Here is a 206,069-nt window from a genome sequence, read left to right as displayed (position 1 = left end):
TTCCACTATATTGTAGACAATTGTGATGTAACTGCAGCTCTTTCAATTTTCCTTTAATTCAACAGTGGAGGACCACAATTGAAACCACTATGTTGGTTTAAGTCAAAGTTGTTCATAACTAGTAGGTGAAAAGTTGGAGGTGGTCACTCACGATCCAGGTGTGAATGTCAGGGCAGGGGGCATAGAAAGAAAATTAAAAGACATACAATCTTGGCTGTTTACCTCTGTGATCATTTTACAACTTTTACAAGGCCCAATCTGGGTGAAGAGTTGCAGAATCAAAATTTCGGTTACATCCCTGGAGAGGTTCCCCACATACCTGCAGGGAAAAGAGGGGTTCATTTAGTGAAAGCTGTTAACAGTTTAACGTTACTCCTGGTAACGATAAGGTGGTACAGATTGTGATACTTGTGAGTTAGCTAGCTAGCTAACGTTACTTTCACTAGCTGGCCCCACGTTAGTAACGCTTAACGTACAGATTAACGTTACACAAACGTGTTAGTTTAGCATTTAACCTTATGTTTACTAATTTGACGTTAGTAAAGAATTAAATGTATGTTGTCTGACGGTATTCACCAGGGTTGTGTAGGCAGCGGGTAACGTTAACGTTAGCTAGCTAGCTAAGTTAGCCAACGGTTACGTTAGCTAACGTTAGCTACCTATCGCTATTAGACACCAACATTACTTACAAGGTTTTGGGATAGCTTTCGTCGTCCATAGCCGAAGCTGACAGCTAACGTTGACCAACTCTGGTGTACGCTGTTAACTAACTAGCTAACGTTAGTTACAACAACTCACTAGCTAACTAGCTTAGGAGCTAGCTAACCGGGTATATAGTATACGTCACGCTGGGAGTCCAGAGAGCGAGGCGAGCGTGGGTGGGTGGGTGCGTGTTGTGAAGAACCCGGCGAGGTCAGGGTGAGGTAACCATAGACGAAAGGCCACCATTTTTACAGTTTCAACAGTGGAAATGTTACATTTCTTAGATATAGCTGATGTTTCTGGAGGTGATTAGTTAATTAATAACTGCAAAAGCCAGTGACCATCCAGTATTTAATTTACCACATTACGCAACCTCTGAAGGTAATTTGCGTATGAGACCTTTATTTTGAAGTGGAATGCGAGCGTGCGCTTGCTTTAATCACCTGATTTCGACGGTTATTGGTAGTGTCTCGAACCACAGAGACCTTTCTAGAGTCAGCGTGAAGGTTTCCAGTGTGACCCCACGTTTTGAATAACACATTCATGTTTTGATTAACAAATTCTGTCTTATAGAAGTGTTACTCTAACTGAACAAAACATTGCATTGAGTACTACTAATGTATCAAAAGGACAATAAATCAAATTAAGAACATGAGCTAATCTGCATTTATAAACAGCCATTAGTCTATTCTGCTTTACCAAACAGATTGAACATTTACACATAAACAAACATACATTTATCTTAACAAATAGGCCTTAACTGTCACGTCACCCCTCTCCTCCTTTCCCTTTTCCACTGTCAACAAAAGACTAAACTACAGTGATCATAAAAAAAAAAAACTGGATTAACAGGGAAGAGATAAATACATTCAATAGTATAAGAGCTAGTAAATAAGAGTGTATGTGAGGGAAAAATGCCGCTGAATCACGAGACTGCTGAATTTTTACTCAAAAAATAAATTGCTGCGATACCTCTGGGAGTATGGCAAGGAAACATGCCTGTCTGTCATGTCTTTTTGATACTAGCACTAGGGGGCGCCAAAGACAGGAACTTTCACACTCTTTAATTAGTTTTTGGCAAGTGCTTTTATTTTGAAGTAAGTTTATTAAAGGGCCAACAAGTAGGCTAAGTTTTCTCCTGTGTCATGAAATTATCGAATTTCCATCAAAAATACTGAGTTTCTCTTCAGTCACTATTCCTATCTATGCTCAGGTGCAAAGGTTCCAATTTGTGCTGAGCAACGCTGAGGTCTTCACGCCAAACACTTCTTAACCACCACCTAACCCTCAGAGATGGGTCATGGCTGGATGGATGGTGGGTAGTTACCAGATACATTCAATTCTGGTTGATAGGGTTGCAAAAGTCACAGATGTCCCTTGGTCCTAGCGTGCAAATATTCTGGAAACATGTCATGAGATATTCTGGAAACATCAACATCATCACTAAATGAAGAATCTGATAATCATTTGTCAATGTGATTTATTACTGTATTAATGAGTCCACTGACTAAAGGCATCAATTATTGTGGCACATACAAATTAACCATGTAGAGCTTACTAAAACTTTAAACTCCCAGCAAGAAAATCACAATAAAAAATGTGGGATTCAAGAGAGGGGCTACACATACTGGTGTAATCTGGGTACTTATTATTCATTTTTATTTCCTATATTGTGTTGCTATAATAGAATAACCTAGACACAGTCCCATAATATTTCTCTTGAAAAATGTTTATGGATCTGACTTATTAACAACAGATTAACAAAAGATTTTGAACGAGAATGTCTATGCTGTAAATACAATGCATATATCTATATCTATATTATTCTTACTACTAGTATAATGTCACTGCTACTACATTGCACATATCTGAACATGTTCATATTACATAGCCATATTTATTCTGCTCTTATAACACTGCAATATATGTATTGTCCTACCTATGCACTTCTGGTTGGACGCAAACTGCATTTTGCTGTCTTTGTATTTGTACTTGTACACTGCACAATGACAATAAAGTTGAATCTAATATAATCTAAAACACATACAAACACCCACTTACAGGAATTGTCTCCAAAGGCTATGTAATGCAGGTTGTGTTATTGACAATCTGCTCACTACCTTCAGGTGTCAAAAAATACAGCAGCCATCTTCAACTGCAATCTCTGCTTCTCTTAAAAATCCATGTAGTGATTTCAGACAGTCTCCAGCCAAGTGATGATGAGTTACTTGGCATTTACTAGTATTTCCCTTATAGTATGAGGAGTCCTGTTATTAAGGAAGATCTGTCATTAAAGGTGTCACTGTGCCCACACAGCATCACACCACTAGTTACATAATTGTGTACCAAATTCTAGAAAACCCAGACTAAGTTCCTTTGGACAAGATTTATCACGTGGGTACATCTATTTGGGGAACTATTTGTTATGAAAACGCTTGGGATTCCCGTGTCTAATAGCCTACACAAAAAGTTATTCTCAAGATGGGGTCCAGAGATGCACAGGTCACGGATCAGTGCTGAATGTCTGCTTGTGCTATGTCTTCCGTAATGTGATTGCATGTATGTTGTCATGCTTTAACTATTTGTACTGATTTGCTTAACATATCTTAATAAGTGAAAATTAAATGAAAACATTGTTTTGTATTAACTGCCTGTTTTTTGTTTTGCCTGTCCTACTTTGCATGATGCCTCTAAGCTTTTTATCCTGTTCAGCTGTTCATGTTTTGATTTATCTGGTTTTAATTGTATACGTTGTATGTTTTATTTGTTGTTTAAGTTGCCATATATCAGGCTTAGGGACAATAGTTGAAAATCAGTCTTATGCCAGAATTCTTACATTCTCACCTCATAGACAATACAATAAAGAAATCAAAAAATTAGACACCACAGCACAAAACATGATTAAAAGACAATATTATTAAAATAAAGGCAATTCCTTCTACTAATAAAGCAACTACTGTACTAAAGCAAATTCCTTGTAGGCTATGTGAAAACCATGGATGTATTATTAGGTGAAAACCTGTTGGCAATAAATCTGATTCTGATTCTGATTTCAGCTAACACTGGCCCACTTAGTGATATTGATCCATGTGCATTGTCCCTGAGAATAATAATAATAATTAAAAAAAAAAAAAAATCTTTAGGCTGGCTGAAGACAAATGTAATGCAGGTCAGAGGTTTACTCTGTGTGTTGGGGGGTCTGCGACATAACAGGTTTGGGAACCCATGCCACAGTATTCAGCGATGTCCGCCCCCAACCTTAACCCGGCTATTTCGAGAAACTTCCAGCCCACTTTTCCACGTCACTTCAAGGAATCTTTAAAGCGTCCGTCGCCAGTATAAAATGTTTCAGTACTACTGAACAGCCTGCAACATGAACGGCATGAAGACACAGTCTCCGATATTGATAATGGCCAACAATGACAACGACCCTCTTCCCCTCGGTTGGGAAGTAAAAATTGACCCTCAGACTGGATGGCCCTTCTTTGTGGATCACAATAACCGCACGACAACCTGGAATGACCCGCGACACGACACGAAAAAGGTAAAAGAGCCGCGGCATAAAGTTGGTTTGTCAATGTCAGCGACTGTTATTTTTGTGTCGAGCTACGTCGGTTATAGTGTTGTGGGTTTGGTACGCTGCTAAATAAAAGCGGTGTGCTACATCAATGTTATATTAATCTTGTTGACTGTAGGCCTTGTTTGGCGCCGTTACCTCCCCCTCACAGACAGCTCATAAGCCTATTATAAAGGGTGATCAACCCCGTTATGTTCCCATGATCTAACACTATTATTATTCGATGAGTCACCGTGCAGCATGTGAAGGCTACCCATGATGATGAGCTTCCAGTATTTTAATAACGTTTCTTTCATGGTGGGAAAAAACTGCGGTGTCCAGCTCATATTAAACTTTTTCCCTTACAAGGATTGAGGCAGGTTCAGTTCACTTTGGCCTGTGGAGTATTAACTGTATGACAGAGGCGCTGGCTGCTCTGCATATCATGTTCATGTTCAGCTGTATTAAATACATGTTGTGGAAACATACAGGTCTGCAGCGAAAACCCGTGGGCTGAAGTTAACCTCACTGGCTGCCAGTTGGTAATCTTTCGTCTCAGGGATAGACACTGTTGTCCAAAGTTAGTGTCCCGAAGAATCTGCTAGAAAGACACAGCTGTCAGGGGATCAAATTGGTGCTATGGTGCTGCCTGGCAGTGTCCCATACTGAAATGGCAGAGGGCAAAGGGTCGTCCACAGCTACTTCATAACTTTTGTCTTAGAGCGAAAATGTCACTGGCTTACATATAAATGCAGTTTTTGTTCTGTAGGCTTAAGTATTTTGTTGTTAGTGGCTGGAGGTAGAGCTTTAATCACTTTTCAGATAAATTATTGACTGAGTGCTGAACTACCAGACCTGTTGCTCCATAGCTGTTGGCAGGTGTCTAGTAACTTGGTACACTATGAGAACAATAACAAATAGTACTTTTTCTAGCTTGGCTAATGGAAATTTATATTATTCCCGATTGGTCTCATTGGCTGACACCCAGGAGCGTGTTGAAAGTGCCAATGTTGTATTTACGAAGATATTATGCTTATGATTTTTTCCTGTGATTATTTTCCTGCAATATTAGGTCCACAAGGACATGCTTTCAGTGTGAGTATCAGGGTTGTATGCATACATTGCATACCTATATTCTGGGTTTATTTATGGGTTTTTTTCTTCACAAGATTAGACCAGAACAAATGTAGTCAAAGAATGACTGACATAAGGAAAAAAATTAAGTTATTCACCATAATTCATGTGTGTGCAAATATAAAACAAATACTGACTGACGTTCTTCTTCATAAAGTTTGTCAAACAGCGGAGCAAAATACAGTTCTATCTCTGTGTAGGACATAATGGTGATGTGCTAATAACATGTTAGTTTAGAGCATGTGCCAAACTATTGTGAGCTGGATAATTCAGCCAGGTGACTGATGTTACTCTGATTGTGGAGCCAAATAACACACACAAACACAGCACTTGTCTGACTGGAAATTAGCTTAAGTCCATGTTAATCAGACTTTCATTTCATTTATGAAATACTCAAATAGGTGATACATTTGGCATGTCCCTGTAGAAATGTCACATTTTAACCTGTAACCTTTACAGTTATCTCAGGACTGAGAGAACTTTCCTATTAAAAATACCTCCAGCTTTAAAAAACATTTGGTTGTATGTATTAATATGTCAGTAATACGTTTTGTACACAACACATTTGGCTGCACATATTCAGAAAAAAAATATGTTGAATTTATGAAGGTTCACTTGTACAGAGTTTTGGATTTACTTCATTTAAATCTAAATCTCTTGGTGGAGCAGTATATGCGTATACGATTTACTAAATGAAAGTGATGTTACTTAACTATAAGCAGAATACTCTGGCATTTTTGTTTGAACAGTTTTTATAACTTGTAATTGCTCAAAATAAGCCATTCACCTGGCAAAACAGTTGATGATAATTAGTAATTGCCTTAGGTTTAGGGATCATAATGTCAACCAAGTTTGCAGTGTTTACTGTAAATGGCTATTCTCACTGATGATGTCGAAACCATTTTTTGTTTAATAACTTTATTATAAGTAAAGAAACCAACATCAAGGTTACCTAAATGTTAATTTAAAGGTAGTCTTAGTGCTTAGAGTAGTTTTATTTAGTTGCCGGATCTTGTAATAGAAATAAATGACAAGATTCTTTGTTATAAAGATATAATTACTAATGACTTAACATTTTATATTATATCTTTATACTATTGGCTGTGTTTCAGGTCAGAGAAGTGTCAGCAAATGGCCCTAACATACCACCAGAAGCGAGCCCTCAGGAGATACAGAAAAGCTTTGTGAGGGAGATGAAGCACCCCATTCTGCGCCCAGGTTATGTTCCTATCCCTGTCTTCCATGATGGTGCAGACCTAAGGCAGCAACAGCATCCATGTTATTCCTACATCCAGCCAACCACTGCACAGAATATCCGGCAGACACCTTCCCCGACACCGGGGCTCCAATGCAGGCCCAGATCACCTTTACACGGACCTTCAGACAGCTGCTCCACTGAGCCTGGAAAGGCCAGCTCACCTGTTTCGCCAACAACAGAGGTTGGATTTGAGTATGCATGCTGCAAGACTGTATAATTCCTATGCAAAATAAATGACCAAAGACAGAATTTTCACTGTTTGAATTTGATATATTTTCAAGGTTTACACTGCCCCGCATCACCAACCCCCACGGCCCAGCAGCACTGGTCTTCAAGCAGGTTACATCCCCATCCCGGTGATTCATGAGGGTGGAGGAGGACAAACACATGCTCAGTTAAATCCCTCTGTCTACTCTCAGCGCGTCCCCTACTCAGAGCACCAGCAGCCCTTTCATCGCCTTCAAACCGACGAATGGCCTGGCTACTCTGCAGCAATGCCGCCTCCCCGGGAAAGAGCTTCTCCAACACTGTTTCCCCAGCATCGCGATGCTACTTCTATTCACCTCCAACCTCATATTAGAAGTCATTCACCTATTATAACGCAGGTGCTGGGAGAAAGGCCACAGGTAATTTTTATTTCCGTGTGATTTTTTTCTCGATGCTCAAAGATGTTCACATCAGTATGTGTTGACCTAGATTGTGACAGCTTGTCTTTAACTTCTAAGGCTCAGCAGCATGTCCTCACAAGAGACCCGCCCCAGAAAATGGAGCAGGAACAACAAAGCACTCAGCAGAAACCCGAAAACACGCAGGCCCCCCCGCCATTGCACACAGAAGCAGACGTCCAAAAGCCTCAACAACCTCAACAGTTCGAGCAACCTCCACCTCAGCAACCTCAACAGATCCAGCAGCCTCCACATCAGCAACCTCAACAGTTCCAGCAACCTCAGCAGTTCCAGCAGCCACAACAGTTTCAGCAGACACCACCTCAGACATATCCACAGCCTGAACAGTTAAAGCAGTCGCAGCAACCGTTCCAGCAGCCCCAGAAACCAGAGCAACCACAACAACATGCTGCAGATATCACAGTTCAAATACCTCCAAAACCTGAGGCCCAGGACATGACAGCTGTTCCCCCAGAGGTCCCACCTGTAAAGGTTGAGGCTGAACAGGCTGCTCAGTGTCCAGTCCACCCCGGCTTAGCTAAGGTACAGCAGATAGTCGGACGGGTTGCTAAGCTGGAGCAGGAGGTGAAGTGTTTTGATGGAAAGAAGAATGATAAGAAATACTTGTTACTGGAGGAGCTGTTGACCAAAGAGCTTTTAGCACTGGACTCGGTTGACCCAGAGGGTCGTGTAGATGTACGGCAGGCAAGACGGGATGGAGTCCGTCGTGTTCAGAACATACTGGAAGAACTGGAGCAACTGCAGGAGCAGCCAGCCAGGCCTGCCAGCGAGACCGCGATGGAGGGAGACAACCTGACACAGAAAGGAGAGCCCAGAATGATCACCAAGGAGAATGTTGAGCTGGCAAAGGAGATATCATAATGACTTCATAATCAACAGGGTAGCAGGGTTAACCTGCTGTAAATTTGATAGTGAACAAGTCCACTCCAGCTAACTCTCCTTCTACTCTATCTACAGCATTTGTGGAAGTTGCATGCATTGATTAACAGTGTTGGTATTTCCTGCCATTCAGCACATAATTGATGGTATCTCAGTGCAATCATGTTTCTCAAGCCAATGGTGTTTCCCTCTGTGTTGTGCCAATGTCTTCATAATAAGACAGCTGTCATGATCAAGGTGTTGACAACAATTTCTAGTTAAATTCAAGTTTGAATAAGAGGCCTTTATCAATAAATGGAAGAAAAGTAGAAGTATTTTCTTAAGAAATGTTATGTGTGGTTGCCTTTTGTCTTGATCAAATATTGTATGGAGCTTTTCTTAATCCAGTCAGCAAATCAGTTTGTACACAAGTGCAAACATTGGGGCTTTAAAGCAGAACTCAGTCAACAGAAAAGCATTTTCCCCTTTATAGCTACATGGCCACATTGGAGCTGCTTTGTCACAGAACACAGTGAATATGTTTATTTAGATGCTGCTTTTTGGTGCATTACTCATTTTGCCGTCTTTGCACTTTGCCATCAATAAAATGTATCATGCTGAAAGATCAGCAGCACTTCATTTGAAGTAAATAAGTTACACAAGTTTTGATTGATGTGTTTGAGTGTTTGTATGTGCATTGGTTTACTTGTTATTTCGAGAAAAAAAATATATCAGTATTTATATCATTATATAGTATTTTGGTACATTTATGAATGTGTAATGACAAATGGAGGTGCGATGTGTATCTTACTTGAGATGTCAGACAATCAGCAGTTTAAGAGTGTCAGAATGTATAACTACCACAGCCACAATCTGTAATAACGCTAACACAAAACCGGCATATAAGCCTTAAATATGCCAACTGTAAGAAAGTGCCAAATTCTTAAAGAGATAAAGTGCAAGAAAACTTAAAAAGATTCAAAAAATGTGTTAGGTTTTTTTCCAATTGTTTGTTTGTTCATTTTCAGTATAATACGATCATAAGCCATCTGTAAGGCAACTGCCTAACATACATTTACAAATGACGGATTGTGGTGTAGTTTTAATCACTGTTCATGAGTAGCAGACTGATGCATTGTTGAAAGCGAATCACGTTGGTATGTTTGAAAATAAATTTTATTTGACATGGATTTTGACTCATATTTTGGTTTCCACAGATTCAGTCAGTCTGAGACTTGAGTGTGTCCCTGACAGTATTCAGCTGTCCTACATGTGGCTTAGTTTTACTAAAGGGGTTTCATTGGGAAGATTAACAGTTATGCCTCTCCCTGCCTTTTCCCTTTAGAACCCCACAGGGTCATAACTAAGAACATTTTTGCTGCATTATTCCTAGATGGGTGGGGACACTTAAAATGTTTGTAAGTTTTGTGTGTTTTTTTAATATACAAATGACCCCAAACTGTAACATGAGAATAGGGATTTAATTATTCCATTATTCCACATAATCCCCTAATTTCCCCAGATTCAACTAGCATTAGCCTTGCTGTCACTAAACAAGTGCTGTAGCTGTGATGTTTTGATTTCCCTGACATATAAGAACCACATTTTTATTCATTTAAAAAGACAATTAAAGGCAATATAATAAAAATAAAAGCAAGCCACACATTCTTAATTTTCACTTTCATCAGAATGGTGAGTCCAGTTATCAACATATGGTATCTTCGAATATAATAATATCATATAATGAATTAACCATATAGTTAATAATTACTCTAATCATTTAGCGATGTAATGACGTGTACAGTACCTGTACACCGGTGATGACGGAACAGATCACGTGCTATTGTTTAGAGCAGGAAACTGTCGGTTAACGTTACGAGTACACGCAGCAGTTGCTGGGACATTTTCTCCCCTATTGATGTGTCTTTGCCTTTACTCCGTGCAGCATGACCGTGGGACGGGCTGCTTCTCCAGTAGAAAGGGAATTTGATTAGCAGCATGCTTATAAGTGGAATAAACACATCCGACACGCATCCAGCTGCTGCTGCTGCTGCTGCTGCTAGCACGCGAGGTAGCTATCTGCCGTAGCTTACCAGCCTGTGGGGAGCGAGCTAACCGTGGCTAGCCAGTCAGTCGCTCTCCGGCTAGCTACAGTTTACCTCCAAGGCGTGAAAGTTGATAATTACCTGTACCTGGCTACTAGGCCAGCTAGTTACCTGTGTTTGTGTAACGTCAAGGGACAAAATGGAGCTGTTCCAAGCCAAAGACGACTACATTCTCCAGAGCGGGGATCGTGCTCTGTGGTGCAGCCGAAAAGACGGGACCATGACAGTCAGACCTGGTACGTACTGGATCCCAGCTTTCTGTACCGCAGCCGGCCATTTACCTGGAATTAGCATTTGATTATTTATTTTGTTACTATGTATTTCATGGCCTGCCTGGAGTTGACAAACATTATTCTACTGATGTTTTTTTCACGCCGTTTCTGACAACACACCTCAGCGGTTTAGTCTAATCCTCCACTTGTAATTGTCACTCGTTATTTCTGAAATAAACGGTAACGTAATCATGTGATCGCTCTAAATAATCCTGCTGTGTCGAACAAAAACAAGTTGATTGTTTCAAAGATGGAAATTGTTAGATGCGCCATTCATGATTCTTGAAATCATCGTCTAAGCTTTTATTCCGGGAGTGCCAACACCCCAAACTGACTCCAAAGTTCTTGCTTTGCTTCTTATGTTAATAATAACATTAAAGAAATGTGACTCTTCAGTTCTTCTTTAGACCAAACAGACAAAGTACAGGACAGTAAGGAGGTAAAAATAACAGAATTTTAGCTTTCATAACATGAACATGACTTGACTGAAGACAGCTTAACATATGTTCTATTCTAATATGGGGAGTTATTAGAAAACTATATTACCATTCTGATTTATTTATGTAGTAATAAATACAGGTACAGGCATATAAAGTTTTACTGACGTCTGTAAAGGTGCTCTTGGCATTACACCTTAATCACATTACAGAACTGAGTACTGCTGCTGTGGCCCATTGCTATGAAATACAGTGGACTGTGGGAATTACATATTCTCAGCTGAAGTAAAGAACTGCTGAACTAAAAGAAGTTTCATTAGAGCCACCAGAAGGCAGTGCATGTTATCCCCTGTGTCAGTTGAAGTTGTATGGCTGTCCAGCCATCCTGAACAGGTTTTTAGTTGCACTACTGTTCCATTATTTAATTGGAAAAAAAGGTTTCCACTCACTGGGTTTCCACTCCACTCTCAAGCACACAGTGAAGTATTTCCACGATATTACATATTCTGAGTGAAGTTGTGGTATCATTTTTCATCATTTTTATAATTTAGTTTTTTCTGAAAGACCTTTCCTGTGGGCCCTCACAGTTCTCTGGCCTGTACATCAAATGTTCTTTATGGCTGGTGAAAGTAACAGGAAGAGTCATTGTCTGAGGCGGCCTAGACTTGATGTTCTCCCTATTTAGCCACACCCCTCACACTTTTCCAATTTTCTCCACTGTGATGTTTAATCCGTCACCAATGCTAAGCAATCCAGTTTTTCTTGTAGTCACTGAGTTTGTGCATTGCCAGAACTGACTTCAAACTTGGCCTGGTGTTTGAAAATGTAAGTTATTGGAGACCGGCTAGTTTTTTTTCTTCAATCAAATGACACTTTCTTCAATACAATGCTACTAGACCGTTTTAAGTGCATGATAACTCATGATACAGGTTTAGGTACTAGGTATTAAAAACAAGTTTTAGCGTGGTAACAGGAACTCACCCAACCACAATTGTTTTAAAGGTGCTCTAAGCGATGTCACACGTTTTTTAGGCTACAACATTTTTTGTGAATTTGTCACATACAGCAACCATCTCCTCACTATCCGCTAGCTGCCTGTCCCCTGAACACACTGTAAAAAAACGCGGCCTCTGTAGGCTCCACAAACGGCAACAAAAACAAACTGCACCAACCTGCACCACCAAACATAACATAACAAACAAACCAACAGTGTTCGGGATGAGGAGGAGGGAGGGGCGAGCTAGCCTCAGTTTTATTTGACAGTACTTCGAACGTCAACAAGAAGTGACGTCACCCAACATCGCTTAGAGCACCTTTTAAGGTACTTAAGGTCTGTTTGGTTAACTCATTCAATCAAAGTTGCACATGCTCAAGTCTTTCTAGAGATAACTCAAGGCCTCGATAAACAAAGTGGCCTTCATGGCCCTGTACTTGCATATGTAGCAAAGTTTTGACCCTAGCTGCTTACAGTATCTGGCCTCAGGCATATCTAGCTGAGCTGTCTTGCTACACCGCCGTTCTGATGTTTCATCTTCATATTTCTGTTTCAGCAACAGACCTGTTGTTAGCTTGGAATCCAGTGTGTTTGGGCGTGGTAGAAGGTATCATTGGAAAGATACAGCTTCACACAGGTAAGTGGAGAATTACATTTTACCCTAAGCTGCGTTTTTTTTTTTTGTTGCTTTTGCACAGGGCTCACACACATCTAACCTAAAATTTCTCATCTGTGTGCGTGGATGCTTGAGTTACCAAATCATCCAGTGCTTCGCATGATTCTTACTCACAAGGAAAGGTGTGAAGAAATGTGTTAAAGTACTTGGAAATTTGTGTAGTTATGAAGAGGAGTGAGCTGACGGTGATGATTCAATAGGTGATAAAAAATTATTTTGATGATGGCTTGTCTCTGTGGGCCTCAGGGTAGGAATGGTATGGAGTAGGAACATTATACCCTGCCTTCACAAGAAAATATATGAACAATTATTTTAGTAATTCAGATGGTGGTTTGTAATGTGGTTTGGATTTTTATTTACCAGATCAGTCTTGTGTTACCTATTAAAAATCTGCAGTTAATGGCTGGTGTGCAGCTGCTTCCTTCACACCTCTCAGAATGTGAGGAATTCTGCACCCGTGACGCAACTCCCCTTCTTTCTCCTCTTGGCAGACCTTCCTCTGGGCCTCGTATTAATACGCCAGAAAGCACTGGTGGGCAATTTACCAGGCAACCACAAAGTCTACAAGATCACCAAGATAGCCGTCATTCCCCTGTCTGACGAAGAGCCACAGGAGCTTGAGCTGGAGGTGTGTACACTAATACTGTAATGAGACATGAGAAGCAGGGTTCATGTACTTGTGTTTTGATTATTGCACTCAGCCCCCCTGGCAATCATTATAACAGTGCTTGTTAGAATGCTAAATTGTATTTCATTATTTTAAATACATATACCTATGCCAGTCGCAATATGCAATAAATCAATTAATCGCATGATAAATAAAGATGAGCTCTATCATTTTTAAATGGAAATTATCCCGGCCGGAAACATTTTATTTATTGTTTTTGATTGTGTTTGGTTTTTTGTTAACAGAGACTGAGAGTCCATTTTATTTATTGTTTTTGGTTGTTTTGTTCATTTATTGCAGCTATTTAAAATGTCTTCCAGTTCCAGTGTTAAATATTCTTTAGAAATACAAGTTTATTGATCTTTGAAAAGCTGTACCCGCATTATTGTGCCATTATCATCATGTTAGATGAAAATGGTCTCAGAACGACAATATTATCGTTTATCGCAATCATTTCTGGGACAATTTGTCGTCCAGCAAAATATGTTATCGTGACAGGCCTACATATACCCAAGAATACCCTGTATACATGCGCCACTTTATGATTATTCTCTGATCGGCTGACAGTGCTTTATTTTATTAAAAAATATGTTTTATGTTCACCCATACACATAGAGTGGAAATGAAATGCAGACATAGAGTCACTGTGATAGATCGCAAAGGATGTTGAATATTACTAAGATTTCAGTCTTTCAGGGGAGCTCCATGGATGGTGAGACAGAATATTTTCAAGTGAGTAAATACAGAGGAGGATAGGCTTTTAGACCCCATCCTGTTGTACGCTGTCCTTGTACTGCAGAATGATCATTCCCCTCCTGTGGAATGATCCACCCCTGTGCCTAGAAATCCTATAGATCAATGTAGTTAGATTGTTTACTGCATTTGTTTAGAAAAATGAGAACTATATAGAGTACTGTATTGTTTGTTTTGGCTGTTTGTGGGTAGTTAAGAAATTAAAGGTGGGACCAAATTCAGTTATAATATAAGAGGATCCTGTTTTTCAGCTTTGCAAGAAGCATCACTTTGGAATCGACAGACCAGACAAACTGGCCCAGTCTCCTGATGAGTCAAAGTTCTTGATGAAGACCTTCAGCCAGATCAAATCTAATGTTGCTGTGCCCATCAAGAAAAAGGTGTTTTCTTTTTGTCCGCTTATAAAAATGTATTTTGTCATCCTCAAATGGACGCACTGCTTTTCCTATCTTTCACGCTTTTAAAGGCTTTGAAGTTCTAGGATTTAGCTTTCTTTTCTTTTTCAACTTCTCGCTCTTTTCTATCCAAACACCCAATCCAGTATTCCCCTGCCTTCCAGGTCAAGGAAAATAAAGAGAAAGAGCGTCTGGAGAGGCGGCTGCTGGATGAGCTGTACAAGGTATTCATGGACTCAGATTCCTTCTACTACAGCATGACCTACGACCTGACAAACAGTGTGCAGCGCAAGGGAGACTCGGATAAGTCCAGCTTACCTCTATGGAAACAGGTGTGGAGAGAACTCGTTGGGCTTGTTGCCGTATTCATTTTACATATTTATACAGCAAAAGCCCTACATCTGATTGACAGTAATTGTTATTCTTTGTGAAAGGTGGACGACCGTTTCTTCTGGAATAAACACATGATCCAGGACCTTATTGACCTTCAGGTAATTTTTCAACACAGAAATATTAAGTGGTACAGTTATGGTTTGTTTCTCTCATTTTAGAATTGAATAAATGCACTTTGCCCCCTCCCCCCCCCCTCCCCGCATGATTTTTTGACAATTGGTGCTGGCCCTGCTGTGTAAGCGTGGCAGTTGTATGTGTGTATAATTACCAGTGCTTTATCAGAAGAGTATGGAAATACTCAGTGAATAGAACGGCTATGTAAAGAGCTATGCAAGATTATCTGCTCGGAATACTTGGTGGATGCAAAATGCTTCCTTATCAACAACTTATGACAAATGAGCGCTTTAATCTTCTTGTCCTGATGTTATTTTTAACTTATTTGAATGCTCCAGGTGCCAGAGGTGGACTTCTGGGTGATACCAATCATCCAGGGCTTTGTACAGGTGGAGGAACTGGTGGTGAACTACAACGAGACGTCCGACGAAGAGAGGAGCAGCCCTGAAACGCCACCACAGGAGGTCACCTGTGTTGATGACATCCATCCCCGCTTCACTGTGGCCCTAATCTCCAGACGCAGCCGCCACCGCGCAGGTAGAGCTACGGTTACTTAGCAGCCTGGCCTCGTGCCTGAATTCTGATTCTGTCCAAATATATGGGTTATGCTGTGTAGTTGGGACTGATTGTTCCCACAGCCAAGTACGGCTTATTTCACAATATGCTTTGAATAACTCAGCAGACGATTTCGTTTTTATTCTCTTCAAGTGAAGCATGATCTGTGATATAAATAATCTGAATAGTGCTCATACATTCTCCTTGCCCACAGGGATGCGGTACAAACGCAGAGGAGTGGATACCGATGGCCATGTGGCTAACTATGTGGAGACAGAGCAGTTAATCCATGTGCACAGCCACACTCTGTCCTTTGTGCAGACTCGTGGCTCCGTGCCTGTCTTCTGGAGCCAGGCGGGTTACCGCTACAATCCCCGGCCACGCTTAGAGAAAGGTCAGCAGAACCACATTATCTTGCATACAGTCTTATAAAGAGGGTCTCTCAGAGGCTGTGTTTGGGTATCGTGGGCTGTTCTCTTCGGGTCTCACACATCTGTCCAGTGTATTTGAGCTATGTCTTACATATTAACCAAATATAGTTATCATGTCAGTCCTTGCTCCACTTAAAATGTAAAATTATTTATTGGACACTAGGATTTGGAGGAATTCTAGATTTGATATAGGGAATGTATCTTCAGGTGAACGAAGGAAACGGCACTTCAGTCTCCAAACTAGATCTCTTGGTGTCTAGCCAGATTCATTATATGGAAATAATTAGTATGCATATTCTGTTTCAGGAGAGAAGGAGACCATGTCTTACTTTTCTGCTCACTTTGAAGAACAGCTTAAACTCTACAAGACGCAGGTGGGTTTGATTTGCCATAGTGCATGCTTGGGTATGTGCTTAGTTATTGACTACTTACATGCATTAGTGTAAGGATTTTTTTTTTTTTTTTTTTTTTATTATCACAACTGGTTATTCTGTCACCTGTGGATGCATATACCGTGAACTACCATGTGCTTAATGTCAGAGCATCCTGACTAGAATTGGTGACATTTTTTGTCATCACCACACTGAGCTAGCTAAAAGTGCTAATTTTGTGGTCTAAGATTTAGCATCTCAGTGTGTTTCCACAGGAAAAGGCTTCAAGGTTGCAGTAGTAGCATTTTTTCCATTTTTCTAGTCTCCATTTTTATTGATGTATTTATTAGGCATGTATTGCATCATGGATGTTTGGCGCTAACAAGGACTGCACTTAATTCCGTTGTATCTGTTACAATGACAAAGATATTCTATTCTATTCTAAGGGCCATACATTTTATACTCGAGGCTAAATGGCCACACTCTTTATTGTCTTTATCAGGTCATCATTAACTTAGTGGATCAAAGCGGACGAGAGAAGATAATTGGGGACGCATATCTGAAGCAAGTCCTGCTTTACAACAACCCAAACCTCACATATGTTTCATTTGACTTTCATGAGCACTGGTAAGAGAAACACGTGCCTCAGCTGTGTGACTTGTTCATAAATGTAGTCGTCTTATTTTACACCACGTTGCAGTTCCTTCCCCTTTATGCTGCTTATATCCTTTTTCTCAGCCGAGGTATGAAGTTTGAGAATGTACAAGTACTGACAGATGCGATCTCTGACCTCATCACTGACATGAAGTGGGCCTGGTAAGTGTCATCTCAGTATTAAGCAATTTACAGGGAAATGCTGATAACATGAACTCTCGCTTATAAGCGAGAGTTCATGTTATCAGCATTTCCCTGTTATTAGCAAAATCAGTCAATCAATCATGCCCCAATGAATATAAATATTCATTGGGGCATGATCTTGTTTTTATTTTTTTTATAGAAAACAACAATGAACCACTCATAGGGTATTAGTGCATGTTAGTCATCCTGTTTGTTATTGGGTACAGTATTGTAATCTACGAATGCATCCTGTTTTCAATGTATCTTGATCTGTCAGGGTGGATCAGGCCGGAGTCATCTGCAAACAGGAGGGTATCTTTAGAGTCAACTGTATGGACTGCCTCGACAGGACCAACGTGGTCCAGGCTGCTATTGCTCGGGCGGTGATGGAACAACAGGTGAGATCTGGTCCTTGTGTGGACCCAGGCAAACAGATGAACATGCATTTCTCACAGCACAAAACATACAGTATTGTGTAGGTCTGCTAATATGTGCTGATTTCTAAATTTAATTTACTATTTCCTGTGCCAGTGAGGTTTGTAACTGAAAGTTACACAGTTCCTTATGAAACTCGTGTCCAGCTAAATAAAAGTTACTGCTCAGAGTCCTTAGTGGCTGTAAACTTAAACGTCATTCTCCTGGTATGCAAGGAATAACAATATCAATTATTAGTATAATTATTTTTTTGCTAGATATTATAAATTTTTCAGGAAAAATACACATTTAACAACTTGCTGTTAATTAATATGAGAAACGTTATATTTTATAAATAATAGTAGTATTAAATAAATAATCAACATCATCATTAACATATTTTCTTTGACTGGGATTTCGAAGTGCTTTACAAAAGGTGTAAGCGTCATTTTCCAGATTCACTTGACACCATGAATCCTTGTCTCTGTTAGCTTGTTGGCAGATTACTGACATCTGCATATATTTGCTCATCAGATCACACACAGTGTGGCAGACAGTGCACATCAACACAACCATATTTTGTACACCCCAAATCTTTTGAGCTTTCTAGAAATCCAGTAATTCCACCATATTCATCTTGGATTACATTTCATGCTCAAATTCAAGTGTAAATTGAACAAAATAAATGTGTAAATAAATACAGGCTGACCTTTCCCACCGATGCAGTGTAAACTGGGAGAAAGGCTTTCCATGTACCGTTTTAACAGCATCTCCATGGACAAAACATGTCCCCTGTCTTCCTGCAGCTGAAGAAACTGGGTGTGATGCCTCCAGAGCAGCCTCTGCCTCTCAAATGCTACAGGATTTATCAGATCATGTGGGCCAACAATGGAGACACCATCAGCAGACAGTATGCAGGCACAGCAGCACTCAAGGTAACATCGTTGTGTCTTTGCACATGTTCACATCTGAATCAGCGTTTGCTTAAACAAGCAAAGTTAGTGAAGCGTGCCATCTTCCTTTGACACAGTCAGTTAATAGTGAATAGTTTAAGCTGTTGAGATACACACTCATGAATCAACAGAGCATTTCAGTAGATCAGATCAGAACACAACACTGACTGAGCCTTTTGGACTTCGAAATGGACTGAAATCACAGAGAGTCGCAAGTCAACAGATATATTCAAAGCGCGCTGTATGATCTGTTTTAGGGAGATTTCACCAGGACGGGGGAGAGGAAACTGGCTGGTGTGATGAAGGATGGCGTGAACTCAGCCAACCGCTACTATCTGAACCGCTTCAGGGATGCTTATAGACAAGCAGTCATTGGTATGGAAAAACAGACGCATATTATATCTGGATATATGTATTCGTACCCACGCTGTCCCAAAACCTGCCCTTGATTTACTCTTCTGAATCCTCTGCCTCTCCCTGCAGACCTAATGATGGGCCTGCCAGTGACAGAGGACCTGTACTCCATCTTTAGTAAGGAGAAGGAGCACGAAGAGAAGGAGAAAGAGAGCCAGAGGGGAGCGCAGGAGCAGGTCAGCCTCCTGCTGCAGACCTACATGCAGCTTTTGCTGCTTGATGATGAGAAGTTTCATGGAGGTTGGGCCCTCATCAATTGTGACATGAGGTTAGTGGCTAGCTGCCCTGTCTTTTGTACCATTTATACTGTTTTCAATAGTTTTTTTTAAGATAATTTTTTGGGCATTTTTAGACCTTTTATTGACAGGACAACTGAAGAAATGAAAGGGGAGAGAGAGGGGGGAATGACATGCAGCAAAGGGCTGCAGGTCGGAGTCGAACCCGGGCCTGCTGCGTCGAGGAGTAAACCTCTATATATGGGCCCGCTCTACCAACTGAGCTATCTGGGCGCCCGTTTTCAGTAGTTTCTGAAGAGCTTTTTTCATGCTACCCGTTTTGTCATTTGCCACCAGCCTCATTGATGCAACCAACAAAGATGTGGATGTGCTGCTGCTTCTGTCTGACAAAGCCTATTACATTGCATAGTAAGTCCGATATTGAATTTGTCAACCTTTTTTTTCTTTTAGAAATTGTTTTTAATAGATTCACTTATGTTTTCCTTTATTTTATTTTAGCTACGATGAAGAAGCAGACAAAGTCGACCAATACCAGCGCCTCAATTTAGAGGGTTTGGAAAAGATCGAAATTGGTAAGTTAAACTCAAAGGAGAAGTGAGGGTTTATTGTATGCTCACTGACTCACCCAACACTTCCTAAATGTGTTCTTTAACAGTTTGTCAGCATCCTTTCAGCAATTTCTCCAGTCATGATTCATGCAAGGAAAGCACATCACTTGAAAAAATGGAAGTTACAAGTTGTTTTCTTTTGCAGGTCCAGAGCCTACTCTGTTTGGGAAGCCAAAGTTCTGCTGTATGCGTTTGCATTACAGGAATGAAGAGACGAGCGGATACTTTCACACACTGAGAGCAGCAACACGAAATCCTGAGGATGATGGAAAAGGTAGGAGGCAATTCTTTAAATTGTTTAAACTGCAAAAATGGAAACGTTTTCGATATACCGATTGAGACTTGCATTGTGACATGTTTCAGACACATTACAATGCATAGCTGAGATGCTTCGCATAATGAAACAGGCCACGGGGCTGGACCTGCTTGTGGTTGAAAAGAAGCTGGAGAGGTGAGTACTAATTAGTTGTATTTAAGATGATTAGCATTCTTCTCTTTTTCACATATAGCGAGATAGAAGAAGATGGCACATTTTTTACTTTAAACCAATGACCAGAGCGGTGGGCCGTGTACTTACGTTGTCTGTATCTGTGTTCCAGGCGGCAGAGTAGGCCTCATGAGGATATAATGGGCATCCAGAACAAACCCGCTGACCATGTCCAGGGTAGCTCTGGTCTAGCTCAGGGCAAAAGTTTCCTCCTCAACAAGTTCTCCTCTCTTAATCAGAAAGTTAAACAGACCAAGACGAACGTAAACATTGGCCCCTTCAAGCCCCTCGGGAGGCTGGGCAACTTCTCTAAGCCTGATGTAAAGGTCAATTTCCTAAAGCCAACTATGCATGTCAACCTGTGGAAGTCAGACAGCAGCTTGGAAACATCAGATAGCAACCCTGGCACAGGTGCCCGAAAAGATATCGGTGACGGGCACTCTGAAATCTCCGACGACTCTGACTCCTACAATTCTGACCCAGACCACCCGTGTTCTGGTTCTTTAGAAAACGTGGACTATGTGCTGCCCAGCTGCGGCATTGTAGCATCAAACCCACGACTGGGCAGTCGCTCCCAGTCTAATGGCAGTGTGGAGCTAAATATCCCCTCTATTATCCGAGTCACTGGCTGTGACGAGAAGCAGGAAAGCCCTTCTCAAGACAGTGATGACAAGTCCCCAGGGGCCGCCTCGGTGGCTGAAGAAGCCATTCTGATTGACTTTGGTACTCCCATTGATGCCTACTGCCACCAGTTTGTCCAGGATGCACAAACCAAACCTGTTGAGGTGTTTGGAGAGCAGCCGCCCCCACTCAATCCTGTGGTGCCTGTGCAGAATAAGACCCTAGCAGACCCAGACAAGCGGCCGAGCTCTGAGCCGCAGCATAAGCCGGAGGAGCCCCAGCTCCCCAGGCCATCCCAGCTAGACGTCGACTCCACTACCTCCGGTTCCAACCTCCTCACTGTCCAAAAGCTCAGCTCTGCGGCCTCGGGAGGCTCTCAGAGGAGCCTGTGTTCACAGATGGAGGGCAGCCTCGGCCCTTCACCTGCCGACAGCAACGGCAGCCGAGTGGTGTCCCCCTTTGCCAAGATCAAGAGCTCCATGGTCCAGGTGGCCAGCCTCACCCAGGCGGGACTCACCCAGGGCATCAACTTTGCTGTGGCAAAGGTACAGAAGAGCCCAGAGCCAGAAACTGTCAACGAAGCCCAAGAGAGCGAGCTGAAGGCAATGTTTACACAGTGCCAGACCAGGATCATTCAGATCTAGTGCTTTCCTTGTAGCAGGATTTTGTAGTCGTACGTCGTGTTGAAACTTCTTGTATGGTAGCAGTAGCAAAAGCTTGCACATAGCGTCACTACTCGGCCAAGAACTGCGCTCTTAAATCTGCCCTTTAGTTAAACTTGCCCGTGTTAATTATGACTCTTAATTCTCTTGTTCTCTCTGAATATATACGTAAGCCCAACATGACAGTGACCATGTTTACATGCACATAATTATGGACTCTTAGGAGAGCCCTGATTGTCCAGTTATTTATATATTATAATCACTTTTGCCATGCAACCTCGCACAATGTCAAGTGTTCAATAAGCAATTGTGTTATCCCATGTCCAATTTTATACAGTGGAACTTCTGATTGAAATGAGTGTACATTCAAATCCTAAAATACTCCTGAAAAGTGCTACCGTAGTAGTAGTTTTCTTATCAAATATCAAGGATATTCTCTTTATGACTACCTTAAGAGACCAAAAACAAGATAGAAGAAGATATTTTGTTTTTTTAAGATGTTTTAAACTCATGTACTGTACATGTACTTCCAGAGTGGTATGCAGAGTATTTTTGTGCATGTAAACAATGTCACTATCCTCAGTCTGAATGGTTATTATACCCACAGTGCTTGCATGTGAGGTTAATGGTAGCTGATTCTGACACGGCAGGTAAACATTAGCTGTATGTTTAAAGACCAATCTGACTTTTATCATGTACTGTACGTCATCCTGTATGTGCAGGTCACTTATTGGCGTTTGTGATATAGACCGTGTAATAACCTTCAATTTGTAACAGTTGTAGAATCCGACCAAATATCTTTTGTGATTCCCAAAGGACATTTCTGTGTTAACTATTACCCTTTGTACAGCTTTCAGAAACTAGCCAGACAACATACTGTACGTAGTTATCCTATGTAATATCAATGTTGTCAAGTGTAACTTAGAAGATATACCGTTATAGAAATAATGACTACACAAGACCTTAGTAAGAGTATCCTGGTTGTTGATATGTACAGTGAGTGTCGTATGTTTATCTGTTCCCTGAGTAGAGCCTTCCCTTAAGCTTTTTGTATTGACTGTAGGGTGGCATCTCAAAGAGGTATGAGCATTATATTTTCAAAAGAACTCCCACTGCTGTCATTGCTAATCATGAATAACCAGAAAACTACTGGTTGGAGTTGTTTTTGATAGGTAAAATGTAATGAAATAACTATTCTGCTAATGGTTGTACTAATGAACTAGGAGGGTTTGTTTGAACCGAGTTCTCGGCCAGCGTTGTACATTGACGTTGCATGTTTGACAAAGACAGGAGAGTAGCATATAGTAGGTATATATGCAATTGCACCCATCCAGTTATTAGAACCACTGACGCTTTATGCACTCCCCAAACTGAAAGCATATTTGCCTTAACAGGGAATTGAAGTGGGATTATGTATATCAGGTATTTATGGCAAAATCTACCTTTTTAAGTCCACTCTTACATGTTACATTTGGTGTACTGTGTAAAAGATCATGTTCAGGGTTACTGTATGTCATCAAGCTTTATCTTGGGATATTTCATCCACTGGCACATAAAATTCTCCATGGAAATGAGCAAGTGTTGGAGATGTGTTGGGAGTTTGTATGTACTGTGCAGTATGTGTGAGTTAGAGCATCCCTACTACTGCTGCTGATATTTAGGAGTGCTTGTCTTAGAGCCCCAGTTATATTTATGTGCTATGAAGCCGTTAACATTGTTACATTGTACATGTTTTTCCGTTAACTTCAAGTGAGGTTTTCGTTAGTCACCCGTTAACCCTTGTGGTTGTCATTCAGTGAACATGTCCCATATGACCGTCCTCCAGAAGAAATGATAATGTATCAAGGCCACCTCATTACACTGCTTTGTATATCTGTGTCTATTTATGATAAATAATAATAATCTGGTTTGCTTTGAGCTGAAATATCCCAAGATAAACGGTCACCGGTTTCATATTTTGTGTTATATTTGCCTGTTTGCATTCAGCTTGCTCACCAGCAGATGAGAAGTGCGATACTTGTATATTTCATCTGACTATACTTGGATTAAGTGAGATTGTAGCCTTGGCTGCTTTGTGGGTGCTGCATTATATAGTTATTGAACCTGCGTATAGTGTGTGGTGCTGCCAAAAGCTTTAAGGTAATAGCTGTAATTGCAAAGTTTTAATGCAGAGGGTTGAAAGGTGGTTTTTCTTTCTTTTCTTTTTTTTTTAACCTTCCGCAGGATTGCAAACACTGGAGCGGTCGTCAAGCATAACAGAAACGTATTCTGTCCTACACTTGCTGCGTTAAGCTAAAAGAACAGTAATCCTCAACATTCCCGGTAGAGACCACAATGCTATAGTGTTGGTGTCTGGTTTTTATATGCAAAAGCTGGAATAGTTTAATTTGATTCTATATTTGCTGGGTGAGATTTTTCTCCTTTTAATTATTATTTTTTTTTTTACACCAAGTGCTTTTGCAACCACCTCTTCATTTGTTGTCTGTGGTTGTCCTCCACTCCCATTAGGACCCCAGACGAAACATGACATGACAAGTTATCATGCAACTAGAGGTCTTAAAGCGTTTGATTTGCACTGTTTCTAGCATTAGCACCAGTCATCTCAATGGCTGTGGTCATCTTTCCTCTTTACCAACTGACTGTTGTCATTGTTTTCCACAGTGTACTGAGATTGTATTGTATATTAAAATATCCTATTTATTCTTATCCTCTTTGAGTGTGTTACTTGATAACAAAGTGCACTGTACACTTTCTGTGTAGAAAGATATTCCATTGGAATAAAAAAATATATATACAAGTGTTGCATGATGTTTATTGTCAAACCCATTTACAAGAAGTCTCCACGCTAGCATATCAATATATGCTGACATCTAGCTAAATGTATATTGACTCAAGAAGAAATTGCATTATAAAAATAATCCTCAAGACCTCATTTTATTTGAGGTAAAACAGATAAATAAATCTTGGTCTGCAGCAACACTGCCATGGACCACAAATGCTGTGAAACTAAGGCAAAACATGAGCTGTGATACACATTGAGCATTGCTGTCTGTACAACTCATCAATCCCATTAAGTGATAATGTATGTAAATCTTATCTGCAACTCGGTATTGTAAAAGACATTTAACACAAACTATAAGACATATGAAAAGCATCTTTATTACAATTTTTGTGGGTATCAAAAAGAAAAACAAAAGCCATCTTGTCTGTGTAATCATGGCTCGTTGCCGTTGACACACGTGTGCTGCTCCATTCGGCTCCTCCGCAGAGTCTCGATGTGTTTGGCTCTCAGCCAGCTGTCTCTGGACAGAGAGGTCTGTCCCAGGCTCAGAGACAGCAACCTGCGGACAAGAGTCAGTCAGCCACGTCCGACATTAATAATCCAAGTATGTGATAACATTTCACGTTTCCTGGTGCAGGCACTCCTTAAGACAAACCGCAAGTAAACGTTTTATTTGGATTGCGTTGACCTATGAAGTGATTGTCCCTGCTTATGTCATATCTGGCATTTCAAATGTTGGTCATAATAGCGTGTTGTGTTTGTTTAACACTTTGCCTTTTAGAGAAGGCTTTACAGGCGGTTGTTTTTATTCTCACTAGATAAAAGAAATGCCAAGTAAAGGCGCTTATGTAAACTTAATCACAGCCCACCTCGCCACAACGAGCATCCTGTGAAGATCCTCAGCAGATATGCTCTGGGGGTCGTCCTTCCTCATATCTACAAAGTCATCCTCAACTGACTGAGGACACCAGAGAAGGAAAAGCAATTAAAGGACGCTAATGCACACATGTGCTAACAGACACAAGACACACACAGGCCTGCTAGATACATGAAGGAACAACTGACATGCAAGCAACTAGGTTCCAAGTTATTATACTGATGTCATTTTGACATCATTTTCCCCCCCTCTCAGGCTGAAGATGACAGCGTGTCTCACCTTTGTCACTTCATCAGAGATGCTGTAGTTGAGCAGCCGAGCCACGCTCAGGTACATTCTGAACTTGTTCAGCTGTGAAGCCTGCGGATGCATGTGGATGCTGCCGAGATACTCCTCCATGTGGGGTGGGGTGATCTGAGAGTGTAGGTGTATCTGGCAGTCTGACTGTGGAGTTACAGAGAAAGAAATAAACACTGTGCCAGGGAAGAACTTTGCACAAAAGCTAAATGCATCTCTAGTTTGTTTTTCACAGGTGTTGCTATGCAAAAGTAGGCTCTGCCTGCTGTGTGCACGCCTAGTTTGGCATGTTCTCAAAACTTAATAGCCCGCCAGGAGGCAGGAGCAAAGCCTTGGCGAGCTGACCGTGAAGCACTTGAGCAGCCGATAGTTGTTCAAAGTAAACAGAGCCATGCACTTCTGACTTCTAATCAACCCCGGGAGTTGTTTACAGCGCGCTGCCCTTCACTGCAGGACTAATACTGTGGATGGCCGAGCCTGACGCCTCTTCCAGGATTGTTCCTATGGCACACAGCTGCCGCCATGGCAACCCATTAGACCAATACACAGGAATAGCACACAGCACATTCCTCGGGCTGTTTGCACCAGAGTGAGACCTGAGCTAAAGCCGCCGGCCAATGGCAGCGTGACACTGGCTGGAAACAACCTTCAGCATCAGACGCGGCTCGTCTCATGAGAGGCTGAAGGAAACCAAACCCCTCCCTGGCCATGTTGGGAGGGGTTTTGGGGATCTTTGTGCTCACCGGCAGCAGCGAGCGGCCCTCTGACGCGATGAGCACGTTAATATTGCAGGGGAATTCCATCTGGTGGTAGTTAAAGTCATAATCAACCTTCTGCCAAGTGATCAGGTTCCCCAGGGCCGTGACGTTACGCACACCTACACAACACACGCACAACTTGGTTAGTGTTAGCTCAGTGAAATCATACTAACAGTGTCTACAGCCTGCAGGGAGGGCATTAACTGTAGCATTTGTCCTCTCAGTGTCGTCCCATCGTGATTTTTTAGACGCCTCACCTGCTGTGTCCAGCTGTCCCTGCTCCAGCTGGGTTTCATCCAGGAAGAGGGAAGTGTTTCTGGCCAGCTGCAGGGCTCCACTCACTAGCCGGTTGGCCGAGTAGTCCTTCTTTGGCACAAACCGCATCTGGTTCATATTCTGGAGGCTCATGCCTAGATAGTACGACTGCAGGTGGGGGAAAAAAAAAAAAAAAAAACTAGTATTAGTGTCTTTCATTTCAGCCATAAAATAAATGGAATGATAAACCTAGCAGTACTGGCAGCTGCTTGGAGTGACAGTTCAAAGTTCACTCACAGAGGGCACGAGCTGCTGGATGATCTGGTAGAAGCGTTCAGTGTACGAGGCAACCGTAGGACAGCCACTCAGGTTTAAGGTGAACTTGCCCAGTGGGAGAACATCCCGTCTGGAGTACCTACAAAGAAAATCAACCACACTGTGAGAAGAAAAAAAAAAAAAGCTCCTTTGGCTTTAGCACGAAGCCACAAAACAAAGACAGGAAGGTGCCCGCTTAAACATTACAGATTGAACTGAACGTACACGTTAGAAATGAGGTGCAGAATGAGGTACTCAGCAGCCAGGGCATCCCCCAGAAGAATGGGAGTCAAGAATGTGAGCAGCTCTGCCCTGACAGAGGCCATCTCGCTCAGGGTGGAAGATAAAACTGAGGAGGAAGGACAAAGAGTTAATACAAGTCCCTATGGCGACTACAGGCATGTGTGCTTTTGAAGCGTTACAGTGGAAAACATTTGCTGCATTATTCCTGTTTTTGGACAGCTTTACAAGACAGATGAACTTTGACATAATGGCCCCTTTTTTCTGCTTCCCCACACAGCTGGAGTGTGCCCGATAATGTGACTGTAACTAATGTGTTATTGCCCATTTCTTCTTCTAAAACACGGTTTTAAAAAAATATTCATTGTGACACACAGATAACACTAACAAAAAGGTAAATTGTCTATTGATTGTTTGATTCCATTAGTCGATTAATAATTTCATCCAGAAAAGTCTACGACACCAATCAAAAGTTCCTTCTGTTGTATTTGACCAACAGTCCAAAGGTGTTGCATTTGTCACATTTTTTTTTTAAATGATTAATTTTTATCTTGACAGATTTAGTTGATTAGCTGACACATCGTCTCAGCACTAAACTCAACATCTCTGTATTTTTATATATAAAGAGCTGAACCCAAATTGTGTACAAATAATAGTATTATCATCATAGCACATAGCATAGTTTAACATCTATACACCGTGTAATACAGCATGACAAGGCGCAGAGCTCAATGTATAGATTTATAGACATTTTTCAACTTTTTGCAGTGCTGCTGGATTCATTTTACAGATGTAAGCTCAAGAAAGAAACACTAGTCGGGATATTTTGTAAGGATGTGCATCCCTTTTCTAGGAGCTCAAAAGTCAAATTGTGTTTGTCCGTGTTCACAAAAAGACTGCACTGAGTTGTGCAGAGTCACCGCTGATAATATGTATTATATAGGCCTGTTATAGACTGTATTTTCTCTTTTGTTTACAGGAATTTTCTAGTCAAAGGAGTTTTAAGATTTACCAAAAATCGCGCACATTGGTTTTTCACGACAAATTTAAACATTGATCTGTGTGCTAAGCTGACAACGTTTGGCTATTTAACTCATAGTTATGCGTACAGTCGTCTTCTTGTGGGATGAATACGCACTTGAAGTTCCAAAAGTGACACGAGTCAAAACAACCCACCATCATGTCTCATTTGGCAGCATGTTATGCAAATCAGATGAACACACATTTACATCCGTGTACAAATGGTGGTGATGCATAATCTTGTGCCCCTGATGGTAATTTGCAGCAGGCTTTGTAAAAAAGAAACCTCTACTATTTGTCCTTACAGGCACTGTTGTCCTCCAAGGTGGCGGAGGGCAGCAGGGGGTTGTTGTGTGGCAGTGGCTTGGCGCAGAGCACGTGGAGGCGAGGAACGAGCGAGGCCGGCGGGCTGTGCACTCGCTGCTCCTCTGCCGTCTCCATGCACTCTGTAGGGTCCAGGAGGGACGAGGAGGCGTCTCTGTGTGGACATGCCGACAATGAGCAACAAGCACGCGGATCACCACCGGAGGGAAATTAAACTCAATTCGGTGTCTTACTTCTTGTCGGCCAGAGCACTGAGAGCAGGGCTGACGGAGAGGATCCCAAAGACCTCTAGTGTGTCGTTGAGTTTGAAGCCGTCCCAGTCCTCGTATACCTGCCAACAACACGCACCTTTTAGCTTCTGTACTCGGAATGTCTGCCAATACTGGCGGTATCGTCTCTGTCTGAAATCCCTTCTTGGAACATACGTTTGACGAGAAATAAATCACCCACCAGGCAATGAAAATGAGGCGGTAAGAGAAAAGGGTACCAAAAACCCTCTGTTAAAGACATAGCACACCTTGACCAGGCAGGAGGGGCCTTTCTCTCCTGGTAGGGGGAAGTTGAGGTCGAGATGGGAGGCAGGTGCCGTCTGGCTGGAAGGAGCTTCCGTCTCCCGACGCTTACAGTCACCATTGCCGTGCTGTTCCGTGGGACTTTGAGGACCTGCAGCGATGGGGGGGCAGTCTGCATTTACGGCAAAAATCCACTCTATATACTTTTATTGTTAGATAAGCTATGATGTCAAATACATTTCAGGTGTGTAATAATTAACATCTATAACTATATAATTAACATACTATCTGTCAACCTGCCTGTACACCTGCTACAGTTAGCAGTTTCCTACATTTTCCAGAGTGCCTAATGGCAACTCCAACATAATGTTGCATTCACCTGTAGGTTATACGTAGAGTAGGTGAGATGATGAGTACACATGATGCAGCAGAAAAATGAGAAAGTCACTTCTTGCAGTAAAACACTACCTTCACCTTCCAACGTGACTTTACATCCATGCAAAATATCTTCTTGGGAACAAGACAAAATGTAAGACTCTGGTCTATAAAAACACTTTGAGAGTAGTCAAACACTGAATGGTCAGTGCGTCAGTTTGCATTCTGCTCAATATTCACTTAAACTGCAGCTCATACCAGTATGCGGCTCCCTCTGCATCTGCGTGTCCATGTCGTCCATGTCGTCGTCTTCCTCGTAGCTTCGTTTCTGTCTAGTCGGTGCATACGAGGTGGAAGGAACCACTCTTGCTTGGCTGGAGCCGGCATAGCTGTGCAACAGAATTAAGGGAAAACTAGGGAGCAGTATTCAAAAACACTTCAACACAAGTTGGGGTGCAGCAAAGAATACATGACACAGTCCTGTTTGAGGAGCATTTCCACACAAAATCTAGACAAGATGAGGATATCTCTTTCACCCAGGGATTTTCTCCAGGGATTGGCACACAGTAGAAAGTCTGTCTCTCTGCCGTCACAGTGTTTCTGGAGTCAAAATCCACCTGGAAGTAAACATGGGTCGCTGTTAGCAAAGCTGAAGCTGAATTAAGGTATTTAAGGATCTCTCGAGTGATTTAGCGGAAGAGAACGTACCCCACATTCTGTCACGTCTTTGTACTTCCCACATCGCAACACCTGAGGATAGTCAGACAGTAAAATAAGATGGTATTGTGAGGACATCGAACACATTATCAATGCAAAAAACATGCACTGACTGGACATATGAGAGGGCTGTGCTTACACGAATAGCTGCACAGGAGAGGACAAGGAAGCGCTTACTTTAGCCTTTGTAGATGGATCAACAGCCTCATACACTCCCATGTAGAACTCTGGATCGAACATGTCCTGGATCAAGCAACGGAACTTCACCAGGCTGTTGGGCTTCAGGTAATGCAGAGGGACATCGTTCAAAGACGGGACCTGCACGGAAATAAAAAAGGTGGTTGTCATTTACAAAGTGCTGAAACAAGCCGGGACATTGACGTTTACAGGCGTCTTTTACATGACCTGTGTGGAATTAGCATGCTGAAAGGATCAGAGAGTTGCATTACCCAGGTATGAGCATCCTTCTCTTTCAGGTGATCTTTAAAGAACTCAACTGCTTTCGCCTCCCATCCAGAGTTTGGACTGTTCTGGGAAGCAGCTAAAATACAAGAGCATAATGTTGTTTATCATTTAAAGCAGAGATCTTCAACACGGTGTCCGGGACCCCAAGGGGGTCCTCAGAGTCACTGCAGAGGGGGGGGGGGGGGGGCACCAAAGTATAGTTCATTTTTTATTTTTTTTAATTAATGTGTCTCAACATATTATTAGCAAATATAAATCCCCACTAATGATAGGCTTACTGGCCTATAGGTAAGGTAGTCAGATACAGTATATCCTAAGGATTCACTGTGCTACATAAAGAGTGACATTTAAAGATGACTTATAAAATCATGCCAGCAATTCTTATTTTAATAGTTTAGTATTCTATGAACTAAAAATGTAAAGGCCTTGCGCCGCCCTACACTTTATTGTAGGCCCAGTTTAATTTGCAACTTCATCTTATACAATATATGTAGGGGGTCCATGCTCTGTCTCTCTTTCAGTTAAGGAGTTCTTGGTTTAAAAAAAGAAAAGTTGAAGACCCCTGATTTAGTGCAGAAACAAATTCATTATAATAACAGAAAACATTGGCTTTGAGAATCCCAGAAATTGGATAAAAGATTGTTTTTTGTTTATTTCATGCTTACTTTGTGACAATCTAGTGTGTAATTGTGGTGAAGAACATCAAAGAGACATTTACTTGAGATGCATAATATAGCTGCATTTTTGTATGTGAAAATTGCATTTTTTGTGATTTTTCTGCCTACGTCTGTCAAATTAGCAAGAGAATTAAACTATAAATTTGATATATACAACTTGACCGTGTACTGTTATAAAAATGCATATTAGTATTGTCCGCTTTAATTACAAGAGAGACAATACTTCATATTGATGACTTTTACACAACATATCTATCAAGTACTTCAAAAATGACTGTTTGCTTTTGAAGGCGGAACTATGTCATTGAAATAATGGTCAGTGTCAGGTACAGCTATTTTTACTCTCACATTGCCAGACCTGCTGGACTGGAAATTATTTATATCTTGACAAAGAAATAGTACCACATTTCACAACTTCTTGAGCGTTTAGGACATAAATGAGACCAAACTATATCCAAACCAATTCGGTGCCTTCAGACAAGTTAAGCCCATTTTAAACGACTTTAAGACACCTTTAAGGATCCGTGCACACAGTTCTTCAGATAAAACAGCACACCAAGCACTTCTTCGTAACGTGAACTAAAAGTAAAAAGAGTGCAGGTACAAGCTGCAACAAAGCAGCGTTGGGAGTTACAACCCGCATGTTATTAAGTTATTCACTTTTTTTTTTGAAGGATAGGAAAAGCATAGGTACGTGTGATAAGCATGGTAGTTAGCATGGTACTTAACGTTAGCCATATAACGCTAGCTAACTAACGTTAGCTAGGTTCACGTTGTCAAGGAGTGAAGTTCCGGTGTGTCTCTTACCAAACATCCTTTCAACAACACCGAGAGGGTTGTTAATCCAGTCATGTGTGGAAGGCATCATTAGCCACTGACAAACGTCTAAAGAATATAAAATATATCAAAGTAAAATCTCTGTGAAAACACTATTTGGTTGACTTTCGGCACACACAGGAAAAGCAGAAGTGAGGGCGGGAAATTTGCGTCACCAGTCGAAGAGCGTAGTTCGTTTGTTTTGTATACAGGGACGAACCGGAGCACGGAGCTATTACACAACTGTGCTTCAACCATAGACTGGCTTTAACGAGATGGGTGTTTTGATTTGAGGATAGTGGTCTAGTGAGGAGAAAAAGCATGTGATTTTTATGTAAAATGACTGTTCATTAAAAATAGCGTTTTCCTATGTAACTCGTTTGAAAAGATACAATGTGACAGTGTAACGCTAAGTAATATATTTGGCCTTTAGGCGGCAGTAGTGAGAAAGAGTGTTTCTTTTTCCTACAACCAACAAACTGCAGTCAAATGACCTGCGTGGCTTTAGCAGATCTACAAACCATGCGTGATGCCGTCTTGTCTTATGTTGATCCATAGATATGCTTTGGAGATCAGTATAGTCTGTTAGGACAGGAAAAGCTGTTTGGAGAACTGAGCGTTTACTGCCTGCCTGCGCCAATAGTGGCTACGTGTAATTCTAGGGGAAAATGGCAGATAGAAAGAATAATAATGTTCCCAACACCAGTGCAAATTTACTGTTCAGCGCCGCTCCGGAGTTTAACTTCAATCTGCCTTTCATGCCAGTGAGTCAGGCCACTGGTCCGGCGGTGTTGTCAGGAGGTGAGATGAAATGCAGACTGGGGAAATGTCTAAACATTAGCGGTGTCGTGAGCAGCCTAAGCTAGCTAGCTAACCCAGTTCCTTTGCTGCTGTCAGCTGTCATTTAGTGTAAAAGACAGAGAAACAGAAAGTGGTGAGGCGACAGTCGGTTGTCAGAGAGGTTAGCCTAATTGATAGTGATGTGTTTTACGTCAGACTGTTCCCTGTCTGGTGTTACATGAAGAGGATGTGCAGCTATTATGATCAAAACATGTTCTGTCTTTAAATTGGCCACATTCTGTCTGCGTTAATTATCAAATTAAAAGTATTTACTGTATGTAATGCCAAATTAGCTGTATTTTTGCTGTGATCTGGGTTGTATCTAAGATGTTTCCACTTTCACACATCCTCAATGTCAGGTGTTTATTGTGAGTGAGTATTGATGCTCTATTATATAAGGCTGAAATGGTTGGTTGATAGTCAATTCATTGTTTAAATACTGTTTAGAATTACTGATTTAAATTAATCTAATGTGAGAAGTTGCTTGTATATTATTGTAAGTCAAATATATTTGGGTTTTGGTTGGACAGAACATGACATTTGAAGATGTCACCTTGGGCTCTGGGACATTTTGATGGCCATATTTCTCTATTTTCTGCATATAATAGATTAAACCTTAAATGTGTCAAGTGTTTTGGATGTCCCTTGCAGAATCACACATACACTACATGTGCTGTTTTGATTTAGTAGATGATTCCACTGATGTTGGAGAAGAAGACAGCTTTCTAGGTCAGACCTCTGGGAATGGTGCAGCCCCCTCTACATTCAACTACTTCTCCAGCCCCGTAACCAGCAGTGACCCGTTTGCAGCCATCGGCCAGTCGCCATGCCCACCGCCGGCTCTGTCAGCAGCCCCGACAACCACAGGCCCGGTTTCTATTCCCAGCAGTGTCAGCATGGCTCCACCACCCCATCCAGGCTCACAAATGAACCCTGCTCCTCCAGCGTTTGGCAATGCAGTTTACCAAAGCCCTATGGGGCGTCACACTCCTCCTCCCCCCACCACAATGACCTCACCACCTCCTCAGATGCAGCCACAGAGTCATAACCCATACCGACACACCCCCACCAGCAGCAGAGCCAGTCCGTATATTCCAGCGCCAGAGGTGCTGGCACAAACACACACACCTCAGCAGAATCCATACTCTTTCAGCTCTCCGCCACAGACATTCCCGCTGTCAGGAGGACCCACATTCACAAAGGTAGACATAAGCTAATCAGTGACTGTATCGGATTAGTTTGTCAGGTACTTGATTAACTCATTAAGTTAATGAACAGACTGTTAGGAGCACCAGATCCATTCCCCAAAAAGCCATCATCATTAGTAAAGAGGATGTTATAATCAAGTTTTTTTTCTTCTTTCTTTAGCCTCCTCCCACACAGATTCAAGCGCCTCCACCTACAGCCACCACTGTTGGAGGAGTGATAGTTCCTGCTGGTCCCATGATGCCATACAACTACAATGTCTATGAGCCTGTTCAGCCTCACTGGTTCTACTGCAAGCAAGTGGAATCAAAGAGTGTCTGGCTTCCTTTCAGTATCATTGACTCCCTCCAGCTAGAGGAGACATATAACTCAGGTGCGGTGACACGTTTCTCTCCAGAGAAATCCGAAACATCTGGCCCTGGCAGTCTTGGTGCTCTCACGGCTCAATTAAACTGTGATCTGTTCTAACGTCGTTGTGGGCTTTTTGTTCTTCCAGTTCAACCAGACCCAGAAAATGTGATCATACGGACAGATGGAGGGCGTTACGATGTGCAGCTCTATGACCGCATGCGGACTGCAGTGTACTGGGAAGAGGAGCCTACGGAGGTCCGGCGCTGCACTTGGTTCTACAAAGGGGATACGGATAGTCGCTTTATTCCTTACTCTGAGGAGTTTAGCGACAAGCTGGAGGTTTGTCTCACTACTACATTTGATCAGAAACAGATGTGTTGATAAAAAGTCTTGCATCTTTTTTGTTACATTGCCACTTCCAGTCAAACATCTACTTTTCATCCATATCTAGTTTCATCAACTCTAGTGTGCAATTTTTGTATTGTAAATCACTGTATATACTTATACAGTATGTCTTTAACTTCAGGCAGAATATAAGAAAGCCGTGTCTACCAACCAGTGGCACCGTAGACTAGAGTTCCCATCAGGAGAGACCATTGTCATGCACAATCCAAAGGTAAACCCCTTGTCTGATTAGTGTTAAGTGTTGAACTTGATTAAAACTGTTAGTTTGATCTGATGAGTTCTGTTTGCATCCATAGGTGATTGTGCAGTTTCAGGCCTCCTCCATGCCGGATGAGTGGGGCACAACTTCGGACGGGCAGACGAGGCCCAGAGTGGTGAAGAGAGGGATTGATGATGACCATGATGAAGTGCCGGATGGTAGTCAAGTTCCTCTGTACCAAAGTTAATTTAATCGAAGTGTAGGCACTTGCTAGCCTGGGAAAACCTTGACGAACTTCCGGCAAATTTGAGATTAGCTCTGCAAGTCAGTCTGGCCAAGAGCCCATTCAAGCCCATTTCCAATTTTTCCAAATCGAGGCACCAATCACAACCGTTGAGGCGGGCTTTACACGATGATAGTGCAGCGTCGGCGAGCAGCTTTTTGTTTACATTCAACATGACGGCCACCGAAGCGCAGCAACCCGTTGATGCCGCTGTCGCTTCTACATCACCCGGCTGGTCTGATTGGTTGAAGGTCTATCCAGTTGCGTCCAGAGGCATTTGAACAGTCTCCGTTGGTGACACCCCTTTGGAAATGGGCTGTGAATGAAGCTTGCCCAGACCCACTCTCAGTTACAACTGAGAAGGGTCTGGTGTCAACCAGGCTAGGCACTTATGGAAAGAAAACATAAAACTCAATTTGTTCTATGTCATTTAGACCCCTTATGTAAATGGCAATAAACTATAAGCTCATTGATCCAAAGAGAAAGCTTTTCTACAAGTATTCTTTGAAAAATAGATTGTCAGCACACTGTAAAGTGAGATGAGGCATTTCAAAAGACATTAGAGGAAATGCCAGCCATCAATCGGTTTTATGAGGGACAGTTAAATCAGATTTAACTGTCAGATGCATTTTAATACCTGAACTAAATTTAGCAGAGTTCAGATTTTAGGTGCATGTTGAGACGTGAACAGGACAATAATATACTTAGTAGATCAGCAAGTAAAGTGTAATTCAACATTTCCATCCTGTGCATCTTTTCCAGGTGAGCTCCCACAGGTGGATCATCTGGTGTTCATGGTTCATGGAATCGGTCCTGTGTGTGACCTGAGGTTTAGGAGCATGGTTGAGTGTGGTGAGTACCATCAAGCCGCTTTGCCAGTATTGGTTTACCCTCCACGATTTATGAAATGAACTGCACAAACCCTTGTGCTTTCAGTGGACGACTTCCGCAGTGTGTCACTGAAGCTGCTGCACAGTCACTTTAAGAAGTCGCTGGATGAGCAAACCATCAGCAGAGTGGAGTTCCTCCCTGTCCAGTGGCACACGGCTCTACATGGAGATGCCACAGGGGTGGACAGGTGAGGAGAGGCAGGTTGACACTGACTGTGGAAGTTTTTGTCAAACTCAACATTGCAAATACACGTCAATTACTAATGTGGCAATGTCAGTGTATGCACGGAGGCATCCAAAGTCAGTTATCCAATAATTGTACAGACTGGACTTATTATGTTGAAATTTTTTTTTTAGTCAACAAATGCTATAAAAAGACCAAACCCAACAATGCATGTGTATGTCTCTCAATACTCTGACTTTCCTACCCTCTGTCTGTGGCACTCAGCCCCAATTGCATTTATTTCCATTAAACATGTACATCTTTAAATACACAAATCTATAGTTTCAGTTTTAAAAAAAGACTCAGTAATTTCTGGCCACTGTAATTTTTCGCCAACACTACAGAAACAGAAAATGTGTGTGTATTTGCTGGGACTATTTTCAGCTGCGGATTAATACTTATCTGGTGCTCTTGTGACGCAGCAGCAGGACAGTGTTTGTGGTTTGACTCAAACTACTGTGTGTGTGTGTGTGTGTGTGTGTGTGTGTGTGTGTGTTCGAACATGTCACCCAGAGCAACAGTGGCTCATTGATGTGTGTTAATAGTTTTTGGACAACACTGGAGCTGTATGGCACAGAGGTATAAAATAAATTACACTTTGCCCACACAAAGAATACTTATTAATTCTGGTAATTTTTAGTGGGATTTGTTAACAATAAGAAAAACCTAGAATATCACCTGACTTATCTTTTTAAGAGACTTTTTTTAGCTTAATTTCTAATTTCTCTTTGTAGGAGGATCAAGAAGATTACGTTGCCCAGCACTGGACGTTTACGTCACTTTACAAACGAGACTTTGTTAGATGTGCTTTTCTACAACAGTCCCACTTACTGCCAGACCATCATGGACACAGTTGCCAACGAGATCAACAGACTTTATGCCCTGTTCATGACGAGGAACCCAGACTACAGAGGAGGCACATCAGTGGCCGGACACAGCTTAGGTAATAGACCAGTTGATTATTTGCTTCTACGCCACTGGCTTTGTTCTTTTCTTCTTTTTTTCTTGTATTTTGAACATACAGAACAGACAAATACAATTGAACAAGAACAACAGCGTTGAGCTATCATTTTCTTGGTTGCGGTTGAGCCGGCTAGCCAAATTTTCTTCTGTCTCCCAAGCAGGTGTAATTTAGAGTCGTCATTAAGTAACAAAACAATCGGGTCAGTAGGAATTCAACATCCTATCACATCAGATGTTATTGATGTTGTTTTATTCCAAAACTCATGCACCTGTTCACACTCCCAGACCATGTGCAGATAAGTTCCAGGTTGTTCAGGTTGACAGAATGTGCGATAGGGAGTGGGGGCTTTGTTCTTTTCTTTTTGTTTTAAACCTAGATTGTGTCTCTTCGTTGTACTTGCAGGTTCCCTGATTCTCTTTGACCTGTTGTCAAATCAGAAGAATGGCTCTCCTGCACTGGCCATGCCAATCATACCCGCTGCTAATGGACAGACCAAACAGGTCATACACCAGTTAATTGAACATATATGGCAACATGTCCATCTATTATCCTGCTAATCAGTTGAAAAACATCAGATTTTGCAACTAAAACACAGTGTATTGATTTCCCCAGTGAAGGTGATGCATGTAGTAATTGATCATACATGTTTTTAGTTCTGGCTGTGTGTGCATAATGGATAATTTCGAAATAATGTTGCAATATATTAATTGTAAATTAATTGTGCCCCTCACATCAGGTGGCAGGGAATACACAGGGAAATAATGCCGCCCCCCCTCCAGCTGTGGAAGAGGAGCCTAAAGAAGATGGGGAGGAGTTTGAAGATCTTTCTGCCATGCTGGAACATCTGGGCTTGTCTGAGTACAAGAGTACCTTTGATGAGGAGAAGATTGACATAGAATCTTTTGTAAGAATAAAAGCCTCCTTTGCTTGTTATAATGTTAAAAGCGTTACCTTAAATAAGACAGAAGTATTACAGAAGGGTATGTAAAGTGTGAGAAATAGATGTGGTTAAAGCTTTAGTGCCTAACTTTTTTTGATAATAATGAACGTCTGTTACATTCCATCCATTGCTTCACAAAACACTCTTTGTATTTCTCAGCATGGCTATGTTTAGAACATGGTGTCATCCGGTGACTTTCGTGCACAGAAACTGGAGTGAAGATAATTACCTCTGCTGAAGAGTCCATCATGTTTTTTAATCCTCCTCCTTGGCTACTTGCAACTGTGTGGAGGAGGGGTGGGGGCTGTATCATGTGGATGCAACAACAGTGGTGCTGTCATTAATTAGAATTCCTCATGGGGGCGACAGAAACTACTCACTATAGCTTTAAGGTCATGGAGGGACATTTTAAATGCTGAGCTCTGGCTTTTGATGTCATATTTCACATCATCATAATTTTTTACAAGATGGTGGTGGCTGTTTCACGTTGTCCCTTTCCCACTCTGCTCTTTCAGCTCATGTGCACAATCGAGGACCTGAAAGAGATGGGAATCCCTCTGGGTCCCCGGAAAAAAATCAGCAAGTTTGTCAAAGAGAGAGTGAATAAGCAGGTACGTTTAGTCTCCTGAGCACCTGTGAGACTTTGCAAATCAATGGTGATGCTCAACACACTCTTTGTGTCTCTGTCTTGGATTCATGTGCGCAGACTGCACAACAGGCTGCACAACAGGCCGCCCAGGAGAAGAAAGCAGAGGACTGTCAGGTTGCAGCGCCCCCACCAGCAGCTGCAGCTCCTCCTGATCCCTCTGTGAAGAAGCTCCCAGTGGGCAACTCCGTCTCCATCCACGTCGACTACAATTACTTTGAAGTTGGCACTGGACAGGTAAAATGTGACTTGTAAACACAATGAGGGACAGTGTTAAAGCTGATTCTGAATTTTGACTTGACCTTTTAATAATGACTTTCTTAACGTTTTGTTCTGCAGGTGTCAGTGGTCTACCACGCTCTGGACTTTGAGCCGATGAACTTCTTTGCGTTGGGTTCTCCAATCGGCATGTTCCTGACGGTCCGAGGACTGGAAAAGATTGACGAGATGTACCAGCTGCCCACGTGCAAGCGATTCTTTAATATTTACCATCCGGTATGCAGCTCTTCCAAACCTGTATATACCCTGAAGGAATTACTGCTAATTAAGCTACAGATGCTCAAGTTATGCTCTGTTATTTGCCTACTTGAGTTGTAGCACGCTTTTATTGTTTTTAATTGCAAGTCTGTACATATTATTAGTGTGCAAAGGCATCCGCTATAATTCCTAAAATTAGTCTTTTTCACATTAGTGTTACATCTTTTATATTGTCACAGAAACATAGTCATTTCCCTTTAACCCTACTTGCCCACACATTAGTATTAAAAAATACAAACTAAGAGGCTAAATGTATAATCAAAATGGGATGAAAGCAATGAAGCTAAGTCACTTTATGCATTACTATCTGATGGCTTCATTAATGACTCGTTTTCTTCCAGTTGGACCCAGTGGCATACAGGATTGAGCCCATGATAATACCAGACATGGACTTTAAGCCTGTCTTGATCCCGCATCACAAAGGGAGGAAGAGGCTTCATCTTGGTACGGTACTCGCTCATTATTTTCTCGTACATTTCTGCCAGCTAACTAGACCACTGCTGGTGTTTTACTGTTGCTATAAAGCAAACTGAAGTATGTCATACGTCCTGGCACAGTTCCATGTCTTCATAAGACCCTAAACTGAGTTGTTTTAGTGTGACTGCATGATGGGGTCCTCAGTTCAGACTTCTCTGTCCCCTTATGGGTGGAGTGCTATGATTTGTGTGGTGGGAAAAAAAAAAGTCTCTATTCTTACATTAAACGTGCTATGGAAAAATAAAATTTAAAAACAGACTGGACAGTAATTTTCTCTTGCTTTTGCAGAAAAGTGTGAGCTGAAGATCAAAATGAAATAGTAGCTAAGAGGACGATGTGGACAATTGGTCTTGATTTCTTTTAATTTAGAAATAGAATTAATTGGTCAATTAAAAGGTGCCCTACGCGATGTCATGTGTTTTTCTTAGGCTACAACATTTTTTGTCACATACAGCAAACATCTCCTCACTATCTGCTAGCTGCTTGTCCCCTGAACACACCGTAAAAAAAAACAGTCTCTGTAGACAGCCCAGGCTCCACAAACGGCAACAAAAAAAAACTGCGCCAACCTGCACCACCAAACATAACAAACAGTGTTCCAGCCAATAACTGACAAGAAGGATTTGGGGGTGGGGGTAGGGGGGTTAGTGCGCGGAAGGGAGGGGGAGGGGACGGGATGAGGGGGAGGGAGGGGCGAGCTAGCCTCCGTTTTGTTTGACAATGCTTTGAACGTCAACAAGAAGTGACGTCACCCAACATCGCTTAGAGCACCTTTAAAATAAATAGGTTTGTTTATTTTTCTCTGTTGATATGAATTGGAATGCCAATAGGTCTAATTAAAACAACTTGTATCAATCATGTGAAGTGTTTTCGTGCAGATTGATTAACGGATCTCTTTGTGTTTCAGAGCTGAAGGAGAGTCTTACCAGGATGGGCTCTGACCTGAAGCACGGGTTTATCAGCTCCCTGAGGAGCGCCTGGCAGACGCTCAACGATTTCGCTCGCGCTCACACCTCGTCTGCCCTTCTTCAGGCTGAGCTGGCCATGGTAGCCAATCAGATCGAAGAACAGGAGAAGCAAGAGCACGAGGGTTAGCGTCTCCGATTTTTTGACTCCTCAATGAAATTAGTTCTTTCTTGTGAGGCATTTCTAACTCCATTCTGGTTCCTCACAGAGCATAAGCTGCCAGAGAGCCCTGAGCCACCAAAAGAGGAGGAGCCTCAGGTGAAGGTCGGGATGCTGAACGGAGGAAATCGCATCGACTACGTCCTGCAGGAGAAGCCCATCGAGAGTTTCAACGAGTACCTGTTTGCCCTCCAGAGTCATCTCTGCTACTGGTACAGAGAACTCCATTTCATCCACCGCACGTTCACATGTTCACTATGAAGCTGGCCATTCAGTCCCTCCACCAATTTGCAATTGCAACAAGAGCTGACACAATTAGTCCATTAATCAATTAGTTGATCAATAGAAAATGAATCGGATAACATAACTTATGGTTCCAGCTTCCATTTCTCTCAACACTGAGTGGGGTGTTTGTCACAGTAGGAAAAACACAGGTTTGAATAATCAAATGAATGATGAAATTCTATTATAAATATAAAATTCTATTTATCTGCACTGTAACATTTATCATTGTATTTTGTCTTATTCTATTCTAGTTTATCTTGGTTTATTTTCTATTCTCTTTAATTACTTTTTATACGTTTTTAAAAGTTTTATGTAAACCGCTTTGAATTGCCTTGTGGCTAAAATGTGCTAAATAATTATTATTTGCTTTGGTTTCAGGGTCCTGGTATTGTGAATGCTGGCTCACTGTCGCACACACGACTTAATCAGACACTTGAGTGGCACAGAGCTATTGTTTATCTGTGCTTTCCCTACTATAACTTCCACTCCACTATATGAAAAAGGCCTATACCAGGGCCCTGAAACCGAAGCAGCTAAATAGAATTCAGCCATCAGCCTCTTTCCGACCAAGTAGTTACAGGAACGTAGTTATAGGAACAGTCCACTTCTAAACAGTTCTACTAACTACTCACCCCCAAAACCTGGTTTTTCCATTTGCATTCACACTGGCCAAGTGGCCATAGGAACTGACCTTTTGTTATTATAACACAGCCATCTAACCACCACTATGCGGTAAAGGGAAAAGACCCTGCCCTGAAGTAGGAGCTGAAAGAGTTACAGGAACTGTGGCCAGAGGAACTTAATAATCACCAAATTGGTCCAGTCAGAACACGAGAAAAAAAAAAAGGGTTCTAGGAACTGCAAAAATCCCTCCGGTCGGAAAGCGGCTATAAGCCTGGCTTATTAACACGTGCTTTTCCTACTGTGACATGTCCTCCAGGCCTGTAGCTCAAACACTGTGAGTGACCCGTTGAAGATGTAGGTAAACCCTTTTATATTAACACTTGTGTTGTTTTGTAGGCAATCTGAAGACACAGCTCTGCTTATTCTGAAAGAGATCTACAGGACCATGGGGATCCATCCAGAACATCTAGCACATTGATAAATGAAGTATCGGAGATGAAAATAAGCCTGAAACTTTCCCATTTGGTTTATTTTACGTCAGTTTTCGTGAATTTTGATTTGATTTGATTCTTTTTCTATTCATGTAGTTTATTGTATACAGATGAATAATACAATTGTATTATGCCATTTGTCTTAAATTAAGAAACATACAAATGAGCTTGTAGATTCAAAGACACTTGACATGTTTGATATTACATTTTTATAGTATAAATTATATAACTAAGTTTACTCTATGTATCATAAATAACAAACAAATGCTAACATCAGAAATGACTGACTTAGCAGCAGTTAATGCAGCCTTCTGTAAGTTTTATTTAAAAGCCAAAATTTCAAAATAAATCATTTCCTTGCATGGGTTCTTTCTGTTTGAATTGTTGTAAATTCTTGAATGTAACATTTCTCTGGCAGGGCGAGGACACTGTAAGACTATCTACAAAAAGCTGTAATATTAGCAAAGACATTGAATAAAAAATTATTACAGGATGAGATGCAAGAATAACCTGCTTCGTTCTGACAGCGGTACTGTGACATCACACCTCTGACCTCTGTGACTGAGCTGTTCAACTGTCGCATCCTCTCATTATGAGATGGAATAAAAAAAAAAAAAAAAACATTTCATGTCACGTTTAGCGTGTAGGCACGTACGACAAAAGTATTCAACTCACAAGTGTAAAACTAAGAAATATTAGAAAAATATTTACAAGCGTGGGCTGTAACATTCAAACTCAGTTCAGTATTAGGAATCATAATGTGAGTCATTCTCACTGGGCAGAAATGACAAATCTTAATAATGTAATAGAATGTTTTTAGACAATAACACTGGTCCACATAGACCTAATATATAGCACTGCATGCTCCTGGCTCTTAACTATTTAACATGCTTCTCTGTTAAACTGATCACTTGGAAGCTGTCATCAGCAAAGGAAGATAGTGACTGATTGTCACATTAAACACAAAAAAAATTCCCTTTTTTTTTTTAAACCACGTTGCCAGTCTGTAACAACCGATAAATATAATACTAACAGAACGGTCTTGGTTTTTGTGCTGTCAACTTGCATTTTTTAACCTCCATTTTAACAAAGTGCACCTTCTTATATTTCCTTTTGTCGATAGTAAATAAATAGTTGGACTGGTTAGCTTTTAGTTAACTGATTTCTTTTTGTTAAAAGGCCCCTCTACGCATCAACAGCTGCTTGCATTTGCTCGTTTGGTATTTTTTAGGGATGCAGAAAATCACATTGGCACATGGCTATGGTCACATTGAGCAGTGAAATGTAGTTAAGCAGAAGAGAAGGTATAAATGGAGTATAAACGGGTTGCTCATGTCATGTGCTGTGTGTTATTGAAGCAGGTAGGATGGCTTAATGACAAGTTAGGTTTTCCAAATAGCGGCATGCTTACTGAATTGATTCCGATACGTAACATATATGATTGTTTATCTGTGTTTTATACTGCTGTTGTACCATGTTGTGAAATTTCACATCAATCAATGTTTGTTTTTGTACATTCATTTGTCTACAGCTGTGCAGTGAAATGCAGAAAGATCCATGTAAACGTGTCTTTTGCTGTAGTGCGATAATAAGTCAGCACCTCGCAGTCTTAACGTTGGAATGGTGATGGGTATATGTAGAGGCTTGCTCAGTCCTCGGTTTTGCTCTGAGTCTTGAAGGCCTGCTTGCGGAGGTGAGCCTCGATCTCGTCACGGAAAACCAGCATGCCCAGGTGAGAGTGGGAGGCCTCGTTCATGGCTTTGGACTGGATGCACATGCGGTACTGCTCCGGCGTCAGCTCGTCTGCACACTGCTTCTCGTGCCACAGGTGGAAGAGACCGGACACTGGCGTCCGAATCACTATCACTTCGCTCCTCAGATACTTCCTGTACAAGTGGACGTCTTCCACGCCCCAGCCTTTGACTTCAAGATCAAACCCACCTGGAGGAGTAAAATCCATTTGCAAGTCAGTTGGTCAACATTAGCAGCTGTTTGAGTACATTAAATATGAAATCACATGAAGTGATCAGTGCTTACCGATATTTAGGAAATCAGAACGATACTGACACGTCATCCCAAAGCCAAAATCTCTCCAGAATCCAGCATCTTTTTTGTGAATCTATTTGATAAAAGACATTTATTACAATAAACAGGGGAACACCCCTGTATTCATTAAACTAAAATTACTCGTGTAAGGTTCTTTTCCACTCAAAAATGTGTTTTGCTTATTGTTCACTTCTCTCGAATGTTTGAGCTTCACTGTGCAGAGTTTGACACTAGAAGGCTGTTTTCACAACCATCTGCAGGGGGAGGAACGTTTCTCTGGGTTCACCTTTAATCAGAGTTCAAGATGTGAACGTACAAGATGATTTCATGACATCCCAACTAGCTTGGAAGCCAATCACGGTTCAGTGTGCAACTTACTCAAGTGTGATGTGGAAACCTAAACCTCCAGTGCACATGTGGTGCGAATGAAACATATTGCATCCAGTAGTTAAACGTTTGCTATGAACAGTATTTGCATATTCAGATATTGTGGATTTTTCAATTTGGGTAAGAAGTAGATACAGTTTTAAGAACTTCTAAAAAAAAGGTAGTTGAACTTCTTTTGTGGACAATCCATGTTACATGCAAGTTATCATTCCAAGACTGTTTTTTTAGGTCTCAAAAAATGTGTGGAGGGGATCTTTAAATAACGTAGATTTAAATCATCTTTCTACAAATACTACTTAGAGATAAATGTGAGGTCCTTACCAGTTGGAGTTCAGTAGGTGGAGCCAGCTCCAAATTTCCATAGACTATGGCGGGATTGTACAGACTGAACACCACTGGATAGAAGACTTTCTTATCTACAAAACAAAGAGTCAAGTATGACTTATATGGTGTATTTAGTGACAAGTCTACCTGCAAATAAAGCTCAAAACGACAAATGACAAAATGATTCTCAGCAATAATATGCAAACCTACTGGGAGCGGCGTGGAGACGACAGGTGTTAAGGAACTCGAGTGTGAAATGGATGTCGACATCACAAAAAAACATTAAGACGTCGCCTTTCTTCCAGGCGTGGGCTCCGATATCCAGACCCCGACCTCGGGAAAACTCCTCGTCCACTGGGATCAGAGTGTAATTGGAGAAGCTCTCCTCGCTGAAAACAACAAATGTGGTAGATTTCAATTTCCACAACACAGTAGTACCCCGAAACTAACGCGAGCATATCAAAAGCCATTTCTCAGTCAAAGGACAAACCTTGACATTTTTTCCAAAGATGATTTCACCTCCTGTAGGCCTTCCGGCCCAAAATACACCACCGTGAGATGTATTCGTCTGTCCTGCTGTATGCACACCTCCCTAAAAACATATGATTTTTTTTTTTTATTTATTACAAGAACAGGTTGTACTTGATTGCACAACAATGATTAAAACTGGGCCATTGTGTCTACTATATGCAAATTTGAAGTGAACATGCTGGATTATGTCTAACAGACAGAGACTGTTTCTGATTCATTCTCACCTGAAGTTGTGCAAGAACTGTGAGAAAGTTTCTATTCTGCCCGCCAGCGGCACAATGATGTTAATAATCATTGCTGATGTTTCTACAGATGTGCTCCTGACTTTCATTAAGGGACCAAAAGGTCTGAAGAGCGTGACATGGCGGAAGCTGCTGGAATCCTCTTTGGCGAAGAAGAGTTCGTAAAGTGTCCCTTTGTCTCGCTCGGTCCTGTACAGTCCTGTGAAATATGAAAAACAATGCTATACTGAGACAACACATCAGTTACAGTGATCATTCGTCAGTCCGATGTCGGGTGGTGTAGATCTTACCTTCCGTAAAGTGACCCTCTGTGTAGGTTTGTCTCTGCATGGGCATGTCTTCCTCCACGCCGTCCTCCTCATCAGGGTTGTTGATGATGTCCAGCGCAGCCTCCACGACCTCCACCAGCTCGTCCCTGCGGTCTTTGCGGACAGGTTTCTCCTCTGGGTGCCGCGTCAGCCCCATCTCCAGCTGGTATACCTTGGATGAGGTGAAACTCTCGAAGGGCACCAGGGCATACTCGCTGGGGAGGCGTGCCCCCGTGTTGACCTCAGCCTTGTCGATCTGGGAGTGCAGGTACTCCAGCAGATCTCCCGGCTCTTGGTCTTTAGTCTCGGCCAGGCCCTGCACCCCAGGGAGCTCCTTCTTGTCCTGCAGGACCTTTAGCTTCTCACCCATTTCCTGCAGCTCCTGCTTGAGCTGGGCAATCTGGCGCTTGAGACTGGCAGCGCGGTTTAGGTGGCGCTCCTCCTGTTCCTGCAGCAGGGCCTGGTAGTACTCCTTCCCGTAGATCTCCCCTGCTAGGCCGGGCAGCACCAGGCTGACGTCTGCTGGAGGGGTGCACTCCAGCAGGTATGCAAACAGCAGCAGCACCAGCAGCAGGAACAAGCCCAGAAAGAGCCAGCGGACCCGGCCCTGGAGCGGCAACCCCCGCCTGGGCATTACGCTCACATACAAGCTATAGCTGGCAAGTCTGCATTCCCTTTCCCCTCTGATCACATTACCTACAATGTGCTTCTGCACACCATCGTAGAGGTTTGGAAGGGCCTTTATGTCATTTTACTGGGAAGGTCCTGTTTCCTGGCTCCAACCTATCAGTATCTTCTTACATCTGTCCTGTGTACATCCATGAGATAATCACCTAGGTAAAAAAAAAAAAAAAATCACAGAAATCCACAATAAGACAACAAATCTTACTTACTATACAGGGAGCCACTTGTAAATACTTTTAAATAAACAGTATAACACGTGATAATACAACAATGTATTACCATTCAAGCGAGCTTAGAAATGAACCAGCCTGCCAGTAACAATTTCATTCAGTCAATGAATAAAACATTTTTTTCTGTAACAACGTCTTCAATGTGTCCAACTTATTTTAAGATTTTACACTCTAAAGATGTCATTATTTAAACCTGAATGAACAGGAGGAATTAGCTACACCTGGAGAGCTAGTACACGGTTTAGCTCTCAGCTGAACAACAGCACAGAGGAAAACTGGTGGGCGAGCTCAACAGCAAGCTACTTAACACAGACTTCCGGTTTAATCGCTTCCTTTTCAAAATAAGAGCACGACACTCAACTGTAGATGCCAAGAGGCCCCTTGTGGAATAAAAGGATCCAACATGGAAACAAAATATATAAAACAGCCTAAGTATTCAAGGTTTTTTTCCCCCCTGATGTGTGAAGGAATCTCATACAAGGCCAGCCACTCTCAAGTCTTAGTATCTAGCCTTGTGGATTCTTTGCACCTCATCTTATCCACCACATACCACGCACAATTGTTTCTTGAAGGTCACACAGACAAACTTTTACAGCTCCAGCACTCAGCACACAAAGTCATGTTGTTTTTCTATCCTGACACTCGTGGTCTTCACAGGGCCTCACAGGTGTAAATTAGGTTCAAGACGGCTATAATGAAAACCAGCAGGGATCTGAGTCCAAAGGACTGAAGCTGGAAACCACTCCTCTAATATTTGAAAAAAAAAAAATCTAACCATTTCTTTGTAGCTTGAAAGAAAAGATGATAGAGGTTTTAACCAGTCAAAAAAAAGGAACCAATAACAAACACTGTACAGTGAGAATTGCTTGTTGGGCTATTTTTATGCAGAATTTAACAGACCTCATTCACAACTCTAAAAAGGAAGTCATATTTTTTGCAAGATATGTGCCCCAAAGTACAGTCGTCCTTCCAGAGACAGACACTGGAGTGTTCAGTTGAATTCAATTAATGAGAGAAACAAAGCACATGGAATGTCACGTCCATACTGAACTTCTTCCGGAGGATTTCTGCGTTGTTATGTCAATGACATTAAACATTGAGCTTAAAGCCAAACATATCACTGGTAAGATCCAGTGGTGTAGTCTACGTGATACGCAGGTATACGCAGTATACCCACTAAGAAAGCTCCAGGATGTCCATATACCCATTTAAAAATGCCCAATGACACGCGACAACATACTTTCTATTATATTTTTGATATATTTTGAATTGTCATCTGTGTTCTTTTTCTTCGCATAGGCTAAATAAAAGGTATTTCCACCGTAAATTGGTGCATTAAAGCATATCCAAATGCAACAAAAATGAAGTTGCTGACGCTCAAAACACCCAGACCCCCCACTATGATATGCCACTGCTTCCTCAAAGGCAGATTCTGGCCTATATATATATATATATATATACACACACACACACACACACACACACACACACACACACACAGTACAGTATACCCACTACTATACAATAGACAACACCACTGGTAAGATCTGCTCAATCAACATACACTTAATTGTTACTAAAGATTTACGCTACTTAAACTTAAAGTGGGTTGTGTTTACAAAACGAAACATTCTACCTAATATTTCTCAACAAGTCATTAAGATGTTGTGATCTGATTACTATGTTTTAACAGTTCATCAGTGAGTTTTAATCAATTGAAGTTTTGCATTCAAATTGGGCCTTGCACATATTTTGGCAATGGCAACAAAGGTGCTGTACTGTAACATTGTGGAATATAAGTTGTGTTGTAGCTACAGTCAGCACGCTGCTCTATTAAAGTGTTTGTCCACATTTCAGCACCTTCTGTCCCAAATTGTAATACCAAACACATAGTGTGAACTTACTTTGAAAATCAAAACCGGATATTGACACGGTTCTGTTGCTGGCTTAGCGGTGTTTAGAGCTTCACGTTCACTACGCGTTCGTGTTATTTTCTGTTAACCTGTTAGAGAGCCTGCTCAGCAGTTATACTAGTTTAAAAACAACTACTCACCTAATTCCGTCTTTGTCCATTCCCCCTGTACTCACAGCCGAGGGTTTAGTGTAAACCCAGCAGCAGCTGGCAGCCTGTGTTGCAAAATGCCACGGAGCAAAGAGAAAAGAGTGGGTCACAGTTTACTTCCGGTCAACAACTAACCAATGGGAACTTTGCTAACGAGTGTCGTCATCAAACACGCTCAAGTTCCTTGTTCATAATAATAACGTTTTTATTATTAGTAAAACGTTATTGTTAATAGTTATTTTAAAATGCTAAAGAACTGTCTTTTTATGCCACGTTTTTATTAACGCATGCAGTGTGAACTAACAAAATAAGTTTCTTGTAAATATTAATTACAATATCCATGTAATCATTTAACAGAAGCTACATTATTTAATAGATTTTTTGTCCCTGTTTTGCATTTCTCTGTCCTAACTGGTAAAACAAACCTCTTATCTGTGATGATGCACTATCTGTCAACTCTGAATTGAATTAACACTGAAGTGGGCTCTAACTGGAGACAGATCACTTGCTTAATGTTCCAACATGGGATCTGTTATCATGCATAAAGTAAACCAGGAAATCTTCCCATGATGTTCTATTTTTAGTCATTTTCCATTTCCTTCATTCATTTACATTAAGGGTGGCAGGAGTCTGGAGCCTATCCCAGCACAAATTATGCCGAAATCAATGAGGCACCATGGACAGGTCAACAGTCCGTCACAGAGCTATTTATTTTTTTTGTCTTTTCTGACATATAACGATATAGTGTTTCAGTCACATTTGAGTCAACCAGCTAATTCAGAACTGAGAGTCTCAAATTTGACTTGTTCATCAAAATTATAGAGCATGATCAAAATCCTGATAATGAAAGAGATGAAGGAAGGGGCGACGTGTATATTTTATTGTGTATATTTAAATCTTATAAGAATCCTACATCCTAGATCCAATATATTCTCTTATGCCTACGTAAGACAGCTTTATACAAAACTTTATCTCAAGTTTTACAGTATGTTAAATCCATAGACTGTATGGTTATAACCGATAAAGTAAACAGGCTTTTGGATGTTATGCTGAAATAACACTGAAACACAAATCTCAGAAAAACTAAAAAACCTTTATCAGCTTTTGAAAATACATGTTTGCTCACAGCCAAAACAGAGCAGAGCTGAGACTCGGCTGAGTGGCGATTTAAAAAAAGAAAAAGGCACACGCTTGCATCATTCTGAGACATTGAACATATTTACACATGAAATGGCTTCTGTGGACAAATGCTTCCCAAATATTTAATAATGATTTAGGCCAAATCATGTCTGGAGGTGTCTGAAAATGCAACTTATGTTTTGGTGGTTCACATATATATATATATGAACCACCAAAACATAAGTTGCATTTTGATATTGATTTTTAAATAATCAGTAACAGAAGCTTACTATCTATTTTTAAAGACATAAGGGGAATAGACATTCTGCACATTTTCAACGTTTATTAATAATTGGAACATAATCAAATAATAACATAACAATGATAACACTCATTAGTTTACATAATCATACATTTTCCACAAAGATTGCCATTACAGTGAATCAAAAAGTGAACTGTAGTCTGACACGGGACATGGTCACAATCTACATTAAGTCTCAAGTCCTTACACTAGTTGATATCTTTCATGTAAAATACAAAAACAATAACAAAAGCAAGAAAACTGTTCACTGGTCATGTCTGTGTTACTTTTCTTTGGCAAGAACAGCTTTGAAACATCTTGTGGGAGAATCACAAAATGGGTCTTTGACATTTTGAGGAGCACAACCCTCTAAAGTAGAAACTTTACATTTTCAGAACAAGTTCAGCATCTTTGCTTTTGTCCACTCAATCCCAGCTGTCTACAGCAGGTGATGGTAAAGACGTCCCCTTTAATTCCTGGGCTGGAACAAGATCTTCACAGTCGCACATTAATAATTAGAGGCTATTGTAGAAGTGGCACAGGCACTTAAAACTGACATTGACACTGGCATACAATCTGGTACAATAGTCATGCAGTGATACAACTTGGCCAACATGACCCGTGAGGTAATAATTAACATACTGACGAGCTGAATGAAGCGTGGTCTACAATGATCCTGCCGCTCTCACAGCAAAAAGACCCCAGTTTTTAAACGTTGAATACCCGTGCAACAGAAATAAAAGGGAACCAACTTTAGCATCAGATTGTATATGTACAGTCTTATAGAAATATACACATCTACCAATTAGTCATCTTTTCTACAATGTTGGTTTGTCTTTAGCTATCAAGCTTGTCCACAGCTTTTGCGGGTGAAGGCAAAGCCATCCAGTTTGCATAAACACTATCATTGGCATATCTTGTAAAGACTGGATTAGTGGCATCATGTCTGTTGAGCGGTACCGGGCTCTTCTCAGGCCAGTTCGGGTATGACATGCCTAAAAATGAGAACATATCATTTTTCTGCACTCAGTGAAAGATAAACAGCGTGCAGACAGTATGGCTTTCAAATCAAACTCTGTAGTGCCTCCCTCTAGAGTCTCTGATTTGACTCGGAGTTGTAAAGTTATGGCTTTGTTATATGGTATATAAAGTGAAACATCATATCATGTATTATTTATTAAGTTTTTTTGTAATGTATTAAAGCTATAATGTTGCTCATGCCCCTATATGTGACCTATGGCTGCCTTCCCCTAACTGTTCAGAAATGCACATGGACAACAAGTAACTAGTCTAATGTGTTCTTTACTTTTAATTAAACAACACCTGAGAGTTACGTTTAAAAGCCTTACTGTTTCTCTGTTCAGCATTGTGAAATCATCATAGATCAATAGCTAATATACATGAGAAAGTCAGCAAATGTAAGACAATCTGGAATTTTAAAAAACACAGTGAGTGATTGATTCAGCAAGGACCTGTTTCAAATGTTACACACTGTGTCTTCCCAATGCAAACAAATAATGAAATGATGACAATGGAAATGTGATGGAGTGGAAAATAAATGGACTATCTACAAATGAAATGCAGACAAAGCATGAATATGAGCAGTGCCATTTAAATTAGAATGAAGTGTATATTCAATATTTACAAATGTAGCATTTTTGGTCAGTATTCATGTACATTAGAAGCAGGTCCTAGTAAAACAACAAAAGTCAAGACACAAGATCTTTTTTTTTCACTGAGCCTCTCATTTACGATGAAATGGGAGATATGTCAGCATTAATCAGCAGAAAGGCATGCCTAGATCACAGTCACGCACACTTGACTACGGAAAAGCCAATCACAACTTGCCAAAAAAGAGAGCTTGTGTTGTGTGTCCTGTTTCTAAAATCTAGTAAATGCATGGGAGATTCTACCATAGAGCTTGTTTTCAATCCATGTGGAGGGGAGGGTTCGAGGGAGAGGGGCGTTATTACAGTCCACTAGTGGTGTGTCCTCTTCAGAGAGGGCGTCGTCGTACAGCAGGGCGTCGGCAGGCGTGGACGCCGCCAGGTCCAGGTAATCCTGACAAGAGCAGATGAAGGTGTGATTAGGCTGATTACTGAGGCGAGGAGTCACAGCACGCTAAAGGCTGAGTATGCGAATGCTAAAGGTCACACACACACACATGCAAGGCAGTGAAGTCTACTGACAAGATAAAAGGGAAATGTATGCAAAATTGTTAGAATAATTTACATTATCAAGAATAGACAGAACCACTGAAATAGTCAAAGTTCATTTGTACTTGTGACCATAACAAGGAGACAGTTACAGTGCTCACAGCATGAATACAGAAGTGACCTAACGAAAAGCTCTCTACGGCCACTTTTTATAATACCAAGTGAAATGCAATGCAATCATGATACAGAGTTTGATGTCGTCAGTTGTTATCTGGTAAGAGACGATGTCGTCTCCCTTATCTAGTCAGGGAGCGCCTGTTCTTTCCTCTGCATCACACCGTGCTCAGACAAGGACACGCAATGGCTCCATTTTATCTTGTTTAGAGTATTCAATATAATATTATTCTATGCAAGCAGTTTAATAATAACAAGAGAAAAAGTATGTAAATCAAAATGTTTCTGACAAAAGTGACATGTCCACTACCTCTTTTTGATATAAAAACTAGCCTGCTGTATTCTTGGATGCCTGCATTCCCTTGTCCTTAAATGCTCTATATTTAAAATCACTTCAGCAGCAGGAGCCTGACTGGTATGCTCTGTGATTACGCTGGCCAAGGCCACATTTTAGGATTGCTCTTCAAACACTAATTATGGTACCTCAAGCATTTGGGAAGAGTGAAAGATCATACAGTAAAGCAGCATTACACAGCATGTGTGTATATGACTATAAACAGCAGGCCAGCAATACATGATGTCCACCCAAAATGATATACTGCTTATTTTGGGCCAGCTGCAAATCCGAATGGATTCGAAAGCTAAAAACTAACTTCTGACTGCCAAATCCCAATGATGTATTACCAAAGTTTTGTCAAAAATTGCACCAGTAATGCATGGAAAGATGATTAATAGCTTCCCACCACTTCTTTCCTGTGGAAGAATATGAATAACTTATTATAATGTATTGTATAGCTTCACCATACCCGACTTTTCACCATCATCTTTTCCAGTTCTTTGCTGATGTCTGAGAATGTCTGCCTCTTGTCTGGTTCTTGTTTCCAGCACCGAAGCATGAGGTTATACCTGCAGAGGAAAAAGGTTTTACAGTGGTTGAGAATAAGTGTTATTTAATCCTACCAACAGTCATTTTCCATGTCTTAATGTGGTGAAGGGGAGTTATTGAGGTGCTGTAAGAGTAGCAGGGTGGAGCTCACATTTCCTCTGAGCAGTTCTCTGGTCTCTCCATCCTGTAGCCAGTCTTAAGCAGGTTAAAGAGGCGTTCAGGAGCGATACCTGGGTATGGATTTCCTCCCAGTGTCACTATCTCCCACAACAGCACACCGAAGGACCAGCTGAAAAAAAACACAGGAGGATATTTCAGTGGATAGAGAATGGAATCATTTGTGTAATTGCTTAAAGGAATATTTCAACATTTTGGGAAATACCCATATTTGCTTTATTGCCAAGAAGATGATGGATGAGAAGATCAACACCACATCTGTCAAATCTTTTCATCCAACTCTGGCATGGCCAACATGACATAACTACTTCCTTTAAATGATGATTGTACTCACACGTCACTTTGTGTTGTGTAAATGTGATCAAACAAGGACTCTATTGCCATCCATTTAACAGGTATACGGCCCTGGAAAACAGAGAAAGACCTTATTAGTTTGTTTTATTTTCATTTAAAAGATTGTCAATACATCGAAAATGAGCACTTCTCTTTACCTTGCTCCTCTTAACATAGGAGTCTTCTTCATACACGTCTCTGGAGAGGCCAAAGTCTGAGATCTTCATCTTTCGTCCTTCAGCTACGAGGACATTTCGTGCCGCAAGGTCCCTGTGAACAAGCTGTCGGACCAAAACGCCTTTCAGTGCTTACACAACCAAACAACATTTCAACCGCTTACAGTACACACACTTAAAGTGGCTTTAGCTCTTCCACTTTAACTGAAATTTAAGCTACACATCAACTGACATTTCAGCTACATTCATTTTTTTTAAATTTTCAACTGACTTTTCAATTAACTCCTTTTAATGCTTGAACTTCAACTGAATCTTCAAACCCTTTCAGTAGTTTCATTTCAACTGATTTCAACTTCCCTTCAGTATTTACACTTAAATTGACATTTCAACCTTCTTCAGCCCTTGTACTCAAACTAAAACAGTTTTTGGTCTGAAACTGTTTCAGTACTATTCCAGTTTTCTCCAGTTTGTCAAATACCTTCATTTCGGCCAGGTATTGCATGCCTCTGGAGATCTGCCATGCAAAAGAGATCAGGTCACCCATGGTTAGTGCCCTGTCGTCTGGGTTCTCCAGGTAGCTGGAGTTTCTGTTGGTGTCCCTGCCCATGTAGCTGGGGCCAACTTTCCGACTCTCGCGTAGGAAGTTGCGGAGCGAACCAAACTTGGCATACTCCACGATCAGATACAGTGGACCTATTCAGAGAAAAGCAGCACTTAGAGTCCATGTGCAACACACATGCCCTGAGAGAGGAGAGCAGGAGACGATGTCTTACCGTCCTGGCTGCACGCTCCATACATCTTTATGACGTGCGGATGGTTGACTTGCTTCAGTAAAGTGAATTCTGACAGCAGGTCACGCAGCTCACTATGGGAGGCGTTTTCTGTCAGGGAGGAAAGGAAGGGATTGTAATGATCAAACCATTCATCTCTTCAGACATTCACTTCTCATATATCACCATTACTTCCTTGTCTGGTCTCTGGCTGGCTTGTCTTACCTTTAAGCATTTTCACAGCCACAGTGGTGTAACCAGCTTTTCCTTTCAGCCGGAATGCTGTTGCCTTGACAACTTTCCCAAACTCTCCTTCTCCTAAAGTCTTGCCAAGTACAAGGTTTTTACGAGGAAACTCCCACTTAGGATCCTCCTGTTGAAAAAACATATGAATACTTTGAAAATTCTTAATCGGTTCAACATGGTTTACTAAAGACATGTATGTCACAGGCTGAAAGAAGCAGCTTACAGGTATTTTAAAGGTCTCGGTCTCGATGGATTCCTGAGAGCCGCGGCGTAAGTTGTTACCAGGGAAGCTGATGGGGTAAGCCTGAGCTGGTCGGCGGAAAGTCATCTCAGCAGAGGCGATTGGGGGTTTAGGCGAGTTCTTGTGGTACCGGTGGATGAAGAATGAGGACAGGAGGATGGAGACGATGAAGGAGAGGAGCAGAGCCGTGGCAATGATGGTCTTGCACATGTCGTCACATATCGCCTCTGTTGGAGAGTACGTGATACTGTCATTTGTCAAGAAAGTACATGTAGCAATCCATTTACTGGTTCATTTTTGAGATGAGGTGAATTAGGACCTCTCGAAGACAGTATTTCACTTTATTATCGACAGTTTTGTGTGATTTATGACAACTCACCCTCAATATCTTCCTTCTCACAGAAGCATCTCTCAGAGTAGCAGTAGCAGGTTCCATAGCCAGCCTGGATCCCGTTCCTCAAGCCTCGTTCATGACCTCCAGTAACAGTTTCCTCTGCACAGACAAATAAGACAGTCAGAATGCTATTATTTACAGATTCAGATGTGCTTTACATCTTCAAATGTGTGCATGTGTTTCTTACTTGTACAGTCTTGTGGACATATTGATGTATCTTTGCTTTCAACTGCATCGCAAAAACTATCTGGACATGTCCGCAGGTCAGGGGAGCAGGTCGAGTAATTTTCAGATATTCCTGGAACGTAAACACAAAAGATAGAAAAACTTAAGAGGGAAACAAACGTTGAAGTTTGGCTAGCACGGCTTGATGTTAGAGTGAATTTAAGTCCTTCAAAAAAAGGTAGCAGCTGAAAGAACACTGTGGTGGCCCTCTTTAGCCATCATACAGTGTTTATCAAAATTAAGACCACATTTTCCATGATTCTGACAGGACAGGATGTTACTGGGAACGATACACATGCTGGTTCCATTACCACCACTGAGGAAAACATGTTCTCAGTGAAGACCATCACATTTGGCTCTAGTTAAAAAACACTCGGACATGATTCAATGATGTTAAAATGTTATACAATTACAAAAAAACAAAAAGTGTTCATTAAAAAAAAAAAAGTACCTTTCTCAGAGCCTTGCCTCCATTGGCATCTCCCTGTTGTGGCTCCGAGGCCTCGGACAGACTCACAGTCTCCTCGCCGTCTGTTTTCTGCACAGGACAGGAACTGCTGGCTCTCCTGACTGGCCTTGTTTGCTATGTACAACAAGTGCCAAAAAACACACACATTAAAATATCTTTAAAAGACATGTGGGAGAAGGGAAAACTGTTGACAAGAGTCTGCACATGTGTGCCTGCGGTGGTGTTGAATTAGTTAGGAAGTGAAACACAAACTGTGTCCTAAATAGCAGCAAGTCATCACTGTATTTAAAGAAAACCGAGCTAATGAGGACAATCTTCTTCCAAACATGAGCATGCTGTGTGCAATGTAGATTAAAGATAAGCACAGACTACATTATGATGTGAAGATTAAACCCTTTCTTTTTAAAACCTAAAGTGGACTGTTACAGTCTCACCTTCACCATCTAGTATGATGTGGAGCTGTGTGCTGGCCTCTAGCTGGGAGTTCTCCTCCTGGGCTACAACAAGGTACTGCAGGTCCTGGCACTCGGGCCTGCGCAGCGCCTCCGAGTCGTTCACATAGAGCAGTCCCCACATCTCGTCCGGGGCCTGGGTGATGCCTACGGCTGCATAGCAAGACTGCACATCAGCAGACATGTTCTTATCTGGCACCTCAAGCCGGTATGTGACCCTGAAGCCATCGAACTGCTGGCAGTTTTCCACACAGACTCTGCCCACCTGAGGTGAATGGGACAAAATATTTGAAAGACAGTAAGTAATTTATGTGGAAGGTCGGCAATGTAAACACATTTATGGGTTGCTGTATTACAGAAATACAGATTTTTTAAATTTATTTTTTATTTTTATTTTTATTGAGCAAGCAGGTGGCAGCCCTCTCAACACTTTTTTTATTTTGATTTTTGGGCATTTCTGCCTTTATTCGAAAGGAAAGCTGAGATATGAAAGGGGAGAGAGAGGGGGGAAGACACGGAGGAAAAACATCACAGGTCAGACTTGAACCCTGGACCTTCTGCGTTGAGGAATAAATCTCTGCATATGTGCACCCGCTCTCCCAACTGAGCTAAACAGCCACTGTTCAACACTTTTTAAGTTGTTAAATTGGCTATGGTGTCTATATAGTAAATAGAATTAACATTGTATAATATTTCAGAGTTAAATCTTATTGCGGGATAGAAATATTGCAGCATCAACACTTTAAAGCATTTTGCACTTCTGGCCACTTCAGTCACATCAAGACAGATACTGGACTGTAACTTATTTCTGTACTGGACAGAAATTATTAACATGCTTAGAGGTTTTTACCCTCGTGTCACTTCTGCCCAGCACAATTATTTTTAGCATCTTTCAGCACTGAGGCTTTGTTTGAGCTCCTCAGGTGACATTTTTATCATCTTCAAACATGTTGATGGGATGCCTACAGCTATGGCTCATCCAGTAGAAAGCTTTAGATGTGAGTTCCTAAAAACTTAAAAACATGTCTACCTATGACGAGAGAGCGAAAAACAAAGAGTTATAGATTTGTATAGTGGGTAGCCATGAGTACCTGAGCGTAAACAGAAGCTCTGCGTGTCAGTGTGTACATGTGCGTGATGTTGGCGAAGCGGATGTGGACGGGTAAGATGGTGACGTTGAAGTGCAGCAACACTGTTCCCTCTAGACCGGGGTAGGTGGTGTCATTGACCAGGTAGTCCAGCTGCAGGGTGCGATTCTCAGTCACATACAGGTTCCTCTTCAGGACAAGCTCTAAAATCAAGGGGGAAATGTAGATTAAAAACGACACTGTTCCTAAAAGCAGATGATTTGCAGTAGCCCCCGGGTTACTTACGGTAATCGTGAACGGTCTCTCGAATTCCTCCAAGAGTAGCTTTCTTTTCACTGAAGGTGCCTTTTATGTCAAATGTTTCCTTTATCCATGGCTCATTATTGAGCAAGGTCCCCACATACTTATTGTGACTCTGGTCTATGGGGTAGATGGGGGTTAAATCCCTGTCAAAGACAAACAAAGCACCAAAAGAGCCACCCTGCGGGGGGGAGACATTTGTAAAGAAGTTCAAATCGTCCAACATTATCTATAAAACCAAATCAAAACTGATCCCATCTGTGTTTCATCAGTCTTCTCACCTTTGTGCGATTGAAGCTGATAATAATATCTGCTGTGTCTGTTCCATTCACGTAGGGTGCGTTATCGTCTTCATCGTTGACATAAACATCCAGTGAAGTTTCCACCTTGGTGATCAGCGTTTCTGTCTGGACTGTGCAAACCAGCAGGAGTCGGTAGCATTCGCTCTCCTCGCGGTCCAACGGAGCCGTCACCACCAGCTCTGTGGTGTTCCCATTTACAGCAAATGGTGCTGGGGTATCTGCAGGCAAGAGGAGCAACCAAAAGCAAGTGTGTATGTGTCAGAAATGATATGGGCGTGATTTAAAGCAAGACTTTTCATTTTTGCCAAACAGTTGCCACTGTGGCTACAGGTAACAGTAATGGAATGATAGCATTTAACTATGCGCTACGGGCAAAACCCCCTGTATTTAATTAAAGCTACATTGTGTAAGAATTTCTCCCATCTAGCGGTAAAATTGTAAATGACAACCAAGTGAATATTACTTTCTAGCCCTTCCCATTCCGAGCGCGTTTTAACTCCTACGGTGGCCGAACCCGAAATTAGCTCTCTCCATCGTTTACACGCAGATGTTCTAGCCACTCCAATATTAACTTTGGTCTTGTTGCTTTGCCTGTCGCGTTGTCGTTTTAATTCTCTTTTTCGCTTCCCTGGCTAGTAATCTCCCCCTTGCATTCGTCACGGTGCCACTGAGTGTAAGAAGGCGAAATGTGGAGGTATGTCCCTCTTTGGCTAATGTATTTTAAAGATGGAGGCGCTACATGGCTGCCGTCATTCGAGCGAGTCGCTCGTATGTATTCTGAATGATTCTTAATGGCAGATTCTACGCTTATGAGAATACTTTGATTAGTTGGAGGAAGTAATTACACATGACTGAGCACATATTTGTGAAAGAACAAAGTTTTTTTTTTTTGCTAAGAATCAACTCCAAAAATTACACAATGTAGGTTGGTGCCTTTTATTACTTATGATTTTAACTTTTCATTTATAAGAGGAAGGATGTGTCATTTCTTCTTGCAAATGTTACAAAGTCTAGTGGCTAACCTGATTGCACATTGTAAGAGATGGTGTAGTTGGGGCAGACGTTGAGTCTGGTGAGACGTCGGAGTTGCCGTAGGGCCCCTGGGAACCTGTTCTCCATGATGTGGGGGTTGGAGGTGTCTCTGTGCGGGAAGCATAGTTCCTTCATGTCCGTCTGAGCACACTGAGGCATCGTGGCGTTGACAAAGTCCAGTGTGAGCCGAGGGTAGTTTCTGATGCACTGGGACTTCTTGGTGAAGTTGGGTAACACAATGGCATGCAGGAACAGCTTCTTCACCGACCACGAGTGTTGATCTGATGAGACGCACAGCCAAAACAAAAACAAGCAGTGTTTTAATCTCAGACAGTGCTCTTTTTGATGACTAAGCTATTTATTTTTTTTCGCCTGTATGCAATTACATTATCATCCCGAGGGCAGAGACCTGCACACGGAGCCAAAGCATTATTAGTATGCAAAGAGCATAAACGTCAAGAGCCTAATTTACTCTCATGTGTAGGGGTCACCTGGCACTGAGAGGAGACTATACACTACCATTAAAAGGCTCGCATGCAACTCACACAGCAAGGCGAAGTCACTCTCCTCCAGGGTTTTGTTCAGAGACAGTATTCCTGTGTTGACGTCCATGTTGAACCAGGAGCTGTAGACTGGGCGTCTGATAGAGCTCGTCCAGCACAGGTAGAAATGCGGCCGCTCAGAGTCGCTGTCCAGCATGGCGTGGACCTGGAGGATCGGCGTCCCCGCCTGCTGGCCAACATACACCGTCTCAATGTACTCATTTTGAGGGAAGTACAGCCCTGTCGCTCCTGCAAAAAGAAGACATAACCAGATGTTAAAAAAGCAAGGCAGCAATGAATCACAGGTGGATTATATTCCCTTCAAGGAAATCATTGTGATAACTGAAAATAAGGCCTGACAGTACTGCTGAGACCTCTTATTACAGAGCAGTTATCAGACATATCTTTCTGGATATTTAACTGTGGGAACAATACCCACTGACAATGCTTTCTTGGCCACTGAATGGAAATACATGGAATATGACAGGTTCAGTTTTTTTCCCCTCCACTCATACGTCTTTCATCTGTCCCGTTAGCGGAAATTGAAAGGAGGGCTCAAATGACACTTATGCAGCTCTTTTAATAAATTCCTCATACGGTCAATAACATGTGGTTTCCGATTCTCCTTGTGTTCACCTTGAGAAGTTTAATTACAAGGGATAACGTGATATGGAGGAGAAATGAATCATTACCTGCCAGAGGGGAGTGTGGGGTGGAAATCCATAAAGAGCTAAAGCAGGCTGTGTGTTTGACAGGAAAATGGAGATGTGAGTGTTCCTCCTGTAATTATATCCCTGTTGTGTTCCTCTTTGACGACGGTAGGCGACCATTTAGGGAACCCACTAATGTCATTAGCAGACAGCGAAACTGGATTTTCTATTTCTGTTGGCGCAGTTCAGGCCTCGGCTCTGGTTTCAGATATTGATTTAATTTTGCGGGGGTTGGATGACAGGAGGCCGAGCTGATGGATAAAATGTTGTCCGTCCTTCCTGAAGGATGGAGATACACTCATTCACTTATTAAAAGTGTTCCTGAGACAAATACAAACAGCAGGCCACTTGTTTGTTAATACTGCTGGGATGGTGGGAGTCAGTTTCATGACTCAGATTTTAGGGAAGATTTTCCATTTGCTAAATTTACCACAGCCAGATTAGAACCATTCATGCTCATGCTTAAAAAAATAAATTCTTGAGGGCTTATTTGGCATATCTTTCTTATATAGATTGGATAGATGCCACCCAAAATGGTGCTGCTGTCAAAAATCCCAACTGCTCACTACACATTTTTTTTCATATGGATTTGTTATTTTTCTGTGTTCAAGACTCAACTAGTATAATGACGAAAGGGAGCAACATCATAACATATTTTTAACAATATACTCAATAAGACAATTTAGAGGCAAAAATGATTGGCAAGGCTTAACAAAAACATGAAAACATTGATGCAACAAAATTAAATAATGCGAATGATCATTCACATTCTTTCATAAACAGCAGGCACTGGAATACGTCATTCATAAATGTTATGTCTCATTAACTATTATTTCTGAGGGACACTATTTTGGACCCACAATAAAAAGGAGATTTCTTCAATTGGCTATGTTGGCTGAGTTGCCTAAAACAGGATATCATTTTCAGTCAATTTGGGATGTTATCAAGCTGTCGATTTCAAACCAGACCAAATGATCATGAAAAGATTATCTAAAGTTTCCTCTTAAGTGAAACAACATTTATTCAATGACGCACTTTCAATGACGCTGATACATCTTTGTCTGATGAATGGCCAATTTGGGCTCAAAACATCATACTTTTTCTAACATACTATAATAGTACAGTGTTGCAAAACCTTGCTAGGCAGAAACAAAATGGTTCAACATGGATGGATGGCCTTACTATAGTAGTACAAGATGGTATAGCACACAGTAAATAAATAACTAAAAAAAAAACATAAAAAAATTAAATGTAACTCTCAGCAACACATGCACTCTGAATTTTAGGATGGTTTTATGTGAGGAAATATAGAAAGAAAAAAATCATGCAATCTGATCTGTACTTCAAATGGCCTACAGAGGGAGCCATTATCTCACTGACACATGCCCTACAACAGTGGAGAACTGCAGCTTAATCAGTATCCAAATACATTATTAGACTAAATGCCTGTATTAATTTGCTAATATGCTAGGATCCTGGATTCATTTGTATCTTTAACACAAACTAGGAAAATACTTCCTACAGCCCTTGGATAAATACAGACAATTAATTGAATTACTGATATCTTACACATGACACTGTCATGAATCAAGCAGAGCAGATGACAACAGCTCTACAAATAAAACTAGAGGGTTCAACGTGTTAACCAGTGGGAGCTGAACGCATTTATGAATGCTGGTCTTGGCTCAAAGCCATGGTGGCTGGACCCCATGCAACACAATTTGCTTATATCATTCAAAATTCAATTTCTTTCCAGGACTGAAGCCAACAGAAAGCAAGCAGTTTATATCAAAACTAATTAATTGAATGGATCAAGCAGGCCTCGCTTAGCAAATGGCATCTTTGGTCTGTGAAGCCGAAAGCATGACTCATTACCGTCCCTAAATGATGCACAAGAATGACGGACATACAGACAGTAATGACATTTCACGTCTGATGACTATGCATGGCTAATGACTTTCAAAATAAAAGATGCAATACAGGTTTTTCTTTAATTCTCTGTCGTGGGAACATTGACAAATATTATTTTCAGATTTGGACATATACAGGGACAATAAGCTGTTTTTGGAACAGCCTTGACATCCCATAACTCAAAGCGTGTAAACATTAGCATCATAAGCAGACCTTTTACAGCCTTCAAACACCTATAAAACTGACGCTAAGCTGCCATATACAGTGTAATTTCTTCAAAAGCCGGAGTAAGTAATTTTGCAAACAAAGCCAGTGTTTGAACAGGAGGACTATTGTAGCAATCCGTGTTTACAATAGATATCATGTACTGCTGAGTGGATCCTTAATTTGAACTCGTACGTCGCTTGTTTGGTGAAAAACAACAACAATGGAAAAGCCTTTCACTCGTCTATACACGTATGCCTTTGATGATGGCAGTTTCCGTAAGTTAATTATGGCCTGTGTCACTTCTGTCTCATATTTTAACTACAGAAGGACAAAAAGGACACAAGCTCATCACAAAATCTGAAACCATGTGCTCAGTCAGCCACACTAGGACTGGTCATAGCTGATTGGGTCGGACGCCCTCTCCGTCGTCCCAGACAAAGACAGGAACTCAATTAGCTCAATGCGTGCTTCGGCTGATAGATTTACCAGCTATGAGCTCATGTGCTAGACTAACCTACAGGCTCTACCTCTGTGAATGTTCCTCTTAGTCTCAATAAAACAAAACGTTAGATCTCCCACCCAGACGTCCTCACTGAGCATCCTTGCCATCAGCATGATGTTAAAAGGCAAACGTGTCAAACCATTTTGAATTAAGTATTGTGGTGCTGCTGAGATGTCCCATCCTACAGACTAAATAAAAAAGTCTTTGTTTGGTATAGATTCTCACAAAAATCACACTATAATCATTTGTTTTTAATTTTATATTTTTCAATGAGAACAATGACTAAAAAATGATCATTCCCTCCAATATCGTAAATCATATTGCAATCACAATATCAGTCAAAATAATTGCAATTAGATATTTTCCTCATATCGTGCAGCCCTAATTCATTCCCTCACTAATCTTGTCTGTAGACTGGAGCTCCTGCGGTGAGAGCTCAGCCTGGTGCCCTTTCTCTTCCCAATGTCAACGTGTGTTGCATCTGTGCCTGCTAACGACCCATTGGAAAGGCCGGGTATCTAGCAGCAGACCAATCAATAACCGTACTTATCAACAGTGATGCTGATTGTTTTCCACTGATGAGACAGACGGGGAGAAAGGCTGATGGCTACATGTGTGCAATCATCTCCACTGCACATAATATGGACCCACTTGTTTAGCTGCATGGCCACAGAAATATTACATCTACTGCACGGCATTCATTTCACAGCCTCAATAAAGTCCATCGATATTCACATTTTCAAATAATCCATCACCTGTTACAAAGTAGCTGTAGCCAGCAGCATTAAGGAGCATTCACCCAGTTGTATCACAGTGATATAAATACAATAAATATGACAATCACTCTGATTACTCTGCTTCCAAAGATGTAACAGTTATGGGAATGGTTCTCTTAAAGGAATTCAATTAACTAAAAAGCTGCACATTGAGCTATAATTCCACTTATGAAAGCTATTATTGATCATAATGTTTGGAAATCTCTCCCTCTTAGTTTCCTGTGCCAGTATGCTATGCGTGATTGCTTCGTCATATCACTCTGGATCCAGAACCTGGATTTAATATAGTCCTGATTGTGATGCTTTTAATCTCAAAACAATAAGGCGTAATAAGGAAAGAAAGTCATTTCCTGTTATGATGACACAGTCATCAAACTTTTTATCGGAGTAATACGATATCTGATCCCAGTTTGGAGGAGGTAGTCAGGCTCCAGGTAGATTACTCAGTTTACCGTGATGCATACCGTAACATAATAATCAATTAGCCTACACCATAATGTAATCCAATTAGCCCTCAGAGAATACAAGAGCCAAGATCCAATGAACCATGTTCATCAGTCATCAAGAAATCTAATAGAACATCTCCTCAGGGTTTGCTGCAAGTACAAATTCAGTTTAAGAATTCCTGTGGGAGTGACAGTGGCATCAAATATTGAACACGTGGCATATCATAGAGCTCCAGACTGAGTTTGACGCAGTAGTAATTAGACTGCTTTGAAAAAGATCTATATCCTCATCACAGCGGTCAGATTCACTGACGTGTGCACAGAAGTAGGCAGACATAGCTGCCAGTAGCACAATACCGTAAAGTCATTTTTATCTGCATAAATAGTTAATTGCCGCAGGTTTGAGGAAGGTTTCAGCTTACTAGATGACTGATATTGAGAATCAAAAGCTTTCTGACCAATGCTCACTTTTTTATCCTTATATGCAATTATTGCACTGAACTGCCTTGCACTATATTTATATAGTATATATATATATATATTTAAATCTTAAATCTCAGGCCATACTGATATTGTACTATTCCTTCCCTCTCTTCAATTGTCAATTGTTATTGTATATTTCTCGTAGATTTGAAAATTCTATTGTTTTGTTATACTGTATACTTTTTTTTTTGATTTCTTACTGTCCTTTCTGTTTTTATTCTTTAAGTGAGTGTTGTACTTTGAGAGCAAAGGTTAACCGGAGTCAAATTCCTTGTGTGTCCAAACCTGGCCAAGAGAAACAGACCCTTCACAACTAAACAGGAAAGAGTCTACAGTCATGCTAGCTGCTCTGTGAGGCTGTACTCATGCACAGCTGGGCTTTGTGCGAAATGCTAACATCAGTAACAATATGCTCACATGCTCATGAGGACAATGCTAACACTGTGATATTTAGCAGGTTTCATGTTTGCCATGTTCACCATCATAGTTTAGAGTGTTTGCTAATTAGCACTAAACAAAAAGTGCAGCTGTCATGGTACTGTCATTAGTTTTGCAGGTATTTGGTTACATAGCTTGACTGATTGATTGATTCTGGAGATCATGAATGTCTGTAGAATGTTTCATGGCAATCCACACAATAGTTGTTGACAGACACATCAACAGAGCAATGTTCCCTCAACCCTAACCCTAACCCCTTAACCAAGATGATCAGTATTACTGCAGCAATGAATACAAGGTGACATACAGGGGCGTAGCACAACATTCTGGGCCTTGTAGAAAGGCATTTTCTATGGGCCCCTCGTCCGCATCCACAGCTATTCATTCTGGCATCTTTTTGGGCCCTCCTCACATGAGGGCCCTGGGTACTCAGTCCCCTTTTCCACCCCAGTCCGACGTCCCTGGTGACATATCCAAAACATAAAATACAACCCAGGGTGGGGGGTATGTGGGCTGAGGGAACATAGGGCCTAATTTGGGGGGAAATCCTTGAGGGAACATAGGGCTAAAGGAAAATAGGGTCTACTTTTGATGGGGGGATAATTTAATAGAAAGGAGGGAACATAGGGCTGTGGCGGACCCCCCTCCCCCCACAGGGATACGCCGCTAGCATGGCTAAAAGCAGACATGCATACCTTACACATATTGCATATTCAACTTTTTTGTTATTGTATCAAGAGGTCAGTCATGCTAAGGAAATAAACACTTTCAATAATCCAATGAATTAAATATAAAATGTAATAACTGTGGGGCTCCATTTCCACATTACACTTTAACAGTACTATTAGTGGCATTTTTAAATCTTCACCACTTTAAATCTGAGATATCATGCAGTACCTAAACTAAAAAGAGCACTGTTGACATGTTGACATGACTATTACTTTTAGCTTCTGACTGCTTGTTACATTGTGTGTCACCACATCAGGTTTACAGTGAATCTGATGGGTTACAGTATGGAAACAAAGGGAGGGACACTGCTTTACGGCGGAGAAGGGCACTGATCTTCCAGCACACATGGAGGTAAAGCTCTCAGAATTTCTGGCACTGGCAGGTGGTGGAAGGAGTGAAAGGCCGTTGGAAAAATGATTTCCAACATGTTTAACCACTTCAGTAAAGTGAAGGAGCACACAAATGGACACAGGGTGATGCCAGGGTGCAGCTGGCGGAGGAGTTGCATGCAGCAACATTCTCATTTTGAATAGCCTGGATTAACAGAAGTACATTTCCAGGATAAAGCCTGACGTCCGGCGGGTGATGTCAAGTTCTCCCCACACTTTCCAAACAACAACAAACTTCGAGCTAGCAAGCTACACGCTGGAAACGGCAAGTTTAAAAAAAAAAGTGGATAGTGCAACTACACAGGCCTGCTTGGTTCTTTCGGGGAATGATTGTAAAGATTTACAAATAAGAAATTTACGGCATTTATTATCTAACTGGGATGTTTTGGGACCGATTGGTGGGGATTGCTGTGGACAAAGTACAAAAAGGCGATACTGGTAAGAGCAGATGATGTTTAACCTTGTATCCAGCTTTAAATAGCCATGTTACTCTATTATGTGAACAATTAACTTTGTTTAATATTGTATGTGGCGTTTTCTTTTTTGTGAGGTGCAAATATTCCAACAAAACAAGTTCCTCCCTGAGACTATTTTGCAGAGCCACCGTTGCTGCGTCCGGAGCTTAGCACTGCTTGGTTTAAAGAAATGCAAACAACTCAAAACGTGTAGCCAGACTTTACTCCACAGCGCTGTGGAGATAGGTCTGGCAATGCGAGACTGAAGCAAGTTACACACAGCCCAAAAAAAAAGACGACACGACCATGTGGAATCAAATGAGCTGAGCTTGCTCTTTTGTTTCCTTCATTGTTGTAAATGATGGGTCAAACACAGCGTGCGCCGCTAGGCGTCTGTAAAATAACTTGTCAAGGCCCATGTGAAACGAGAGGACTAAATGCCCCGAGGGCGGAATTTCAATCAATGTCTCCTTGTCCTTTCACCACAGCAAATTAGATTCTATCCATGCATGAGAGGGAAGTGTGACCCTGAACTGACTAGAGGATCAGGCAGAGAGCTTTGACAGGTAGGAGCACCATCCATGCAGCAGCAGCAACAGTCCAGAGTTAGACGTTGGGACTATGACTCTCAGCAATGGAAGTAATAATAAAGTGGGGTGGTGTCCCTCCATCAGACATGATATTTAAAAAAAAAAAAAACAATGTTCCAGTTTGCCAAAAACTTAATGGGATGATGCGTTTTTGCCAACATTTTGGTCATTAAAAATTGAATGCGTTGGCAAAAGGAAGAGCTATTACTGAAATTCAAAATGTCAAACTTTGAAAGGCTGAAGCTGCTGCATCACTGGAGGGATTATGCAACCGTTCCAAGCATGTTTACTGCTGCTCATTATTCTTTTTTGATTTGTCTCTAAAAAAAATGTTAATCACTTTTTTTGGGAAGCAGATTTTCTTAGCATTCGTTGTTCTATTGTCCTTTCAGGAACTGGGAGGGGGAGGGTGAGATAGGTGGAGGGAAGCTAAGGCCAGATGTTGTATGCCACCATTTTTACAAAAATCAATAAACTAAACATCAAAAAATATATTCCCTGTGCCAGTACCACAGACAAGTATTCAAATGATGTATTGACAAAGAGAAGCAACACTCTTTACGCAATTCAATATAAAAGATAAAGTCTGCAGCAAACAACTTGTATCATGATGTTTTCCAATTATTCTAAAAGAGACGTACAGTAGTGACAGCAAGAGTATAAAATTGGCTAGATTTATAATGCATCCATAGGCAGCACAAGACAGAAGCTTTACTAAATCATATAATGTAATATAATGTAATAAGGAGCTTAATCAAATAGCAGCATGTATCAAATGAGACGTATTGGTCTGGTCCTTCTCAAAAGGAAACGATGCTGATGAAAATGATCATTCTAATGCAAGGAGAAGGAGGAACAGCTAAAGAGGCTGAAAAACATCCTGGATGGTGGGGTCATCACTGGAGATTACCGCTTGGTTAAGGTTTCAAAGGTCAAAGGGCAAAGCAGGGCCACAGCTACAGTAGCAAGGTCACGGTGGAAGACAAACCGATCAATGCTTTTACGTCTGTGGTTCTTCTTGGGGAAGTGATGGATTACACAGATGTCTCTGCTAAGAGGATTTGGTTAATTTCAATAAAGGCTTTCACCAGGGTAAGGTACTATTGAGTCTCTAGTATTTATTTATTTTACCCCTGCAAAGTAACCAGTCCATCATTTATTTAAACTAGTCTAAGTCATATGATATCATTAGCCTGCCTCCAGTTAAAAAAAACAAAGTCATTTCAAAAAGCTCTCTGAATGCACACCAAGCTTCCATATGCTTTTTCATAACATCAAAAGTTCAAATCGAAGCCATGACTGACCAGAAGATTTCAGTGCCTTGGATCTTCTCAAACATGACTGCAAGAAAACATTTTTACATCCAAACTGGAACCAACTCCATGATAGTCTAACTACAAAAGTAAAGCAATAGGGTGTCCACTCTCATTTCTCTCTTGAACTGCTTTACTCCTTCTACTTAACTCTACTCGTAAGCATTGGGGAAGCAGACACATTTAAAAATGCTGATTACTCTTATAGTGAGTGAGTGAAACTAATGGGTTACCTGGAACCTGGAACAGTGAAGATGGGAATTACCAAACACTAACTATCATGTTTTCTACCATCTTCTAACAAATTAAATGACATGTATGGTGATGAAAATTCACATAAGGGGTTATGTGATACAAAAAGATGAGGACTGACACATTTCTAAAACTGATTTGGTGATGTAACAACTTATAAAGAAGTGTAGAGGAGGGAATGGTTATATTGTTAGTGACGTCAACAGTCAGAACATCCTCCAAAAGTTCAAAATCACCAGTTATATAGCAAAATCAATCTGTGTCATTTTGAGAGCAGTTAATGTCCGAAGAGCAATCCGAACGGTGTGTGCACTTATATAACAGGCGATATTTTCCTAAAGAAAACAAACAGCCAGTGTTTGCCTAGAGATAGGAGCAGCTGCTGCACACCTGCCTGCAGCTCGCTTCTTCTCCTCTCTGAACAAGTGTAGTCTTTTGTGGCAACAAACAGGCAGGTGAGGAGCGCCGCGCTTACCTAGGGTGTAGATTTCAGCACCCATTTAATTACCATCACGTCCTTGACATATGGAATCGAACTGGACCAACTGTGTTCATCTATAAATATCAGGCCTGCTTCAGTGACAATACATGCAGAACAAAGCAGAGCTGAGATGTAAATGGATGCAGTGGGTGATAAGAGGATCATATCTACTCTAAGTGTAAGGTGAGAATACATCTCTCAGCCCCTGAGCTACACTGTCTGTCACGATGAAAAATAAGCAGAGAGCATTACATATACTATATACTGTACGTGCACTGTGGCACCTTAAAAATTTCATTAATCATTTTAACAACACTGCAGGAAAGTGCTCCCTTGGGCGATTACGTAGGCCACTAGTTTAATAGTACCGTAAGCCCACTTTTTCAGACATGAAATAGCACTGACCGATTCACATGGAAATGAACACCCTTTCCACATCTCAACTCCACTGAAAGACTGTGATGATAACTGTACTTTTACACTCTACATCCCTGATGAAAAGCACTGATAGTGACCTCTGTTAAGTCCCAAAAAAAAATTTCAGGAATCCCACACTATGGCCTATATTTGTCCAAGCATCACATTTGACATACTTGTCACGCACTGAGATTTCCACACTCCTGAGCTATGAGAGGCACTTTAAATATAGATGACATGGGAGGACAGTGTTGGTACAGTTGGGCTGTGGGATTGTGAATGGGATTATAATATTATGATATACGGCTGTATTCATTTGACTCTATGTTCCAGTGTGCCATACCATGCATAACAACCAGCGCACAATGCAAGTATCACTTTCTGCAGCATGAAACATTGTTGGCATAGTGTCCGTGCCATGTCAGATACTTCTTAGAAAAGCCTTAAAAACTCACTCAGCTTCCAAAATGTTGCAATTTAGCAAAACAACTTAGCTTTATACATGAGCAGCCAATTGTGTGTTTGCCAGTTGCCATCTAGACTTCAGGTCCACTGGCTCTGTTTGTACTGTAGCAGCTCAAACATCTTTCCTCTGTGTATTTCTCTTCTAATCTGTCAGGTTTGCAAGGAATCATACAATTTGTGGATCCAAAGTGCATCCCAAACCAAACATATTTGACTTCATGTTGTGCTCATACCACAACTGCCTTTCTGACTGGCAGGAGAGCCAGAGATGGAGAAGATGCTTTAAACAAAAACTGATGCTGTAAGACTAGCAGATAATGTCTCAAACAGGGCAGAGGACAAGAAAACACACTTTCAAATGTTCTTCTCTGGATTGACATTTAGACTAGACTATTTTCTTTTCTTTTATTAAATTATTACTATTGTTATTTTCCCCCTATCTTTTTCCAAGTAAGCCACTTGTAAACATTAGTGCAACAGTAAAACTGTTTCCAACCATATCTTCTCCTTTAGCATAAGTCTAACAACAAAACTGATGATGACCCTTACCTTCTAACAGCAGCAGCAGCAGCACCACAACGATGTTTCCCCGAGAGAAACCACAGCTTGACCCCATATTCGCGAACCATAAGTGAAAGTTTCTGAATGAAAATGAGATTCAAAAAAAGTTCCTTTGAGCGACGAATTAAAAAAAAGAAAAAAAAGAAGAAGAAGCAAAGCGATAAAAGAAAGCACGGCGTTGTATAAAACCAGTGTGTGTCCTGTGTATGCGCGGCTCCGGTCTGGGAGATGAAGTCCTCAGTGTCCCATAGACGGGCTGCTGTGTGCGGCCGGCTCCAGTGGCTGCTGCTGCTGGGCTGACTGACTGGCTGGCTGGCTGGCTGGCTGGCTGGCTGGCTGGCCAGGGGGAGGAGGCTCACTGCTTCACTACTCACTGCCCCGCTGCTTCCGCAGCAGCACGCAGCACAGCATCTACAGGAAATTTAAGAGAATAATTTAACAGCAGGTCAGTTACCTCATTAACACTCTGCGGGGGAAACAAATTATCCACAATTATCATATAATGTGTAATGATGCATTTTAAAGGTGCAGGCACTGTTTTTAAAAAGGGTATCATGTGTGTTCAGTTTAATCACTGCTGCATTATAACACACTTGTAATCATTTATGTAGGCTATGGATTTTATTTTGAAATAATCATTATTTCACATCTAGCACCGATGCCATTCAAATATTTACTTCAGTGGATTCAGACAGCATCATTAGAGAACAGGGTTTCAGTTAATGGTCCAGCATCAGATGAACTCCTGCCTATGGGGAGGTAGCAGGGCTACACGATGAACCATTTCACTGCTGAGCTGCAGAATCTAAACACCATATGGAGTGATAAGACTTTACAACTGACTAGCAGACATGCAGTTTCTATAATAAGTGTCAGAACAAAATCAGCTGAGACCAGCTGTGTGACTGTGGTCAAACTCTGTGGGACCTTTTCCCCTCTCAGGTCTTGAGTGTATGTCCGGGGCTAAAGGCTGTCATTCAAGTAAAGGATCTCTCTGTGACTGGATGGTGTGGAGTGATGCATCGCTGCAGCCTCGGGGCAGGACACCAGTCACTCACACAGCAATCACTTTCCAATCAATGTCTCTGCAGGGAGCAAAAACATTGGAGCTCACTGGGCTGCAGAGGGGACAGCAGGGGTTATCAGGAGCTCTAGCAACTTGGAAGAAAACACTGCCATTATATTTGCACCTGCTGTCTTTGGTTTACTCAATTTGTCTCATTTGTATCAACTAGATTATACAATACTAAAATACTAGAAGAAAGGGTTACACTTTACTTGAAGGTATCTACGTAAGAGTGACATGACACTGGTTATGGTAGGGTTAGAGTTAGGGTTAGGGTTCATGTGTCATGACAGTGTAATGTGTTCATGACAGTGTCATGTCACTCTTATGTAGATACCTTCAAGTAAAGTGTTACCGAAGAAAGAATATACTGTATGTAAAGAGGAAGAAATCAGCAGGAAGTAAAAGAAAGAAATATCTATAGTCAGTTTATATTTATCTGTATAATAATTTGAATTATGCTGGCTTGGGACCTGATCTCATACTGAAAATAAGCCTAATAATATCCAAATTAGCTTTTTTATTCAGTCTTTTTCTTAATCTTAACCACACAACACTGATGTAACTTCCACCCGTAAGTATAAGTTTCTATCTAAAACCTAGTATATCAATTTAAAATTAAGTTATTGCTTAAAAACTTCCAAGAAAAGGTCTGAAATGTATCCCTTTCTTCCAGATATCATGTTGTCTTTATTTGTGAAACTGATGTCAATACATTAAGAGATACTGTACTCACCAATGCTATATAGGAGGATGAATGTAATGCTGCCCGCTGTATCAAGGGAGCGTGTGGGGATCATTATGTGATATAAGAAGCTAAGCGGTCTGCATGAGAACATTGTATTTGGGATAAAGTTTCCATATGACAGACTATAGGTATCCTGAGACATTTGCTAATCAATAAAGAGAAGGAAATGTTGTGGTTTGTAATCACAGTATGTGGCACCACAATGCTATCTTATGGGCTTTTTTTCTGACAATAGGTTCAGCAGAAATTCAATCTGAAACATAAGCAGAATTCAGGATTCATTATCCTCGCAGTCTAGACATTCTTATTTTGACCCTTTTGCTCTTTATTAACAGCTTCTTGTGATGTTTCTAATGGGCTTTGAGCTTGTCGTGCTGTCACCGTTCCTGTAAGTCTCTCAGAATGAGTCAGCTAAATGCTGATATTTAAATACAACACTTTATCATCGCATGCAAACACACAAAAGATACCTTTAGACCTCTGTGGTGAGTCTGTATTGATTTCATTTTCATCTCAAGAAGACGCAGCTATGCATTTCATTGCTGGCACGGCAGTTTGGGAAAGCAATTATGGACTTGAGTCCTGTTCAAGAAGGCAGGATGCAGCTACAGGGAATCAAACAACAACAACAACTTCTGTTCTTAAGACAATTGCCAAAACCACTACATATTATGTTATGCTTCTGAGCAGTGTGTAATCTGATTTCACTCTGGAAGAAGAGCATGGTGCTGTTTCATTTCATTAACTAGATGGTCATTTCATGATGTACACACCATCTGACCTGATGCTAAGGGCACACTGTTCAATAGCGTCATGTACACAAAAAATATCAATAAATCACTAAACCCGAATGTCAACCATGTGGACATATTATAATCCAAATGTAAAATAAACCCTGTTTCAGTAGGCGAGTAGCTTATGTGTTAAATATGTAAAACATGTAACTGGCTCAGGCTATTTGAGACGGTTTGTCGTTGTTCTCTGATGAATTGGATTAGTGTAATTTCCCTGATTTTGTAATACAATGAGTGCAAGAGGTGTTGGTCCCATTAATGACACTCCTTTGTGAGCTGTGCATCTTGACCCCAATTAAAGTACTGTCACTAGGACAGCAGATGGTACACACACACACACACACAAACACACACACATACACACACACACACACACACACACACACACACACACACACACACACACATACACACAGACGAGTGGCCATGGCAACAGACTCATAATGGCTGGCCTGGTGTGTAGTGGAATCACTCGGCCTAATTTGTTAAGTACCACCTCAGTATATTTGATTTAATCAGTCTATTCAGTGCGCAAAACAAGTGGCATCAAATAAATCCTCAGCTGCCCCACACTGACAGTGGACCAGACAGCTTCTTCAGAAACTAGGTGGTGATTTAAAGGGTTTCATAGATGAACATTTTTATACTTTTTTTGAGCTGCTTGGTTTATCAGATGGCTTGGATCTTAGCATCATTACAATTCATTAAAATGTACATGGATAGGTTTTAGATCACTGAAAAGTAAACTAACTGATTAAGCCAAGAGCAGTAGGCCAGATTTTCCCCACAGATGTTATAATAATTGATATGCCTTAGTGTTTGTTTAAAATGAAAACTATGTGGATAATGACATCAACAGAATGAAAAAGGCACATATGATCATCCTGGTTTATATTTTGAGGAAGAATTTCTTCCTGTACAGCAGGTAAGCGATGAGCACCCACAGTGCAGTTGCCCACAGGCTTTGGAAGAGCCACTCCCAGTGGCTCTCCTGGAAGCGCATCTCCCAGCTGAATGGGAAGTAGAAACCCAGGAGAGAGTGGCCAACATATACAAAGATGGAGTTCATCCCTGAGGAGGAGAGGAACATAGATACATACAAGTTGTTATTGAACAGGACTCCTCTGTTTTAAAGGTAATTATTTATTTTTCATCAGTCATGCTACTTTGCACTCACCACCTCCGCTGTAGAGATTTGGAAAACTTGTATTCGGACAAAACAAGTATATTTGGGAAAGCAGTGCAAACCTCCAAAATAATTTAAAATAAAGTTAAAGTTGACATTAATCATCTCAAATGGTGGTCTCTGAGTCTGACCAAGAGTAAACAAATAACTGAAAGAAAGGACAGAGGACAGCAGGACCAGATCAGCGACCTTAGGATACTTTTGTAATATTAACCCCTGTTGAAGCAGAATCTTATATAGAATATATATGGGTACATGATGGGTACTAAATGTTGTTACTACTACAGCTGAACAGACAGTTGGCTTGGTTAGCCTGCAAGTTACCCTGGAAGCAGATTCTTTGCAGTTAGCTACAAAAACTGGAGTTTTGTATTTGCTTGCTCGGATATACCAAAATTTCTGTTTCCCGAATTACTTCAATGGAGACTGCGAGTGCAAAGTTAGCTTAAAGCCAAATGTTGTGCCAGCAGAAACAAGCTGTTAACACAACACTGATGCATTATCACCTTGTTAGTTGATATGGCAAACTCGTTAGCAAACAGTTACACCTATTTACACATCCAGCAGATACGGAGCAACATTAGCATTCATTTGGACTTGTGTTTCTGGCCACCTGGTGCAAGTTCAATATTTGCTCTCCTTTTAGCTCTGTTTTGCTCTCCGCCAACTCATGAGGGAAATATCTGTCTCTTTAGCTGCTAAATGCTCCACTATGTTAACCAGCTAGTTGCTCTGTGTCTGTTTGATGCTGGACAGGCAGTGTACAGTGGGGTTTTAGAGCATTTTAGCTGGAAAGAACATTGATGAGGGGGGTGAGACTTAACCAAAACCGTAAAGTTACAGGCCAGAAAGCCAAAACAATAGAGGGTTTTCACGACACGTCATCAGACCTGAAGTCGCCATGTTGGAGGTACTCCGCATCACAACAAAGCACAGGCACTGAAGTAGATCCCGAACGGCGTCAAGGAAAATGGTTAATTATTGCCGTGTTTTAGGTTGTACCAATAGGTCAGACCGAGAAAAACATTTGGAATATTATCGACTTCCAAAAGTTATTAAAAACCAGGGAGAGGAATGCCAGACGTTATCAGAGGAAAGGAGGTGCTTGTGGTTGGCAAAGCTCAACCAGGATCTACGAGGGAAAACTCTGTCTTGTTCGGTCTTTGAAATGAAAAAAACTATTGAGAGTCACTTGGCTACCCCTTGAGTATCACAATGATATCATAAAGTTAAGGTTAGGTTGATTAAAGACGTTATTGCATTACTTACTTTGGCCTTCCCAACACATTGGTCGTTAATTACTTGGTACTGCGTCTCCCTCACCCATCCACACACCATCTGGTTATAAGCCTCCAAACTTTTGTAGGATTTAAGGTCTTCCGCTGTGTATGGCCTCGGCGAGAAAACCAGGTAGTTGACTATATCGGGATATGCAACTGAAGGAAGAATCACCGGGTCACCATGGATCCAAGAAGAGGGAGCCAACTTGTAGGGATCTGCACCGCCAGTAAACTGTAATTTCTCAAAATATCGCACCTTTTTTGTGGTCCAAATCCTTCCATGCCTTTGCATCTTGGACGTGTTTTGATGAGCTTTTCTGTTGTTTAGACATAAAATATTAAAGTATCCAAAGTGCACAATACTCCATTACTCCATTCAGTTGTTTACACCGAGTGCCTCCAATATGGCCGCGCATCCAGCCATTACCACCCAGAACGTGACGTCGGTGAAAACCCTCTATAAGCTGAAAGATGTTAAAACATTCAACAGTGATGACTGGAACTGCAGAGTGCAGCTATGTGCGAATACATTACTACAAATAGTCACCGTTGTCATTGTTCGTATACAAATGTTAATAATAGCTGCTTTAAATGTCCAATAAGTAATATATTTTCTGTAATACATCCCCAAATGACCCCAATGCGTCATCAGATATTAATGGAACATGCTAAGTTGAAACACTATCTTTTCTGACAACAATGCTAATGCCAGTATTTTCTCCTTTTGAAATTTTCATTCCGTGACAGAATTTCTGTTTGTGTTTTGGCCTGTGTATTGGTATCAACTGCCCAGTTTGACAGCCAGGCCGGTTTGCCAGATATACCTGTAAAAACGTAAACCCAGCGCACTACAGCTATAACGTTAGTACAGCCATGAAAGCAGCAAACAAACGGCATGCTTCTAACAGTTGCGTGACCAGAGATGTAACAAACCCCAGGTAAATACTGGAGATGTATTTGAAAGATGGAGACAGCTTAGAGCCCAAAAGGACACCAAGTTGGCTAATTTCCTCCTGAACAGATAAGCATTAGCTTCAGGCTAATTTTTCACGGCTACAAGGGACAGGCATTTTATGTCATTTCATGTTGTTTCATGTTCGTGTACTCACATTGAATTATATAGCTTGAGTTCCCGAGTTGGTTACTCGCAAAAACAATTGAGACAATTGAGTAAAGTGAACCCGACTGGTCCTGGCTAATGCTGCCATGCTAACCCTGCTAACTGCTAACGTTACCGGAGGACCAGGCAAGCGGGCCATGGCTGTTTACAACGTGTAGCCTGTTCAGCGGCCATAGCCGACAACAGTGAGTTATTTTAAGCCAAGAGAAGAGGGCTGTAAATCGGGAAGAGAGGACTGTGAGTTTGCAGTGTGTTTAGTGATTATTGCCGTAATTATAAGCCAATAAATTGTGTTTGGTCGGGTGGAGTGGATAGCAAGGTAGTGTTATTTTTAGCGGTTCCTACCGTAATTCTAAGCCGAGGAAGTGTGTCTGTCCGTCGGTTGGAGAAGACGGCAAGGTTGTGGGGGTTTTAGCGGTTCCTACCGTAATTCTAAGCCCAAAAAGTGTGTCTGTCAGTTGGGTACAGAGCTCCGCGTGAGCACGGGCTTTTATGACTGTCAATATAGTCAGCATCTAACGGTAGCTACTCAGCTATGCTGTGAAGTAATGTCTGGCTATGTGAGACAAGCGTCTAGCAACATTGTTGGGGATACTGCGGTCTCAGCCTGGCAACCTCTGTGAACTTCAAGTCAGGGGAGGGGGGGGGGGGGGCAACGACTCTCCAGTATTTTAAATTTGTACAGCAATAACAGTAAACACTAGCTGTCAGTATTACATATTGCACCTTTAAGAAATGAATTGTATAATTAATTGTATATATATACAGTACCTGGGTATATGAATGGCTGTCCACCCCACCAGCCCTTGATATCAGTGACAAAGTACATGCCTCCCAGCAGCAGGAAGGAGAAACAGCCCGTACACATCACATAGGACAACGACCTGGAGAAACAGACCATCAGCAACACTTTACAACAGCAACATTTTACCCTGTACATCTGGGCATCACTAAAATGTTAGTGGTGCAGTGAGAACAAGGGTGTAAAAACACTTAGTCCATCATTCCTGTACTGCAGATAAATAACACCCAGGGGTCTCGAGCCAATCCAGCAAACTGCGGGACAGTTTGCTGGATTGGTCTAAAGCATCAGCAGTGGATCCTTGGCACGTGCCCCGTGGAGCCATGCCAGCCAGCCATGTCCCTGTCTGTTCCTAAGTGCAAGAATGTTTGATGTAATATCATCTGACATAAAATGGCTGCCTCCTGGAGCCTCCTTGCAGTGGGCTGTTTTTTTTTTTATTTTTATTTTTTTATCTCAGCTGAAGTGAGGCCAAAAAGGACTCTTAGCTGGGAGTTAATTACTTCTAGACATCCAGGCAGGGCCTCGTGCTCAAGAGCTCAATAACCTGTGTATTATGAACTGCCTATAAAAGCCAGGCAGGTAATGGCGAGGGATGAGCACAGCGTTAGCGGGGGCCCCTGTGGAACATCATGAAGAATGTGCTTACACATCAGAGATGAAATGGTATTCTTCCTGCTGCAACATTAAAATGATTCACATCATATTAAGGGGAATGTGGGAGTGGAACAAATGCACAGGTCATAAAGTAATTTACGTTTGAGGTAGTAATTGCACTGCATTTCATGCAAAACCATTACGAGCATTAATCAAGATGCCCTGCCTTGTTTTACCAAAAAGGCATATGATAGTTTGGGAGCGGTTAGACTACACTGGTTATATAGATGCTTTTTCCAGAGACTGATCCCATTCCATCACACAGATCTGGTAAATGTGTAGTGAGTGAGTAGAGAGGATAAAGCATCCTTTATTTTCCAGGCCGTAAGGAAGAGTGATCATGTTGGGAGGATGTATAACCGCTCCACCTCACACTCCCAACAGAGCGGGTGATTATTTACAGTGGTAGCTGTCGTTAGAGGTAAGTAAACGTGTGTTTTAGCAGCCTTGATTTGTGCCTGTTGGAAACCCATCCTTTCTTTTGTGAGGAAAAGTGGCTGGATTTAGAGGGTCAGGAAGCACTTACCAAAGGTTTTTATTGACAGGTATAAATCCTTCGTCTCGTGTGCACTTAGAAAGGATGGCTGCAGAGATTCCCTAAGGGTGGAAATGAAACAGATTTCAAATCGATGGAGGGCGATAAAGCAAGCAGTATTGGGCTGCTAAAAGGTGAGGGAAATAGAATCAAGCCAGTCAGGCAGATTAACCGATTATCTGAAAGTCAGATGAACAAGGTCCATCAAGTCGCACACACAATATCGGACTGAAAACACTGCAATTGAATCGTCCACACTGGAATGTTGTGCTCCTCAAAGACAGAAACCTACAGAGTCACACCCATTTAAAGTAGACTCCACAGCCTTATTAACCACAATCCAGAGGAACTGTGTATGATCTCATGAACTCTTCATCAATAATAGCTTTTATTGACTCATCTATTTACCTTTACATGTGATTTACAGTAGATACTTGGGGAAGCATTTTGTGCTCCAGAGAGAAACCCAGGGCAGTGGATCAGAATCAAAACATGCTTGTTAGGTGGATATCCATCATGTGTATAGATGACAGAATCAATGGTGTGGAAATAGCCTAGCTGGGGCTGGATTGAGTCTCCAGGCTATCCAGGCAGCAGGATGTGGGATGGGGCTGGAATGTGGGGCAATCGCTCAATTTCAATCTCTCACTTCTGGAGCCTGATCGTTGAACTTTAATTAACAGGGGCTGTTGTTTATTAGGAGGAAGATGCATGGCCGCCCCTGAATATCAATCCGCCGCAGAAAACCCACCACGGTGAACTGTGGTGTAAAACCCAGCTTGTCGTTTACTGTGTCAACACTTTCTGGTTCTTTGTGAACCTCCTGTGCATAATATCAATCCTGTGGTTGGGTGCCTGCAGAAATGAGCTCCCTCCTAACCTGGGGAGACCTGCTAATGTCAAGAGCACATGTCTGAAACAAGAGGCAGTTCAGCTCTGCTTACCGCCTCCCCTCTGAGGCAAAATCGTATTAGAAAAGTCAATCGGAAGAGCAGGCCAATCACTAAAACTAATTTAGTTTTCTATGGTGGTGAAAACATTTTTGTGGAAAGCAAATATAAATATACAGCAGAACACGTGTGACGACAATATGCTGTTTTCATACTTTACACATGGTCTGTATCTATTCCCAGAATCAATAAAAAAAGCCGAGCTCTCTTTCTAAACCATTGCAATGTGAGAAAATCTATTTTATTGTTATTCTCTATTTCAGTTACAGGATTCTAAGTCCTTGTATTGATCCACCACTAAACACAGTATGCTCCTGAATATAACGTCTCCAACATCGTGATCTTGAGTAGCATCCACATCATCCATGTAGCATTAACCGGTGAACCATGTGATACAGTGGCAAAACATAAAAGCTTACCGTTTATTTATTTCCTCATATGTTATTTCCTTATGTTACTTTATCACTCTGTGCCTCTGGGAAAAGCCAAATGGATCTAATTTATTTCACCTCCCTCCAGTCACTTGCTCCACAATGATAGTCAATAAGATTCAACACCAGGAGACATAATGGGGAGATATGTCATTTAAGAATTGAGGTTAATGAAATTCAATTCTCACAACAGAATTTCAATTCTCAAGTATATGAGCAGGACTCTTTCTGATTCACAAACACAAAAGACCCATTCCTTGGACTTCTTATATTGGATATAGTACATTTATATTGGACCTATTACAACCTTATTAGTAATATACTGTTGTTGTATTGTGTACAACATTTCTGTTTTTGCAATTGCTATTTTCAGCCATGCTGTCTGTCCACCACTTTGGTCCAGACTATTTGATGGATTGTTGTGAAATGTATCTCAAACCAGCAAGTTGACACTTTTGCTTTTTGTGAAAAGTCTTGACAACTACTGATATTCATGGTTCCCAGATGATGAATCTTAAAGACATTGGTGAGCCGCTGACTTTTCCTCTAGTGCCACCATGAGGTCAACATTTGTAGTTTTGAGTCTTACATAAAGGATGGGCTGCCATTCATTTTAGTAATACTTTGGTTTATGACAAAATATCTGCTAAACATATGACATTCCCATTAGCCTCAGCTGTACTTTGTAGTTAGTGCTAGTTAGCAAATGTTAGCATGCTAACATGCTAAACTATAATGATGAACAGTAAACGTACAGCACATTGTTACTGTGATTAGCCTGCTGATGTTAGTTTTAGTTCAAAGCACCGCTGTGCCTAAATGCAGCCTCACAGAGTTGCTAGCATGACTGTAAACAACAATGTAACTTCAAACTTTTTGGACAGGATCTGTTTCTGTGCATTTTCATCTAGCTGTGTCTACTGGCTCCTTCTTTTCATTCTGCACAGTTCGACTTCAATGGCTGAGTGATGCAGTCAGCTCCTCCAGCTCCATCAACGCTTCAGGTCACGGCACTGCCCGTTCAGGATGTCTGCCTCCACAGCATGCAGGCTCCTACTAACCCCATTTTGCAAAGCAGCAAACATCTCTGCAGCATCTCACTATATGTACATACAAACAGTGGTGAAGCACAGTTCAGAAAAGTCAAATTCTACGTGGATATCTGTCGATCTCGTTAGAACAGACTAACTGTGACAGGTTTAGAAATGCAAAACGGACCGTCTCGTATAACACTTGGCTTCTCCCTGTGGGACACATCCCCCCTCTAAATAAAATAGCAGCCAGCTTGCCTCTTCTTGTGTTTTGAGACCACCCAGAATGAACACAGATCCAAAACAAATATGACCTAAAATGCTATCTAAGCAGATTCATGAAGAAACATATCTTTTTATTTTGAGTTTGAATGGACTTTAATCTATTTCTGTTATACCACTGGATCCATACTGTTGTATGAATGGTCTGTAAATGTTTGCTGAGATTTAGTGTGCGGGTATATGAATTTATCATGCTTTCATAAGATGCTACTGATTGCAGTATACAATCTAAAACCACATTCAAGGCACACAGGCAATGAGAGACAGTATCCTCCTGAGGCACTGGATACCAATGTCTGCCTGGAAACACAGCCACACATGAATGTTGTTTAATTGTACTGAGATCACACACATGTCCTCCACTAAGTCCTGCTAATGAATGGCTTGGACGGCTATGACTAATACCGACAGACTTTACCTGCGAGGCAAAGTAAAACAGCAAGACCATAAAAGTGCTCAGCTCTGTGTGAGTCATAGAAGCAGAATGAGGTTTTAAGTGATTTGTTGTCTTGGTTTTAAATTATCGATGGACTTTTATGCTCATTTACTACACCAACTGTGTTCAAAACCTCCACATGATGTAACGTACCAGGATGACGGCCCACACAAGGAATCGACAGAGGATGCGGACGTTCGCCCCCCTGTAGAAAATGATAATTTTCCCTGCCTGTGGAGAAAGAGACAGAGATAAGCACAGACACCGCAGCTCATTCAATCCCACATTTAATGAGAAATACCATGTAAACACCAACCACCGGTGTGTACATGTATTTGCCCTTGGGTAACCAAATAGGCCTGGGATGTTGGTGTCAATGCCGTGTCCCTGACGTGGCGGTCACATTTCTCCTATCCTGTTGAGCCAGATGTGGCGTGTAAGTCATCCACACCCTCTGATTAATTTGGTGATGATAAATATGTTTCAGCTGAGGACATTAGCATGGGCGAGCACAGAGGAGGGCAGCGGACACCTGGTGTGTCGTCTAAGACTCGCTGACTGACGGGCTCAGTGCTAACCGCCCACAGGGAATTGAGCAATGTGCTTGCTTTTGCATGGCTACTTCCCACAACACAAATGGTTATAAGTGACACAGTCGCCATCAGAGGCTCAGGTCTAAAGATCAAAAGCTCTCTCCTCCCTTTTTGACAACATTTTGTAATTAAAGGAGGGCAGCTGTGCACTTACAATAAGGCGGGAAAGAGTCTTTCACATAACCTTCATTTAAGTACAGAGTTAACTGCAGTCTCACTGCCTAATATATTTTCTTATTAACGTCTTATCTATGAAGAAAACTAGCACTGATCGTTTAGGTAAAGACGCTCTGCTATAGACATTTTAAATTGTCCCTGTTCAATCACAAATATGAATGTTAAATGGAGTAATTGCAAGAAATTCCGATTAAAGGGATAGTTCAGATTTCTTGTACTGGGGTTGTAGGAGGTCCATTAGTCAATGTTTAAGTGTTTTAAATGGTTAGTTTGGATTCCCCAAATAACACTAACTAACTAACAGATCGAGGCAGTGGTACTCCTGCCTGCTTCTCCAAACTGGGGACGTACTGACCGCCATTTACTGTAGGTAATACACTGACTAAGTACCTCATACAGCCCCACACTCCACCACAATCCAAACTTTCCCTTTAAGGTCATAGTTACACATGGTTCTGATTGATTTCTGTCTCTAAAACTATTGATTGAATCTTATATATCTGTTGCTGTCTGTATTTGATCAGTAAGCCTTTACTGAAGGAGTTTGGTTCAATATGAATTAAAGAAGCTGCTGCTTTCAGCCAATCAGAGGCCAGTTTTGTGAGGACGTAAGGGGCGGTTCACCCAAATCACAGAAAAACATACAGTATTTTCTCACTTACTTCTAGTAGTACCTAGCCATTTTAAACCTGCTGAGATTCAAGTACAAAGAAGGTGAACGGAATTTTGTTTGCTCAAAGTAATGAAAAAAATGATGAAACACTAAACTTACATATCTTTCCGGGAACTGTTCCAGGTTACTTGCTGGCAACAGTTTTCTTGTAATTAACATTTTTTGTATGGAAATGGTGAAGTCTGTGATTGACCCTTACAGACTGTAACTGTTATTGGATATACAGATTTCTCTGAGAGTTCTTTAAATGTGAATTTAAAATGAGAGTAACAATTATTCAATAAATAACCTTTTAACTAAACTGAACTATATATTTGCAAAATACAGTAACATGAAGAACATTGATCCTATTTCATGGACACTTAAAACAATTCTGAAATATTAGAAATACTCTTGTACAACTTGTTGAATCATACAGGAGAAATAAATGATCCATCTCACCTGCATCCCCAGGAATCCCATGGCAATGGAGTTGATTGTACCCAGAACCCCCTCTGGGTCAAAGGGCTGTGTTGTGCGATATATTTCCTGAAAAAAAACAAGCAAGGTTGTTTTAATTCCACCTGCAAGGTTTTAAGACAGATGGGTAAAATAATGAATGGTGTGTGTGAAACAGATCTTACTTTGCATGTGGGGTATCTGTACATGTTATCCCCAAACATCCATCTATCAATGTATCCTGCTGCGCCTCCAGTGCAGTTTGGGTAAAGACCGTTATCACCGATTCCACCAGCTCCCAAATACCCTCTGATAGCAAACCATACAGTATACTCAGTATTCAAAGAATAATCTATTTTAAAGTATGTTGTTAATGCTAGGCTCCAAAAAACAAAACAAAAATCAATTTTAGGAACATGAGACAAAATTAACCAAAGGAAGCTCCTGTTGAAAGAAAAGTAAGTGCTACTATTTCAACTCATACTATTCTAACACTGATGCCATGCAGGGTCACAGAAATGGGGAAATCACACACACACACACACACACACACACACACACACACACACACACACACACACACACAAAAGCAGCACTGAACAGAAGACGCAGAGCGAGGAAGATGGATCCTCTGCCTCCGCTCCTCTTATTGCACATGACAGACTGAGATTGGCTAATTATGCCCGCTGAAGCATCCACCACAGGCCCATAAATCACAGCAGTTCATAACACCAGCAACACAACATGCACACTAACACCTCTGCTGCAGTGAAACAGCCCCAACTGGATATTATCTCAGCATGGAGAGATTTACACGTTTAGCATATGTGTACAGTGGATTAATGAGTGGATCGGACTCGGTCGGTTACATGCTTGGATTTACGTTGGGCAGTTGGGTACGGGCATGAGCAAAGTGATGCAAAGCCACAGGGTCTCCAGCAGGATGATAATCAGCCACTGTGGCCAATAAAGGACCACATCCTGGACGGGGTTCCACCAGTGATTCTGCATCACACAGCACACAAATCTTGTTAATGTAAAACAGTCTTCAGGTACAAAACTGCTCATCTTTTTGACAGGAAACTTTACTTTGGTATACACTACCGGACAAAAGTTTGGGGTCACTTAGAAATTTCCATTCCACTCCATTATAGACAGAATACCAGCTGAGATCAGTTGCATTGTTTTTTTAATCAGGGCAGCAGTTTTCAGATTACATTATGTGCTTACATAATTGCAAAAGGGTTCTCGGCTGTTGTAGAAAGAAGTGGCTGATCTTTAATGCAATATCTACATTGCTCATTAACAGCAACCATTCATTTAATGTTCCAAAGGCACATTCTGTTTACTAATCTGATATCATTTTAAAAGGCTAACTGAGAAAACATAGGAGAACCCTTTTGCGAAGCACATAATGTAAAATGAAAACTGCTGCCCTGGTTAAAGAAAACAATGCAACTGATCTCAGATGGTATTCTGTCTGTAATGGAGTGGAATGGAAATTTCTAAGTGACCCCAAACTTTTGACCGGTAGTGTATGTTATCCCAGCAATAAGAAAAACACTTAATGACAAAGATGGACCCAGGAATCCAAGGTGCACACAGTGAATTAGCTGTTAAGAAATGTGCTGTTTCAGACAAGACTTTCCTGGTGTGTAATGACAGACTAAAGTGAACTTGACAGAGCTGCTCACCGCTCTCAGTGGGATTTCTTTCAGGCCCCAGAAAGTCTGCAGGAGAGACAGAACAAAGTAGGTGAAGCCCAGACGCTGCAGCACTCCAGGGATCCTCAGCCAGGACCAGGACACTGGAACACAGTCAACAACACACAACATGAAGACTCATGCGTGCCTTGATACCCGATGATATATGATATATATATATATATATATATATATATATATATATAATAATTATTATTATTATAAATAATAATTTAATATATAAAACCCATATGAATATATGAGCTTACATACAGCTCAGGTACAGGCACAGATAAACCTTGGTGGCGTAAGCTATTCCTGCTGATTAAGGCAAATTATTAATCAGGAAATTGATAGTATAGGACATGAGAAGCTCTTCTCAATCAGGATGATGGACAGCACGGCACACTGGGAAATGGTGTCAGCCTTCAGGATACGGACATGTGAAGAACGTGGGAAGCTAATCAAAGATTCCCAGTTATCTCTTTGTCTCCACAGATTGGGGAGGATAAGATTGGCTTGTGGTTGAGAGATTGATGGTAATCTACACATTAGTTAATTGAAAACCTCTTTGCCGCACAAAGTGCTGTGAAAACAGTGTAATCCCAATCATTGATCTGGACAAATCAAATAAGGGGCGGAAATCTCTCTTTTCACAGGAAAAGGGGAAGCTCTTACTTATGATACATTTGTTAAATCTACAGGTTACACCCCCACCCAGATCATTTACTGTATCTGTCCCCCCACAACACTGTCACTTAAATAACAATCATTTTCAAAGTCACGTTTTTAAGGTGAACTGCAGGAAACTGTAGCATACTTTTTTTTCACTTTCTGATCAATTTATGTAGGTTTTTTGTGTGTGAAATTGAGATCCCTTTTGACGTTCAATAACATTTAAGAAGCGAAAGCTCTGCTGTCTACTTCCCATCTCCGAGCACTTTCAGTGATAGATTGAAAAAAATTATGATTATATGGTAGAAGTGAGCAGAATGGAATAAAGCCATAGAGAGAGTAGAGCAAATAGCTGAGCCAAAAAACTTTTCAAACAGAGGGTTTTTCTCATTTGAACATCTTCTGAACGCTACTCGATGAATCTGAACACTGTCAAATTGTCAGCGATATCTTGAAAACACATTGTCGCCTTAAGCTAAAGAATATTTTTAAATTTCAAAAACTTCAACATTTAAGAATTCAAGAGAAACAGCCATGTTTTTAGCTTGGTGAAATTTGAGTTTATCTAATGGAATGTGAACTTAAAATCCATTAAATCAAGTGCTTCACAACCATCTAAACCAACAGTGGTGCCAGCAGTGTGTACAGTACGTCTTTCATTGAAGTGACAACATAAAAAACAAAATAACCAAAATTACAGCTTCAAGGTCACTGCTTTGACGATGATTTGGACATCTAACCGTAGCAGCGTTTATTTGAAATGACTCACAGTTTCTGTCAAAGGTTAACACCTTCTTCTTTCTCGTCTGACATTGAAACTGTTTAACATATTGAGCCGATATGACTCCATTCTCTTATTATATCAAACCGTGCGACTTAACTGCCGAGGACGTCCTTGGAGACGTCAGCTTTATTGGCCAGGTTAGCGTAAACAAACAAGGAATTTGACTCCAGCGAGGATTAACTGGAGTCAAATTCCTTGTTTGTTTACGCAAACCTGGCCAATAAAGCTGATTCTGATTCTGATTCTGAGGGCAATGCTGCAGTTTATGGTAAAAGTCACTGTGCTGTTATGATCAGCTCCAGCAGCAGCCCCTTCAGCAGCTGCATGGGGCTGAAGAGTGTAATACTATCTGTTTGTAATTGTCCATTACCGCAGTGGTTGTTTTTGTCGTTTTCTCAGTCTGCCTCTGTTAAAGGTCCCCTGGTGCTGGATTTTGAGACTGCACACACAATAACAATATTTCTGTTAACCCAGTTACGCAGACATCTACCCAGGAAAGTCCATTAGCACTGGGGATGGCTAATGTGTGAAGGGAGCCCTGTGCATCCCCAGGTGGACGAGGAAATAGGGATTTTCAGCCTGCTTCCCCCTCCTTTAACCCCGACACAGCCCTGCAGCTTTGGCGTTAATCCCACATCTGGATCTAAACACATACAACATCTTTGTCTTTGTGTAAACAAGGCTTTTAGTTTATGCAGAGTATGAACATACCAAATATAAGCTGTTATATTATTATATATAAGCAGCTAGTCATTATTTTCATAATCAATTAGTCTGCTGATCAGTTCTTCAATACGTAGAATATTCATTTGGTCCATAAAACGGTAAAATAATAGTAATAATAACTTATTTATATAGCACCTTCAAATACTGAGTGTACTAAGTGCTTTGACAGACAAAGCAAGGCAAAAGCAGGATATCCAGATGAGAGCTAAACAATGGATGTGTTTGTTCTGTTCTTTTTTAACACGTGTCTTGTTTTGTCCCACCGACAGTCAAAAACCCAAGCCTATTCAGTTTACTAAAATGCTAAAACAAGATTTTTTTTCTTTTTTTAAATGACTTAATTTAATGAATCAATTAGCCGATTATCAAAACAGTCGCCAATTCATTTTCTGGGGATTGAATAATCCACTAATCGTGGCATGTTTATATGACATAATATGGAATAAATCTTGAAAATACTTCTTATAGAATCTGCGTCAAACTTTTTTGGCATTACATAATATAATCACAAATGCAGTTTGTTTTACAGGTGCATTAACACGAGAAAAGCCTCTTTCTGTTCTCCGATGGTGCTAATGATTTAAAGTGCAGTACATGTAACAAGTGGACATATTATTAGACATGCCAGCGTCTGTGTTTTAATTGTTTCCCCAGTACAGAACAAACAAAAAGTACAGAACAAGCACATCCACATACAACTTATTTTTCCCGTTAACAATTATGTGCCACTGTACATATTTTGCACTTACGTGCTCCGTCTCTTGGAGAGTAGTTGATAAAGCAGAAGCCGAGCATCAGGAGGACGACTGTTCTCCAGGTGATTTTGCACAGCAGCTGCTGGCGGCTAACTCCTCTCCTCTGCATGGATCTGAAAGCCAACACCACTGAAGTCCCAATGATGAACACAAACCTAGAAGAAACAACAGTATTACAGTGTTAAACAAAGTGTTGTACAAAGTTGTGCATACGTGTGCATATTAAAACAGTGCTCTTGTACCAAACCTACCATGGCATAACAAGATCTCCCACAGTTAGGCCTGCAACAAATCCAGAGGCATACATTAATATCAATAGACACAGATACTTGAATTTGATGCCGTTACACAGAGTTCACAGTTCTTGCCCTTTTCTAATCTCTACAATCCAAAAGGACTAAGAGGTAAATTAGGAACACTGTTATGTCCATAAAGTTCTGCTTCAGTCATTAACTTTCCATTTTGAAAAGGTGAATACATGTCTACACTCCCGTGACAGCAGCAAAGAGAAGATTAATCAAACCACCCCTGAAATCAATACACCCTTGTAGATGTGGCAAAGAAGCTATTATAAGATTTAAATTGAGAAAACCCTTAAACAATGACATGGATTGCATCAAAAGTTGCAGTGACATTTTTGCTTCTTTTTTTAAAAAAAACTTTTATTTACATCAGGAAAAGGGACTCAGCATTCTTTAACTTTTGGACAGCCAGTGCTACGCATTCACTGCCCTCCCATATTCTGCCAGCTGCCATTTAAACACTCATCCCTCCTCCTTCTCGTCTCCTCCCTGGTTGTTAATAACATAATAAAAATCTATGGATTGTGCTTTTGATTTGGCTCATGTGAGGAATGGCATCCTGTGTGTTTGGTCTGAGGCTGCATTTATCATAATTAGTGACAACAGGTCAGAAAATGCTGCAGACATGATGAGGAGAACGCTGCCATTGAATAATTGCCTTGAGTTTACACATTCATTTTATATCTGGCTTAATGTGAAAAAAGGCGTACAGTATGTATCTCCTCCGTCCATGAAGCAGACTGTGAGCCATCGGTCCTTTCAGCTATTAAATCTACTTGAATAGCAGAAATTGTGCATGTCTTATACTTTACTTAACCATTCCACGGTGCATGTTGAAAGAACCAGTAGCCTCCTCCACCATAGTTCACAAACACCATCACTGTCAGTGCAAACCTACAAAGACACTACAATGAGTAAGCACTATTATACACTGTTGGGTAAATCAGTTATAATTGGATTGACCGTCATGCAGTAGAGTGAATGATGGAAATATGGGTTAAAACTTGTATAACTATTATATAGCACAACACATTAGTATCGAACAGTTTTCTTACCATATAACTGACACATCTGATACTATATTAAACTTTGAATTAAAGTCAAAGAGGCCGGAGGAGGTGCGTTTTATTCTGTCACACTCCAAATGCACGGTAATGCAATCTAAGCATTATGAATCACTCAGGAAATGAACACTTGTCCTCTGGATCTCCTCGAGCAGGAGTGCTGACTAAAGACTTTGCGTCTAATATATGATACACTTTATACTTTAGCAGTGGCCAAAGCTGCTGAAACACAGCACACGTGATGGAGTGCTTCACTGAACCAGACACTGGAGGGAAAAGAGGTGTTTGAGCTGTATGTCAGAAAATGGGTGGGGCCATTACACAACCCAAACCTGCAAGGGAATGTAAATGGTTGCATTGGTCAAGCAGCTACAGAGTCGTGCTCCGAGGCAAATTCAATCATTTTACCATCCGAAATACTTGAATTTATGCTTTTAATTTGTGCTTAATTTAATCGAAAAGAAAGAAAAATATTATCATGGGGGGGTCTTTAAGAGCCATAACAAGATTAGGACAACCTCTAAGAACAAGACTGTCTGATAAGATGCACTGTATCTACCTCTGCCTCCTCTTGTTTTTCTGCCTAGATTCGATTAAGAGGTGAACCAAAGCCATTACTGCTCTTTTAGCCCCAACCTGCTGATACAAGATTTTAATCAGCCACTATCATCTCAAAAGGGCTATTAAAGTAGAGTAAACCCTGCTGCATGTGTCCATGTACTCTCTCTCTTTCTCTCTGTCACACACGCACACGCGCACACACACACACACACACACACACACACACACACACACACACACACACACACACACACACACACACATGCAGGCTATCATTTAAATTTTGACGAACAAATCCATTAGTCGCCATAGTGACAAAGACGGAGGTAAATCACTTGCCAGATGAGACTTGGTGAAAATCCCTGCAATATCACCGCTTATTGGCCATCTTTTTTAAATCAAAACACTTTCGGTGTCTGATTGTGAATGAGAACTCCATTTTAGGCACATTACATTACAAATGCCACACACGTGTGTCACTACTGCCTGCTCATTATGATTAAGGGAAACTAAGTAACTTGTGCTTAATAATATGATGTGCACTGAGATCACTTTGCTTTATGTTGCAACTATGTTAATACCAGATAATGTCCAGGTTGAAACACCACAGGCTTGTTTCTTGGTTCCTAATCAGGTTGAAGTTGTAAATTACCCAGTGAAGCTCTTCATTGAGCATTTGTCACTTCAGTAATAGACTTAATTCATGTCTGGGAATCAGCATTTGTGATGTATAGCTAACTGATTCCAGATATACGTGTCTTTCTTGCAGCAGTGACAACTGGTTATGACTCGCTAAGAGACACTTATGGACTTCTTTGATTTGAATCACTGTACATGCATTACCAATTACGAGTGTAAGCTTCATACATCCCCCCGTTGCAAATGGATAGTTACACTCTATCACTGCAGAGTATTGAGTTACCTACTGTGCTGGCCATATCAAATACACAGACATCCAATCTAGTCATAATATATTACTACTTGAGTGGAAATGCCAAGGCTCTTTTTTTGTGGCCAAACATCAGAGCATATCTGAAACTGAATCGGAGGAGAAATTGAAGCTTAGTCAAAATAAGGTACAGAATGAGTCAGCCACCTGGTGTTAAATTGAACTGAGAATAGTTCCCTCTGTTGTATGGCAGTGCTAACTACTGACGGTGCGATTTTCAACAGTAAGGAATCCGGCGACAGGCTTTCAGCAGTGAGGCACAAGATTAAAATCCAAATCCTTTTAGTAAAATGAACTTACAACCATACTGCTACTGTTCTCTGTATATCATGTCACCGCAGCCTGAGCAATGATCAGAAAAACCTTTCAGCTCAGAAGAAAAGCCTTTTGCCTTCAGAAATGTCTCAGCATTTATGGTAGATGATGTGTCTGTTCTCTGCAGAAAGTTGTTACTTATCAGGGAGTATGGATCATAAGTCACAGGGCTGAGGAGGCACACGCAGCGTTAATCTTGAGCGCTGAGTCACAGTTTGATTAAGTGTGTTGTCAGGTATGAGAATTTCCAGTATTACCTATCAGGACATCAATATGTGACAAGTATCTGTAACCCCAGAGCGATATTTAAGCTAATAAGATTGGGAGGACTGAGGCAGGCAGTGTAACTGAAGGGAAATTCAAATCCAAATGTAGCCTTTTTGTACTCAACCAATTCAGCTCGCAAACTAAATAAAACAATGTGGTATTTCAGAACATATGCACGGTGGTTTCAGATGGACTGGGAAGCCACAGATGGAGAAGATGCCAATTGTCTGCTGGATGTTGCCTCGGTGCTGCTGGATTTCCTCTCGCTCTCCATTTTGGCAGGAGATCTATGGCCGTGTGGATGTGTGCTGATATGTTGACGGTATTATTACATCAATTATTTGGCAAGGGGGAGGTCAAAGCCACACCAGCATCCTGTTTCCAGAGAGGCTTGCTTTGTGTCTACCCCCAGGCCACAATTAAGGCTAGCAGGGAGCCCAGATTCAATCACATGCATCACTCCTGTCCAACAGAAACACACTGTTCCAAACGCACTTGTATCAGAAATCATGCCCAAAGCGATACCGCCTGATAAAAAAAGCTTGGGGGAGACTGTGGCCAGACTGTGACCCATGTAATTATTCATTATGCTGGGCCTGTAGCTCTTTATCATGCCTCAGACTGCTCCAAAAAGAATTAGCATGTGAACTGGCCGCATGTGGTGATAGACTGATAAACAGGATGGTTGTTGATGGCGTACATACCCTCGGAAAGTATCCAGTGAGCGCAGACGTGTTGGTTTAGCTTTAGTGGTGTTGTGCTCAGCTTCACAAGCCTGTGCTCCGTCCTGTAGAAACTATTAGAGGGTAGACAAACTAATGTCAGAAGGCTATACAAGGTTGTTTGAAAAGGTAGCAACATTTGTTAACTTACTGTATGTCACTTCTGTATGTATATGTTGAATCCCTGTTGTTTCAACTTGTGACTGCTATTTCTCTTTGTTGCAGTTAATCTGTGTATGCATTTGTTAGACTTTTCAAGACTATTTGTTTAAAGGTCCCATGGCATGCCTATGGTCCCCCAGTGGCTAGAAATGGCGATAGGTGTAAACCGAGCCCTGGGTATCCTGCTCTGCCTCTGAGAAAATGAAAGCTCAGATGGGCCGATCTGGAATCTTGCTTCTTATGACGTCATAAGGAGCAAGGTTATCTCCACTTTCTCTGCTTTGCCCGCCCAGAGAATTTGGGCCACCCATGAGAAAGAGAGAGACATCATGGCTTGAAAACAAGCGAAGCATGGCAGTTGGTCAAGGCCACACCCCCACCCTCCACCCTGCCCCCCCCTCTCCTCCTCAATAGCATTTAAAGCTACAGACACAGAAATGGCACATCCTAAGGAAAGCTCATTGTGGGACTGGCTCTAGTGGCTGTAATTCTGCACCAAGGCTGAATTTCGGGAAAGAGACTTCAGATACAGTATTAGGGGACCACTAAGGCCTATATAAAAGCATCCAAAAAGCAGTATGTCATAGGACCTTTAATGTATTAAAGCAATATTAACTGTTTTTTTGGCCAATTGGGGGCAGTGGAACAAAGTGTAAAAAATTGAAGGTTGCCTCATAAAGTTGATAAGGCAAGGCATTAACGCAGCAACATTAACATTCATTTGGAGACATATTCCCTTTAATTGTATCTTTGTTTTCGTCTCCACCAACTCCTGAGAAAGATATTTGGCTCTTTAGCTGCTATATGGTCCTCTATGGTTTGTCGGTCTTTTTGTGGCGAGTAGGTAGCGTGCAGTGGGTTTATTAGAGCTTTTTGCCTGCTTTTGCTGGAATTCAGGTCGACGAGAACAGAAATACTGAAGCAAAACAGGAAAACCAAAACAATGATTTGGAAGACATTACAACGCTCTGTAGCACTGCGTGTAACTGCAGACGCGAGTGATAATTCTATGTAATTTAGCTTTTTTTGTCTCTTAGGAGCCTTCTTAGTTGCCTCATGTTGCTTTGAATGCTTAAATATAAAGTAATATAAGTAATATAAAGTGCTGATTACAAGACCTCTTTTAACTGACAAGTTCTACTAATTGGCATTACGCTTGAAATTACCCTCTTCTGTAGCAGTGATTAATTATTATTATGTTGTAATAAAGTTATTTCTCTTGAAGTGGTCACATTATTTGTTGTACCCTCTGTACTTTAACGATTAACCAGACTAGATAGAAACCTAGTATGTAGCTGTAGCGTGTATTGTCAATGTGCCTAAAGTGACCAAATTGTTTCAGGGATAGTCAGTGGTGGTATCTTTAATGTGAATATAGATATTAAATGTTCATCTGTAGTGGTCCCAGTAATATTTGTTTGTTTCGTACTAAAGTAGCATATCACATGACACGGTAAAGGTAAACGGTTTGAGACAAATAATTGAGGACTACTTTTCAATGTAATCAGGCAATGTTCCACAAGTTATTGGTCTGGGTTACTTAACTTAAGTGTATTTAATGTTACTTAGAAGTAACTTAAAGTTATTAAGGTGGGAACCTAAATATTGTCGGCAGGTGTTTGACCGCTGTGGCGCCCAACGCAGGAGGTATGTGTAGCGCTACACTTTAATGGCCATTTACAATCTGTGCACAAATACCTCCTGGTGAGTGCATTACTGTTTGTGATTGTTGTTCCTAAATTACATAGGCCTACTTGTTCCACACATTCATTTGTGTCCGAAGAGAGAGCGACAGAGAGGAGCAGGCCAATGGGGAAACACCAACACTCACGTCATCACTCACTCAGACCAATGGTGGAACTCCATTGCTCAGTGACTCAGTGACTCAGTGACAGAGAGACAGACGGACAAAGTTTTGAGGTTATAGGGCTGGTCCTACAGTCCAGCCAAAAAAGTGGAAAGGTTGAAGGAGACACATTTAAACGTGGCAACACATGTCATATACTTGTAGCAACCACAAAATATACAGTATAGAGTATATGTACTGTAATGCAAACTTGTTTGAAAATTTTACATAACTATAATTGTCCTGTAAAAATGTTGACAAAACCAAAAATCCAATTGCCATATGGGTCAGAACTCCTTAAAATGATGTTGGCCATCTTTCTATCCTGGGTCATCCTCTGTGCTGTGTCGGCGCCTCTTTTTCCCTCTCTCTGTGAAGGCAGCATTGAGATGACTCTGGCCTATTGCCCTCTCAGTTGGATTAGCCTGACTCGCTGGCCTCCATGCAGCAGTTTGAAGAGCCAGAGCAGGAAGACACCAGCACTAATATGTGATGATGGATCTGCATGCCATCCAGACAGCATATGGAAGACAGAGACATCTTGCTTGGAAGAATGAGTGGAGCCATTCATGCTCACCAAAATTACACAGCAGCTCTTGCCATCAAGCAAGATCATTGGACGGATACAATGCTCTATAGCTTCCATGTAAGTCTGCTGTACAATTGGCTCTGCTAACATTTGTATCAATCATTCCATTAGTGTCTCCCAATCGTCTTGATGGAGTCTCAGAGCAATTTTGGTATGCATCTCATGCTGCATAGTTAGCCAATAAAAATAATGCAATGTTTCCGTCGGATTAAGGCAACTTTAATGTTTACGATTACAGAGAAAGCATAAAGCCAATACTTTTCTGCAGTGAATAAATAAAGGTGGTGTAGTAATTCTAGGAAAATTTAAGAATTAAGGGAACAAACAAGGATAAAGAATTTTTCAAACAAAGGTTTCCATACATGTTTCTCATATGCACATTATCCATGAATAAAGTTATGGTTTTAATGCTTCATTTGAACATATTGAGATTAGATTTAAATCTAATCAATCAATCAAATCACTCATCTGTGTCTGCATTGCATTTATTAAGAATCTAATGCATTCATTAGAAGCAGCACTTTACTTACATTATCCACTGAGTACTGTGGGCCTTGGCAGCAAATGGTCTTAATACATTTTGACGTACAACGCCTCCTGTTAAAGGGACAACAAGTTTGAGCTGCCTGGTTCTGATGGAAGAGTTCTCAGTGTAGGATGGTATTTTCATCGTGGGTGATGTAAAAAAACATATAGGTACCTGTAGATGTAGGGTGCCACAACGAATAAGAGGGCAATTATGGCCAGAGAGAGAGCTCCCACCAGAAGAGCTGGAAAATAAGAAAAGGAAATGTTTACAAATGGACATTGTGTAATCAGACTGTACCACCTTCCGTCATAGTCTTTCTGTCAAGAAGTCCTTGTCAGGAGCTTTATTGTGTACATCTCTATCAGAATAGGATCTGACTGGGGACAAATGGCCTGATTAGCAGTCCAAAGGGTCTGCTTTCTTCGCCTCTGGACTTCTTTGTGGCTCTCTGTCAGTCAACAAGTGTCAAAGGGGATCCCTCAAGTGACAAACAAGGACCTAATGGAAAACTATTGGTCGATCCATCTGGGTAATCTAACCCTGCAGGCATACACAAAAAGGAAAATGTAAGGCTACGCTGGAAGGACAAGAAAACAAGGACAGAGGGAAGAGCTGTTCTGTGAGAAAGCATCATAGAAAGAAGCAAGGTCAAGATAAGGTTTAACAGTACGAGAGGGCACAAATACTGCAGCTGAGGTGTCTTTTATTGCCAATGAAACAATGAAATCTACCCAGATCATAGAACAAAGATTGGGGTAACGCTTATGGATTCGTTGTTTGAGACAAAAAGGGTATGTTGATAGACATTAATGCAACATAAATGATGCTGAACACCACTTAATCCGATTATACTTTCTTTTATGCAAAAATGTAAGTTTGCTACATTATTGCTCAGCCATCAACACCTGCAGAAATTTTACAGCTGTGCTACTGATAACAAAGCTATAACACATAGGCTCAGGAGATATCAGAGATATCAGATATCAGTCTTCTTGCGTCAAAGCACAGGAAATAAGGGGCCAGTACGTGACGTGTTTGTCTTTGGTGGAACAACAAACAAAAAGAAGCTATTTTAACCTGAGCTTGAATCCACAATATGACATCCACTCTGAACAAAGAGTGGTCACTTAATCGCCTCAGGAAAGTCCTGGCATCTCTGCTGCCCACTTATAAAAACACCATAAAGCTCTCAGCACATGAAGTGAAATGACACACAGCCATGCTCGCTCTATGAGTTAGGTGAATAAATAGAAAATGAATAGATGCATTTCAAAACAACTAGATTAAGCTCAGTTCAGCGATACATCTGCTAAAGTCAAACAAACACTTGATGCCAGTCGATATTCTGGATTTCTTTGTGAGAATTAAGGCCTCAGAAGGTGACTTGTGGTTTGTGGTACAATGCAGAATACAGTACTAACATGATTAAAGGGTAGCTCTGATAGTAGCTGCACAGAAACATACCACACCCATCAAATGATCTCATGAAGCCCCACAGCCGATCAATCTGAGACGCTGAAGTAAACTTTGAAATTTCCTAGCAGGGCAACTCTAACCTGTCTTGAGCTGCTGACCAGACCATTACTTAAGCTGAGCAAGTCCTATGGGGAGTTTGTACAATCACTGGTCTGCAGAGCTAATGGAAGCTCATCATACTGTGAGGGGTGCCGTCACACTGACCATATATCTGCTTGGATAATGGCTACTTGGCCTTAAAAGTCTGATCTACAACATAATCTGCAATATTGTTAAGTAGAGTGTACATTATGGAAGGAGACGCTTTCAAAATCCCATTACGACCTAATCCTTCCACACTCCCTAATGTATTACCCACAATCCTCCACGCGCAGAGCCAGGCCTTCAAAACAAACAGAAAAGCCTTTCTTTTATTCCTTTTCAAGAAAGCACATCTTATCTGATCAATACACATCATGTCCCAGGAGATGGATGAGTATTGCTCAGTAGACGTGGACAAGCCGAGTGATTCTTCTCTTTGCTGACTCAATTAAGTAGAGAGTGGATCAAAGGCTCGGCCTGAGTGTGGACAGGTTACTTTACTGTCGCTGTGTCTCACCACAGCAAGCGGGTTCACTTTCAGTCCGCTATTTAAAACTGTGTGTGAACTGTGTGATGTCATCATCCGGTATTCTTCATCAGGGTTGTGTACTTACGCAGGTGTGCATTGTTTGGTCTTTTATCCACAGCGTCGGTGCAGCTGGGGTTACTGGCAGCCTCAGACATCTGGATCCAAACAGAGTAATGACCCCCTTCTCCATACGTCTGACTCCAACTGCATTCAAAACAGGGAAATACTGAGACACACTTTCCTTAAAAGCACATAAAACTGCAGGTTTTTATTTGATCCCATTTGAAATTATATTTCCTTAGAAGCATATATTAAATTACTTTTTTCATCCACTTGCTGCTGTTTTCCTCTTGACCTGACTATATATAAAATATATATATATATATTTCCTGATGGTTTTAGATCAACACCTATGAAGCTCAGGAGCACCACCTAGTGTCTGCAGACATAACTCTGTCCTCTCGTCAGCTCCAGTTTCAGGGCCCCAAAAACATGCATTACACGCTTATATTGATCCACTGTTGGGATGACATACTAGCTATCACTTGGAGTGTTTTTTCAAAGGGGAAAAGGAAATCAATAGCAGCACAGTCTGGTTAGAGACCTCAGCATTGATCTAGGAAGCCCAAGATCAGACCTCTGAGAGGGCAAGAGAAAGCACCAGAGGCTTGTCATGTTGCAACCCAATCTCTGGCACCGTGTTTACAGGTGACCCCCAAATGGAAAAATCTGCCCTGGTGTCTTGTCAGTCCTGATTGTTTATACATATGTCGACTGTCTCCTTTAGTTAACATCCCCGCTGAGGTTTCCACAGGACATGCAGCTTTGAAGATTTAATGAGCCCTTTCATCAATATTGGAATGTCAGGTCTTATTAACCCCAAAATGGCTCCAGATCGATGCCTGGGGAGGTAGTTTAAGGGAGGGCATCACTCAGGTCTAGAAAGCAGGTCAGGATTACTCCCCCAGCCCTGTAAATAATTTCGCAGACTGCTGATGCAATCATTGGATGCCACCACACCACAGTATATCATGGCTGGCTGGCAACAAGCACAGTACACTCCCACAGGCAGTTAATATGAATAAACAGGAAACAAATCAGCATTTTTCCCTCTGGGGATTGTGGGGACATTAACAGCTGGTTTGATTTTATTGATGCTTTGTTAGAATGTTAAACTTGTTACCTGCAAAGAGTTACATTCCTGGTCCATTCCACTTGCAGAGTCAGAGGGAATTTAGTGCTGATCACCGCAGATGCATTGTTGTTGTTGGGCTTCACAGTGACCAAATGCTGGTACACACACTGAGAAGTCAAAACAGGTGAAACTTAATGTACTTTACACTCAAAGGGGTCAAATGAAATCTGATGAGGTCATGATGATTAAAGGTATAAGGATTCAAAGATTGTCAGGTTTATTTGTCAGATACACCAGTAATATGTGTAATGAAATGCAATGTAGCATGCTAAAAGATTAGTGTGAAAAATAAGGATTAGAAAAAGGAAGAAAAAAAAAGGAAAATCTTCATATGTCACAAGTGAAAATGGCCAATGAGTATTTCTCTTATGCAAAATTGGATTTATGTTTTGTCTTTCCTATAATTATAGTTTTTTCTTTGTGAAATACAGGGATCCTCCTCTCCTCAGGTCTCTAAAAAACTAAAAAATATAAAAAGGAAAAATGACTGATAAAAGCTCATGTGCACAGGAAGGCCATAACATGAGACAATGGTTCGCAAGTGGATATTAATTTGTCAAAAGAGTTGGGAACTACTGGTTTAGAGGTTAGAAAAGCCTTTCCTATAGGAGAGGCACGCAATGCATCATGGCACATGACACAAGACAGAAAATACTTGCAAACAACAATGCTGTAAAGTAAGACCCGGGATGTATCTGCTTGGATCGACGACAAAAAGGTATGTAAGTCTACCTAAGACTGACATGCAGCGTCTTTTAAACAGGATCATCAGTGTTTAATGTCTCTGATTTAGGGGCTCGGGACAACATAGTATCTGGAAGTGTGAATGTGGCCTCATACTAAGTCAGGATATCACAGATTTTGAGCATTTTATTCTGTTTATTTATTCATATATTTCTCGTGTGAGTCCCGCAACTTCAGAAGGTTCCAATGCTAAATCACTGGAGCAACCCTGTAACCTTAGTGACCAGAAAGATCTGGGTGAGAAACATGAATGTCAAACTTGACAGTGCTTTACAATATTGACTTGTTCTGTGTCACTATGAATCTCTCAAAATTGACAAATGGAGAACTTTAGTAATTTTGCTGAGTTATATCTTGACTGATATCTCGGACAACCTGGACAGACACACAGAGGGAGGAGACAGACAGAGACGGACAGTATACAGTATTATTTACCTTGTAGCAGGAATCTGACGTGTAGAACACCTGCACTTCTTCCATCAGCTGGTTATGAAATGTTAACAAAGCCTGGTCCATTTTTAGAGTGGGCCCTGCATAGAGTCATAGCAGCACTGATTTATGGTATACACAAAGCGTTTTGTATATCATAAATATAAAAGCAGCAGGGTGTAACAGATCACTATCATTATCCAGAACATAACACTGACTCAATAATATTGACTGAGGTTGTTCTCATACTACTGAGGTCAATTTGTCATAATTAAATGGTAACCTTGATTATGGAGACCAAGCATTGATTATCACAAGAATCTAAAAAGAGTACAAATATTTTTTGGATTGACATAAAGTGACTGCTCTTTCATAGAATCCTCCTGTCAAATCGTCATTTCAGGAACACTTTTGACTGACTGAACACCAGAATGATCTACCACTAATGAATCCTAGAAGACTCACCTGATTTTAAGTGTCCTCCATGGCTGCTGGTAACAAGGATTAACAAAGTTAGACTTGTGTGTAACGGTCTCCTGGGCTCCATGTTGTTACTTGAAAACAGACACTTGCACAGCTCATCTTTATGACACTCGCATCAATAAAAAAAGCGGTCAAAGGGCAGCGTGTTTGCGGCGCCGTGACAGCTGTGACTACATGTGCCAGCATGCATTGCGTGCCTCTCCTATAGGATATATGTAGCTATGATCACCACTGCAAAAATCAGATTAAGGGTTATAAAAGTCTAACAGGATTTACAGTTCCAAAATGTTATATAGGATTGTGATAATTAATAATCCCATACGATGGATTATAAATTAATAGAATTGTATAATTAAGTAGTATTATAGGTTTGTTTGTTTTATTCAAAATCATCTATGCTTTTTAATTTAATTTATTGCTTCTTGAATCTTGAGCTCAAATCCTACATCCACTTTGAACATACCTTTAAGTTGAATTGAGGCCACACCCTTTCTTTTCTTCAACTTTTGTTCATCTGCACACTTCTGCGCAATCAACTTCCTTACATCAGGTCTTCCTAGACCTATTTTGACAGACATGTGTTCTGCAGATAAAAACAAAAGAGGACAAAGTTGACAGATAATAACCAAAACAGCCAGTTGATGTTTTCACATAAGAGTATACATCAGAGTTATTAACTATAAATCAATCAATAAATGAATCGATCAATGTTATTTGTCACATGAAATCGTAGGGGACAATCTTAGACAGTGTCCTCATTTAGGATCCTAGTGGCCTGAGGGTAGAAGCTCGTCCTGAACCTCTCAGTGGCCTGGTGGATCCGGTACCTTCTACCCTAGCAGAGAGTGCTCAGGATGTTACCTAGTGATGTCACTGATACGTTCAATTTGTTTACAACGCTTGTACATATACACGTATGTAGATATACAGTATGTAATCATAATCCGTCACTGTAATGGCAGTCACTTGAAAATGAAGAAAAAAATACTGATCTATGTAAGGCATTTAATAGCATATTAGAGAAGAGTCCCGCACACTGACCATTACGCAAGCAATAATTGATTTAGAAAAATACAACGTTTCGGTCTTAGACCTTCATCAGGTAAAAATTTAATTTACCTTATGAAGGTCTAAGACCGAAACGTATTTTTACGTGTATATGTATACACATATCATCATATTATAGATTGACAGATTACGTTGTATCATCTGTCAAAATGCATGGGCCCTCGTGGTGTACATTTGCATTTTATATTGAAGGACACAATCAGACACTAACAAAATGCACTGGTACCAGCTACATACCAACACAAATTGCAGATCAGTTCAACACACTCCAGTGCATACGTACACATCTAAAGCTATAACAAACTACATCTATTGGTGATATTTCTTTCCAAACACATTATATTTTGATTCAAATCTAATGGTTTTGTTCTAAATCGTGCCTTTCCTTCCTTTCTAACTAAAACACTGAAGGATTATTCTCATTTCCCCACCCAGCCAACTGTTAAATGCTGATCACTTGCCACATCCTCTCCCTCTCCTCATTTCATTAACCAGTTCATTTCCCTGAGCGTTTGCCGTGACAGATGAGTTCACCGGGGCAATCTCGCAGGAGGAGCTCATTAACCTTTGACATGAACTCCAGCCAGCTGAAGAGCTGCGCTTGCTTTAAAATCTGCAGTCCTGTTGAATAGAGACATCATTAACAGTGTGCTATTATTTTGAAGTTTAAGTCCATGTTTAATATGTGTGCATATATATAATATAGAAAAGATGATTAAAGTGCTCATATTATGCTTTTTGGCTTTTTCCCTTTCCTTTATTGTGTTTAATATCTTTTTTGTGCACGTTATAGGTTTACAAAATGAAAAAGCCCAAAGTCCACCCCAAAGGGACTTACCATCTCCAACAGAAAACACTGTTCACAAACTGCTCCAAACAGCTCTATTGTAGTCCAGCCTTTCGTCACTTTGTAACACACGTTATAATGCTCGCCTAGCTGCTAGCGTGGCACGACCTCATACTCTGCTTCTGACTGGCTAGCAGTCCTTACCATGTATGTCTCCCAACAAAGATGGTGCAGAAGTGAGATGTCTCACTCTGTAGCTAAAACAGAAAGCTCAACACACAGGGTGAAAAGAGGAGCTGCAGCAAAGTGCAGAATAACAAAAATATGGTGTTTCTTGAAAATTAAACTATGTAAACCTATTCTGATATAACCTCTAATTACAAGTATGAACCTGAAAATGAGCATAATATGAGCACTTTAAAGAGTGTATAAGAGGGACAGTATCTTTCACCTTTCATCACACAGTAAACACTACTTTTTACTGAATCCTGCTACAATAGCTGGCCTTGTGCAACAGATTACAGTTTATGATTAAACCCATGCTGATGTGTGGCAGAGTAGCCTATCAGCAGTGAGGATTTCTGCTCAGGCTTCTGCAGGGGCAGCTAAGCAGGACCTACGGCTCATGTGTCAGATTGGATTCATTCTAGTCGCTCTGTGCAACAGGGAGCTGGAGCTGGACCTCTTCTGTGCATGAAGCAAGACACTCTGCAAACATGGTGAGTACACAACATCTCTACAGTGTGTGCAGTCTGCCACACAGGGCTGCTTTCCACCTCACACACACCTGTTGCCGTTTAGTCACTCTCAAAGTCTAAACCTCCTCTATGTAATGTTTTATGGCAGACTGACAAATACAAATAGATTCATTTGATTCAAAGTTGCATATGCGCACTGACAAAGGCACATTCTCCTGTCTTTATGTATGCATTAAGCCACCGCATGTGATAGACGAGGTTAAAGCCAGCGGGTATTGTCTGTGTGCTGCCCATTCTGTCGGCTGATAGAGCAGATTAGAGTGTTGCTATGATACCTGTTGATGTCATTGCTCTGTTTCAGGCCGTGATCATGACATCGGTTTGCTCTGGTTTATGAGCATGATGGCTCATCTGGGGTCAAAGCCTTCAAAAGTCCCCTCTTGATTGTGCAATAAAAGCAGACCTCTATTTGGGGAATGTTGTGAAATGTTGACAATGCAGTTTAGATTAGGAGTCAGGGTTGTGAAAGCTAAATGAAACGAGCATAAGTAACTTTAAATCCATGTGACTGTGCATCACGTGTCAAGATTAGGAACTTGAGTTGGAGCCCCACCCCCTCCCACCACCACATACCTTTTGAACCAGCTAGTTTTTTAAACCAAGAATGCAGCCTCTCATTGTTTCCAGATGGGATCCTGTGCAACCAATCACATTTTGTGTTTGTGAAACTGCCCCTCTCAGATCTGTTGTACTGTTACCTCTGCTTTTTCCCACCAGGCTGGTAAACTTCAGAGTCTGACTGAGGAGGAGAGGGCCCACCTACTCCCCCTGCTACGCAACGCCCAGTGGGTGGAGGTTGTGGGACGGGACGCTATTTACAAAGAGTTTCTTTTTAAAGACTTCAATCAGGTTTCTAATATATCATAGCTTACTGCACAACTCACAAATCCACATAACAAGCAACTACTGTACATTATGTATATGATTTATTTTCCTTTCAGGCTTTTGGTTTCATGTCCAGAGTGGCTTTACAAGCTGAGAAGATGGACCATCATCCGGAGTGGTTCAATGTCTATAACAAGGTAGAAAAGACTAATTATGACTCATGCAAATAACATTACAACCCTTAGGGTGGTTGCAATTTTTGATAACTTGGTTGGTCCTGATTGGCTTGCTTTATTAAAGAAGAACCCAATATTGTGACCATGTACTAAAGCTTCAAATTCAAAACTAATGTAATCTACATTTATCTGCAAAATGATTATGAACCCATTGGCAGAGATGCTCCCTTTTCAAAGCACTGTTCTAATAACTGAAGCTGGCTGATTCAACGCCACAGTCGCCACTCCCTGCTGTCACAAAACGTCCAAGCTCACACAGCTGTATAGATCTAAGCTAATGAGACATCGCCTCGGGAAAGGGTGTGTTGCTGAAACATAGTTTTCCTTGCAAATGCAGATGTCTGTCTTTCAGCTAAAGCAGACAAAGGCCCAAACATGACTGTTTTGGTTCACTTTTACTGCTCTTATCACAATCGCTTCAAAAAAAGCTCTAAGAAAACTCACTGTTAACACTGTTCAGCACCAAAAGGCAGACAGACTTAGTTAGTTAGCTAGCTAGCTAGCTAGCTGGTAAACATACTGTCGCATTAAGCAGCTAAAGACTAAACAGAGACTAAAACAGAGATAAAAGAGAGTGAATGCTAGAGTAGACAGTAATAGCAACAAGTAGACAGAAACACGACTCCAAGTGAATGCTAACGTTGTTGCGTGTCTGCATGGCATCTGTTTGCCAACATGTTCAATATCAAGTAAAGTGACAATACGTCAGTGATGTTTTGTAGTATGGGAGACCCTGGTCCAAAAATTCAAACCTACACCCAACTACCTCTACATATAGGCACATAATTTGACATTTTTGAATTTATTTAACTTTATATCTTGTTTACAGTTTGTTTTTCAGACATTTTCAATTATGCCTGGTTCACTGACATTTTAATTGACTTTACTGTTAACTAGGCTACATTTCAACTGCCTACTGTGCTTACACTCCAGCTACTTTTCAGTGCTAAACTTTCAACTTCTTAGGCCCCTCACACCAGCTGACATCAACTGCTTTCATCAGTTAAAATGTTGCAGATGGAGGCAGGGACAGATATTTGCCTTTATTTAATCTTGTTTGGCTTTACTGTATGTCAATAGGAAGGATGGAGTGGATGATGCCATAATGATGTTAATAATATTATTTATTATTATTATAATAATAATTGATAATGATTTGAGACTTGAGTCTTTCTGATGTGCATTAAAGAACCATCTTTTGGACAAAGCAAACACACTTAAGGAAAATAATAAAAATAATACTCAATGTTCCCTTCTCTGCTCCATTTTCCTTTGCTCCCCAGGTCCAGATCACTCTCAGCACACATGACTGTGGGGGGCTGTCCCAGCAAGACATCACTTTGGCCACCTTCATTGACCAGGCATCACTGATGTGAGCAACACACATTGTCAGTCATTTCAACAGTGAAAACTTAAGTGCTTCGTATATTCATTTCACTGAGGAGCCTGAAGATGTGACCTGCAAATCCAAAGAATATGAACCAGCTGCTTCCAATGAATTGTGAATAATGTAGCTGTATGTATTAGACTGCAAAGGGTCCAATTTGTTTTTAAAACTATGTTGGTGGTTTTGCACTTGGCGAATAATTATTAGCCAAAGGTTAATGGTAAAATGTTTACACATTAAAGTCTTAAGAATCAAGTTATTTCTCAGCAACTATTCCATAGAACATTTACAGTGGTACGTGTTCCTCTGTCACAACTAGTCTTTTGTGCCAATGTCTTTGTACTTTACTGTTCATAAATGTTATTTTCTGTCAAACTGTTCATGTCATAACTGAAAGAAATGACCAGAAAATGATCTTCTCATCAGACTGAATGCATTTTATTTAGAACACAACACTGTAGACAATCTGCCTAATTAAGAGGGAACTGCTCAGGGTGGGTTAACAGTGTTTGCTATGGAAACCAGCATGTGCTACCAAAATAAATCTGCTAAACAAGGATGTACGCTAACATGAACACAAATCTTTAAACCTGTGTACGTTCAGAACTTCATGACGACATAGTGTACAGGGGTGGACGCAGGTCAATAAGACCTTACAATATAATGCAGTCCAGTACCCCTGTTTGTGTTACTTTGTCCACCTTGTGTATGTTTGAAAGACCAGTGGACCTCAATGATGTCGCAGTTATGAAGCCAAATCCCTGAGGATGTTAGAGAGAAAATCTGCAATGACGTGAGTTCAAACCTCTGAAAGCACAGAGGTGAACGCTCATTATTGCTACATTGTCACCAAACTGCAACGACAAAATTTAGTTTTTTTTTTCTCTGCAGACCTTTAATAAACCTGTTAGTCTGTAGTCACTTTCACTTAATGCTTAAAGAGGAATTTGCATTTAAAGGTTTTTATTCAAGAGAGATTACTTGACATTTCAATCATAATGTCTCCAAAGCAAACAGGATGAGTCATTATTGGAAAAGTCTTTTTTGCATGGGCCTGGGTTTCCACACAGTCACTGGGGACAGTATTTGAGGATGGATGGACACATGGTGTGAGCTTCAATCATTAGTGGAGATTTTACAGTATATCCTCCGTCCGTCTTCAGTCTTTTAACCAGGTACTGAATAAAAGATGGAAAAATCTCCACACATGTAGGAACCTAAATACATTCATGCCTAATCTCTTTAAAACTGCTCAGTATGTAAAAACACAAACACTCACAAAGGAAGACTCACAAATGAAGTGATTAATAAACACCCAGTGGTCACACAAATGGTTAAATTACACTAACAAAACCGATATGCTGCATTCAGTACTATGCTTCTAATGACTTATCTCTTAAACATTTATAGTAGAGCATTCCCCTTCGTTTCACTTCATAAAAGGAAAATGTATATATTGCACAAACATGGAAATAATTTCATGGAAAGACAATTTTAACAAGCAATATTGGTGAAAGCACATGAAAGACAATGAGCCTCATTCACCGATATCTTCCTACGTTTTTTCTTAAATTTGTTCTTAAGAATGTTTGGTGAATGAGGCCCAATGTCGTTTTGGTGTTACGGAATACATCGTTGTTAACCTGTTAGTAAATGTGTACATATCCTGCTGAATGGATAGCCACATTCAGTCAGGACAGAGTGGGTTTCTCCCAACATAAAACACTATCAAATCTGTCAGTCTGTGGATCAAAAACCTCTATCACAGTGGATCTGTTTCCATTCAGCATCAGTATATCTGAGAACACTTTATTACAGTTTATCAAATGCCCTAACATCGTGAAGTTCATTATGTTTGAAATGGAGAAAAAAAAAAGAAATCAGTTGCCCTGTCAAAATGTGTTTCAGTGGATGAATAAATGACTTCTGCATTAAGTAGAAACTGAGGTAGATTGAATTAGGAGACAAATGTTAAAACAAAGTGGTACACCGGTGACTCTAAGCAGACTACAGTGGAATTATTGAGTTTCTTGATAATCCACAGTAGACCAGGGCAGTCTGTTAAAAGATGTTACATTTAATTGCTTTACTTCACAAGCCAGCTACTGTGTGGAAGTTATTTTCCAACTCTGAAAACAATGAAAAAAAAACAAAAAAAACAAAGTGGTTAATAAGCTTTGGATACCATTAGCCACTTTCAAAATATTCATGGCCTGGTTACAACTTCTTCCTTATTTAAATTTAAAAGACAATTTTATTTAACGGTGACATTAAAAGCTCCCACTATCCAAATCCTTCTCCCTCTGTCTACAAATCCAACCACTTTGAACCACAAATGCAGACTTAAAAACAAAATGGATGTCATCATACTAAGTGCTAACAGACAAGGACATGCATGGTCATGCTTACAGACAAACTTCAACCATAACATCAGAATTGTTGTTTCAAGGGATTTACAGATTAACCTGATATGTTCTTGTCAGGGCATTGCAGTGCTTTTACATTAAAATGCTGTCTTCCAGAGAACTACTACATGATGATGATGATGATGATGATGAAAACTTTCACCTGCCACAAGCCTCCACATGTAGAGCCAGTCTAAAGCAGTACATCAGGTCTCATGCTAGAGGGCAGCAGCAAAGCGTTTTTAACAAGCTTTCAGTGGTATGTTTTTGCTGAGTCATCATCACAGATAGTAAAGCAGTGATGGCAACAAGCTGAAATGTTCCGGCAGTAAAAAATAAAAAAAAATAATATTTGAATGGTTTTGCTATGTTATCAGTAGAGATTATGACAGACATTTAACAAAAGCTAAAATTGAAATGAACTTTTTTGACAAACACACACACACACACACACACACACACACACACACACACGCACACACACAATAATCAAATGAAAAGACTACTTGTTTGGAACCAGTCATTTCTTCTCTGTGCCACATAGACACAGTGTTTTCAGTGATTTCCCTCTGGGCTGATTAAAATGACGATGGCTTGTGCTTTCAAAAATCTTTGCAGGTGTTTCCGTATGGTGTAGGTATGCAAGATAAGGCAACCGTTGAGCAATTAGCTCAGGGCTCTGGGAGGAGGTTTCCCTGCGTGCGGTGGGGCCGGGCCGGGAGGGCCCAGTCCTGCTTCAGTGGGCTTTGCCGTTGCCGTTCATGTGACTGGCGTTTGACTTGGAGACCTCGGTGCTGTAGAGACAGTCCAGGAAACCTCGGGAGATCTCTGTCACCATAGATCTGTCTGGGATAGACTGAGCCATGCCATAGATCGCTCCCTGAAACAGCAAGAAGACGCAAGTGAGTTTAGAAGCACACAGTAATTAAAGAAAAACACACCCTCCTTTTACGCTTCACGATTATCACCAGTCTGTGGTGTTAAGAGCATTTCAGGAAATATTTGATGATTTACTTTTCTTTTAAGTAGGAAAAAGTGTTGCACACTGTGGCTCCATATGCATTTCTCTTTTATTCATTCGCACTTTCAAGACTACTTCCTGTGATCAGCACCTCACTACAACCTTGGTGTGCGTTACTTTTCTATATTACTTTTCTTCTAAACCTACCTGCCTTGACTACATGCACTTCCTTTAGTGTTTTCCTACATGCCCCAGCATATCTGTGTTTTACAACCCCCAGAGAACAGATTTTCTCTGAGCTGTATACATATGCTGTAGATGGAGAGTAAAAGTCTGACACTGCAGGCCCAAACCCATGTGATGATTCTCAGGCAAGTTCTGGAGAAAGTTGATTGAAAAATTGAAAAATGATTTTTTTAACGGTTTTAAAGTACCTTAATTGCCTCCATGAGCTGTGTAATGACTACATCAGTTAGTGAACAAAAGTGTTACATAAATAATGAACGAATGAATGAATGAAATAATTCGTAAAATACAAAAAGAAATTGAAAATAAACTCTAAATTTGTTATTATAATATGTTCATATTTGACTGTAAATCTCATGGTTATTTATCCAGTAGGGTTTTGCTCTGTGTACGACTTTTTGTTTGCATTTCTGTTATTAAACTGAAGATACGCTTTATTCATGAACCTGACTGGCACAGAGCAGGTTTGTGCCTGTTGGGTAGAGTTTCCACTCCATTTAAAACTGACACACAAAACAGCACATGCAGTTTGTTGTCACCTTGAATCGACGGCTCGTGCAGCAGAAAAACAAAATGCCACATCAACCAACAGCATGGTAAACAATAGAGACCGGCAAACATATTTCACGTGGTTTGTCGTGCCTCGATACAAATGGAATTTGTACTCTCTCTCACACTTGGCCTAATGATACATGCAAATGTTGAATACACACTACCACACGGACAGGATTCTCTCCTTTGGGTTCTCTGGTTTCCTCCTACAGTCCAAAGACATGTAGGTCATCTGAATTGGAAACCTGTACTGCACATTGACTATCAGTGTGAATGTTATTATGAATTAGTTTTGTGATAGACTGGCAACATGTTACTGCAAAATGTAACAGGTAACATTGAGTGATGGTAGAACATCAAAGCAAAATGGTGAGTTATTGATTCTGACATCAATACGGCGATTTACCACTATTGCTTTAGATAGACAACACATCTTATGATATCATAATCCGTTGTAGCTGCAGTGAAGATATCACAATGATGTGATATCTCAGTCTTTTTAGAGCATTTTTTAAACAAAGCTGTGGACTTCTTAAAGATCCTGCAGGGTGTTATACAGTCCTTTTAAGCGTGTGCTGGTTCTACAGAATTCTGTATTAATAATTGAACAGAGCACTTATTCTGTACACTGGTTTAGTGCTGCAGTGTCCTTGCTGTATACATTATTGTTGTTTGAGATAAATAAATCTCACTCTACTTGATATAAAATGTAGTGCTGTAAGTTAAACGCGTTATTAACGGCGTTAACGCAAACCCATTTTAACGGCGCCAATTTTTTTAATCTCGAGATTAACGTTCTTTTTGGCCTAGCAAACTTTGTAGTTTTTTTTCCACATGCTGTTGCAACAACTAGTAACGTTAGAAAAACTACAACACCACACCGGCTCTAGCTAGACCAGAAACAAAACAACAGGCACGCCGCACACACTTGTTTGGGTTTGCGAGCCGGCCAAAGAGTAGTAGGCTAATGTTATGTTTTGAGTGGATGGCGAGCGCGAGACGCCAAAATAGATGCCAATAAGATTCTGAATGGAAAGTTTACTTTTAAAAAGTTGCCAAATGGTTCCATTGACAAGACCAAAGTGATCGGTGTGTTTTGTCGTTGTGAACTGAGCTATCATCGCAGCACGTCCAGTCTCAACTTGATGGCCAAGCACACAGCTGATGCGAATTCTCCGCCCCCTCGTCAAAGCCAGGCGACAATGGATGACTTCAGACCATAGACTGTATATTAATATTAACAGTCTATGCTTCAGACAGAAGCACATGGATACCACAACTAAGAACAAACAAAGCAAGCCGATCCACTATTTCATGTTGATAAGAGCATTAAAATGAGAAAAAATAATGGGCCAAAAAGAAATCAAGGATTTAGAATAGATAAAAATGTGTGATTAATTGTGATTAATTGCGAGTTAACTATGACATTAATGCGATTAATCGCAATTAAATATTATAATCGTTTGACAGCACTAATAAAATGTCAACATAGTGGCCGGGTTGGGTCAGTGGGAAGAGTAGGCGCACATATACTTCGAGGCATATGCCTCAACGCAGAGGTCCAGGGTTTGAGTCCGACCTGTGACGTTTTCCTGCATGTCTTCCCCCTCTCTCTCTCTCCTCTTTCTCACCTAGCTGTCCCATCAATTAAAAAGGCGGAAAAAGCCCCAATACAATTATCTTTAAAATGTCAACATAGTTGCTCTTTTAGAGACTACTTATATATGAATGTACTTATTCAACGTTGTACTGTATATTCAGTGTATAAATGCAGCATGAACAAGTGTGTAAGCAGAGCTAGCTCACCATTCCTGTGGTTTTCTCCTTGGGGTTCTTCATGATGATAGCAACCTGCTCTTTGACATCACGGACAAAGTGATCAGCGACGCCCGACTGTGTGTGCAGAACTGTGCAACAAAGGTGGATGCTGTGAAAGAACATCATACAGTTGTTATACTCCTGATTAGTGATGACAATAATTATGATTATGTTTTTGTGTGTACCTTGATGGGTACTGCAGTGTGTTCAGATTCCAGCCCTTTGAAGTCAGCGCATTAGACAGACGGAAAATATCGAAAATGTCTGAGCCTATTGCCACCACTGACACCTCTGGGTCCCCAAACACAAACACACCTTTAATCTTGCGGATTCTGTCAATAGAAAAATCAAAGAAAGGGTGAGGGGGATCATTTGTGTCAAAGTTCAAGAGCTCTGGTGTTGTTTTTTAACACATCTTTATCACATAAGTGTCTCACTCTGTTTTGATTTTGCGTGCTGTGCTGATTATCTTCTTGGTGGCATCTATGTATCCATTCTCTCCCATGTGCATCATGGTCGCCCAGCAGGCGGCAATGATTCCTCCAGGCCTGGAGCCGGCAACAGAGGGCGAGGCGTAGATTCCTCCCTGCCAGTCTGGAGCTACAAAGTACTGGTAGTGACGGTACTTTTTATCACTGTAGAGGATCACTGAGGAACCTTTGGGGGCGTAACCATACTGGAGAGGAATGTAGTGACACACAATGCAGTATTAGCATACATATAAAAAGTTTGGCCTGGGGACAGTTAAGATCAGTTTTTTTTAAATTCCATGGCTATTGCTTTACACATACAATGTATATTTCCTGGATTTGTTTGAAGTAAGGCCGGTTACACACTGGATGCGTTGCGCGAGCGTGTCAGCTGCGTGGCATGTCGTTTATATTTCGGCTCCCATGTTAACCGGCTCGAGCCGCACCAAAAACGCGTGCATGCTAGAAATAGGACCGACGCCTATTTTTCACGAAGCGTTTCCAGGCATGTTTATATGTCATTTTGACACTAATACATATTAATAAATGACATGTTGATGTTATAAAGTATCTAGGTTTTGATATAAATGCAGATATAAATGTAATTAAAAAATAAATAAATAAATAAATAATATATATATATATTCTGTAGCCTATTTTGCGGTCAATACTGCCGACGTCTTTGCTGTAATCAAATCATTCTATATTTATGTTTAACATGGTATTTCATTTTATCAATGGGAAACGTACATGTGTACAGACAAGACTAGCAGCAGCAGCTCCATGTCAGACACGTTTCTGGTGTGTAAAGACATAGAAAAATCCACGCAGCTGACATGCAACAGAAACGCAACACTCACGTGACGCAGCCAGTGTGTAACCGGCCTAAGCTTAAAACAAGCATTGATTTGAAGGGAATAAAACAACCACTCCTTACCTTGTGGGTGTCAGCAGAGATGCTGGTCACACCTTTTACCCTGAAGTCGAACGGGGCGAGTGGGTAACCAGCCTTGGCCATGAAGACAATAAGAAAACCTCCCAGACAAGCATCCACATGCAGCGGGACGTTGTAGCGTACAGCCAGCTGGAACCCACCGAGGGAAAGTGACAGAGATTTGACTTCCCCGTTTTCATTTTAAGAACCTTTTTAAATGGTAAAAATGTTTCACTTCTGACCTTGGCTACTTCCTCAACGGGATCCATGATTCCATGAGGAAACTGAGGCGCCGAGCACACAAGCATGGCAGTGTTCTTGCTGATGGCTCTCTTCATAGCCTTGAAAGAGAAGAAACAATATGGGAATGACTCATGTCTAAGAATAAGCACATTCTGCCTGTGTCTACTGTATTCTCACCTTCACGTCTACTTTCATGGTTTTCTTGTCAAGCGGAATGTGAACCAGCTTCATCCCAAAGTAATGCGCTGCTTTGTCAAAGGCTGCATGGACGCTCACAGGGGCAAGACTGCGGTAGCAAAACACAAAAATAAAGTTAGAATGTCTATGGAAAACACGGTCAAGAATAAGCCTTTAAAATGTTTTGTATTCAATATTGTATTGACTTTCTCTACTGGCATGACCATGATTGTGTAAAGTACTGCCATATCATGTAGCGCCGGAAAAAAATAAAACATTTGAAAAAAAGTCCTGGTTGTGAGCAGTTTCATGTAGGAACTATTTTCTTTCTACCAAACTACACCCGCCAACCACATCACTGTGCAGATGAAGTGTAATCATGGACCAGTTATGTTCCATTATAGTGGAGAGAAGGCCGACATCTCTACGGCCGATATCTCCAATACTGGGCAACTCACACCATAACAATCTAGACTGATGATTGACCAGATGGAATGTGGCTTACAGAAATTAATAATTCAATACAATTACAGAAAATTACATTTTAGTGGAGAAACAAGAGTAAAATATATATTCTATAATCTATATATTATAGATTATATGAAAGACACTCCTCTGAACCTGAAATTATTTTTTATCATGCTACATTATAAAAAGTCAAACTGCCCATGATTGATCCCAACCAAAACTGGGTAATAAAGCTCCTCTTACATTTCAGGGTATTTGACACCACGTTCATACGCCATGTCTCTGTACGCCTTGCAGGCCATCAGTATGCTCTCAGTTCCCCCTGAAGTAACCTGGACAAAAAGGCAAAGGTTGTGAAAATGCTTTGGATCCATCCATCCATCCTCAGCCTAAACAACTTGTGAGCATATGCTTATGATAGCTTACTGTGCCACAGGAGTTCGGTCCACCTTGGAAAAGTGTGCAAGCCATTCTGACAACCTCTGCCTCCATCTTTCTTACGCCAGGAAAGATGTCTGGGTGAAGTGGGTTGCTCCATGCAAAATCTCCATATACCTAGGGACAAAGAAAGAAAAAAAGAGTGACAAAAAAAGCTCCCATATTATTCTCATTTTCAGGTTCATTCTTGTATTTTGGGTTTCTACTAGAACAGGATTACATGCTTTAATGTAACAAACATTATTTTTCTCATACTGTCTGTCTTAATATACCTGTATTCAACCTTTGTCTGAAATGCTCTGTTTTAGCGCCTGTCTCTTTAAGCCCCCCCTCCCGAAAAAGCCCAGTCTGCTCCGATTGGTCAGTGTTTCCAGGTCTTCAGCATCTGTGCTACCTGAGTCTCTGCACCGTATGCAGCTGTGTAATTAATGTAATGGCACAGTAGGAGCACTTTCTACCTATAGTATAGGTAACAATAACAATCGTACAGAAGTCCGGACGGCTCGTTTAAAAAGGGAAAGGTTCTGAACACGGAGTACATTTTTCTGTGGATTGAGCGTTTTGATACTTTCACAGTATTTATATAGCACCTCAAACTGCTTTATAAATTTTAAAAAAGACATGGAAATCTCACTTTTTACAATATAAAACGGTTAAGATAAACTCTGAGACACACAAAGCAGGGTTGCAGTAGTCTCTTTTAAAGAAATGAAGAGGAGTGGTTTGTCAAAGACAAAAGAATCTGTCAGTCCTGCTTACTGTAGCCAACACCAAAATGTGTTCAAGTTCAACCTTGACTATTTGTGCTCGGAATGCAAAACTCCAGAGATGTATGCAAAGATGCATACCTTCACCAAGAGATTGGTGAGTGATTCATCGCCCCAGTACACTGCACCCGAAACACATCCTTTCTCCCACTGCACCTCATCTGCAACGACACAATGGAATTTCTTTTCAATGTTTAAAAAGGGCCACAAGTTTAGATATACTCTTCAGGAAGTCAGATATACAGATAATGAAGCTCAGGAATGAATGATGACTTACTCAGAGTCTCGTACTCTCTGATTTTTTCCAGCACTTGGCTCTGAGAGAGGCCTTTAGAGGGCAGCTGTTTAGTGTAGCTCATCCCCTCCTTCAGAGTACACAGACTAGCAGACATGTCATCCAAAGCCTTGTTGAGCTGCCTCTGGATCTGTCGTAAAGAAAGGACAAAGTTACTTTATAGACATTGACTGTCACGGGATGCAGTAAGAAAACAACAGTAAAGCATGTCATTCCTTGAAATGAGTGATGGTGAAGCTAAATGTTACTGAAAGGGACAACATGTCCACTGTATTATCAACACCTTATATTTATCTTTGCTGAAGCCTGAAAGTGAGCTCTCCGTTGGAAACATAATGACCAAAAGTAACCAAATGTTATCACCAGTGCATGATGTTAAGTGTGCCAAAGGTCCCCCCCCCACATGCTGTACTCAGTCATCCAAGAATGACTCATAAGTGTCTCAGACGCCAGAGTCAGTGCACATCTGCTGGAAAAAAAGGAACCCATTCACCACTGATACTTACTGTTGCGCCAACAAAGGGTATTTTTCTGACGAGTCGAAAGCACAGCTTCTTAATTCGGGATGGTAGACCTGTTAGCCAAAAACACAAGGCAGCAGCTGTGGTGAAAGGCTGAAACACATTTAACCGCAAACATTAAACAGCTGACTATGAACCTATAATCACACGTCAAGACAAGACGTGGTCTATGAAAATTGGAGCCATATTCACTAAGCGTTTCGTTCCGACCCTGAAAGCACTGAAGACATGCAGTTTCCTTTACGAAGCCTTAACTTTCACTCTTTAAGACCTGAAGTGAGATGGGCGGAGCTGACCTTGCTGCAGAGGAATTCAACCACTGATTGATTGATAGCAGATCTAGTAAATCTTGTTGATTGATGGTATTTCCTCACTCAAACATACTAGAGAACAAGTACTGAACTAGAAGATACTATCTGCAGAGGAACAAGGAACTTTAACTAAAAATGCTTCCATCAAAAAGCTATTGACTTAATTGCTCGGACCACATTCTGAGTTACCATAGAGTAGATTGGCAGTGAACCGGATGTGAACAGTTCAGAGAATATGCCTGCAAATTACAGTATGGCATCCAAACTCACATGCCGTTAAAACTGGCCAAATAGGGGCATTGACTCAAAAAGCTTTGTGAACAAGGCCTCTAGAATCGTAGTTTCATGCGTTATGTCTGATTTTGTCCCCCTACTTTGTACGCATCACGTATCACGTGTGAAATATTACTTTCTTGCTGGAAGAGGAAGCCTTTGATCCAGACCGCGCCTAGTGTGGTGATGACTGTCGCTCCGATGATCTGCCACGGCTCCAGGTCCACGCATTGTGAGTTGACCAGCCGCCGGCCATCCTCCAGGTACAGAAGGACCATCTCCTTATACACCTCCAAGGCACTCTGGACACAGAGATTACAACATGGTAAGGTTGCTTTGAATGAAGAACAAAAGGAACCTCACATCACTAGTGCAAAAACATCTGTTACAAATCTTTGTTCCTCTATGATAACATGAGGAAGTGACCTTTGAAAACTTGGTGTTGATGAAAGTTAGCGTCATCGTTTTACACCATTTTATTTTCAAAATGAGGCAATCGTTAAACCAGATGCATGATTTGTGTACTTGCATTGCACAAGTACCTATGTATCTATGTACAGATATACATACATTAAATTATAGTAAGCCCTAAATCTTGATGTGTAATTATTCATTCATTATGGCTGCATGACATCTCCATAAATGCTATGCTGCTAAAAAACTACAGTTTTGTCTTGAATTCAAACATACACACCATTGAAACGGAAAAATACTCCAACAGCTCACTTTTAAGAAAGAGTAACTTTGTAACTAATTAATTGTGAAGGCAAGAATCAAATTGTTCAAAGCAACTTGCCTGAGCGCTAGAACATACTTTCACAAGATGTTGAAATAAAAGATTCCACAACACCAAAGTAATCATAATGCAATAACACAGCTCTTGCATATTAACCCTTGTGTTGTCTTCCCTTTAACCTTGAAAAAAACACTTTTTTTTCTGACATTTTATGCCTTTTTTTTCACAATTTGTTTTTGCTTTTTCCAACGTTTTAAAATTGTTCTTCTAGTATTCAGTGTTATTTATATATAGCCCAATATCACAAATCCAAGTACTTACATCAGAAGACATTGTCAGGCCTACAGAGTTCAGTTTCCCTCTCACACCAATACTGTCAGCAGTAAAGACAGTTGTCCCTTCGTTCTCCAGGTGAGAGTGAGAGAACTCTCTCAGCTGCCTGGGTGACTATCACCAGACTCCTCCCAGCACCCAAACCGGCAAAAACACATCCAGCCAGCTGATCATCAATCATGATCACACAAGGCAGAAAGTTCGTCTTCAAATTGACAGAACTCTGAATGATATTTTGTACATTTAGTTCTAAGCTTTATCCCCAATAAATGCTGAGATATTTGTTGTCAATCTGTATGTGAATGCAACACGAGAAGGTCAAACTAAATCACAGCACAATACCAAAGTAACTGTCCCATGAATGCTATTTCATAAGTGCAGCTAAAATATCTTTCCATTATCTCTCCTCAGTGGTGTTTTTATGACACAATACTTTGATAACGAGGGCCCTTGTTTCTCCACCTCAGCCACAATCAGATGGAGAAAAGCTTAAGGTTCAAAAGACAACATTTTAAGTAACACCGCTGCACCGCCTGATAAACATCCCATAACAGTGCAAATGAGTCAAGTTCCCTTGTGCAATTGAAACATTGTAATTGTGTAATTTAAAGCATCAACCGCTCACAGGGAACAGTGAAAAGTCATACATGAAGAGTTTCGTGAAGAGAAGTTGTTTTTAGTGAATGAAGCATGAATGGAGGGCTGTCAGTGAGCCACAGGAGTCTGCCCCACTGCCCAGACTACAGCTGCTATACCTGCCTGTTTGGATAACATGTTCTTATACAGGTTTGGCCAGATCAGCTGCATAGAACCGTTTGGGAAGCAACGGAAAACAAGCCATTAACATGTGTTGACTGTGAGGCTTGACTTGATTTTTCACGATAGAGATAATGTTAAGGTAGAGTACAGGTGCAAAGCCCATCAATGAGCGCTGTTATAAAGAAAAGATTAAATGGTATTATCTAACATCGGTGCAAAAGGACAGTCTGCCTCTTAAGATACAGAACTCTGTTATCTAACACTAGTAATATATCCTTTATGTGCCAAGTACATTTTACACATACAAGGAATTTAACCCATCCTAATTAATTAGAAGCACTGGCCAGCCACAGTCCGGCTGCCCGGGAACCAACTCCAGTTGTAATGCTGGTACCTAAGTCAAGGGCAATGGCAGGCTTGTCTTTATGGTGGAAACCGGAGCACCTGGAGGAAACCCACACGAACACAGGGAAAACATGCAAACTCCACACAGGCCCTGTCCGGACCGAGCCGAACCCAGCACCAGTACAGCAGTGCCTACTTGCATTATGGCAGAAGTGCTACCCACTGAGCCAACAACACAGTACAACACTGTCTATATTTTCGCCTTCAGGTCCACCCACACTTTTTCCAAACCATTCAATGCTATCTTTGCCCCTCAGGAAAACGTACACAAACTTCACACAAAGACACTTGTACCAGTAATGTCCGACTCATTGTTGAACAGTGGACGCCCATTCCTTTGCTCCCCCTCATACAGCATTTGACTATTCTGTTAGGAGAGCTTTTGTTGTCTCAGAGGGGAGGTCATGTTCTCATGGAAATGTACTGGGTGTGAGGTGGCGGATCCTTGATACATCAAGGGAAAACACACTGCGAAGCACAACATCACAACAGCTTTAAGTCAAATAGAGATCCAGAAATCATTCAGGGGGAAATAATTACACCTGTGTGGTGTTTTCTTTAACTCACTACATGGCTTCAGGACTATCATGACATGAACTGACATGTAGGCCAAATGAGCTTTTTTGTGTTACTTCTTTCTCTTCCTTGAATTTATCCTAAGGAGTCTCTGGGAAAAACAGTTTGGGGGGGTTAATCTTGCACTGAGAGTGGATGTGTGTCAGAAGAGCTGCCCCCTGGTGCAGAATCTCTTCTGTCTTATGGTTATTATTAACAAAACTTGACTCTGCTCCTTTAATGCAAATCCCACACATCTTAACAGCTCTCTGATGGCAGTAATATGAGTAATGCTTTGTTAAATCTTCCTGCAGCTTTAAGTTGAACCGGATCTCTAAACAGGGGCTGCAACAATAAACAATAGGAAGGAGATACGTAAACCTTACTACCAGGCACCTCATCAAAAAAGAAATTAGACTTTGACTTAACAGAAGCGTAACATGAAGTCATGTTTAGGCACAGTTGTATACTTTCTTTTATTGTCTTATTTTAGGTGTCTGAAAAAAGACTGCGGCTCATCTTATGTGAAGTGTCCCATTTCAGGAGCCAAAGTATCAAAGCTGGTTTTAAGAATTTCTTCAAAAACAGCCAATAAACCTGTAACGTAAGGCTTTGTTATCAAGGGTCACTTTCTAACACCACAGTTTGTGGACTTCGAGCATCCCTGAGAGCAAACAAGTCGGGTCATTAGTCTCTTCAAGTGTCTTGTTGCAGCACTGCCACCGTCCCGTGTACCACACACACTGTATGTAACGTAATGTGAAAAACACACTAAAGTGAAGCGACACCTACCCAGTAATCCATGTTGTCGAGGCAAACTCTCGCCGAAAGTCCTCTGTTTGTGTCTACTACTCAGGAATGAGCCTGCTTTCAGTCTCTAGCTCTCATCTACATGCTACTATCAAACACAGCTGCAAGCTAACCCTGATTCAGGAAGTAACCAGCAGACTGACAAAGCTGCGCGCGGTCTAAACAGGTGTAGATTTGACAACGCTGCGGTGAGGCTTGGTTACATATCCGGATGACGCCGCATGATTTGTAGATCTACTATGAGAAACAGAAACGTCGCACGTTTTGACGCCCACAACTGGATGAGTTAGCAAAGAGCTGGTGATGCGTTCTAATGCTCTTGGTAAACTCCAACTCTCAGTCACGTCAGTGCATTAATATAAGTAATAATATATGGGTCATAGCCATGATTTAAAAAAAAAAAGCCTAGGGTCATGAAGCCACGACACCACCACCACCCAGTAAACTTTGACCTGACACAAAAAAAAATTATGAAAAAAAGAAAAACGTTATGCATTCAGTTTATGTATTTATAACAGCTCCGTTATGTTGTCTGTACATTTAGTTTCTCCACATGAAAACATCAACTTATCATGAGCTAAACAAAATCAGACCTGTTATTTCCATCTCTGTGACTATGCTTTTTTTTTCACGTAGTCCAACAGTTTTTTTTGTAAAGACATGAAAGGTTTTTCTTTTCAGGAGTGAAAACAGCGCCTCCCAGCAGCCGAGCCCTGGTACTACACCAACACTTTCAACAACAACAACAACAACATGATGAGGACATAGGCTGCAGATACAAACCCTTTTTTTCTAGTTGAGGTATTTCTGTTCTTTTAAAGGGGAACGGTTTTTTTCCCCTTCATTCATTAAGTATTAATTCTACAGAAATTTTGCCATATAGAACAACAAAGGTATTCTTGTATTACTCAAATAATCATACCGGAGGTAATATGGATGGACCAACAGTTTTGAAACAATAACTCAGTCAGTGAGTTTATTATAAGGTGGTGTACAAGGTGGCTGTAACTGTATGTGACAGGCTGTTGATTATTATCCTGTATACGGGCAGGTGTGTAGTGTTGGTTAGGGTCCACAGTGGGGCCCTGAATAGTTTGTCCACCACTGAGATCCATACGCACATTTTGTATTAAGTATTTGTTAGATATTTTCTAATTTTCTCTAAAGATATGTAGGCTAACTATCCCAAGTAAATTATAGATGCTTGGGATACAATTGCCATCATCACACTTCAGAGTGAGCTGCGTTCCCCGAACAATTAATCATGCTGTTAATTTCATGAGTCATTTTAATACCACAGTTGTGAGAAAATGACAATAGATCCACCAGGTCCACATTTACTGTTAAAGGGACGAGACAAAGTACCCTTAAGTTACCAGTCAGCTAAAAGAACATTTGTTTATGGTAGATTTACTCGTTGGCAATGCAGAATATACTAAAACACGAAATACGGTATGCCAAATATTTTCTGCAGATTAGACACCATTTATCGCAGAACTATTGGATTTTTATACTTGAGATTTTTAAATCAAAAGCCATGCAAGAAAGAACTCCTGGAATATGAGCTTTGCGTAGAAAAGTCTAATCTTCAATGGCTAAATTATAGATTTAAAAATGAGGGTTTTTAAAAATGGTTACATGTCTTCTTCTGAGGATTTCATCCATTTGTAGAAAATTATTTTTGTCCACAAAGAACCACTAATGAACACGAGGTTTAACCGTAAACAAGCTATCAGAAGAAAGAAAAAAAAACCATGCTGCATTAGTTTAGGAGTGAAAGAGGGCGACTTGCAGCCACAGCTCTATTCGTGCTTCAAGTCTTTACAAAAAGACAAACCGTGTCCATAGGACAGCTATTCCACTGTAATTGGTGTACACTGTCTTCTAAAGCTGAGGTGAGAGGTACAATGCATTGCCTGTGAAAGGGAACTCCAAAGCACATTAAAAGTGAATTACTTCTTGTGTAGAGTGTGTTCGGGGTCATTCTGGTCACGACGCGCGCACCTCCCCAAAAGCGCACAAGTCTCCAAAGGCGCACTCCATACTTTTTAAAAGGCAGTCACATTGTTGAGGGGTTCCACAAGAGGTGTACATATGGCATCCGGGTTGCAATTAAATGTTTTTAAGATGTTTTTTCTTTCTTGAAGAAGTTTCCTTTTTCTTTTTTTTCTCTGCCGGCAGCTCTTTGCCAGAAAGAAGAAGAGGAGGGGGGCAAATTGAATGGCTTCGCTGCTAGTTTGGGATGACAACAATCTGGTCAGCGAGTTGTTGGACTTTGATTGCCCCCCTCAAAACGTCCTTCAAACAAAAAGCTGAAGACGAAAATAAAGCCCCACCTGGTACCTCTGTTTGCTAAAATAATAATAAATAGATTTCGTTTAATAAATAAGCAAAGGGGATTGTAAAGTGAAGTAGTAGAGGAAGTATTAATCAGCAGCAGCGGGCAGGTATCACCTGCTCTGGAGCTTGCTCAGTTTATTGTTAAATATTGTTAAATCACTTTTCGTACCAAGTCTGCTCCGATATCTGCTATTTCCACAGCATCTGGGCGCTTATGTTTGCCTACACTTTGCATAACAAGCAGGACGCTACAGCACAACTGATAAAAATCAAGGAAAGAGACTGACAACTTCAAACCCACACCTGTCCATGATATCCGAATATGGATTTGGCATCAATGACTATTTGTAAAGTGGTAATATTCAGTTTACTTTAGACTTTTCCTGCCTTTTATAACAGCAAGGCACCATCTCGTATCTCACTGGTGTATTTGTCCAGTTTATTGAAAGCATATGGTTATCAGATTGTTCCCAAAACACATATTTAGACAGAAAGTTAAGGAGAGCTTTTTGTGATCCTTTGTTGGCAATTGTAAATCATGTTTGAGCTCTGCCACACTCCCCCTCTCCCCCTCACCAGAGCTGAAACGTGTCTGCATGTTGTTGACACATTTTACTAATCTTTAACTTTCTAAAATCAGAGTTACATTATAAAATCTAATGCGCCCCCGAGTTGTGGCGATAGTGGGCATGTTTTTGGAGATGTCATAGCGCGCACATCTAGGCTCACATTACAGAAGAAATCGAGCTTTTATTGTTGTGGCACACAACAAGACCCTTTGTACTATCAGTTCACACAACGGGTTTCACCCTCTCAAATACTCTATGGTAGGTGGCCCCATGCGTAATTGTCTTTGTCCAACTACCTGAGCTTTGCGCTCTAACGCATTAAGCAAATGTTTGTCCGAATATATGTGGTATTAAAACTAATATTTTCGTTGATATAGATCACATTTTCGGAGCTTAACAAAGATATAATGAAAATAATTTGACCAGTACAGTAAGGACCAACATGCAGCAGCTTAAAGTTCTTATATGCCAACCTCACCAGGTCATGTAATATGCGCACAATCAAAAATACGCAACAGCTGACTTCATAATAAACTGCTGTTGTTTGTTCATGAATTTTTACTACTGTGGTGCATTTGAAGTTGATTTTAGAAGCCAGTTTGCCATGTTACCATGACTACTATGTACCCTGCACGGCATGTGCCAATATTTTGAGTGCGTAAAATGTGGTATTACAAGTGTCCTTAAAGATAGAGATCTGATAACATTTGCAAACGCAAACTCACAGCTCGTGATTAAAAAAAAAATATATATATATAAATCTGGAGAGAAATATAGTAATGGATTTAATGTTATTCCACAACATTTGAGCAACACAGATACGAAAACTTCCCAGAGTCTCTTTATCAACATAGAGACATTGTTGATGCCAAAAAAGTACTGACATTGGCATTGAGAGCTTCCAATAAAGCTGAACACTGTACCAGGTCATTCTTATAGAGCTTGGTTGTGGATGAATCATTTCTATGTTTAAAAAGAATACATATATATTTATATTTTTTAATATATCTTTAGTTTATGTTAGCACCTTTCTTTTTATGCTTGGAACTCTCCAGCTCATGCACTCTGGCTGAAATCTAAATGGCAAAATGCAGTCCAGTTTGGGGTCTGAATGATAATCTCTCCGTTGTTTTTTAGAAACAAGCGTGTCCTCACTAAACCCCATAATACCTACCTAGACATCCAGCATTGGCTCTGTGAGATGAAGTAACGACTGCGTGACTGACAGGATGTTATTACTTTATAATTAACAGTTTATATATATATATATAGAAATATATATATATATATATTTATATATATTTATATATATATAGAAATATATATATATATATATAGAAATATATATATATATATATATATATATATATATATATATAACAGTTACAATAAGATCCCCTAAGAAGCAGCTCAGAACCAGCAGTGGTCCTGAATGCTCCCTGATTTTAAAGGCAGACTTTTGGGAAAGGTCAATTAAAATGTGCTTTATTGTTAACCTGGCATACATATATGTCACTCTACCACGCACATGTATTTGATTGAAAATTACAAAGAATACACAAAGAAATACAGCAGTTCGAAAAATGAGAGAGAAAAGGGGGAGAGGGTTGAGGACGCGCTGCCTGGAAGCTGATTGGCCCACTTGACAGGCGCTGTTGATTCAGGCGTCCACCGTTCAAATAGATAAGATAAAGGCCATATAAAGTAGCAGAGATGCGCATCCATCCCTCACTGTCAGCTGCACATATACAGTGTCTGCTGCCTCCAACTACAAGAGGATTCACAAGGACGACTGGCTGTCTCTTTATACAAACATCACCTGTCAAAGTAAGTGCAAATATAGCCATCCATCTGAAGCTTTTCAAAATCTGGTATTTGATCTTTTCCGTTTTGATTTTCTAGATAGCAGTGCAGTTACATGTCTCTATTTAATCACTTTAATAATTTAGAGGTGAAAACCTGCACTGGAAATAAGTGAAATCATTTCAGCTCAGCGGAAGACTTACACATATGTTGGAGGCGTACTGAAAAGAGTTGAGAGAGTTCAGAAGAATCTTTAGAAACAAAACATGATTGAATTACTATTTAAGACGTTATTCATGATTGCAAAATCTTGTAAAATGTGTGTTATGCACCAGAGTTTTTATTCTATTTCAATTTCACAGGATGTCTCCTAAAGTGCCGTGCGCCCCCAATCACCTGCGCACATCCAGAGACTCATTGACGCTCAACAGGTTTCCTCAGACTGCTCGCAGCCCCGTTAATGAAGCTGGTGACACCTCAGAAGACTCCAGTGAAAGCCTGACGCGAAAACCACTGACTGTTACCGGAGATGAAGCTTCCTCAATGACTAATCTAAAACGCAAAAGCAGATGTGAGAAGTCTGGACAGCGGGGCAGGCGCAGAATGAAGGCCAACGACAGAGAGCGCTCCCGGATGCACAACCTCAACTCCGCTCTGGACGCGCTGAGAAGCATCTTGCCGGCACTGCCCGAGGACGCCAAGCTGACCAAGATCGAAACTCTGCGCTTCGCCCACAACTACATCTGGGCTCTGACCGAGACTCTGCGCATGGCCGACCAACACGGACACACGCCGCAATACCTGCCGGTGGCACCTGATCTGAGCAGCCCGACCAGTGTTTCATCTGCAGAGTCCGGTTATGTGACTTCAGCTGACTTTGACCCAAGAGACTGTTACACTTCCACTCATCAAACCAAGTATACGATTTCATCAAGAGATCAATCCAGTGTTATCCCGGTTACCTTTTATTTGAAGTCATTCTGTGGTGAAACGTATGTCAAAAACAGTTGGCACTGTTGACTTTTCATAATCTCGACTATGTTTTTATGAGGAACTCTGAATGGCTGGCCACATGAAACAGAACAGTGCTGCTGCACTGCTCTCTATGAGTGGTACACTTTCTGGCATGTTGCACTTCCAGACACATAGTGATCATTGGTGTCAGAGCAGGAGTTTTCCACCTGCAATCAGGGGCAAAACCCTTGCAGTGACATCACTGATTGAGATCCTAATTGGCCAGAAACTTAACATGCTTCTGCCCATACAGCTCAGTGCAGCAGCGTGTTCTACCTTCGCTGTAAATGTATTCTTTAAACAGCACTTAAACTCTGTTCACAAAACAAAATCTGTACTTTACAAAGTAAGCCTTAACTGTCATTTGAGGCGGTTTCTTTGTTTTAGAATGCGATTTCATGACCATGTAGCACAGTTTTTGCAGAGCAATCTTACAATCACAGTTTCACTAAAATACCATGAAGCACAATCAATGATGACAATAGAATTGGATTAAGCTAAAATATTTATTTGGTAATGGTATTCAAATGTGTTTTTGCTGCATAAAAGTCTATTTATTTAATAAAACTGTAGAAAACATTGTTTCCATGATTCAAAAGAACATACTGAACATGTACGAAGACAAATATTACTTAAACACAGTGGCTGTCTTTCAAATGAACATTTTTTTAAAGGGAGAGAAAAAAATGAATGCCATCATCTCATTGTATTCATAGGTTTTCCTTTCGTAGATGCCAAAGTCAAATGTGCAAATCAACATTTTCAAAGATGTAATTCTTTACTGTCCTGCCTACCAGTGACTGCCCTGAAGCATAATGCGAGAGAAGACCATTTTATAGTATTAGGAGTAGCATGAGCTAAGTTGTAATGTCTTGGATTATTTAAATGGCGTGCAGTCCGAGGCGGAGCTTAGCGAGTGCTCTACTTGGGGAAGACGGTGACCACGTCGTAGCCCTCAGGCGGGGTCACTCGCTCGCGTGCGTGCTTCTCACAATAAATCTGGTCCTCCACAAAGAAATGTCCCTTCTGTTTTAGGTTGATGTCGCAGTCTGTACAGGTGTAGCACTCGGGGTGACGGAACTTGTCCCTCAGCTTTACCACCATCCCCCTGAAGAAGAGAGATCACATTCATTGATTAACACAAAATTATCTAGTTATCCAGACACTAATTCGCGAACTGGATTTAAATGATTTGGGTCAGTTTTCAATGGTATGTGCACTGCAAAAGGTTAGGAGCTACACTACATGGCCAAACGTATTTGGATGCCAGAACCTTCCACCCTTATGTGGATTGCTGAACATCAATCATCAATCTGCTGCTATTAACTGCCTCCACTCTTTTTTGGACAGGTTTCCTACAACAGGTCTGCACCTGGCTGCAGGGATTTTACTCCCATTCAGACACCAAAGCACTAATGAGGTCGCCCGCTGATGTTGGGTGATGAGGCCTAGCTCGCAGCTGGTGTTCCAGTCTATCCTATGGACCTGGCTTTGTGCACGGGAGCATTGTCATGTTGAAACAGGGGAAGGGCCTTCCCCAAACTCACAAAGTTGCACACTATTGTCTAAAACACCACTGTATGCTGTAGTGTTGAGATCTCTCTTAACTGGAACGAAGGGGCTCAAACCATGAACAAAATGCAACAGACTAAACTGTGAACAGGGTGTCCACATACATTAGCCCTTATATCTTAAATGTTTTGGCATTTTTATGCCTATATTACAGACAGTAGACAGAAATAGACAAAATAGTATTTTGTAACACATTATGTTATATTTCTTTTTTAAAAACACACACTTTGAAACAATTCTATAATCAAAAATGGGCATTGACAGCATCTGGACCTATAATTGGACCCCAAGTAAGTGGATCTTAACTAGATTTATGTGAGCAAAATTCCCTAATTATTATTATTATTCTGCTGAAAAAACATCCGTCACAAGTAACTACACATATTCTAAGGGATACTGAATCCAAAACAGTAAAGCCAACTCTAACAAAATGTTTTAAATATGTTTTGGGGGGAATCCTCTAATGTAGCAACAGCAGAAACAGGACTTTCTGCCTTTATCTTAACCAAATTCAGCCACAAGATGGAGACAAACTCCAAAACAGAGACGACGACACTCTGGGGCCCTTTGTGTTCAATCACAACATTTAGACACAATGTGGACATTTTCAGTGTTAAAACACTAAGCGGGATAGGCAGCAGTGGTAAGCAGCAGCAGGGATCACTGGATCTGGGCTGATACTCGAGGTTTGGAGTCACATGAAGCCATTAATGGCTCTGGTACACGTCCTCAGTGCTGCAGGATAAACATGTCATCTGTTAAACAGTACTGAGGAATCATAAAATGCTTACACAATCCCGGATCCACATTTGTCACAAGAAGGTAACTTCTCTGTGTTTCCCACTGATGATCCAATCTTTGTTGCGGGTGCTCTCACACTCCTGAACCCTGACGGTTTATCAGGGTCACCTACAGACATCAGACACACACACACACACACACACACACACGCACACACGCACACACACACACACTTTGAGCTTTCACTAAGTCGACACATATCTATAATGCTTCTTTTCATTAGGGATTCGTAATTTTAAGCAGTGGGTCATCAGGAACGAAAACAAAAAACAACCCCAAGAAATTTTTGTCCAATTAAAAGCGACAGATAAAGTAAGTGTGTGGCCTAAAGCTATACATTGTAAACGAGTAAAGCGTGATTACTCTTTGAGGAGAAGCTGTGGGTAATACGCAGAATCCGTACCTGTCTCAAGGATCTCCTGAAGCACTTTGAATGAAGCCGACTGTCGCGGAGGCTCATCAGACTCTTGGTTCTCCTGCAGCATCTTGTAAACCTCTGAATCTGCTGCGACAGGCGGCCGCTTGCCCGTCTGCGATGGATCTGACGGAGCTCTACAAAAGCAAGTGTGTACATTTCAATATGTCTGCAGGAGGCACAGGGTGCAGACACGTCAAACCATTCTTAGGAGACTGTAAGGGAAATTGGAAGGAATTTGATCATACATCATGTTAACTTCTCTTCTGTTTGATCATGCTGAATCCTTTACAATGTGACCTTTAACTCTTCTAAATCTTGGCCCGATTGCATAAACTAAGGCACCATGTGTCATCCGAAGATCCTGACCTTTAGCTTTTGAGCCCTTTGTCTTGAAAACAAAGGCATGCAAGCTACTAACTCAAAGAGTCCAGAGGGGGAGGACCAAGCCATGGTAGAGAGAGCATCTTCTATTAGCCTGGAAATCCAGAACCAAATCCGAAAGAGTAAGGGTCTGGCATTGAGTAATGAAAATGGCCCAACTCGAGGGGCGGCACCAAGCATGCACTTGAAAATCTCACTGCACGCAATTGGATAACACTACAACCAATCACAACAATACACGGGGTGACGTATCCAGAGCGTACCCATACGCTTAGCTACCAGAGGAGCTAACTGGTAGATTAAAAAGTCGTCATCTGTTTAGCTCGTCTCTGGCCCGCCTATATCAGATACACCGATGTGATTGGTGCAGCTCGGCTACAAGGGCATAGTTAATGAGCATCATTACTCATTGCCAGAGTGACTCGCAGAGCAAATTCAAATTGTGCTCTGGCAAGAACTCTGGATTTCCAGGGTAAGCTTCCATCCCATCAGCGTTTTTTATTACTAACCAACCTCTCTATCGTGTGCCATGCTCTGAGCATTAAAGGACAATTCCGGCGCAAAATGAACCTAGGGGTTAATAACTGATGTGTAGCCACTCTGTCACTCTCTGGGACATGTTTTCATGCTAATCGAATGTGTTCGTAGCTTGAAACAAGCTAGCGCTGACCCCTGATTAGCTTACAACGCTAGTATTCGGGGCACAGGGAAAGTAAAAACAAATCGCTATTTATACCACTAAAAAGGCTCAAAATATCACCACACTTCAACGGTAGCATAATGAAGGTCCCTAAATGTTAACCGAAGCATTGAGAACATTGTAAGTGTACAGACAGTTTATTTAAAAGATAGTTTAGAAAGACAGCAGCTCCCAAGACGGAGGCCGCCTGTATACGAGAACGCGACTGTCTTTCTGAACTATCCTATCCACATTCGATTAGCATGAAAACATGTCCCAGAGAGCGATCGAGTGGGTACACATCTGTTATTTAACCCCTAGGTTAGTTTTGTGCCGGAATTGTCCTTTAACAGTGTGACAATTCTGTAAGAGATTTGGGTCATGTTCCTCGCTGTCAGAGTGGGATTACAAAATTGCCACGACAGAGACAAACAGCAAACACTGTCTTTCGTGATTCCCGATGTCGATACATAAAGAGCATGACGATAAAAGTCAGAGAGAGATCATAAAACCTTTGTGCATCTTGCTTATTTTCACTAGGACAAAACCCAACAGGCCTGAGATCTAAGACTGTCTAATATAGTCTAGAGTTTTGTTTCTCTTAATATTGTGATATAGCTTAATATTGTGATATAGTTTAATATTGCGCTAAATCGTCATCTTTTCCTGGTCTTAAAAGGCGGCACAATTTTCTAAAATGATCTCACTAAAGCCGAGTGAACACCTCCTCATATCCACATTACTATGACTTGTAGAGACATGTATCCCCCAGCCTTTGGGAGTCGGCCTAATTCTTGCAAGCTCAGTATGTGCTGAGCAAACTAATCAGACACTAAGAATCCACTTATTTCAGCAGTTAGAAGCAGAGCAAAATTGTGATTCTTTCTTTTAGGATTAAACATTGGACCTCTTCAATCAAAGTTTTAAAATAGGGCTTTTGAATAAACGTGTTTCTTCGTGTTAAAAGTATGTACAGTAAAAAGTAGCTTCAACGTTAAAAGAAAAAGTAGTAGCTTTATAATGTTTCAACCAAACGGACTGTGAAACATAAGTAAAACACATCAATAGGAAGCGTGTGACATGGAACATTAAGCAACCTCGAGGGGAGTGGAGCATGTTGTTAGACTTTGCCCTGCTCTGTCTGATTTAAAGTAGGGGTGTTGAAATGAATCAGATAATCGATGCATCGGGATGCGGACATGGACGATGCTGCATCGATGCAGTGGCCCACCATAATCGATTATAACACAATGACCGGAAACAAGACCTACGGTGAGTTGTTGTTTTTTTTTAGTAAACTCTGGGTACACAAACAATGTTGTCAATGCTTTTGTTAAATGTGTAGAGCCCCTGGTGATACTTGGAGCAAAGTTTCACGTTGTGTCGAGCCTTCTTAGCGTTTTAAAAATAGTGATTTGGAGGCTAGCATAAAAGTGCCCCTAGCACTCCCATTCAAAAGGCCATTTGACCGAAAAACGAAAATTCTGTAAATCTTAAAAGTGGCGATTCCGTCCTAAATATGCTTTTAAAAAGAAAGTCTGACTCGGGTACATTCACAAAAAGACCCTAGGTTGCATTTTGGCGAGAATTACGCTTTAAATGTGCCTGGAGTTGAGTGGCATTCGGTCGGTTGCGGTCATCAGTGTGGGATGTGGCCCATGGGCGTCCACTTCTATGCCTTTCTGTGACTCTTCCGGTCTCTCTGTAGCTCTGTTGCAACCTGCTGATGACACACTGTGACACTCTAAGCTCAGTGGCCACTTCTGTCTGAGAACATCCTGTTTGAAGCCTCGCAATGACGAGGTACTGTTGATCAATTGTTAGGTGTCGTCTTGGTCTCATGATGTCAAAATGTGAACAGCATGATGAGGACTGTTTAAATACCAATTCTAATTGAACCAGGAACTTTATTGGTCGATTCATGGATCAAACACCTGTTGTGAATTTTGCCGTTAAGCCCGTTGTTAGAGAACAGCAAGTTGTGCAGAAAGTACTGAAACACTGAACTGTTGGACATGCGCATTCAAACGTTTAGAGACGGTCACATTAAGTTCACCTATAAAGGTTATAGTGGATTTTAGGTTCATCCTGAAATTTCTCCCGAAAGCCGAATATCCCTGACTTTTTGCGAGTAGTGTATAACACAATAAAAGGAAAGGGAAAAGGCCAAAAAGCATAATAGGAGCACTTTAAGGTCTTCATTTGCTTTGGGGCCCGTCTAGACTCAATCTTCTTAAAAAATCTCGACTTGGACCACTTGGTCTAAAGTGGGGTCATCTCTAAGGTGTATCTTACTTGTTGTTGGACTCATTAGCTGTGGCTATGGTTTTAACTTCGTCCACAGCCGAGTTGAAGTCCTTGATGTTCTCTGAAGAGTAGAGACCCGATGGGCTGTTGTACTGGTTGGTCACCACTTTGGAGCCAAAACCAGAGAACGGCAGAGCACTTCTGTTGTGGGACGAGCCTATGTGTTTCACCTCCTGTAAATGAATGCAAAAGTATACTGTTAACAGCTTTGCGTGAGTAACCAAGCAAAAAGGTAAGGTGAGTGCAGAGATTTGTGAAATAACTCGCACACTGTCATGCAACACTCGTAGCGCAAACTTGATGCAATGGTGGTCACAACGTTTGACACCTTCAGATGAACTGGAACTTTGAATGTTTTTTTTTTTTTGTGTTTGCACATGTACAAACACAACTGATATCATGACAGTTTGGAAGATTACTTAATATTTGAAAACACCCAACCTCTAGTGTTTTTAAAAAAAATGAATGCAATAATGTTGCAACTGCACACTTTGAAAATCTGGGACTTGAAAATACTGTGTTGTTCAACTGAAAACGTCAAAAACGTATGTGTCTTCAACTGCTGCTTCTAGTTTGACTCAATGTCGCACATCATTTAGCAGGATAATATATGACTATGGATCCTGCCTTAATTATAGCTAACTGTTTTTAAAGACCAACACGTCATGACACTGGCATGCCATGAGAGTGGGCACATAAATATCGCCAAATCTAGCTCATGCAGCACAGTGGGAACACGGAAATGCCTCCAGATATAGCTCATGCTTCAAGCATCTGACAATTACATTGCAGAATACCCCAGAGTCTCTGCGAGCAAAGAACCTGACAACACTAGCATTGACCAAAAGCCTAAAAAGTAGAATGGTTTAAAGTAATAAAACGGTGAAGAGACATCAAAGTGACAGACTCCAGAGAAGCGTTTGAATTGTGTGTGTGTGAGAAAAATGCACAACATCTGTGAGCCTAACACACATCACAACGTTTCCTACATGGATTCAAACTTTGGCCGCAACTTTTCACTCATCGGGGACAGGAACTGAGGCTTGCGTCAGAGCTTGGCTGATAAACTACCGTCTCCTAGGAAACCTCCTGTTGGGAAGTAAACAATGACTTCATCGTTAAAGAAGAAAGAAAAAAAAAACCCACAAGGCTTTGTGGGCGCGGTGGGAAAGGAGCATGCAGGCTTCCAGAAACTATGTGGCTACCTGTAAAGATTCCAGATTTCAAGCTAAATGAGAGAGTCATTTTTAAAAGCTCATCTTGCTTTGATATTGAGACAGCACACACACGCACGCACACACACCTTTGGCTCTGATGCAAGATTCATCTTGTACGGATGTGTCCTCCCTTCCTCAGATGAAAGTGGCGACCACAGTTTAGTTTCAGACCTGCAGACCAGAGGACGGATAAGAAGCCTTCATCAAAAAAAATAATCGTTCACACATTTGCTTTAAATACAACATGCCCGTTTTGCTTTTGACCTGTGTAGCTGCATATGAACATGATATTATGCCTGTGTCTTTGAATGCAACAGACCCCTTGCAGGTATGTTCTTCTGCTCCGGTTTCCTCCATATTTTACCTAACCCTGCATGCCTCCCTCTAGGCCTGCACGATAAATTGTTATAAAATCGCCATCTCGATTCACCCCTGTTCACAATTTAATTCTTAAATGACTTTGATTTTTATTTTTTTTCCCTCTTCAATGAATTTATTGAAAGCATTTGACATTGACATGTTTTAATTATGTAAAGACATGTTCAATGAGTTCAGATAGAGCCTGTATCAGGGCCATATTTAGTTCAATGTGTTATATGTCACTATTTTTGGTAGTCTACTGTACTTAAATGGCCAGTAGGTACTTTATTTACTTTATTCATTGTAGCCTCTATGCTTACAGGCTTGTGGTGATGCGCAATGTGCTATAGGTGCCAAAAAAAATCTGCGTTTAGTACTGCCAATTTGTTTTGTTTTGTCATGGTTCATGTGTGCAATAAAGATTACACTTCGTGAGAAAGAAATCGAGGCAGAGAATCGTAATATCAATTCTAAGCTAAAAAAAAATCGTGATTCATATTTTTCCCCGAATCGTGCAGGCCTCTCACTTGCCTGTTGAGTCCATTTCAACATCCCTGCTGTTTGAAATCATCAGCTACCAGAAAGTTATGATGTATTGCACTGACACAACACAGAATTATAACGTAGCTTTGCATACACACTTCTCAAACTAAAAGATTTCGTTAAAACGAGAGACTTTAAAAAAACCATGAATCAACACCACGTCACTGCCAACACCTGGACTGCAGCTGAGCTGTCTCATATTACTCAGTGTTTTTCAGGCCCGCGGCTATGCAGATCAGACTGGCACATGTTGCTACAACCTACCTGTCTACGGAGAGCACCATTTCCTCTATGCATCCCTTGATCTTGTTCTGCGCTTCCAAGTGAGTCATGTGCTCTGTCGGTTCCCCGTCGATAGCCAAGATCATGTCTCCTATGGACAGGTTGGCCTGGGCAGCTTTACTCCCAGGGGTGACCTACAACACAGGAGACATAACTGATAAGACACTTTTTTTGGCATATGTGCGAGCTTGGATTATAAGGTTTTAAGGTATTTGTACCTTTACAGTCTTCAAAAAATCTATTTCTGAAAAGATTCTTTAAAAAGTAAACACCACTTACACACAAACTAACTTGAATCACGAATATGTGGGAAACACACCTTTGATTTACAGATATTATTCAACTTCTTTTCTAACCAGAGCTTAAATCTACTGCTATATTGTTACACTCTGATCTTCAAGGACCTTAACACACATTTCATTGTTCAGTAAACACCGGCAAAGCCACTTGCAGAGAGGTGTTTTCAGTCAGCGACCCAAGCTAGAGCTGCCTCGAGGGCAGACACTCTATGGCAGATAAAGGCTTGAAGCAGAAAAAAACAGGAATTCCTAATCACTTTTCCATGGGTGGAGTGGAGCGACCACTGGAACAACAGGAACAGCAGCCGCCACTCAGGCAAAGTACACAGTGGAGGGTCATATTCTGATCCATTACTGTCACAGGAGCGCTTTGCATTTATGTACACCATGCTGTTATAAAGTAATAAAATCGAATTGTCCCCTCCACATTACGCTTTTAACTTGAAGTTAAATATGACGACAGCCCAAGTACATAAGACATTCTGCAGACATGATATTTCGACCACTTTTTTGTTCAACCAATACAGTTAACGTTAACGTGACTTACAGTTGCATATTAATCGAAGGAAAAAGGGCATCTCAAATAACATGAAATGAAACAGGGAAATGTAGTTTTACACTGGAAAAGTCATTATTGTCAGTAACGCTAGCTGAAAGTATAGCCCAAAATACCAACAGTGTAACAATAGTTCACAACATACCGACATTCTAACAATAGTTCACGTTAGCTAAATTACATTGCTACCAGTTTAGCCTCTGTGAAGTAACGTTAGCCTTTTGTTAACATGGCTAACAGTCTGTTCTCAGTCAAGAAGAGAGGAAACAACGAGAGGTAAAAGTTTCGTCGTGACAAGCCCAGGTGTGTTATACACCGAGTTACAATGTAGAAGCTAACACTTACCCGGGAAATAGTTAGTGGCTGGTCGAAGTCCTTTCCCCCAACCAACCTGAATCCCCAGGGTCCAGGACCCTGTACTACTACCCGGATAGGCATAACGTTAATGTTGGCTTTAACAGAGTCGACTGTGGGTTTCAAGATCTGTCTCAGAGCAGAGAGCACCAGTTCACTTCCTTCTGTTTTATGACATGTGCAATGATCGATACGAGAGCCAGGAGTTTCACTCCGCAGCATCAGAGGAGGGGGTGGACCGTCAGCTTACAGTTGGTGGACGAATAGATTTTGAAGTTTCCTCGCTGATAAGTGAAATCACAAAGATCGTGTATTGAGAAAATGGATCACTCCGGGATATATGTGTGTGTGTGTGTGTGTGTGTGTGTGTGTGTGTGTGTGTGTGTGTGGGGGGGGGAGGCTGACCAAACCTCCATGATTGTCATGTGATTTGTTCATAGTGGCAGGTAACAATAGGACCCACGACCAAGACTTTTATATTTTTTATTAAAAGACCAAACCCAACAATTAATTGATAAATGTGATTTCAAAGCCCAATAAAAAATATTCATATGTGCCAAAAACTATTAAAACACATAAGCTACATTAGTTGCACTATGACTTGTTCCCTCATATATGGGCACTGTCGTTTGTTTTTTGTTTTTTTGTTTGGAGTCAATCACACAAACACGTCCTGCTGCTGTAGGTATTAATCCGCCGGACTGCATCATAGACTGTATATTATGGACTGCATCTAAAAATAGTCCCCAACAAATCCCCCATACTTCTGTTTGAGTAACATTTGCTAAAAAAAAACAAATTGCAGTGCCCAGCTTAATCAGGACATTTTTGAGGCTTTTAAAAAAAATTTAACAATTATACATTTGGGCCCCATTTTAAGTTTAACACCTTTAGTTGAAATGAATTGTCTTGGAGCCGAAAGACACGTGAGAGACAAATGAAGAATGCATTGCTGGTTGTGGTTTTACCATGGACTTTATTGACAACAAGAAAAAGATAGGATGACGCCAGACTTATCTTTTAATCTAAGAATGAAATTTCCTATGCACACATTCAAAAATTACTCACAACTTTGTATGCTGTGTCCTGATAAAGTATGCAGAAAGAGAGAAAAGAGTCATCTTCACCTCCACTTTACACATAGTTTTTGTAAGGACTTTGTAAGGTTTTTGTAAAATCCATATATCCGAAGCAACACTGGTGCATCAATGCCAATAAGTTAATTGTTATTTTTTTTAAATTGTCATACCTGCCCAGGGACTATGGTGGGAATTAGCAATTGTTGCTATAACCTGGCCCAAGACATATTCTCTTGATAGGTTTAATGTTTATTTGTGCATCCCTTTTTCAAATAAATCAATTTCCATTCCATTCCAATTAACAGGCACAAACAGTGTTTCGAAACTGCGTTTTAGCACCTTCTTGCTCGCATGATCCAGTTTGCATAATAATGTTGGCTGTGGGGCTATGGTTGAATACATTTTGTGAATTTGGATGTTATTAAAAAAAACAAAAAACAGCTAGAAACCAGCGAGCTACACAAATCATTAATTTATAATTAATAATAATAACGTTTTTATATCTGTAACAACAATTTAATGATAGCTCTTACATGCTTTAAATACATGGCCCCTTATGACATATCGAATGAACTTTTCGCCCTAACTGAAAATACTTGGAAAGCAGAGCAGTGATCCCTCTTCGTGTTTTGCTGCTCTCAGATGAGCTCCAGTGTTTGTTTTAGGGATGTCGGCCTGCCGGTACGTCACCGTGTTACATGCAAGCTTACCATTTATGGTAGAGCTAAATCCCAGGATGTGGAATGTGCCGCTCCCAAAACTTGAATTCCTGCCAGGGGATCTCTGCTGAAGGTGGAGAAAAAAAGCTCCGGGCAGACCGACCGAATGAAACGCGTCCTTTCTTGTGGGGTTTACATGCATCCTTAACACGCCTTCAGGCATGCCAGTGAAGTCTGGAAGGGCTCTAAAGTGAAGCCCTTACAATGTGAAATTTAAAGTAGGCCTACATCTGCTCCTGACTGTTAAGGCTGTACAAACAAATCCGTCAACCCAAATCACCCTAATGGGATTTTACCCATCAGACATGCTGATGCGTTGTAGGTCGACACAGCAGCCAAAATAAGTGTAGGCATACCTTATGTAAACTTACTGACATTACAGAAGTTATCCTCTAATATCTAGTACTTCTTATTTCACCCCATGTAGCTGTAACTTCAATAACTATCCAGGGTGGAGCCTTTGCAACATAAAAAAAAAAAAGATCATCAGATCCACAGTTCAGCAACACAGAGACTAACAGCTCCACCTTTAGCTTACATGAATTTGCATATGCTCATGAGTACACAGCTTCAGAGAACGTGCCTTTAAAAACCACGTGTACTTGCTCCTAAACCTTTATACTGCTGCAAGACTTTACTCCATTGCCATTTATATGCCAAAGGATATTACATGTTCTAAAAAATGCACAGCTCTACTATCATGCAGAAAATCAAAACAGGTAACACACCAAGTAGTTTAAATGGTTTATTAAATATTGCATAATACCAAAGTCACAGCAGTGTATAGTATCTTTTTATTTTAATATTGTCAATGTAACAGCACTGCAAATTGAAGCAAACAAACCAAACCTGTTGCAGGTTGTGCGTCTCCTCAAACTAGTCCATTCTTATGATTATTAATCATTACGTTAAAGCATTGTGTCACACTTTTAGGTACTTGCACAGTAACTGACAAGTTCTTAGTTAATGTTCTCCCATCACGGAGACTAGGACTAATGGGAAAACCATAGTTACATTAAATATGTCATGGATACATTTCAGTGATACTCCAAAAAAAACAATGACATGAAAATGAGGCACAATTTTGCATCTAACATAAGGCATTATGATGATCGTCACAAATGGCAGCGTAATGTTAATATGCGTCTAACTTCCTGTGCTCAATAATGCTCCACTCTGTGCTTTGCCAAAAAATCCTTCAGGTAAATAAACCGCTGCAAGTGACAAGAGAGTCACTCGCAGTCCTTTTTTTTATTTTACATATTTACAATCCTTCTTGTGCCATGTTGCTCAATAGTCTGCATGTTCATTCAAGATGAAAGTACAGAGTTTTTTTTTTTTTTTTACATATGTGTGCATTGCGCCACATTCATATATTCATACATTCATACATCCTGTGATGTTTTCTGGAGCACAATATCACAGAAACAATCTAGAGTGAGTTGTATTATTATGACTAAATGTGTGATTGTTAACTTGTTCATCATGTCCGTGTGTTTGACATGGGGCAAACACTCCCTCCTCCTTGTTCTATCAGAAAAGAAAAGCCTACAGGTCGACAGACTCCCAACCAATCAGCACTTTCATGTGGAGCTGGAGTTACACAGGAACAAAAATGTTTAGCCAGCAGTGGAGGGAAAAAAAAACATGCTTTTGTGGTGTAACAAAATACCTGAATATTATATCAGTGCTATACAGGCAAACCCATAATGCAGTGTATTATCTTGAGAAAACATTCCTTTGCTGATGTTGGCAAAATTGTCAGCAGTGAAGACACGCTTGATTTAGTCTCACGCCAGAGAGGATGAAACACTGATTGCTACTGAATTTTGTTAAATTAATGCACTTCATCAATTACTTAACTTCATATATCACTTATGTGGCAGCCACATACAGCTTCAAACCATGTTCCAATGAGGTCAATGTTTATCATCACTGAACAACTGTAGCTAACACATAAAAAAAACAAAAATAAAGATATAAACATACACTTTTACTGCAGATCCAAGTGAGAGCTACTGTTTTATCTTTCAATACTTCACATTATGTTTCTGATTTTGTGTACTCAGGCAAACATAAAGAGTTATACTAAAAGGTAGGCCCACTGATAGTCTGGCACCATTTGATTAGAAATGTGTAGATTGGGAAAAGGATCTGACTTCAGCTACTTGAAGCATCAGATAGCTCACTACCTCAGTCCACCTGGTATAAACTAAACAGACTTTCTTCCTTAGCAATTACCCTACAAACTGCACCCAAGTCTAAGCAGGTCATAACAAGCACTAAGAATTATTTGCGAGCAATATTTGATAGTTCTGCTTAAAGTATTGATGAGCACAGCGCGGCAATTGATGACAACAAGGAATTTGATGAAAACACGAGCAGAAAAAAAACAAACCCCAATAGCTATCATCTTTCAATCTGTGCGTGTGTAGATGATCTACTCCGATATGTGGCGGCTGATACAGGGTCGGTGCTGGAGATGTGGGAGCTCTGTACTCGCGGGAAGACGGCTCTGATGCTTTGCTAGCAAAATTCAAAGCGATCTTCCATCAGGGAACTGTTTAAGCTCAGCAGACTGTTAACCCTGTCAGCGCTTCTGTTTGCTTTCAGCTACAGGTGGCAAATATTTAGGCGACGGCTGATAGTGTTCCATGCTCCGATTTGTCAATCTCTACTGATTTTACAGTGCATGCTGTACTAATGCTCACCGTATTATTGAAATCATTCCACTAAATCTATTTCCCAAGTTGTAGTCATTACATATGAAAATATGTAGCCATATTTGGAAGGCCTTTTAAAGATTTCTGTACACATTTACATGGCGAAATAAAACATACAATCTTATCAGTAAGGGCATGGTTAAAATCTGAATTTGCTCTTAAAAATCAGTATGATTATTTTCAAAGACACCTTGTTGGCTTTACTTGAAACATTAAACAGTTTGTGATTAATCTACTATTATCTTGTTAGGTGGAATCTCCCTAAAATGACCAAACAGGAAGTTAAGTGCTACTACCACGCCTGTCCTGTGGTTTCGCTGGAGCCAGGCGTCTACCACCAGCTACCTTACAGGCATCATCCATCAGCAAACGCAGTTTACTTCTATTTTGACAGAAGAGGTATTAAAAGGACAAATAAATACATTCTGAAAATATTAGATGTGCATGGACACGGTTTCTCTTCACTTTTATCAGACGTGCAGCACAGTCCACGTGTCCTGTATCTGTGTTTGCTGTGGTAACTGGGAAAAAGAGAAGCTAACAGCACACTTCAACATTTGAGTGTTTCTTGTCATGCACATGACGTGGTAATAACTGTTGTATAACAACCGTTGGATAGAAAATGAAGACAATACTGCAGCGGTATCTAAAGCTTTTGGGTTACACTGAATTGCGAATACTGTGATGTTTTCTTCAAAAGGTAGCCAATACTGACTTTATGATGATCCATAACATGTAACAACAAAGTAAAACGGGTATGTCAGACCAGTCTCTAAAGGGGCTTCACACATAAGTCTTTAAACCCTGGAGGGCGCTGAATTTAAGTCATATCTAAACTGAGTTCAAGAATGAACCACCACGTTAAATTTCATTTATGTAGGGTACGTTGATCCAACTGAAGGTTTTCTTTTGGAAGCAAAGGCATTGTTTGCATCATACTTGGCTAATCATGATAAACCACACAACTCTGGTCCTGAAAGGTAGCTTATGACAAACCGCTCCAACCCCACATCCCATAAAAAAGATACATTCTGAATTCCTCCAAAGTCCAGTTCAGGTAATAAGATCCACTCTTTAATCCATACACTGCTCTGCTGCCGGCCTCCAGACTGAGGTGCTACGTAAACACTGTAAATTACATGGACAGGATGGAAGCTATTATCTGTACAAGAAAAGCTAGTTTGTGGTAGGTTTTCAAGGAGAATTTCCACATGTGGAGACGGACGAATTCTGTCAAGAAGTGTGTAAAATGTGGTCAAGGTGTACACCATACTGAGGTCTGGGCAGTGAGCTGTCTCTGTCTCCGCCTCGCCGTGCAGTTTGACATACCTCCGGCCGAACCGATCACTTTCCCAGACAAAATGGATTCGCCTGGCTAAATTACTATGCTAACCAACAGCCATGCGCGATAGTAATGACTTCCCAAGCTTGACAGGCAACCATGTGTTACAGCCAGATTAGATATCTTTACAGTTTCACCTCCTTCACGTAATTCCCAGGGAAAGTCCCAAACTGTTTTGTCCTCTTTGAGGTACCTGTAGAGAAAAAGAAAGAGAAACATGGATCAGGCAAAAGAATGTAAATGGCTTCTTTCTCAGATTAAAAGCTAAAATTGCCAAAAACAACTTATTTAAGCTCTATTTTAAAATGAAGTGCAAGTCCTGTGCATGTACTTTGCACTCAATCTGTCATTCTTTAGAAACCATTTATAAAAAGGATGTGACGCGGTGTAAATTACTCTACTTCTGCACTGAGCACGCACATTGCACACGTGCAGTCCTTTGCTGTCATTCTGCAGAAACCCTATATGGATTTATGTGACACAGTGAGTTTGACTGCGTCTCTGAGGAATGTATCCAGATTCCTGCAGGCACATACCGACAAACCAGCCGTCATCGCACTTCTCCATGACGCTGACGAGATCTCCCTCCTGCAGCTCCAGCTCGTCTTCGTTCTGCGGCGCGTAACTGTACAGCGCCTGGAAACTGGAGTAGGACGCAAAGATGAATTGATAAATTTGCCGAGCTTAGAAGAAACTAAATGTGAAACCAGTGAATAAAAAACAAAACAAAACGTGAAATTAAAACTGAAACACATATCTTTACTCACATTCCACAGTTGAGACGGTTCGGCTCCGGGCTGCTGCTGTGGGACTGGGGTTGCTGGGAAATGATGAGAGATTGTTTACTGGGGTGGGGGTGCAGTCTATGGACAGAGTCATGAGGGTGGTGGGACAGGTTGCTGCAGTACCTCACCGAGGTCTCAGCTATATTCAAGATCTCATTACACACTGCCTCCTAGTAGTAGTAGTAGTAGGTGAAGTCGTCAGAGAAAGACAGACAGCGGCCCCACCGAGAGTCCCGCAAGAGGCCGAAGTGAAGTTGAGGGGAGGAGGTGAAGAGTTATGGAGGGAGGGAAGGAGGGGGGCGAAGGGGCGAGACAGGAAGGTAGGTCCAGTAAGTAGCAAGGCAGAAAAGGAAGTGATCCGTTAAAAGCCAAGAGAAAAAGCAGAGGAGACGTTGGTGGAGCCCAGGAGGAGAGGCATGGAAAAGGCAAGACACCAGCGTGAGAGCATGTAGACAGGAAACATGAAATATTAGTTCACTTCTTTACAGGATACTATTCGGTATGAACATGCAGTATTAAAGGGAATCAAATACATAATGGGAGTTAAAGATGATGTGAGGTAAATGGATCTTTGAAGGTGATAGGTTTAAAAAACAACAACTTTGCACTATCTTACCGCAAATGAGTTAACATTGTTGTTGTCTTGGATGTCAAACAGCATCACAGGGCTTCTGGATCTCCGTCCATGATGGTCAGCCTCATTCTTCACAAACTGCAACACAAAAATGTCAAATCAGCAAGGTCATATCAAAATAAAGGCTTTCTTCTAAAGCCCGCACCACGTATCCACCTGCTGTAAATATGATCACACTTCAGTCAGTCAGGTTGCATTCCCTGTAGATGGACATTTCAACCTCACAGCAGCTTTTGAAAGACAAGCCAACACGTGAAATCTATAAATACTCACTAAGAAATATGTCACTGTCCTAAATAAACTTCCAAACTCCAGTGGCATCCAAGTCATAACACGTCTGCATGGAAAAACAACATGCAACCAAATGCTGAATTTTATAAAGAGAAAGAAACTTTCAACTCTCAAATCAATCCTGGAAATGCAAGCACAGTAGCTCCTCTTTCAGTCCCTTACAGCTAGTAAATCTAAAACGCACTACATAAACACTGAGAGACACTGTAAAACACTTGCGTGTTAGTAGCGCACACACAACAACAACATGCAGACCTGCAGCTTTAAGCAGTGTGACCAGTTTAAACTTAATTCTGCGTCCACTAAACCAGCAGATTCATCCATGAGGCTAAAATCAACTTCAGGTCAAATCTACAAGTTAGTTACGTCTTCCACACAGAAATGTCAGCTTCAGTACTTCATCAAACATCTATCTTAGGGAATCAAACTGTGGCCAAAAGCCCATGTTCCTAAGTGAGCCTGAGATGCAACACCGCACACCATGCAGAAGATACCTCTGCAGGGCTATTTCGCCTGCTGCCCGGGGCTGCGTGGCCCCTGTCCCCCTCTGCGCCTTCCCCTTCTGTCAACTCCTTCTCCCCCCTCAGCCAGCCCTCCAGCACCGGCCCTGCACAGGGGCTCACGCTGCCTGACAGACGTGGAAAGGGAGGGGAGAGCAGGAAGTCCCCCCCCTGAGGTGGGGTGAACGTGAGGAAGGGAGTGGTGGAGTTGGGTCTGGGCGGATAAGGTGGGGGAAGAGGGGAGGCAGATGGGGAAGCCGCGGGGGAGACGCAGTATGGGCTGCCGGTGATATGAGGCACGGGGCTGGCGGAGTAGGGCGGGGGCAGGTACTCGCCGCAGCGATAGGACACAGTGGGCAGCGGTGGCAGGGGAGGGGTGGGGGCGGCAGGAGGGCTCCCTCCTCCCACAGTCAGGGAGATCCACTCAGAGGAGATAGCGTGGACCTCGGGGGACACGGAGCGGCGGGGGGAGCGAGGAAGAGGCAGGGGGGAGGTGGTCAGACGATTACGATACAGCTTTTAAGGGCAACAGGAACATGGGAGGAGGTGGAAGCAAAGAGAAGAAGAGGGGATGAGAGAAAGAAAAGAAAAGGAAACGAAAGATGAGACAAATTCACTGGGCAAAAAAATAATTAAATGAAAAAGTGGGTGTCAAGGGGAACATAAAAGACATTTTATGGGTTCAGAAATGTAGTAATAAAACAACAGATTAAAGGTCCCATGGCATGAAAATGTCACTTTATGAGGTTTGTTAACATTAATATGAGTTCCCCCAGCCTGCCTATGGTCCCCCAGTGGCTAGAAATGGTGATAGGTGTAAACTGAGCCCTGGGTATCCTGCTCTGCCTTTGAGAAAATGAAAGCTCAGATGGGCCGATCTGGAATCTTCCCTTTATGAGGTCATAAGGGGCAAGGTTATCTCCACTTTCTCTGCTCTGCCCGCCCAGAGAATTTGGCCCACCCATGAGAGAGAGACATCATGGCTTTCAAACGAGCAAAGTGGCATTTGGTCAATGCCACACCCCCACCCTCCACCTTGCCCCCCCTCTCCTCCTCAATAGCTACAGACACAGAAATGGCACATCCTAAGGAAAGCTCATTGTGGGACTGGCTCTAGTGGCTGTAATTCTGCACCAAGGCTGAATTTCGGGAAAGAGACTTCAGATACAGTATTAGGGGACCACTAAGGTCTATATAAAAGCATCCAAAGAGCACCATGTCATGGGACCTTTAACAAGTAAAAACTCGTTGCCTGACTCTTGTCAATCGTCACTACCTCCATAAATGTATCCCACGAGTGACTGACCAGTTTGGTCTCCGTACCTGAGGAGAAGCGTTGGTGCTGCGCTGCGGCGACTGGCTGACAGGAGGGTCCAGATACTCCACTCCGTTTTTGATGCGGGGTCGTTTGTTCACTTCTACGTAGGTGACGGGGAAGATGCCTTGGCGGTTGGTGCCTGAGATTTTGCCTTCATACCAGTTCTCATCAACCCTACGAATCAGCGTTATCCTCTCTCCCTGCAGATACATATTTAGTCGCTTTAGAACATAGTGAACAATTCCTTTAGGTAAATGAAGCGTGAGAAACAAAAGGATAAACTCTTACATATGGAAAATCCTATGAAGTTCCTTTAAAGTGCTTCTAAATGTTCTTCAGTTTGTAATGACTATCTCCACCTCCATACCTTTCTGAAGGACATTTCCACCACCGTGTCCCCGTTGAAGTTGAAGCGGGCGACAGCCTCTCCATATTCCAGTACCTGCACTGGGGCACTTTTCTTTGGCTGGGCTTTCTCTGTGGGGGGAAGGAGCTGAAGAAGGCAACACATAACAACTGATTGAGTAAGGAAGTACATGTCGAATCACACTGTGCAGCAGAAAGATGATGCAAAAACATCTCCAACACTGCAAGTGAGAATTACATAAAATATCGGTAACACTTTACTTAAAGGTATCTACATTAAGAGTGACATGACACTGTCATGAACACAGGACACTGTCATGACACATGAACCCTAACCCTAAACCTACTTGTCATGACAAAAAACCGTATGACACTTACTGACAGAAGCGTTATGTCAAATGTTTAGGACTTGTTTATAATGTTTATGACACGTTCATGACAGTGTCATGTCATTCTTATGTAGATACCTTCAAGTAAAGTCTAACCAAAATATATATTTATGGAAACTCACTGAACTCACATACCTCGACATAACTTTGAGGGAAAATGCCAACTCTTCCATGATGTTCCCCTTCATACCAGTTTTGATCCACCTGTCGAATAATGTAGACAATGTCTCCCTTCTGAAACGGTAATTCCCTAGAAATGTTCCAAAGAGATTAGTTACTCACATCAAATGAAACAAGCGACCAAAAATGTTACAGTATGAAAATGAAGTAAGGGTGATCTAATAGATTCTAAACAGATGGGTGGGATTTATTCACATTCAAGTAAAAGCTTGGAAATCTATTGTTATTCCACTATTCTAAACAGTAATTCCCTGCAATTGTATGATTTGGCGTTGGTTTGTCAGAAGTTGCTTAGCCCACCTATGAGATAGAAATTCAAACACGTGCCGAAAATTACATCAGCAAGGTCTGCTCATGTGTAAATCTACACAAGTTGGACACAATATAACAGCATCATTAACACCTCTACAATCTCATGCAATCAAAGCCAACATCCCTGCAACAAATACCACCGGTGGTGAGACTGATAATAGATAGATAGATTACTCACTTTAGAGTTTCTGCTCTGAAGTCGAAGCGAGCCATGGCTGGAGTTCTCTGTGTAGATTAAAAAAATAAACTTCGCTCACTCTTATGTCATAACTACTTACATACTATTAAATCCATATTATTCTACATTGTACTGAGTCAGTGAAAGTTATCCAAAAGATTAAATACCTCATATATATATATATATATATATATATATATATATATATATATATATATATATATATATATATATATATATATATATATATATATATATATATATATATATATATATACACACACACACACATACATCTTTAGCCCTATTCGCACAGGACTAGTATTACCTGAGGGACCTCTAGTAATTTGTTACAATTACTGTCAGTAATTTGTCAGGTAAAAATTCCACCACAAATTACCTACCATATTTTTCCAGACACAGAGGTTGTGTGATAATACTAGTCCCATGCGAATCGGCATCTCTGTGATTTGAGGTAGTTTTGGCTGCGTTGCCAATTATAAATGAAAGATCCATGGGAAGATGTCATTAACTTTGAGTAAAATACAGACTTCACTTATCCAGTGTGAAATGTGCCCCCCCCCCCACACACACACACACACACTTTCCAATTAGTTTGATGTTATTTTATATCTAAGTCTCGGTGATCGTCCAATATTTTAAAACAATAAAGAAAGTAAGACATCTTTATCTTACACATGGTTTAGTACTATGTTTTCCGGAAGAATTTATCATTATGATCGACTTAATTACTTTCCTGGATTTTGTATCACCATAGATGTATGTAGAAATGCAGGAAATGGGATTCAAATCGAAAAAACATTTTTCTGGCAGAGGGCCCCCAGACCCCCTGTTTTGTGTCCCCAAAACCAAAACCAAAGTAACCAAACTAGTACTACCAGGGGACAAGTCCCGTGCGAATAGGGATTTTGTCACTTTTTGGTGTACTATACTCTCTGGGCGTTGTCATGTATGTGTATTGAGAAAAGATTCTTCTGGAATTTGTTGTTGAGCTGTAAATCTGCCCGAGTTGTCCTTTCAGTGCCCAGTCTGAACATAAATATTCTCACAATGACAGGAATGAGGTGCTTGTGACTGACTGGGTTCCTCTGGAGCATGTCCAGTAAGAAACTACTGGGGGTTGTTTACTGTGAGACTGGCCTGCCAAGGGAGCAGGCACACCTTGGTAAACACACCAAAGGGTAGCTATACATCCAGTAAACCAAAGTGAAGTCTGGAAGCCTACTGGAGATATTCAGTGATACATTCAACAACTCATATTTTTGCCTTCTATCACTGCTCTCACCCTCTAAATTGTTGACCCAGAAGAGAAAGCCATCTGTGTCTGCAAAAATCCCACTGACAAGCCCGACCCCCCTCATTCTGACTCACACACAAACTGACAAAGCATCTGCTGTCGTTTTTCCTGCCTACAGAAGGATAAGACATGGCCCTGCATTGTACCTCTACGCCTGATTTCCTCTTCTCTGTGTTATCTGTAATGTTGAGCAGGTCTCCGAAGCGCTCGTTGGTGATGAACTGGTGGTGCGTCGGGACAATGCCTGTGTGTCGTCTTGACGCCGTGTCAGCCTCTTCCTGTTCCCGCTTCAGCCGCCGCTGCTCCTCCAAGATTTTCTGACAGGAAACCAGACTAAAGTGTTAGTCCCCTTCAGATATGGCTCTCCTCTACTACCTTATTCATGTAACACATTCGTTGTTGTGTATAATACTACTATTAACGCAGCTCTCCTGACTAAAGCATTGTCAGCGAGTTGGTCATTTATGAAAGTTTGGCTTAAATGTAAATAAAAATTCACCTCTTTGTCCCCATGACGCCTTCGCAACACGTCATCCTGGCTCTCTCCGAGAACTGGCGACGAGTCTGAAACATAAACAGAAAGAAGATTACGCCGTGAAGCATTTTTACTGTCCACACCTCAAGGCATATCCAACTCAAAGAACAAAACTTCTCAAATAGAAGATGATGATATTGCAGTCAACTCCTTAATTCCAATGAATAGAATCATACAAATATGCAATAAATACAACTACGCATGCTTGGAATGAACACCATAATCTCTGCAACACTAAAACAAACACACACACATCCAAAAAGCCAAATGTATTCCTGCATGCACATAGGAATTAACACAGAATGGTCAGATGTGTGTTTCGTGAAAAAACAAATGCAGGAAAGAAAAAAATGAAACCTATTGTATAATGGCCGAAAGAATAAACATGACATTATGGATTTACTGATCGACATATCTTCATGACTTAATTTGTTCCCCACACCACCGTAGATGTTTCATTCTGTGTCCCAGCAAGGGCCACGAGTAACAACTATCAATGTTTCAGGTTTGTCCCAGCTGTTACGTAAAAGAAATCAAAGCAGGGAACATCCTGTCAGGCTAAAACAAACCTTTCATGGGGAGAGAATGAAAACGTGTAGATGTAAATTGTTCCAAAAACAGAAGAAAAAAAAAAACATGGTGAAACATCAGTTCAAGAGAGCGTATGCAATGTTATATCGAAATATCCTGCTTAAACATTACAGAGGAAGGCTGGGAATTGTATTTTAAGGTTTTCAAATGTATTGCCTGTGTAAGGACAAGATTTATTGTCTCATTGAGGATCATAAAAAAAGACAGAAGTAATGTTTCATCTACGTTTATCTTAGACCTTAATGATGTCATAAAACACACAATTCGGTCTGTATCGATGTAAGGCTTAATGCAGGCTCTAGCACTCTTGCATACAACTCAAATCTGATGTCACCAGGAGATATATACATTACCAAAAGCTGCCTGAACCTCCTACAGTCACTGAAGTGTTTTGATGCGTTTGTGGGACCATACTTATTCACAGTGAAATGGAAGAGCACCAAACAGCACACTCAGAATGAGATGGAGGCTTCCCTGTCACTTTGTAAACACACCACACAGACTAGAGATGGAGGGTGGCGGCGTTGCTTTGTGGAGAAAAAAGGGACACAATGTGAAGAGAGAGAGAGAGTCGAGATAAATGAGTGACCACACAGCGAGGAGAGAGGAGGGTGACAGTGGTGTGAAGGGATGGAGATAGCCACCTCTGCGGTGAGCTGCCAGCGGCTGCAGTAGGTTCCCGTTGGCGTCCAAGCCCTGCCCGTTACTCAGGTGCTCAGTGTTGCTTCCCTCCCCGTTACTCAGCTTCTCCAGGACCTCCAGGGAGGACAGGCGCTGAGGGATCAGAGGTCTGGGCTCAGGAGACCAAGTGCTGGGTCTCTGGTTGCCCACTGTCACCTTGGTGGCTAACAGGGTCCTCCGAGTTTGGTGGGACTGCAGGTTCTTACGTAACCTGAAGGGAGCGGGGCCCATGAGGAAGAGGTTCCCAGGCAGCGTGGTCTTCTTCTCCAAAGGTGGCGGCCTCTCCTGTTGGGTCGTGGCCTGTTGCCTCTCGTGTCTGAGGATGGTGGTGAAGCGGGTGTAGGAGGCAGGGCAAGAGCCTTTGCATTTGCTGTGTTTGAGGAGGAGTTGATGGTTCGGTTGGTGCAGGAGGTGGTTGTGGTGGAGATGGTTGTGTTGTGGAGGTGATGCTGCAAGCAGTGCTGAGGGACTCTTTGATCCATTGGCATTTTGGTGGATCAGGTCTGGGGAACTTTTACTGAAGATCTGCTCAACCTCGGCCTCAGTGTTAGAGGGGGACTCAGTCCTGACGTTGTGTCTGTCCTCTGAGGAGGAAGCAGCCTCCTCCACAGTCACACTGCCTGGTGACAAGGCCTCCTCCCTACAGCTCTTGCCCTCTGCCTCCACTGGGGAGCAGGCATCCATCTGGGTGGTGTCAGCTACCAAAAGGGACTCCGCTGACACTGCAGACGCCATGTAGAGGTGGGCGGGGCTGTGGTCGGGGCTGTGGCTGTGGCTGGAGTGCAGGGTGGGCAGGGAGGAAGAGCGGCTGGGCGCCGAGCTGGACCGCTGGATGATCATTTCAAACTTACTGACCCGCGACGACACTGCATCCCGTGGAATGTTACCCCCGTCATCCGCCTCTGACCTTTCATCCCCTTCGGCCTTTGACTTCTCAAAAAGAGAAGCCAGGCTGCGGACGCTGCCGTGGGGGCTGCAGCCAGCCGAGCTGGGCCGCTGGATGTAATGCATGGTCCTGTACAGGTTGGAAAACTCAGACGCGCTCCTCCTAATTGCAGGGGAAACATTCCTGAGGCCGTTCGCACACTCTGTGCCACAGCTGGACTTAGAGTCTGAATGTTGCCCACTCTCCCGTTCCTCTGCTCTAGCAAAGTCTGTGTCACATGGCCCTGTGTACAGATCCTCACAGCTGTGGGCCTTTGGGTGCCTGACAACTTTAGTCCTGCTCTCCTGACTGTCACCACTGGGCGGCAGCAGCTTGGGCTTGAACTTAGAGGGCAGGATTTGGGGTATGCAGGCTTTGGCAGCAGATAGAGGCTTCATACTCTTACACTGGTTACCTATTGCATTACTGGCAAGAACCGATCGACTATTTACAGAGGAGCAGGGTGAAATTATATAGCCATTCCCACCTTTATAATCCACTGGCAAGCATGCAGGACAACAGAATAAACAACATATTAGATTACAATGGTCACAGGTTCACACACACTAAAACAGAGTCAGGCACATTTCTAAAGTAAAGACCAAGTTCCATCAAAAGTAGATGAGAAGAGGAAGCAGACTAATAGATGACTGTTATAGTAACAGCATGGTACTGCAGTGAGGAATTATGCTTTGTAAAAATGGAACACCAGGAAATTGACTGTCTAACAGATTCTTGCATTATCAATATCACTGTAAACAGAAACATAACATGTGGAACATAAAGGATAAAAACAGCAATATGCCATGAAATGTTATGTGATGTTGTAGTTCATATAGGAATTCTTAACACTGACTGCAGTATCAATAAATTAAAATAGAAAAAAACCAAAAACAAAACCTATTCAAATCTTTTCTGTTCCCGATTTTGTATTCATAACATCCCCACTGCCTGTCCCGCTTTAACCTCCCACATACAATATATTCTTCTCTTCTGCTTTCAGCAATTAGACAGGCGGCTGCAGTGATATATGTTCTGTGGCACCCCTATTAATACACTGCTCCCCTTCACGGTTGTAAATAAAAAATGTATCCTGAGTCAACTTGGACAGTAAAATATGACTGTCACAGACCTCTGAAAAACTCAACTACTCATGTCACTTCCTGGCAATAGTCAGTTCCTGGCTATAGTATGCTTGTGATAGCACTACAGATGGAACTTGGAAGTGACACAACACTTTCACATGCTGCGAGACACTTCTGTAGCATGAGTGACCCATCTGTCATGCTTCATATCTACCAGAAAAAACACGCACACGGAGTCAGACCTGCGGCCCTTTGCTGCATGTCATTCCCCCTTTCTCTCTCCTTTCAAGTCTAAGCTGTCTTGTCATTAATAAAGGCCTAAAAAATAAATAAATAAACACACTGAGAAACTTAACTAGATATTATATCCAGGGCATGTGGCAAGTAAAGAGTCCTAGCTGCTGAAAAGCCCTTGAGGAGACTCAGTTAAAAAAAAAGACAAAGATTAATACAGATATTTTTTTATTTCATGAGCACAAGACAGAAACACATGATGATGTGTTTGGTTTCTAGCACTTGGTTATTTCTTTGGGCAAGAGGCTAATGAAAGTGCGTGCTAGTCAGTTGACTGGAGTGCCAAAATCCATTTACTACATGGGCCCACAATTCAACTGGGTAAACGCCAAAACAACTATCCTGATACATCTTTGTTCAAACAGTCAATACATTAGCTATTAATTATTGTGGAAAAAATACCAAACATTAACTCTGAGTGGACAGTTTCTAAAGCAATCTGTTGTGTGTCATCCCAGATGTAATGTAATGACGTGCTGGGTCACACTGTCCATTCCTTTCTTTTTCTTACATCTCTTCTCCTCCCCTAGCGTTTCTCTCCCTGGCCATGTGCACAGGCATTCCAGCCCCTGACCTCACACTGACAGCTGACTTCCTTACGCCTTCCCACCCTCTGTGTCCCTCCTGTTTATCTCACCCCTGTCTGTCTGTTTATCTCGCTCGTCCCTCCTCATCCATCCCCTCTCTGGCCCTCCGCTCCCTGGCGCTGGAAGGCTCTGGAGTCTTGCCCTAAGCCTGCCTAGCAACACAACTGGAGAGAGAGAGGGGAAAACTCTCCAAGGTTAGCTTCCATCGACTTAGCAAGACAACCTCACTCCCTCCATGAGTTTTCCAAAGCAGATGGCCAGCACACGTTTGACGAAAACATCCATGGCATCAATAATAAATCAAAAGCTGCTGGGGGGATGAATGCTGCGAGGTGATTGGCCGATGCTGTGAGGTCTGGGAGCGAAGAAAATGTGTGGATGCCAACAGAAAGGTAAACGGAAACACATGTATCCCTGTCTGACACTTTGAACGGTCCAACATCATGTCTGTAAGTCATTGGTTCTGTCTCAGCAGGAAAGGCCTTTAATGGCCTGCTGTCCTGTCTAGCCCCCACATCCATAAACATACACACACACACCTGCCATTTTACTGGACACATATGAAGTGGCTGTTATCCTACCTTTAGAGGAGGAGGAGCTTGCCTGGCGCTTGTTTAGGGCCCGTAGACCTTGTAAGGGAATGTCGCCGCCCTCCAGGACAGTCTTGTAAACATGGCGGTCGCATTCTGGAGCCCCAGGCTCGCTTGTGGATGATCCTCCGTCCTTCTCCACCTCGCTGTGTCCAGACTTGCTCGAGGAGCTAGACAGTGGTGAGAGGAACGCAGACAGCTAATTAAACACAGTCAAATTCATTCAGAGGAGTTGTGTTACATGCTTTTTATGATAACCAGAGGCGCACAAATTGGGTAATGAGCAGTCATATGGTTCTTATTTAGTATATCTTGAGGTAATTCCTGTCTTCGCAGACTTGTGGGAGACAAAATAATCAGACGCAGAGAAAAAACATGAGAAAAAAAGTGCAGAATTTGGAGGCTGATGTTGAGAGAAGGCATTTGCTACCACACATATCTTGGCATTCCAGAGAGGCCAACAGGACAGATTTCTATAAATATTCTCTGAACATTCCCACATGGGGAATCATTCCCTGCCATGCACCTGTACAACTGTCAGGTTTACTCCCGCTCTCGTGTTACTCACGCTGCTCCTCTATTAGTGCAGACAAAAACGGTCATTAAACTGACAGAGACTTCAGTATCATCTAGGTGAAATAACAAACAATTTTCACTAGTGTTAGGAAAAAGAGGAATGTGTTTTCCCAAATGTGTTTTATATCTACAGAGTTGCCAAGTCTCTTAAGAGTTTTACAAGCTTGCACAAATGTATGGATACATTACTCTCCTTGTTCACTACCTCAACACAAAAAGCTCTTTCATAGCTGTGTGCACTGCTGACTGCAGAGAGCCATTAAAATCACGTTGGTTCTAGGTTACTTACAAGAATTCACAAAAATGCTGTACAAGAAATGTGCAGGACAGGAGCCATGCAAGATTTAAGACAATCTTCTGGAACGGTTCTGGTTAAATCAACAGTCAGTATGCTGCCTGAGGGAGAACCAGTGGCAGAACCTACTGCAGGTTAACTATTATGTTTATATATTTCCCTGGAATGATAAGGGGCTCATTTAAATGCCAATTACGGAGAATGTACTACTGCATCACGATGACAGCTCTTATTCTAAGGCCATGCAAACAATTTGGGATTATTTATATCAATCTTCTACGAGCTATCGTGCACACACAGTGTGTGTCTAATCGAGGCCTGAAAAGACACACATTTACTTAAAAGGTTCATTCATTCATCTAAAGACACTACACCAGCGACACATAGGTATTGCATTTTACAATCAAATGATATATTTACAAGAACGTTCTTCAAAATGTGTCTGATTTCAAACAGACCCTGGAGAAAACAACATCCTGCCCTAAACATGTGTGCCTTTGAGGGAAGTCAGTTTATGACTTGAGGTTTCCTTTGAAAAGTAGGGGTGAGTGAACTTCCACCACCCCTTTTGTCAGGAGCCTCTTCCTTTCAAAATTAACAACGAATCAATGGATTAAAAAATTGGATTGGAAATGTCTTTTCAGATACTTGGCCACGATGACCTAATGATTGCAGCAGATGGAAAGTTCTTAGCAGAAATGGTGGGAGGAAGTTTATTTTCCCCGGGCTGAAATGCATGATAGTCCCCGTGGCTCGGTCCTGAATTCCTTACATTTTATTACACAAACAGAAATAGAAAATGTCAATCTCATCAGGCAAAAACAAAAACGATCAAAGGCTTGGTATAAGCTTGTTTAAGTAACAGCTAGCATCCTCTTTAATGATCCAGTTGCCGGTCATAGTAATGTTCACACACCCATTCAGAAGAAGATAACGGTTTTTAAGTTATGCAGCAGCTGGGCGAGTTCCCTCTATCCCAGTGACATCCAGGTTACTGTCTTTAAATAAATCACCACATAGCAGCCATGTCTGCACATTACAACCCCCAACCCCCCTAAAAAACACCATGAAATACAGACAGAGGACACACTGTTCTGGTAGCTTTTTGCCTTATTAACAGGATCTCCTCAGGAAGCAGGGGTCCCTCCGCTGAGGGTGGGCGAGCTCTACAGGGTGGGGAAACCTCTCACTGACATTTATCCCCGTAACATGCCTTAAATAATCATCAACACGCTGGAAGGAGGAAGCAAGATTTAAAGCACAAGTATTGGAATAAGAAGGAGGGGATGGACTTACTACTGCTGCAGGTCGGAGGCTGTTTCCAGGGGGCTGAAAGAGGGGGCACTCTGCAACAAACCAAACAAAGAAGTCATTGATAGATCCACAGGAAGGTCTCCTCCAGCTAGAACAGAGGCAGGAGCATTAGCTATGGTCAGATTTTCTCTGTCGTTCACTCGCTGCTCTGGGTTTTTGTCTCGAGCACCCGGGGTTCTTAGCTTCTCTGGACTGGGCTTGGCATGGAGGAGTAAGCGTGTGTTTTGGCCTGCATGCAAGTTGGAGAAAACAAGCGGCAGTGTGGAGAGTGGAGGGGGGAGTGGGCGTGCATCAGTCAGGGGGCGCCCATGCGGGGAGGGGGCTGTCACAGGCTCAGCCAATGGGCTGCTGTCTCCCAGTGAAGCCGTCTCTTTTGTCTGGTATTGAGTCACTCTCATTACCACTGGACCAGACCGGGGGACAATTAACCAGCTGGTGGTGGAAGCAGGCTAAATTACACACACACACACACACACACACACAGTCCCACCAGTACAAACTGTGGGACAGTAGTGGAAGCCACTGGGGACAAAATATTATATTTACAGGAAAAAGGATTTTTTTTTTTTGCCCTGCTGTGTACAATCATGTTTGGTCACACTTACTAGCACTGTATGTAAATAAAGACTAACACTTTTCTGGAAGTGACTTTAACGTCGTACTGTGAGAACATTGCACATTTATGGACAATTATTGCAGCCATGGTTTGATATCACAGGAACACTGGCTGTTTAACAAACAGACATAAATAGGATTGTCCTATATTTATGGTGAGTTATATCATTTTTTATGTCTTAGCATTTCTTCACTAACAAACATGAACAGTGCTGTGCTTTTGTGTTAATTATCAACACACACACACACACACCACTCAATCTCACACACTTAAAGAGGCAAAAAGACAAACAAATGCTTACTGACAAAGTAAAGAATACAGTAACACATACTGATTGTAGAAACAGATAATTATAACCATGTTATAAAGATAAAGAGCACATATAAAGGCAGAAAGAAATAAACTGCAAGCACATGAGTGAAAAATGTTTAAAGGACTACAAGTGTAAATGTAATGTGTATATACAAGGAGATATTATCTTCAAAACACAGGGGTGGTCATAAGTGTGGTAGCACCCACTAGCACTTTGAATGGTTTAGAGCCAACTAATTTTAGCCCACTGTTTCTGTTGCTTTCCTCTTTTCGGACGTCACAGCAGGTAAAAATAACAGACGTGACACAGGCACTATGAATAAGAGCGCAAGTGTTGTTTGCAAATACGATTGCACAATCCCAATCACAGCCAGCCTGGCCATGCTGTTAATACCACATCCACTTCCACACACCGATGACCAGACAAGGAGCATTCTCAACAGCTCATTTGCCACAACATACCTTTACACTTAGTTGCCAGGGCAGGATGATCATTTATAACCTTTCAGAATAAATGTCTATCTTTATAAGACCGGAGCATCAGGCTGTCAGGTCTGTAGTCGGATCTATTTATAAAACCAAATGTTCCATGTCGACTCGGAAACACGCCAGTGTCATTGAATAATCTGCAGCTCTTCCTTCCTCCGCCACGTCTTGTATCCCCCCCCTTCAAATCTGATATCACGGGGGAACAGATAGTGTCCCTTGCACCCCTGGGTAATTGGGCTTATACACACACAGCATCAATGGAAAGTAAACAGGAAACAGGCATTGAAGGATTATCTGGAGTAAAGGAATGGAATTTTAATCTGGTTATTTACAAGAGGCCTGATTAGTTTCAGTTTATATGAACTTTTCTTCATACAAAAAGGACAAAACTGTAAACCTAATCCTACACTGATATCACTTAACATCACATTACTCCTAGACACCTTTTTATCCAGCATATGAAATCGGTTTAATTTATCAGATAAAGAAACACAGAGGATGAAACTACTTGCTTAAAGCAGTTAGAGTGTGAAATGTCCAAAGCTGTATATGGACATAAATGAAGGCCTTCGGTAAGTCAGTGGAACACCGATGACAACGTTTCTGCAGAATTTCATGTGCATGTTTCCTAACAGGTGTCCCTGGCTACTCAGAGCCACTTTCATATTCAAAATAGCAATCATGAGTAGGTCATGGTAACATGAATCTCGTTCTTTCCAGCACCTTATTTGTGTTGATGTGTACTCATGAAAACAAACAGCTCCCCCAGTGTGAAGGGCCTGTTATAGCCATGAGCGCCCCTCATCTCGTCCGCGCTAAATGCTTAAAGGTAAAGGCTAAGTGTGTAACAGAGGTTAAATATGAAAGCACAATGAGCTGGCGGGCTTACCGAGTCGCCTCCTTTAGAATATGTCAGGTGGTGGCTGTATGTAACTCAGTGCTGAGACAGTGTGGCAGCAGCCCCCTCGTCAGCATATGCTCAACAGATGGAGTCACTCTGACGGTTGCAGGGGGCCAAAATGCTCTTCCTGACCATAGTTATGTGTGGAATCCCAGTTCCAGCTAGCCATGTATATCGATGGGCCTATGTTTGACTGTAACTGTCACTGGGTGTGTTTTCAGACTCCTCTTAAACCCAGAACGTGTTAATATTAATCAGGAGGACCATTACTGTGATTACTGTCACTCTTACTCAGTGGATGTTAGGTGACTAGAAGTGGCTGAGTAATGATGAATTGACAGGACGGGATAAAGAAGAAGAGAAAATAGTGCAGTCTTGTAGGATTATCTAAAGTATTACTTACACTAAGCCTGCTCTTTAGAGGTATTTAGTTGACAACTGGCTAATTAGCAGTGTAAAACCACAAGAAGACTGTTCTAAAGATGTGGATCAGAAGAATCAGATGGACTTTTAATACTGTCAAGAAGTTTCCCCTTCTTATAATACTACTTGATTAGTAGAAGTGGTTCTCCAAAGCACTTTGAAGGTTATTAATAACAACAAGACCTAACTGGATCAGAGCCATGAAGGCCTAACTCTTTATTTAACACCTGAGCACTGTGGCTTTCGCAGACTTCCAAAAACCATATCTCTCATCCGGTAATACCGAGTGAGTACTGATATGTCAATCAAACTCCAATGAGCCAGAGTGTCTGGCTGGGCCTTAAGGTCAAATACTATGCATACCAGGTGCAGTTTTGGAAGTGACTTTGACATTAAACAGGAGCCAGTCATCAAGCCGAGATCATCTGGCAAACATCCAGGTTGCCATGAGACAGAGTCGGCTGCCTCCACCACTAAACCTCCTCCACATATTCACTAACCGGGAATGGGAGACCCTGCCCCTGCGTCTGGCTGATGCTAGGACATGACCTCATGTCGTAGTCAGTGGTGCCACCTCATATGATCCAGGGTGTGGCGGTTTGGCTCTGACTGACAGAGAGCGAGGAGAACTAACATCTGTTTGTGGGCAGCCAGTGCCACGCTTGTCTTGTGGCAACTAAGGCCCAAGGCATGGACTTGTCATGACACTGTATACTGCTTCAACATGCCTGCACCTGTTTGGGTATTTTAGTAAATATACCAGATAGCAGACGGGCAGCAATTATTATTTCAAGGGCCTGGGATTACCCTGGAGCCTAATGCTCGTGAGGACTGCAGCCTCTCCAAGTGAGGAGTGACTTCACCTTGAACGGCAGCTGGATTCTCGCGATATAACAAGGTCACGCGAGAATCGCGGGATCACATATCGCACGAAAATTTTGTGTAAACAAACCATCTGGGTCATCAGGCTCCAGACCAGGCTTAAGGCTTAGGATACGTATTGTAACTGGCAAGGTGCACATCAAAATAAACAAAACGGCGCGTTCCTCATGGAAGTTAACGACATGGAAGAACAGGGATGCTGCTACGGTTAGCAAGAGATCGCAAGAACCTGTTGTAAAGAAAATAGGATGCTGATAAACTCAGCCCTGTGATAATTGAATTGATCCTTTGTCATGGCCACCTTTGCTAAACTCTAATCAATAATCAGCCTTATTAAATATGAATTATCTAAATTGCACAGGGTAAAAGCCACAGCTATTGTAAGTGGTCAGACTGTTGACTGAGCTGATTGTGCTTACTCAGCATCACAGATACAAATAAATTGCTGAGAGACACTTTTGAAGAGGGCGAAAATAGACCTTGGTTGACTATTTTAGACACTATTGGGGACAAAATCCTTTTAAATTGTATGAGGCGACGATGAGGAATGAAAGTAGCTATATAAAGTGCTTTGAACAAAGTACAATAAACAGAGTTTATGATGAAAAAACATATAAGACATAAAAGATGATCAGTAGTTGGTCTCATTAAGTCACGTTGGTGGGACACATGGTAGTACATTTAGTTTAAGAGGAAACACATTTTCTTCTTATAGTACATGCTGTCACATAACCTTTTATGTGCAAGGTCAATAAAAAAATATTCTGTGCAATACTGCAAGTGAAAGTGGGAGTAGAAACTGGAGTAGTCCTTATAGACAGACACAGTTTGTTTAGGCATTATTTGAACATTGATGTTATCACATGCAATTAAGTACAATGTACTGTCACTTAAAAGACAGCGACCACTTACCGCTTTGTCAAACTCCATCTCTGAAAAGAATTTATACCAAGGCTCATTCTCTAAATCTACATCCTCTGGCTTTACATCCTGAGTCTAGGGGGCATGGCAACAAAAAGAGGAGGAGAAAGACAAAGAGAAGACAGTTCAGACAGGACAGAATATGCACACCAAAATAATGAGTCAGATATTGTTGTTTGAGCCCATGTTTGTACCCAACACTAAAAATGATCAGCAATACTGAAGGTGTTCTCATTCAAGAAGGCACCTACAGATTTCATTACCTAAGTGAATAAATTAAAAGGATAGGTTAACATTCATTCAAGTCTATCTTAAAGGTAAAGTTTGATACTCTGGATAATCACTTATTTGCTTTCTTGCAGAGAGTAAGATGAGAAGATTGATCGTATTGTTGCCAACTAGCTCAGCTTAGCATTAAGACTGGAAACAGCTCCAATAGTAACAAAGTCCACCTACCAACACCTCTTTAACTCATATTATATCACATTTGTTTATGACACGCTCGGTGTCTTGTTGTCATCGTGAGGTTGCCAGGCAACCAACTGAGACTCAAGGAAATCACTGTTTCCGGCCAAGTAATACTCTGACACAAAAGTCATAACTGTCATTTTCACACTCCGGTTTTTGTGATAAAAACGAGATCAAACGTGTCAGTTATTGAGCTTCAGAGGTGTTTCGTCCTAGTTCCAGTCTTTAAGCTAAGATAAGCTAAGTGGCTGCTGGCGCTAGCTATACTGTATATTTAATGGTCAAATATTAGTGGTATCAATCTACTCATTAAACTCTTAACAAGAAAGCAAATAAGCATATTCCCCAACATGTCAAACTGTTCCTTTAATACAATACTCACATACACATATGCACAGCTTAAAATAGACTGGAATAAACCTTAACCAAGTCCATTACCCAAAAAGTGATGTTATTCAATGGGAACAACTTTTCATTTTATTCTATCTAGTCAGCAGACACATACCAACGACGAGCAACAAAACATCTTTTGGAGATGTAATATAATCATCTTTAAAATATATATATATATATACACACATACATATACATATATATATATATATACACACACTCAGTGCCAACACGACTTCCAGCACCAAATAGTAAAAAGAATAGACTTGACGTAGAAAATGGCCAGCTAACGTAACAAGAACACACTGATCCATAATAACTGAGCTTGTGGTTGACAAACAACAGAGTCTGTTATTGTACAGTGGTCCCGGGATGAACTGGAGCAAACTCTTTCTAATGAGTGTATTTGTTGCCACTGGGATCGGGCCCAGATCTTAGATAACGACATCTACTAGCTTGTAACCTAGCATCAGACAAACAAAAATTACATAATCAACTAACTACTTATTCACAATACTGATCACCTCCATGTCCTCTATTATGTAAAAGGGAAATATAAAAGACCTGAGAAATCTAAATGCAAAATGTATGTGTTCTCATGCGGTAAATATGAAAACTGTAGATTTAGGGAGCTGCTGCCAATTATCTATTAAATGTAAAAAAACAAACAAAAAAAACTCATCCTCAAAAGACAGCCCTGAAGGACACTAAATAATGCTGCGCCATTTGATTCAGCGCAAACATGCTACGGCTAGAGACAAAAGTAGGGTAGAGAGCATTTCCTCTTTAGAAAACCCACACAGGATCCATGTATTGTGTCTGTGCTGGGATCCTCTCACACCGAGCTGATTCGGCCCAATAACCTTAAATCGAAGACAGGAAGACAATGGCTATACTTGAAAGTGATACTCCCCCGCTGCCAAGCTGGATCATCTGTCACCGCAACAGGACACCCTTTAGGAATGTGGTGCACATGGCGATTCAGGCAACACATAAGTCGTCAGCCGAGCTGTTAGTGAAGCTGCCACCCGGGAGGTTAGATACAGAGGTGGTGGGTAGGGGTGTGCATGGTGGGTGGAGTGGGGGACAGCATACACGACATGCACCACAGAGAGAAGGAGAGAGAGAGAGAGAGACACACACACACACACAGGCAGACGGCTAGCATACCGTTCTATCCAGCTTCAGCACCGACGATTTCCCCGGCTCGTACTCAAAGATGCTCTTGGGCTCGGCGCGGTACTTCCTGGTGTCTACCTTTTTATCCGGGGGCTCCCACTCGTTCCTGTGGAGAGGCGGGCGTCAGGGAGGGGTGGGGTGTGGGATGAAAGACAGCCAATCCTTATCAAGTAGTCTCCATGGCAACCAGCATAGGCTAAGATTTTTTTTCTTAATTCAAACATGACGTCCGCCCTCATTATCTCTCCTCCTGCCCCTCTCCGCCTCTAATGATAATATGACAGAAAATCCAATTCACTCTTGAGCCAAATCAGTAATTCCATAAGGGAAACAAGATTGGACCCTGTGACTACAAACAGAGCGCAGCATTTCCAGGTAGAATTTCTTACTGTAATAGACAGCCATCGCTAAAATTACTACTCATAAAAAGGACCAAAATAAGAAATACCCAATCTTACACCTATTCTCCCGACACAAAAAACACACACACACAACAAATTTTTTCTGAGCATCAACAACAACAAGCCATGTTTTCAAAAAGGGACAAAGACGTGTTTAGCAAAGCTGCCCTACATACATAACCCCTGAGGAAAGAGAAGGGTCAGTCCTCGACCTGTCATCTGCAGCTCTAGTGGGCAACAGTTTATCCTCCATCACCTGTCCTCCTTCATCACTCTATCACTCATTTCTCTGAGAGAAGATCATCTTGTGTCAGTGCTAGCAACGTTTGGTTGACAATAATCACACACACACACACACACACACACACACACACACACAGTCCCACCAGTACAAACTGTGGGACAGTAGTGGAAGCCACTGGGGACAAAATATTATATTTACAGGAAAAAGGATTTTTTTTTTTTTGCCCTGCTGTATACAATCATGTTTGGTCACACTTACTAGTACTGTATGTAAATAAAGACTAATATTTCTCTGGAAGTGACTTTAACGTCGTACTGTGAGAACATTGCACATTTATGGACAATTATTGCAGCCATGGTTTGATATCACAGGAACGCTGGCTGTTTAACAAACAGACATAAATAGGATTGTCCTACTCAGAATTATATAATTTTTTATGTCTTAGCATTTCTTCACTAACAAACATGAACAGTGCTGTGCTTTTGTGTTAAATATCAACGTGAATGTCATCAGGAGGGTTGGAGCAGATGGAGGACGCTGACCTTTTGGCAGAGGGTTTGAGGGAAGAGGATCGCGTTGGCACAGGCATCGACCGGCCTCTTGAATCGACCTCAGCGTCACTTTTGGAGCGTGGGACTGCTCTCACTGAAAACAGGCACATCGACAAACATCAACAGCATGATACTCAACCGCGTTAATGCACCAACTGAAATGTTACCGATGTTTAAGTTTCAATCAAGTATGCTGCATGTCGGCTGCATCTTGGAGGAATTGCAATAAATACTGAAACTTAATGAGGTACAGTTTTGTAATTCCATGAAAGCCCAATTCCAAAACTCACCATCTTCCAAATAACCAAAGGGAGTGGGACCATCATCTGAAAAAGGGGCACACAACAACCAAACATCTTTTATTACAACTTGTATCTATCAATGCACCGTTATTTGAAAAGTAATGAATATAGCACAAAACTAAATAATTCAGAAGGCATTTTTCCCACCTCCCATTAGGCCAAGCCATACAGGTTCACCAAACACAATCAAAGGGTGTCAAATCAAAGCACTTTACAGGGAGCATTACGGAGCTAAAAAGGGATGCAAGCATCGATGAGCATCAAGGCTCTGAATAAGTAATGCACTGTAAAGCAAAAAGGCCATGACTTCCACTATCAGAATTGTCTATATAATGTACATGGTGTAACTAAAGACGAAAAATACGCATTTGGGCAGCTTCTTCTCTGCATACAAATCTTGTCTTCTTCGGTAGGGCTGACAGACCCAAAACCGGAAATCTAAACTTAACCTTAACCCTCTACAAAACATTGATTGATGAAGCTTGTTAGGAGCGGAGACACAGTCTGAATGTTAGGTTTTATTTTTTAAGATTATGTTTTGGGCATTTTTCAGGCCTTTATTTAGATAGGACAGCTGAAGACATGAAAGAGGAGAGAGAGGGAGAATGACATGCAGCAAGGGGCCGAAGGGCGGGGTCGAACCTGCGGCCGCCGCGTCGAGGAGTAAACCTCTAAACGTGAGCGCCTGCTCTATCAGGTGAGCTACCCAGATCCAAGGTTAGGTACTGAGAGACTCTACACTCGACAGTACAGTCCATAGCCTTGGTGCAGGACTGCAGCAGCATCTAGTGGCTACGATGGTGCACTACATCAAAAGACTGATCATGCTTGTCTGTATGATGATGATGATGATGATGATGATGATGACATTTATGAATAATGAAATATATATTTTTTTTAAATCAACTGTCGGAAGCTTATTAGAAGGTTAACAGCAAAAAAGTTAAAAGCCATGAGTAATTGTTACAATTTGTTAAGTGATCGTAGAATGACACTACAAGGGTTCGTGCATCGTCCCTGTCAACATGTCAATATCAATGTATCAACCAGCTCACCAGGTTTAAATTAAGATTTTAAAGGCCCAATCCATTTTTAGGAGGTAAAGTATATCTACAAACTTCACTTTAAAAGCATAGCAAAACATTAAAGGGGTATTTCAGCAATTTAGCTGCAATTTCATAAAGTTGGAAGACTTGCCAGAGACAGATCTATAAATAATGGTCAAAATGAATGTAGCAGAAACTGAGATATCCTGACTTTTTATCCCTAGTAACAGCTCCAAAAACACTAGCTACTACATTTCCCATAATGCAACTCTCTTTTTATTTTTAAATGCCCTGCCCCCAGTTTGTATTGAAGAGTTTCTTTAAAAAATATGAAGTCTCCAAGCCCTATCTGAGATAAGCCCAATGACATCATCAGGGTTACTACTCCGGACACATAAACTGACCTTCATGTGTAAATTTGGTGGACTGCCCCTTTAATACGTTTGACACTTTTCTTTAAAACGTCAAAAGTATTACATATCTACAGCCAGTCAATTAATGAAAGAGTGTATGTGTAATCGTATGTGCTATAGTTGTATATATATGTTTTTGTACCACTCAGACCATAGGCTTTTGTCACAGCAGACGTTTTGACTGGCCATAGAAGGAAAAGCACAATTGTCACTAATAACATTACCGACGGCTCTGTTCTATTAAAGTGTCCCAGTGAGTCATGACAGTGTGACAGCGAGCCAGCATGCACAATACAGGACCCTGAAACTGAAGCAGCTAAATGGAATTCAGCCAGGATTTATTTTATCATGTACACCTGTGCTCGTCCTACTGCGACATGCCAAAATATCTTCTGTCAAAATAAAAAAAAGGCCTATTAAATCCATGAAGCTTACTGATCTTGAAAATGTCCCAGGGCAGCAAAACCAAGTTAGATCAGGAAATCTGCACGAAACCTGCAGTGCATTTAAAACTAATAGAAATAGCGGCTCTTTGGTATGGAACGGACGTCGGAAAAGAGAAGGTAAAAGCCTTTCAAATACTTTGAGCATCTTAGAGGTATGTGGTTTTGTACTTGTCACAGGTCACAGGGCCAAGTATGACAGATTAAACACAGCTAAAGTATTTGAAAGGGCCCAGGATGGCTGCAGGTCAGTAAAGCTAACAAAGTCACTGCCATCGGATACCTTTTGATTTCATCTGAATGTCATAGTTCTCGGGGAAAATGTAGGTGGGGCGGTAAGGGTTTTCCTCAATAGGCTCTGAGCACAGTGATGGAGAGACAGAGCACAGCGTGACACAACATATAAACACATATAGAAACACACACAGGGCTTGGACACCAACAGAGAAACATGATAGGCAAAACTGATCAGACCTGGAAAACATAGGAAATGATGACTTTTTCCTCTTACCAGGTATTCTGTGTATCTGTTTGAACATTGTCTTGTACCAGTCTTTGGACTTTTCAGTGTTCTGAAATTGTAAGATTTTAAATGAATAGGTGAGGATGACAGACAAATATATCAACATTATGTTTTCCAGCAGGAGCAGCAGCAGCAGCCCTGGTGATGTTCAAGTGTAACATTAACGGTGGCTGCATTCCATTGAGATGTGTATGCTGGCATTGTTACTGTTATTAGTTACGACTGTTATACACCTGCTATGAAAAGTAAAAAATATCTCGGTTTACTGCTATTGAAAATAATAATACAATTCTAAAATCAGAATAAAAACAAGAACATACTATGTTACAATAAAGAAAAGTAATGTGCTTTATGTAAATGCTATTTACTGTAACAACAAAGACGCATGTATCATATGAACAAAACACTCATTAACTGTCCGCAGTGAGTAGATTTGTCTTCATTTGACAGAAGGTTTTGTTGCTCACCCGTACAGGCACAATGGGCTTGTTGAGAGGACTGAGGACAGGGGAGTGCAGTGATAGCCGCAGCCTCTTCCAGTCCATATCAGGGACTGGACTGACCGAGTCTCTCCCCGGATCAGGGCTTTTGTCCCTTTCTGGGGTTGGGTCTGTAACAAAATACACGAAAAACCCTGTAAGCCAGACAAAACTCAAAGTTCACATCACATTTCCCTAGAAAATTGTCCAGTTAAATTAAAGTATTGCATTGAAATACATGACGGAATATACGGATATTGCGGGCTGCATACAGTAAATGGTAGACGGCATTATAAGAAGAAACGATGGAAAACGATTAAGTGTTGATGTACTGTATGTGGGACTTGGGTCAAATATTAATGGCAATTATATCTTAGTATGTGTTTAACCACATGGAGAATCTATGCGTAGCGTAGGTCATATGCTTCATGCTGCTCGGGGAGAATATATGTAGCAACACTTGCCAAGGTATGTAGGTAAGTCCACATTCACACTAAGTCAGGCGTTGTGGCAATTAGCGCAGGGTCGTGCGGCAGTGTGGGAGTGTCACTTAAATCTTACTCCATTGTGTTTTGTCTGATCGCCAGTAGGTTACGTGATTGGCCACCGCAGCAAAAAATTGTTTCAACTTTTCGCTGCAGGCCAATGTTTTTTTTACCGGCATCCGCTGTGGTCCCCACCGCCGCAGCCGAAACGCACTACCCACATTCAAATCAATGGTAGGACTGGGGTTTCCGTCGCAACGTCGGATTTGGCGTAAATGCAGCCTAAGAGCATTGTAATTATATTCTTTTGTAATTTTATGTTCTTGTTCTCTCACTTTATGGCAGTAAAGGCATTCGATGAAACAAACTGCTGACCCAGAGGTAAACTTTGTAGCACATATGCAGCATGTGACACTTTGCCTCGAAGAATGAGATGTGCAAGGTGTCAAGTAAGTGGAAGACCGTGTAAAATCTCAATCTGGCACTCATGGTCACCTTTATGTTGTACTGATGCTATGCAGGCAACAGACATGAAATTGCAGGAAAATAACTCGTAGCCAAGATGTTTTTGTAAAGTCTGGTACATTTTGTTCAACAAATGAACATCTCCAATATTTTCAATACATTGACGCATCAAACATGACTCATTCACTTCATCAGGCTTGTGACGGACAAATTTAGCCCGCTGTGTCATGGCAGTAGGAGGGGGACAGATGCTTCAGTCGAAGAACAGAAAATATTGCTCTGTAATAAAACGTGGGATTGCTGCTGGCTAAGTCTAAGAAATAAAAGATACATTACATCAATCTGTTAGACATCACCAAGATGCATACCTTCAAAATGAGAAAGATGCTTTTGCTGCTCTGTTGTGAGAGAAAGACAGACAAGGACAGGACAGTGAAATGTGACGACCGTAAGCAATGAAGCAAAAGTGAAAAAGCACAGTTATGTGTGACACAGAGCAAGACAAGGCTAATGGATCACAGACAGCTGAGACCTAAGGGCACCATAAAGCTTGGCTGATAAAATGCCACACAGACATGTGAAAAGCACGATCATGACAAGCTTTTGGAAACTCTTCCTGATTCCCGTCATCCCCAAGTCCCAGACCGGCGTGCTCACCTCTGTTGTGTTGCAGCAGGACTATGGTGGGGTTAACTGTGCTAGTGCAGGGATAAACAGAGCTGGAGGTCGACGTGAAACAGTTCTGAATTTCAGTGGAGGATGGAGCCTGGTTTTCTTTTATGCTCTCTGGTGAATTGGCCTGAAGGTAACAGAAAATACAGAAATCACAAGACCTTAAAATATAGAGATCACCCAGTTCTCATAGTTGTAAAACCACAAACAAGCCAAACAAAGATCCTGTGTTAAATAGGGTGGAAGTAAACGTACCTGGCACTGAGTGTTGTTTACAGGAGGTAAATCAGCTGTGATGTTGCTGCCTCCCTCAGCCAATCCTGCTTTAGAGCTGTCTCCATTAATCTGGCTTGTCCAGCCACCTGAAAAGAGTCCAGAACTCTCTCAGTTTGGCAGCCAGCGCAGCAAGAATATAATCACTGAGGATGATACTAAAAAGTACACTATTTCAGTGAACGTAAACCATAACAGCTATTTGATGATCAAATAAATCTCCATTTCATTCCACGGGGCGTGAATGCTTTCCTTTTCATGCACAGAGAGATGTTGATATGTCCAGGAAAGGAGAGAAAAAAAATAAATAAAAAATAGATTCTCCCACAATCTCTGAACTTTGTCATCAGAACAAAGCGCCCATTCAGAGAGCTGCAAAGGCTGTTTGTTCCAATGGCCTTTATATTCAGGCTCTACAACAATTAAAGCGTCTCCCCAAAAGCCTTGGCCAGCCTCCAGTCCTGGTCCAATGTGCTCAACGTAACAAACAAGCCCACAGTCCAGGCGCCCTGCTCCAAAGTGCAGTGGGCAGGCCGTAACAATAAAGCTCTTTGACACTCGCAGGAAAATATGAGCAATTGCCCTTTATTGTTATGTGCTCGCCGACTGAGCATACACTTCAAAACATGAGGAGTTATATAATCCTGACATCAAAACAGAATTCTGAAAGGCATGTGAGGAATTTTTACAACTAAAGAACATGATGAAATGTTTTTTAAATAACCGCAACGCTCACATTGTCTGTCCACATTCTTCAGTGACGTATCCTGTTTTCACATAGCCATACAACTATTACTGTCCTCTAAATATATTTTTCATCATGTGGAGAGTTGTTATGAAGCAGCTGTGGCATTCGCTGTGACTTACATGGCGTTGTGATGACATTTGGCTCGCCGCTGATGCAGCCCTCATCATCTATGTGGACGAGGGTGGCCCTTAGAGTCACGACTCCTTTCCCTTTGCACACTCTGCTGGGGTCCAAATCTGAAAACAATCAAAATAAGGAGTATCATTTCCACAGCTCTTCATTGTTCAAGGCATAGCAGTCTTATATTTGGTATTAACAGGCAGCACTCCTGCTTCAGAGCACCTGGGAATCCAAGTTATTGCTACCGCATGCCCCAAATGACCAAAATAGAACTCACTTTAACATCTAAACCAGGCCATCAAATTAATATCCTACTGTCCTGTAAAACTAATTGCCATGATCACACTGTCAGAGCTGGAAGTAGAGAAGTTGGAGCTTGTTCCGTCTCAACACAGCCTATTAAAGTGACGCCACACTGTTAACAAGTAATGAGTTTTAAGAGTTTCTTTTTAGGTGTGAGGTGTCCCACATTTGTGGGCACTGAAAGATTGATGAGGCGGAGGGATACGTCACCTGCGGCAGGAATCAGGTCAGGAGAGCCTTTCATTGTTGTCAGAGGCGTGATCCTGACAGCGCAGACCGTTCGAGGACCTGATGGGACTTCAACACACGCACGCACACGCACGCACACGCACGCACACGCACAAAAAGACTTTCTTTTCATGTGGCTGAAATGTTGTCAAAAGATACTTCAGTTACTCACAAAGTAAGTGCAAAACCACCTTATTTAGAGGACAAAATGAAGAAACAGATAGAAGGAATGAAAGATATTGACACATTCTGTAACAAGAAAAGGCTTTAAATTAAAAGTGTGCATGTGTGTGAATATGACTTGAATGTTTGCATGCTTCACCAGCATCCAATTATTAAACCGAAAGCATCATAACTCAGCGGTACTTTCAAAGTGAAATGACTTACTGGGAGTTGAGCTCAGTCTTATGCTGCCCCCTTCTGGAGAGCCCTGGAGGAGAAACACAGGGATGCAAATATTCAACACAGTGTTGGGAACTATACTGCACATAAATCAGTTTGACATTAAATATCAGCCTGCAGATATACAAAGATGCTTGGTACAGCAACAAAATGCAGCGAGGACAATTGCATGTCATGTTTATATAAAATGCAGTTACGAAAGTCCCATATTATGCTAATTTTCAGGTTCATACTTTATTTAGGGTTTCTACTACTACTACTACTACTACTACTACTCTTTCATATTCTAAAGGAAAAAAAGCTCTTTACCGAGATGATCCGTAGATGAGGATTTGTTGTTTGTATATACTGTGTTTTTGTTATTGTGTGTGTGTGTGTGTGTGTGTGTGTGTGTGTGTGTATGTGTGTGTGCTGTGTGTATGTATATGTGTGTATATGTATGTATATATGCGTGTATATATGTTTATATATACTTGTATTCATGTATTTCTGCGAATGATTTGTATACGACCGGAAGACATTTGCTAAATAAGTTTGTGGTGTCTTGTAATCCCATGTGGGATGGGCCAAATGTTTGGCATGACACAGAAATAAAATCTAACTAAAACTTAATGTAAAAAAAAAAAAACACATGTTTAAAAAAAACAAAAACATTTTCTCGTTTGTCTGAATATACCTCATATTCACCCTCTTTTCAAAACGCCCCGTTGTAGTCCCTTGATACTTTCACAGTAAGCTTTATATATATATATATATATATATATATATATATATATATATATATATATATTTATATATATATATATATATATATATATATATATATATATATATATATATATATATATTATATATATAATATATATATATATATATATATATATATTTATATTATATATATAATATATATATATATATATATATATATATATATATATATATATATATATATAATATATATATATATATATATATATATATATATATATATATATATATATATATATATATATATAGCACCTCGACATGCTTTAAAATAAAAAAAGACATGCAAATCTCACTTTTTAAAATATGGGGCCTTTAAGTGAAATGCCTTCTGGTTGTTTTGTTTGTTATTAAGCAAAATCCCCAACTTACACATGTGATTTTGAATTGCTGGGTATGCAGTTTGAAAATCCATGTAGCGTAACAATGTCAACACCTGCAGATATTAGTATATCTAATATTAGTTGTGGATCAGGGTAAGTTTGGTAACCAGGCCAGTGCTTTGCTGCAGTGTCGGCTTATGAAAGACTGTAAGCACTGAAGCAATATTACACAAAGAGAAGATTTCTTAAAAAAGGTTGGCTTGGCTGTAGCTTCTACTGTAGAAATAGTAGAGTCACTGCAACCAATAGCTGTAAGCGGGGACTGCATACGGCTAATGAAATTGTAGTAGTACTATGGTTGGGTTACACAGTGAAAGGAGATACAACGCAGCCAGACAGAAAAGGCGGTGAACCTCCAGTTTTAATCTAGTCTATAACACACAAGACCTCATATTTTATTAGTAATCAATGACACACAAAAAAAGCAATAACCTGTGTTTTATATGGCAAGACCTAATATATAAAATTGTGTCTTCTTAGTATTATTTTACCCTGATAAGTGCTATAAAACTCATCTGACTGTATTGCAGCCAAGGGAGCAAACAGCAAAACAATCTGTTAACTGTGTCCTTACAGTCCAATATCACTGTTACTCATGCGCTATTCGACAGTGACATCTATGATGACAAAGCCAAAAAAAACTATCTAATCTACGATGTCAACAGCTGCTACATGTGAAATAAATTAGCGAAGGGAATTTTCTGTAGATAATGATTCTCTTTCAGACATTTCAAATTCCATGGTGACTGTTCAGGAAAAAACTTAAAGGCTAAAACTCATTTAAGGTAAAAGGATAAACTGTCAATTATGTAGGTGCGGTTGACACTTTTATCTCGGACAATGCAGGCCTCACTTTGCATGCCTTTAGCTTATAGTTTGGGATGAAGTATGGCCTTTCCTTGACCAATGATATGAATTCAAATTGGTATCTGTGTTCCCCTTTAAGGGCAAGAAGGGAGGGTGTGAGCGAGAACAAACATATGTTAATCTGAAGTGCATCAGTGGAGCATGCAGAAGCAACACCAAGGCCACCAGAAAAGTGGCTGTGAAACACTTCCCATTGCTCCGCTGGGCCCCTTATTGTGCTCAGCCAGCACGACTGATTTAGGAGACGTCCCCATTTAAAATGCCAAGAAAAGGGCTGATTGAGTTAACACACACACACACACAAAGTACTTTGTAGGCTACAAAAATGAAAAAAAAAAAAACACAGACAACATATTTTGCTGGACGATAAATTGTCCCAGAAATGATTGCGATAAACGATAATATTGTCGTTCTGAGACCATTTTCATCTAACATGATGATAATGGCACAATAATGCGGGTACACCTTTTCAAAGATCAATAAACTTGTATTTCTAAAGAATATTTTACACTGGAACTGGAAGACATTTTAAGTCTAAGCCGCAATAAATGAACAATACAACCAAAAACAATAAATAAAATGGACTCTCAGTCAGTTAACAAAAAATGCACTGGAATAAAAAAACAAACACAATCAAAAACAAAAAATAAAATGATGGAGCTCATCTTTATTTATCATGCGATTAATTGATTTATTGCATATTGCGACAGGCCTAATGATCAATTTTAAGCTGCTTTTAAAGTTGTGTCTTCGCCCTTTTCCGCACTGAGTATGTGTGGGACTGCGTGTGCACTATGTTTACACATGGTGGTAAATAAGCCAACCTACAGAACAGGCAGGGGACTCATGTTCCGGCTGGAAACCTCCACAAATAGGCCGAAATGGATGAGGGAAAATGGGAGCGATTCCAAACAAGTCCCCCAGGGACACAAAGCTAAAAAGCTTTTAAAACATCTTCCAGTCTTGGAGCCGAGCTGTCCCTGAGCACCAGAAACTCTGTGTATTTATTTCCCTTCGCTCTTTAATAAAATCAACTTGCTTCCTGACCCCCTGCATCCCAGGGAAAAAAATGCCTCTGTGATCTCATTTCTAAAACCATTAACAGACGTTCCTTCGAGGAGCGCTTACACTGATCTCAACTCTACTTCCGTTCTATCCTCAGATGAACCCCAAGATGGTAAATATACAGTATAAAGAGAGATGTGGGAGTATTCAAACCTCTTATAGATAATGGGAAGATGACAGCTTGCAGTGTTCAGCTCGCTGTATAAACACACAAGTGCACAGATCACAACTGGCCTTTTTAGGAGAGATGCCTCAGAGCACCATCCATCCTGCCTGTGAAAAAGAGGAGACCAGTGCAGGAGCTCTGGGACGGCCAGCAGTGACTGGGCCAAGACAAACAGGAAAATAAGAGGAGACTTTATTAGCCAAACTCCTGTAAAACTGCAATTTCCTAAATACACTGTCACTCCTTATAATCTAGAAAGCTTTCACGACGACTCTGCTTCACTAATGGGGTCAACCTTTAAGGCACAAACAAATGCATATAAAGTTAAAGTGTTGAGCTCAAAGTTCAGCAGATAGTGAAAAAAACAGAGAAACTCTTATTTTTATATTATTTTGATTAATTCAATTCAATGAGATGATTGAGAATGAGTTTTAAGCTCAGATTGTCCACAAGGTATCTTGGTGAACTGGCGTTGTTTGATTGGACCAGCAGTCTCATAACAGTAACAGACCAGGACTAGATTTAAACAAGGGTTTGGTGTGTCCTTAAAAATAAGGAAAAAGAATAAAACTGCCACAAACTAGACTCATCAGCTCAGTGCTTTCTGGTCGTCTCTTGAGACTCCAAATTCACAAACCTGAGAGACCTTTGTACAAACCATTTCTTTCAGGTGTTATTCATGCACTAGAATAATCAGACAAGATTCCAGGAAATCGCAGCCATTGAAAACACCATCTAAGCCAAAAACATGTGTGATTACCTAAAAGCAGGAATACACAGCAAAGGCAAGATCCCATTTGGAGCTCTCAGCTCCACTACTACGTGACACTAACACACGCACATAGACACATAAACATCCAACTGAATGCTCATGAGTGGAACTAAAATACCTTCCCAAAACTAGCATGCTCCCAAAAGGCTAAGATCGTCCAAACGCATCACTACGGATCTAGGGAGGCGCATTACCTGCTCGATGATGTGCACAGCGAGTCCTTAGTCCACATACATCGGGTCCCTCTGAAGCCTCCTGGGGCGTCTGGCTGAGCTTTGAGGGTCTCGTCTGGGTGGGACAGTCCCAGCTTTGACCTTGACCCTCGCTATGTAGGGGGTCTGTTTGTTTTTGACAACAGGCGTGCCCAGATGGGCCTGTCACCACATGCCACCTGGGAATGTGGCACCCACTCAACAACTGTGCAGACCACCATATAAAATCCTCCTACCCCCTGGATAGTCACTGGATGACTCAACCGTCCATAAGGTTTTAATACTTCAGTCAACATGCTGCAATGACTATTATCGACTGCATGTGAATGTGTGATTATGATACCAAAATCTTTGAAAGGTGATACAAATTGTAAGATAGCAGGAACATGTATGTGTATGTAGACACTGCAATTTGAAATGTTATTAGGTCTGCAACTAATATTTATTAATATTATCAATTATTAGCAATTAAACATTTTTTTAAATTGATTAAGCAATTTTAAGTTTAGTCCAAAAAAAAAAAACAAAGTGAGAAAAACAGAAGATCTTTACATTTGAGAGAGTAGAACTAGTGAATTGTCATTTTTGCCTTATAAAATGACTCAAACAATCATTTGATTATCAGATGATTATCTCGATAATAGTAACAGCTCAACATTTGTGAAAATCAGGTGGCAACTTCTTGGCCTGAAAAGTGAAGCCAATGCAGAAGTTCCTTTAACCTGCATTCTATCTAATTTCCAGCAGGGAAAAAAGAAGTCTGATTATATAGTCTATGAGAAAATGACCCTACTTCTCACTTGATTTATTACCTCAGTAAACATTTTCAAAATATGTTCATGGTCTCAATCGCTAGTTTCAAGTCAGTCTTTAATAAAGCGTGATGTTCATTTTGTGTATTTTAAAATAGGCGATAAAGCAGGGGATGGTTTAGGGCAGTGGTTCTCAAACTTTTTTCAATAATGTACCCCTTTTGAATTGTTTCTTTAAGCCAAGTACCCCCTGACCAGCGCTACAGGAACAGTACAGCGCTGTCAGCGATAGATTTACTAAACAACAGCCTTGTAACTGAAAAAAACATTTAAATGCTAATGAGAAATTGAGACAAAAACTGTAAAAAAGACAAAAACTTGGAAAAAGATGGTAGAAAGAAGGAAGGACGTAAGGCAAGAATAGGTCAAAATAGTATCAAAAACAGTGACATAAGAAGAAAAAAGCGAGAAACTTGTAAAAAGTAGGACAGTAGAAGGAAGGAAGGCAAGATTAGGTCCAAAGAAGGCGACACAAATGTCACATTTTTGGTAGGAAAAAAAAAAGTCTACATAAAGAGGAACAATGTTCTGGACAACAGCCTTGTAAACACTTTGTTAAATATCTCACGTACCCCCTGCAGTCCTCCAAAGTACCCCTAGGGGTACACGTACCCCCATTTGAGAAACAGTGGTTTAGGGCATGGCTACATGCCGACCTGTCACTCAGTACAGAAGCTAACATCTCTGACCTTCTCACTGTGTGTTTTCACTTCAAAGTGTATTGGAACATTTTGGTTGCCTATCACTCCAAGAAGCGTTGCTAGAAACGCATCGCCAGCAAAACGCATCGCTTTTAAACTTTTGACAGAGCAAAGCCAGCTGTTACCCCCGGTTCCAATTTATGTTAAAGGTGCCGTAGGATTGTGAAGATCCAGGACTTAGCCAAACAATTTGAACATCGACAACTTCTCAGTCCCTCCCCCCCTTTCTGCTAAAGCCCAAACCGTCTCCTAAGCCCCTCCCCACACAAGGGAGAATGAATGCGTGTGTATGAGCAGTGATTGACACGCAGTCAGACACCCCCCCCGCCCCTGGCCCTGATTGGTGCATCTGAACAGTAGCTGTGGATTTTTGCAAATCACACTACAGGCTGTAGGTGGTGCCAGAGGAGCCAGATTTATTTTTTAATGACCTTCTTCATGTAGTTCTACTGGAACATAGGGTCAGTTTCAGCAAATATGACAGAAAGTTAGTTTTATAAGTCTTACCTACTGCACCTTTAAGCTAAGCTAACTGCCTGCTGGCTCAAGCTTCATATTTAGCGTACAGCCATTCGAGTGATATCAACCTACTCATCCAACTTTTGGAAAGAAAGCAAATAAGTGTATTTTCCACAATGTTGAATTATTTCTCAATGTTAAGGAATAATATATAAGTGAAACCTTAGGTTCAGGGCTAAAATTGTTTTGAGGGCTGATATAAAACTGATATTTGTGCCTGATATCTCTACACATATCCATTTTCATTCCAAGAAAGAAAATACAGAAAAAAATTTTCTCTCACAGATTTTTCCCTTAAATAAATGAAGCCAAGACTAAAGCCATGTAACTGACCACACCGTCTTAATAGTAGTGGAAAGTATAAACTCTTATATTACAGTAATAAATACAAATTTCAAAGGACGACTGGTTGTATATAGCTGAGATCAAGGAAAAACTTTCATCTTATTGAAAGTGGGTAAAAACAAAATGGGTCGTATCCAACAAATTGGCTTGACCCTAGTAGATACAGTACTTTAGTTTTTCTTCATAAAATTGAATTACTTTATGAGTTCAATGTCCAGTGGACCAGAGCAGCAACAATCACTTTATCCGAATCAGTCTCCAGATTCTGTCTGTCTACCCCCTGTGAAAACTAAACAAAGGTGGGGTGGTACCAAGTTGAACTATCATGTAGTTCACACAGGGGGGTCTCTGTGCCGCAGTCAGAGGCCGCCTTAAAAGTGAGCTATGTTAACACAAAAGAGCTCTCATCACACGCTCAGCTGTACTATGGACGGACAGAAAGGGCTGTTACGTAACGCAGTTCGACTTCTGCTTTGTCAACAAATGGCAGAGAGGAGAGAAGCTATCCAGCGCTGTGCGTGGATCCCATCAAACAGCTCCAAACATGGCTCGAAAGGGCCGCTCTGGAGCAGCGGCTTATCCTCCCTAATTGAGAAGAGACCCCCACCTACCCCTCCACCCTCTCAACTCTCTTCCATAAACAGCTTCCTACGTTGGACGGCAGCCTGGGATTGTACACATTCCTCGACCAAGCTATTTGAAGTTAATTTCAAACAACTGCAGCATAAAAGGAAATGTATGTAACTTACACGCTGCAGTCATTATAAGCCTCAGAGCGGGATTACACATTCATGTTGATAATGACTGGAGCTTAAGCTTAGTCTGTATGAACACTGCTTCTATGCCTTAATTCTTTTAACCTCACCTAATGAAATATCACAGTAACATAGTGTCTTAAGGAGTTTATAGTGATCCTATGGTGTCACTGTTATATTTGAGGATGTTTGTGACCTTTGGGAATAAAATGTCCTTTTTCTGAGGAAAAAAGCAAAAGCACCCGTCACACCAGCCAATGAAAGAAGTGTCCCGCCACGCTTGGAGAGGCTCGCAGACTGCCAGCTTGTCCATGAGAAGCCCTGACAGTTATTGGATGTGTCCATGGCCAGATCCCCGGGACAGGGAACACTTGGTTGGCACGTGCAACGGTCCTGGGGAGGACTGCAGTTAGTCGCATGGTACTGGTACTGATACTGGTACAGATGCTGTGTTAGACGAACAGCCTGTTTTTAACATGCCTGCTAGGCTTTTAGAGCAGGTGTATTAAGAATGTCAGTGAGTTGACAGTTTACCCAGGGTGATACATCTTCAACAAGGGCTACAGGCTACACTCCTAGAGTGGGAAAGCTTGGGTCAAAGGCCCCGGAGTGACGATAAACATTAAACTGAATATTCAAGTAGCCCTGTAGTGTCTCTTCAGGGGACTTTTAGAGAGTTTACTTTGGTAGGTGCAAAGTGAAAAATTCAAAATAACAAAAGCTTACGAACAAATAAGGAGATAACTGGGATACAGTGTATGACGTAACTGGAAAGAAATCCACAACGAATGCAATACAGCGATAATTTCCTCGCGATAATACGCTGCCATTTAATTTGGGAATATGAATAAGAGACACACGTGATGTTCCTTTAATGTCATCACTAGATAACGAGCTCAGCTGTGCACCATAGATTCCTCCTGGCTTAGATAATGGGGCGTACCGCACATTAGGTGAACTGCGATGACAATTCAAATCATTGTCTGAGAGAGTGCTGAAAGTGTTTCCTCATCTCTGCTGGATGTTTTGACTCTGACGTGGATTGGACACTCTGAGCGTGTTCCCTAATATAACTCTCCGAGCGCCTATGTGACAGGACTACTTGATAATTGAGTCATAGGATATGGCGGCTAAACGTGAATATAAACAGCAATGTGATAATCCAGCAATTTTAAGTGCTATGAAGGTATCCTCGTGTGAAATGAGCGTGCGGCAGGGCTCCAGCGGGTCCCCATCATCTGTCTATTTCAGGAATGCCGGCCCAGTCTGACTCGTCCCGTCACACCCAGACACAAACACAACAGGCAGCTCCATCAATAACAGCCTGGCTTCATATAGGTGGCGGCATATTAGAGTTTAATTATTGTTTATTATATTGTATAGTGAGTGATTTATAAACCTGTTATGGATCAGTGTCACTTAGTAATTCTGGTTTGGTTTGTGTGATGATGATTAAGGAGGACACATGCTGGTTCCTATTAAAATATCTTCCAACAACTGCCGTTTTCCATCAGTTGCTGACATATAACACAGAGGAGAAGGGTGGAGGTGGGGTGTTGGTGGTGAGGAGTGTTGCTTAAATCCATCACTAAAACATAAATTGTCTTTTCACTGCCTTGTTTACATGGGTCTATGATCTGGGGGCTTCTTTGTGCCACGGACCTCGAAAAGCCAAAGCATAACACTTCACTTCACCATCCACTTCAACCAATGGCAGCAGATGGAGAAAGCAGAAGGGGGAGGGGGATGGGGGGGGGGTTGCTAAGCAACCTGTTGTAACATTAACATGGAGTGAAAACAGAAACCTGGTGTTCAAAGCCATCCGTTATTCACAGTGAAGACAAGGCTGTTTTCTACAAATACTGCCACTACCAAGGTTTTGGTAAATGTCATGCTAATATCCAGCTTCACTAAGCATTTGGCATGGATAAACTCTGATTAATAGATAAGGGTGATTTTGAGAAATATACCTTAACAAAGAGAAGAATATCTTTAAGTGATTTTGCTATTGTCCAGTTAAACTTTGTTTTAAATTTAGAGCTGCATTTTTTAATAGCTAATGATTAGTCTACACTTATTCTAAACACATGGGTACATTAGGCCTAAAGGCAGTTTCTTCTCATTTGTGTCAAAGTAACAGGTAAAAGACACAATTATTTGGCAAAGCAAGCAAATTCTAACCTAGAAATCTAGACGCACTCTAGCAGCAGCAAATGTAATTTGCAGCCAGGGGGGGTCTAGCAACTCTCCGTTGGCTTGTGAGCTGGAAAAACCAAAATCTGGTCAGGCTAATCACATCGTGTATAGAGTCGGTGGGTGGGCTTATGGCTGCTGCTGCTGGGAACAGCGGTCTTCTGGAAGACTTGGAGTTAAGATTTTCTTTGAGAAAAGAACAAAGAACGGCACAGAAGTCATTCTTAAAAAAGGAAGATGTGTTCGGAGTTTTGCTGACCGGATACGGCAAAAGTTTAATCTATCAACTAGCTCCGCTACCCTCTTCGTTGCTCTGCCTGGTTGTAGCGCTATCCTATTGCGTGCAGAGGGAATTTGAAAGACAACCGTTTATCCCGCCCCTCGGATTGAGCCCCGTCAATGGTGAGTTCCCAGACCCAACATCTGGATGTGGGTCTGGCTTGTCAGGCTAAGCAAATTCTACTGCCACGTGTGATGATTTAACTTATATAAACCTATTGTAATGTATATATTTTCTAATATTCTGTGTTCTTGTATTCTGTGATTTTCCAAACCAAATGGAGATCATCTTGGAAAGACAAGGCTGGGTGATCTGGAGGCCAGTCGGCTCTCTGGCAAATCTTTGAAATTCAGTTTTGAGATTCATGTTTCCGAGGGTTGCTCCTCTCAAATCTAGGGGATCTGTGTAACTAGACTCTAAACAAGCTTCATACAATATTAACAACTGAGCTGGGTTCATACCAACAGGTCCCATGCCTACTGCACATGTTATCATTTCTGTTTGTCAAGCTCAAAAGACTGAAATGCAACACTTTGACCTTGATTTATTGTGTCCTTTAAAAAAACAAGAACTAGATGTGGCTGGCTTATGAAAGCTGGTGCCAAACTTCACATTCTGTTTGACTATTAGTCACTCTATGCACCCTGAAATCCTGTTCATACATGTTAAAACACCTGAAATCTCCCAAATTGTGACTAATTGAAAAGAAAATTCTCCTTGAAAACGGAGACTAGTTAATGTAAATGAAGTATGAACTACTGCAAACGATAAATTGTACATTTGTAAACTGGAGACATGTGTTGAATCCTTTCAATCTCAATAAATAAAATGCTATTTCCCAGTTACCTCCACCAAGAGTTATGTTTTCAGCTTGGTTTGTTTGTTGGTCGGTTTGTCTGTAAGCAGGATTACGAAAAAAAACCTGACTTGCCTGATTTTCATGACACTTGTTGGAAGGATGTAGCATGGGACAAGGAGGAACCTATCACATTTTTGGAGCGGTTCCACATCACAGAGCAGATACACAAATTATTTTTCACTTTCGTAAACATTGTGAATTAGGGCGTTTGTGCTGCATTAATGTGGCGTCGGAATTATCAAAACAATGGAGTTCCCCACTGGGAAAATTCACACTGCATTAACACTGTGACATAGGGCATGCCTTGGTGGAGGTCTGCGCTCTCCGAGTGCCCTTTTAGTTCTTATTTGACTTGCTTAAATTGCACAATAATATGTTCAAAAGGTCATCAGGGTTAGGTTGCTCTTTGAGTGACTGATAGAACAAATGGCGGCTGAGCTGCTAGGTAACATATGACTTCTATCGACACACGCGAACCTATCACCATCTCTGTGTAAACATCTACAACTCCTCTGCTGACATGTCAACAAGGAGTCTGCTTCATACACTGCTGAACTACTACTGAGTATTGACTCAGTAGCAGAGTGGACACATGCGGTGGGGAGATTTAACATATTGTTTTCACTCATTGACAAAACACTTGGCAAAACTGATTTGGTCACACATACACAAAGTCCTTAAACACATAGCTAATGAAGGTCCTGTTCTTTCTGAGAAAACACTGTCTAGATACACTATCTCTATTAAATGGGTCCATGGGATAAGACAAGCAGAGGAGAGTGTGATATTTAGAAACGCGCGGTCCACATAACAAAACACGGGAAAAGAGATTTTTTTACTTTAGCAAATCAGTCTTGACTGCTTTGCCTCTGTCCTCGTAGTTTGATGAATTATTTGTGTTGGGGTTAATATTTTATCAAGCTTGTTTAGCGTCATGTTACACAGATCCACAGAAGTAAAAAAAAAAAAAAAGAAGGAAATCATCGATGTAGTCAATTTATGAATGAAAACAAGACATGCTGAGTTTCAGAGGGAAACGACATAGCGCAAGGACAGCGGAGAAACTCTTATATTTTTACTGGGATTGAATGACATCCATAAACATAAACTGAGGTACACAAGCAGAGTTCACGCCGCACTCAGAATATTCAGAAATATGCTAACAGGACACGTTAGGATAGAAAGAAAACCACTGGAATTTAAAGGATTTTTTTTTTTTTAGCTCAAAATTAGCACAATGATCAGTGCCATTCTGTATTTTCCTAATCCATATTTCGTAATATGCTGTGGAACTTTCTCTTTGTCAAATACTTAGTAAATTGTTTTAAAAAAAAGTCTGTTCTGACAGTGCTTTGTACTGCAAAATCTGATTGTGGATGTGTCTATATAGGGACACGCTTACTGTGAGGCAGTTGTTCATGTCACATGCTGTTCATTTTGAGGATTCAGTCAGCCAGACCTGTTTGTCAGACTAGAACATGAAGTTTAACATTCAGCTCCACTGTGTCAATACCTGCAGAGAATATTCGCACCATTACAGTTACACAACACAGCTGCTCATATGCACTGATGTCACTGGAATAAGAAGTGGAAATAAGAAACTGTACTAAAATATTCCTCTGCAATAACATTACAACCTGTTTTATTAGTACACATCACTGAGAATCTAAAGTACCTCATGGACTCAAACTACTCCAACATGTCATTCCTTAATGCTTCACCTTTAAAGTCATCCAATCAAAATGGCAAAGGCTACAGTCTAATCTGACAACATGGTGATACAAATGACAGTGAAACACTGTTCAATAAACTATTCATAACACCTCCATGCCGCATAATATGCATTCCATTAAGTGCATGGTCCTGATGTCACAGCCTTCTTGTAAGCATACAGAGTAGCCTGTAGTCTGCTCCCTATGACTAACAATGACAACAGCGAATAAGCCTCACTGCTACCTGACAACGTAAAGAAACAACCACACTAGAAAGGATTAGTCTTTTTAAAAATGATACCAGGCAGTATTCAAAAAAGGTGTAAAGTCAGAAAGCGTTTAATTCCCAGATTTGAGATTTTGGCTTTTATGCTGGGCATATCAGCTTCAGAGTGCGGCACCCATGGCGGGTCGCATTCCCACTGTATCAGTCTGTACTGCAGCAACTGTCCCAAAGCCAGAGCGCCTCTCTGCTGAGATGCATAATCTAAATTGACTGACTCGTAAAAGCACTTAAGCAGATAAAGTCTGCTAAATTCACACTTAATGACTGAGTGATGAATAAGAAATACATTAAGTGGCTGTAGTTTTCGCATCATCAATAACACAAACTTAGCGGTTATGATGCCAATGTTAAAAAATAAAAATAAAAAAAAGGAATAGATGTAGGCTTGGAATAATAATACATCTCCAGAAAACATTGAAGAGTCACAGCAGCAGTGATCCAGAGCAGGAACATGCTTACCTCTGTGTGGTGGTAATCCAGTGTTATGCTCGCTGCTGCAGACACACTTCACTGAGCTGTGTGCGTCGACGGCTGCTCTCCACCAGCGTCCTGTCAGCGCTTCACACTCACCGGCCTCAGCTACGTCTACACCGCCGCACAACACAACGTCGAGCACCGGGGGCTGGGCCACCGTCCCTTCACAATGAAAGCCTGGACTCAGTCACTTCATAAAGTCTATTTCATTAACGTTAACTTAATTGAAAAAGGAGGTTGCGCTTCAATATGGAGATTCTCGGTTGAGTGCTAAACCCAAACTCTAATAGGCATGTTCCAAACGGTGAAGAAAATGTAGCACATCTCAAGTTTCTCAAGTTAAGGAGGACAAAATATGTTGTTATTTCACTTGTTAAATTAGGCTTACATCACAATATATAAACGCTAACACGTTTCGGCACAACCTTCTAAGGTTTAAAGTGTATGGCTACAATGTTAGCAAACAGTTAACGTTAGCTACATATCCAGGGAACCGGAATCATTATTAGCGTTATTAAGAGTCCTGTTTTAGACCACTCGATGAATGTAAGTCATACTCACCCTCCTATGAGCTCGTTTTTCGTCGCTATCAACCCCTGAGAAAAATATCTGGTTCTTATGCACTAAATGTTCCACTATGTTTACTAGCTAGTTGTTAACTTTGTCTGTGATGTTGTGCTGGGCAGGTAAGGTTAGCTATCTTACAGTACGTTTTTAAGAGCTTGTTCCCAAAAAACAGCTACCTGTCGCGACGAAAAACAGAGATGATAAAGTGAGACTGAACCCAAACAGTAGTGGAGGCCCATAAAATCAAAACACTGAGCTAAAAGACGCTAGAATGCTCTGTTGAGCTGGGGGGAAACAAGGCCTACCTTTTTAGTCTGGGAACTTCAGAGGCTGGTAAACATTCTAGTATTTATACAATTTAATATAAATACATATATCACTATTATCGATGACAAAAATTTGATCAATTTACCTTAAAATGGTTCTGGCGGAACAAATCTCAAGAAAACAACAATCCAGATGAAATGTTTAATAATTCACAAGAGAAACATGTCCAAACACGTTGAGAGAAGATTTGGTGCCATAGAACTCAGTCAGTCAGGAAAGGAATTAATGGTCCCATATTGTAAAAAGTGAGATTCCCTGTCCTTTTACACAGAAAATCTGCATTATTGTAAGCCACAAATCTATACAAATAAATAAAATATGCTTTAATTTAAATCTTTCATTTTGATGCTGTGTCAAATCAGCAAAGATTTTACTTTGAAAGTGTTGACCAGAAGCCGTAGCGGGCTACACTCCCTCACACTTTACATGTGTCTCTCCTCCCAGAACTTTAGAGGGGACAGTTTTGGCAGTCAATATTCATTTATATTCATAACAGTGAAGTCATTTGTAATTTCATTAAACTGCTGCATGCTCAGTGAAAGTAAATCAACCAACTTGGAAAAAGTTTTCACATACAGATCCAAACAGAATATGGAGCGCCATCAAGTGACCAAACCTCATACTGCACACTGGTTGTAAAGGAGCCAATTAAAATAGGAACACATTTAAGTGTATAAAGGAACGCATTTTTATATTTTATTATGAAATTCAGAAGTTACTTAAAGTCTAATATACAATAAAACTGAATTCCTAAAGGTTACTTTATCATCCTTGCATGAATTCTCCAAATTTAATAAAGATATACAAATATCAGAACCAAATTGTGAGTCTTTGTGTGTATATATATATATATATATATATATATACACAAAGATATATATATATATATATATATATATATATATATATATATATATATATATATATATATATATATATATATATAAATAAAACGGTGACATCATTTAAGGTAAAATAAGTACAATAAAAAGGAATATCATATACTGAACAGCATTAACAGTAAACACCACACCCACTGGCTACCATGATTAAATATCATAATTAAGATTTCAATTCAAAACCAATTATTCCCTAACACATTTAACTTAAGACCTATAACAAAGAGAACTACAATATTATTGTAGAGTTTTGTTATTATGCTTTATAATTGCCACAGTGAAATCTTTATATGTTCCATGGTTATTACAGGTAAAGGTTTTCACAGTAAAAACCACACCTACACGCACACACCTACACACACCTACACGCACACACCTACACGCACACACCTACACACACACACACACCTACACGCACCTACACGCACACACCTACACACACACACACACACACCTACACGCACCTACACGCACACACCTACACACACACACACACACACCTACACGCACACCTACACGCACACACCTACACGCACACACACACAGAAATATTATGGGAACTGAATTACTCTGTTACATACAATTAATAAAAGGAAAAAACACACAACATGGAAACATCTGTTAAACATCTGTGTGTATTCATCTTGTTTAATTCTGTCTTTGTAGCTCTTCCATCCCTCTTAAAATACTCCTAACTTTAGAAACTTAACCCAGCAAAAGTGGCTGTGTCGATCACCGCAGGCGGCGAGGTATGGGAGGTGCTGCTGAGTTTGTGTGTCTCTGAGTGGGTCTTTGAGGAAGTGCTCGAGTCGGGCAGGATATGTAGCGCTCATTCATCTTCTCTGGGATCCTACAAGAAACAGTACGTAGTAATACACAGTAAATTGTGGGTAAACTGTGACCAAATCGTGATCATCAACAACAAAACGTAGCAGAAGCAATAATCACATATACATCCAGACTTTAAAACTAGTGTTTCATGCAATATACTGTGCCATTTCTTTATCCCAGAAATTCACACTAAACAATTCAATCTTTACTAAATCCTTGGTAAACAAATAATTGGATTATTCACGGGTTATCTGTGTGATTGTGATAACAATGTGTCACAAATAAAAAGTCTGTCATGTTTTTAATGCTTTACTAAGCCGACTATTTTACCCATATAAGTCATTGTAATAGAACAGAAATGCTAAACACTGTAAAACCTAAAAATACAGATACTTTATCTCAAATGGTGGCTAGTTAGCTTTAGGAGTTTAATTGTGGTTTTAATTTAATTATTGGGGTTTTCTAAATCATTATCAGATTTAGTTACTGCCTTATTTAATTATGTGGACTAACACACTGAGTAACCAAAATGTCCATTAATCAAAATTGATATTTTTCAGTTACAGATAACAGCTAGAGTAGGGGGAAATCTGTAAATGTAGCTGTAGTTTTAGCTACAGTAAGCTAGCAGTGGCTATCTCACCAGCTATCTTTCACTTCATACAGTTCTTGTTTTGTCTGGTTGGCTGTTCTGAGGGCTTGTGTAATGGCGAGTTCTTCCATTCACAGATTACCTAACCTGAGTGCAGTCACTGTGTTTTAGTTTTTAGTTCTGTTTTGTAGTAGCTGAACATTACTGTTTTCACAGATATACATTTCTATGGCATAGAAAAAAGACAAAGACAAAGATTCTAGTCTTCAAGTCAATCATCTTAAATAAACATGTCATTATGGCAGTTTGCCTTTGTAGGCCGACATACTGACCCAATAATCTGAATCTCCTTTGGCACATGAAAAGGTATATCATACTCGTGACATATTGTGTCGCGTCACATTGGATATCCTATCGTGTTGATTGTTTGGTATCATACGGTATCGGTCACGCTGTGTTGCGTTTATTTACTTGTTGTGTATAATATTGTATCCCATCACAGCAACTTTTAATTGTATCACGTTACACTTGAGGTGTTGTTCGTAACTGTACAGCTGAGAAAATGAATGAGGCAAACAAAAACACCCAAAATCCCCTCAATCACTCCACCATCAGTGTTAACTTTCAGCTGAATTCACTAGTTCATCCACACGGTCTCACCAAAAACCTATAGAACATACACTCATCAATAAGATCTGACAGTGCCATGAGATTAGCAAGAAACCCACTCAGGCAGTTTTACCACACTATTTGCAGCACCTCACACTTTCTTGCCATGGTGTAATGTAGGTGTTCATTTCCCTTTGTCATTATTATGACTCTTACATTTATTTAAGAAACATTACTAAGTTTATGATAAGTTTAGAGACAGAAAACAAGTAAGATTCTTCATGCACAAATGGCAACATAAACAAGAAAGACGATACATACAGTAGCCTACATTATGATACAATAGATAAAATATGTTCAATAGTTGAAGAAATTAAGATAACATCAGACTGCGGAGTTTCTGAAAGTTACAGGAATTCAGTGCAGTTTTTGTTAACAATCAAACCACTTTTAGAGTCACTTTGATCTGAGTTTTCATTTTAAAATGTTCTCAGTATGTGCTCTCTTGCCTCTGTGTAGATATTTATAGGTTTATACAGAATCAACATCAACGCCTTCGCTGCTTTCTCACTTCTGGCTTCCTCCCCGCACAGCTGTGAATCATTGGGGGGGGTGAGCATTTCCTCTCTCAGTCATCACTGCCTGTAAATTCATTATTGGTCTCTGTTTGTTTCCGTCACACGTCCACATATTATTAGAATTGCTATTAGGCATTGCATAGTTGTAATACGATATATTTGCTACTTCATATTGTTTTATATACAATTGTATTGAACTATATTGTATTGTTCTGCATTGTAACATCAGTAAACTCAATCATTGGTCTTTAAACTGACCTTTCTGGGATCCGTGGAGGAATCCTGGGTGGAGCAGTGAGGGATGCAGCATCAGACTGCCGTGGAGGTCGTGGTGGAGCGTTATTATCTTCTATCGTGTCCTTTTGGAAAAAACAAAAAAAAGAAATGAAATGTATACTGTGATGACACCGAAAACACATTTTGACAAACCCAACATTTCACTATGTTCCACATTCCCATCTGAAACAATTAGCCAATAAATCAATTACTGTATCAACGGAAACCTACTTCTTAATCCACAACTTTTTGGATAATTGATAAATTGCTTAAGTAATATTTCAAGCAGAAAAGCCAAACACGCTCTAGTTTCTAAGGTGTGAGTATTTGCTGCATTACTTGATCTTGTGTGACACTAAGCTGAAAATCCTTTGGTATTAGACTGATGGTTGGAACAAAACGGGCAGATTGAAGATATCACCTTGGGCTTTAGGGAAATTTTGACCAAATGCTTAATCGATTAATCAAAAAAATACTAAACATGACTCAATAAAGAAAATAGTTGTTAGTTGCAGGTCTATCTACCTTTATCAGATATAAGACTCTTAGGATATGAGTAGTGGTTTCAATAAGAGTTACACTATGACAAGTGATTCCTGATAAACTATTGAGCAATAAGTGCAAAACAATGAGTGCCAAACAAGAAAAGAAGAAGAAAAACATGGATCCTGCAGTTTGAGTCTTTTCAAACCTTTAAACTATAAGTAGATATTCACTGTGTAAGTATGTATGTAAGTATTTTAGGAACTGAAGTAGCCGGTGACTACAGAATGAAACTCAACACTAGACTCTTTGTCTATGTCATGCGTGTTATAAGTGCAGAGGACAGGGCCACAAGAGAAAGTGATGATTCAGTTTGGTTTATAGACATGAATGCAGCAATAAAAGGCTGATGTTAAAGGAGTTAAGTCTATGTGAAGATTTTTGTACAAAATGTTGTTATTTCAGGCTCACCTCAAAGTCAGGCTCTGTCCCACTGCTGTAGCTAATGGTGCTGTGAGTGCTGAGTCTGTTGCTCTCAGTACCTGAAGGAAAGAAAAGAAGAAGAATAAACGGGTTAAAGAAAAGTTTAGTGCTTGTGGTGAATTGTGGCGTAAGACTACTTCGCCAAAAATTTTTTTATTTTTGAGTGTCACAACAAAGACGTTACAGTTGTATAACATGACTGCAGGGAGAGATATCAGAGCGAGATTAAACAGAGAACTGTGAGAATCATAAGGCTGTGAAAAATTATTTGTGAAAAAAAAAAATGATACAAAGTACAGGAAATACTGTATACATATAACCCAAAATGCATACTAAAGAGCAGTTCAATGTCCATGCTATTCTAAGCTAGCTTGCTTGAAAACAACATAAACCTAAAAGGAGTAGTGAAAACCCCAACAAAAACAACCAATATAACTTAAACATGCAATGGCTGTTAAGAATTGATTAATTATCTGATAAGAGGCTGCCAGAGCTTCTTAAAAGTCTGTCTTTAACAAACTAGGCTTATTTGTTAAACAGTAATCTGACTGTTGTCTTTTTTTTTTTTAGCTAGGCTGTAAGAGAGGGATTGTTGTATATCTCAAAGTTTAATCTGAGACAACTCACACTTTGAAAATACAATATGGTCCAATATAAGTATTTCAGGGACCGATTTTACCTTGTCATAGTTGAATAACGACAGTTTGATGGGTAAATAGGACATACATAGAAGCTCAACATCCCATTGACATCCCTTTCCTCTGCAAATCTCACAATTTGAAACTGCCTCTGAAAACGGGCGAATCTCAACGAAGCTCATAGTTGACGTCAACTCGGTGGCTCCTCCTTATTTGGCTCTGGTCTCTATCTTTGTCACGCCCCAACATTTACATAGGCTACACCACTGATCTGAGATCAGATCTTCTGAATAGGTCGCGCAGATCTCAGAAATTGTATACATTGTTCATCTGCTATTTTATCACAAAATTAACTTCTGAGACTTTTTTATGCGAGAAATCAACTATGTAGAAGTCAAATATGTGCCGTTTTACGAAAATGGATGGCTAATTGCAAATTTTGTCCGACTGTGTGTCGGAATTCAGCGGCCGGTGCTGCCTGTGTTGCTGCCTCACCGCCCGGCCTGCCCTCCTTCACAGACCCCGGCCTGCTGTGAGGTAAATGGAGCTCCGTTACAGCTGGCAGCTCACGGCACTCCATACCTGCGCAAAGTCACTGCTTCTGGGTTACTGGACTACCAAGCTGCCCTGACAGAGCTCCAGGGCCTGCAGCTCCCCTCTTCCTGCTAAATGGCCGGTGTGTGTGAGTGAGAGCACGGTCAGCGAGCTTGTTACGCCCGCAATCTCTTACCACAGGTTCCAGTTAATCTTATAATGGATATGTGTGTTGAGTTATTTAAACAAACGATCAGGGAAATTAACGCCTCTTGTCCGCGGTGAGCTGGATGGAGCTCTATCAATGACAGCTAGCTTGCCTCCTCCTAACGAGACCTCTAAAATTCACAAAAATGCATTAAATTGAAATTGGACAAAAGCGTTAGCTTTGTAAGACCTTAGGGTAGCTGTGATATACATGCCGTGACGAAATTCAAACTGTAAATATACGATAGTTATGCCGGCAGCTGGCAGCCGGTCAACTCCGCGGAGCATAGAAATAGGGCACCACCAATTATAGAAAGACTCGTTTGTAAGTCAAGACATCTGTCAAGATCATAGACAGTAAAGGAAATGGACAACGTGACGCTGTTGTTTTCTACGGAGCCCAGTGAAGTCTATTAGAAGCACTTTTCCGGTGATGGCTGAGTGTTACTGCGCAGCCTCCAACTGAGCTTGACGACGTAGATGTGATGTGAGCAACCTGTCTGAAAGTTGTAAGTCTTTTGGTAGCTGTACCAAGAGAAATCTCAATCATTCCCAATCTTGCAGAGACGGAGAGCGTAGGTATATGTAAGGAGATAACATGGGCACAGGCTAATTATTGCTAACTAAAATGCTAGTTAACATTAGTAATTAAACTTAAACAGCTAATGTAAGTCGAAACTGCCTGCGAGCTTCTCCTGTACTATACGGTAATTCCTCTACTATGCGACAGTAAGTCACGTGGTTATGACACAATCGTTAACCTATTTTTATAAAAACGTCTGCTACGGAGTCATAACATGAGATACAAGGTAATGGAGCCTTTTATACATTGTCGTGTTTCTTTAGAAATAAACAATGGACAAATAGAGTCTTTAAACGCTTCAGATGTAAAGTTATTCGCTGTCAAAGTAGCACCAAAATGAATGGGATGCTAATGGCGGGTGATGGCTTGACAGCATCAAAATGGCTCCATAGGAGCTACGGTTTGCGGAGGCTGGCTTACCCCCTTGGTCAAGATCAGAGGCTGAACCATTTCTACAAAATTGACGATGTCGTTTCTGATTTGCAGGAATTCCAATACGTTACTTCTTAAAAAAATCTACATTTATTCTAGTAAGTTTCTCAAGAAACAGCCATATCAGGTTTAGGTCCCTAAACAGAATAAGGAAGCTATGGCTTGTTTAGTGTTGTGAAACAAAGAAATGTAAAAGAGGCAAACCAAAACGGTCTCTCACTCGTAATGAGATGGCCACCATTATCATGACTATTACCATTTCTTTTAGACAAGGGTAGGCACTTTAAAACATGCTTTACCTCCTGTAATATATTATTTTGTATGAAGTTAGAATAAATGTATTTATTGACAAACAGCACTCTAGTAGCTATAGGAAAAAAAACATTCCTGAGTCAAGACCCTTCACTCTACTACTTAATGTAGTTTTGGATTATTCCACTGGATTTACTGTAACATCAAGCATTTTACATCCTGCTACCCAAGAATGAAACTGAAACAAAGAGGAAAATTCAAGCTGTTTCATAAAAAACTTCAACAGCTGCAAATGTTGCTGCTTCCAATATTACCACTGCCCCCAAGTTCCACTATGTGAGTATTATTTTCTCCTCCTGCATCCTTTCTAAGTTTATTTGGCTTATGGCTGCTACAGTAGTCCCTCCTTACTTTTTCTTTTAGTGCTAACTAATGAGACACCTAAAATTATGGGCTGTGTCATAAACAGCTATTTCCTTTGCCCGCTTGCCTGAGTTATTTGGAGGCAGGACCCTAAACAGCAAGCAGGTACAGACACCATAAACAGGTCACCAGTCCATCACAGAGCAACAGTCACTCACATTTTAAAGAGTCTACATGGCCTCTGACACACATGTAATTGGAAAGTGGCCAAGCAAACACAAGAAGAAGAACCGAGAACTACACTTTGGTCCTTCCACTGACCACAGTGTTGCAAAAATAACAAACAACAAAAAAGCATTAGGACTCACTGGAGGTGCTGGACGTGCTACCGGTCTTCCAGGCGCCTCTCTGGATAGTCTGAGTCACTGGAGGAGGGGCCACCACCATTCTGGGTGCCGGCTCATACACAGAACACTCTAACGTCACATTAGACCCCCAGTATAAGTTCCTCTGCAGTGGAGCACTTATCTCATAATCTTAAAAGGGGGTAGACCACAGCAAATATTAGCTTCTTCCAACAACAGAATGTGATTTTCCACTATATGCTGCCCATAATTTCATAATTTTTTAACTGTAATATACGCTTATAGACAGTTCATTGTGGAGATATATTTAAGCTGCATTAGACCCATTTGATTCATAATAAATAAAATAAATATAATGAAAATATTCTACCAAGCTCCTTTCCTGCCTTCTCTCTCTCTTTGTGACGTCTGGTGATGCTTTCTCGTAATTTCTTTAGATTTTCCTGAAGAAAAAACAAACAAAAACAGCACACGCACACACACACACACACACACACACACACACACACACGTTAGATCCATTTCCTGACCACAAATCAGCACCTGACATACCATAAAGTTTGTATAGTTGATCTACCTGCTGATAGCGTATGGAGCTGGACCTCCGCTCATGGTCAAACTGCCAGGCCTTGAACTCTTGGACAGCTTCATCCACGGTAATTTCCCCCACCTTCACCCTCTCCTGCAGAGATATGAGCTGTCTCTGTCCAGGTGTCTTCATCCCAGCATAGGGGTCATAAACAGGAGAGGGGGGGCGCGCCACAGGCTGAGCTGGATGGGCGGAACAGGTTGTCATTTAACAAAAACAGAGGAGGTAGCAAATATCGTGAAATGTTCCACTTTGCATTATGTCATGCCTAGTAACTAGAAAAGACAACGTGAAGTCAAAATAAAAGGCTGTTTTCTTTTGGGATTTTTCTGTTTCTTGTAGAAAGCTGATGTGCTTATTGGCAGAACTAAGCTCCTCGGTTCAATAGGCAGAGTCAAAGAAGCACTGATGTGTGAAGCACAGTATTTAAAAATCTATCTGACATATTCATATGACAGAAATGAGCCTAACTAGCCTACCGAAATAACTACAGTAGAGTATATTGTATAGTGGCTGGCAAAAACAATTTGAATTTAGAACCTAAAGGGTATTTCCGCTAACATTCTTTTAGATTAGTGCTCATAGTATCTCCTCTCTTACATTAGTTGCACAGCAAATGCAAAAGGCAACATTTTATTTTCATTCACTGTTTATAAGAAACGAGGTGGTCGTGCAAAAAAGGCCCACATGCAATTAAAAAGGTTGAAAAACTTAAAGGAGAGATCCGGCGCAAAATGAACCTAGGGGTTAATAACACATGATTACAGAGTCGACCGTTCTCTGGGATATGTTTTTCATGGGAATCGAATGTGACCAGTTTTAGCCCAAACCGCTAATTATCTTATAAAGCTAGTCGTCGGGGCACGAGGAAAGTAAAAAGAAATCCCTATTTCTATACCACTAACAAGATTCAAAATACCGGTTACTGGTTGCACATTGTTTGTCGTTCGACTGGTCGTGACTGTTTTCCCAAGATGGCGCCCGCCTGTATACGTGAACGGTACTGTCTTTATAATCTATCTTTTTTAATAAACTTACTGTACACTTACAAAGTTCTCAATGCTTCGGTTTACATGTAGGGACCCTCATTATGCTACTGTGGAAGTGTGGTGCTATTTTGAGAATTGAACAATGTGTAGTAAAGTGCTAGGCCTCTTCCATTAACCTTTTTAGTATTTTACAAAATAAAAAAAAAATGTTGGCTCCTTCCTTACCGAGGTTGAACGCAACCAAGGAGATTAATAACAGTTTTACAATGATCTTATCAACTTAAAATGTAAAAACAGACTTGAGAAGAGAAAAGAATACCTGCAGGATATCCCATTTCCATGGTTTTACTCTGGGACGTAGCTTTATCTGAAAATACTGTCAGAGGTATTGAGTTATCTTTTTTAAGGCATGGAGAACAGTTTTATGAAATCTGAACATTTTTGGGGAAAGAGAAAAAGACCGCTCATTACCTCTAGAGATGTAGGGCATAGGCTGTTCAGGGTCAGACTCGGACTCTGGTCTGGGGATAGGGGCTGGTGGGCGGTTCAGGATCGCTGGGTTATAGGTGCCGTCTCCATCCACAGTATCATAAATATCCTCTGGGCAGAGGTTGTATGGATCCTCCTCTTCTTCAATTTGATCGAAGTCATTATCTTTTTCCTCATCCTCACTTTTAAGGTGCTCATTGTTGTCCTGGTTTACACTGGCATGTGGTTTTGCTGAAGGACACAATATAACCGTACTATATTAGATATATACATATATATATATACACTTTACTATATTATACATGTTGCAATTTGAGGTCATTACTTCAGTTATTCAAATATATCAAGGTATACCTTGGAAGAACTTCCTAAGCATAGCTTCCTCGGGGTTCTCGTCTACTGCGGTCATCACCTCATCTGAAAAGAAAACATCAGAATCAGCAACAGTTATAACCATCATTTTTGTAGTCGTCATCATTGTTAGGACCAATAAATCAAATCATGTTATTCTTACATAGGTCCTCTGCACATTCAGGGTCAATCCCCAGCATTGACTCATATATGTCCTCCGAGCAACCAGAATACTTCATCATGATATTATCAGAGGCCGTTGACATCGCCTCATAAATTTCTACACCCTCTTCTGTGTTGATGGAGTCCTCAATGTGAGACTTGAGCATGTCTGCTGTCTCCTAGATTTGTCAGAACACAAGAGACACAGACACTAAGTAAAAAGATACGCAAAAGAAAATATGCAACACATTGTTGGATGCTGGATGAAAAAAAAAAAAGCTTTCATCACTGGACTTACAACAAATTCATCCATGAACTGTCTGAGATCAGAGAAGCCACTCTTCTCTGCCAGCGTGTTTGGGTAGTCTCCATACTTGTTCATCACGCTGTAAGCCTGCAGAGCCCCAGGACACTGAAGGAGAATGGTGGTCAACATCTTCAGGCCGTATTTAGCAGCAAAGTGGAGCAGCGTGGGAAGCTCCTCATTGCGCTGATCTGAAGTTCCAAAAAGCAATCGGATAAAACAATTCGTATGACTGTATGTTGACTCCTAAAAGCTGCTTTCACTCTGTGAGGTTTCATTGTAATAAATCAAACAGGCAATGCAGATGTGGATCAAATATGCTTTCAAATGCTTCCAGATATGTTCTCGTGATGCATCTGCAACAACAGCACATCTGCCTCCAACTTTGGTAAATTTGGGAATGCCCCAAAATAAATCAGCTTTGGCAACTAATAGAACACGAAATCAGAGTTTTTGTACTCACATGACGCCATATTATCTACTTCAATCTGTCTGATTCCAAACAGCTGAAGACTAGTTGCAGGCATTCTGGACTTTAACGAGTCAGTTAGCATTTTGTCCAGCAATTCAGTTGTATTAGACATCAAGTTGAAGGCCTGAAAGTACAAAATGACATGCATAACCTGAAGCGCTTTTAACAGTAGCAAAACAACACTTTATTATATGACATAATGTCTTACCTGGCAGATGAAGTTAACAGGATCAGTAGCATTTTCAAGATACCGACTGACTTCTCCCATACTGGTATAGTATGTAACAGACCTCAAGCTGACACAGCATTGGTCAGTGTACATGGTGAGTGACGCCACTCCAGCAGGCATCTCTAGTGGGGGAAAAAAGACATTTCAGATTAAAGTTTCTTGCCATCAACACTGAAAAAACAGTTAAGGTCACATAACTTCCTGGCGATACTTACCAGGTGCAGTAACACTTATAGTGTATTCATTCTCCACAGTGGCTGGGACCCTTTTTGCAGCTACATTTTCAGATGAAAACTCTACCTCTGGTACTGACCGATCATCTACTTTGTGTGTGAAAATGATAAAAACTCTCTCCTGTTCCTTAAAAAAAAAAAATATGGAAAATAGAATTAGTATAGCTTCCAAGTAATTATTTTCAACTAAAACAAGTGTTGATACTACTGTAATATGACCTGATGTTTTTATGATGGAATTACTTCAGTCTTACCCCACACAGAACTCTGTTTGGTTGAACAGTGAGACAGGTGAGGTGCGTGGGTGTATAAAGTCCCTCGCTTGTTGAACACCCCGTGCTCACTGCTGACACCAGTTCCTCTGTTTCATCAAGGGTGGGATTTTCCATTGAATGTGCTGCTGGGATGTGCAACTCTGCTGCAGCTACAGCTTCGCTCTCATGTTCGGCCTCCACTTGTCTGCCTTTGAATTAAAAAAAAGCAAAGATGTTATTATCAAAACTCAATCTTCGATGTGAACCTTAATAAAGGCTCAGTTTATGTACAAAAAAATACATTTTCTCCACTGATAGTTTCAGTTCTATATGCTGATGTTTGAGGTATCCACATACAAACCTTCTGTGACCACCTTGTAGACATATGATAAACCACAGCCATCTCTGTGAACCTGCTCTGTGAACAGTTTTCACAAGGACAATCGAGATGCTGATGAGTTCTCTTTCAAAAATGTTTGTCAGATCTTGACCACCACATACAGTACGGTATTTAAGGTAATATATTAAGGTAAGGGAGATAATATGTCTTTTTGTAATTCGGGTGAACTGACTCTTTGATTATGTTTGCTCTTTGGGCCTCCAAGCAGCTTATCTGAATTTCAAAAAGTTGTAACCTATTAGGAAAAGGCTTCAGAAATACAGTTTAGCTATAATACTAACACCACCAAAGTGTTAGGTCTGTTAAAGGCACACAAAAAAACCTGAAATAATAACATAATAATAATGATAAAAAGAGGGTGATAAGTTTTGCGTACTGTCAGCGATGGACTCCAAAATGGTGGAAATGTAGACAGCAGGATCGTCGTCGGTGTAGAGTTTTCTCCAGCTCGGCCAGTCTTCGAAGCACTCTGTCAGTATGTCATCCTCGGGCAAGCTGAACAGCAGCACCACAACTCTATGTGGAGGATAAAGGAGTCTCTGAAGTGCTCCCTGCAGTTCAGGGTTATAGAGCATGTCCAGGATTTCTCCCGTGAGGAGCAACACAATGCACTTGCAGCTTTGGAAATATTCATAGTCACATCCGTAGAGCTCAGCTGGGTTGAATGCATGCAGCAAAATAGACCTTTTGCAAAAATGTTTGGAGGATTTCAAGATCTGCTGCAAATATGTTGCCCATTCCCTTGCCTCGGCTGTGTGCAAAATTAACAGCTCATGTGCTGAAAGAGATTTTGCCGAAAAACAGAATATGTTAGTGTGATTAGAATGTACAGTGCATGCATTCAAAACACTCTCCAAATTGCCTAACCAAAGCATAAAACTGGAAAATAATAATCATTAGTTCCTTAAACGCTGCTGATCCAGCCTAACCACGTGAAATGAATCACAATCCTGTAATCGGCTCAAACGTTGCACTGATGATATATGACACTGATCATATTATGTGTTGGTCTCCATGTTGCAGCAGGTAATGTTTGACGTGGAAATGCTTCACAACATACCAGCTGTCCGGCTGTGAAATGCCAAGGTCACTGTGGTTACAGAATGAATGTCCGATTTGTTTGATTTTTCAGTGCCGAGCCAACAAGGAGTTGTGCAAACATTGCACTGTGTCAACACTGGTCAGAGTAATTTTGTTTGACTCATTACAGTGTTTAATCAGGTCAAGTTCACCTCTGTACACGCTAACTGGGAAAGAAACCCAACACGACTATTTCACCTTAATCACGGTTCCCACTGATGACAGGGCAGAGAAGACATGCCATCTGTTTCTTAATGGACCGACGACACGATTCAAATTTAGACGTGTGGGAAATTCTTAAATAACCGACATTAATTTAACCAGACAGGAAAGCTGCTTGCTTCCTCTTTTATTTTATATGCTCAGAAAAAAACTTGTCAATGAAAGTTTAGTTAAATAAAGTCCAATTGAATAAACATATTTCAAAAGAAAAGATAAAACATTCTAAAAGAGTAATCCCTATTGTATAAGAGATTGCTTTCTTTAGGGTATATTTTCACCACCTGAAACTGACTAAAAAGACGGTAGAAGATATGTCATATTTACCTGATGTAATACTCAAGATGGGTTCTTCCATGGTCAAAAATGTAGAAAGATCACCCCATAAGATGCATCATTTGCGCAAATATGTCCCTTTGGTTTGTCAAGCTTACTAAAGCTCCTTTCCTCTTCAACTGACACTAAATTAGCTTTCACCAGCTAAAGCACTTTGCTCAGTTGTATTAATAGCAACATTTAGTTTCCTGATTTTAGTGACACTGCCCACTTCCTGAACCAGTTGAAGAAGTGAGAAAATGCGCTGCAGTGGTGTTATGTCGTAGAACATGTCTTTGATTACACATACCCTTGGCTTTTTTTTTCATTACTCATTTGTAGATAGTACGTAGATCATTTAAGGGGAATGTGTTATGGGCTGTGTTGGACCTTGAGACATGCAGGCACAGACGTTGATGTAGAAAACAGATTCATCCAAAGCCTCTAGTCTTTATGTAGGAAACACTTTAGATACACTTTTTCTCTGTTCTCAAAACACACACACACACACACACACACACACACACACACACACACACACACACACACACACACACACACACACACACACACACACACACACACACACACACACACACACACACACACACACACACACACCACCTGTTGTGCGAGTCATATGCTTCTTCTGTTTTTTCACTTCCTTAACAAGGTGCGATGTGTCCAAAGTTCCACAGTCAGAGTGATATTGTGAGACTATAGCTCAAATACATAATATGTATATAATATGTTACCTACTTTAAACTCTACTACCACAGAGGCACAGTTATAAAAGTATAAAAGTTCATGTTAAACTTGGTATGTTAAACACATCTTTTTTTTTTTTTTACAAGCATTAAAACTGACTTTAAGCATGCTGATACACTTTCTGGGTCATTTTAAAGCTTAATATGTATTATATGTACATACAGTTAGTAAGTAAGGTTTATTTATATGTCACCTTTCACAGATACAAAATCACAAAGTGCTCAACATTAAAACCATAACACAATACAAGCAATACAAAAAAATACATATAAGCTACACTCTAAATTGGTGAACATTCCAGTCTCCCTGATCATTCTCTACTACTTCTTAAAGGTCCAGTGTGTGACGTGTTTAGTTGTTCATTATCAAAATCTGTGTTGCCCGTTCACAAACTTTTTGTCACAAACACCTTTTTCATGAATATTTACCACCACCATCAATTCCAAGTATTCCTTTTGGCTTGAAATTTTACATTTGCATTCGCATGAATGAACTGGGGTAGACGCTCCATATTCATGCGCCAACTTGAAATACGTTAGCCGGTAAGGGACATACAGGACATACTGCTCCGCCTTTCCCGTTTTCGCTGTCACATGATAAACTCACACGTGCTGCTAATGGCTATCGTAGCTTCCCGGCCCCGGCAAGATTGAAGAAGGAAACATGGAGACCACACATATTCAAAATCCAAATTTCAGAAACAGGAGTCTTCTTCTTCGCCCAGAAAAAGAAAAAGGATACTGAAAAGAGCAAGAGACCGGCTTTTTGAAGCGTGAAGGCTACCGTAGCTGTAATACGTACTTTGAACTGCGTGGCGCGAGAGAGTCGATTGCGATATATGATCTCAACGCTAGATGGGAGAAATTCCTACACATTGGACCTTTAAGTTTCATGTAAGTCTTGACCACTATGAGCAGACAAAAATAACTGAAGTGAAAGATAATGTGTGTCAGGTGCAGGTAAAGAAAACAATTGTAAGAAAAGTACCAAATGATTTCATGGGTTCAGCTCTGAATTAGTTAGGTGAACAAATAGAGGGCAGTTTCTCTCAGGAGGGATTGGATAGGTGGTGTAATAGGTGCACGTTGAATTGGGTAACAGAGATAAAAAGTATATTAAAAAATCTAATAGTAAACCCAAAAAGCCATACTGGAATGAGGAACTACAAAATCTGTTTCAAGCAATCCGTAATTCGTAGTTTTTAAGATGTAAAGCAAGTGGGTTAGAAAAACAGCTCCTCTTGGAAAACTATAAAATCAGCAGATACCAATTTGATAAAACATACAGATTATATAAGAGGAGATACCAAAGAGGTATGATAATGCATTTAGATCAAGTTCAAACGTCAAACCCTCAATGTTTTTGGAATATTATCACTAAACTGGGGTCCAGACGAGTAATGCAAATACCTATGGAGGTACTGAGCACAGATGTTACAGTGATTCATGAAACATAATTAGTAATGGAAAGATGGGAGGATGATTTTAAAGCACTGTTTACCACCGACAACACTGAGTTTGATGATACCTTTTATAGGGATGTATGTTTAACAAAACGTCAAATGGAAGATGACATGGCACAAATAGAGAGTATTAGCAATGAAGATCTAAATGCTGAAATTACAATGGAAGAGGTCCAAAACGTATTATGTAAAGCAAAGCTGGGTAAAGCTACAGGTATTGAAGATATACCTATTGACGTTTTAAGATCCCCGAAACTGCTGCAGATTCTGCATGGCCTGTTTAAAAACCATTTCATGTTCGGAATCTTGCCAGGGAGGGCGGTATCGATCGATTATAAATCCTATAAATACACTGTATACAATACTTACAATACAATACAATACACTTTATTGAGAAGACAAACATGTTGGCTGAAGAGCAAAATGGATTTAGAAAAGGAAGGGCCTGCATTGACCATATATACACAATCTGTACTGTAATTTCAGATAGATTGAAAATGGGCCTGCATACTTTTGTTTGTTATATACGATTTCCAGAAAGCATTTGATCTTGTAAATAGAAAACTCTAATTGTACAAACTACTTGAAATTGGCATAAATGGTAAATTGTATAACATGTTAAAAGAAATGTATAGAGCTCCAGAAGCTTGTGTCAGGGTAAATGATTTAATGACGGGGTGGTTCTCAACTCCAATGGGAGTTAAGCAGGGTGAACAATTTCTGTGTTGCAGTGTTGTGTTGTGGCTGTTGTATGTTTTATTTGTTCTTTGTTTTGTGCAAAGTGGAGAATGTTGTTGTGGACATTGGACTGGAAGCTGTGGAATTAATTAATGAATTAACAAAATCAATCAATCGATCAAAATACACTCAGTATTAAAAGTGAAGGGGATTTTCTGAGGGTGTATTTTTAGGCCTTATGCTGTATACATTTTTAGGATGAAACTTATAATAATATCAGCTTTATTATTATGATTCTATTAAGTACTGTACAGTTATTTGTGTGCTCATAAATGCTGACTAAAATGATTAAACACACATACAGTACATACACACAAGCACACAATGTATTTCCTAAGTTAAACAAGTTGAATTAATCATCTGTATTGTGTCACTATTACTACTGGAGGTGAAGTTTTAGATTCCACAATAACTTTTCCTCTAACATGCAACAACTTATCGCTACAACACAAAGCACCACACTGATATAAGCACTAGAGGGCAGCAGACAATCACTAACACCATCCAAAAGACTGTCTCCAACACCAGTCACTATGCAGACAACTACCAGTACAAAGCAGTCACTACAATGCTGTGTGGTACAGGTATGGTAAAATACTTTAGTAGTAATATCCCATCATACGTAGGGTATAATGTATTATTTAAATCCTTTGTATTGGTTCGACAGACTTAACAAAGTATCTCCAACTGTGGGGAGTTGGTTTGAGCATCTTTACTTGGCAGCAACTCCATTGGAAAAAATTTTTTTCAAACACCAACTTTTTCTTCTCCGCTTAGGATAAAGTTGACGTGAACTAAAGACAACATCCCCATGCCACATCAACACAGGACAACTGTATGGACTTCTGCAGGCCAGGAGGATTGTTGTGCTCTGCTGGAAGAATATGGACATACCTTTTATGGGTATGTGGATGCAGCCGGTCTTGCTTTGAAGAGATGGACTTCTATTGTTAAAGGAAAATACAAGAACTTTACTCATTTATGGAGTAGTTATAAAGATTGTTTTTGCTTTGGGAGGCTGAATGTGCTATATGGTGCCCTTAAATTCAATGGAACAAAAAAGTAGTGTATATGGCATGTACAGTACACTACTTTCTACTGACAATTCTACATTGCAATGCATCACATTTACTGTTGTGTGACCCTACACCTGTTTGTGATGACGCAAAATGGCGATGATTCATAAGTGTACTAAATCTCAATTCACTGATCACTTAAATAGTGAAAACTGTGATATTAGCAGGTGAAAAGAGTTGAAGGCTACACTTGAGGTATATTTTCCTGGCATGGCTTTTTCCTACTGAACCAACTGGAAGACGAGGTAAATGCCAATAAACACAAAGCAGTCATCAGTGATCACGATCATTGCGTGAGAATGGATGGACCTGATCGCAGCCCAACAGCTTTTTCCACTTCCACCAACAAAACACCAAACCATCACATCTCTTGTAGAATTACTTCATCAACCAACAACCGACACCTGTTCGAATCAAAGCCAAGAAGCTGTTCCTTGTTGGCTCACGGTTTAAACCTTTTTGTTGGTGTTTGGCATATTCTGGCATGTACATGTAGGTTTGCCCTGGTCTCAATCTTCAGTTTCTTTAATTATAGTTACAAAATTACGAGACAAGAGTTTATTCACTTGTCTAACCGTGAATTTCAACCACAAAATCAATTTAAACACAGCTTTGCCTTTCTCCAATAATACAATTTGTTTTGTTTCTGCTTTGACCTCTCTCTCCAACGTAGACCTTTTAATGGCCGCAGCAGAAGTTCACTCTGACTTCTGAAGAGCAGGGTGATCCATAACCCTCCTTTAAGTACAATTTCCTGTAGAAAAAGAATCCCCTAATTTCTTCTAACTCTGCCATTAGCTACCATAAGCATGACCGGCCCGTTACCTTTTGTTTGGGCTCCCTTGAAACCACTATCTATTAGGTGGCTCAAATCAAATCCCTGCAGCCTGAGTTTAATAAGAGAATATTTTCGCTCCTATATTTTAACCTTGTTATCCAATATCCTGTCGTTTTAGTCTGCAGTGTGTTTTCAGCACACAGAGCGACTCAGCCAGAGAGCGTGCGTCAGTTCACAACAGAGACCTGACATGCCTCTCGGAGCACAAAGGTTCAAGCAAGGACTAACAGGTTTGTGATATTCTGCTCTGCTGGCACTGGATTAGTTAATGTTACAGGAGGTTAAAGACTTTACTACTGACCAGGCCGGCCATTATTTTTAGTTTAAGTCTACCTGAGCCATGCCTAGATGTTAGCTGGGCCGCTTAATATGAGATACAATATGAGGCTGCTTAACCATGTTTGGCTTATTTAACTTGAAATTGCACTTAGCAGACACATTATTATTGGGTATGCAAAAATGGATTTGGCCAATTTTCTGAACTGCATTTGATTTCAATAACGTCCACATTATGCACCTCCTTGGTGAAACTTTTCCAAAAGGTAATTTTTTAGGAATGGAAGAAATGATGCCTTATTTAAACATGCATTTTTAGACTTTGAAACAGTTTCACAAGCTCATGAAATTTACTCAGATCATAGAGAAGCGTGTAATTCTACAATGACAGAATAACATCAAAACTAAAGTGACTAAGTACCGAGCACTCCAAGGCAGGAGGCTGTAACAGAGTACTGTACATCTAATATTGCCGACATAATGGTCATGTTACAGTCTCATTTACTGTACTTCCCCATCCCGGGAAAGCTCTACCTCATATCTGCATTACCTCTGAGGCTGTTTTGGGAGACTTTTCAAGTGGAGGAAGCTAGAAACAAAGCACAGTCCGAGGACACGGAGTGCAATCTTGAAATGGAAAACTGAAATGGGGAAAGGGTCTCGAGCTGAAATGTTATTTGGATGATAGCCTGCATAAGAAAGGAACTGTGTTTGGTTTCTCATTGAGAGTCACCAGCAGGGCTCATTGTGATAAGAAAATAAGTCTAATGTTACCTGATCTGGTATAATGTGGACCAATTACTACTCCATTGCACTTCATTACAGGCCTGTAATAGGGCCGGGGGTCAGTGCTTGAGATGGAGTGACAGAGGAAAATGGAGTCGTCATTGATAATATGATAAAAACTGACAGTGAGAGGCCCTTCCAACAAATTATTGAAATTTACAGTTGATAGGGAAACACTATAACCTCATTTGGTAAGCAGCTGGCAAGCACTTGTACAAAGCAGGTCCTCTAACACAATGAGGGGCTTATGGAGAGAGGGAAATCCAAAACTATCACAGAATAGTGACTCCTGCTCATTGGCCTCTGGCACTGAGTGTGCATGTATTCCGTTTTTGGAAAAATCTTAAGTCACACACACTACCCCACTGGACAGTATATTTCTCTTTAGCAGGTGGATTGTGGAACCCATTACAGGTTGCAACAATGACATGCTGACAAAAAAATCTGTCCGAACAAACAAATGAAGTCTTGCAGACATTATTTTCATTCTTAGCGTCTCTCCAAAATGGAATAGAGAAGTGCATAGGCTAACAGAATATAAAATCTCACAGTTACTGTAAAACACTCTGCTCTTGGAAAAAGGTACGGCAACCATTTGTTTGCCTCAGTTAAAGTGCCTC

The 206,069-nt window shown here is 40.9% G+C and overlaps 14 protein-coding genes across 22 annotated transcripts in view; 5 read left to right on the top strand and 9 right to left on the bottom strand.

Moving 5' to 3' along the window:
- The window catches only part of tial1 (TIA1 cytotoxic granule-associated RNA binding protein-like 1), a 12,052-nt gene extending 10,985 nt beyond the window's left edge, over positions 1–1,067 (bottom strand). Inside the window, exons 1-2 of one of the 2 annotated variants that reach the window (XM_078272770.1) lie at positions 690–1,067; positions 223–319 (exon numbers count right to left, since the gene is read on the bottom strand). In XM_078272770.1, the coding sequence (XP_078128896.1) occupies positions 223–319; positions 690–718 (126 nt within the window). In that variant the 5' untranslated portion in view covers positions 719–1,067. The remainder of the gene's footprint in view (positions 1–222; positions 320–689) is intronic. The other variant, XM_078272767.1, reaches the window with a different exon arrangement.
- A 2,957-nt stretch (positions 1,068–4,024) lies between these two features.
- On the top strand, positions 4,025–9,384 carry bag3 (BCL2 associated athanogene 3). Its single transcript, XM_078273582.1, has 4 exons — positions 4,025–4,246; positions 6,505–6,831; positions 6,932–7,276; positions 7,376–9,384. The coding sequence occupies exons 1-4, from the start codon at positions 4,076–4,078 to the stop codon at positions 8,195–8,197; spliced, it is 1,665 nt and encodes a 554-aa protein (XP_078129708.1). The 5' UTR covers positions 4,025–4,075; the 3' UTR covers positions 8,198–9,384.
- Positions 9,385–10,042: 658 nt separating this feature from the next.
- On the top strand, positions 10,043–24,295 carry inpp5f (inositol polyphosphate-5-phosphatase F). 3 transcript variants are annotated; one of them, XM_078272662.1, is made up of 21 exons: positions 10,043–10,265; positions 10,432–10,535; positions 12,559–12,639; positions 13,170–13,306; positions 14,350–14,478; positions 14,640–14,825; positions 14,928–14,984; positions 15,339–15,537; positions 15,770–15,949; positions 16,293–16,360; positions 16,860–16,984; positions 17,096–17,173; positions 17,472–17,592; positions 18,415–18,543; positions 18,819–18,936; positions 19,045–19,243; positions 19,548–19,619; positions 19,710–19,783; positions 19,965–20,093; positions 20,183–20,270; positions 20,419–24,295. In XM_078272662.1, exons 2-21 carry the CDS (start codon positions 10,439–10,441, stop codon positions 21,569–21,571), a joined length of 3,420 nt encoding a protein of 1,139 aa, XP_078128788.1. In that variant the 5' UTR covers positions 10,043–10,265; positions 10,432–10,438; the 3' UTR covers positions 21,572–24,295. The 3 variants fall into 3 exon arrangements, with proteins under 3 accessions (XP_078128788.1, XP_078128789.1, XP_078128787.1); XM_078272663.1 differs by having other exon boundaries at positions 10,043–10,535; positions 14,658–14,825; XM_078272661.1 differs by having other exon boundaries at positions 10,043–10,535.
- An 86-nt stretch (positions 24,296–24,381) lies between these two features.
- mcmbp (minichromosome maintenance complex binding protein) lies at positions 24,382–32,199 on the bottom strand. The gene is made up of 16 exons (XM_078272667.1): positions 32,011–32,199; positions 30,511–30,602; positions 30,239–30,379; positions 30,053–30,094; positions 29,872–29,961; positions 29,603–29,735; positions 28,975–29,120; positions 28,691–28,788; positions 28,439–28,611; positions 27,099–27,222; positions 26,856–26,973; positions 26,561–26,726; positions 26,289–26,422; positions 25,528–25,692; positions 25,241–25,329; positions 24,382–24,930 (listed from the first exon to the last, which is right to left on the bottom strand). Exons 1-16 carry the CDS (start codon positions 32,069–32,071, stop codon positions 24,804–24,806), a joined length of 1,899 nt encoding a protein of 632 aa, XP_078128793.1. The 5' UTR covers positions 32,072–32,199; the 3' UTR covers positions 24,382–24,803.
- A 354-nt stretch (positions 32,200–32,553) lies between these two features.
- Positions 32,554–42,873, top strand: sec23ip (SEC23 interacting protein). Of its 2 annotated transcripts, none has more exons than XM_078272664.1 (18): positions 32,554–32,820; positions 33,547–34,061; positions 34,228–34,438; positions 34,562–34,755; positions 34,943–35,032; positions 35,118–35,238; positions 36,066–36,155; positions 36,240–36,381; positions 37,151–37,359; positions 37,783–37,880; positions 38,117–38,284; positions 38,836–38,931; positions 39,027–39,203; positions 39,306–39,461; positions 39,845–39,947; positions 40,888–41,070; positions 41,155–41,317; positions 42,411–42,873. In XM_078272664.1, exons 1-18 carry the CDS (start codon positions 32,688–32,690, stop codon positions 42,490–42,492), a joined length of 2,931 nt encoding a protein of 976 aa, XP_078128790.1. In that variant the 5' UTR covers positions 32,554–32,687; the 3' UTR covers positions 42,493–42,873. The 2 variants fall into 2 exon arrangements, with proteins under 2 accessions (XP_078128790.1, XP_078128792.1); XM_078272666.1 differs by having other exon boundaries at positions 32,555–32,820; positions 33,550–34,061.
- An 890-nt stretch (positions 42,874–43,763) lies between these two features.
- On the bottom strand, positions 43,764–49,436 carry csgalnact2 (chondroitin sulfate N-acetylgalactosaminyltransferase 2). The gene is made up of 8 exons (XM_078272668.1): positions 49,311–49,436; positions 46,326–47,176; positions 46,018–46,234; positions 45,753–45,854; positions 45,473–45,651; positions 45,260–45,354; positions 44,543–44,624; positions 43,764–44,446 (listed from the first exon to the last, which is right to left on the bottom strand). The coding sequence occupies exons 2-8, from the start codon at positions 46,975–46,977 to the stop codon at positions 44,154–44,156; spliced, it is 1,620 nt and encodes a 539-aa protein (XP_078128794.1). The 5' UTR covers positions 46,978–47,176; positions 49,311–49,436; the 3' UTR covers positions 43,764–44,153.
- Positions 49,437–50,391: 955 nt separating this feature from the next.
- Positions 50,392–72,124, bottom strand: ret (ret proto-oncogene receptor tyrosine kinase). The gene is made up of 20 exons (XM_078273572.1): positions 71,816–72,124; positions 60,706–60,951; positions 60,151–60,441; positions 59,108–59,346; positions 58,812–59,007; positions 58,535–58,729; positions 57,421–57,708; positions 56,969–57,100; positions 56,480–56,590; positions 56,278–56,391; positions 55,881–56,125; positions 55,637–55,784; positions 55,415–55,522; positions 55,120–55,334; positions 54,624–54,746; positions 54,467–54,537; positions 54,107–54,244; positions 53,876–53,975; positions 52,653–52,800; positions 50,392–51,734 (listed from the first exon to the last, which is right to left on the bottom strand). The coding sequence occupies exons 1-20, from the start codon at positions 71,880–71,882 to the stop codon at positions 51,577–51,579; spliced, it is 3,333 nt and encodes a 1,110-aa protein (XP_078129698.1). The 5' UTR covers positions 71,883–72,124; the 3' UTR covers positions 50,392–51,576.
- A 3,156-nt stretch (positions 72,125–75,280) lies between these two features.
- On the bottom strand, positions 75,281–103,541 carry LOC144532794 (heparan-alpha-glucosaminide N-acetyltransferase). Its single transcript, XM_078273729.1, has 18 exons — positions 103,442–103,541; positions 102,376–102,495; positions 101,436–101,530; positions 100,245–100,363; positions 99,147–99,265; positions 97,209–97,216; positions 93,832–93,923; positions 90,789–90,865; positions 89,921–89,951; positions 89,664–89,824; positions 86,721–86,833; positions 85,910–86,031; positions 85,212–85,335; positions 85,030–85,116; positions 83,299–83,376; positions 80,007–80,077; positions 78,793–78,905; positions 75,281–75,506 (listed from the first exon to the last, which is right to left on the bottom strand). The coding sequence occupies exons 1-18, from the start codon at positions 103,539–103,541 to the stop codon at positions 75,325–75,327; spliced, it is 1,812 nt and encodes a 603-aa protein (XP_078129855.1). The 3' UTR covers positions 75,281–75,324.
- An 848-nt stretch (positions 103,542–104,389) lies between these two features.
- On the top strand, positions 104,390–108,718 carry pcbd1 (pterin-4 alpha-carbinolamine dehydratase/dimerization cofactor of hepatocyte nuclear factor 1 alpha). The gene is made up of 4 exons (XM_078272708.1): positions 104,390–104,486; positions 105,243–105,374; positions 105,467–105,547; positions 106,870–108,718. The coding sequence occupies exons 1-4, from the start codon at positions 104,484–104,486 to the stop codon at positions 106,960–106,962; spliced, it is 309 nt and encodes a 102-aa protein (XP_078128834.1). The 5' UTR covers positions 104,390–104,483; the 3' UTR covers positions 106,963–108,718.
- A 311-nt stretch (positions 108,719–109,029) lies between these two features.
- sgpl1 (sphingosine-1-phosphate lyase 1) lies at positions 109,030–121,571 on the bottom strand. Of its 2 annotated transcripts, none has more exons than XM_078272706.1 (14): positions 121,433–121,571; positions 117,989–118,154; positions 117,254–117,321; positions 116,730–116,877; positions 116,534–116,613; positions 115,674–115,802; positions 115,491–115,579; positions 114,780–114,888; positions 114,602–114,700; positions 114,363–114,509; positions 113,393–113,631; positions 113,141–113,287; positions 112,944–113,064; positions 109,030–110,258 (listed from the first exon to the last, which is right to left on the bottom strand). In XM_078272706.1, the coding sequence occupies exons 1-14, from the start codon at positions 121,442–121,444 to the stop codon at positions 110,115–110,117; spliced, it is 1,698 nt and encodes a 565-aa protein (XP_078128832.1). In that variant the 5' UTR covers positions 121,445–121,571; the 3' UTR covers positions 109,030–110,114. The 2 variants fall into 2 exon arrangements, with proteins under 2 accessions (XP_078128832.1, XP_078128833.1); XM_078272707.1 differs by lacking the exon at positions 121,433–121,571 and adding an exon at positions 118,910–119,034.
- Positions 121,572–126,525: 4,954 nt separating this feature from the next.
- neurog3 (neurogenin 3) lies at positions 126,526–127,909 on the top strand. Its single transcript, XM_078273728.1, has one exon. It carries the CDS (start codon positions 126,526–126,528, stop codon positions 127,180–127,182), a length of 657 nt encoding a protein of 218 aa, XP_078129854.1. The 3' UTR covers positions 127,183–127,909.
- Positions 127,669–137,229, bottom strand: pdlim1 (PDZ and LIM domain 1 (elfin)). The gene is made up of 7 exons (XM_078273275.1): positions 136,937–137,229; positions 135,719–135,870; positions 134,638–134,722; positions 133,323–133,507; positions 129,953–130,101; positions 129,540–129,657; positions 127,669–128,284 (listed from the first exon to the last, which is right to left on the bottom strand). The coding sequence occupies exons 1-7, from the start codon at positions 137,165–137,167 to the stop codon at positions 128,098–128,100; spliced, it is 1,107 nt and encodes a 368-aa protein (XP_078129401.1). The 5' UTR covers positions 137,168–137,229; the 3' UTR covers positions 127,669–128,097.
- Positions 137,230–139,475: 2,246 nt separating this feature from the next.
- Positions 139,476–184,534, bottom strand: sorbs1 (sorbin and SH3 domain containing 1). The gene is made up of 28 exons (XM_078273185.1): positions 184,386–184,534; positions 171,220–171,262; positions 170,815–170,901; positions 170,301–170,417; positions 169,416–169,522; positions 169,146–169,287; positions 168,857–168,886; positions 167,527–167,669; positions 167,048–167,108; positions 166,820–166,894; positions 164,623–164,658; positions 164,324–164,426; positions 163,128–163,242; positions 161,088–161,171; positions 156,535–156,584; positions 154,359–154,537; positions 150,850–152,310; positions 149,579–149,643; positions 149,226–149,396; positions 147,762–147,808; positions 147,227–147,341; positions 146,704–146,829; positions 146,342–146,536; positions 145,013–145,534; positions 144,210–144,305; positions 143,576–143,763; positions 143,345–143,451; positions 139,476–143,001 (listed from the first exon to the last, which is right to left on the bottom strand). Exons 3-28 carry the CDS (start codon positions 170,846–170,848, stop codon positions 142,934–142,936), a joined length of 4,437 nt encoding a protein of 1,478 aa, XP_078129311.1. The 5' UTR covers positions 170,849–170,901; positions 171,220–171,262; positions 184,386–184,534; the 3' UTR covers positions 139,476–142,933.
- An 887-nt stretch (positions 184,535–185,421) lies between these two features.
- Positions 185,422–199,757, bottom strand: pik3ap1 (phosphoinositide-3-kinase adaptor protein 1). 4 transcript variants are annotated; one of them, XR_013503318.1, is made up of 18 exons: positions 199,518–199,756; positions 198,268–198,669; positions 197,492–197,700; positions 197,220–197,364; positions 196,984–197,126; positions 196,767–196,899; positions 196,298–196,494; positions 196,001–196,178; positions 195,841–195,903; positions 195,469–195,717; positions 195,317–195,373; positions 193,997–194,190; positions 193,790–193,862; positions 193,423–193,590; positions 190,034–190,104; positions 189,062–189,162; positions 186,644–187,043; positions 185,422–186,583 (listed from the first exon to the last, which is right to left on the bottom strand). XR_013503318.1 is itself a non-coding variant. In XM_078272869.1 (17 exons), exons 1-17 carry the CDS (start codon positions 199,546–199,548, stop codon positions 186,926–186,928), a joined length of 2,532 nt encoding a protein of 843 aa, XP_078128995.1. In that variant the 5' UTR covers positions 199,549–199,756; the 3' UTR covers positions 185,422–186,925. The 4 variants fall into 4 exon arrangements, 2 of the variants coding, with proteins under 2 accessions (XP_078128995.1, XP_078128996.1); XR_013503319.1 differs by having other exon boundaries at positions 185,422–186,647; positions 186,698–187,043; XM_078272869.1 differs by having other exon boundaries at positions 185,422–187,043.
- Between the last annotated feature and the right edge of the window lie 6,312 nt (positions 199,758–206,069).

The sequence above is a fragment of the Sander vitreus genome, chromosome 17, assembly GCF_031162955.1.
Source record: "Sander vitreus isolate 19-12246 chromosome 17, sanVit1, whole genome shotgun sequence".
Taxonomy (NCBI): Eukaryota; Metazoa; Chordata; class Actinopteri; order Perciformes; family Percidae; genus Sander; species Sander vitreus.
Note: the sequence above shows the minus strand (reverse complement) of the source record. Positions and strands in the feature narration are given on the sequence as shown.

Bases quoted from the DNA above. Each gene is read 5' to 3' on its own strand.
- pdlim1 (XM_078273275.1), bottom strand. From the start codon at position 137,167: ATGCTGCGGAGTGAAACTCCTGGCTCTCGTATCGATCATTGCACATGT. The intron at 135,871-136,936 runs GTAAGTGTTAGC...CCTGTGTTGTAG, and splicing joins AGCCACTAACTATTTCCCGG to GTCACCCCTGGGAGTAAAGC. The intron at 134,723-135,718 runs GTAGGTTGTAGC...TCTGGTCTGCAG, and splicing joins ATGGTGCTCTCCGTAGACAG to GTCTGAAACTAAACTGTGGT.
- csgalnact2 (XM_078272668.1), bottom strand. From the start codon at position 46,977: ATGCCCAGGCGGGGGTTGCCGCTCCAGGGCCGGGTCCGCTGGCTCTTT. The intron at 46,235-46,325 runs GTAAGATCTACA...CATATTTCACAG, and splicing joins AGAGGGTCACTTTACGGAAG to GACTGTACAGGACCGAGCGA. The intron at 44,447-44,542 runs GTAAGCACTGAT...TTACTCCTCCAG, and splicing joins TTCTGATTTCCTAAATATCG to GTGGGTTTGATCTTGAAGTC.
- sgpl1 (XM_078272706.1), bottom strand. The intron at 113,288-113,392 runs GTGAGACACTTA...TTCTATTGACAG, and splicing joins GCACGCAAAATCAAAACAGA to AATCCGCAAGATTAAAGGTG. The intron at 113,065-113,140 runs GTACACACAAAA...GTTCTTTCACAG, and splicing joins ACACTGCAGTACCCATCAAG to CATCCACCTTTGTTGCACAG.
- bag3 (XM_078273582.1), top strand. From the start codon at position 4,076: ATGAACGGCATGAAGACACAGTCTCCGATATTGATAATGGCCAACAAT. The intron at 4,247-6,504 runs GTAAAAGAGCCG...GCTGTGTTTCAG, and splicing joins CGCGACACGACACGAAAAAG to GTCAGAGAAGTGTCAGCAAA. The intron at 7,277-7,375 runs GTAATTTTTATT...TTAACTTCTAAG, and splicing joins TGCTGGGAGAAAGGCCACAG to GCTCAGCAGCATGTCCTCAC.
- ret (XM_078273572.1), bottom strand. From the start codon at position 71,882: ATGGGGTCAAGCTGTGGTTTCTCTCGGGGAAACATCGTTGTGGTGCTG. The intron at 56,392-56,479 runs GTAAGAAACACA...TTGTCTGTGCAG, and splicing joins ATGTCCACAAGACTGTACAA to AGGAAACTGTTACTGGAGGT. The intron at 54,747-55,119 runs GTATTTGACAAA...TTGGTCCGACAG, and splicing joins AATACCTGGCCGAAATGAAG to CTTGTTCACAGGGACCTTGC.
- neurog3 (XM_078273728.1), top strand. From the start codon at position 126,526: ATGTCTCCTAAAGTGCCGTGCGCCCCCAATCACCTGCGCACATCCAGA.
- sorbs1 (XM_078273185.1), bottom strand. From the start codon at position 170,848: ATGAAAGGCTCTCCTGACCTGATTCCTGCCGCAG. The intron at 149,397-149,578 runs GTGAATTTTTAT...GTTTCCTGTCAG, and splicing joins GGCGTCATGGGGACAAAGAG to AAAATCTTGGAGGAGCAGCG. The intron at 147,809-149,225 runs GTACAATGCAGG...TAATCTACACAG, and splicing joins AGAGGAAATCAGGCGTAGAG to AGAACTCCAGCCATGGCTCG.
- inpp5f (XM_078272662.1), top strand. From the start codon at position 10,439: ATGGAGCTGTTCCAAGCCAAAGACGACTACATTCTCCAGAGCGGGGAT. The intron at 10,536-12,558 runs GTACGTACTGGA...TTTCTGTTTCAG, and splicing joins GACCATGACAGTCAGACCTG to CAACAGACCTGTTGTTAGCT. The intron at 18,937-19,044 runs GTATGGAAAAAC...CTCTCCCTGCAG, and splicing joins TTATAGACAAGCAGTCATTG to ACCTAATGATGGGCCTGCCA.
- mcmbp (XM_078272667.1), bottom strand. From the start codon at position 32,071: ATGATGCCTTCCACACATGACTGGATTAACAACCCTCTCGGTGTTGTT. The intron at 29,121-29,602 runs GTATGAGCTGCA...CCATCGCTGCAG, and splicing joins GCAGAGGGAGCCGCATACTG to GTCCTCAAAGTCCCACGGAA. The intron at 26,974-27,098 runs GTACGTTCAGTT...TTTTCTTTGTAG, and splicing joins CTGCACCTCATTTCTAACGT to GTACTCCAGACGGGATGTTC.
- pcbd1 (XM_078272708.1), top strand. The intron at 105,375-105,466 runs GTTTCTAATATA...TTTTCCTTTCAG, and splicing joins TTTTTAAAGACTTCAATCAG to GCTTTTGGTTTCATGTCCAG. The intron at 105,548-106,869 runs GTAGAAAAGACT...TTTGCTCCCCAG, and splicing joins GGTTCAATGTCTATAACAAG to GTCCAGATCACTCTCAGCAC.
- sec23ip (XM_078272664.1), top strand. From the start codon at position 32,688: ATGGCAGATAGAAAGAATAATAATGTTCCCAACACCAGTGCAAATTTA. The intron at 34,062-34,227 runs GTAGACATAAGC...TTCTTTCTTTAG, and splicing joins GAGGACCCACATTCACAAAG to CCTCCTCCCACACAGATTCA. The intron at 39,948-40,887 runs GTACGGTACTCG...TTTGTGTTTCAG, and splicing joins GAGGAAGAGGCTTCATCTTG to AGCTGAAGGAGAGTCTTACC.
- LOC144532794 (XM_078273729.1), bottom strand. From the start codon at position 103,541: ATGAGCTCCTCCTGCGAGATTGCCCCGGTGAACTCATCTGTCACGGCA. The intron at 90,866-93,831 runs GTATGTACGCCA...GTGTCTTTGTAG, and splicing joins TCACTGGATACTTTCCGAGG to GTTTGCACTGACAGTGATGG. The intron at 78,906-80,006 runs GTAAGTGCTTCC...CTGTTTCTCCAG, and splicing joins CCTGTCAATAAAAACCTTTG to GTCGTTGTCCTATGTGATGT.
- pik3ap1 (XM_078272869.1), bottom strand. From the start codon at position 199,548: ATGGAAGAACCCATCTTGAGTATTACATCAG. The intron at 195,374-195,468 runs GTAATGAGCGGT...TACCTCTGACAG, and splicing joins TATGCCCTACATCTCTAGAG to TATTTTCAGATAAAGCTACG. The intron at 187,044-189,061 runs GTCAGTTTAAAG...TGTTTCTTGTAG, and splicing joins CCTCCACGGATCCCAGAAAG to GATCCCAGAGAAGATGAATG.